This window comes from Mercenaria mercenaria, chromosome 15, assembly GCF_021730395.1.
Source record: "Mercenaria mercenaria strain notata chromosome 15, MADL_Memer_1, whole genome shotgun sequence".
Classification (NCBI taxonomy): Eukaryota; Metazoa; Mollusca; class Bivalvia; order Venerida; family Veneridae; genus Mercenaria; species Mercenaria mercenaria.
In genome coordinates, this window is record NC_069375.1 from 28,987,362 (window position 1) to 29,275,719 (window position 288,358).

The 288,358-nt window shown below is 34.7% G+C and overlaps 6 protein-coding genes and 2 long non-coding RNA genes across 10 annotated transcripts; 1 reads left to right on the plus strand and 7 right to left on the minus strand.

Annotated features, from left to right (window-relative positions):
- Window positions 1–1,070: 1,070 nt before the first annotated feature.
- LOC128548997 (uncharacterized) lies at window positions 1,071–3,455 on the minus strand. The gene is made up of 4 exons (XR_008367407.1): window positions 3,007–3,455; window positions 2,298–2,377; window positions 1,659–1,719; window positions 1,071–1,156 (listed from the first exon to the last, which is right to left on the minus strand). It is a non-coding gene; the product is annotated as an uncharacterized LOC128548997 (long non-coding RNA).
- Window positions 3,456–88,976: 85,521 nt separating this feature from the next.
- On the minus strand, window positions 88,977–130,867 carry LOC128548999 (uncharacterized). 2 transcript variants are annotated; one of them, XM_053524893.1, is made up of 6 exons: window positions 130,750–130,867; window positions 105,419–105,556; window positions 105,140–105,237; window positions 96,557–96,637; window positions 95,455–95,596; window positions 88,977–94,256 (listed from the first exon to the last, which is right to left on the minus strand). In XM_053524893.1, the coding sequence occupies exons 1-6, from the start codon at window positions 130,825–130,827 to the stop codon at window positions 94,104–94,106; spliced, it is 690 nt and encodes a 229-aa protein (XP_053380868.1). In that variant the 5' UTR covers window positions 130,828–130,867; the 3' UTR covers window positions 88,977–94,103. The 2 variants fall into 2 exon arrangements, with proteins under 2 accessions (XP_053380868.1, XP_053380867.1); XM_053524892.1 differs by lacking the exon at window positions 130,750–130,867 and adding an exon at window positions 114,404–114,691.
- LOC128546067 (uncharacterized) lies at window positions 100,856–103,469 on the minus strand. Its single transcript, XM_053524894.1, has 4 exons — window positions 102,963–103,469; window positions 102,017–102,093; window positions 101,601–101,696; window positions 100,856–101,116 (listed from the first exon to the last, which is right to left on the minus strand). The coding sequence occupies exons 1-3, from the start codon at window positions 103,381–103,383 to the stop codon at window positions 101,682–101,684; spliced, it is 513 nt and encodes a 170-aa protein (XP_053380869.1). The 5' UTR covers window positions 103,384–103,469; the 3' UTR covers window positions 100,856–101,116; window positions 101,601–101,681.
- On the minus strand, window positions 107,790–109,537 carry LOC123538744 (uncharacterized). Of its 2 annotated transcripts, XR_008367408.1 has the most exons (3): window positions 109,423–109,537; window positions 108,581–108,697; window positions 107,790–108,174 (listed from the first exon to the last, which is right to left on the minus strand). It is a non-coding gene; the product is annotated as an uncharacterized LOC123538744 (long non-coding RNA). The 2 variants fall into 2 exon arrangements; XR_006683817.2 differs by lacking the exon at window positions 109,423–109,537 and having other exon boundaries at window positions 108,581–109,137.
- Window positions 130,868–130,995: 128 nt separating the features above from the next.
- On the minus strand, window positions 130,996–133,833 carry LOC128548998 (sodium-coupled monocarboxylate transporter 2-like). Its single transcript, XM_053524890.1, has one exon. The coding sequence runs from the start codon at window positions 133,659–133,661 to the stop codon at window positions 131,811–131,813; it is 1,851 nt and encodes a 616-aa protein (XP_053380865.1). The 5' UTR covers window positions 133,662–133,833; the 3' UTR covers window positions 130,996–131,810.
- Window positions 133,834–142,232: 8,399 nt separating this feature from the next.
- Window positions 142,233–161,239, minus strand: LOC123560723 (surfeit locus protein 1-like). Its single transcript, XM_053524895.1, has 9 exons — window positions 161,150–161,239; window positions 157,765–157,872; window positions 154,487–154,608; window positions 152,015–152,197; window positions 150,748–150,823; window positions 149,953–150,000; window positions 146,372–146,513; window positions 143,471–143,552; window positions 142,233–142,415 (listed from the first exon to the last, which is right to left on the minus strand). The coding sequence occupies exons 1-9, from the start codon at window positions 161,180–161,182 to the stop codon at window positions 142,295–142,297; spliced, it is 915 nt and encodes a 304-aa protein (XP_053380870.1). The 5' UTR covers window positions 161,183–161,239; the 3' UTR covers window positions 142,233–142,294.
- A 25-nt stretch (window positions 161,240–161,264) lies between these two features.
- Window positions 161,265–207,161, plus strand: LOC123549836 (prefoldin subunit 6-like). The gene is made up of 4 exons (XM_045338277.2): window positions 161,265–161,382; window positions 171,471–171,541; window positions 189,284–189,408; window positions 205,607–207,161. Exons 1-4 carry the CDS (start codon window positions 161,307–161,309, stop codon window positions 205,725–205,727), a joined length of 393 nt encoding a protein of 130 aa, XP_045194212.1. The 5' UTR covers window positions 161,265–161,306; the 3' UTR covers window positions 205,728–207,161.
- A 68,248-nt stretch (window positions 207,162–275,409) lies between these two features.
- On the minus strand, window positions 275,410–276,024 carry LOC123551505 (uncharacterized). The gene has a single exon (XM_045340532.2). It carries the CDS (start codon window positions 276,022–276,024, stop codon window positions 275,410–275,412), a length of 615 nt encoding a protein of 204 aa, XP_045196467.2.
- Between the last annotated feature and the right edge of the window lie 12,334 nt (window positions 276,025–288,358).

A 288,358-nucleotide genomic window follows, 5' to 3' on the forward strand; every position in this document is an offset into this window, starting at 1 on the left:
CTAGGAACTCAGATGTTCTCTTTAATCATTGACCAATTAGTATATATGGGCTTAAGTTATTACCTAACACAATATAGGTAACTTTACAAATGTATGAATTTTCATTAAAATCTGCATTGCAACATTCTTAAAAAATAAATTTCATCAGAAAATATGATTTTATGATACAGGCTTAAGAGGGAAAAAGAATTGTAATATTTCAACAGTCTCACAAAATCAAGTATACTAATTCAACCATTGTTTTGCTATATTTCTCAGTATTTTTTAAAGATTTAAAAAATCTATATGAAATAAAATTATCTATGGTAGAAAATATACAATTAGATCTGCATATGTTTGAGTAATAAGCCTTCATGTATAATTATGCTGTAAATTGGTAACCAAATCTGATGAGAACTGCAAAACATGTGCTTTTTTACAGATATTCAAAGACTGTCATGTGTTTATTCCATTTAGATATGTTCAAGTGCATCTTTTTCAAAATACATTAAATTTTATCAAATTTAAATATAACAAATTTAATGTTATACATGCAAAAGTAATCAAACAGTATCAGATTTTTTTAATTTTAATATAAAGTCAAGAATAAAGATATTTTTCAGTTACAGGGCCTTTGGTTAAACAACTATCAACATTTTTAAGAAATGACATTCTAATTTTTAATTTTTTTCCATAAATCCGAAAAAGAAACATTAGTGCAAACAACATAATTCCATCTTCAGAGTGTCCAGTGTGAGTTCTTCTATTTATGTCAAAGGCACCAATCATTATTTTTGGTCTGTGGCAATCCAAAAAAGGGACAGATCTTCACTATTCAGATGTCCGTAACTTATTCCAAAAACACTAATTGATGATTCCCCACTTTCAGTCTCTCTATTTGGAAAACACACACAATATTTTCATAAACATTTTGCCTTCACAATGACATATACATTTCAAACTTGTGTCCTCTACTATAGAGATGAAGTGTCATCTTGTCAACACTAAACTACCTGGATCAGACAGTTATGTCACAGACTGCACATTTGCAAGTTATAATAAGTCTTTTTAGCAGTCCTTGTTATTTTTATTTGATACAGATCTTGGGAATGCTGGCTCTTCAGGTGATATCAGAGGTCTTTGACTGCATTTACTTTTACCATGACTGTAGCTGTCACTGAAAAATAGAGATGTGAGAGAATAACAATCTGAATGTCTTTCATTTGACTATGGGTGGTGGTGGGATGGGGATGGGCTCTCCAGTTAAAATATTTGTGACATCATGTTACTGGATAGAACTACTGATCTTCTACAATCCAGCTGGAGGGCTTCCTTTCACAAATTTGTAAATGAATAAAAATTACATACACTATTTCAATCATTTAATAAATTTTATATAAGTAAATGTATAATATATACATCTTTCCTTTATTCTTTTAATGAAAATAATTTATCACATAGATCTCCCCATCCTTGAAATGATTTTGAAAGGAACAATTGTATGAAATACATTAAATACTTTTGACTTTGCTACACTTTGATTAAATTTAAGATACATGAAATTCTAAACAAAGTTCATAAATATTCTGTAAAAAAATAACATTCAATCAAGCATTTATAAAGATCTGAAATCAGACCTGATCAGACACTAAGACAAACTATAAATAAAATGTAGATACCTTCCTTCCTTTTATTCCAATGTAAGGATGATGATGATCATTCATTCATTGAAGAATTAGTCTGGAATAAACAAAAATCAAACTAAAATGGTTGTTACTGTTGTTACATTTTGACAGATACAGGATTTCATCCTTTTCAACATAATATATGGACCACTTTAAAAGTAAAATCTGTTTCTCATACATGTGCAGAGGGTCCTTTTCTGAAAAAGGGTATATTTTAAAATTTCAAAAACTTACCAATATTTATAGTCACAATACAAATGTATGCCAATTTAAGTTATATGAAGTCCTACTAGCTATTCTTGTATCATAGATTGAGAGGTCAAGATTTCATACTTGTATGAATATGGACATGTGGGGGACTTTATTCTTTATTTAAATACATGTAGGCCTCTGATGTGTAAATATATATAAAAAAGACATATTAACTTTGACACAAACCATTTACATTCAATATGTACTTGTAAAACAGGCATGTGCAGATTAAAATATGCTGACTTATGTGTAGCAATGGATGCAATTAAATGTTTTCATTTTTCAGCATTCAGTGAGTTTTTACTTCAGTAAGTCTATATTTCTACAGGTACTTTGGCAAACACATACACACACTGTTGCAAATGACTAAATTATCATTACCTCTCTAGAGCATCCACTCACTTCATAGTTGTTTGAAACTTTATCATCAAGCAGTCATTTTCAAAAGAAACAACTCACAGCTGAAAAACAAAACAAATAAATTTACAAAAATATATACATTTTGAAGTGAAAATATGTCTTTATCTGCTTTTTACAAATAACATAAAAAGCATACTAATGGTCATTTACAACTAAAATCAGGGCTTTTTCCATTATAAATCTACCTCCAATAAAAGGAGGTAATCCAAAAGAAAACAGTATGTTTCTTCCCAAGTCTGAATATGAAATTCCCAAATGTGTTACCTTATATGGGTGTTTGATGTTTAAAAATGGTTTTGAAAATTTGTATATATCTATATTTAGGTTATTACAACAACATTTATAGTGTTGCTCAATTACTGAAATGTAATCTATTAATATTTTACACAAAAAATATCTTTACATAGATTTTGGTAATTTGGAAATTTCCACATTAGACAATTTCTGAGAGCATTTTCTCAATTCCACTGGTTTTGGTGCATGGTATTCCTAAAATGATGGAAAAATGCCTGAAAGTTTATCTTGGTAAAATAATAAAAAATGTCTGTCCAATATTTAAGAAAATAACCTCTGTATGGTCTTTGAATCTGTTGAAGGAAGTGAGCACATATCTTCCATAGCTTGAAATTTTTACATGTCATATTAAAACATAAAATATTATGAGACTCACCTGTTTTCATTGTAGTGTTATCCTTTAACACTGATCCTTCAGTCAGTTGATACAAACTTCACTTATGGAAATAAACAGACAGATGTCAGACTCTGAGTGATGACTGATGTCTATCCACAGTTTAGACTCTTTTCTGCCAGAGTATTTTTCCCAAACAATGTCGCTATTCAGCAAATTTTAAACGTGGACTTGGTTTGAAGGGACACATCCAAGCATCACATGCCCATTTAGCATAAAATCTCTGACTGTCATTGTATCTATATACTAAAAATTTGCAAAATCCGAGTAGAAATCTGAATTCAGCATAATCCAGGAAGTAAACTTAGATAAGCTCTTTGTGATTTCCTAAATGAAGAGCATCAAGGGGAGGTAATAAAAATAGGAAAAATGCCCCAAATCATAAACTTTTGCCCAAATCTACAATAATGTGTCTGAATGACCCACTACGATTTATGTTTCTTTTTGAAATATCATCTTCCCTTTATACAAACAAATACACTTTTCTGCTGAGACTTGGCACTTTTCAAGATGTAGGGCACAATATAAACATATGTTTTGCTCCATAAATATATTTTTTCTTGCAGATAAAAGTCTAGATCATACAAGAATCAAATAAATATTTGGGAATATTAGTTTGGTATGAAACCTTGTTCATTTGCCTTTAAAATTTGCAAGTACGAAAATAAAGGACACTTTCTAGTAGTTTCCAGATAACAAAATAGGCATGCACTCCTACTTTTTTGAAAATTCAGCAAGTTGGGGATTTGCATCCTCGTTTCCATGGTAACCGGGACATATATTGAAAAAATGAAAAACAGGATTTTCTTAATTTTGCACCCTCTTCAAGAAAAAATCGGTTTAAAGGAAATCTGTGACTATGAGTTTCCAACTTTTTTTGGTTCTTACAGAGAATTGGTCTTAAACATATTTTATTTCAAACATATGTGCATATTACATTTTACAATTTACAATATCGATATTATACATGTTGAAAAGGGATAAGATCCGAAAGCGAAGCTTATAAAGGTCATCTCCTATATGGGGTAACTTACAGTAAATTTGGCGGTATTACATAATTTGTTTGAAATGTATTATCGAACAAACAGGGTTTTACTTCGTTTGAGGTATTAATATAATACTATATTACGTGAGTGATTATATAAGAATTGTGTTTTTTTTCATGTCCCAAACATTCGGATATAAGTGTACTGCACACAACAATGATTGTACGTTTTTTACCAGTACATACGTATTCTGCATCAAAATTCTTATCTAACTCCCAATTTATCACAAAAATCCTTTGTTTTATTTATTTTGGGTTGGAAATAACTTCCGTCGTTTCGCAGTCATTTTGAAACCTTTGTCATTTACAAATAATGATGTATTTGGTGGTCTCAAAATTGTCCAACAAGGTAACATTTTATATATTAAGTCTTCGACGAATGCGAAATATTCGTTGAGAAATAGTCGGTGAGTTGATTAATCAGCACCTCACATTAAAAGTAAGGGCGAACTCTTCTGTCGGAATTTAAATCAATCGGTTCACTTACTATATGATATAATAGTATTATTTTAAACACTAGAAACCAATAAAATACTTTAGTAGCATAGTAACATTTTGCAGCTTATACGATAAGATTTCTGCAAGATACAATGTATGTAACTTGCTAGTTTGTAATGAATTGCAAATATCCCTTTGATACTGGGGAAATAGCGTATCTCTTTAATTTGCATCACTTCTACCAGAAAGCCTTTCCTTCTACAATTCGCCTTTTATAATTTCCTGATATAAAGCTAAATAGTGACATTCTGTGTCCAAGGAAAATCATCCTTGATACAAATTTCAATGGTACAGGCTCAGTATAATCTAGTTATGGAGCGAGGAATTCACAGAATACTGATTTCTTTTTTTGAAAAGAAATTTGGTAATAAAATCATGGAAAAGATTCTTCAGCAGCATAGAAAGCAGTCAAGCAAAAAGTACAAACTCGGCTTGATTTAATCTGTTCATATGAGGTAATGAAATGTGCAAAACATCTCACGTCCCTTTGAATTCTGTTTTGAATACACTGAATGAACTACATGTTCCGAACTATTTTTGCTAACCGCCTGAATGTCGTTTTAATGATGTTTTTGTTTTATTTATGTTCGTCCCTGGCTTTAACAATTACTTTTAATTCGTTTACCACAAAAACATTCTGAAATTCGCCATTTACATTAAATGTCCATTAATGTTGGATACTTCAAGGGTATTAATATCAGCATGCACCGACACAGAATCAAATTGTTCGCAATCATTTTGATGACTGACTCACCTGAAATAGCTCTGTCCCTAAACATTTCAGACACTAAGCATATTGAAGTCAATGCCTTTACCACTCGGTCTCCTAATTCAGAGTTGTATTATGCTATATTGTTATATCGCAATTATTGTAAAATAAGCAATGAGAAATGTATAGCAATGTATGCCTGCATAACATCTCTTTCAAAGTCAGTACCTAAAATATGCAAATTTACATTTTTTATTGCAACAGAGGTTATGATACATGTATCCGCATTGTTTAGAAACGAGATAACAGAACCGGTGTGCCTTAAGTCATACTAAGGGCGTTATTTACCCTCCGTCTAGTTTGCCAGTATAGACTTAAGTACGACACGCCTCGTTTTGTAACATTTTCATCGCACAGGTTCGAATTGTTGAAAACATGAAAGAAATATGTTGTTCAGCGTCATTGACTATTCTAAATGACGATAGCGTAATTTCCGTCCAGACATTCAACTTTGATAAAATACGGATCGTAGCTGGGAAATATTGCTATGAAATATTATATTTTAGGATGTTTATCAAAACAAAACATATCTGATTACTTTGTGTAGATACTAATATACATTGTATCGCTTTTACCGCTGGCCATAATGAAATAAGTACACTTCCTTTTAAAAGATAACTTCTATCGCCTTTTCTTATAATGGTTATAGAATCTGTTATTTAAGATATAAATTTTCAAGTCGTTCTTGATTTTTTGTGATAGCGTTGTCAAATCCATTCAATTAGACTTCAGCTTATCTCATTAATTTCTATCTGATGACTTCTGACAAATGGTAAAGAGATGCAGTTCGTTTTTTTGTAATTTTCTTTGCCCCAAGATTCAATTAATTTTCCAAAAAAGCACGTTATCCTTAAGTATTCAATTAAAAAGTAATGAACAGAAACATTTGTATCAAAAATGTATTTAACGAAGCAAAACGAAATCTAACCCACGCAAAGCAGCATACAAATCTCGATAACATTACATTTTGTATCGAAAGCTGTGACATATTTTCAAGCCTTAAATTTCTCTCGACTTAGCTGGGTCGTAACAAAAGACGACTTTTTTGCGCGTTCTGAAAATATTGACAACAAGAAACACATATATTCCTTTTCTTTTTTCTTCCTTTACAAGGTGCATTTAGTTCAGCACATTATTCCTTACTTTAAAGTGCATCAAGTCTGCACATTCGAAACATTTTTCTTTTCTATAATTTAGAACTTTAATAATTTTTTATTTTAAAATGTCTTCATATACTACTCAGACAACTCCTGAAATAATATCATGACTTTATCCTAAAGTACAAGGATTCAAACATTGCTTACCGTTCCGGTGAGTATGATAAAATGTGTGTTAATATGGCTACACAATCATAATATACACGTTCAAATATCAATAGTGAAATTTTGTTTACGACAAAATCAAAAATGATGTGTGTGTGTTGCGGGGGGAGGGGGGGGGGGGGGGGCGTTTTCTCATCACCTCCCTCGAATGTTCTGTTATGTCAAAGTAGAAAATTATATTTTTCTTTCTTGTGTTCTTTTGTAAAGCTCGTAAACTATTTAACAGCAGCGGGAAATTAATGACAATGAAATTTGGTATAATTTTATTTCATTTTCTAAATTAATACATCTAGTTGTCATTCAAAAGGTTAGTAATATACATTTGTACATAATTATAAATAGTTAAGAATTTTTGTACCCTTTACAAATTGGTTGACACATTTAATTTACTCATTTGCAAAAGATGGTTTACAATGAAATTTTCCTTAATCTCCATGTTTACAAAATTTAATCATCATGGTTAAATCAAATATAAACATTTATAAGAAGTTCCTTTAAAGCATGAAACGCAACCAGGTAAAGCAATAGACTAAGTTACTTTTTGTCCTTTTTTGAAAGGAGATGAAATGTACAAAACCCCACTGGCTAGAATAGATCAAAAGCATATTATAACTGCCAAACCACAAACACTTTTTTTACCGAACGATCCAAATGAGTGATTTAATAATTTGAATTACATTATAATATGATTGATAATAATTGATAAATGATCTATATACAAAGGTCCGCCAAAGAAAACTAGAATATTTTTTCAAGAAAGTGTGGCAGCACGAGTTGATAATACAAGTAGTAGATTATTTTACATGTGGATGTTGTTTGACAACTGTCACACGTCTTCAATTTTTACATATAAACTACGCTATAGTCTTATTCCTTAAATTAATTAAATACGTTGAATACTACGTTATTCACTATGAATTATTCATCATTATCTACTGGAGTGACATTTGTCTTTGATATATATACAAACGTCCACCAAAAGAAACTAAAATATTGTTTCAAGAAAGTATGACAGCACGAGTTGATGATACAAGTAGTAGATTACTTTAGATGTGGATGTTGAGTGACAACTGTCACACGTCTTCAATTTTTACATATAAACCAACGCCATACACCCACCAAGACTAAGACTTAGATTAATTAAATACGTTGAATACTGCATTATTTACTATGAATTATTCATCATTATACACTGGAGTGACATTCGTCTTACCAAAACTTGCATTGCAATGCGCACATTAGCGATAACCGATTTAAAAATACGTCCCTTGCTGATTTAAATTAGTGAAGGGGAATGTTATTTATTCAGTTATACCAGAATTTGTTGAGTAGTTTGCAGTAAACTTACTGTATCTGTAAATCTGCAACTAAGAATATTAAAGCGATTGCTTTTTCATCCAAATAAAAAAAAACAGTTGGATTTCGTGAAATAGTAGGAAATGTGTGACTAGTACCGGGTATCATATAAAAAATAAGAACGTGTTTTAAAAATGTTAATTTGTGCTCTCAAAAACATTAAGATCCGTATTAAATGCGTCTTTCATTTTGATCAGTGCCTTCAGTTTCGTTTGTATTCCGTTCGAATTTGTTTCCCGCCGGTTATAGAGATTTAAAGTTTTAAGTTGTAATATCGTGGATATGGGCACATCTGTTCCTTTATGACTGGTCGGTGTAACGAGTCGTTCAAAATATTCTACAATTTAGAAGAAACAACACAAGACACTTATGCAGCAAGGGGTATCTGAAATTTGTATATAATGGTCTATAGTTAGTAAATTCTGTTTTAAACATTAATCTCATCTGATTCTCGTAACTCAAACCATAAAAGAAGCATGGAATGTCAGCTTGAGCACACTGTTATGATTTCGGGTTTTAACGCAAATCTGGTTCAAAACTGAATCCTTGCATACTTCAGAAACTGGCAACATATTCTTTGAATTCTGGTAATAGATCACGACATTTTATTTTAAAGCCGTAACGAGAATTTCAGACTGTATCTTATCTCGAGCGCTCGACATCTCATCTTGAGCGCATGACATCTTATCTCGTGCACATGACATATTATCTCGAGCGCACGACATCTTATCTATATATATTAAGGCTCTTTGTGTGCATTCAGGTCATCAGTAAAAACATACGACTGTCACCGCTTTTGCTTTTGTTTCGTTTTTCGTTTCACGGGTTTGCAAGGTAGTAATTTATATACACAAACTGATAGAAAAAAGGCTGCAAAAATTCAGTGATGACGCATAGGAATATATTTAAGTCCTTGACAAAAAAAAAAAAGATTTAGTATGTATGATTCGCCAATATATCAAAGAATTTCCCCGTTTCCCCTTAATTCATGCATGCAATTTTATATCTTTTCTGACGATGTGTGAATTGATACTAGCAGTCGAACTGCGATTTGTTGCTTTTCTAACATGCAGTAAGCATCATTAATTATGTTCGTTTAATTTTGAAGATAGAATGACCAAGGCTGTGAACTGCTCTCCCAATTGATGTGATAAACTTGAACTTGTGGGAAGTTTAAATTACCTCTGTATAGGTGGGACCGTAATTATCAACTATGACGTAAATACACACAAAGAGCCCTAATATATATATATATAAGATGTCGTGCGCCCGAGAGAAGGTATCGTGCACACCAGATAAGACGTGTTGTGCTCGAGAGGTGTCGTGCACACGAGATAAGATGTCGAGCGCTCGAGATAAGATGTCGTGCGCTCTATATAAGATGTCGTGCGCGCGAGATAAGATGTCGTGCGCTCTATATAATATGTTGAGCGCTCGGGATAAGATGTCGTGCGCACGAAAGAAGGTATCTTGCACACCAAATAAGACGTCTCGCGCTCGAGAAGTGTCGTTCGAACGAGATAAGGTGTCGTGCGCTCTATATAAGATGTCGTGCGCGCGAGATAAGATTTCGTGCGCTCTATATAAGATGTCGAGCGCTCGAGATAAGATGTCGTGCGCACGAGATAAGATGCCAAGCGCACAACATAAAAGGTATCTAGAGGCTTGAGATACGATGTCGTGTGCTCGAGATGAGATGTCGTGCGCACGAGATAAGGTGTCGAGCGCTTGAGATAAGATGTCGTGCGCTCGAGATAGAATGTCGAGCGCACGAGATGATTTAATCTTAAAAGAATAAATGCATGTCCTAAACATATCTCCGTTTGTCAACAAAGTAAAACAGTTATTGGAAAACGGATGTTTATCAACAATTCCAGTTTTAATTACAATTTAGATTACATTTTTGTTTAGTTAAACAGATGCTAATATCAAATAAGGAAAACTGCGTTCGTTATATTATCACCGACTCTTGAATTTATCGAAAAAAATGGACAAATGGAGTTTCCACATTGGAAAAAAATCAGCATAGCAAAACTGAAATAAGAAGTCGATAACAAATTATAAGCCTACTACAACGTTATGAAGATTCAATCAAGGACAATATAAGCGTTAATTTAACTAGGTCACAAATATATATTTTTATCGCTTAGCTACAAACAGACAAGAGCAGGAATTCGATATTATGTCGGCGATGTAACAACGTCATTAATTTTCATCAAATAAGTAATATTTTAATAATACCGGTACCGTGTGTATTATTATTTATAATAATATATTCTTATATTTAGTAACACGTTAGATATAAGGTTTGCAACAAAGTCTTTAAGATTCAAAACTTCAGTAGCTTCAAAAAAGAGCTCGACAAACGAACTACTTTATAAAACTACTCGCCACTTCAAGTAAAAATTGCAATTTGCTTCTAAATTCAATCCCTTAAACACTTAATCATGACGTCAACCTTGAGACAGTCAGTGATCAAACCCTTTAATGTCACTGAATGTGTCAAACGGTCTGTCACCTCATTCAGAAGCATTAGATTCATGCGTAGGCATCATTGTTTATAACAGTGCTGGTGACAGCCTGCTAAAAAATGTTCATATACTCCTCTAGAAAAAGACTTGTTATGAAAATTTAAGTTGGTTTCCTTAATACACTTTGAATATTTCAGTTAACGAGAATACAAGAAAGAAATTTCCAGCAATGGCTAACCATGTTCTGAATCACACGTGTTTTATATAGATCTGTAGAACCTTTCTATCTATTTTTTTTGAAAAGCACAAACTGACGTTTCTCATATATTTTAGGGAATTACATGATCAAAATAATAACGAAACCAAAGTAAATTTACGAATAATATGGGATGATATTGAAGCAAGTTCCGCTGTAAATCTAAAATATATCCTATCTTATGGCAACATAGATGTTTTCTAAAATTACGTAGATTACCATCTGATTATTTGGAACACTTCAAGGAAATGAGACCTCTTATTTTCATAAGCCTTTGTAATTTCCAGAAACCTATCATTGTTATAAACCACATAATTATTCAATAACTTCCGTTAGCCATATGGTAGGCTATGTTTAAATTCCAAATCTTGTCATGGTATTATTATCTTATTATGGTATTCATGTTCATTAATATATCAATTTGGTTAAGAGATTATTTTGATCATGTCATTCCCCCGCACTCGTGACTGTTTGCTGGTTGCTTTGTTTCTCATAATATATAATTATTATGGCTTCATGTCGATTTCGTCTGGCACTTTGCATCAAAGCTATAAGGCTTTGAAAGGTAATTTTTAAGAGAATCATGGTGCATTAAATCGCTTTCTATTTGGTTGATTTCGTAATACAGACAACTTTTAACTAAAAAATGATAGTTGTAACATCACTGCTGAAGAAAAATGTCACAGAACAATTTCCAAATAACCAGTCCTAATTTATTTTTTTTGCGTGTCATATTTTATATATTTACCGAGTCCGATATCTGAATTCATTAATGATTTGTAACTTGAATTGCATTAGGTGGAGGTAGGGAAGGTTGCGGTAAATGTTGTCTACAGTTTTCTTTACTCTAAATTACACTATCGTCTGCAGCAGTCCCTATATGTCTCCTGCAGCATGCCACTATTAACAGTGGAATATGTGTTAAATACAAGTGAACCTACAATCTGACTAATTCTTGTATCTTCTGTTATTGAGATTGTCTTTGGATTGAATGATTTATCCATATTTTTACAAATAGAAAGCCGATTTTCGATCGCTTAAGTACGAAATTATGAGTAAATGCATACCGGCAGATATATGCACCATGTTGAAAAGACAATAACAGAATTGGTACTTCTACTTTGAAACAAAATTCGAAGGCTAGGTGATTCTTTCTCAAAATCACCTTTTTACATGTTTACATACATAAGGGTGTAGTACACAGTCTCAGAAAAATAGGAAAGTATCTTTTTAAAAAAAAATTATACCCGCAAGAAATATAATATGTTATTATTAGGTTTGTCGCAGGATGTTAGTTATCATTGCTATAAAGCTCTAACTTGAGTTGCACCTATATTGTGCTGAAAAAAGTTTTTTTGGTGACAAGTCCTTTTTGAGTTAGATTTGTATTGCACTGAAGGGTGTGTACTATTCCATTAACATGCTTTAGCTGAACATATCAAAATCTGAACATAGACATTCTGTGAAAATAAAAACATCTTGCAACGATATAGCAAGAAAAGAATTATCTTAAGAAGAATGTGGGGTTGTATCCTTGTGCATCGGTAAATCAAGAGCAAGGAATATTAATATTAAATCATCTTGTGCAAGAATTGAAACCAACAATTTTAAAACTTGTTCCAGGCAGTTTGTTTGACTTGAAAATCTGCATATTCATATATTTGACATTGTTTTGTATAATTGTACAGTAACTTGGTCTAAAAGTTCAGAACTATATATTCCCCTACCCTCGAACGTGACATGTACACAAAAGTGTCGGAACAAAACTAGTAAAATATCTGCAAATACAATTTGACACCATTACAGCTTTTATGCTTATGTTATTCAAAATTAAAACAATTTACCGGTTTGGTGATACTGCAAGTATTTTTTTAAAGTAATGTCTCCGGCGAATGACGTACTAAGAACGAATTCGTGACCTGGACTGACCTATGCCACGTGACTTAAGTTTGCAAATCAGACTACTTGATAATGCATTATAGGTAATTTATCAAAGTGAAAGATTTATGCAACACTCTGCCTGATTGGAAGAGAGTGATAAATATAATTAAAACCTGTACAAATACTAACATATATCAATTTACAGAAAGAGCTGAATACGGTCTGTGTATCACATGAATAAGGGTGTGATTAACCGATCGATTAAAGTATTCTAGGTAGAAGGGCATTCCAGACCACTGCTGTAATTATTCGTCGTAGAATAAACGAAACAAAATTGCACACCTACGAAGCCGTTGTGAAAAATTTAAAAGAAAACCATTTAAATTGTTAAAGAGTGGTGTTTAGTTTAACTACTTGTAAAATGTTAGATAGATGATAGAATAACATACATGATATGAAAACGTCTCACTACAATTCGCAGACCATCTTTTTTAAAGATATTTCTAGTTTCCTTATATCATCAAAATGGTTTTATCTAAGAAATGGAAAGTATAGACTAAGTACTGTATAAAAACACCTGCAAGGTACGTTGGATGCAATTTGGATTCATTACAGTTGTGCAGGGTGTTCTTTTTCGGGTTGGGAATATCATAAATGGGTCTCAAACAAAGTCGGATATATTTTTGAATGGTTTGTTATATGCTATGCTTTCAAAGGATCTCATAATATATTCGATTTGATTCAGCTAGGCTGTGATGCATAAACAAGCTGAACAAATATATACTTGCTTGTAAACAGTTAAAATTATATATGCAAGATTTAGGGATTAACTGCCATCGAAAACTTGGAAAAGACGCTATATGGCATAAATCGTGATGGTGTGACTATTAACACACCAAAACAACAAACAAATTCCGGACAGGCAAACAAAATATTTTTATGTTATTTTTCCTCTTAGAAATTTGTTTGTGTAGTGTAAAATTATTTAAACATAGTTATGTTCAATTTCAATGTAATAGGTTTAAGGTAGTTCTGTACATTCGGAACAAAAATTTCTCTACAATGCAGAACTTGATTAAACCCTATTTTTTTTCTAAACTTCAGAACATAATAAGAAAATTCGGCGGATTGTACCCTTGATTTTTTGCTAGACTGATTTGAAAAGATTTAGTTACTGATTGGATGAGCAACCGACCTCAAAGTCAATAGGGGCCGTCTGACGGTCACAACTAACCTGCCTACAAAATTTGAAGTATGAGGGAACCGTTTCTATGTCAAAACATTCTAAAGTTATCAATTTGAATCCAAGGGGACGGACGGAGAGACGAACAGTTCAGACCTGCAGGGTTTGGGGCATAAAATGTTTCACGTGTAGATATATATGATACAACTTTAGGCAAATATCACATTGTATGTACATATCACATAGCGGTAAGAATCTTCGCTGTATGTATCAAGTAGTTTATGAGTGTGTGACGAAGGTTAAAGTAATACTTTGCAAATTTACGCGCTGAGTTTAAGTAAAAATCCTTTAAAATGCAAGGTTTAGCGATGAGCTTACTATTACTGATTAAAACCTTCGTAAGTGCCAGAGTTAAAAAACTGGCCACATGCCATTGATTTTTTCAACTTTGCACACAAAATCAATTGCAATGTTAATGTTAGTTTTAAAATACAGAAATGAATGTTAATTTTTGAGTTGGATATTAATCTTTTCTCTTATTTCGGCCAGCATCGGTGGGACAATATAACGATAAAATTTTTAATGAAAATCTACGATAAAGTCCGAAAATCTCGGTTGTGGATAAAAGAAACTTGATTAAAAGGTTCCCGCCAAGGAATAAATTATTTGCATCAGACCAGCAGTTGTGGTTTATTGTAATATGAAGACACTCTCTTCAGAATAAATTCTCTGCGCCGGACCCGCTGCAACGCTTTATCGTCATCTGAAGATCTATCTTTCAGGAATAGTCCCTTCGCTGGACCAGCTACTCTGCCTCATTGTGAAATCTATGTCTCTGTCTGTCAGTCTGTCTGTCTCTCCGGTGGGGCTGAAATTTCGGAGCTCTCGATCCAGAGGCGAACGCTCTACCATTGAGCTATCATGGCACATTATTCCACTTTCAGTGAAGTAATCTAGTGTAATGGTAGAACGTCCACCTGCGGTGCGGAAGGTCGCGGACCAAGGATGCGAAAAATGGTACCAATATCTCCCTTAATATGCTCAACATTATGCGGATAGAACAGGTTCTTCTCTCAAACTCGTTACCTCGCATGAATGAGATGCGGAGACTGATGTCTAAATTGGTAGTATTTGTTTGAAGATTCACCTTAAATAAATTAGTGTAAAAATTGTAATTGTGTATCAAATATAGGATCCGATATACTGTTTTCGTATGCTGATTAAACATGTAAAAGGGAGCAACCGTCTAACATGTTGTAATCGATGAGCGTCGATAAATATTTCTGGTAAAATCAAGCAAATCCTCATATCATAAAATAACATCTGAACGAACTTTCTAAAAGTTTAAAACATGTTAAAGTTAAAATTTTCACGAAATTAAATCGACAACGGGCCGCATACTAGCTTTTTTACAACGTTTAGCTTGTTGATATTTCAATTAGAAAAAAATAATCGCCGTGGCTTACTAATTCTAAGGTCCGACGTCAATTACTTCCTCTATAATGGTGACTATGGTAGGACGACACATTTCTATACAAGAAATTTTATTGAAATATACAAAACTTATAATCCGTTTTTTTTTTTTACATAAGATTGAAGTTCAGTCAGTAAATATAAACACGTTGAAAAGAGCTCCATACACAGTTTAAACATTCCTAGTCGGCATGTATTGCGCATGTAATAACTTCATCATTTTCAGTTCAGTTAATTAGTACTTTCTTTGGTGCATTTTATTTACTTTTTATTCAGTTACAACCATCAGTTACAAGAATTCAGTGCAAAGGTTATACGACACCATATGGACGTAACTTACTAACAGACAGTAGATGGTTTTTCGTGTGACACATAAGATACATTGTACACTTACACGTAGTCTGTCGCAGAGGTGAGGGTCTATTTCTACCTTTTAAATAATTATCTGTACGTGCATGTCAAAGAAAGTGTATCTTTCATGCATTTTACTTGGCATGTAACAGACACAAGTACAAACAGGATAGTTTTATTCTGATATTATTTTTTATATTTACTGCTAAATTGTTAAATCTTTTGTCGATAAGCTGTCGTTTATATAATCATGATAGTGAATGTCATATTATCACTTTTATGTTTTGATAAAGTTTGGAGTCATTGTAGCTAGAAAAAGAATATGAGATGCACTCTAGGAAGTCAGCTGCAAACAGTCACCATCATATAACCTAATTTGAGCGATAAAGTAGGGAAAATTTGTGGAACCAGAGCGATATTTTCTCTGTAGGCAAATATGTCAAAATGATATTGCAATTTGTGGAGATATATTTTGTTATATGTTATAATTTCTCTAGGGAATGCGTATCAAAATGTTAGATTTGAAAGCACAGTGGGTACTTGTCAAGACAATTTTAGGTAATGAATAGTAGTTGAGAATTTGTGTCATTAGGACATTTTACATGTTCAACATTTGCTGCTGTATATTCACGTTTTACTCCATCAGAGTTACGTTAATTAATCCCTAATCTGAAAACTGTAATTATAAAATATTTTGTCACAGTATATCTGGATCTGATTGATTTTATTTTTTCTTCGGAGGCATAAGTACAGTCAAGCGATTGACCGTATGACGTAACCCTAGTGTTCAGCTGGTTTCCTTTGTTTTAAAGAACGTTTTATATACAAATAACAACTTTGCTTACTTGAGAGGAATAAATAAAATGACATGATGTATGATAATTGCTAAGTGTCAGGATACGAGTTATATGACCCAGGGAAGTGCCTACACCTTTAGTATGTATCTTGAACAATGAATTGGGTCCAATCGCTAAAGTGAAGAATGTTCCTCTGGCTACCTTGCCTAAATAATTTGTGTACCAATGATTCGTAAATGATTTCAATTATGAGCTAGATAATTTCAGGGATCAGGCAAAAATCACTAAATGTTTCAAACTAACAATCATCAATAACTCAAACTCCTATAGGCTGGAGACTATACTTGACTGGTCTTTTTGTTGAAATACCCGTCAGACAATGTCTTTGAATCAACAACATACGATTCTATCGCATAGATGCTTGGTCTTTGTCCTCAGAATTGAAGTTGCAACTCTATATGATTGCCCTGACTCCTGGATGCTCAGCGCCTATATGCTATCACATGTAGCATTCAACTACCATATAGGTATATCCCCGATGCCTGAACCGTCTATAAGCTGGAACTCTCCTACTATCTTAGTAGACTTCCAAACTCTGGGTCTCTGACTGAGCTTTCCGATGCTCAGCGTATATTTGCTATCGTCTATAGCATTCAATTACACTTAAGGTAAAACTCCTATGCGCTGGCCCTATAACTGAGCCTTGAAGTGGCCTCCTTGAAGATACTTCTGCACGAGCTCTTTCTTTAGTCTATGAACTTCAAAGTTCTTTTTAATAATTTTTCCGCCCTGACAGTTGTAGTTGCAATAACTTCCTTATCACAGTACTGGCATAAATTATTATTGAATCCTCGATGTGTCTGGGTACTTCATTCGATTCAGCTGGATACAGAATGATCTCTCTGTCATCCATCTACCTATTTATACCTTAGCAGACGTGAGCTTTGATTGGTGCTATTTATAGAACTTGTATTTGATTGGTCCAAATTTGTACATAGTATTTCACAATGGGTACTTGGTTTAACAATATCGAATTCTTATCACAAAGGAAGTCTTGACTCTTCGTCCCAAAAAGTGGAAAAATAGTGAATATAGCTTGCTTTGAGGCAATGTGAAATATAATATAGTTATTTGCTTGTGAAATTCAGCTTCCCGTTTTAAAATATCGAAATAAAACAAATGAGAATTCATTTGTTACTCTGAATATATTTTGTTGAATGCAAACAAGTTTCCAGTTAAGCATATATATAAGTGCGATTTTTAATTGACTATGCCATCTTCGAGTATTGGAATAATATAGGTGTAAGAAATAACATATTACCGTTATAAGAGCATTAACATTGTGTACTTTGAGAATATCATATCTTAGTTTGGGTTTTAAACATCATTTACTGAAAGGTAATATTTACTGTGAAAACAAAGGAAAGAGAAGCATGTGAAAGGAATACAGCTATGGCTATTTCGTTAACCATGTCAATATTTATAGATCGGATGTTTCCAAAAATATTGTCTTCTTCAAGATATACAGATTCTTATACCTAAACAAATACATGTATTTCAAACCGAGGACTGGTTGGTATAATCTAGGGAAACTTATTTACATGCACATATGCGAAATCATTCTTTTTTTTTCTTCAATTTTGTCCTTGCAAGACCAAAATAATGAAGCAAAACGATGTCCAAGATTTTACGATATCAGTGATAGATAGGTGCTCAGAATCTAGACCCAAGAATGTACCAAAGGCCATTATTTGAATTCCTATATTCAAAACTGTGCAAGGAAAGGCCCCGTTACTCCATGGCAATAGGGGATACCCCTTCCGTATAAACCTCTTCTCGGCGCTATGCTCCTCGACGATCACGCCTTTGCAGTCAGCTTGTATCCTTAATAAATAAAATTCCCCTGTACTTGTGCGCATTGATGTGAAACACACTTGGCGCACGCTCCTGGCACCAGCTAAAGCAGAATTCGGATACAACGACACTGCGTCCCAGTACAGGAACACATGTTACAGCTGCCATCACGAAAACCTGGAATATTTTTGTGGTAAGATTAAATTTTGCTTTATGCGTTTCATGCTTACAGTTAATAATTTAAATGCAATTGATGATTTGGCGCGCCCATTTATTTGACGGTAATTTCACAATATATGAACAAAGATTATCTTATTACGCTGAGGAATCACGTCATGGATTATGCCAATGACAATCCTAAGTAATTTAAACTAGAATAATGCTCTATACGGGTCAAAGAGTGCAACTTTGATTACAGATTAAATCCTTTATGACTAATTTAAATATACTTCCAGGATCTCGTTCACGTTGAAGACATCCATTGATTAAAACGACCTTCCCATACCGCTATAATTACTATATCAATGTTATCAATGAGGTACGACACTATTCTTTAGCTGGAAACGAATATGGTTAAAAATTCATCAGTAATGACGTGTCGTGTCAGTATAAACTGGGTCAAGGAATAATTGGTGACGGGCTTTCAGGAAGTAAGGAAAGTAACTGTAACTGGAGTAGGTATAACAAGTTCATTCAAGAAGACCATTTTGAAACAAAGTAGAATCAAAGATAAAATAAGATAATAACAAATTCGGTTTGACTGAGTCTGTTCATTACAGATAAGTTAAGGTGCAACACCTGGCATGTCCTTTGGAATTAATTTAACGGCAAATCTATACTAAAAGATTAGCTATTTATTTATCTAATTTTATTTAGTTTATATAAATATATAGTTACGTACACTTAATACACGTTAATTTCATTTAAATTCAATGAAATAAACCTCCTTTATCTATTACGAGAAACGTCAGCATTTTTGTTTTACATTTTAAAGTGAAAGGCATTCTCGTTGCATTTTTGTTGGGTGTCCAATCACTGCGAATCAATTACGTCATATGGCGACTTTCTAGTTTTAGATGGAGATGGACAAATGAAGGAATGCTACACCTGTTGAATTTTAACATGCACATTATTAAGAATGTATGTACATTCCTATCCTATCAATTGATGAATATTTCCTATCAGAACTCGACAACGATAAAAATGTTTATGATCAATTCTTGAACCATTTTTGTCATTATTCATTGAGGCTGTGATTCATCAGTTAATCACTATTATCAATATCTATAAATCAGAGAAGATTCGTCTTTGATGGCTTTAATGAAAATAAAGCATATTGTACATTAGAGATGAAAACCTATCTGTAAAATTACATCGGTACATGAAATATTAAGCCTACGAAACCGACATGTGCTCGTATAACATCCACAGTGGTCTTTATTTCACTCCATATATCTATTATATTTTGTTAACTATCTTTCCGGTATGGGCTTTGGCGCACATAAAGAGTAAACGGATGAGATCGCTGTTTAATCAGTCAAGACTTTGAAAACTTCCATTTCAGACAACTAACTGAGTCATGTGCTTATGTTTCCTGTATAATAATTGTACAAAAGCTGGTGTATTTCTTGCTTTAATACATGGACATCACTTTAGAATGCTTTAATATGAAATATATCAAATGGTGTATCCTTTATTGAACATTTAGAGGATATTTCCTAGACTATTAGTGTTATTTCAAAGGAATTAATATAACCGTTTTAATTAGCATTTAGACATGAAGCTATTGGTGAATCAGATGTAAAAAAATATAAGTCATAGCATTAATTACTTATCGAAATAATTCTCAACACGTATATTTAGAGCTTACCTAAATGAAATATTAGTATTTATATCACTTATTGTTTGAGGAGCATGATTTCACAAACAATGTGTTGCACATTGCATTACCTCTAGCGGACAGACTTTGCTATTATATTGTTTGGTGTCGTTATATGCTTCCAAGGGATCTTTTTTCAAAATTAAAAATAGAAACTCTTGGCTCACCAAATTACACAAATCTATCTTTTCTGATCTGTTGATAATAACACTATATCTGACTTTAAATTTTAACATTTTAAAAATGATATTAGAAGTACGTTTTTTTCGCTAAAATATATGTTTTAGTAGGGTTTTAAAACCTGCAGAAAAAATACAAACTGACTGTAAAAATACAAACTCAAAATATAGGTTCAAATACACATGTCTTAGTTTTCCATTGTTTGTATGATATCTTTTTACAAACTTTTCGTGATTACTTAGCAGTGCACTTTCCTTTAAACAAATAATATAGTTTAACGGGCTGGATTTTCTGTTGGCAAACAATTCATATACTCTGCCATTTCCGATGTCGGAAGAATATATCTGACCTTAAAATAGAATATCTGAAAAACAACTTATAACTAATTCGACTGTATATGATAGTTCATGACGTGTTCTACTTCACTTTATAATTTAAGACAATAAAACTCGCATGCCAACATGAAAGGTAACAACCGTTTCGAATGTACATCAATATTACTGCTTGCTAGTCGGATCGTAAAAAGTCAAACGAAGGCAACTTATTGCTAGCGTTAACACTAGCATTGTGGTTATTCAATTTTGTTTTTTGCATGCGAAAAGTTAAAATTTCGTGGTGCTCAACCTTAAGAAAGTACGCGATATAGAGTTCATGCTTCATTAACGGTAGCCAAGTACAGCAACCATGGGTAGAGTAATGATTAGTTCATATGGAACTGTCTCATTTTGTGAACAGAACGCCATAAGTGTTCTCAGATTTAAAATATATCGACAAATTACGAGCCAGTTGTCTAATCCCGGAGTCAAAATCCATATAACATTGTCAAACGTGGTAATATTACAAAAATAAAGACGCCAATATGAGGTCACAGGTTGGTATCATAAAATTAAATCTGGTTCTAAGTTTCACATCTTGCGATTCATTATATATTTTAAAATATGTAATTTATTACCTACCCCAATGTCTATCTGCCCCTTGCCGGCGGGGGGATATAAAATGCCGGCTGTATCTCCATGCAGAGATGTATACCCTTTTCGGTCGAGACGTTTTTGGCGGACGTATTGGCTCGATACGATCAATCGGCTAGTCATGCCAATAAAATCTGGAAAGTAGATCCCTCGGAAGCACCGAGAACAAGGCAAATAGCGAAAATTGCAGACTCGGTTTGATTGAGTCTGTTCATGGGCAGTAATGGAAAAGCAACACTGCCCACGCCCCCCAGCACCGGCTCAAGCAGTATTCAATCTTCAAATCTAAATGAGTTGAAATCAATGATCCCGAAGGACCAGAAAATATAACAACACTGAGATGAAGTCGGGGCGACTTTTTACGGCCGCCACACAGCACTTAACACCCGCTGTTGTGAAGTAAATAAAATCTGGAAAGTAGATCCCAAGCCCTAGGGAATTTCACTTTAATTATCCTTACATCTTCTTATTCGTCATATTAAATTGCATCTATGTTTTCATTTTTACACTGCACAATTATCTATCTGTTTTGGCATATTAACGTCACACAAAATCAAATGTACTTTCTTTCTATCGTCATATTTTACTGCGTTCAGCAAACTTTATAGTGCGTTCACACATAATTATTGAACACGTCATTGCAATATGTATTTCAATTTCTATTTCCTAGAAGGCGGTGGCTTAGGGTCAATTGATTGGGTAAAGTAGCAATCCTTTGAATCCGCTTATTGCATTTTTGCAATACAGCTGGTGGTATAAACAAGATTGTAAAATACCCGGCCGAATATATCACTACAATATTCCTAACATGTTTGAGCTGAATATCCGCTCTGCTTTCATGTTCCCTTGTTGGACTCCGCGGTGGGTGGGGGCTGCGAGTGATGAATCTTAATAATTTAAAAATGGAAAATCAAAATAAAAACAAACGACCGCATACCGGAACAGACGACACGGAAGGTGAGAATCCTTCTCACCGACCATGCACATCCAACATGGCAATTCCGAGATTTCTATTGATTCAATCTAGAGATGAAAGTTTTAAAATGACAAGTCTATCTCCATTTGTAATTGAAAAAACACTTAAAAGTATAGCTTGGATACCGAAGTCCGTAAAGAAATTACGCACAGGGTATCTGCTTGTTGAAGTTGAAAAAGCATCACATGCTTACAATTTACTGAGTGTAATATCCTTTTTCAATCGGCCATGTAAGTGCTTTGCACACACCTGAATTTTTCAAGGGGGGACGCCCGGTCATTGGTTGTCCTGATCTTGCTGGAGTTTCGGAGACGGAAATTGTGCAAGGCCGTACTGAACGACATGTCACAGCTGCTAGACGCATCAAAATTAAAAGATTAGGAAAAGAAATTAACACAAACACTATCATTCTTACTTTCGGCATACCTTTCCTTCCTTCAGTCATAAAAGTTGGATATCTCATCACAAAAGTTACAACATATATTCCTAATCCTCTTCAATGCTACTATTGCTTTAAGTTCGGGCACAACAAAAAAGAAGCAAAGGTGATTACACTTGCGCAAAGTGTGGCCAGGACGGCCATTCTCATGAACATGACACCTGCAGTCGTCCATTGCGCTGTGTGAATTGCAGCGAGCCACATTCAGCCAAGTCTCGTGATTGCAAGACATGGAACATCGAAAAGGAGGTTCTTCATGTCAAATTCACTCAGGGCATTGGATTTCCAGAAGCAAGACAAATTGCCAATGCCAAATGTACATCTCCAACACACGCACAAACTTATTTATCAAAAACTAAATCTGTATCTAACAAAACAACACAGTGCATTGTTGCTTTCACTCAAACAGATTCAGTGACTGTTCAACAAAATCCAACCCCAACTCCGGTACCGAGTAATCAACCATCAAATGTACAGAAACATCTTTAAGTTCAAGCTCCAGCTGCAAAACAAAACATCCCTAATTACAAGCCACAACCACAACGTTATAACAATGGTACAAGCAATTCATGTAACAATTCAACAAGTAATTCATCATCGGTAAAGGTGAATAAAACATCTAAACAAAAAATTGAACTGAATACCGGTGGAGTGGGGAAGGGATCTAATGATCACATTAACCGCTACAACCAGTTTGAACATCTAGCAATAGATGTAGACATGGAGGAGGAGGAGAATGGACGTTCATCTAAACCTCCAGCCATACCCCCTAAACCTTCGACGGAGAAAAGGATTACTAAGATCCCTTCTTTGAGAAGGATGATTAAAGTAACAACCATATTTCCAGATTAAACATTTTTATGGCGAATAAAATAATTCAAAGGAACTGTCGTGGACTTAAAGCTAATTATAATGAAATTCTCCTTCTTCTGTCAAAATATAACCCCCCTTTGATATGTCTTAGTGAAACCTTTTTGAAAGAAAGTGACAACACATCTTTTAAAAGTTATTCAATGTATAACTTTATAAATAAAAGTTCAGAAAGGGCTTCTGGCGGAGCATCAATTTTAATAAATAATACATGTCCACATAGACAAATTGTTTTGGATACTACTATTCAGTCAGTTGCATTACATGTTACTATGCATCGATCTATTACATATTGTTCAATATATATATACTTCCAAAATTAAACTTAATCTTGGAGAACTTGATCACATTATCAGTCAACTACCACAGCCTTTTATTCTGTTGGGAGATTTCAATGGTCATCATGAATTTTGGGGTTGTTCTGACAGCAATACTAGAGGTCAATTTATTGAACCTTTTATTGAGAAAAATTCTCTCTGCTTACTAAATGATAAATCCAAAACATACCTTCATCCTGCGACAGGACACTACTCTTCTCTCGATTTATCAATTTGCCAACCAAGCCTTTTTCTTGACATTGAATGGAGGGTGCTCGATGACTTACATGGAAGTGACCATTTTCCGATTATCTTATCAAGTATCTTTCATCAAACTTCAGATTATCCCTCTTATTTTAAATTTCATAAAGCTGATTGGCAAGAATGTCTTTATGTAAGAATGATTTGAGTTTGGAGAATTTCATAAATTTTAATGATCCTGTTGATCGGTTTTCTGTTATTTTATCATATATTGCAGACAAGTCCATTCCAAAAACTTCAAGAAATGGTAAAACTAAAAATAAGCCATGGTATGATGATGATTGTAAGACCGCTGTTCGAAAACGTAGAGCGGCCATTAAAAAGTTCAATATACGTCCGATAAAAGACAATTTACGACCAGTTATGGTTCTGAAAGCAAAAGCTCGCAGAACTATAAAACAAGCAAAGAAAAAGTCCTGGCATTAATACGTTTCTAAACTTAATTCTAGGTCGTCGGTTAAAAAAGTCTGGGAAATGATTCGTAAAATATGTGGAAGATGGAAAACTTCCAATGTTTGTCATTTAATAAAATCAGACTAGTCTATTGCATTTTCCAAAGAGGACATTGCCAATACTCTTGGTGAATTTTTTTTCAAAAAACTCTTCATCAAACAATTATGATCAACGTTTCCAAACATTAAATCAGTTAAAGAAAGGAAATTTTTAACGTTTGATGAAGATTATTTAATAAACCTTTTTCGCTCACAGAATTACTTGACTCCCTAGACAAATGTCATGATACTGCAGCTGGTCCAGACCAAATTCATTATCAAGTATTAAAACACTTACCACAAGAATCATTAGACCTCCTCCTGGAAATTTACAATATTACATGGAAAACTGGTATTTGTCCAGACTCCTGGAGAGAAGCTATAGTTATTCCCATACCAAAACCCGGGAAAGATAACACGAACCCAAGTACTTATAGACCGGTTGCACTCACTAGTTGTTTATGTAAAACTCTAGAACGTATGATTAATTCTAGACTAGTTTGGTATCTTGAATCTCAAGGCCTAATTACGAACTTTCAAAGTGGTTTTCGCAAGCAGACTGATTTATTCGTGATGCATTTGTTAAAAAAGAGCATCTTGTGTCTGTCTTTTTCGACTTGGAAAAAGCTTAATATGACACTACATGGAAATATGGTATTATGAATGACCTTGACGACTTAGGTTTAGAAGGTCGTCTTCCAAATTTATATCACGAATTTTATCTGATCGTAATTTTAAAGTACTTGTCGGTTCAACCCTTTCTGACTCTTTTGGCAAGAACAGGGCGTTCCGCAAGGTTCTATTTTAAAATTGTCTGTTACACTTTTAGCATCAAAATTAATAATATTGTAAAATGCTTTGTTACCAGGTACAGATTGTTCACTATATGTCGATGATTTTTTGATATGTTATCGTTCGAAAAATATGCGTACAATTGAACGCAAATTACAGCAGTGTTTGAATAAAGTTCAAACTTCGGCCATGAAAAATGGTTTTAAATTTTCCAAATCGAAAACTCAGTGTGTCCACTTTTGTCAATTACGAAAACAGCACTGTGACCCTGAGCTTTTTCTAAGTGCTACAAAAATACCCGTTGTTGACGAAGCAAATTTCTTGGTGTTATCTTTGATAAAAAGCTTTCTTTTATACCACATATGAAATACTTGAAAGCCAAATGTCTGAAGTCATTGCATCTTTTAAAGGTAATTTCAAATACTGATTGGGGAGCCGATCACAAGGTTTTATTAAGACTTTATAGAGCTTTAATTAGATCTAACTAGATTACGGTTGTGTTGTTTATGGTTCAGCAAGAAAATCTTATTTACAAATGTTAGATACCATCCATAATCAAGGTCTTCGTATTGCTCTCGGTGCATTCCGAACATCGCCAGTTGAAAGCTTGAAACGAACCCTCTCTTAACACACGCCGAGATAACTTTCATTGCAATATGCTTTGAGAGTGGCTGCAAACAAATCTAATCCTGCTCATAAAATCATTTTTAAACCCAAATACTTCGATTCATATTAGAAAAAAAAAACAAAAAAAAAACAAACCGTTTGGATTCCGCATAAAATCTTCCATAAATGAAACTGACTTTGAATTCGATGGTATTAAAGAAAATTCAATTCCAGATATACCACCATGGACCCTTTATTCCCCTACAGTTCTTTTTAATATGAAAACTGCCTTCAGAAAGTCTGAAACAAACCCAGAAATATTCCAGTCCAAATATCATGAAATCAAGTCAACTTAAAGGACTATTTTGCAATTTACACAGACGGTTCAAAAGATGAATCAAAGGGTGGATGTGCTGCTGTCAGCCACCTTCACCAATCGAAATTACGTTTGCCAAATAATGCAACAATATTTTCAGCCGAGGCAAAAAGCTATTGATTTAGCCCTAAATTTTATATCAAAATATAGTGAAGAAAAATTTATAATTTTTTCCGACTCGCTTTCTGTTTTACAGTCAATTGATAACCGAAATATGGAAAATCCTTTCATCCAAAATATTCTTCTCAGGGTTCATAAACTATCTTTTAAAAAATCGATCATATTTTGTCGCATTCCCAGTCATGTTGGAATTCATGGAAACGAGGATGCTGATACTGTAACAAAGAAATCCTTTCATTATCTAATTTGAATTTTTTTAAATTTTGAAATTACCACATACCGACTTTAGGCCCAATATAAACAAATACATTTTATCTAAAGGCAATCGTCATGGAACAATGCTTCATTCAATAAACTTCATGATATTAAACCTACTCTAGAGGAGTGGCGCCAAGGAAACAGATCTGTTCCACAACGCAGAAACAAAACATTTCAGTCGGAAATATTTTATCGTTTTTAAAGCAGATAGAAATTTATCAAAAAATCTGAACATTACATGTTTTTGTTCGCATCTTTTGCAATATTATTATGTTTGCAGCTGATATTTTAACACATACGTATATACATTTTTACATAAATGATTTTAGATATGCTTTACATTTTTACATAAATGATTTTAGATATGCTTTACAATTTTACATATTGTGCTTTACAATTTTACATGGGCGATTTTAGATATGCTTTACATATTTACATAAATGATTTAGGATGTGCTTTACAGTTGGCGTTTTCAATAGAACTTCTTCTCGGCGATATATGACCATTTTGTGTCGATTCGCCGTAAAACCCAACTCGGTCACTCTCCCGATGTCTTCGCTTTTGCGGTCAACCTCCGATTACCTTATCCAGCCGCTGCCGTATTTCTTGCGTACACGGGGTGATGTATGGGAAAATTACAATTTTTAGAATAGTTTTGAAAATATAATCTTTCTACAAAGTAGATTTGAATGAAACATTTCACAGTCGTAAATAAACATATGGCCTATAATATGGTGAAATAAAATGTATAGGTCGGTGTGATTGTTTTTGAGATATTTGCCCATGATTAAAGATGTCCATAATATATTACACGCTGATTTTTATGACATTATTTGAATGTTTTAATGTGTCCAACGTTTTAAAATCATATTTAATCTTTAGAAAAGTATTAACGATGCCATTGCAATAAAATTGCTCACCGGTTGGAATTAGAAGTCATGGTTTTCATTTCCGTATGCCGAATCCAGGCTCTGTTCTACGTTTTCAAGATAAATGACGTTACGCCATTACCTCCGGTTTATCAGATACGCTGGAAAATTGATAAAACACCTATTTTCGTTTTTGAAAGCAAAGATTCGCAAATTGTCTGTAAGAAAACACCATAATGTCTTTATGTTCAACCGGGATGTAATTTAGACCCGTGTACCATTAGGTGTCACGAACAGTTAGTACTGAATGTTGATTCCGACCGATTTAAATTTGTTATTAATTCAGTATTTCCTTTAATCGTTAATGAAACGAGACTTGCATTGAACTGCAGACAAGTATATAGGCTGCCATACTCGAGTTCAAATATGCTTCTCGATCAATTGTGCATGGCATGAAAATCGTAAATAGTATGATAATGTAAGTATGCAATGGATGCAGTCACCTGTAATGCGAACAAAACAAAGCTTTATCAGATAGGAAGGTTTTACAGTGGCGTGTGTGTGCTATGGTAATGAAAACATACATGTACATACAATAAATAAAGGGACACCCGGCCCTGTAAGAATATAAGTCACCTATGGACATTGTAAGAAATGAAACTTGTACATACATGTAAAAGTACAATACACTCTTAACCGAAACATAATATTGCACGAGAAAGAAATGTTATACCATGATTCTTATTTTGTTACAGAAGAGAAAAGACGGATAAGTAAAAGCTAAATGACTTATTATACACATGAATGCATAGCAATTGCATATTAATGCATTGTTCCATTTAATGTGAATATTAAAAGTATAAAAATGACTAAAGTAAATTTTCTTTATTTTAAAAAATTAAATTGCAATGTCAATAACAATGACAATGTCTCTGTCAATCACCCAATGAAGCATTTAAACTTTCAAACTGATAGTTGTAATTTCATCACGTTCTGATTTCGCATCAACAGCCATGGTAATGTAGTAAACTCGTTGCAAATTCTTGTTTAGCACAATCCCAGCAGCCACTAACTTAATAACTGATTTTTATTTTATTCCATAATGTTGAATTATGACAACAGAAAAGCACCATTGTCTGGGAGTCACGTTAGCAACTACAGATGATAGCGTTCCAATAGATTGTCTAGCAATTTTAGTCTTTAATACAAATGTAACCACATTTGTTTTCTCATTAAAATGTCTGGAATTACATATAGGTTGCCGCCATAGAAGGCTCCGACTTATTTTTATTATTTTAGCAATGTGTGGAGGAACGTTTCGAAACTTTAACTGAAATCTGAAGATAAAGTTAGTTACAAATATCAAACTCATTATACAGAAGGTACAAAGAATTACAAATTTTAATATCTTTTAGTTCATAGCACTTTTCTTCGACAATTGTAGAGAAGCTAGCGTTAGTACGGAAACATTTTCTATAAACATGTTAGGCATAATTTCGTATATTATTTTATAATCAATATATTTATTTATCAGATTTAAGGAGTTCCAGATGATTCTGCTATAATAGATGTATTGGTACATGAATGCTTGTGAACAGATGCATTTTTCAATGTTTATAAACACTAGTACTGGGCAAACTGGTTAGATTTTCCAACCGATTAATTTACCAATGTAATCGGAAATCGCGAGTCTATAGATAAACCTTTTGTTTGGCTTGAAAACATGTAAACATGCATGCTTGTATCATTTTTTGTGTGTATGAAAAGTACTTGGAAAATTGACAAGAAAGTGATTTAAAGGCCAAACAGAGTAAAAATTAAAACCTTAAAATTCAATAAAGTTGTTGATGAATTTTCCAAATGATGAAATTATACATGGAAATCAAGATTTAGAAAGAGTTTTAATAAGTGAACTACTCACCAGTGTATTTTATTAAAGTCGAATAAAAAGTAAAGTAAAAAGTGGCTAACTTGGCAATTTGCTTTTCACACATTAAAATCTTTTGACGATTTCTCCTGCTTCGTCTTCGAACATCCAAATTCTTTCCAACTTTTTGTCGGTCGCTGCTTTTGTACGTATGGTCACGCGATGCACATGAAATGTATTTAACATTGTTGCTCACAATGAATACCAAAACGTTTTCTTTTAATTATATAGCCGACTGTCGTAGAGAAGCTTGCTAGGAATGTTTATCGTATGGAGATTATGAATAAACACCTCAGACTTAAGGGCTTCTTCCATATTCAGTTTATAATGAATATTTGAAGAATCCAAAGGAGAGGCAAATGTAGGCATCAATATTTACAATCAATCACAAAATCGTTAGATATTTTTTCTGTCAGAATCAAATCCTACCCTAACAGTATGTATTTAGTAAACAAAAACACAATAACAAAGAAGAAAAACGTGTGTTTCAGAAAGAAATGTATGTGTGTGTTCGGTTTTAACGTTTTTTTCAACAATTTTTCAGTCATATAAACGACGGTGTCTACTTGTAGCAGTGAGCACAATGCCCAACTTTATAGTGCTGCCTCACTGGAATATCACGCCGTAGACACGTGACATGATACCCCACCCGGTCACATTATACTGACACCGGGCTGACCAGTCCTAGCACTACCCTATTAATGCTGAGCGCCAAGCGAGGAAGCTACTAGTACCATTTTTTACGTCTTTGGTATGACGCGGCCGGGGATCGAACCCACGACCTTCCGCAATGGAATTAGCTTTTGTGTCGAAATGCTTCAAAAGTTCTGACAGCATTTCATTCACATAGTACTGACTTTATTTGATAGCAAAATATAAGTTTATGATAACAATAATAAGGAGAAATAACCCTTAATATGATTACAGTATAGTTCCAGACTGACTGATACTTAGGTACACAACGAGATTAAACTCTCATAGATATACCTTTCTATACAGTTGTTTCACGTTTCATTAAAAAAGACTCAGTCTAACTTAATTTGCTATGTCGATCTCTACCAACCGGTCTCTTTTTACCCTTTATTTTTCGCTATTGTTTTCGCTTTCTTGCGTTCCATGTTTTCATTACATCTTAGTTGCTCTCTGTAGAAAGTTTTTGAAAATTAAAATAGGTGTTTTAAGCTCCGCATGAACTTATTTGGTACAGAAGTAAGCCAAATGCTATATATTGAGGACTTCAACCCAAGATAAATCAAGTGGACCATTCTAACGTTTCAGCTACCTTTTTTATTCTATTTCAGCAAAATAGCACAGCAAAAAGTATCAAAATTGTGTTTTCACCCATGCGCATTAAGTCTGAAATATTTGTTAGATTTGTTGAAGAATAAGACACCCTATTTTCCAGTAATTATGTATTAAGCGTTAGGGATTCTGTTTTTGTTTATATACATTGTTTATGTCTCGTTCTGACTTCACACATATAATAAAGATGTGCTTTTCTTGAATATGAACTTACTTCTCTTCTAGATTAAATTCAAGTTTAATCATGACGTTATCAAGATTTAATAATCACTAATCATTACCAAAAAATAAATGATAACAAAGTAAGTCAGAACCTTAGTGGTACTAATCTCGGCTGATCTACATTTTATATTATGACATTGTATATAGTAGCAAATACAGGCAAAATTCTGTAACCCAAGCTAATAAACGGAAGTGAGCAAAATAACCGCTGATTCGACAGCAGGGAATATGTGAAGTTATTTTGCTGTCATTTTACCCTGTGTCGTCGCGATAAAGAATAACTTTAGGTATATTTATGGTGGCTGATTTCTGCCAGTGTCGTTCTGGCGCCCCCGCCATAACGAAAGAACGACGTTTTCCTCTTTTGGCGTTGTTTCGTTCCCTCGTTCTGGCGCCCCTGCCAAAACGATATAACGAAGAATGCAACGCGACAGAACGAAAGAACGACACTTATAAACTGCGCCCTAAAAAAAGTCGTCTTGGCGTTCTGTCGTTCTGGCGCCCCCGCCACAACGACGGAACGAAACAACGCCAAATGTGAAAATATCGTTCTAGCGTTCTGGTGCGTTCCGGTTGAGCATGTGCAGCGTTGTCATATTTTTCGTATATTGCTTAAGCCCATTTCTACCGTTTCGTAAATAGATAGATACACTTTTTCACGGAATCCATAAAAGTTTGGAAACGGTACCTATCTTTCATATTTCACACTTCATTTCATTCATATCACCCGGTTTTGTTACAAGCTTAAGTTGAAAATAACAGCGACTTATGAAGTATATAATAAACATCTCGAAGGACTGAAAGGCTGGATTACAATCTGCTCATTCGCAACAAAGTAAAATTACAGTACAATCGGTTTAACTTGGACTGTTCTGAGAGGAAATGAAATATGCAACACTTTTAACGACATTTAGAATCGAATCTAGCTATGTCATGTTTACTCCTAATTTATAAAGAATATTATTTAATGGATCTATCTTTTTTGAAATTGACAATGTTCACGCAATTATTATGTTGTCTAAAGAACAGATGAGTCGGAAAATGAGTGGTAAATCAATAAACTCTGTTTAGTCAATCGTTCAGTTTTTAAAAGACATTTTGTTTTCCTTGCATAAAAATGATGTGCGATTGCAATGACACGTCGTTGTATTAACTAAGTATCACTGTATAATATTGTCTAGTATTTACCTTCTAATATACTACATGACGTACATTTATTCACTTCATATGGTAGTTCCTAAACTATATTGAAATGTTTAGTTTGTCTGCTGTATACAGAACTAATGCCAGCAATCATCCTGGCCCCATGTTCACAAAACATCATTTCGGTCTCAGTCGAGTTTGAGAGTGTTACAGTATTTTTTAGAACTTGTCAATATTCAAAAAAGATAGATCATACTTGATATAGCTAGATTCGATTCTAAATGGCGTTAACAGTGTTGCATATTTCATTACCTCTCAGAACAGACCTAGTTAAACCGATTCTACTGTAATTTTATACGAGATTTTCTTCTGATCTGTTCTAGAACATGGTCGATGAATACATTTTATCTTGGAATTACTTATCCCTTTCATACAGATAGGAATTCAATCTCTTTATCGGTTTCTCAGATAATGTCCTTATGTCTTTCTAGAAATGCATTTCCTGATTGTTTTCAACTTGACTTCGCCAGTACATTCTTCTGTGATTCTTCAACCAAATATTTATATGCGTATGAACTTGTGACGGACGTTACCTTTCATAAGATTCGCTCAGTAAGATGATTTATCCTGAAAGTATATAACAATCAATTTACCAGTACAGACAAAATTTAGATTTTAGATTTTTTTGGTTCAAAATTAAATGAATTTCACAGTGGACAATCATCGTGTTTTTTCTTCTTTTTGACGATTCATTAAGATATAATCAAAATATATGTAACATATCCCTGCTCAGAGAGCTTTTAAAATCATGTATGTTATACAGTGAAAATTTTATTGTCATATCTTTAAAGAGAAATCCAGGATAATCATATTAACAGAAAAGTTTGATCAATTGGTAAAAAGTTTAAATTACAGTTGAACAATTAGGTAACTACATGTAAGTAGCTATATTCGGGTTAAGTAATACTAATGTCTTTTCTAGAACCGGGCGATAACATGTCAGATAAATTTTAGAAGAATATCGACTTTGTCTGTTGTCCAATATTCACCTTTGAGTTAAACGTTACCACTTCCGGGAAAACAAATGTTCGAATGTAAACAAATTAAAGATTTTCTTCAAACATTAAAAAATCATCAACTTAAATATATTATTTACTAACATGACAATACTTGAGTCGCGTGTAAGAAACGAACAAATTCAGAAGAAATATGAAGGAAAAAGACTAGAGAAGTGTTTTGGTTAGACGTACATTGCCTTTACTAACCATACATTGTGTATCCTTTTGCGTGTTTTGTTTTTTAAATACAAATCTTACAAGACCTAACGATTACCATAAAAAGGCATTAAATATGTCATTCTTATAACTCGCCTACGATGCTGGTCTAATTCATTCCTCTTCCGTCAATGCATACTAAATAAAAGGTTTCTACTTACTGCTAAAGCAAACAGTTATTTTATTTCGAGAATCAACTTGTAATTATTTGACCGAACAGATTTAGAGAAATGCCATTTACACATTAGGTGTAACAAAACTGACAAAAAGCAAATAATGTACGATTTGTAAAATACGAATTTTGAGAATGAATCACCCACTGACACTGATATTGCATAACTAGAAACGGATCATTCAAATAATTTAAACACACTTTCAAATAGCAGCTACCTATTATATGGCACAGACAATACTGTAATGGAACTGGGTGGAAGAGGCCAAATTGATTTAACTGAATTAATGTGAAACACTGTGTGGGAATTCTGCGATAATATAAAACGGAAATGTCAAAGATCTATGTCTGAAGCAAGTGAATTTATAAAACATGAGCCTATATAATGGGTAAGTTTATTTCAATTTCAGCTGCAGACATGCTGAACTTGGTAAATATAAAGCTAAAATTTTACACAAATGACAGTATACTAATATCACACACATATGCTTCCATTATTTTTGTACTTATGCAGATTATTCTTTTAAGTGTTTGTTACACTTGAATACTTTAATACATAATGATTAACATTATCTTATAATGAATATTATCTTACCTCAATTCATTGAAATGACAAAATGCTTATTAATAAATACAAAGTACATGTATTAAAAGAAGAAACTAGGAACATGTAACAATTGATCCAGTTTCGTACAAATTACTACTTATACCGTTATCACAAATATATGAACACACATATGAACACTTGCCGTTTCGAATTCATGTACTACAGATGACGCTGGACTTGATATGTGATAATATTGAAGCAATTTTTGCTGTAAATCTAAAATCATATGGCAACATAGATGTATCCCAAAACTTCATAGATTTCATTAATGATCACCTTCTGATTATCCGGAACACTTCAAGAAACTGAGACTTCTTATTTTCCTTAGTGTTTGTAATTACAGGATATCTATAATTATTGTTAACTACACAATAATTTAACAATTTTCATTAGCCATATGTTAGGCTATATTTAAATTTCATATCTTATCATGGTAGGAAATTTATTCGTGTTCTTCAAAATATAACCTTGGTTTAGAGATTATTTGGATCATGTAATTCCCCACAGTGATATCACATTGTAAATAGATTTGGTGGATCTAAGCATTTGTCTGTAAAATCAGGTCATTCTGCGCGAATTGACGGCTATACTATCCTCTGGGCAGTATATTGTATGTTATCAAGGATACAATGTACTTGTTACAAAGTAGCCGAAGTAAACTCGTCTGAAGAACTATGCAATATATTTTTCGGCAATGGATTTTATCCAAAAAAAGAAGTGAACAAATTATGTTATGCATTAGTAAGAAAATACCGGCGAAATTCCACAACTATACAAAATAACACACTTCGACCGGTTACTGCTTGCATCAACACGAGAGATGGCCAAACACGTAATTCAAGTCAACAGTCTTTAAAAGTCGAAAACAATCTCATTCATTTACCTACTTTAAAGTAATTATTGATTTACAACCTCTTATTAGCTCAGCAAAATTATTACATTAACATGATCAATTTGCATAACAAGTGCATCCATTCATATGATTATTTAATGCAGACTGAACGTATATATCAAACATCTTTATAATGCAAACTAAATCTAGTCTGCCTTATATTCACACCATCGTAATTTTACTTGTACTCGGAGTATCCTGTTTCCGGGTCTGACTTATGTAGTGTAACTTCTGCTTCGTAAAATGTTTAAAAGTTGTTCTTCATTTCTTTTTATTGTTTTTAATTATTCCGATAATCTTAAAAAATATCTATTTTTTTAATATTTTGACTGAGTATTTTGGCCAGAAAATTTTCAAATATCTATTTTACTCTTACATAAATATGTAACTGCATTTTCATAACTTCTATGAAATATCACAGTACAAAATGTAACCATTTACGTTTTCTAGAAAATTTCATTAATAGAAATGATATTTGAGTACCCTTTCTACAGAAAGAATACACTTTCAAATTACGTACATGTTTCGGCAATGTTCGTAAACTTCCAGACAGAAAAACCAATATGGCGGCACTGTCATATGGGAAGAAATGCGTAATATTATTTTGTTTCATCTTTTAAGAGCGATTACTGAGGGTTTGCTTTTCAGTTTTTTGTTGTACGTGAGACAAAAAACTATGTTGTATCAGAAACCTTACTGGGTAGTGCTCTAATCACTGCTATTCGTAGAACTCGGATTCATAATTGGACTTTTGGAGTCATGATCATGTTCTTTTCGACGGTTTTTTTTTCCAAACTAGAAGATTTCCGCCTAAACCGAACTTTGATAAAATATATCCAAAGTACCCGGTAGACTGAACTCTTTCCAGTCTACGGGTAGTACTTTGTATGTAGTTTGCGAAAGGTCAAGTTTGGGGAAAATGAGGAAAATAATGCTATATTCTTCGTGTTTGCTCGCACCGAAAAAGGCACGATCCAGACAGCGAGATCCTATGTTGCTGAGGCAATAATTAAAAAAAAATCTTTGCCCTTTACCAACATGAGATTTTAGATTTGGGTAGGTAGCTAATAAAGATATTTTATTCGATAATTTCCAATTTACACGGAAGTAGCTATGGTCAGATAACTGGACCTATAGACTCTCTGGAGAGCCTAGAGGTCCTGTAATATAACTATAATCGGTGTACTTTCTAGAGACACCCTTTGTGGGTATTGACGTCAGGTGTAAGTCTGTGCAAGACAAACACGAGACTGATTGATAGTATTACAGTGTTAGCCATTAGATGAAACCATTTAATACATAAAAACAGAACTGCTACTTGTTCCAAGACCTTTAGTGAACAGCTTAAGCATATGTGTATTTGTATATATAGCTAAATATTCAGCTTCAGAAATGTACTATTTACTTTTTTGGAAAGCTCTGGCTAATTATCCTCTCACGTATTGCTTAAACAGTAAAATATTTGTGGAAGTCTGTGACGATAACCTATATCTGTAATACCAGACATTAATATGGTGCAAACTTAATTACTGAAACTGTAATTCCTAGACAGTCTATTGAAATCCTTCTTACAGTATCTGTCGGCGGGAATCCCAGACGACATAACCTGTTGTGTTGCGCTTAATGTGATATTGTGGTATGAATATATATCCTATTTAACAAATACATAAACAGAATACGGCAAGTTTATTACATTATTATTGACTGGCGAAAACGTGATGAAGTTTCCACTGTCGGTATATAAAGTTATAATATACATTATTGTTGAGGATTGACGTAAACATTGTGTCTGACAATAGTTTAATATACTGCTAATACTAGAGTATTTAATTCAATGCTATTTTATTATTAGACTTTATTGAATGTGTAGTTGCTATATGTTCACTTTTATTTGATTTGGCAACCGTCATATCTATTTTGTTACACAATTAAGAAAATTCTGTCGTCATTTGTTAGAAATATTATGTCTTGCACTCTGTGTGCATAGACTAATTAGAATTTGATAGAAGATTATCAGATCGTAAATTTAAATAGCTGTGTGCTCCCTCATTACATGAGTGTAAGTATAATATAATATTGTTCTGACATGTATAATTTTGCATGCCTTGCATAAACAGACAAAGTAAATGTATGTTTCCTTTTACTTTTGATTAACAGAAATACTGGATAACGAATCTGGGTAGGTCGGAATCAATCAGTTTATATTCTTTTCCAAAACTAATATCTTACATTTCCCACACTGTTCTTTATACATGACTGTTCACCGCTTGTTTTTACGGCGTCCATTAAGTTTATGCTAAAAATCTGTATCAGTATTGTGTGTTTTTGCATAACTGTATTTTCAAGAATGTTTTGGAAAATATAATTTTCTTAAAAACCATCGAGTAATTCAACAACGATATTTCATTGAACTATCCTCAACACATAATCAGTTTAATTAGTTTTACTATATGATTTACCTGGATTAGATATGTTGAAATCGAATTGATTTGTTTCATTGCCATCAACAATGAGCAACCGGATGGAAATTTCAGAAATAGATGGTTTAGTTTAATCATATTTTATTGTAATCATCACACAAGACATTATGGTAATGTACATCAAGGCAATATTTTACAGATACATATGTAAATATATATACAACAGCAAACTATCATTATACAAGACATATATATTACTACTGTACATTAGGAAGTATTCAGTAACTTTGCGAATGTGTGATAATACAAAAGGGTTGGACCACAAGTTTTGCCAACATTAGAAATCGGTCCGTCCCTGGCTGTCAAATTAATGTTAGATTAAACTAAATGGCGGATTTTTGTTTGGTCTAGAATGGAAAAAATATATATGCTTAACAAAATATAATTTTAAGATATAAACTTACTTATATAGAAGAAGAGTTAAGGCAGTAAATTAAAAATAGAAGAAAAGCAGGGAGGGAAAAAACAATCGAAAAGGAAAAAAAACAAAAACAATAAAACTAACACAATACTGATAAATAGATGGTAACACACGGTGTATCTAAATTTAATGATGTGTGGAAAGAAGAAACACGGCTTATGCAGATTTCTGATAGTAGGAAATACATACCACTTCACGAATGGCCGACGACTTTAAATCAAATTTTCCGGTACGTATGAAAACTACGAAAAAATCTTGTTCATTTTCATTTCACTATTTATTTGAAAACGAAAAGACACAAATATTCTTCATTCGTCCGTGTAGTAATGAATTGTACGTCATGCAATCATAATATGCTCGCAACGGTGAACCGTTGGTTACCAAAGAATATACAACGATTTACTTTCTTCTGTGTTGAACTGACAAAAAAGAGCCATTTCAGAATGAATATTATATATTGAATTCATATCTTTCACAGCCACATACATGATCTGATTGCAAAATGTTGTTATATTTTCCCAAACTCGGTTGTGTTCTTCCAATATGCCTGATCACGGTTAAATTACTATTCAAAGGTTGTACTTTCCAGTTATAGATTTTTCATTAGTTAAATGAGAGTAAATTCTTTCGTTCGCTCCTGTTTTACTCATTATTTTACTGAAAAAAGAAATAAAACATCATTTTACAAAAACAGAAAGAATAGAAATAAAGCCTGGAGAAGGATTTCTATGCCAGAGAACAACCAACAATAGATTAACAAATGTGATTTTTTGAATTTCAAAGTTTTGTTTTTGTCAATAATTGAAGATATGATATATTTTTATACCTGTGTAGTCCCACAGATAAAAATAAAAATATACCGTATTTGTCCCCAGTCCAAAGCATTACAGAATAGTGATCATTAAATAATTATATTTAAGTAAATGATGTACTAAGATTTTGCTTTATTAATCAAAGTTTATACCTGCATGCACCTGTATTATTAGCTAGAGATAGTGACTCCTTTTCCGGAACAAAACTATCCAGTTAAAAGTCTTTGAAACACTTGCAAATGTCTGTCTATATATTTCTCCGAACAAAATATAACATTTTAAACTGAGATGTATAGTTATGAATAATTGATATGTTGATGATAAAGAAAACATATGATTTAATGAAATGCAACTCTGCTTGGACCTCTATAGCAGAAATATTTAAGGGACATAGTTTACTATATTAGAGTTTGCCTTTTTGGATTTGTTTCATTTCATTCGGCACTTAACAGCGTTTCGGGCTGCTAAAATGGTCCAATATAGCATTTACAGTCCTGTGTTCTGACCTCTAATGAGCACACACACGTGAATTGGAAGCATTTTGTACCAGGAAAATGCTCCAAGTACTCCGGGTCCTCTGTATATGGACTTAGTTTTGCAATTTGCTGGTAAACAAAAATATAATCTAGTTTTCCATCATGTTTCATCAGGCAATGCGCCTAATTGTCTCTCACATGTTTTAGAGTATGCACGTAATTACATGGTACTATCAGTGATATAAAAACTAACAATTTTTTTAATTTGCAGCAGTGAAATGGCGAATACCTCTATCTTTTGGCTTTTCTGCTGTAACGACAATGATTTTAGAGTTTTAAAGAAAAAAAAAGTTTCAACTGGATCATTGAGGTTCCATTGGAATATTGAGTTTCGATAGCAGTTTGATCGTTAGAATGTTGTATATTTATACAAATTATACATCTCAGCCATTTATCCAAAAAAATGCATTAGCTGTCGGTCATTACTTCAACTCCCTCTCTTCACCCTGTCTTTATCTACCTTCCATTCTACCTTCCCCCATCTACCTACCTCCCTAATTTCATCTAGGCAGGTATACGTACATACCTTCCTACCAACGTACATGCATACGTTTATACATAGCTATATACATACATACATATCTACGTACATACCTATATACTTACGTAACCATATAGTTACATAGATACATACATACCGACCTTAATACATCTATGTATGCATGCAGGCGGGCGAACGGTCGGACCGACAGGCATAAGACGTACACAAGCACACACGCAAGCACAAATCCGCACTCGCGCATACATACATACAAACTAAATACATACATACATAAATACGTATATACATACATACGTACATACATACATACACTAGACCTGCGCTATTGGAACAATGCCGTTCCTGCTGGATCCATATCATTGATTTTTACATTTACCTTTTTTATTCCCTTTACCTATATATAATCATGCATAAAGTCATATATGAAACTTTGAGATCAATTGGAAATACAAGCTTTGGTCTCTGTTTTTACAAATGAAAATCTAAACAATAATTTGAAACTAATGAAGCATTAATTCCGACTTGACTACCTAAATAGTTTGTTGAATGTTATCCTATGAAAATACTAACTGAGACTAATCAATTATATCTTTATTAATTTCTTTGTTCTTACTTTTACAGCTCGTCTGTGACATGTCAGTATCATAAATGGAAGAAACAGTCTCGTTATGATATGATAAGAAAAGCTTATTCAGCTGTATTTTCGCATCGATTTCCAGTAAGAAATCATTAGACACTGTGTACTTTATCTTTAATTTACTCTAGCGTCGAATTATATTCATCTTTTTAAATTTTGTTCCGTTAATTACTGTGTTTCAATTGCTTAGACTTCAATAAAGTAGAATATATATATATCATGTAGTATAAGTGTTAAAACATGAAATACACAAGTTTGTCCCTAATGCGTTTATAAACAATTCATATTATTAAATATTTTCAAAGGTTGTGTTCATATATATACCACATTCGCATCACGCCATCAAAGTTTAGACAGGCAAGATTAACATTTTCACTACATGTGTAAGAAATTGGAACCCACTTTGCAGTTTTAAACTCTGAACAAGGAAGTCATTGCAGCTTAAATACTGCTGGCAAAGTGTCTTAAAAATCTGCATACAATTTGTTATCTATGTAAATGTCAACAAAAATTTAACTTATATTCATATATTTTACGACAATGTCTGTTGATCCTCATGGAAAGGATACAATATCATATGACAAGACTGAATAATGCTGACAATTTGATAAAAAGAAACTACAACACAATGAGCACGTGTGTTTCGTGACATGCCACAGTAAAATTTCGCCAAGCTTTCAGTTTTATGAATGTGTTCTACAGTGTGACAGATAATTGAACAAAATAACGGCTACCTGATTTATGGTTTCTGTATGCAGTTGGATTTTAAAAGCTGTTTTATACTTGCTATATAATAACACAGACAAATGGAATTCATTGCATTCGAAGGATTTTGAGAACATCAACAGAATATTATCACTAGACGCCCATATCGTTTCAATATTTCGTCAGGAAATAGAAATACTGTTTAACCAAACTTTGTGGCCGTTAATTTAGTGTTACTGAATAAACCCAGCTTATTGCTTGAACAATTGAGCTTCAGGAAAGTGGTTATTTCGAAGTGTTCTAACCTTTCCCGGATACTGAATGATTTTCGTCTGTATTACCATACCAGATACAAGGTAGCAGCACTTTGTGCTTTGGTCTGTAATGTGGCAGTAATATGTGCTTCAAAATGACATTATTACTTTAGACCTTTGAGATCACCTCTAGAATTAATAGGCATTTAAACCTAACCCCACCCCTCTTAAAATCAAGGAAGTTGCTTTGGACATTGTTTCCTTGTTTCCAACACATGTCATACATTCGTTGTTTTTTTTTTTTTTTTTTTTTTTTGTTGTTTTTTTTTAATATAATCTGACCTTGTTTTCATATAGATCAACCCATAGAATGCAAAGCCTACCTGAGCAAAGAGTCTGTCATTAATAGAGTTTTAGGAGAAAAACAGGTCAAAGGCACTTACTGTCGTTTTGCTACAGAAAACACACTGTTTTGTTTAAGTCTGCTTCCAAAATAATAACTAGCAAAATGTATGGATCTAGGTGTATCCAAATATTCACAGCTGCTATTTTAGCTACATGCATGTACGCATTAATTTCTTTGAGAATTGACTGAGTAATAAAGTCATTAATATTAATACATTCTGAACAAAGTCTTGTCTTTTCTGTCAAACCTGATGTTTTGTTCCATTGTATTCTAAGATATTCAGTTAGATGTGGAAATGTGGTTTGCGTCAAGTTTCATTAATCAGTTGTTTATGTAACAGCTAAATCGCCAACGTGCTAATAGAAGTACACAGGATGACATTTTATAGTTAAAGACACGACAAGTAAGCCAAATTGCTTTATGCTAGTTATTATTACCATTGCGTAGTTTCCTATAAGCACTGTAGGCACTTGCCTATCCTTTATTCGTCAAAAACTGAAATACAGATTGATGGCTAAGGGGGTAGAGTACGTCAGCAAACGATTCAAATGACTGGAGATAGCTGTATCTATTGCTTCTTATCAAAGAATCTTCTCTGTTATATGCTTCAACTGCATACCCGATGTTGATAAGAACCTCGTCAATATACTAAAAAAAGTCATCCAGCTTGATGCCACTGTGAGGAGCTCAGCGGATTATCTTGAAAGTCAGGCCACTTCATTTCAATGTCAACACTCTAACATACGAGCAAGACCAACTAGAATGCTTGGAGAAATCGAAACAATACGATTAATGCTTAAAAAGGTATTTGTCGAGAAATTAATCAATATTCTCTGCTGCAAATGCATAATTGAATGGACGTAGAAATGAGTGCTTCGCTTCTAGGGAGTGCAGAAGACTATTTAATTCTGATGTGGAGGTTAAATGCTCAAACAATCACATCTAAAGGAAAGAGTTATATTGTGTATCAAATTTTGTACAAGAAAATATATTAGGAAAATATGTTCACTTTAGTTCGCACTTAGGCAAAGTTCATTATTTTTATCTCTACTCGATATCATAAAACCATTTTAAAGAAAGCTAATCAGTAAAATCAGTAAAGCATGCCTTTTACACAATATGTAATAGTTATTCTACAAAAGTACATATAAATTATTAGCATTACGTGAATGTAGACGATTATTATAAAACGTTTTATACTTTCTCAACAGCTTTTTCGCTGTTTTAGTATTGCAATTATATTCGACAAATATAAGATTTAATTTTGTGCAATTCGCCTATTTCTGGTTGATAGTTTTCGTGAACCTTTTATAAGAAAATGTCACAAAAATCTGTACATGGTTTATTTTACAGATTTTATTATGTTACATTTGTTTGAACCTTTCCCACAACTTGATTGATAAGAACATTTGCAACAGCAACAAAATGTCAATTAAAAACTAAGAAAAATTTCATCCTTGAGATCACACAATCGGCCAAATAATAAATGTTGGGTTAAATAGTCTGTTTACTGCTCGAACCTGTAGAAACTCTTTTCTTGGCGTCCTTAATACTGTAATTCATATGTTCTATATAATGTACATGTATTGTTATTTTAGAGCTTTTCATTAATTGTGTTTCATGAGCCGGTGTGTAAAAAAGTCCTTTGCAAAAAAGCATTTTCCTGGAACCCCACACCCACAGAACATTAGTGCCTACACATTGAATTTTTCTAAGCTACATCCATTGTAGCCATAGATATAAGCTTTGTGTTTTCCAGACAAAGTTAACTTATCTGTTTTCCTAATTCAATATTCTTGTCAGACAGGAATTTTATTACACGAACAAAACAATGGTGATACACTGAGCAATCATAAATAATTTTACAATACAGTGATTGTTTTTTACGGATATAGTATAACAAAAACGTAGTTAAGTGCGAACACATACTTCCTAATCACGTGTATTTCTCTAATTGAAATCACCATTGGTCTCACAATAATTTCCATTTCAACACAGTAATAACTAAATTATTCCGTTTTTTCTAAAACTTCTTAGGTCAGCTATCAGCGTTTCTTTTTAATTCCATCGATATTAACTCGATACAAGATCTATATTTCATAGCTGGAAATGACTATCGCCTTATACACATCCATTCATTTCCTGTGGTAGGAATCTGAGTTTTGTCGTAATTTTGTTCGTTTCATTGAGTAAGAAGGATTACAGATTTGTGGAAATGTTTTCGTTTATTTGAATGGCAACGAATATTGTTTGATTTCAAAAACCATTGAATGGACAAACTTGTTCTGGTATCAGATGAGTAAAAAGTGCCTGAAGAGACTTACATATATAAGAAATATGAAAGAACAAACACAGGGACGGGAGTCAGCCTATGCTTCATGTAGAATAATGCATTATTCTCTAGTTACTCCCACCATAGAATGCTACCTTCCTTATTTTTTGGAGATCTTTACAAGAAATTTTGCAATTAAATAGTTGCCGTTAATTAAAGAAATCTGAAATTTTATAGGCTTAATTGCAAATTTACTAAGACAAATAACTTTACCAAACTGGCACGCGTAGTAGCATGTCGGATGGATTATTATTCAGTTCACTGAAGTATTACTTTAACTGTAGTGGTAGACTAGATATGGAAACACTATTATTGCGGTCAATTGGGCCTTTAAAACCAATGAAAATGTTACAATCGCGTGGGATGTAAAACAAATAATATTGTGATCATCTATATATAGCAATCAAGTCAAGATCATTCAAGATAATACACTGTTATGTGATTGTCATTTTCTACCTTTTATTACCAAGAGTCTAACTAATATTTCATGTTCTTGAGTTCCCTGAGACCCGTTCCTTTCGTTTTTCCTCTTTTTAATTAGAAAATAATGAACACAACTGATATCGAGCTTTTAAAAGAGCAACTGGAAACTGTTGAACACTACAATAAATAAAGTGTTTGTGCATTGTCTTTAAATTATTCAAATGCTTAAGTTCTTGGCACTAAACTCAATCTAATGTTATAAATTCATATTGTTCGAAAATTATTATTTTAGTCGGGAATTAGAATGTCATTGCACTACTAAGAAGAAATTCAACTTTCTTCATTTTGAAATTTCTCACATTTAAGACATTATTGGTGTAAATGTAAAATACATAGCAATTTAGAAAATTACATAAGCTATTGGAAAAGGTGTCTGCACTTTAATATATTTTAAGTGCACAAATAACATTTTTCATTTATTTCTGCACTGTTTACGATATTAATAGATCAAGTGTAAGATTTAAAACTATGAGCATTTACTATGTATAGTTTATGTAAACGTAAAATTTATTAACAGTAGTATGTATTAAGTTCTTCGTACATACTGTATACAGGCATAGCTACATTTTTGTAAATAAAGTATAAAATTTAATGTATACTATCATTAAAAACCTGATGTTTATATCAGTCGACTGTTACTTCATACCATTTAATCATATTAAATGGATGTAGCTCTATATACACACTTATTTGTTTTATATAATTCATTAAGTAACGATGAATGTATCCGAGGTGGATTTTCTACGTTTGAAGTTCAGTGAACGATAAGCATGGGGTATCTTTAACATTATGAATATATCAATATCATAACATCGTTCTATCGGACTGTCCAGATAATTTGACATTGTTCTTAAAGTTATTTGAAAATTACAGAACAATTAAAGTGTGTAATGCAGAACATGCAAAACTGAAGGAGAAACAACAGCTAAAATGTTAGAAAGCGTTTGGTGCACGTGTAAACAACATAATATGAAAAACAGCTTAAATTGAAGAGGATGTGTATGTAAAACAAAACAATGTAAACAAGTGAATGTGAGTCCCCTACTGGAAGACACCTAATTTTCTCTACTGCGTATAACATAATGAACTGATATCAGTCAATGATGTACAATATGTTATAACAAAACACTTGGATTAAAATTTGTATATATAAAAACCTACAGTTGTTTTATGATGGCATTTTTTGGCCGATTATCAAAAAGGTATCATATAAGTTATTTATAGTAACAACAAAGGGAAATTAATCCTAAGAAAAAAAGAATAATTCTATATAATATAAGAAATTCTTTACTAGGTAGAGATAGGTCGAAATACACCTTAAAATTAGATGTAACATGCATGTTGTACCAAAGAAAACTGGTCTCGATTTTTCCCTACGGCCAGTAATAAATAAGTTCAAATATAATCTATTTATAGCAAAAACAAAGAGACATAATTCTAAAACAAAGGTGCCTAATGGTGGTGAACATTTGTGCCAAGTTAAATCAAAATTCCTCTATGCATGAAGAACAAATGCTCCAGACAAAGGCATTCTTGAGTTTGAAATTTGACCTCTAAGTTTGACCTTGACCTTAGACTTAGGGACCTGATTCTTGTGCATAACAATCCGTCTCATGGTAGTAAACATTTATGACAAGTTACATCAAAATCCCTCCATGCATGAAGAAGAAATTTTCCGGACAAAGTCATTCTTGTATCTGACCTTTGGCCTGTATGTGTGACCTTGACCTTGGACCTAAGGACAGGTTCTTGTGCATGACACTCCATCTCATGGTAGTGCCAAGTAATATTAAAGTCCCTTTAAGGATTGTTGAATTACAGACAGGACGGGAAAAAAGCTCTTTTGGCCTTTGACTTCCAAGTGTGACCTTGACCTAGCAGCTAAGGGCCCGGGTTTTGCGAATGACACATTGTCTCATCCAGGGCAATATTTGTACCAAGTAATATTTAAATCCTGTTTTGCATGACAAAGTTATAAACAGGACAGGAAAAAAGTCTCATTGACCTTGAGGCTAGGGTTCTGGGTATTACGCATGACACGTCGTCTCATCATGGGGAACATTTATGTCAAGCAATATCAAAATCCCTTGATGGATGACAGAGTTCTGGACCGGACAGGGAAAAAAACCTATTGACCTTTGACCTCCAATTGTGACCTTGACCTTTGAGCTAGGGGTCCAGGTTTTGCGCATGACACATCATCTCATCATGGGAAACATTTGTGCCATGTAATATTAAAATCTCTTCATTGATGGCAGAGTTATGGACCAGACAGGAAAAAAAAACCAATTGACCTTTGACCTTCTATTGTCACCTTAACCTTTGAACTAGGGGTCCGGCATTTGCACATGACATGTCGCCTTATCATGGGAAACATTTGTGCCAAGTGATATTAAAATCCCTCAATGAATGACAGAGTTATGGACCGGACACGAAACAGACCCTGTTCATGCCATGTTAACATTTGACTGCCAAGTGTGGCCTTGACTTTTGAGCTAGGGGTCTGAAAATTGTGCATGACACATCGTCTTATTATGAGATACATTTTGCCAAGTAATATTAAAATCCCTTCATGGATGGCAGAGTTATGAACCGGACAGGAAAAAAAACTGTTGACCTTTGACCTCCAATTGTGATTTTGACCTTTAAGCTAGAGGCCGTGTATTGTGCATGACACGTCGTCTCATCATTGGGGAACATTTGTGCCAAGTAATATTAAAATCCCTTCATGGAGGACAGAGTTATGAACCGGACACGAAATTGCGAACGGACGGAGGACGGAAGGACGGACGGAAAAGCGCATTCCTATAGTCCCCGAAACTGGTTTTCAACCAGTAGGGGACTAATAAACTATACAGTTTTCTGTATTCAGGCGTTGCTACTGTTACCTGTCAGGTATTAGGTATATAGCCAATAAGCACATATATAACCGGACATATTATCTGATACATGGTGACAAATACCATATTACTTTATCAGAGAAAATAGAGTTCTTACGTCTAATTATGTGAACAAAAGAAAACAAATGTTGAGTATGGACTGATGTCCAAACCAGTTTTTATCAACATTATCTTTATAAGTACGTCAGAGTATGTCATCTTTAATATAAGAAAGCCTCTATTTATTTTGTATCAGTTGTTTTTGTCCCCCAGAAAACAGATTTAATTTTATTGAATAGTTGTCAGCGTGGACAATTACTCGTTTCATTACACTATCATCATCATTCACACTACATTGCCTTGTTAAGACTATACATTGTCTTGCCATACCGTATGATTGTTCTAAGTAACAATGTATATTTTAATTCGCATGTCCTTGGCAGTTAAAGCGGCTTGTTGGATTTGCAACGTAACTAGGATGCGGTCAAAATATATTTCAATTTTGTTATGAGGGTTTCATCGGATGAGTAACACATACTGCTCATTTCGGCGAATACAAGAAGATAGCTGTTAAATTTGATGTTTGTGTTGTGAAGTAAAGATTTGATTTATTTGAGATACCATCACACAACTGATGAAATACTGATATTATATGTTTGTCTTTTGAATTGATGTCCAGACAGTAAATGTCATGATACCGTAGAAAGAGTCAATACAAGCAAGCATTCAAGAATTCGCATTTGATGGAAAATATAACGTTTTCTATTTACTTTATTCAATGTTACTGTACTTTCACGGGGGACAATACTCACACTAAGACAATCTCTTGGATATAAAAATCATCAAGGACAAAACAGGAAATATTAACACAACAGTCTATACAAAACCCATCAACTCTCATCCACACCTATATTATACATTCTTTCATCCAGTCATCAGAAAAACGGAAAACCATACAACGAAGTCATATACTACGCCGCATCTGTAATGATGTTTAATTTATAAAACTTTACGGAAAAATATAGCACCATTTCTAATTCTTTTTATAAACATAGTATGATTCTTGCGATTAATGTACTTAACGAATAATAATGTTCATCAATTCTTAATCAATAGGGCATTACAACATTGCACAGCAATAAACAGAAACAACGGCTTGATGATTTGTTTCCTTATTCGTATAAAATTACCTGCATCACTCTCCCCCATTTCCCCTCCCACCTTCTATACATACACGCATGCGCGCTCGCACGCACGCAAGCACACCCGCAAACAAACACACACACATACACATAATCATCAAAGTAAATCTCATTTTTTTCTCATCTTGGATATGATAGGTCATATTGACGCTATTTTAAACGAATGCTCGTTTCTCGCTTTTGCTAGACGTGTAAAATATCTAACAATTAAAATGCAAAATGTAGAAACATTTGTTCCGTGGTTTTTAAAATCATTTTGAAAGAAAAGTAATGTACTTGATTTGGATAATTAAAATGGAAACATATATATATTTGTAGGTATTGAAGTCACTCTGACACAGTTCCGAGTATATGGCGACTTTCCAGCTAGGATGACTACGTATTACTCCTGCTCGGACAGGCACCTGAAAGTACAGATACACATAATTGCCAGTTATACATATCCCTTTGTTTTCGATGTGTTTTTAAAGTATTTTCCTTTTACAAATGCCTAACTGTGATAACAAGATGTAAAACAGAATTCTGAAAAATGGAAATGTATTTTCTGAGCTTTATGGTCCATTGCCATTCCTGTTCAAGTCATAGAAATGTAAAATACATTTTCATACTTACAGTAATTCTAACAGCTCGTTAGATATTGAGCAGCAAACATATTCTGAACATCAAAATGTAGTAAAGCACTGTCATCTCTGTTTGTAAGATATTGGTGAATAATTCAGCGTGTGATTGGGTAAAACAAATAAATAATATTATCTAAAACTGATAACATGTCAGTTTTATGCATTATCATAAAACAATATCCCATATATTCAGTATCATTACTCGAAATAAAAATCGAAAGTAATATTATCTCAAAAACAAATGCAGACATTTCGTAAATCTGAAAGAATCCTAATCTAATTATATGGCGTTGTGTTACACTAATACCATTTCTTAATATCTAGGGACCTACAAATTGAGATTTGAACCATATAATCATATCAACCCGACAGGCTCATCAATTAGTTCTGGCACTGATATATTATGAAAATGTGCATGTCTGGAGATAATGACATATATCATCATACAAAAGTATAATTTTTCTTCTTTTTTTTCGAGGGAGAATATTTGTAATTGTCACAAAGTCTGAAGCAAGTTTAGGTCTTTCAGCAACCCGTTAATTATGATAGTACTCACTGTAATTGAGACCGAAAGATCTGTAAATTACAATAATACTGGGATGTCACCGACAAGTTATGTAAAAAGTAAACAACTATTTTTGTTTATTTTTTTTACAGACACACACTGTACAGGGACGTAGATACTATCGTCCGCGTCAAGCCATAGACCGTAACGCTGCACATATCCGTTTTACAAACAAACAGCTACTGTCACATGATCGGATCAGAGCGCGCAAATTTGCACTAACCTGTGCTTCCCTTTTTTATGTTCTGCTACAAATATTTCTGACTTCCCTATTATCCTAACGAAATTGTAAATTAATCGGTCATTATGTGCAATAAAGTTTGATTTGATTTGGAAGAGATGTGAGGCCATTTGGCTTGTTATATCTACATCTACTAGATCTACGTATAAATATTTCTCGTGGCGAGGTACTGCCTGAATTTTTTTCTTGAAAAAGATATATGCAGTTTATTCTGACAGTGTAATGTTTCCTTGTTTTCGTTAATTAAACAAAGTGCTGTTTGCTCTTCAACAAATGATGCCTATGTCAACTCGAAAATGTGCGGAAAATATACATATGATTTTATTTCTGTTTATGTATAAATTACTATAAGAACCGTTTTAATTCCATATGGCAGCCTACTTGTGGGTACACTTGTATGGTTAAATGTCACTTGTATATCCGGACATGTATAGACATACATATATGTATACATTATTGCAGCAGAATCAATCTGATTTTATGTAGAGCTGTGACGTGTTTAAATTTTGGCTAGCTGCAAAACATCCGGTTGGGAGCGCTTTTTGTTGGTATCACTACATGAATGTCTAGTGAAGTCACAAACTTTAATTGAGGAAGAATCTCTTTGGATTTATATACTACAATAGCTGTTTCTCAGCTAACAAATGCGTTTGCGTTTACTCGCATAAAAGGCTATGTAAAATAAACCACCATCGAATTCGAAAGGTTCAGTTTTATTCTGTAATGAAGGACAGTACATTTCAAAAGTATGAAAATTCAAGTAACTGTGACGCATTAAAACACTAAAGACAGTTAGTTTGGTACTCGTTTTATAGTTAAACGCACGCAAATGATGACATTTTCATGCAAATTACAGGATCAGTTTTGAAAAAGCCATTACTTATTGGCAGTGTGTACTTGTGGAAATCAGTCAGGCATAACAATAAAATGCACGTTGTAAGAGAAACGTAAATTAATGTTAATATATAATCATAGGTCTGTAAATACAACAACAGATTATTTCCAGAAAAAAATTGCGTGCTTTCGTTTTACATATACTTCAAAATGTCAATAAATGGGTTTTACTGTCTTTAAATGGTAGGTTAAAATACTTGTACCAGCAACTGTAAGTATGAACCACAATTGATTGTTATCTTGCAATCAACCTGTTTATCCTGCCAAAACACATTTATACGTATAGAAAACATTTATATCATTATACCTCGTGTCCCCATACAGTCTGGCAGAAAGACAAGGACGCCATTATAAAATGGTATTGTGAAATTTAGAACTGTTCTCCACAAATGTGTTTCATTTATTACGTAAAATGTAAACATCAGTTTCTTTAAATATAAGTCGTTCTTTTAACAGTGACACTGTACATCATTCCTGAACATATTGTCAAATTATCTCATGATACATGGAAATAAAAATAACCGAATGATGATATTATTTATCCAAAGATGCCTTGCACCTTATGATTCAGGAATGAAGACACCAGCCTTACATTTCAAAGAAAACCATTTGATACTTTGACAATATCTCCGTTGGCACAGACAAGTTCTGAACCCTAATTATACTCCGGTCCGTACTTATTAGAATAAACAAATGGCGAGACAAAGCTGTAATTTCACGTAAATATATATTATCTGTGCATTATTATTGATGCCTGCAGAATACCAAAACAAACTTTAACGGAAAATAACCCAATATATTAGACTCAAGTTCAAGTTCGATCCTGGCTCAGCAATTCACATCAAAATCTCCATCAAGACCATGTGACTTTTTACATCCAAAATTAAACATTTCATTTCAGCTATAGATCAATTGTAAACTACTATGTGACTGGCCACGGCTCCGTTCTCGTCGGGATACCGAGCCAAGACAAATAGCTGTATAATGGCGTTCCATTTAAGCAAAGCAAAAGTTCAATTGTTCTAATGACGCTGGTAGTCAGTCATCATTATGAGTTTGGTATTGGAGACTCGAATTCCGCCACATGTTCGATGAGGTACGCAGGAACTGCAAAACCGAAATCGAACACCGCCAAAAATACAAACACAAATTTTGGCTAAAATTCGAGTTTCCAGTATGAACGGAGCCTTTACACCAGTTTGTTTTCAACTAATAAAAGCTATTTAATAGCAAACAAAGCACGAAACACAACTCCTTATGCAGAATCATTTTATTTTTAACTTTCTTTGTTATAAACGACGACATATATCTACCAAAATTTACATATTAACTTTCTTATTACTTAACATATACTTGCGTTTACAAATTTGGGTAGTTCACAACAAGAAATGACATCAATATTAACACAACTAAAATTGATCTTCCACACTAGCCTGAATGTTACAAATCATATTTTTAAGATTTTTTACAAATAGACAATTTCCAATGTCTGACAGGTGAACACCATCCTTTTGAAGTAAAACATTTCTGTACATGCAAATATCGTGATAGGATAACCCTTGATGAACAATATATCTCCCACCACTGGCAATAGCAATTCTTGCCCCATGTGTATTCACGCGCCTCCTGGCTTTATCCATAGCTCTGTTATTTCCTGAATACCGCCAAGAGACGCGAGGTAAAAGTTGGGACCATACTTTTTTCGTTTTAGGAAAATTGTCTGAAATGGATTTTGAAACTTCTTCAACCAATCTTAATACGTCAAACAATTTGCAAGCACCTAGGTCATTAGCCCCGCAATGCAAGATTATGACGTTTGGGTAAGGTCCCGACCATACCTTCTGTAACACTCTCAATTTCATAATTACACCGCTAAGGCATAGCCCCACGTATCCTTGCCACCGTATAATTTCGCTGTCATCCAGGCCTAGCCTCGCTCCGCCGGGTAGTTTCCGTGCGAACACAAAGGCATTTCTCACAATAGACGACCCCACTATCCACACAACTGTCTTTCCTAATAAATGTAATAAAAACCCGAATGATTGTTTTCACGATTTATCATTAAGGGGAAACATATATAGCTTGATTACCATTATGCTTTAAACTTGTTGACATAATTGACCAGAATTTATCATAATTGGTCCGCGCAAATACGATTCGATCGCATCCGACTTCCAGCGACCAATCATCTTTATTGTGTCTACCGGAATTCCATTGCAAGCTGCTGAGCTTGCCGCCCCTATCCTGAATGAATGGGCTTTGAATGGTGCCTGATTTGGACCCATTAAAGCCAAAGACTTTTTTAATACTGCTGAAAATTGATATCTAGTCAGAACTTTTCCATCAAAGTGACAAAAAAGTGGCCCCGAAATTCTAGGCCGAACCTCTAAATATTCTAACAGCGATTTAACTGGACATATATTCGAGCCAGTACTGCTTATTTTCAATGTTACACCTTTTTGCAATTGATCAGTCTTTGATTTCCGTATGCGAAGTATTAAAAAAACTCTGAGATTCACAAATTTGAACATCTTCAAACGCCAAAATATCGCCTATCGAGTTACCACTGGATTTTGCCAGTTCACCCACGCGCAAAAAAGCAAAGAAAGCTTACTATAAGCACTGGCGAACAGTTTACTCTCAAATTTGTTTGAACACACCACCTCTAAGCGTAATAATATTGTTTTAAGCACGTCCGGAGTAATAGGTAATCGTACGTCAGCTTTAGCGTTTTTGCGCTTTAACCCATCAAGCAATTTCCCGATTACAAAATTATTTGAAACGTCCGGGATATTTTTAATCTAACACATGTAACTTATTCCCGTTACATAAAGTTTGACTGATGCATAAGCCAATTGTTGGAAAGATAAATAAGCAACAAAATGAACTACTTCGTGTAACAATGGTGGCCATGTGTTACTCAGACCATACTGCTGACGGAACTCTTCAAAACGCTTCAGACCCGTGGAATAGGCCGAATGAGTATTGTCAGCTAAAGCGTCATTTAATAACCTAGCAGCTTCAGACTCAATATCGTTGACAGAAATCGGTCGACTATGGCAGTTTTGTATTGTTCATTTTGTGACACGACAATTAAATGATTAGACATTTTGCAATCGCAGTGACATATGCATCATTAATTGCATGCGTATACGTGATTTCTCGTAATAAATCACACTGTTTTTGTGAGGTAAGGAATGAAAATAGACGTTGTTGAAATCAAACAATGAAAATGTTGAAAATCTGTTGTTTTATTGCTTTTAGAATTTACAAAGTACTGATTTAAACATATAGTATCTTTCAGGTCTACACGTCATACTTCAAGTGATCAAACATATGAGATCTAATAACGGACGAGGTAATATGCATGAGATCTCGACATTAAGGAATAAATGAAATATGATTATGAGATCCTATAACGTATTAAATCAAAAACTCTTAAAAAACATCCAACACGCCTTTTGCTCTTTTGCCAATATCATAAAGGTTACTGAATTTACTTCTTTGAAATAATAATTATGTTTAGATCAAGATAAACTATCATTACGCTCAAAATTTCAAAGATGTTGATTAGCGCAAAGGCAAACTTTATTCATTTTGCTATCATGTCCAAGCTTTTAAAAACCACAAAAATACAAACACAATACGTGCTTTTTAAATAGTTAATTGATGAATACATTGTTTTAGAAGACAATGGTTAGATTTTAATTATCTACTAGATTATGGTAGTGTGGCTACCATCTAGATAATCCTTTTTTGATTTCTTAATCATTTGACTTGGCTCTGGTTATCAAAAGAAGGGACATAATTATACAAAATTTTAATAGCCTCAGGAGTTATCTCCTGTGAACAAAACAGGGCCTGAACACTGACTGGGATTGTGGTAAAATATACTACAAATATCAAATGATCTTTTTCGGTAGAATACTTCAACGACGTTTTATTGGTTTTGTTGTCATTTTCTGCTTAAAAAACATTAATCGCTGGTTTGTAAATTCTTGACATTTTTTTGCATTTCGCGATTTTTTAAAAATGGGTTGAATGTTGTAAAATGATAAAATTAGTAAAATGCCTTTGTTTGATTTTGTTGAAAGCTGCAATGCTTATCAGAAAATATTGTTCTAAGAGCACGCTAAATTTCAAGAAAGTAGTTCTGGTATTTTTTTTATATATTTCTAAAATATAAATTCTTAAATGTTGTTTCTTATAGTTTAAAACCGCAATAAGGGAGAGACAGTTCAGAAATACACTAATTGTTTAATAACTGCAACTAGCTATGGGAATGGATTATCGGATGAACAACATGCATACATTGCTACCTGATTTGTTACTGGTAGCCAGTAGATAAATCAATCTGTACTAACATGAGATACTAAACGACCATTACCAATTGGAAATAAAATATATAAAGCGATCCTTCACAAGCATAAAACATACCAAGTAGAGTAAACACTATAAAACGAAACTTAAAATGATCACCACGATCCTAAAGGTCGGAATTATGTAATAACACTGAAAAAAAAAGTAAGGGGAGACTGACTTTAAATGCCGTCACATGCCCAGGGCTGTTGTGATGATAGTAAGTAAACTCTAAAATACAATTCTATGGAAGCATAGAATACATCCAAGCTACATTTAGCAGATTCGGTTTGATTGAATACACGAGAGGTAATGAATTGTGCAACACAACACACGTTCCTTAGCACTGATCTAAGGTGAATTATATGATTTTATAGTACAACTGAATCAACGCCGTGATTTAAAAGGACCAGAAAATTGAACAACATTGAACATAACCTGTAATGATACAATATAAGAGGAACATAACTGAAACAATTGTTGTCAGACATGCGGTCAACATTTTTAACAAATATGTTTAACAAAACAAAAACCATCCCCGATATGTTATAGAGAAATACACAATTTCAGTTATTCTAGATATATTTATGTCGTTCTTCTATTGCTCTACTCCTTAATCTGGTTATACTGAGCTTTTACTGTCGAGGTTATTCAATGGCATTTTTCTTTTAACAAAGAATATCAAATTTAAGCTTGTGTCACGATAGAATAAAATATGCGCTACTGTAGAAATGTAAACTTTATACATGTATGTTATCTATTGTTGATTTAGGTGATTGCATTTTGTGAAAAAGGAGTGTGTAAAAATGGTATGCTGTACGTTTTGTAAAAGTCTTACAAACGTGAATAAACAAACTTTTGGAGATTAAAAAAACCCGCATATCTGGTTGTAATAGACGTGTCATTAATGATGGTGGAAACGTTCTCTTGATTTAAATAAAAGTCTATAAATGCATACAGAAACAACAATAATGTTAATAAAATTCATTCAAATGTGATTCTTATAATCTTGCCGTTCAGCGGTATCTGAATTATGTTACTATATTGTTACTATGCATATTACAGTGTTTGCAAAATAGAGTTTGCAAAACCTTTTCTGACACAATCAATTATTCAGAAAAAAATATATATCATCAAGATCCAGTCTCTCTTGTTTATAAAATCAATTGCAATATTTCACTGAAATGTTCCCATCCCACAACCGTTTTAATTACTTTTACAAAGCGATTTCCCAGGAATCAATTTAAATAAGTTGAGTTCTTTTTATCAATCCCATCACCAATGAACACATGACCGGATGAACATTTCAGAAGAAGAGCATTCTATTGATGTGTTAAAACGCTGTAATTGCATTCAGGAAATAGGTGACAGAAAGCGGTGTTCCTCTTGCGAGATAAAAACTAATTTGAAAAGCAAGTTAATTCATGTCATTTGAAAACTGAATATAATGTTATAAAAACGAGTGGGAGCAATCAGATATTTGAATAAATGAAGATATCTGGATGCTTTGAAACCAATAAAGAACAACTCTAAATAAAACTATTCTGGTTCTAAATAATTTTACCTGTCCGACAGCATGCAGAATATTGAGTGAACAGTGAGCATAGTGCTTAAAACAGACCGCTTGCTAATAGTAAGACCGTTTAACCATTTTCAACAAGTAGAAACACTTTGTTGAATAGAATTTCAATGGTTCGCATAGCAATGTCCACAAGAAATGTTACATTCAATAAAACTGTGGATACTTACTAAATGGTCCTTATGCATGTTTCAAGTTAAGTGTTACTACGTGAAAAACGTCCCATCAGGTTACAATAGAAGTATATTAGTGATTTTATTCGTAGCATTACTCATATCAAAACTCCATTTTCTGAATAACCGTAGCATACTTTACAAATGGTATAATCTATTTCGAGTGTGCAATGGCGGATCCACGTATACATTAGATGGTATAAATGAATCCAATAGGTTACAATTTATTTTCATAGAACCAGAAAATGATTTGAGCCGCACTATGAGAAAACCAAGATAGTGCATTTGCGACCAGCATGGATCCAGACCAGCCTGCGCATCCGCGCAGTCTGGTCAGGATCAGTGCTGTTCCCAACGGTTTCTTTAATTGCAATAGACTTTGAAAGCGAGCAGTATGGATCCTGGCCAGACTGCCCGGATGCGCAGGCAGGTTTGGATCCATGCTGGTCGCAAATGTACTATGTTAGTTTTCTCATGGTGCGGCTCATTTGTATGTGAAGAATAATAATCCTTATTCATGTTATTCAATAGGAAAATATTGTTACCTTTCTGTAAAAAATCGCCCGTTTAGCTCAGTAGTGTGGGTTCATACCTTCGGATCGAGAGGCCTTGAGTTCGACCAAAATACTATGTGTGACTGTATTATATTAGCAGGCCTATTAACATAACAAGCTATAATTATACGAAGCTTTCCTTAGATATTAAAGATTCCGAACGGCATAAAAGTTTCGATCGTACTTAAAAATATCAGTTCGGAAGATTCAAACAACAAGACAATTTCCTAAATGTCATCATGTAGAGATAAGCTGCATATTGCTCGCACCTGCCCGCACGATGATAGTAGTAAAGGGGTGGGTTGTTCTGTGATGTGGGAGTGTGCAATAGCGGATCCACGTATACATTAGATGGTATAAATGAATCCAATAGGACCAGAAAATGATATCCTTAGGTAAGTTTTGGGTGATGTGCAGAACGTTTAAACCATATTCTGCTTCGTGATCCAGGTATTTTAATTCCTTTATTCAATAGCAAGTCCATGTACTCCAACTTCTAAACTTTTTTCTTCGGTTTGCAGTAACCTCCCTTCTGGTGTTGCAAATGTACCTAAGTGGTTTCAAAATCAAGGTTTTGACTATTTATAACCGGGCTTTATTCTGTATACTAATCATTAAAACCTTTCATTTTATATTGCCTCTTTTTTGACAGATATAATGATAGAAAAGATAGTAAACTAAATAAATCAAAGTGTTTGATAAGCATCTGATGCTGTTATCCGCATTTCATAGCAGAATATCTTTTTATATAATCTACCATTTCTGCATGTCCAAATAAGAAATTACAACATAAAAGACATTTTCATGTGATCAAAGGTAGATCAATATTCATGATAAGCTACATCGTCTTCAAGTAAATTGCAAATAAATATTCATTTAGAGAGATCAGACAGCAAACACGATTTTCGAAGGCATACAAATTGATAATTCAAAAGTAAAAGTGTTCTGCCTACACTGAACTGAAGTACGTGTTACAGGTTTGATGACACAAAATACAAAATGACAAAAGTAAATTGTACTGTCTGTACAAAAAAAGTTATAATTAGAAATTCTTGTGTATTTTAGGTGTAAAACAGAAGTCTACTTTAGTTCAAATATTTTTTTTTAAACTCATTTTAACTCATACTTTTGTTGCGGAGATATTGCTCTTTGCAGTGTGTATAATAATTATTATAATGGTTGATAATGCTGTCTGATGTTCATGAATGTTTGAAATCACGTGTTGCTTAGCTCGTGGACTTTTACTTTAATGTTTAAAGTTCATATAGAAATGATAAACGTGAAAGGTGAAAGGTTTACAAGGTAATAATTCTACAGTATAATTTGTGTGATGCATTAGAACACAATCTTAGTAATTAGTTTAACAAAGATGTTATCTGCTCACGTCCTCGTTCTCATCAATTTTGCAATTTCTGTTTTCAATTTTAGATAAAAAGTATGCGGAGAAACATATTTATTTGTTCTTTTTGTCAGAATTATAAATCTTTTTTTTTTCATAAATTAAAACAATTTCAGGTTCTTTGTTGTTTAGGTCAACATTTCTACAAAGGTGTAAACTTATACAGTTCAAAATTTGTACGCGTGTTACCTATGACTGATAAACAAGCTAAACAGTGAAAGAACAATAGTCGTTCCTTTCGTTTGGTAAGAATTATGTTACCTTTAATATGTCTGATATAGCTGATAGGGATTGCATTTTTTTAGATAATATATAAACATCAAAATATATGCCTTTACTGACATATGTGTACGTTGTCATTGTCGGAGTATATTTGATAGCTTTTTGTCAGTGCAATGTATGTCGTAAATGACGATTTTGTCCCTTCGAATTGCAAAATGTTAAATTTTCATTTTTAATGTCTGGCTTGGCCCATAATAATGGCATCAACTTTAAAAACACAAACAAGAAAAGTAAATTTCATAAGACAGGAAAGAAATCAAACAGCAGAAAAGAAAGCAATTTTTATATGTAAGTAAATACTAAAAGCTCTTTCTTGTATTTGTTTTGAATGATGGTCATGTTTTACTTTACAAAACTGTTTTTTTTATGTTTGCTGTTAGTTTCTTTATTGAAACAAAACTTTAAGACCTATAGCCTTGAATCTGAGGTCAAGAAGCATAACTTACACCTTGTTATTCAGATTAATGGACATGTGACATTAGGAATTTGATTGTAGCGTAACTTACGCCAGAATCATGTATGTATTTCGTGTCTATGTTTTTATCATTCCACTCATATTTGTTACATTTGTAATGTGTAAATGTGCTCAGCTGCAGTGTACGTTTATACATACCCATATTTTCAAATGGGGTGCTGTTTTGGCGGCTGCGTTCTTTGAATGTTGCAATTCCAGCTGGACTTTAGTATTTGCTTTTTGAAATTGGAAACATATGTTTAACGTCATGAGAAGAACTTGTACAAAATGAGCCACACTGTCAATATCAGTACTTTGTTTCACCCTATGTTTGTGTACAAGCAAAACGATAACGTCCCATACAGCGGACGACATTTTCGATATGACGATGGGAAAAAATAGTCCATTCTTTCCTAAGCACCTGAAGTAACTGCTTGTTGTTGGTGTTTATGAACATAATACCCAGTTTGTCTATATTTTATGTTAGGGGTTAAATCAAGTAAATTGTCTAAACAAGTAGGTTACACATCATTTTGAAACTGGCCATGTTATGATTTTGGTACTATTTTTAATTTGACCGTTTTACTAAAGATTTCAATAATATAAAAGTAATAATATGGTACTTCCATCGAAGATACAGTAGTTTGGATAGACCAGATAGACACTTGAACAATTTAGTCTGCCTCTAAGTGTCGTATTTACTGAACATCCCTATTATTCTGATACTTATTAGATATTGTCGAATTAGGTGAACTATGACTGCGGACATTGGATGACTGACTAAGCCGGCTGTTTTCCATGGGAGATCTCAAGCTACTTTATATGTGCATTTTTCGCATGGGCACCACAGCGGTGAGAGTAAAGCAAGGGTGCATAATAGAAGAACAAAGTAACACCTTTATCATAACCGAGGTCAATGCAGAGCATTGTTGGCCACTTACTACAATATTAGGTTTGACTTTTTTTCTGTGGCAAACTAGTCCGGCACAAATAAAAACAACTAACGGCAATAAATGCCGTTGGTGGCGCAAAATTGCACAGCGTGTGGAAGTTTAGGCCAACGGCCTGACATGTCTCTCCAATCCTATTTTAGAGGGCCAATGTATTGACGTTCTTAACTTTCTGTGAGCTAAAGGAGTCATGGTACCCAGATGTTGTGCATATGCAAAATATAGTTGATAGCATATGGTGTGTTGGGTAACACACGGGTACTAAACAGTGCCTGCGGTACCGCCTGTGCCGACGAGGATTGAAGGCACATCGCTTCCTGTGCCGCAGGTAATTCGTCAATGTTTACAAAACGAGCGAGATCGGTGAGTGATTTTTGTCATTTTGTTACTGCATGAAGCATTTTTTTCAAAAATCGGGGAATGTAGCGGGGTGTAGATGTATCTTATGTACATATCCATGCTAAAATTTGTGCCAAATGATCAATTTCCTAGAAACGTATGGACAAGTAAGTTGGGAATGAAACGTGATTTTTTCACATCAGTGACTGTTTAGACTCATTTCTTTTCGCTGGCCCAAACAATGTCGTCTCTATCGTCGTAAATTATATATGTAAATGACATGTGATCTACTAAAACATAAAATGTGTCTAGAAAATTCCGAATTTGAACGTTATGCCAATTTTGGAAAAGTGCCGCAGGCATTTCCACGATGCCGCAGTACCTTCGAGGTGCCGCAGGCACTTTCAAAAAGTATCGGGATATAAATTTGGTATAAAGTCAGAAAATATATTGATATTTCGAAATTTTCTGTAGTTATTTTAATAGCCTAACGTTTCCTGGAAATATAAAGCATATCTACAAAAAAAATATTGTGAAAATGTTTTCAGAAAAATGGAGAACTTAACAAGTATTGCTATTACTCATAAACGATCAAACGGGAGAATCTTAATAGTTTTTACATGTACGTAAAAACCTATTTTCTTCCTGCAAACAAAACTTTGATAAAAACAACATATCGAACAGCATAGGACGGACAGAGAAGGCAATTTTCAAAAAGCATAATGTTTGGGAAAAACAGCTTGCTTCAACTGACCGGAACAATCACATACTAAAGTTTAAGATTACCCGCGAAGATAAACCGATTGCTAAACTATTTGATATTAGTGAATATAAAATATAATAGCGGGAATGCGAGTTATTGGAGATTTGGTTAGTTATGGGCCAAATTTATGAAACTTTTCGAAGTGCCTGCGGCACCTCGAAGGGGCTGCGGCATCGTCGAAATGCCTGCGGCACTTTTCCAAAATTGGCATAACGTTCAAATTCGGAATTTTCTAGACACATTTTATGTTTTAGCAACTCACATGTCATTTATATATATAATTTACGACGGCAGAGACGACATCGTTAGGGTCAGCGAAAAGAAATGAGTCTAAACAGTCACTGATTTAAAAAAAATCACATTTCATTCCCAACTTATTTGTCCTTGCGTTTCTAGAAAGTTGGTCATTTGCCACAAATTTTAGCATGAATATGTACATAAGATACATCTACACCCCGCTACATTCCCCGATTTTTGAAAAAAATGCTTCATGCAGTAACAAAATGACAAAAATGACAAAAATCACTCACCGATCTCGCTAGTTTTGTAAACATTGACGAATTACCTGCGGCACAGGAAGCTAAGTGCCTTCAATCCTCGTCGGCACAGGCGGTACCGCAGGCACTGTTTAGTACCCGTGTAACAACGAAGCCAAAACATGAATAATAAAAGTATGTTCTAGAGATAGTACCTAAGTTTTTCAAATCATAGGTTTGAAGTTTAAAAGCTTTGAAATGAAGACAAATGTCCATATATTTCTCAAAAACAGAAATATAGACAATATTTTAACCAGAAGTGCGGAGTTATGAGCATTTAATATTTTCATGATAACGAAAATTTTGTGATCAAGGACATGTAACTCTTCTTGAACATGGAGAGCATAAACATCAAAGGGACATAATATAGTCAATATTTTCTAATTGGGTGCATTTGATTAAACATTCAACTTTGATCTGGATTGCTAAATACTGATCCATGATACTGTGTGCTAAAAATTTAGAACATCTGGAACAGTCTATTAACAGAAAAACTATGCTTTAGCAGAATCTAAATAGTTAAGCTCCAACTGGGACTCGAACCCAGGACCTCTCACACCTAAGGCAGACACTCTACCACTTCCCTATAACAGCAGTAGCTAATAGCTATGCAGTTTAATTGCTGGATTACATCGCCTGAACTGGAACAATAATCGGTGAACTCCGGATTATCGGCGTATTCGCTTTGTTTCCTAATGGCATTTTTTGTGTAAAGAAAAAATATAATCTAATGCTGCCAACGTCATAATTGGTCAAATCTGCCCAAATTTCTCTGACGTGTTGTTCAGAGTATGAACTTACTAACTGGCAGTACCAGTGAAATATTACTTACACTGAATATTTTATATTTGCCCTTTTTGCAAGACGATAAGATTTGTCCAAATATAAGTAATTATTTTACCAGTTTTGAGAGAATTTCAATTAATGGGAAATTACAGTTACAAACTAAATACCTTTCTGCAACACATGGAGTCATTAGCACTCACTGTCAATCAGTATTATGACTAAGATCGACTGTCATCCATTCATTTCAAAGTTTCATAGACAGAGTCCGTTGTTTACATTTTTATCGTAACCGGTGCACTTGTAAAAATCACTTTAGTTTGAAAAATCAAAGTATGCGAAGAGCTATGGTACGGTCTCTATATGTTCCATACAGACAGGACATGCTCTCGAGTTGTGTCAAACTCACTGACGCCTCATAACTGTATCAAAGTATCGGGTGTTTCACCAGTCACCTCAAAAATGTGGTAACGATTAGTTGGAAAAAGTTGAAAAACATCACAGCCTCCATAATGATTGACATCGTTTGCAAACAGTCGAAACCTTATGTCTGGTAAGGGATCTGGTGGCAGACGCGTCATTATCAAAAGTGCATTGATCGCGTGGTACAAGTAATCATTCAGATCCTTAGGTGGTTGCGTTAAGGCAGGCAGTAGATCTTGAATCATGTGTCTGGCAGCATCCAATCTACCTGTAAGAATAATCATATACATATACAGTCACACCTGTCTTAAAGACCACATGCGAACAAAAGACAACTATTGTAAAATCTGCCTCAAAACCACCAATGTTATCTCCGATCAGACCATTTACAATGGCATTAAACCTGTTAAGAGACCACCTGTAAGCAAATACCACGTTTTCCGTTTCCATGGGTGGTCTTTATATACAGGTTTAACTGTACTATCTAAAACATAGATCGTAAAATGATAGTTCTACCTGAAGAGTGGATTTTGTATGAATATATGGCAGGTTTTGGTTTAAAATGCAAATCTACATCTTAGTTTCTAATGGGCGTTGAATTTCCGTCTGTAACATTTAGTACCCCTGTTCCGCCTATATAATCGTTAGCAATCGAGGTAAATTTTCGCCCGGCCACTTTCGTGTAACACGGGATTCACGTGCCATGTGTTTACACATCTGCAGTTTTCCAAAATGGAACGAGATTAAACTACAATTAAGTGACACTTTATTCAATTAACAAAATGATAATTTGGTGATTATTTGGAAAATTATATACACTTTATTACATCCATGAAGCACGTAACTTTCGATGTAGCTTTGGGTCTTTTTATCACAGGTGTTCCTCTAAAAGTGAACGCGTGCTTACAATGAGCGACGGATATGTTTTCCTATGAGGCCGAGTGACAGGAAATGTTTGTTTCTCAGCACAAATATGTCGTCTGTTGCCTTTTGATTACAAATGGGAATCACTCGCGTTTGCGCGTGCGTTTGTGTGCGCGTGCGTGTTTCTTATTTGTGTGTGAATGTGTGTATGTGCGCGCGCGTGTCTGTGGGTATTTTTGTAAAAACACAAGTCAATTAAGCCATTTTTGTTTATTTCAGACACGATTATACAAACTAAAGAAAGAAAACCGTAAAACCCAATAAGGAGGGAATCTAGGTCAACCTGGGACAGCGAAGGAGCTGCAAGCAGATCTTAAATAGATTGTCCCACTAGTTTGGAAAACTTGCGCGTGGAAAATACATAGAAGATGATGACATCAGACATGTTCATCTTAAAGTAAAAGTATAACCATTACCTTTAAGTTAAAGAAAAAGTGGTAGACAACACTCAAAACGTTTCTTGTGTGATATATTATGTAGGGTGTGGTGTCATTTATTTTGGTAACCACTAAAAAAAATAGGCAAGGGTAGATTTAATCGAGCAGTATAGATTATTGTTACTACTCCGAGTAATTAAGATCGGGCGCCTGAGATATGAGTTATCACTCTGTACCTACATTGTATACAGTCAATATTATCTATTTGTTTGAAGTTTAACGCCGTTTTCAACAGTATTTCAGTTATATCACGGCGGCCAGTTTACCTAACCGTGCGTTTCCTGGCTTTCTCGCACCAGTACTTCCCAAGCATTCCATCTATTTCCACCGGTCAAGGCTTGGAACACGACAATTATGTTTCAGCAGTCCATCCCGCATGTGAAGAATTCTGCGATTTACGTAAAGAAATTTAATTTACATTACACTGAACTTGTTTCTACACTTCTCGGCGTTTTTATTTACTCAAATAATCATTGATCATCTTTAATTGTAATTTGAGACTTTAGTTCAAGTGCTGGTCGCTGTAGTTTAATTACTGGCGTTTCGCACCTATCGTAAACAAAACGATTCGTAACCGATTTGTAGTAATTTGTGACAATTACAGTTTTCTAAAGACAAGCAAGTAGTGGTATTAACTAATGGGTACACTGCCATCACCCTAGCGACGCATAATCTCCGCATGCAAATATACACAGTGGCACGTCTGACAACTCCCGAAACCATTTTCGCCGGCTTTTCTTAACGAGATAGGAATTGACAAAATTAATTAACAACCATTTTTGTTCTTTTGTTTAACTTTTATTTATTTTACATAATTTCATATATTTTTTTCAAATATTCAAATAGTATAATTGTATTCGAATACTCGTGTAATGAACTCAGATCCAAAACATCAGATTCTCCCTTTAAATTTCAGTTTGTTTACTTCTGCCAGATATTTTCCCGTTAAAGAGTAGTCCACTGTCTAAACAGGTGATCATACGCCTATTTTCAGGGAATTGCACTCGATGTTTCAATAAAAGTTCCATGTCTATCGTTGTATGAAAACATCCGCAAATGTCTCAATAATATTTTGGTTCTTCTAACATGTGTAATTTTGTTTAATTCTGCTCAAGGCAAGACTACTGGGCGTGCCTTGTACCTTGTATCACCACTAATGGCCATTTAAGGCTCAATTAAACCAAATCTGCAGCATTTGTATATATGTTTCGTTGTTTATCTATGGTTTTTCGCAGTGTATCTGATGTTTCACAACTGTTTATGTAATGGGCAATGTATAACTGTCGATACATCATAGCACATGCGGAACACATTTTTTCGGATGTCCACTCATTTCCTCATAACGTCAAAAAGTTATCCATTGATTACCAGTCAAAACCGCCCCTTAAGTATGAAGATTTAGCTTTTTTTTTTCAAATCAAGCTAATTGCCCTTTATTTTAATGGTAGTTTACATGTTACTTCTTTTCCTGCGTTTCATTTCTGTATTCTTATAATATCTTATTCTTGCTTTCTAAAAATATACTGTTTTATCTTTTCATTTAGTAAATTCTCTGTTGTTTTCATACTTGTTTTTTTTTCTCTCATTTATTTGTTATAAACATTGCACAACTCAGAACTGATTTTTTACTTTATTCTCAACGGAAGACCGTCAATAATGCTGGTGGTCCGGCATGAATCAAATATCATGTCTTACTTCTAGATTTATTTTGTTTAGTTTGTGTAATTGATTTACTTTTTATGTCGCATCTCTCAAAAGCAATAAAATGTATTTGAATCAAGAAAATCTGGGCAATGCAAAACGACTTGTATCATTGAAGATTTGGCTATAATTGGGATCCTGACCGGCATTTGCAAATAGTCTTGAAGGGGTGCACCTGTTATGGATAGACTTTAAAGACACAATTTGATCATTTAGATAATCTATGGCCAAACCAATTTTATGAACATGACATAATGTTAAGTGACGTACGCTCATTTCTACTGGCAACCAATTCAGAGTTTTGGAATGTTCAGAACTAATATCAGTTCTACTGTCTAAACTAAGAATAAAACGAATGAGCATATTTTGGGTAGATTGAAGTCCTTTAGACGAATATTTTTGAATAAAAGGGTACCAAAAAGCACATACATAATAAAAATGACACTGAATCATAGACATGAAAGCAATTTTATAGTGTGCAATGTTAAAAATTTTCTTTGGCGATAGAGAAACTTTAGTTGGGTATTTTCTTTAATAAGAACTGATCTTGCAATATCCTCACAGGATAAAAATAGATCCAGAAATGCACCAAGATATTTAACAGAACTGAGAGCCTTAATACTTGACCCATTACTATTTATATCAAGAGATGACCGATTCCTTAATTTGGACCTAGATGCAAAAAGAATTGATTCAGTTTTACCGAAATGTAAAGAAAGTTTATTGTCAACAAGCCATTTACTTACAAGTTCTAACTAACTTATTAGCCAAAGTGGTTTGAATCTGAGTCTTTCTCTGATACAAGAATACCAGAATCATTTGCATATTACGTAAGTTTATTTTTAACAACACCTGGCATGTCATTGACATACACTAACAAGAGGGCCATAATAGACCTATATCGCTCACCTGAGTTAAGTTGCTTGAATGAACAAATGTTTTTGCTAAAGTTTCAAAAGCAGAAAATCTAGGTGAGTAGGTCATGGTACAGATCATTCAAGGTAACTGCTGAAATCTGTTACAAAATTATACAGGTGGTTCAAATATCTTTGCTGTAGGTTCAAAAACAAGAGAGTAGGCCAGTAAGTCAGGGTTAGGAATGTTAAAGACGAGTATTGAAATCTTCATCAAAAATTATACATGTGGTCCAAATTTCTATGCTATATCTTCAAAAACAAGAAAGTAGGTCAGTAGGTCATGATTGAGATTATTAAAGATAAGTATTGAAATCTGTATAAAAACATATAGTTTACCAATTATTTTCATATATGTGGCTGGAAAACACCCACGTAGGCATTTCGTGAAGATGAAAGTTTTATGTGTTATATGTGAAGTATATAAGTAGTTCATTGATGCCGGTAGTCACAATTCTAAGGTCAAATTAAGGTCAAGAAATTAGGTCAAAGGTCATTAAGTGCAGTTTTTACTAATTTCACTTATATGGCATCATATCTTCGTCATTTTGATGAAATAAGTGAGCAAAAATGGTATTTGATTGAAGCCAATGTATTTAACTATGAAATAAAATCACTATATGCAAATTAGCTCATTTGCATATTAACTAATATTAATTAAAGCGACAAAATCGTATAAAATTACGATAAAAATTGGCATGTATGTACAGCTGTACAATATTTATTGTTTTATATATAATTTTCATGATTTGAAAAACAGAAAGGTAACAAATGATATGTGGGATACTCATTTCTTGATAAACGCAACTGCTTATATCACCATCATATGTGTAGATACTGCTAGAAGTGGGTGGGTTGAGTTGACTTCTGACCATTAGTTATCTTTAGAATAATTGTGTAGTTGTTTTCACAAAAGCAAGGCAATTATTTTGTATTAGGTACATATCTGCCAGCTATTTCAAACTGTGAACCTATGTCACACAGCCAATATGGCTGCCATTTTTTCAAAATGGCGACCAAAACAACCATCTAAGGTAAGTATGTTCAAAAGTATGCATATATATGAGCATTTACATAAGTTTTAATGTAATTTATTGCAATATTAAGATTGATAAATACAATTTATAATAAGACCATACGCCATGTAGGCAACCTCAGATAACCAAAATGGCGCTCATTTTTCAAAATGGCTGCCAAATGTCAATATGTTAAGGTTTCTTTGCATACATTATAGAGTTTACATAGTTGTTTCATGTAGTTAAGCACAGTATTGTGATTGAAAAACATTACTATTTTAAATCAGGTTGACACCATCTCAGACAACCAATAAGACAGCCACTTTTCACAATGGCCGTCAAGAAGTCAGTATGTTCAGTTTTTCCAATATACTGGAGAATGTACAGAAGGTTTTATGTAAGGTTTTGCAGCATTTTGATGGATAATTAAACAATATACTATTTAAAACATACATTGGGTGTACAGACAGGATAGCCTAAATTGGTATCAAAAGTATACTTGGTATAACGACTGGGCACTAAATGTAACTAGTCGTATAGAGAAGGCAAATATGTATATCTTTGGCATATCGGCAGGCAAACTTGGCTTTTCATACATGCCACTATGGATATTCTTAGGATACAGACAGGCAAACTGTGTATAAGTGATATATAGTCAGGACATTTTTGGTATCTTTTGTTTACAGACACGCCATCCGAGCCTAATATTGATGCCACTATCGGTATCCAGGGTATACAGACATGCCACTCTTGGTATCCTGTGTATACAGACTGGCCGTACTTGCTAAGCATACAGACATCTAGGGAAAACCTGGCTATACATATAGACAACAATAGGTAGCCTTGATACAGAGACAGATAAAATGGGTGTCCTAATTATACAGGAAAGTTGTACCCTAGGTATAAAGGCAGTTCTATCTGGGTATCCTTGGTATACTGTCAGGTCTTCTTGGCTACAAATACAGGCCACTATTGGATCCTGGGTACTGCTATTTGTAAACTTGCTATACATAAAGACCACTCTGGGTATACTGGGTATATAGGTCTTCCTGGTTATATATATAAAAACTATGGGTATCCTAGGTGTACAAACAGGCCTCTCGTGGCATCCATTGTATACATACAGGCTGTCTGGGCTATATATATGTATGCCAATATGGATATCCTTGATATACATAAAGATCGGCAATGTATCCAAGATAGACAGGTTTCTCTGGATAATATGGATATACATACAGTTCAGGTTAGCGATACATACAGACACACTTTGAGTGGCCGTGGCATAAAAAGAGGCAACTATCGGTACCTTAGGTATAGATGCAGGACATTTTGGGTATCTGGGTTATCCTGACACACTTCCTATGCACGGTGCACAATCACGTGGTTTCTGACGTCACGCCGTAGGTATCGTGCCAAGCATTTAATATAAACAAAGCTCGATTCAAGAAGAAAAACTCGTCGTAAGTATTTTATTACGGATTTTTATGAAATGTCTTTTGTATGTTGAAGGTCCCTATATCAATGCGTACCTCCGGTCACACAGCATCTGCCCGTGTCTGCTTTAGTTTGGCTGGAATACGGGACAAACTGACCAAAATCTCAAAATCTCTCCTGATATAGCTCTAAGTTGATTCCAAAACCGCATAAAAATCCACTTTCTCCTGCTGAAGTATTCAGATGGCTATTATAGTTTGGTACTTTTTGTCTCAAAACAGCCGTTGATTAATTATTTTTCACGTTAAAGGCGTTATTTTCAGGGGAAAAAAGGGATAAAAATGGTATGCTATTGCGGCAAGTTCTAAAAGATAAATGCTATAGTAACAAGCTGAAATAACCTCTTGTTTAATATCTAAAAGTACCTTTGGTTAATTTGAAATGAGATCGATTGGCATGCTTGCGAAGATGATTACGTTTGTGGACACGAAATTTTAATTTTGGAGGGAAAGAAGCACGTGCGTTTGATGACGGATATTGTGTTTGTGGAAATCTGTTTGGACGATATAAATCAAAACAGTAATTACAGATGGAACTAATATTTACTGTACATTTTGAATAAAAATATTATAAGGGTAATCTGTCTAATTCATTCAATACATCTCTCTCGATTAAACTCGTAGGTGCTGCCACAGTAAACGTTACGGAAACGCTATTGTTATTCTATGTTTCCTCGCAAAATTTATCAGTTTGTTTAATATTAATACGAAAATAACTCAGGATCTCCTGTTTCCGACTTGAAATCGGACGGTAACAAAATCCAGGCCTCTGAGCACCAAAATGAATTTATTGCTGAGACAATGTGCTTATATTTTTGGCGGGAAAACAATACACGTGCGTTTCATGTCGTAAGTTTTCTGTTGTTAAATGTTTGCTTATTTTCATCGTTACTTATGCAAACAGGTTTCAATATTTAGAGGACTGCGTAAATTACTTTATTATATAATAAGTAAAGTTTCCGAAATGCAGATTTTCTTAGCACACAGTATTTAGTGAAGGAAATTTTTCGATCGACGCCTGGAGACTAGTGTGACTTTTTTAGGTGAATACTTTTAAACCACATTGCCATGAATTTGTAACTTCGTCAAATAACACTCTCTCCCCAAACAATAAGTTCCTCTGTTAATGAACAAAAATAAATTACACACCCCACTAGAAAATAGACCCTTAGGAAATAAGATACGTTTAACACCATCACTGTAAAATCCTATTCAGACTGAGGTCCATCTCTCCCATTTGAAATGATAACAACAATTTAGAATTTTAGTCATTGTTGTACAAGAGTAAAAATAAGCTTAATAGTTGCTTAATTGTGTCATTTAAATTTGAGAAATTTTGCAAATATTCGCAGAAGTAATAACAAATCAGATATAAAATGACATATTATGTCTTTTCATATTTTATTTATTTACCTTCATGAGAATATAAAATAAGTAGTTATAATAGCACTGGAATAAAAATATAATAATTTGCCTTCCTACCGAGTAGGATCAGGAGACAGCAAAAACAAAGACTTTTTTAAATGTGGCCTAATTTTCTTGTCATAATAAATCAAATCGCTATTTTTTGTTTTAATTTCAGATACAAACAAAGAATGACCGATGCAGAGAGCACAAACGTGTGCAGCCAGTGTGGCAAGACTTTTCGCCAGAGGCGGAATTTACGTAGGCACGAGAAGAGCCATGCAGGAACCTTTCCCTTTACTTGCTGTGACAGGGGTTTCAGGTCTCGGCGAGATCTTGATAGGCATAGGTAACTTTTTATATAAGTTTACATTTGTTTTAGTAGCAGAACTGCTCAAAACTGTCTATTAACTTACATGCTAAACTCTTCTCTCTCCAGAGTTGTACCAAAGTAACAATTCTGAAGTAAATGGCAACATTTTTTTTGTATTGATTTAAGACATGATTCCCAAATGTGCATATAATAACGACAAAAGTGCATTATATTTATCAAATGACTGAATGACAAATGGACAGCATTATTAAATTATTTCCATTAATTTTCAGGTGCAGAGAGCATGATTTAAACAAGAATTACGTCTGTTTGACATGCAATAAGACATTTGCCACAAGTTCAGACTTAAAGGCTCACGAGAGGAGGAGAACAATCAACGGGTTTCAGTTGTGACATTTGCGAGCATCGTGCAGCAACGCGTTTTGAACTAACAGAGCACATGCGTAGTCATGCAGATAGTCGGAGTCTGGCCTGCACACAGTGTGGTGCAATGTACAAGCACAGGTCATCCCTGAATAGGCATATTAAGCAACGTCACGGGAAAGAGTGAAAATCATCATAATTCTTATTGAAGCTTGTTTTCCATGATTCGTCATTTTGTTCAACCAAAGTTTTACTAGCTTTTAGTTCGACTATTTACAGAATAGTAGAGATATTGGACTCGCCAATGCGTCTGCATCCGCGTCCGCGTCCGCGTCCTGGTTTGGTTAAGGTTTTGTATGTAAGCTGGTTACCCAGTAACCACTGGTGAGAATGGATTGAAACTTCAAGCATTTATTAACTGTGATTAACTGACTTACACTGCAAAGGATTCGTAATTCTGTTTTCCTTTTTACGAACTTATGCGCCTTTTTAGACTTACAAATTTTTGGTTAAGGTATGGTATGTAAGCTGGTAGCTCAGTGCTCTTTAATGGGAATGAATTGAAACTTCACAGTTGTTTACTGTCATTATCTGACATACACTTAGTAGGTCCAATATCTCTACTTTGATTTTTTTCTCAAAATTATGTCCCTTTTTCGATTTAGTAGTTTTTGGTTAAGCTTTTATATTTTAGTTGGTATTTCAGTATCCACTCACTGTCATGATGTGACATGAAGTGTAAAGGTTCAATAACTTTACTTTGAATTTCTGAAAATTATGCCATATTTTCAACTTTTTTTTGGTTAAATTCTTATATATAAGCTGGTATCTCAGTACCCACTAATGGGAATGGATTGAAACTTCACACACTTGTCCACTGTCATGATCTGATAAGGACTTTGTAGGTTCCATAACCCTGTTTTGCATTTTTACAAAATTATTCCCCTTTTTCGACTTATGTTTTCATTCAATTGACAGGGCTGTTGAATAGTCGATCGTTGCTGTCCTACGACAGTTCTTGTTGTTATTGAGATATTGAAATATCAGATATTTGCGTGTTACAAATTTTCTAGAGATCAATATCCATTGTAATCATGACAGAGCAATAACTCAATATTTGAACTTAATACTCGGGTACCAAATAAGCACTTATCGAGTTATTGCGCTGACATGTATTGTACATGTAAGTAATCTTTTCAGATAATAAAATGAGCCATGCCATGGGAAAACCAACATAGTGGCTTCGTGAACAGCATAGATCCAGACTAGCCTGTGTGGATGCCCAGACTGGTCTGGATCCATGCTTGTCGCAAAGCCACTATGTTTGTTTTCCCAAGGCACGGCTCATATTTAGATATGTTGATTTCAACAGACTTCATAGTTTCAGTGTTTTGTTTTGTATTGTAATCCGCTCTGATGCTGTCGGTGAATACTTAGAAAAATCTATACAGACATGTTCTCGCTTTCTGATATATTTTTTTTTGAAATGTGGGGGTAAAAAGTTACAATGATTTCAGCGTACAATTCAAGGTGTGTCTTGCTCAAACAATTTTAAAATTTATTGAGTTGATCTCAATAGAAACAAATCCCATAAATCTGATTTGAATTTGACAGACTTGTGACCTTCTTTAACATTTTTGGTTAATAAAGTGTTTCCCGGGAAAGCTCTAATTCAGAGACAAGTACTGACGACCAAGCTGACAGCTCTTTTTAATGCAGAATTTTGAAATTTCCGATCACGCCGCTTATATCTAAATCTAGAGTTGTATTTATCATGTTACAAGAAAAAGGCCAGTAGTCATAAAAGACAAGTAAAACATAATCAGTTCTAATGTTTTTAATTTTAATAAACATTTCTATTTTGTCTGTGATTTGCATTATCTGTGATTTACTCCGATTAAATTAATGCCAGTATTGTATAGTATTGTGAAGTTCAGAGTATTGACTCTACATAAGTATCGTAGCTCTTGTAAAACGATGTATGCATACATCAAAACATGACATGTATATCAAATTAACAATTTTGCTTTACATATCTGTAATAATATTATGAGCTTATCATTTTAGTCTGCAACTAATTTCCTGAATTTCCGCGGGAATGATATTTTTGTTACAAAGTTGCCATAAGAAGGCATAAGTGTAAGCTATATATAATGGAATTAATTTGAAATATACATTATTCTGTCTTCTTTAAGTCACAAACAAATTTATTTCATACTTGTTTTAACGCAAAATCAGAAATTACGTAATTGATAAATACTGCTGAAATCTCTCGATTTTTGGAAAAGAACACGTACTGCAGGTTTATTAAGACACATGAACGTTATTTAAAGTATAATATTGGGTCCTTAAGAAATAAGAAAAATACGATAAAGCAATCAATGGATAAAATACAATGCTGGCATTGATTTTGCAATGTAATATTAAATGAGTGTCAAGAAAATTCGTTCCGGTTTTTCAATAGGTCTAAAAATATAGTAGCTATATATATACAACCTATATGTATATATTGATTGAATTATAATACAAAAGGACGCAGCAATATATACAACTGGAACAGTTACTGAAAGAAATGATTTTGGAGTTTCGAAATTTAAAGTTATAAAATCGTCTGTTTCATTCACAGTCATCTGCAAAACTGATGTACGCGCTCAATTTATTCCGAAATCCATCATTTTTGAAAAAACTGTATATAATTAAAACACTTGCGCATCTTATAAGTTTAAAAATGTAAAAGTTTTTTAGCACATAATGAACTATTGTTTTAGAAAAACATAATTTCTTACTTACAATATAGAGAGATGGTATGTGCGAACCAACTATTCATGGAACGAATTTTCGCGACATCTTTTATAATTTTTTTTACAATCAGTATGACTTTATTTTGTTTACGTATGATTTTACATGAAGTTACATGTATTTAGAAATAATAAAATTAAGCTGAAAGCTTTGAAATGTGTTCGTTGTAAAATGCTAGTATCGTGAAATAACCTGCCCCCAAAAATGTCAAATCTACATCACATGACATACCACAGAGTTTACTGGTGCATAATAACTAAAATTTTCAAGATGTCTTCAAACTGGGCAATATATGAAATAGAATGTTGGAAGAAAATTCCTGTCGACAGCCTTGATGTTAAGTTATCTCCCTTGAGAAAAGCAGCAATGTTAACACGCACACATTCTGTGTCTCATCAGTTGTCAAGTCCCATTCTTACGGTCGGAAGGATTTTACTTTCATTCCGCCGTGCACTACTTTCCCAACGAACACCAAGTGATCCCCTTTTAACTGCGTTCCTGTCTGTGCTCATTGTAGCCACTTTTTCCTGCACGCGACCCGATTTCGGTCTGGGCGATCAAAGTGGTGGTTCCTGTAACAAGCAAAAAGGCCAAAACTGTTCAAGTTTTCAGAGATACAAGTATGACTTACTATGTACTGCCAGGGACTCCATAGTTTTACCTTACTGATAACTGCTTATGAATAGATTCAATCAGATATATAGTCCGAACTTATCAATATTTGTTTGGCTATGTCCCTTCAGAGTTTATTAAGAGTAAGGTCCATGTTTCGGAGAAAAAAGTTTGAACATCATCAAATCATAGAAAGAAAGCATTGTTGTACATGAAAATTTAACAGCATGTAAACATGTATATTATTCTGTGAAACCATTGCGAATTTACTTATATATGTATTGAATTCCGGAACGAGACAGTATGAAGGGGCCACACTTCTGGCCTGTTCTGTGCCTTTAAAAACACCAATTTTTAAAAGCTGTTTCATGTCTTCATTTAGATGCAATTTCAACAATATACCAGTGTTTAATCATAACATAACCAGGTAAAACGTCGTTTTGGACAATAATTTACATTTATTTCTTTACAAATAGCATTCTTATTTAAAGAGGGACAAATACTTTAGAATGTTTTAGTATCCAACTCTATTGGCCAGAACAGGAACATGCATCGGACAGACAAGTTATTTGTCAAGATGTTGTTCTTTTACTAATAATTTCTGTTGTGTTGTGACTTACTGCTAAACCTTAATTTTATATATCTGTTGAACGGGACAGTACGGCAGAACATGAAATGGCCCATAAAATATTGGTAAAGATGTTGTTCATTTATCAAATATTCTGTGTTTTGATGATATACTCCTTAACCTTAAATTATTGTGTAACATGAAGGCGTTTCCCTTGAAGTTTTTTTGCTTGTGTGAATATTATTTCAGTTAGTTTACAGAATAGAATTTCCCCTATTATCACAATTATTATTATTACAATTAGTACTAACAGTTATTTTTCAAATGAATGTAGGTAATTACTTGACATCCAATGTACAACGTTTATCACTTGGCACGTCATCTGCGTCATCAGTCATCTGCCCGCCGTTCTGTAAAAACATGTCAGACTTGTCCACCAGCTTGTAAACCGTCTTCCGGCTTGTTCGATAGTAAAATGATCTGTTAAACAAAAATAGCTCGTATAATTCAATTTCCTACATTTTCTAAAATGAAAACAAATATAAATCGTAAGTATCTGCGCAAAGGATCAAGATACAAACTTAAAATCCGAATTGACTTTAATACAGTTGTTACTTTACAACCCGTAATATTTTGTGTTGCTTTTAGATATAAAGTTTAGACTAACCTCTCGGGATCAAGTCGCATGTTCAGGGCTTGCCATGTGCTGCATATGAATCGGCCGAATTCTGCAGCAGTTACTGTCCCACGACCACGTCTGTCGAACATTGTAAGCTCAGAGAAATAGGTTTCCCCCATTATAGAACTAAAGGCTCTAACGTTGTACGTGTGACTGTGTGTTAACCCAAAGGTGTGTCTTTGCATCTATGTTGGCAATAAGTGCCTCCCATAGTTGGCAAGGCCATCCATTTATGTACATCGTAGGAGGCGGGAAATGCGCGAAGTTAACGTAGCTAAGTAGTCGTTTTCTTAATGACATTCTTTGCTGTATTCGGAGTTTTGAGTTTATACCAGGATCATCCTCGGCATGCCACCACTGACGTATATCTCTACAAAGATCAGCCGCGCGAATATCACCATGTATGCGCATGTCATTTTCAACTTCTTCGGCATAGGTTCAAGTACTCCATCGACAACAGCCAAAGTTAATAATGTGTTTCCACGTTTTGTAACATTTCTCCAAGGTTCGTTGGACAATCCTTCGATTCCACCCCTGCAGCATTTCCTTCTAGTGCGTGTCAGTAAATGTGTGGAGTCAATGCAACTTACTTCGAGTTGACCTCTACTTCCGCTTACGTTTGGATAATAAAACCAAAACTTGGGGATGACGGAATTGTCCAAATCCTGATATAATGTTGCTTGTAGGTTTGCTCCGTCTGATTCGTTGCTTTCGACAACTGATTCCGCTGACGTTCGACTATCAAAACTGGCATGAGTTATAGCTGGGCGCTCATTTAGCCATTGTTGTAATTCCGCATGCCAGATATACTCAGCATATACTATATTTAATTCTGACTTCTTCATCTTGGATACTTGGTTAAAGGCCAATTCTGAGAGTTTTTTAACAGTGTGTTTCTTACTTTTGGGCAAACTGGTTGCAATGCTAGGCTGAAGTCCGAAAACTTTGTAAAGATGTGCAAGTTTGTTTTGTTTAGTTCCGCTTTCCTTTATTTTCTCTTTGAGGTAAGTACTGTTCAAGTAACGCACTACTATCTTGACGTCAGCATCAGTCTTTTTTTTCAAGTTATCAGCAGATTCAAAGCATTTTAATACACTGATTGAAGACTCGTTGTTCCATTTGCCTTTTTTACTACTTTTGTCATCTAATTTAAGCATCGATAAAATTTTTTCAGCGTCTTGCTCAGAGATTTTAACCTCACTGTCATACTGGTTTGTATCATCGTCCATTTCATTAACTTCCGGGTGTCTGTCTTCTTCAGCTTCGCCTCCATTCAATACAGCTTCTATGAAATCTGAAGCGAAGTCATTCTCATTTTGGACAGTATTCCTTTCTTTCTGTTTGGCGAGGTCAACTTTTCTCTGTTGAAGAATTCGTGGGGAGAATGATGGCAATCTACCTATTGTAACATCAGTAATAATGACCTTTTTCATCATTTCAGTTTTGTGATCCGCTCCATCATCATGCAACTCTTCGCTTATCCGCCATCTTGGTGCTCTGTTTAGTTGTTTAATTTCTCTCAAAATATCTGATTTTTTTGTCTTCTCAACCTTCCGCCATACATCTTTTTGTAACTGAAATATCGTCAGTGGATCATCGTCATCGCCACGGACACAGATATTGTGCCATTGACCATCAAATGACAGGGCTGGAACATGAATTTCATTTTTCTTACACACATCCAACACAGTCTCGAGAATTTTCCTCATTGTATTTCCATCTAATGAGTACCCTTTCGGAAACCAACATATAGGAGCAGTGCGCACTGATGCTTCACTCCATTCACTATCTAGATCGCACAACAGGAACACGACAGCCTCTGATGCTGGCTGTCTATTAATTTCATAGAACTGTTCAAAACTGCTATCTGTAGTCTCCATCATTAAGACTACACGTGCGGTATTAAAACTGTCTGCATTCAAATCTGAGACTCCTGACTTACTGTGTTTTATTGAAGGTACGATCATCTTAAATTCAACTATCTCAATACATTCACATGCCGCTTCAATCTCTATCTGTAGTTGTCGTACCGCATCACTTACTTTTGTTAACCTCTTTGGACGTTCAACTCCATACAAAGATTTTGCAATGTCATACGCTTTGCTAAATAGTTCGGTATTCTTCTTGACAATATATACAGCGCTAATATCCGGTCTCCAGGAGAGATACACTAGCTGATCAACGTCTAGACTTTCGATTTCCGCCAAGCATTGGAGTAAATATCGCTGTGGGACTTTGACATGTACATTTAGGACTGGACATTTTACTTCAATACCAGATATTGTTTCACCATCAGTAGTTTTTAAACTACCGTCTGGTGATATAATTGTTTTCATATTTGTACTATTACCATACTGAATGTAGCCTTCTTCGCAAACAATCGTGTTTGGAAATAGTACTGGTCCAACCTTTCCAACAATTGTAGCGATTGCGATCGGTTCATTGTAAGTTCCATAGGCCATATTTTCCCTTACTTTATCACTTTTATGCGGTTCTGGCAAACCACATACAACCTGATCGTAGTGTTGTCTCTGTGCTTTTAAACCATCTAAACCAATCGCTGCATAAATTGTACTTCCTGTGATTTGCGCGTCTTTCCGTGCAGCGAACCATCTATCCGACCTCTGTTTCACTCTACGTGTATCATTGCTTTCACCTTCTAAACCAATCTGATGGTATGCTGAACACCTGTCCAGATCTAGTGTATCACCATTTACAACACGTGCTCCCTGTATGTAACTTATGAACCTAATTAATTCGTCTACAAGTGATAATGTCTTTTCCGTGTACATGTCGATGTCATGTATGTAGGCAATAATTGCGCTGAAAGCATAGGCAAATTTACCATTTTTCCATTTGGTTGGCTCTTCACTTCGTTCAATTAGCTTTTCCTTTGCATATACCTTTTTCTTTCTAATTTCTCTTACTTTCAAAATATGTTTTGACACATCATTCAGTGCACCAGCACACACTTTCTTGATCCCATTTCTCTGTTCATCAGGTAATGTCGCTGTATCTAAATTCTCAATTTCTCTTAAGTTTTCGACTAGATCTAAAATTGGCGCGATAAGTTTACTGTGTTCCTCTTGCTTTTCTCTCAGTGAAATACCACTTTCAAAGCCTAATAAGTTGACATCACCTGATGTTTTTGTTAAGCCCTGTTTAAGTTTTTTTCCGTCAAATGTGACGCAGCACGATTTTCCTCTAAATGCTTTCGCCATTGTCTTCATTACATCCTCAAATATACCTGGTTCAGAAAGATCATTATCGTTGTTTGTTTCATAAGGATCGAAAGTTTGGAGAAGGGTTGCGCTCGGAACTGCGAAATTTATTGCTGATTCTTCTGTAGGATATGATCCAAGTTTGCAATCACGTTCTTTAACCTGGCCGGCATTTTTGTAGCCTGACATGAAATGGACAAATTTACCACCGAAGTTCAGATAGCCCAATTTCCAGAACTTTTTAGTCTCCTCCGAATATCGCATTTCAGTGGTGCAATTTAAACTGAACCATTTTACAACTTCTAGCCACAATTGCAGAGCAATGTTCTTTAATGGAAATTTGTTTTGTTCTACTTGTCTAAAGAATTCCAAGAACACGCCACTAATTCCTTCTTTCTCAAGATTTGTCAGAACTGACGGCACAAGTTTAATCATTTCTTCAACAGCCGATGACGTGTCTTCAGCTTACCGTCTGTTTTGCTTTCAGCTTCTATATGTAACCTATCACTGGCGCAGTAGCTATTTTCAATGAGTTTGTTGTTTGTTGTGCGAACTGTTTCAAAATTTGCGGTATTGTTGATATGTAAGTCGCAGTTCAGTATATTTCCTATATCTTCATTTCCACTAGTTGATTCGGCAGAATTTTCTAGCGTTTCATTACCGACTTGCAGATTCTCAGAATCACTTTGTCCACCCAATATATCAATAAATTTCTCAATATTACTAATTTGTATGGTATTTTCATAGCTTAATAACGTCAGTTCATCAATGTCATTCAGCTGACTGAAATTTGTATCATTCGATTTGCACTCAGTAAGACTTGCACTCAATGAACGTTTCGTTCGCTTAAGACTTGGAGATTTTGACGGTGTCTTTGGTACAGGAGGCAAATATGGTGATTTCACTTGCTTCCGCTTTAATATTTTCTTCTTTTTTAACGGCGAATTTAGTTTGCAAGGTGTTAATGTTGGACTTGATCTGAAACTTTTAACTCTTGGATATCTAGGAGAATACACCTTTTGATGAGCATTAACAAACATCTTAAACGGTGAGACTGACGGAAAACGTGATACCACAGTACATGGGTCAGGTTGAAGAAAGCCTGGTAACTTGTTTGAAATTCCTTTCTCAATTTGACGACTGTACTTCCATGTTCTTTTCCCGAGCGTAAGTGAATGCGATTTTCTCCGGCGTGCCATCCTAAAAATAGATTTTAAAACATTTACATTTGTTGTTACATTATTATTTAGTTTGGTAACTTACGCCACCTTGAGTCTTAGTTCAGTCATACGTTTAATTGAAACACCAATCCTGGACCGGCCAAGTATCGAATGCGGAACTATGCAACAGATAAATGGTTCTGGCTGATCATACGCGTTGCAACAATGCAGGATCCAAATACCAGTGTTAAAATCAATTATAAAGGCCAATTCAGACGCCTCTAATTCACCAGAAATGTTAAATAAATCTCTAAAATAGATGCATACATTCATATATCATATTTTAACAGATATACGCGTTTCACTTAATCACATGCATGTCTGTCCCAAAGAGCTATATAATATGTATTTTTAGTTCTTTGTCTGTTACTAGAAAATCCAAAAACAACTAAAAACCTTAGAAATTATACCTTTGAAAATTGAAATTATCATTCTGTCTTTGTATCGTAGCAACGTTTATTAAGTGTTTTGGCAAGTATGTCTGTACTTTTGCCTAAAATGTATTTTATGTTATTTGATTCTTCAGTTGGTGGATATATGAATCACTAGGATAATCTGAAGCATTTAATATGTCAGTGTTACTTTAATAAGCTGCAATGATATCGGCAAATTCCAATCAGAATTAAAATATATACATTTCTTTAGTGTTTAACTCAACAATTTATACTTTTGAATAAAAGTATCAAGCATTTAATGTAGCATTTGCATTAACTTTTGGCACTTTTCAACGGACCCATACATGTATACCTAAAATACTTACCTTTCTACGACGTATTGATAAATTATTGACAAGTCATAAAAATCAGTCACAATTTGTACACTATTTCCTATGCAATATTTGTTTGATTTATATAACAGAATGGGCTTAAACTCACCCGATATGTTTAAGCTTGTTGCGATATCATTTATCTTTTTTAACTAGCCGCAATAGCATACAATTTTGCTCCGTGTTTTTGCCTACAATAATGCATTTTGCGTAAAATAAAATCGTCTGGCAGATTGTGTCTTTATGAAAGAGTAATATGCGTTAATTTATTTTCGACAACTGATGGGCAAAGTGACATAAAATCCGATTATTATTTCAGCTTGTTACTATAGCATTTATCTTTTAGAACTTGCCGCAATAGCATACCATTTTTATCCGTTTTTTCCCCTGAAAATAACGCCTTTAACGTGAAAAATAATTAATCAACGGCTGTTTTGAGACAAAAAGTACCAAACTATAATAGCCATCTGAATACTTCAGCAGGAGAAAGTGGATTTTTATGCGGTTCTGGAATCAACTTGGAGCTATATCAGGAGAGATTTTGAGATTTTGGTCAGTTTGTCCCGTATTCCAGCCAAACTAAAGCAGACACGGGCAGATGCTGTGTGACCGGAGGTACGCATTGATATAAGGACTTGCAACATACAAAAGACATTTTATAAAAATCCGTAATAAAATACTTACGACCAGTTTTTCTTCTTGAATCGAGCTTTGTTTATATTAAATGCTTGGCGCAATACCTACGGCGTGACGTCAGAAACCACGTGATTGTACACCGTGTATGACAACATGTGTATCCTGTGTATACAGACAGACCATCATAGCTATACCTATATGCCAGTTATACATATACTAATTACGCTTCACAACTTTTTATCGATTGCGTAAAATAATGGATCTAAGTTTGCATGCATACAAAGGATACCACGGGTGACATGTATGACTGTATTCCTATAATACCCAAAGTAACTTATCATATACTAATGTGGATTGCAAGACGAAATGTGGCAGTTCAATGTGCAAATGCTACCGATCCAACCAGGTTTGCATGTTTGAAAGTGCATGCGAGGCTATTTATACACCAACTTTAGAAATGTACAAGGCAACAAGTACAAAAAAGTTGTGACATTTTTATAACAATGTCTTATGGCATTGTTTATAGAGAAAAGACTATGAGCAAGATTGAACTGTGTTAACTACGTTGTGCAGTATTCGTACAAGTGTTAAATACTAATTATATATATTCTTGATGCATGGAATATTTACAAGCTTTACTTGGACATTTATAAAACTAATAAGATTCTTATCAATGGTTCAGAACAGATATATGTGTACTAAATGAATGTTTTAAATGCATATTTGATACATTTCACTTAATATTCATGAGTATGCAAATGAGCTGAAAAACTCTTAATTAATATTTATGAAGAATATTATTCCAAAATCAAACTATCTTACTATCTCAAAATATGTTTTATTTTTGAGAAATGTAAATATTGTCAGTTTTTAATATTTGTTTTTTTTAATGATTAATTTACCCCACTCACTTTTAACAGTATTTACCCTTGCAAACAATAAATAATGCTACAAACAGATATATATTTATATAAAGTAATGTTTCAAATGTGATATTGCTTAATTTTGTCCATTTATAAACACAAATAATGAAGATTTGATCTTTGTATTATTTGAAAATAACAGTTTCAATGAATTATCTGCCCATTTTTTTAAGTTTTCGTGAATATTCATAAGTATGTAAATGAGAAAATTTTTGAATAAGTATTTGTAAATAAATGTACAAAGCCCTAGCTTCATTTTGATACCACTGTTGTTATTCTACACCAATAAATGACCAACATACAAGGTATTTTATGTGACACACATGAAAATATGCACCGAATGACCTTTGACGTCGTTTATTTAATTATAAAGGGCCTCTCAAGCGTGACTACCGGGCAAGTCTTTCTTGCGACACCTAGTAGATAACGTTTAACATGGTAGTCGTTCATCTTCAGAGAATGCCTACGCAAGTCACAATTTTGAAAATTCTAGGTATACTAATACATCTGTGGTCCAAATTTCTATGCTGTAACTTAAAAACATAAAAGTAGGTCAGATGGTCACGATTATTGAAATCTGTATCAAACATTATACTAGTGATCGAAATTTCTTAGCCATTAATTCAAAAACAAATAAGTCTATGTAAAATAAACTTTTACTTTGATTTGAGTGGTAACCTAGTTTTTGACTCTATATGACCCAGTTTCGAACTTGGCCTAGGAATCATCAAGATAAACAGTATTACCATGTTTCATGAAATTAGTATCATAATTATGGCCTCTAGAGTGTTAAGAAGCCTTTTATTTGATTTGAGCAGGTGATTTTGTTTTTGACTCCACATGACCAAGTTTCATACCTGGCCTAGAAATCATCAAGTGAAATAATCTGACCAAGTTCATGAAGATAGGGTCATAAATGTGTACTCAAGAATGTTAACAAGCTTTTCATTTGATTTGACTGTGTGACCTAGTTTTTGAAAGATATCTTGTAAGTTTGTATCAAATCAAACCATAAATAAAGTCTCTATATGACTGCAAAAGCCAAAACAGCAAATTTTGGCCCTTTAAGAGGCCATAACTCTAAAACCTACAATGGGATCTGGCCAGTTGTCGAACGAAACTAACATATTATGCCAATACAAGGGATCTGGCCATCTATCGAAAGGAACCGAGATAATATGCCAATACAATTTGTGTGCAAGTTTGAGTAAAATCGGTTGTAAAATGTGTTCTCTATCGTGATCACAAGAAATCGTGGACGGACGAAGGAGGCTGACGGACGACGGACGAAGATCGAAGGCAATCACAAAAGCCTGGGATCTGGCCATCTGTCGAAAGGAACCGAGATATTATGCCAATACAATTTGTGTGCAAGTTTGATTAAAATCGGTTGCAAAATGTGATCCCTATCGTGATCACAAGAAATTGTGGACGGACGAAGGAGGCTGACGGACGAAGGACGAAGATCGAAGGCAATCACAAAAGCACACCTTGTCACTATGTGACAGGTGAGCTAAAATAAGAGGGGGTCTAGAATTGACCCTTGTGGCACCCAACATGTGACAGCAGCTTGACTTGTAGAGTAAGATCCACATACATCAAATAATTGTTGTCTATCAGAAAGGTAAGACAGAAACCAGCTTTGAGCAATTGAATTTAGGCCAAGTGCCTTAAGTTTCATAAGGATAATACTATGGTTGACTGTGTCAATGGCCTTGTGAAAATTAAAACAAGAGGGTCATGATGACCCTGGATCGCTCACCTGAGTAATATGAGCTACATGTTTCAAATGTCAAACTGATGATGTTTAGAATTTTTTTTGAAGATTTTCCGATGTACAATCAAGTAACCCCTGGGGCGGGGCCAATTTTACCCCAGGGGTCATGATTTGAACAAAGTTTGTAGGAGTCTACTAGGCAATGTTACATATCAAATATCTAAGATCTAGGCCATCTGGTTTATTTTTAACAAATTTATGAAGATTTCCCTATGTACAATCAAGTAACCCCTGGCGCAGGGTCAATTGGACCCCGGGGATCATGATTTGAACAAATTTTGTAGAAATCTACTAAGCAATGCTATAGGACATATATCTAAGCTCTAGGCCTTCTGGTTTATTTTTAGAAATTTTTTGAAGATTTTCCTATGTAAAATCAAGTGACCCTTGGGCCAGGGTCAGTTATGACCCCAGGGGTCATGATTTGGACAAATGTTGTAGAGGTCCACTAGGCCATGCTACATGTCAAATATCTAAGCTCTAGGTCTTCTGCTTTATTTTTAGAAAATTTTGAAGATTTTTCTATGTACAATCAAGTAACCATACGGGGCGGAGTCAATTTGACTCCGGGGGTCATGATTTAAATAAATTTTGTAGAGGTCTACTAGGCAATGCTACATGTCAAATATCTAAGCTCTAGGCCTTCTGGTTTATTTTTAGAAAATGTTTGAAGATGTTCCTATGTAAAATCAAGTGACCCCTGGGGCGGGGTCAATTTTGAACCCGGGGGTCATGATTTGAACAAATTTTGTAGAGGTCTACTAGGCCATGCTACATGTCAAATATCTACGCTCTAGGCCTTCTGCTTTAATTTTAGAAAATTTTGAAGTTGTTTCTATGTACAATCAAGTAACCCCATGGGGCGGGGTCAATTTTGACCCCGGGGGTCATGATTTGAATAAATTTTGTAGAGGTCTACTAGGCCATGCTACATGTCAAATATCTACGCTCTAGGCCTTCTGCTTTAATTTTAGAAAATTTTGAAGTTGTTTCTATGTACAATCAAGTAACCCCATGGGGCGGGATCAATTTGACCCCGGGGGTCATGATTTGAACACATTTTGTAGATGTCTACTAGGCAATGCTACATTTCAAATATCTAAGCCCTAAGCCTTCTGGTTTATTTTTTTTAAAAATTGAAGATTTTCCTATAGAAATCTATGTAAAATCAAGTGACCCCTGGGGCGGGGTTAATTTTGACCCCGGGGTCATGATTTGAACAACTTTAGTAGAGGGTCATTAGGCAATGCTACATATCAAATATCTAAGCTCTAGAGCTTCTGGTTTTTGAGAAGAAGATTTTTTAAGAGTTTCCTATGTACAATCAAGTAACCCCTGGGGCGGGGTCAATTTTGACCCCGGGGGTCATGATTTGAATAAATTTTGTAGAGGTCTACTAGGCCATGCTACATGTCAAATATCTACGCTCTAGGCCTTCTGCTTTAATTTTAGAAAATTTTGAAGTTGTTTCTATGTACAATCAAGTAACCCCATGGGGCGGGATCAATTTGACCCCGGGGGTCATGATTTGAACACATTTTGTAGATGTCTACTAGGCAATGCTACATTTCAAATATCTAAGCCCTAAGCCTTCTGGTTTATTTTTTTTAAAAATTGAAGATTTTCCTATAGAAATCTATGTAAAATCAAGTGACCCCTGGGGCGGGGTTAATTTTGACCCCGGGGTCATGATTTGAACAACTTTAGTAGAGGGTCATTAGGCAATGCTACATATCAAATATCTAAGCTCTAGGGCTTCTGGTTTTTGAGAAGAAGATTTTTTAAGAGTTTCCTATGTAAAATCATGTGACCCCTGGGGCGGGGTCAATTTTGACCCCGGGGTCATGATTTGAACAAACTCGGTAGAGGTCAACTAGGCAATGCATCACACCAAATATCTAAGCTCTAGGACTTCTAGCTTTTGAGAAGAAGATTTTTAAAGTTTTTCCTTTCGGTTGCCATGGCAACCAGAGTTCTGCATGGAATTCAATTCTTTGAACAATTTTTGTAGAGCTTCACCCAAGAAACATTCTTTTTTAGTTTGGGTGAAATTGGCCTAGCGGTTTATGCGGAGATGTCGTTTAAAGTAAAAGTTTACGGACAACGGACGCCGGACAGTGAGTGATCAGAATAGCTCACGGGGCAAGCTATAATAGATGCACTGTCTTTAATAAACTATCGGGAATGTCATCCAAGCCGGTAGCCGTATTAGCACTTAATTTTTTAGATGTTTTAGAATATTTTCTGAAATAACAGTGAATGAAAAAGAATCTTGAAAAATACTCTTAGCACTATAAAAGACTTAACAAATTGTTTTTAGCATCTTTAGTGATTATATTTAACATACCAATTGATTAGCGTACAATGTTTATAGCTCCATATGAGATAAATGTAGAGTGGAAATTGTTCAAGGAAATATAGACGAGTTAATAATGCATTTCGTGGTATAGTAGTCGGTACAAACAAACACTACAAAAACAAACTGATCCGTTTTGTTTCCCATTGTCGTGAATGTAAGTATTTTATTCTATTTGTAGAGATATACATTCACTCTATAGATCATGACTTCAATGGGTTTTTTCGCTACAAAGCGTAGGTAATTTGGACTCAAAGAAATTTGAAAGTTTCTCACATTCCACAAAGACATTTGAAATATAAACATAAACGTTAACGCTGTCTTTATTTTGTTTCTGATAAGATAACTGGAAAGTTTTTATTGTGACTTAGCAAAATAACAACTAAAATGGTTTGATCGAATCTGTTTTTGATATTTAATGATATGTGCTACATTCCTCACTTGAAGAGCAAGGACTTTATTTAACAGTAGTATTTGATAGGAAAATTTAACTACACTGAGTGCATAAACATGTTTGTTGTACAGATTCAGAGCTCATGTTTTTTCTTGCATTTCAAGCAACATAATCTCATGAAAGCACGCTAGTGTATTTTCTTAGTCAGTAGGATATTCAATGCAAGCCTTTCACAGATTTTATATTTATGCTTGTACATCTTTTATCTGTTTATCAACATAATTTGTTGTGTGTAAAGTCACATATTACACAACAGAGCATATTTGTTAGTCTAAGCCGTTGTCCCAAACAGACATGATTTCAAGTATGGATGGGAACCCGCGTAAAGCATCAACATTTTGTCAATTTGTGGGATAGATGATTAATCATCAAAAATAAACAGCGTTGTGTGGCAAGTCAGTTTTAAGTGTACATTTTATCAATACTTTGTCTACATGACCCACATTCCACATTCCCCTTTACACACACACAACACACATCCCGTGCGTTGTACATCTATAAAGACATTTATGGACCAAATCACCGTGCGAACGGTTAGATCAGCCAACGGGACGCGACATGGGAGAATTTGATACAAAAATCAAAAGTCAATAAAGAACATCACAATAATTTTTATTTACAGAGTGGATAATAAGAAATAGTCTCAAACAGATTCATAGGTCATACAAAATTATATAAACTCTTTGTTTCTCAATCTGTAAAAATATATTGATCCCTTCTTTTTGTGTTTCAACTTCTTCCAAGTAATTGTACATGTATTGTATACCTTTCATTTTCTCAAGTGTCTGAGAATTTTAAAACGTAGTTCAAAAGCAACAATATTAAATTTCACTTAAGCCGGATATTGACAAAACTCTTGAGTCCTACAAACGTTTACGAAATAGGAAATTGTTTGGTATTGATCGTTTTCCATGTTTCATTTGGAATATCCCTTATTTCATAGAGTTTGTCTTTCAAAATTGAATTAAACGATAGATCATAAATTTCCTCAAGTTTACATTAAAATTATTGTAATGCAGTATTTACAGCAAGATTTTGGTTGAATTCTTTCTGTTTACTTTTTTCGAAGTCAGATGTTATGATTGTGAAGAAATTTATCCTTTTCATTAAACAAAATATCTGAATATTTTATTTGCTATACAAATTTGGTTTATATATGCCTTGTTAAGAAAAATCTTATAGCATATAATATAACACTTTGATGTTAATTTTCCACATTAACTACCAAATATGAATGATAGAATTCATTAATTACAGAAAGTTCTGACAGAAAAACATGTTCTTGAGTTCATTCGAGTTTTGTTTGATTAAATGAGTAAGATGGTAAAAAATAAAATAAGAAAACAAACTATTGTTACCTATGTCATTGAAAAATGATTATAATTCACTTCAAATTCAAAGTTAATCAATAAAGTATGCAATAGTAAACAAGAAATTGGAATACAATGTAAACAAGGTAGTCTCAACTAAAAAGTATTTGTTAATGGCCTATGTTATTTTCAACATTCGATGCTTTTGTTGAAACGTGAAAAACTATGGCCTAAAACGTAAACTGACGGACAGTTAAATACTTACTAATGCTTAGATATACATGTTATTAATATGCATTTCATTGGCAAGCAAAATGAAGAGAAGAGCTTTATTTGTTCCTAGAATACCAAGCTGCACTTGCACTTGTTATGGTTTCTGCTTACCTGAACATATGCCATGTAGGAAAATAAGATGATTTGATAGTTGAAAGAAAAATTGTTTAACTTTCCTCATTTGTAAATTACTTTTGTAGTGGACGATTCACAAGTTTTCATTTTTTAACATTTGTTACATTAAGATATCTACCTCATATTTGAGTTTCCTTTGATTTCTGAATAAAATACCACACGTAGAAATGAACTAGATTTTTACAAATGAGCTTATAGAAAGAAAGGACGTGTCTCTCTTCAAATTCAAAATCAAGTATTAGAAAAACAAACAACAATTACAGAAAACAACAAGTGGAATAAACATGTAAACAATGTAATGGGTGGTTAAAAATAGTAAAAAACATGAAACATAAACAAGAAAGAAGATGAACCAGTTATAGAATATTAATGAACTATAGTCTCTTTTTACAAATTTCATTGCAAATTTTAACAAGTACTTTACCGATTTGTTGCTAAATGAAATTCATATACAATGTTATTAGTAACTTGTAGATGACGAAGTAAAAAATGGTGATGTATAGAGGCATAAATAGTTTAATTATAAAACATTTTTAAACGTTTTTGAAATAGCAAAATTAAGAGCTACAAAATGTTTGCTCTTGTTTAAATGGCATGCGTTTGGAATGTTCATCTTTCGTATTAATTTAATCTATCTGTGTCATGTAAGGAAAGAACTAAAAGTTTTATAGCATAAAATCTATTACTTTTATGTTTAATTTTCACCATGTTCAAAAGTATTCAGAGTTTTCTTGGTAACATTTTACCAAGGAGTGTTTTGATTTCACATTTGTTCATTTACAATATTTATTGCAGAAAACATGAAGCAATTTGAAGATGACTAAAGTTAAGTAAAGAGGATGAACAACAATTGCATAAGTATTCTTATCATACAGCACTTTTTCTGACACTACTTTGCCATGCAATATAAGATATAAACATTGATATGTGTTAATCAGATTAACATATGAGCTGCGCCATGAGAAAACCAACATAGTGGCTTTGCGACCAGCATGGATCCAGCCCAGCCTGCGCATCCGCACAGTCTGGTCAGGATCCATGCTGTTCGCTTTCAAAGTCTAATACAAATATAAAAGCTGTTAGCGAACAGCATGGATCCTGACCAGACTGCGCGAATGCGCAGGCTGGTCGGGATACATGCTGGTCGCAAAGCCACTATGTTGGTTTTCTCATGGCACGGCTCATATCATGTTAATCGGATCTTCCTATGTCATCACGTCAGGTTCAGGAATAACATCTATTAAAAGATCTACTTTTTGCTTAATTTTCCTCACTAATTGCTGAATATGAAACTTAGTCTTGAGGTGCAATTGAAATTTGACGGGTATTACAAATTTCTCAGATAAAGATTTCTCCTTTTACTTTATTTAGAATTACTAAACTGAGGAATATGATTTTTCCTGATTCAGTGTTTGATGCTTTAGCACATACATTCTCAGATTGTCATTTATCAATAATGGCCATTGCCTTCTTTCTGTCATCTCTATGCAACTGAGATTACACAAACCAAACTCAAATGGATATAATTCGGAGCTATTGATATTTTGTCAAACACAAACTCAGTTAAGTATACAATACAAATAATAAACAACAAAAAGTATGAAAACATTAACACAGTAATCACTATTCGTTATGGAAATGGAATTTTGTTCAGAAACCTTTAGTTTGTCGCTACGTGATTATAAGAAAATTATTAAAAAGACTTAAGAAAAAGATGCTATTTTGGTCTTATATTAACTGAAATATTTTTAGGGGTAATTATTAACCTTTTCCTGTTGATAAACAAACACTTATTGCCTTCAGTCAATAAAATGCAATTCTTCTTGTAAATTGATTTCTGTCTATTTACTTGATTCCAAAATCTGGATGTACTGAAGTTCGTTTAATGATAACGACTGTAATATTTAAATAATAAATGAAACATATTTGCTCTCATTCCTAATATATTTAAAATCACTTTTCTGCTCTCTTGAAAGTTCTGAGGTCTATCCACAATTTAATGCAGATTTGAATTTTTATTTGAATTAAAACACACAACTGTCATTGAATGATAGCACAAAGTGTAACCCCTATTTCTTCTCTTTCATCATAATTATCAACATTTCTTTTTGAAAATTCGCCACTTATCTACAACTTTTAAATTATTGACTAATATCAAGACTAATACCATATTCAAAGAGATAAATGCTGGTTAATGAACTGACTCAGTTAAACCGAATCTGCAATGATTATGTTGCTTTCTTTCCGTTCGTTGCTCCAAATTGATCTTTTGACATACTAACTGTTATAATAGTAAACACTCCTGAAGTGACGTGTACCGGCTGATAAATATCTCGCCGAACTTGCACTTAAAGGCCTAGATTTTGGCAGTGGGCCAAGGGATTTCTATCTTCACCAGCACAGTTGGGGGCTAATGCCCATCACAGTATGGTTCCAATAAACAAGGGTCATTGTTTATTGGAGAGTCAGTCTACCTTACAAGTGTATCAGTTAGTGAGAAGGGGAAACAATGTAATTTATTTTAAATTAATAAATAATTGATAACTTTTTAAGTTATAAGTTATACTATTTTTGGATTTCTGTGTAAAGAAAAATATTTGTTGATCAAACACAATTATAATAAAATAATCAGAAACTTATTTTCCTAATAATGAAATAATGAGAAACTTACTTAAAGAAAGATGCAAGTTTTTATTTTTTCAAATTGTGTCTGGAGAATTGTGATATTTCAGAAAAATGTGACTTTCACTCATCTAAAGCTTGCAGAATACTGTAAATAACATTTGTCTAACTTGAAAACAGACTGTGCATTTCATAGTTACAAAGCAAAGCATGAAAAAGGTCACTTCTGGCAACATACTGAAAATGAAATTTGAGTACAGATGGAACACAATAATTGTATATTCAAATAATGTTGATTACATGAATACAAGAAAATCAATGCCCAGTTCGAAAAATATTGTTTGTCAGCACTGTGAAAGAACTCATGAAGTTTACACTATATACTTGTGTTTTATTATCATTATTATTTTCAATATTATTACTGTATCTTTTATCATCCTATGTGTAATATAATAATAATAATAATAATAATAGTAGTAATAATTATGATTATATAATAATAATAATAATAATAATAGTAATAATTATGATTATATAATAATAATAGTAATAATTATGATTATTTTTATTATTATTATTATCATCATTATTATAACACTAAAGTAATAGTTATTATCATCTATATAATATCAAAATAATAATTATTATTATTATCATTCCACATTTACTGAAGAAAAAATAATTTCTTTCAACTCCACTGCACACATCCTCATGGTCTAGTTGGGGTCCCTGCTGTGCTAATTGCCCTCTAATCAGTTACTGTTACATAATCGCTGATAAGCAGCAAAAAAGATAGGAGTTGTATATTGGATTTGGTGGGGAACCCTTATATAGAAGTGAATCTAGGCCTTTAAGTGCTTTATTGTTCCTTGGGATCATGTAATTATTCAATTCTATTATAATGAAATTCCATTTCGGACGTAACGGGTGTCACACATTGCATTATCTCTCTTTTCCAGACTCAGTCAAACCGAGTTTGCTATTTTTTTACTTCTTTATGTTTTATTCTTTCAAATGATCTCTTTTTAAAATGTTGAATATTTCACAGAAAGCCTTTAAATATATTATCACTTTCTTCGGTAATACGACATATCAAATGTATTAAGTTCTTAGTAAGGCTTTACTAATTTCTATTGTGTGTTCTGGTTAAACAAACTTATTAGATCAATAAGTAAGCCATTTGCTCAGATGAAAAATTACTACCCAATGTTTTGTGTTTTTTTATTGTTGTTGATGTTGTTTTTCTTTCTTTTTTTTTTGTTGTTGTTTTTTGTTTTTTTTAGATAAATTGATAATTGATTTATAACCTCAAAATACGACATGAAAGCACTGAAACCTTCAATTATCTTTTTCAAAAATCATTGTTGAAGTTCGTATCAAAATTACGCTTCAGTAAACTCAAAACGACGCAGTGATAAAAGATTTTTCTTGATTGTATTGCCAGTTGTATATTTTCTAATAATGACTTGTCTGACATAGTCGAGACGGACGACTTCCAAACTCCTTTCATTTACAACCTCGTCATCAACTAGAATCTGAAATGGGTGCAGAGAAAAAAATTAATGACAATTATTCTAGGTTTTGTTTAAGAGTTTCTATTCAGATTTTAATTAAAGGTACTGTTTGAATTAAGGTATTAGATCACTAAATAACCTCCTTTTTGAAGAGTATTCAATTCCTACTATAAACCTACTTTTACTGCAATTATTAGGGGTCGTAGGTTCAAGCCCTACTGGGACCAATTTTTTTTCCCTTATTTTCCTTTTTTCTTGTAAGTTTTTGCTTCTTTCAAGACTTTTTATTGATTTCTTGTACAAAAATGGAAAAAGATGAATCTTATAAGCGATTCTTGGTGTTCAAAGTGAATTTACTACTTAAACAGAAGGGGTAGAGTTACACATCTTTAAAAATATTGAGTTACACGCGGTGAAAGTTCTCTATTTTGCTTTCACTCTTAGATTATATATTGTGGAAGAAATTTAGGTAGGTTTTAAGTCTGCTCTAACGTTATTTTTAAATGGAGTAAGCAAAATTCAAAACAGAAACACAGCATTCGACCTTATTTTTTCAATGTTGACGTATGAATTCTGTCTCATTAAATCCATTTACTTGAAGCACCATGGAAAAAATGATATTGACATTTTTATTTTGTGTTTTATAATTGTTTACCAATAGTTTGATGTTTCTTTTATTAAAATAAATGGTAAAATGAGTTCTCGGCAAACGTTTTGGATAGTGGCTATCACTTTGAAATTTGTCTCTACTTGAGCTTGAGGAGATACCATAAGTTATACAAAATTTATAAAAAACGGCACGGTAAAAGTTGTTTAAAAATTGCAAAATAGTGCAAAACATGGTTACCTTTCAGAATATACCAAGCAAAGGCCATTTTGTAAACATTGCTATTAGTGATCTAATACCTTAAAACAGTTTTATAGTTTGATAAATTGCATAACTTTTACTATATTTAAAACGTGTTTTAGTAAGGATTCTTTAAGAGTTTCAAAAACTATTGGAACGCAATAAATTTTACAAGAACTAAGTGGCCATTATTACTTTTTCAGTTATCGGAAATATATGTCTTATAGAATTTTTTTTAAACATGGGTCTAGTTGCAAAAGCGTAGAAGAGTAAGAGATAAATTAGATATTACTTAATGTCACTTAATTTTATAATACAGAAGCTGTATAATCAGACATTTGAAAGGATTTATTAGTTTTATAAAATTCTTACCTGCAAGAAGTTTTTCCGGGCTACAAACGTAATCTTACACTCGGCTGATGGAACTATTCCCGGCACATTACTAAACGTCAACCCAAGACTAGCGCCATTTTCTGTTTGTTCGATGTAGGAAAATCCTCCAGTGCCATCAACACTGTAAAACAAACTTATTTTAAAGCCTTATTTCTTTATTAGCTGTAATATACGCTACAAGTTCTACGTAAAACGAAAATTTTAATAATAATATTTTAACCATAACAAATCAAAGAGCATAGCACTTGATGACAAAATCCCAACTGCCTGCCAGGTCGCTTGGGCACTAGTCCAATGTTCTAATCAAACCGCCAAAGCACGCAGTTGTTAGGGATTGGCTTTAAACGTATAAGCTCTGAGTAAGCGACCGTGACGATACTTCTGCATAAAAACTACTTCATCAACTGGATCTATGCATGTATGCATGTATTCGTAGGAGAAAATCATGTATAAAAATGTAAATAAGAGATTCATTGGTAGTAACACAATGCAGCCAATAATACACAATACAGCTTTCATACTTTCGAGTCAATTTTGCACTCCTCTTTAGCAGTTTTTGATATTGAAACCGAGATTGAAATGCTGCTCTTTCTTATTACAAAAACAATAAATAAATAAATAAATAAATAAACAACAACATATATCTCTCTGAAATACAGGTAACGCTCAAAACCCAGTAGTCTGATTTCGACAAAATGACCTAGCTTGTTACCTAAGATAATCTACACTGAAAGTGTATCTACATTTCATAGAGAGAAAATTACATTCCAAGTTTCATATCAGTAGAAAATACAAACAGTAGAATTTTAAAAAAGTTTTAACATATCAATTTTATTATGTATCTGTAAAAAAGTGTTGTTTCAGCAGTACACACTCATTTTACTTCTAATTTGCAGATTTATTTTTAAAAGGAAGTGAGAGCAATTAACGGCTAAATGTTTACATTTAAATTGTGCCATACCTAGTTCTATTTTGTAAGCCATTTTAAGCAATTAAAGAAACTTAAAAATCCATATAATATGTGCGTGAAAATTCTATTCTCAGCAGTACGAGCCCAAACAAATAAGTAAACATAATTTACCTCACCAATAATTTCGCATAATCAGCGGTGTCCGAATACTCTTCTCTCAATGCTTCGATTAATTGGAATGAAATCGTGTCGCTACAAATGAGAAACATTAGAAAGATTACATTTTGGTTGGGGAGCACATGACGGAAGTGTGAGAGTCTAACTCCGAATCAACAATCAGTTTATAATTGAGCCGCATCATGTGAAAACAAACATAGAGCATTTGCAACCAGCCTGGATCCAGACCAGGCGGATCCTAGCATTCTGGTCAGGATGCATGCTGTTCGCTAACGGTTTCTCTAATTGCAATAAGCTTTGAAAGGGAACAGCAGTCTGGTTCAACGCTGGTCGCAAATGCAAGTAGTATGTTGATTTTCTCATGGTGCGGTTCATATATAGGTCTAAGCCGGCATTGCCTACCAAGCAACTCCCACTTTGGACAATATTTCATGCTTACTGTATTGTTTGTATGGACCAAGCTTGCAAAAGTAAAAATCAAATCTTGTGTTTTGACTGTAAAATATGGAAGATTATTTATGCAAAAATTCTATCATTGTATTTGATCAAACGCTTTATGATTAGTGACAACTATTATTGCATTTGGTAAAGTGCTTTATTGTTGATGACAAACATTATTGCATTTGGTCAAATGCTTTATGATTCATGACAAACATTCAATTGCATTTTGTCAAATGCTTTATGATTGTAGACAAATGTATGTTATGTAACGCAATTTTGATGAATTTCCTGCATAGCTCTATATCAAATGTTCGCATGCATATACTTCTATTAGTCTGATGCACAGAATAAATCAACTGTTTGCATGTATGACCATACTTTGATTTTGTAAAGTAGCTCTTCCATAATGCGTTTGCATTAATTACAGTTTTGAATAGGAAAAAAAGAAATTTCGACACTTGGCACAGCGACAATGCACTATCCACCATAAACTAAGTTCCTTGATTTCAACGAAGCCGGGAACCGGCAAATTTTGATAAATTTTAACGCTAGGGGCGCCACATGTCCTAAAATTATAAGGACTGATCCCCAGGCTTGTTCAATTGCTATAAAGGAACAAAAACGAACAAGTTCTTAAGTGCCAGTATGTTTTAAAAACAAAAAATGTTTCTTCACTGACTTGCTTACAATCTATCCAGATAACATATAGAGTACCTTCCATGTGAAAAAAAGAAACTTACAGAAAATGTCATAATCGTAAAGGAAAAAAAATGTGAAAATGAAAGTAAGATAGATCTCCGGTTCTAAATTTAGCGCGTTCAAACGTCACCCTACCACGTGACGGATCACATGGTACACCTAATCGAAATAAACATCGACTCCAATAGTACAACCTGGACTGCAACAGTAAGTTTTACTTCGATTTTTCTTTATTGTTTAGAAGATCTTGGTTTTAGGTACATCCTCGTTGTAACAAGGGACATGTGATATACTACTGGGTTGCTTCGAGATCATATCGAACAAATCAAGCGAGTAAAATGATGCAAATTTGATCTAACATCCTCCGGGGCTCCGAAGGGATGGACCGCTGTAATATCATTTTATATTGCAGCAAATCTTGAAAGACTCGCCTGTGCATGTATACAGTTTGTGCTGTTGACCAAATTATAGATTTTTGATGAATGTATAATTAGTACAGAAATTTGCAGACCTGAAAAAGTATCTAGATGACACTAGATCTAGATCTATTTGAGAAAAAAAATGATGACACAACCTAGAAAGAGAGATTAATACTGACACTATTGAACAGAATTATGTTGACCATTATAAATCAAATAAAAAAAAATTAGTGTCAAAGTCGGCAAGATATATCAAACAAATACAACATAAGCTCATGTGTTCATATGATTATGAATAGGCTAATTGTTATTTGTCACCATATGAGCCGTGCCATGATAAAACCAACATAGTGTGTTTTCGACGCGCATATCTCCAGATCAGCTTGTGCAGTGTGGTCAGTATCCATGCTGTTCGCTAACGGTTTCTGTAAGTGCAATAGGTTATGAATGCGAACAGCATGGGTTCTGACCAGACTGCATGGATGTTGGTTTTCTCATGGTGCCGCTCATATATGATTTTTTGTTGTTAGTTAAGTACATGCTATTGACTGGTCTATCATTCAAACAAAATTTGCTTAGTTAAAGTGAAACTGAAAAGTTGAAGAACTGGTAAAATTCATTTCAGGTATCATATAAAACTATTACGGAATGACTGCATGGTCATTATTCAAAATTGTTCTGACCCAGGGACCATGATTTGTGTTCTTTACGATATTTTGTTTCTTTGTAAAAAAATATTTATTTCTGGAAAATGTAAAAATATTAGTCAAATATAAACAGTCAAGCTTTTGACCTTTGGACCATGCTGCATAAAAACATGACAACAAAATAATTGTCACAAAGATGGGAAGTATTAGCTATCTCATTTAGTTTCATTATCTTTTTATTCCAGGGAAGTTATTTTGGTGATCTTGAAGATTGAAGGAGAGTTAGAAAGGTAAAATGTCTTAAAATATTTATTTCACTTGCAAGTATTACAATATAACATGGGATTCAGGATCAACCTGAGTCTAAACATAAAGTATATCTGACTGAAAATGATAAGCTCTGACTGGGATTTAACTGAATACCTTGACATTACCACATAGCTGCACCCTTTTATGATACTAAATGAGCCACGCCATGGGAAAACCAACATAGGTGCTTTGTGACCAGAATGGATCCAGATCAGCCTGTGCATCCGCGCAAGCTGGTCAGGATCAATGCTGTTCGCTAACAGTTTCTCTAATTGCAACAGGCTTTGAAAGCAAACAGCATGGATCCTGACTAGAATGCACGGATGGACAGGCTGATCTGGATCCATTCTGGCCACAAAGTCATTATGTTGGTTTTCTCATGGCACGGCTTAAATATATCTTTTCATTTTAGTTTTTTCTCCTTTCCCTTAAAAGTTGTGAAACTGATACCAGATATTTGTGAACATTATATTATCTTATTGCAATGAGCACAAATGATGCAAAAGCCCGTCCGCTTAGCTCAGTAGGTAAGAGCGTTGGTCTACGGATTGCAGGGTTGTGAGTTCGATCCTCGGGCTGGGCGTATGTTCTCCGTGACTATTTGATAAACGACATTGTGTCTGAAATCATTAGTCCACCACCTCTGATTCATGTGGGGAAGTTGGCAGTTACTTGCGGAGAACAGGTTTGTACTGGTACAGAATCCAGGAACACTGGTTAGGTTAACTGCCCACCGTTACATGACTGAAATACTGTTGAAAAACGGCGTTAAACTCAAAACAAACAAACAAACAAATGATGCAAGAGATGCAAAAGACATGAAATTTTTACTGTAAAGTAAAAATTACATGTTGAGCTGAAATAGTACCCCATACTTAGGCTTTCAGCCCAATAATTGATCAAGTACTACTGATGCTTTTAATATATATTCCAATTAATAAATTTTAATATGGCAAACTATGTCCATTTGTTGTTTCTGCAGTAATGTTAATGAATTTCATCATGTACTGTCTTCATTTTTTAATATAAGGAGTAGCAGTAGAAGAGGCAGGGGCAGAGCTAGAGTTAAGACAACCAGTGGAACAGACAGAGGTGGAAGGGGAAGAGGAGTTAGGGGCAGTAGGTCCAGAAGCATTGGTGGAAGCAGGGGTAGACGAGGGCAAGGCAGGGGTCGGGTGGTCGTGCAAAAAGTACCAGGTTGTCCAAGTCAGACAAAGAAAGAGTCGAAGAGAGATTTAAAGAAAGATCAGACAATGCTGAGGTATAAATTGTATTTCTACAATGTGATAAATATCTTGCTGTTATTGCCGACATAATTAATTTTCATAATACAGCATTAACAGCATTTGTTTCATAATATAAACCGTTCAATGAAAATAAAATTTTCCTATTTCCATCAGTCTGTGATAATACAGTTTCCGTCTTCTCATACATTAGTTATTAAAAATCAATATCTTCACCAGAATTAGCCAGTACTGGTACAGTCAAACATGTGAAGAGAGTCAGCCTACTGTATAAAACTATTTAAATACTTTATAGACAGGTGACAAAGAAAACAAACTGCATGTGGATTCAAGACTTTTGCTCTTTGGTTTGGTTATAGTGTAATTTACCCTCTCAAATGGTTTGAACAAATAAGAAATACCCTACATTTATTCAGTCCTCAATATTTTTTAGGTTTTGCAAATGTTTATTTCATACATGGTAGAATAATGGATATCTTTCTGTCCTTAAGTCCAGTTCTATGACAATTCATGCAAGACTATATTTGTGTAAGTTGCATTCACTTCTCATCAAATCTGGATTTCTTGGAAGCCATTAAAAACTTTGTCGGTGGTGGAGTAATACCAGATATGCTTCTCTTGATCTTTCGAGGGTCTGTAGGTGTAAGCGTCACTGGAGCTCTTAAGGGTTCAATTCTTGTAGCTACTGAATGCAGAATATCTTGGAGCAACTGTTCTACATATGTGTATGTCTTTGGCACTTTCTCTTTGTAGCAGCTGTATGTTCAACTTCGTTTAGAGAAGCATCTATGAAGTCTACAATTTAAAAATGTGAAATGCACTAGAGGACAATGCAATCATTTCAATTCATTACAATTTGGAGAAAATATCTTGCAAAGAATGTCAAAGATCAATACAATTTTTCTTTAAAAACTTTAAACATAAAGACAGAGTTACAGAACACCTACAAAAAATTACCTAAATTCATAACAGATTAGATAACTGCTGAGATGCTGTTTTACATGATATAACTTCTAAGTCCAGAAAAAAAAATCATAATTCAGGATTGCAGTAGGGAAAGAATCATACATGTGATCTATGGACAACTCTGACAGGTACAAGCCTGCACCATGAGAATACTGCCAAATAGTTTATACTTAGATACCAACATTTTTTTCATAAATGACAATAGCAGCTTCAGAACAGATAAAAGGAGAAATATTGCCCCTTTTCACCGGCATGGGATGAATTATGAATAACAATATCAATAAAAAAAAGGAAGAAATTTCACAATACCAACCTAAATTCGCCATTCTTATTCATCAGGAATGGTCTTTCCTTGTAAATCTGATAGTCCAGTCCTGCCAAGTAGTTTCTTGCTTTATAGAGTTGATACCTACAACACAATACTCAGTTTAGAGCTTTCATGCTTTCATGAAATGATAATAGTCCTATTATGTAGTTTAAATATTTTATTGTCTGCTGACAAATATCAAATACATAATCTCTCAAGGTATCTGAATCTAGAGTTATAGAGATTAATTTTGTAATATTAGCTGAGGAGGAACTACTTTGCTTGCAATTCATATAAACTTTTTCTATAAGCAAATTTTTGTTTCCGGATGCTTTGCTAAAGTTGAACTATATACCAGACATTTTCAGTATAAATAAGAAATAGAACAATAATGACAGGAGTTTGTGAAGAACAATACATACTGCTCCTATTTTTTTCCCAAAGTTCTTTGCTCCATGCCAAGTGTCGAAGGTATGTGTTATATCAGGATACTGATTTTCTGAAATAGCCAAAGATAGTCTAATTTGTTTTGAGAGGTAGTAACATGCTGGGATTCATGTAAACATTTAAGACATTAAGCTAGCCAAATTAAGACAACTGCCTATCTTAAGATTTAAGTCTCAAAAAATGGTCAATTCTTATTTGACACTCAATCACATCACTATAGATCTGATCCCAAAGACATATAAATACATCACTGCAAATACCTCTATCAAAAATGCAACCACCATCTATTCTTGCCTACCTAGCGGGGAAAGTATACATTTATCCGAGCACGTGCCGGGGATAGATATTCCTGTCTTTCCCTAGGGAAAAACCTTGTCTAAAATAGCGTGCACTAAGGTGACGTCACATAGTACTGGTACCATTGTGACGTCATAAAATTTATAAATAATGTCAGCAAATACCCAAACCTATTTGTCTCCACGATCTATTTTGAACATGATAGGCAAGAAAAATGATCTAACATGTCTGCCTGTGTAAGACAGCTGTTTTCCCTACCCTCGGGACAGCATGGATAAAAAACCTCGCTAACGCTCGGTTTTCCATTCCACACTGTCCCTCGGGTAGGGAAAACCCCGTCTTACACAGGCAGGCATGTAAGATCCTTATAGTAATAAAATCACAAACCACCAAACAAAATTATGACACGGTGGTTGTTCAAATAGTTTAAAAGTTTCAAAGCTATATCTCAAGCGGTTTTGTCAAAAAATGGAATGGTGCGACAAATGTAACTAAAGAATGACACTGTTAGATTACTTATTCTTCGAAAAGTCAAGCTAGGAATGTGCAGATGTGGATTCTGCTAGTATGTAAATATAATTTTCATATTATTTAGTTATTTTAGGGAGCTTATGGTAAACATACTCATCATAGCAGCGATAGTAGTGATAGCATCAGTCACTAATTCCTTTACAACCACTCTGTTCTCTCTCAATGTCCTCAGCCCTCGGATCAGTCCCTCTTTCTTCATATTTGTTGACTTGAGATCAGTCATTCTCTTGTCAATTATGATACTACACAGAAGGTCCTTGGTGTCATTTTCCATTAGAGTGTAGGTGCAGTATTGCGCAGAGTGGCCTGGTGAGTCCATTCTTCCATCACCTAAACATGTGATAATCATAGTATGCAGAACACAGTACATTACTCTTATAGATACTATACATCTATATAAAGCTATTAAAGAAAACACATTTGAGCCATGCCATGGGAAAACCAATATAGTAGCTTTGCGACCAGCACGGATCCAGACCAGCCTGTGCATTCGCACAGTCTGGTCAGGATCCATGCTGTTCGCTAACAGTTTCTCTAATTGCAGTAGGCTTTAAAAGCGAACAGCATGGATCCTGACCAGATTGCGCATAGGATCCAAACTGCGCGGATGCGCAGGCTGGTCTGGATTCCTGCTGGTCGCAAACCCACTATGCTGGTTTTCTCATGGCACGGCTCATTTTATATTACATTAGTTCAGAAACTATAGCTGCTTTTAAGAAAAGCACATCTTTCCCACAACTGCCTTATCAGACTTTCAGTGCTTTGATTATTAAAACAAGTTTCAAGGGCCATCATTCTGAAGTACCTTTGCCAATTTGGCAAGTTATGTATCATGGCCGAGGTGTTTATGGTCAAACACATTTTCTTCAAGTTTGGTGTAGATCAGATGAGCAATAATTGACTTAGAATACAGACAAGCTTTGTGACAGACAGTAGTTAATCAATATGCCTCCCACATCACTGTGTGTAGGGGACATAATAAAGAAGAAATAACCTTGTCCTACTGCCCCATTGACCCACCTCAACACCACTTACCAAAGAATAACTTCAAAGATACAGTTAAAACAGAATAAAGCCTAATTTTCAGATAGTAAATATATATAAGCCACTTACCAACAATAACAATTTCCTTCCCAACATCTATAATAACAACTTTTGTGTGAAACAAAATACAGGCACATAATTCATTCCAGACAAATATTTACACTTTTTTGTTTTCTGTAGCAATAATTTACTATGACACCGGCTACCTCTTTCTAGGAGAGTTTCTTGAAGGGATCAGCTATTTTAACTGTATTCTCAAATAAGTAAGCTGGAGTTATCGTTCTTCATTTAAACGAAAATGGACCCAGCTAACAAAATATGAAGACATGAAATTACGTATATGAATAAGCATAAAGCGCAATACAGAAATCTTTGCTCTCTTGACATTACACAAGTACTTAATGACATTACAGTGTATGCATGTAATAACTGTAATAAAAACAGTTGGTTAACAATGAGAAAACGTACTTGCTAACATTTAACTAGAATCTAGTCTCCAATAGCCCAAATCAAGTAAATGACTACCAGTTCTCTTTTGGCACTTGGCGTTAGAAAAAAATACCTTGAAAAATTATCATGAAGCTATACATAAGATATTAAGGATTTTGTCATTTAAAGCATTAATTGGTTTACTTATATCCATTTATAAGTGATCTAAATTGCAACATGTAGCATGCGTTTGTCATCAACAATAAAGCACTTTACCAAATGCAATAATAGTTGTCATTAATCATAAAGCGTTTGATCAAATACAATAATAGAATTTTTGCATAAATAATCTTCCATAGTAAAAGATTTCTCTCTTTCAGTGGCAACCCCTTCATTTTCTTTTTTTCTTTTTTTTGCAAATGGAAACGAAATATAGACTATCTTTTATAATTTTGACAGTTTTTGTGGTAAAAAGTTAAAGATGCTGTACATGTACAAAATTGGCACTTAAGCACTAATCTTTTATTAGATGCACTTTGATATTGTTAACTTATTTCACGCATTCAAAAGAACTTTCATCCTAGTTTTTTTATAATTAGCTGTGTTCAATAAACTCGTGACTATGTGAGCCGTATCATATTAAAATATAATGTATATGTAACATACGTTACACAAGTTACGTTGCATTTCAATAATATTGTTTAATAATGGGTACGTTTTATTTTCACAGAGTTGGCCCTGGCATACATACAATATATGGTCAGGTTTATGATAGGTACATTTTATGAAAAACTTACGACTTCCACTCGTTCTTTGGCCATCTGAAATGTATATCCAGTTTTGCCCCTATATTCAACACACCAGGAATTGTCAAGGCCATATTTTCTACTTCAATCTGAAATCAAATATATTCAAACGTAACGCTAAAACAAGACAATATGTCCGAAGTATTCTTCAAGCGAGTTTTAGTTCATTTGAAATAACTTGAACTCAACATTTATGATTTGATGTACATGATGTAAAAAGAGGAAATAAACGACTGTTGGATCATATTTTCGAACATTCCGAACATATACCTCTGGTTCAAAGTTTTTCCGTGTGTAAATATTTTTCACATATCCATATCCAGGTTCTATTGTTGGGTTCCTACCCCAAGAATGAGACAAGACTTCGCACACACCTGTCAGGTCAGATATACGTCCACCAACACCATTCTGCCAATATGATAAAGTATATATTAAATACTTTATGCTTTATGTTTCTGTAACCATGGATGTACTTTAATATAATAATAAGTTATTGAAATATTAAAAGAATGCATGGTTTTGACTTAGCTGAACAAAACACCAAAAACACGACAAAATAATCAACAACATAGGAGAGATATTTATTCAAAAGTGTTATTTTAAAGCTTAAGGTATTCAATCAATTATCCATCACATCATTACTACAACGACTGTATTTCATTTTCACCGTTTGTTATCTAAGATAGTACTTTCACGATATAAGGATTATAAAAAAAAATCATAGAAAGATATTTTTCTCTGCAAGAAATGCATTGCCATGATGAGGAGATAATATAAGCAATTATTTCAGTTAAAAAGAATTTCCATGATACGGAAATAATGAAAACTAGAATGTGTCTGTAGGACACAGGGTGTGCCCCCACTGGTACATTTGTCACAAATAAGGGGAAATAACTTAAATGTTTGCAGTCTTAATCAAGGGGCAGGACGTGAAGTGGTTGCACACTTGGTTCAAGCGAGCGAAATGGTCGCAAACTTACAAAATGGCGGATATTTTCTGAAATCATCGCGTGTTCGCTTGCTTTTTTATCAGGTAAGTGGGTTTCAACGGTATTTTGAACTCTATGAATATGTGCATGCATCAGTTCTATGTCTACGTCACACTCGGTTTTGCGTTTCAGGGTTGTAGATTTTAAATTCTCGAAGTTATTGAAGTTATAAAATGGTCATGTCCATGTTTTGAAATTTGAACTGTGTCGTTTCTTGCCGTTTTTAACACTGTAATGAATAAACTAGCCTGTTTTTGGACCCTCAAACGAGACAAAACAACTAATTGTGAAGAATTCTGTAAACGTTTGGCTCTGCATGTTTTCGGGATAGTGCTATACCCAAATAAATCTTGTTCAAGCTCTTTTTTGTTGCAAACTTGTACTTTAAGCAATTTCTTTTGCAAACTTTTTTCTAAAAAAAAATGTCCAACTCTCAGTGAATGTTTATTGTGCAACTGGTTGAAGAGGCAAATCATAAATTTCCTCAAAGTTGCAACAGATAGCGTGAAATTTCAGATTTCTATTTCTAATCAGGTATAACGACTTTTGGGCACAAAACAGAGACTTATTTATAGCTTTTGTGTGATTTTGGAAGATCAGTGAAATAATACGATGTAGCCGGTTTTGCTATGGTGTGCACTTGCCAAAGAAATTACTTAATGCAAACCGGATAATCTGACAAGTTCTCGTCTCAATTCTTAGTCCAAATTCTAAGTTCCCATCTCCATTGACCTGTATTTATAATTGACAGAAAATTTGTTAAAGATATTTTACATAAAAGAAATATTATAATCGAACTAATATATAGCAAATTTATTTTTAATTTCAGTCGATCTGAAATCTACAGTATTGTATTTACTTGTTCAATTTATTGTTCAGGTAAAAACGCAAGACTGCGACAGCGGTGGGAATTCTCCTCTGGAATGTGGTATTTGCGAAAAGAAACCCGTTCACGGTCTTTGATTCAACGCATTTTGTCGTCACATGAAACAACAAACTACCAGGATATATGATTTGTTCATAAAAACTGTTTTTCGTAAAATATTAGTACAGGTAGTTTTGATAGAAAAAAAAACACAACACATTTATATACAACAGTGATGTAATAACATAATGACATAAATGTCGTATCGCTTTATGTTACATTTCTAGATTAATTGTACAAAAATATATCCCAGTCTTAAGATATGATTATGATGCAAAATGTTTTGAGCTCATTACAAGTTATAATAGTTGTTTATCCACCTGCGCAATCTTGTGTCGATATAACATGATCATAATACGAAACAAGGCTTTTGAGTATTGGTGATAAGATACATGTAAAATACCCCTTACGGACATGCGGCATAGTTCATATTTTGTTTCTGAAACATAAATAGTCGTCTTTGAATATCTTATAAGTCATACTACTGTGTATCAAAACAATAAATAATTCGATACTAACACTAAAACACATGGACGATGTACAATGAGAGTAAAACTGAAATAAAATGTTTAACTCATCTATGTTACAGTGTAACATCTGCTGAAACATGAATGTAATTTTTATCATTTTGTCACGTGCTTAATTTTGTCGTTTAAAGTTTCTGGTTGGAAAATTGAATGGTTTTAAACAGAAAGACATACCACAAACAACTTCGGAAAAGGCAAAATCCAAGTTGCACGGTATCCAAAAAGATGTAATCTTGGACACAAGCAATTTTATTAAGGCAAAATTGAAAACAGTAGATTTGGCATTTAAATTTGTGGCGGCAATCAACAGAAAACATCATAATTATGTTTGTTTATTTTCAGAGAAGACGGATTTAATCGCAGCCAAACATTTTCTTGTTATAGTTTATCAATTTCAATCCACTGTATACAGCGTAACTGTTGCGCTGTATTTTAATTTGTGAGTTCGCTCAAAATATAGTCTTAGTGGACTCATCAACTCTGTAAAGTGACTTAACTGGCCGAACACCCCTTGGTATATCATTCAATTTTCTTAATGTTCCATACTTTGGTATGCTTCCTTTCCCTCGGTTAAACTCGTGATCTCTGCAATAAAAAGTAACACTGGTAATTTGTGTAATATATTGCAATGTAAATGCAAAATTAACAATATACAATATAAAGAACTGAAAATTCAACATTATACACTGTTTCACTTGACGCTTTTGTTTTGTTTCTAACAATTAAGATAAATTTTGCAAGTAAACGGCATTTATGTTGGTCCATGCCATTCATTTCTGTAGCAATACTTATATGTCTTCTGTATTATGGCACTGCAATTAATTTACTTTTCATTACTGGTTGGTAACCAACATTGCTTGTGTTTACTATAATATTACGCAAAAATGTATCTGACTTCAGGTTGCTAAAATTGTTGGTTCAGAAAAGGAATAGAAAATAAGAATAGGCTTACAAAATTTCATAAATTGTCTTTGATACCAGTAACACTTACCTAACGGTCATTTCTGATATACGTGTTAGCGTAGTTTGTTCAACTAATGAAGATTCATGTTCATGCTCTCGGGTCATAATAGCGTCTGATGATCATAGCATTTAGACCTGAAAAGATCTGAAAGAAAACAACTGCATGTTAAAGTCGTTATCTGTATAGTGTGTATAGATGGACAAGATCCAAAAGACAAAATGCTTCTATACACAATAGTCTCCGAAAGTTTGTTTTCTGCTTGCAATCTAAACAGCTGAATCTATAAACAGGGAAGATGTTAAAATTATGTATGAACACTAACCCTAATCCTACCAGGTTTCATGAAAACATGATAAGGTTTTTTTTTATCAACAGTTATATTAAAACATCAAAGGGCTATTTGATGCTTTAAAAATGTACGACCCTAAACAGAAAAGAAATGTACACGAGTTGCACAACAAACATTCTCTGATACAAATGTAGTTGGACACTACTTTTTCAGAAAAAGTTTGCAACAGAAATTGCTTAAAGTACAAGTTTGCAACAAAAAAGAGCTTGAACAAGATTTATTTGGGTATAGCACTATCCCGAAAACATGCAGAGCCAAACGTTTACAGAATTCTTCACAATTAGTTGTTTTGTCTCGTTTAAGGGTCCAAAAACAGGCTAGTTTAATCATTACAGTGTTAAAAACGGCAAGAAACGACACAATTCAAATTTCAAAACATGGACATGACCATTTTATAACTTCAATAACTTCGAGAATTTAAAATCTACAACCCTGAAACGCAAAACCGAGTGTGACGTAGACATAGAACTGATGCATGCACATATTCATAGAGTTCAAAGTACCGTAGAAACCCACTTACCTGATAAAAAAGCAAGCGAACACGCGATGATTTCAGAAAATATCCGCCATTTTGTAAGTTTGCGACCATTTCGCTCGCTTGAACCAAGTGTGCAACCACTTCACGTCCTGCCCCTTGTTAATGTGGTATAGCCTCAAAAAAATTATGAAAAGGATTCATTATTCTATACCTCATACTTTTTTAGCTATGAGCATCACAAACAAAAAAAATCCACTATTTTTGCTATTTCAAGGGCCATAACTCTGTAATAAATGCTAAGATTCTCAAGAAGAATGCCAAGTGTGCAAGGTCACATTATGATTAAGACTCAAACAAGGTTTCATGAATTTACATTAAATACTTTTAGAGTTAGGCACATAATTAGGTAAAAATGTGCATTTTTTACTATTTCAGCGGCCATAACATTAAACATAGGGTGAGGAGCCAGCAAATAAATAAGAGGTATGCAAGTTAATATCATGATAAAGACTCATGCAAATTTTCATCCATTTATATCATATACGTTTTTAGCTAGGTGTGTCACAAGGTGAAAATGTGCATTTGTGACTATTTCAGGGGCCATTACTCTAAAATATAGGGGTTGGAGCCAGATGAAAAATAGGAGGTGCGCAAGGTTATATCATGATAAATACTCATGCATGGTTTAATCAATTAATATCAAATACTTTTTGAGCTAGGCGCGTCCAGGGTGAAAATGTGCATTTTTGACTATTTCAGGGGCCAGAACTCTGGAAATAGGGGACGGAACCAGATGAAAAGTAGGAGGTGCGCAAGTTCATATCATGATAAAGACTCATGCAAGGTTAAATCAATTTATATCAAATGATTTTTGAGCTAGGCGCGTCACAAGGTGAAGTTTGCATTTTTGACTATTTCAGGGGTTTTAACTATAGAAATAGGGGGCGGGTCAGATGAAAAATAGGAGGTGCGCAATTTCATATCATGATTAAGACTCATACAAGGTTTCATGAATCTATATCAAATACTTTTTATGCTAGGCGTGTCACAAGCTGAAAATGTGCATTTTTGACTATTTCAGGGGCCATAACTCTAAATATATAGGGGACGGAGCCAGACGAAAGATAGGTGGTGCGCAAGTTCATATCATGATAAAGACTCCTGCAAGGTTTCATCAATTTATATAAAAAAACTTTTGAGCCAGGCGCGTCACGAACTTCGGCGGATGCACAGACGCACGGACGAACGCACGGACGCACGCACGGACAAGAGCAAATCTATATGCCCCCACCACTCATGAGGGGCTGGGGGGGGGGGGCAAAAAAATAAACGCTATGCACTGTTAGTTTGCTGAGAAAGTAATTTTGTGATATGAGGGCAACTAAACAATCATAGATTCACAATGTTTGTACAGTAAGAGAGTGTTTTTACACAAGGGGATAATTAAACAGTCAAAGATACAGAACGATATTGAACAGAAAGAACTTTCGCTAGTAAGATCAGTTCTCTTACTGCCATTACATCTATTATTCTCTCTATTATCCTGGTTTCTTACTGCCATTACATCTATTATTCTCTCTATTATCCTGGTTTCATTCAAGATCGAGGGATCTAGTAAATTTAGATTTGTTAGGTAAGTATTAAGTAACCAAATTCAAATTTCGATGGAATTTTAACATTATTTTTCTTGTCAAAACGACGTTATCTTGCGTTAGAAATTAATACATATATGTGACGCACCCTGACATTTGGGTCTAAATGCGGCGTTACGTCATTCGAGAAAAACTCGATTAAACTTACATCACAGAAATTTGTGGACTTCAACACGTGTTTGCATCAGATAACGATTTTTTTTTCATTAATACTCTTACTTGGCATGATAAATGAGTGAAGAGCCAAGCATATTTTTGTAACCTTTCCGTAATTTGCCATTTCGTTACTTTATGAAAAAATTAGTACTTTGTCGCCCTTTGAATCAACCCGCCATTTGTAACCATAGAAGGTCGTATAAGATTTAAATTTCGAAATTACAATAAATGGCTGTTTGCAAATTTGCAGATTAGTATATATTAACACGATAAGTATGATTTAAAAATATGACGTTAATTAATATTCGACTTTTTTGCGGGATCTTTTCATAAATAATCCTGAAATGACACAAATTAAAGATAGTTGCAATTCAGATTAGGGTCGGCATTGAGTGTACACACGCATTGAATGTACACTATTAAACCTATGTTAAACCTAACCTTTAAACAGTATATAGTACACTCAATATGTTCGTACATCCAATAGGGCGATTTAATGTTGACAAGTCACCATGTCGTAGACTATTTTAAACTAAGTCTATCAGGAGGCTATATGAGCCGTGCCATGGGAAAACCAACATAGTGGGTTTGCGACCAACATGGATCCAGACCAGCCTGCGCATCCGCGCAGTCTGGTCAGGATCCATGCTGTTCGCTTTTAAAGCCTACTGCAATTAGAGAAACCGTTAGCGAACAGCATGGATCCTGACCAGACTACGCGGATGCGCAGGCTGGTCTGGATCCATGCTGGTCGCACACCCACTATGTTGGTTTTCTCATGGCACGGCTCAATTATAATGTTTCTTATTAGTAGATCTGATCAAGCAGTATGCAGGACCAGTATGCAAAACCAGTAGATCTACGCAAGAAGACTTTGTAACTATAGCGCTAGAAATAAAACGTGTTTAGTCACATTACATAAAGTTGTATTTTTTGTTTTACACAATGATGAAAGCATGTCCAGAAAACTGAAACCTAAGGAACCAATATATTCACTGATCGTCCAGTTGAAATCATGTCTATGGAATAAAGTGCAACTGCCACAAATACTATTATGAGACTGCAGCTCAATCCTGCAAATAAGGTCGTGTTTCCTGCCCTCATGGTCTGAAAAAGTTCATCATTCTGATTCAAACCACAAATGTGTGTCAAGAAAGAAAAACTGACTTAACTGTGAGAATGGTCTGGTAAAATTATGCTTTGTTGCCATGAAGTGGCTTAATCTTAATTGCTCTAGAAATACGGAATCTAACTTTATGAATTTTTCAAAACTTAAAGCATGTATATATATAAAATACTAAGAGTTCTATATTGTTCGAATCCTCCTGTTTTCTGAAACTATAGTATGTGTAACCTTATTATTGTTTAATTATCAAAACCTGCCTTGTAAATGTGGGCAAAAATAGCCAGAAATAGTCAGGACAGAAAACTTTCAATATTACAGAGAATACTTGATATATGCCATTATTTTATTTAAAGAATTAATTATGTAAATCTATGTTTATAACTGTGTAAAGGACAATGTTACTTTTTACGAATTGCCATGGTAATGTATATTTGACTCCAAATTGTTCTCAAGCATCTCTCTTGTTCAACAACTATATCTTTAGTAATAGAAAGAGCATGAAACTCGAGAGTTTTAATGTTATTTCTGTTTTGTATCAGAGCCATCCATATATGGTGTTCAGTAGGCGTTCCACATTGCCATATACAGCAGTTCGGTGAGTACTTAAACCCTTTCTTTACAAATGTGTAAAGTGCAGGTAAAATCAACCAATGTAAGCGCAGAAAATCAATCAAATGCACTTCGCTGTCTGCTATTAGAGACACGCCCATACATGCTGGCATACTTTCCTATCCAACAGTGTGGTAACAAGCGTGCGGGTATTTAATACCTGCACACTTTTAGTTACCGCACCCTGCGCTCAGTGTATACGATTTACCTGCACCAAATTTGCTAAGAAATAACACCGAGCTGTGATACAATTTATAATTACTGCATATCCTGACAACTACATGTGATCAAAAAGGATCTTCAAAATATATTAGTTGCATCACCCATTAAACACGTTATAGACGCATATAAATTGTAACATTCTTGAAAACAACCAAAAAGCATCTCAATGTCGTATACGTTGCAGATCTTCAAAGAAAGGTGTAGTTAATGTCCGTATAAGCTTTCAAACACAATTAATAATTCTTGAAATGTAAATCGTAAATTTATACGACATCTCAATTACTGGGCTTGGAAAAGGTTTTATTAGGTTTCAGTGTAGTCCTACAAATGTTACGGAAACAAAGACGCTGTTGAAATGGAACACGTTTTTGATTGATGGTTCGTAAGATCACTCATCACCATTACGTTATGTTGACTTAACCCTTAGCCTGCTGCAGGCGAATTTAACAGCCTTTGCAAACAGCTTGGAACCAGATCAGACGCCGATTAAATCGGCGTCTGATCAGGTTCCAAGCTGTTTGCTACTCTGACAATATTTCTTCCAATTTTGGAGCAAATTGAATGAACTTTACAATTTAAGCAGACGACATTTCCAGCAGACGACAATTTATCTAGCATGCTAAAGGTTAATCCTAAATACTTGCCTATTTCAGGTCTTGAACGAATTATTAAGCTTTTATTGTAGTCCGCAACACGTTTCGGATATTAAACACATACGTGATTGAAATGTATCATATTAAGGTGCTGGTAACATGTCAAAAAAGGTGTCCCTGACATTTACAACATTGAGAGTTACGGCAACGTCTTCCACATTTATTAATTAGAAATGACACACCAGGTTCATACCTACCAGAATGCACATCAAATCCGATCAGTAATGTCTTATTATTACATTGGTAAACCATTTGGATATTTACAAACCAATTTTTTAATTTCAATATTACTGTGGCGTGTAGGACACGAGGCAACCAAAGCCGGGGTATTTAAACTCACACTGTTGTGCTAGAAGACCAATTACATTGACTGTTGTAAAAACAACGCATATCTTCGTTAAAAAGCTAAAGTAAGTAACATGTTGCTGAAAGAACATGTGCATTGTGTCAATAAAACACAAAATTATCAATGTACTAAAATATTGTTTCATGATACTTTTTACATTTTAAACAATGGCGTCATGCAACTTAGTACAATGATAAACAGTGTTACACGAGTAGGAATAAATACAAAAAAAAATTGTTTTGTCACAATATAATATTACCTGATGGAGCTCTTCTACCGCACACTGTTTCAAATTGTGGTGTTGTCTCAGTACTTTAAAATGTCCGTATATGTCAAATTCGGATTTTACCAAAACAACGTTTAAAAAACATGTGCAGGTAAATATCCAAACAAGTCTAAAATCCATGACTTAGCTAGATACATGAACAAGATGAACCACTTGCCACTGAGACTTGAACGAAACTGCGTAGAAAACAAGAATATAAGACAAATTATGTACATCTATAATTTATGTATTCAACATCTTAAAAGAAATAGAAAGCTCTCATTTCTTTTGATCGTCAAACAGTAGTTCGAAATGTGCACAGTTGTTAGTAATGCTTTGAGATCCATTTTTCCAAGAGACACGAATTATGATCTTGGCAAGAGAAATATCTCCAGTCTGTGGTTTGATTTTACAAGTGACTGTGAGAGACCTTCTAACTCTCTGTGTTTGTAACGCATTGTCCTTTAAATGCGCTGTCTTTGTAACTCACTTTTTTGTTACTCACCGGTATTATAATCCTCTGGCCTTCTAATTCACTCTACTGTAAGCTCTCTGTCCTTGTTGCTCCCTGTCCCTGTAACCCAATGCGCTTGGAACTCACCGTCCTTGCAACTCATTTTCCTAGTAGCAATATGTCATTGTAACTCACTGTCCCTGTAAATAACTGTCCTTGATAATCTCTGTTAGTATAAATCACTTTTATGGTAACAATATGTCCTGGTCACTCACTTTACTTGTAACTCACTGTCCATGTATTTCATTGGACTGGTAACAACTTGTCCTGCTAACTCATTGTCCTTGTGACGCGTTTTCTTTGTTACTCATTTTCCTTGCTACTTTCTCCCCTTGCACCTCACTGTCACCATTCCTTTAACCCACTGTCCTGGTACTTCAAAGTCATTGTTACCCACTGTCCTGGTAACGCCCTGTCTTAGTCAATCAATTTCCTCGCAACTCAGAGTCCTTGTAAAACTTTCTCCTGGTAAGGCTAGTCCTTTTAACTCAATGTCCTTGTAAATCAATCTACTTTTAACTCAATGTCCTGATAAAAACATGGCCTTGTTACTCAATGTCCTTGTAACCTTTTCCTTGTTACGCACCGTCGTTTTACATGAATGTCTTTGTAATCCATTGTCCTTGTTACTCCCCGTCCCTGTCAAGCTCTGTCCTATTGACTCAGTTTCCTGGTACTACCTATCTTTGTATCCTTTTGTCTTTGTAACGTTCTTTCCTTGTAAATCAAAGTCCTGTTATTTTTCTGTTCTTGTAAATCAATGTCCTGTTACCTCTCTGACCTTGTAACGCGCGGTCCTAATAACTCAATGTCATTATAGCTAAATATATTAACTCTTTGGCTTGTAACACACTTTCGTATTAATGTCCTGTCCTTGTAACTGACTGTCCTAGGAACTCACTGTCCTTGAAATTCACTGTCAATGTCCTAGTAGCTCAATGTCCGTATACCTCAATGGTTGTGTAATTTAATGGATTTGTAAGTCTTATAGAGTTCCGCGTATGCCGGTGCTAGAAGGCGTGAGAGGTGTTGCACATTTCATAACCTCTAATGAACATAATAAATCGAATCGAGTTTGCTATTTTCTTCTTGGTTGCATTCTACGCTTCATAAGGATATTTTTGCAGATTGTGTAGGTCCTTGTAACGCACTACCCGCGTAATTCTCTGTACATGTTACTCTTTGTTCTACTCTAAAACACTTCATGTTTACGTCAAAAGAAGAGCTTAATCAAAACAATTAATGAAGTTCCACGCTATTGGAATAACATATCTCAATTTCCAGTGGAATGATAACCTTTACAATCATTAATCAATCACTTATAATAAGTTTTACTCAGTATAGAGAAATCATTTAGTTGCAATCTGTCTTTCTATGTTTAAACCTCATTTCAAATACTTTTGACTGACTATCCTTGTTGCTGCTTTGCCCGTGTTTCCATTGTCATTTAACGTATTGTTCTCATTGTACTGAAACAGTCGTTAAATTCAGAAGCAATAGCAAATCTGGTCAGTATTAAAATTATAATAGCACTTCCGTTGAATGATTTGAACCCAGACAATCTGTTTCATTTTGGTTAAACAGTATTTCAAGTACATGTATTTAATGGCAGGTAGTTAACAGTGTCCCTTGATACTGTACAAGTATTAGCTTGTTTTCCGCAAATACATTTCAACTTCCCCATATAAATAATAAGAAGTGGAGGACAAATGATATTAGACACAATGCTTTCAATCAAATCGTTTTGTACAGCAACTTCCTGCCCGGGGATAGAACTTATGACCTCGCAATCTGTAGATCTGCTCTCTCCCTAGTGAGCTAAGCGGGCAGGCTCCGGACACAGACAAGAAAATATAAAAAAAAACTGAGTTTTATTGAGAGATTATGAAATCTTCTAAATCCCCCGCGTCTACCTCTAGATCTCAGGTAAACGGAATTAGATATTTTAAGTTTATTGCATGATTTTAAATGGTTGTTGATATAAGAATATCATCCGGAAGCAAAATAGCAGCAACCTTTATAATAAGCATAACGGACTGAAAAGGGCACGTTTTAAAAAAACAACTCCATGAATATATGTGCATATACAAAGCAAAACATATACAAAGCAACATGAATGAAACGAACACGTATATGAGCATTATATGCACCGCCTTGGAACAATCAGAAGGAAAAACACCATTGCTGAGTTCACAACGATTGATGCATTGTACATTGTCTTATTTTTTATCCACACCATGTGTCAGAGTAACAGGACAATGTAAATTGAAGTGGTACACGTCAGTTAATTTACTAATAAATGCGATCTAAAAGGAAAGAATGGAATGTAAAACACAAATATACTCTTGTAAGTTTACATAAAAGCAGGGCTAAAGTACCATAAAACCTTGTTCCTATATATCACCAAATGTATGGATGGTTTGCTGAGATCATCGGGTAATATCCTCTTAATAAAGCCATTTTATATCTTTATCAACTTCAGTTATAAAATTATGGTGGTATGTTTAGGACATACATTATTTTTTTAAGATTAAATTATCTCGTCGGGGAGTGGGGGGGGGGGGGGGGGGGCTCCGTGGCCGAGTGATTAAGGTCGCTGACTTCAAATCACTTGCCCCTCATCGATGTGGGTTAGAGCCTCACTCGGGGCGTTGAATTCTTCATGTGAGGAAGCCATCCAGCTGGCTTACGGAAGGTCGGTGGTTCTACCCAGGTGCCGCTCATGATGAAATAATGCACGGAGGGGCACCTGGGGTCTTCCTCCACCATCAAAGCTGGAAAGTCGCCATATGACCTAAAATGTGTCGGTGCGACGTTAAACCCAACCAAAAGAAAAAAATTATCTCGTGCGCACGACACCTTACTTCGAGTGCACGACATCTTATTTCGGGCGCACGACGTCTTATCGCGCGCGCACGACATATTATCTCGAGCACTTGACACCTTATCAGGTGCGCAAGACATCTTATATTGTGCGCTCGACATCTTATTTCTTGCGGACGACATCTTTTCTCGAGCGCTCGACATCTTATCTCGAACGCACGACATCTTTTCTCGTGCACACGACATCGTATTTCGAGCGCCTGATATCTTATCTCGTGCGAACGCTATCTTATCTAGATATATATTTAGGCTCATTGTTTGTATTTATATCATTTAGTAAAATCATACTAAGGCTATCGTGTTTGCTTTTGTTTCGTTTATAATTACAAAATGAAATTTAAAAATAAACATAATTATACAAAAGGCAGCAAAAAATCGTTGATGACGCAAAGCAATAAATTCAAGTCCTTGACAAAATAAAGATTTAGTATGCAGGCTCGATTCGCCTCAGAATACCAACAGGTCCATTCATCCTGCGTTTTACTGCTGCATTGTAAGTTTTAATTATGCTTCCCATTTCAGATAAAGCATCAGGCCCATTATGATATTTTTTCATGAGAATTAAGTTTCATAATGTCTTCAAATTCATTGAATATGTTTTAAATACTAAGTCAGTCACAGAGTTGTATCCAAGAGATCAGACACATGTTTGAAACTGTAATATATACAAATTATTATCTAATAAATTTTCATACGTTTTGCCTTTTGAACTACAGACGCATACGTTTTAAGGAAACATTATACATACTTCATATACTTTTTATTTCTTTTTATTCAGGAAAATACATCAAATATTTTTTTTTAAATCTGTTTAATATCTTAATTGATCGTCCTTTGAGGGTTTTCTGAAGAGAAGAAAGATTACCGTGTCAAATCAGATGCTGACTTCGATAAATATATTACAGAGGTTACTGCTATTCGTAAACTGAAGTAGTTCTTCTTCCAGTCTTAAATTATAATAAATTAGTGCATAGCGTTTTTCTTTCAAAAAGTATATTGAAAGTCTAAATCAAAGAAGACATTTACGTTTGAAACTTTTACTTCGAAATGAATTAGGCGTAGTGGATAATTTTTTCTTATATTACTTTTTTATGATTATTAAAAATATTAAATTCAGATTGGAACGGTACATAAAGCTAAAAGTTATTAACACGAAACACAGCGGAAATACAAATAGACTAAGAATAGCTCTTTTTTGTATTTCCTAATATCTGCTGAATTGTTTCTATTAACTTGTTGGCCTTCTTTCAGCATAAGCTTTTTAAACTTCGATTTGATTTAAATAAATCCGTAATGCCCCAAAACGTCCATTGTGCACAATGTAAAACATATTTGGTGGTTTAACATTCAATTTAACTTAGACAGTACTTTTACAATCTGTTTAATTGACTACAATATTTTTATTGTCAATAGTACAACAATTATTAAGTTCTCTTATTTCTGTTTGTGACTTTTCTATTAAAATTTAAGAAAATCCAAGCGAGCGTGTGAAGTCATTTTATAATTTTACGATATTTTGTTCCCGTTCCGGGTACTTTTTTGTTCGTTATATATATTATTTTCTACATTTTTGTTTACAAGTACACCTATTTACTACCTCGGTTTAATAAAATGGGATAATTAACCTAATCTAATTGGTATAAGATGGGACCTTTGCCTTTTGGCAATGACGCGTGGTTTCGTTTGTACTGCTAGGCGCTTTGCCGTAATTGGTCTGGTATATTGTGGTGGTGATTTAGTTTGTATAAATTCTCTCTATTATATATATATATATAACACAAAGGATGAGAATTGAAAGTTCACTAGCTTTTTATTGGATACAGGGTATCTGCGGCTGCTATTGGAAATTTGCAATGTTTAATGGAACGAATCGAGCAATGTCACATTGGAAATCTTAAGCAATACTTTAATCAGAATAAGAAATCTGTATTTGACATGTATACTTAATCCTTTCATGGTGACTATGGACTTCACAGTTTCATAGTTAAAATAACGTTACACTTGAAACTGCAACAGAAACAACAAACAACACAATGGTTATCATGAAAGAAATACTTACACTGAAGTTTTAAGGTAACACGTTAAGAGGCATTATCATTTCATTTACAATCGTGGTTTGTTTAAAGAAAGGCAACGAAAAAATGAATAGTAAATTTATACTTATAGAATGATTTTAGAGAGCGTAATATATTAAAGGATTTTTTTTATGTTTTTCATTGGTTTATAGAAAAATAAGATTGAGTAATGTTAACAACTTTGACTTACAAAAAGTAGAATTATCATTTAAAATCTTCAAAGTCACGAAACTTCACTTTAACGCATAAGAATATTAATTATATATATACGGGAAATCTTTCAAAAACAGACATGAATATAGATACAGAAGTATAAATAGTACAATATAATCCTAAACATCTCAAAGATTTATTTGACTTCTTGTAAATATTAACTTTGTGAAGTTATACATTTTCGCTTGATGTTGCCAAATGTGCCCAAATCGGGTAATTTGTTAAAAGCAATTGGAAAGACCAGAATTAGAAAAAAAAACGTTTTTGTTCATGTGAGATAGAATGTTTTTTCACTATATGACTTAACATTACTTTCTTGACTGCGCCACCCCTGAAAATATACAGATTACACTGAAACAAACAAAATGTCCTCTTTATATAGCAAAGACGCGGCTTGTCATTTAGCCGCCAAATGCTTCAACAATAAATGAAACGAGAGAAGAAAACGAAAAAGATGAAAAAGAGAAAACAGCTTAGGGCAGATTGAAACTGAAAATAGCACTAATAAAACTCCACAACATTCAGTATGTTATAGCCTCGTGGGAAGACTGTAAATGTTAAGTGACTACATCCATGATCGTTTCATGATTAGCCATGTATCAAAATTACAAGGTGTATTTATCGTTTCTATATAATGTTTAATTGACAAAAAGTAAATATTTTACGATTACGAGAAATATATATATTCGTGTACAAATGTGTATTCGTTATGAATCTGAACCTGTATTTAAGGATGCGATAGGTATTTGATGTTATGAAATCTGAACATCATAAAATCATAGAAAGGAAATGATGTTCCGCATAAAAAGTTGAACTGCGTATATTATTCTTAGAAAGAAGATTGTTAATTTTCTGATGTATGCTTGAAAATCGGAAACAGGATCAGATATAGAGATAGATAGATTTATTTTGGTAAGGAATGCACATGCACGGACAAACAACATGTATAGTAAATAAAACATTATTACAATCATGAACTTATAAATAGCCATGACAGGCATACCATCACCAAGGATTACACAAACACGAAAAAGGCAGAAAACTCTTTATTTCCATTGTGTTTCCTCGTGTACTGTCGCAAACGAGTTCACTTCCATGGGGGTAGGTGGTCTACGAATGTGCACATCGAAAACTATATATCAAAATGTTTGTAAGAGTCTTAAGTTTCCAAAACTAGTTGATGCCAGAAAGTAAGTGGTGGGCAAAGTGCTCAAATTCAAGATGGCCACCAATATGGCAGCCGAAAATTAAAAATCATGCTATACATATTAATTGGACATTATATTTAAAATTTAAAGGCATCGTCCTAGTCTTGTACTATTTTCTTTTGCAGAATAGAATAAAACATAGTATATTTCATCCTGAAGTAAATTGACATATATTCTTACAAAATATGATGGATTTTGCATGCAAAATGATCAGAAAAAATCGTTGTTTTACATACATTCTTTTAATAATTCTACCACTTTTAATTGCTTGATTATATTTTACAAATTTTATGCTTTATTATATTCAGATTTTCATAAACTATATCATAACTTCATAAGTATTTGACATGACATGACAATAATTAAATTATTATCTGTGAATCCAACAATCAAGGGCTAAGTAAACAGCTTAGTTGGTGGGGTAAATCTTTGTACACTTACATAAAATATGTGTGATACTTTAAAATTCATATTAAGTACAGGTGCTGGTTTTTTAATGTGCAAATTGTTTTTTTTTTCTTGACGGAACAAATACGTGAATAAGAACTATTACATGAATAACATGTGACATATATACCGACATAAATAAAACTAAGTTACATAATTGGTGTGGGTAATCAGTAAATGATGAAAATATATAGCATGTAATAGAATATTTCTTATTAACTGCTTGCTAGTCATTTTCTTGTAAAAAGAGAATGTAAAAATGATTAATATACAAGATACGTAATTATGTCTTCGACATTTTATGTTCAGTTGTAATCTTGTAAGCTTGTGATTTATGATAATATCGGTAAAATATGGAATACTACTCTGTAATGACATCTTTTTAAGATTTGAATAAATAACCTTTAGAATGTTATTAAATTCTAAAAAACAAAAACAAAACAACATACACTGAACACATATTGACTGATACAAACTGACACAATATGATTTAAGTAATCTACATGTAAGTCATGGTTTTGAGATAGCAACATCTTAATTCTATTTATTTGTTATCTAAGAAAGCATATGTTTTCTCATACTTTGTAGTATGAGGTAATTGTAGCAGAACAAAATGTAGAAAAGCCTTAAATTGAAGAAGGTCTTTCAGAACATATGCAAGAAGCTATCTAGGCACTTTTTAATGGGGTATCTTTGTATACGTCAAATACGCACAACTCAAACATAAACTGTATTTGCGATTTAAAGTTTACTTGTAAGACCTAAGTTGTTTCTGTAGAAATAAAATGCTTACTTATATCTCTAGAAATGAGTTCATCTTTGGGATCGCATCACGCGAATATTCAGAGAGGCCAAGGCCCCGCCTCCCTTATGTCTGATCCACAATGCATACATCTCCGAACATTATAGGTGGCACGAGGGATCATACCCCTTACCGGAATACAAATGAAATGAGTTCATCTTTGGTATCGCATCACGCGAATATTCAGAGGGGCCGTGCCCCCGCCTCCCGTATGTCTGATCCAGCAATGCATACATCTTCGAACCTTATGGGTGGCACGAGAGATCATTTCCCTTATCCAAATACAAATGAAAAGAGTTCATCTTTGGCATCGCATCAAGCGAATATTCAGAGGGGCCGTGCCCCCGCCTCCCGTATGTCTGAACCGACGGGTCAAGCAGCATCGAACCTCTATGCTGGCAAAGTGTGCCAGACTCCTGCTGCATATAAACCAGTTCTGACTATGGCATCAAGAGGTACTGGGGGACAAGTACCTCCGCTTGTACAAATGCGCCAACATCGGTTTCCGTGCCAGGTATTATTAGTAGTGGCACCGGAGGACAAGTATCTCCACATGGTACAAATATGCCCGCATCTGTGTCTTAGTAGTGGTACCGGGGGGCAAGTATCTCCGCCTGGTACGCATACGCCCTCATCAGTTTTTGTGTCAAATTATCTTTTCAGTGGTTCCGGGAACGTGCCCCGCAACAGGGTACAATTGTACCAGCATCCAAGTTTATGCCGCTATATCCTATGATAGGGGGAGTGGGGTACTTGACCCTCAACATGGTACAGCTGTACCAGTTTTGGGTACGGTACAACAATCTCAGGCTAAAATATGGAATATACTGTGTCAGCCCGACATAAAACAGTCCACTTTGGTACAACCACCCAATTCGAGGGGAGAATCAGGGCTGCAGGGCCCTACAACTGGTTCAAATGTACCAGGAACTGTGCCCGCACTACATCCTACAGGTGGCACTTGGGATCAATCCCGTCCACCTGACGGGGGCCAGAATGCTATTGCTTGACCACCGTACCATATGGGTAGCACAGGCTATCACCCCCTCCTATTGACACAAATGTACTCGCAACAGTTTCTGCACCAAAACCCACAAATAGCATTTGGAATAATATCCGTCCACCTGATCAAAACGCTCTGGTTCGACCACCCTACCCTATGGTTGACACAGGGGTTCAGGCCCCTAGAATTAGTACAAATGTACCGGCTATGGCACCTGTACCACATCTCACCGGTGGAACAAACGGTGGTTCTATCCTTTCTACATGGAGCTGGTGACCATGTTGTTGCACAAACACCCTTCTGTACGAGTGGCAAATTTAGTACAAATATACAAGCTCCCTCTCGCGTAGCGCAATGGTCATTTGTGTCAACCCCTGGCACCCGGAATGGGTATCGTTGGGGTTCAATCCATATCCAGTATAGCTGGGTCCGGTCTGGCCTCAATCCCAAATACTACAGTTGCTGCACTGCCATCTTAATATACGACTGTGTCCTTTGCGCAAATGCCCACTAATGTATCTTTAGTGGCCTCGACACCATACACTATGGCTGCTTCAATGTCACCTGATGCCGTGGCTACTCCCATGATCCGCACCCCAGCTTATGCAAATATGCATGCTAGCGCACCGTTTCAAGTGTCTGCCACAAGGGCACAGATCTTACCTAGGGTAAATGAGTCGATTGCGGCTCAGATCATGTACCCTTGGGGAGGTTCTGGTCTGTTATATTAGGATTCAAGAGATACAACCCCTTATGAACATTAAGTGGGTGCTGTGTTTTCGGCCAATTTACCAACCAATGGTTCCATCTTGATCCATGAAACCTGGGCCCCCAGGGGCTATTGGGGACACAACAGCAGGCGCCTTACGTGCTCCCCAGTAATTCTGGTTCGCAAGACTATAATAGCTCGTGTGTGCGGTTTATGAACCAAAATGGGGTTACCCTCGCACAACCTTCTGCAAGACCAAAAGAAAATTCCATAAGAGACTTTAAGCTGCGAAAACTGCCACCATATGATGGCACCTCAAGTTGGCGAACCTTCCGTCATAAGTTTGAAACATTCAGACGTAGGCCTAATATCTCTTATGCAGAACTAATTATAGAACTGGAACGGAATTTTTGGGATTTAACCACCCCCGCCCCCCTCCCCCACATTGAAAGATATCTAGTCCAACTTCAGTCTGCTACACAACGCCCGGATGAGAGTCTTGACGATTTGTCAGATAAGGTGTTAGAATTGGCCACTGAGGCATTTCCATCCGTTGATCAAGCATTGATAGAATCACAGGCTGTAACCCGTTTTTGTTATGGAATGCGGGACGTAAGTGCAGCTGAACATGTGATCCATCTCAAACTAAATTCGGTACGCTCGTGCTTAGAACGTGCTAAGGAATTTCAACAGTGCCAGAATGCATTACATGGCAATCTGTCTCCGCATAAATATGTCCAAATATAAAGGCTACTAGGGAGTCAATTCCCAGACGTTCAGAGAGGCTTACCTCCAGTACAGACAGATAGTTCAAGTCCGACTATTAGTTCTAAAGTCGCTCCAACTCCAACGCAACATGTCCTCTCAGAGTTACTAAACAGTACGATTGAAGTCCAGGAGACCACTAGCAAAAGCCAACTTAACAACTTAAATACCATACTAAGCAGCAGACAGATTTGTTGAAAGCTATGTCCGAGCTTACCTAAAAAGTTGATCAATCATTGTCTCCCTCTCCGTATAGTCCCGGAAGAAATAAGTCTCGGGAAAACAGTCCGGGCAGATATGGTAGTCCTTGTCGGAATGGGGGAGGCTGCTTTAATTGTTGGGGGAGGCATTGGCTGAAGAATCATACTTTACCTAGATCTCCAGGGAGATGCTTTAATTGTCAGGGAGATCACCTGAGAAGAGATTGCCCTGAACTGAAGGAGCAGAGTGATTCTCTGTCTGACCGGAGAGTCACTTTTCAAGAGTAAGCAAAATTCAAATAAGGTAGGATGTCCTCCGTGATGATCACGGTAGGAGTCTTAGTTTTTATATTTATAATTTGATGTACACAGGGGGAGTTCCCTTGTAAATTTTACATTATGTAGGTGAAATTTTACAACCGATCAATTCAGAATATATAAGACACTTGTAATTGTATAAATGTACATGAATTGCCTACTTTATGATTGGTCAGTTCATGGGCAGATAACAAAAGAATGACCCTGTAATTTATATATTAGTATTTAAAACCATGGTACATGTGAAGGGAAAATTCCAATTTTCTCCATTGCATATTAAACAGAGTTCAGTAATATGCTACTATTTGATATTAAACGAGTGGATAATTTATTTCCGTAGTGTTATCGGTCGAATTTCTCATAGTTTTATCTTGAACAGGGTGTTTACATTTTTGGCACACAACAACTTGTTGGCATTTGTCATGGGAGTTTTCGATTTGGACACCCCATTGATTGGCTGCATGGACAATTTGTCAGCACATTTTTGGGCAGTTGTCCTAAAATGTTTATTTGCAGCCATTCATGTGCCAAAATGAGAAATTAAACTCAAACTGAATTACTACAGCAAAAATATGCTGATTTCAAAAAAACAACTTATTTACAAGATGTAAGGAAATTTTCTTGATCTAGTAATTTAATTAAGTTCATTCTGTTTTTGTGTAGGTAACAGTTCATTTAACATTGTGTACACTGTTTGTACTCTTAACCATTTCATGAGGATGTTACCAAGTTTTGTTTTTTAAACGTTAAAAAAAAATATACAGGACATCTCTGCAATATAAAGAACTATGTGACGACATGTTAAGCAGGTCAACAGTATGAATTAAATTATCTGCCGGTTTAATATCAGTATACAACATTTACGGACCTTGGCGTTTGTTTTAGTATGAAATACGTCGTTAAATACATATTTCCGTCTTATGACCCTGTTTTGATAGAAACCTAGGGAGGTATACATAACTGAAGTTATAGCAATTATTTTTTTATTTTGACCTGTGGGAGTTAGGATATATTACAATGTGAATTACCCACCCAATTTTATATATTAAATATTATAAACATTGATGGTTACCTTTAAATATAGTGTATATTCAATCTATTTCACCTGATTTAACACATGGTATGCATGTGTCAAGGCCATATAGAGTAATACCAAGGTAACTGACGGTATATAATTCCAGAAATAGTTTGTTACATTGAAGTCGAATTGCTATAATTGTGTCAAGGATTTTATCGATTTGCGTCCACATTTGTTTTGGACATTTTTGTCTTCAAGTTTTCCGTTTGGGTATTTGCAATTTATGTTGGGTCATTTTTGTTTCCAGGGTCATTTAGCGGCCACTTGTTTGGGACTTTGCCAAGTGATTAGATATGGCATCAGCAGTTGGGAAAGACATGCCATATCGCGGCAACATTATTGGAGTGACAGGTTGATTGCACATTCAAGACCACAACTACTCGGAAGCCTTATTTGCCAATAGAAACGGAGTTGGCAATGACCTTAGTCCTGTTAACTTTGAGTGTAAAGGAAGTTTTCTTGATCTAGGTAATCTAATTAAATGCAGTAGTTCATTAATTTTATTTGTGTAAATAATTCATTTACTACATATTTGTTTTTAAAAACCTATATCTCGTATGTGCTATAACAATTTCTGGATTCGTAAATTTTACAAATTTTGAAAGAAAAAAAAATATTACGTTAACCTTTACATACGAATGCACATTATGGATCAAATGTCTCCACTGTATATAACCATAAAAATCAACAAGATAATTGTCTTCGGTTGTTGCTGCCAGTTAGAATTAAGTTTCTGCAATCATCGTCCAATACATGCGCGCAACATTTTTTAAAAAAATTTGTAAGTTTGTCTAAATCAATTTGAATGCTTTAACACATTGTTTGACAAGTTATAGTGAATATACAAATGCAGATTGATACATGTTTTAATTTTTTTTTACTGTACTATATATTCAATATTGAATTACCCACCCACTATGTAAAATATAAATAATTTGAATGTATCCTTTAACAAAATAATAATGTTATTACAATCTATTATCACTTGTTAAACACGGGATTGCATTGTGTAAGGAGCAACACTAAATAGAGGAATACAAACAAAGTATATTGACCGTATGTTCAAGAAAATAGTATTCATCACATTTAAGTCCATATGAAATTGGTATAAAATGTGTCAAAAAGTTGTATTTTAAATCGATAAATGCGTACAATTTTGCAAATTTATAACTTGAACATTTTTATATTAACTTCAAATTAATTTACAACAGTTAAATGCTTTTATTTTGCAATTTTATGCATTGGGTATCATTTTCTTGTATCAGCGGCCATGTTAGCGGCCATCTTGAATTTGAGGACTTTGCCAAGTGACTAGAAACTGGCATCAGGCAGTTCTGAAAACTACATGTACATATTCCGACGAACATTTTGGTATGCAGAAGTTGATGTGCACATTCATAGACCACCTACTACCAGTTTTAAGCTACTTATTTGGCCATATTTGCAGCGTGAGTGTTGGTGGCATGACATAGAGAGGACCTGGTATAACATAGTTTAAAGAATTATGTGACTAGATGGAAATCGCAAAATGTAAAATGCGAGCTTAGTTAAACACATTAAATTAATTATGTTAATCTGTCAGTAAATAATTCTTTACTAATGTTTGTTTTAAAAACAGGTAATTGCTCAGTCTGTGCTATACTAGCGGGCAACTTATTCCATACGAAAATACCGGAAAAGAAGGAGGACTTTAACCCAAACCTTTGCCCTTTGGAACAGCAAAAAAAAAACTTATGACTTAACCTTGTCCTATACGAATGCACAGTATCCTGTGGGATAAAATGTTCTCCCATGTAGTCCGGGAATAAGCCATTCTTTATTTTAAAAACATGACACAGAATAATCTGGTCTTCGCGTTTGTTGACTAGTAACCAGTTGAGAGATTTAAAGTGTTCTGGGCCAATGTGCATCAAGGTCCATAACATAGCGTCCAGCAACACCTTTTTACATAAAAACGTTTTAAAATTTTACTAAATGCAATTGGGAAATTGCTGTAACACAATATGTTACAAAGTTTATAGATGAAAACTTTATCAATGCCAGATTTAGACATACATTGTCGCTTAAGTGTCGTCTTTAAGTAACTATTACATTCTACAATTATCCGTTTGCAGTTTATGATAGTGGCCATATTGTGTTCATTTGTAACACAAAGAAGCTGCTAAATATCGTAAAATTAGAATGAGGAACTTTGTAGGCTTTACATTTCATGAGCAACCATGGAGGGGGATCAAGTACAATGCTATAATTACAACAACAAAAACAGGAAAAACAAACAGAAATAAAAACTGTCTGAGCTTTGTATATACCAAGCTAGCCTAGGATCGTATTTGGGGTTGCTGATATCACTGTCAGTGTCTCTGTAAAGGAAACAAAAAAGTTTAGTCCGCTTAAACACATGCTAAAATGCTGTGTTCATACATCAGTATCAGTATAAATCAGTAGCTGCATTTAGTCCGTCTAATTTTCATGTACATTATAGCTAAGAAATCGCTGGATTCGCTGGTGATGAAGTGTGTATTAAATGGTAACAAAATTACAACAGTTCTGGAGAAAACGGTAGATATGAAAATAACAGGCGGTGTCAAATGTTAAATGTATATACATCAGGAATTAATAAAAACATCTGTTTAACTTGAAACATAGAAAATACGTTTGTTGTTCGTTTAGTGAGCTCAACCCGGGGGTCGTGTGTTCGAGCCCCATTGTAGTCACGACTTTGCCTTCTCATATGAGAATTCAACGCCCCGAGTGAGGCTCGAACCCAGATCGGTGAGGGGCAAGTGATTCAAAGTCAGAGACTAATATTACTTTAGTTAAATTTGATTTTCACGTATATTTTACTCTTTTCATGATACGTATTTATTTTCAATCAATATCTTCGTTTTTAGACCGTCTTATAGGGAGGCGGGGGTTCGAAATTCTGTCAAAATTAGACATTTTCGAAGGGGTGGGGTAAGAAAGATACATGTTTTAAGTAAAGATTCAATACATTAAGTGAAAAAGTATGCATGTCTTTAGCATGGACCTTTTCTTCACACTCGTGTGTGATACGTCTGTGTACAATAACGAGGAAATGGCGACATTTTCTTCAGTTCTTAAATTATTTGTAGGAATATGTAAAAGACAAAATAATAACGCTATTGCACATCAATACATGGATCGTAAATTTTAACGTATACGTTCGAGAGTACGAATATAGCAGTGTTGTAATTTTCGTTTTATTATTTAAAGTTTTTTTTGATAAAACAAAAAATCAATGTCCTCTTTAGGACACCACCATTGCATTAAATTCGTGAACCAGTCGGTTTTGGGTAGTAAACTCAGGAATAGTCGATCACAGTGAAATTTGGTTGACTGATAATGACACATGCGAGTTCGTTCACCTTTATAAGATTAAAATTATGATATTAGATATTGTTGAAATTCCATGCACAAAACCAAATGAAAACAAAAAAAGAAAAACTTTCTGTTTCCTTTGCATTTAAGTACATCTTTATGATGCAGCGAAACTGGTATAACGCAGGTCTATGTGAACTCAGGTAGTATAGTGATACAATCTTATGCAGCATAAAACGGGTGGAAGTCAGTATATTCATGTCACGTTTCAAACGTAGGCAAAAAACACGAATTTATGAATAGATTTAGCAATTAGATTGATCATATCTCCCAGAGCTGAAAATCAAAATATGAAAACATTATTTTAAGAAACTACTCATGCATCAGTACGTTTGAAGGTTTTATAAATTTTGAAGTTATATCTGCGCATTTTATATGAGTCACTGACCAAGAATTGCCTAAAGTTTTTTCCACTAATTTCATAACTGTCAACTGTACGCTACAACATATACAGAGGATATTACATGAATGTCTTTTCATATTGAATTTAATAAACGAGTTGAATTAAATGATTAAATGCGAGGCTCGACGAGTTTGATAAATTCAATAAGGAAAGTCACAAACGTAATATCCTTTTCATCACATTTTAGCTTTTCATGCCGAAACATCGAAATTTCTACTTTCTTTAACTATTATAAACAAGTCAATTTGACCAACGTCTCCTATACTTAAAACGACGTCGACGTCAAACATTTAGTATATTACCAATTTTATGTAATGGCTTACCACTTTCACTCCCGCGTCGTCAAACATGTGATAAACTTCGTTTCTTACCAAACAAAGAACCATTGCTGCCAACCACATTTTAGTAACAAGTAAACAGGTCAAAATTTCTGTCGTCCTGAATAATCTGTTTGCAGAAAATAAATCTTGACGATTTCTGTATATCAGCAATTCAACATAGCGTTAGATATCAATGTGAAGTGATAAAATCTTACGTATAAAACATTAAGAAATTAATAGATGACGACAAATTTTGTTCAAAGCTCGGTAAAATTTAATGCTGTTAAAAGAAAAATATTAATATATTTCAAAGTCTATATAATTCCAAACTGACTACGTATAATCTAAAATATTGCCTGGTATTGAATGAATTCCATATTTTGATTGTAGTATATTATTAGATTAAGATAAACAAAGACCCATGACATCCGACAGTTTTCCAAATTTCAGATTTTAAGTTAGCGTAACCACTTCTAATTCTGCACACACATATCTTTTAATATTGCTTTCGATGTATGATACAACACGTGATTCTTGCACTATTACATTGTATGGTTGTGTTGTATTATTTAATGGTATAAAAAAATCATTCACTCTTTGGGATCGTTGACGTCACTTTTGTTCTCGGAACGTAGTGTAAGTGATGTAACTTTTAAAATGTACATAAATGATATTTTCAACTCTTTTTTGTGTAGTCAAGCCACGATCTTAATTGTCCGTAGGCAACAATCGTTCTATTATCAAATCCAACATCGTGAAGATTAATTCGATACAGAGAAATCAAATGCACTTGATATATATCTGCAGCAGATGACAATTCTTCCAGTACATTGTGCATGACATCATCATCACAGTTGGAGGTCAATGTGTGTTTCTGGCTCCTCCAAGGCTAAATAAGGCTTTTTATTATTATCCATGTACGTGTGTTTAGACCACATGATAGGACGATCTATATTAGTATAATGTTAATGACAATAAGGGAAATGACATTGTAGAATTGTGGTTATCTCCTTGTGAAATGCACAAAGGTCAGTTCTCCATCTATAAGCCTACAACTTCCTTATTCATTTTCTTTGCAGTTCGTCATCCTTTCGCAAGAAGTGTGTCAATTCTTGCTCATCATTTTTTGCCTTTGAGTTAGTTTGTTCTATTTTTGATAAGTCATTGCCACAAAATTCCTCAATTACGTGTGTTCTAAAGGAAAATAGACAACGTTCGTTGAATTGCTTTGGTGGATTTGTGAATAAACTGACAATGATCCCTATCAAAAGTGATGTCATCAAGCCAATTAACGAAAAGAGAATGTAAGAGATGCTGTAAATTCTCTGTAAAACTGTTAATTCACTGGCATCATTAGATACAGCGATAGTCGATGACATTGGCGTAGAGAAATCCGGAGTATTGGTTATATTTACCGCAAGGAAAGACGTTACATTGACGTTTTCGGAATTATTTGCATATGATAGGAATTGGTCTGAATACTTATGACACTGGTTTGTTGGACCGGCAGGAAGATGTGGAAAAGGTGGAACATTAGAAAACTTGCTGCCCATGTTCAACCAGAAGGATATGACCATTCCACAAAACGCACCTGTAACAAGCCCTTTTGTTGTAGCTCTACGATAAAATATTGACAGTAAAAATACTGAACATATCGGTCCGTCCATGCAAGCCATGAAGCTAAAGAAAATCGATGCGATTGAACCTGGGATATGTGAAATTGCAAATGCCAGCCCCATAGTAACTAAGCCATACACCAAAACAATGACTTTTGATATTCTGGTTGCCTGATATGTGTGTAGCTCTGGAAATTTCACCTTTATTATATCTTCATATGTAACAGCAGACAAACCATTGAGACATGAAGACAGTGTGCTAAGTGCTGCACTTGATAACGCAGCTGTGAACAATCCTGCTAAACCGGCTTGATGTTTGAATAAAATTCTTATAGCAATTGGTAAAATTGCGTTCACGTTTTTAACTAGTCCTGCCTCAAGTATGTCACAACCTTTTGCAACAAAGTAAGCAAAAATGGTTGCTCCCTGGCATGTCACCATTACTGTGACAATTGCAAAGATTGGGGAACAAATAAAATACATGGTCCTTGCTGTTTTCACTGTCGGTGTTAAAAAGACCCTCTGCATTGCTTGTTGTGTTAATGTAACATACAACAGTGAGCTAAACATTCCAAATGACACATTCCAAAACTGAAAACGAATTGTTGGATCAAAACTGAAATCTGTCTTAAAACGTTCACGTGAATACTCGAACACCCTAGCTGACCCGCCTGCATCGGTACTTGACTTAACTAGGATAGCAATTATTCCGCTTACAATGACAACAAATTGGAAAACGTCAGTCCAAATAACGGCTTTTATACCTCCAACTGAAGTATATATAGATGTTAAAATTGTGTAAATGAGCAATGTGCCCCAAAAGGGAATTCTAATTACAACTTCTATGGCGATACATGTCCCAACTGTGATTATTGCCATATAGAATAAATTGTAGATAATTCCAGCGATAAGTGTCATGTACCTTAGCACGTTATTTCCATACCGAAGTTTGAAATATCCATAAACGCTTGTTAACTTAAGCGGATGTATAACCGGGACAATGAAAATTGCAGTGAAAGAGTAAGCAGTTAGTATTCCGACTGCACAATATGCCATCCCTATCCCGTAGACGTATGCTTCAGCTGAAAACCCAAGCATACTTAAAGACGATTGAAATGTTACAACAAATGACAGAGCAACAGGTAAAGTTCTGTAATTCCTATTTGCAAGAAAATAGTTGATTGTTGTGTCTCTCTTCCTTTCCCAAATTGCAAAAAATACGCCAATTACAAGACACACGCCAACTGCTGCAAAGAAGACGGCGAAATCAGCAACACCGAAAAGATACTTCGATTTCATTCTTTTACAGTGAAATTAAACGTCCGAAAGATTATCTTATGCAAAACACTAATTATGGAATATCTCTGTTAAAACTTTAGAAAAAAGTTTTTAATATTCCACCTTCTTTGTTCAAGCCGCATGATTCATCTGTATAAATGTGGTAGTTGTCGTCATAGAGCGTGAAAAGCAGGTATCTATCAATTTAATGCAGTTGATGTGCATTTGGTTAGCATAAAGATAAAGCTATACGTATGAATAATGTTATGCATGACACATCTTTTTAAAGTCAATGTGTATAAATTTATATTTTCTGAGTATGGCGTAAAATGAAGCCAAACTCGTATTTTATGTCTGAGTTTACTTCCAAGGCGTGTCTTCATACTTTTACTGACTACATAGGTCGATTTGGTAAGCAAAACTGCCAAAACAAACTTACCTTTATTTCTTTTTTATTTAAATTGCAAAAAGTTATAATAACTGTATTTTTAAATATTTGAAAGCTCATGTTGAAGAGAACTTGATACAGTAAGAAAGGGCACTGAAAGTTTCGATTGTTTAAACAAGATGGTGCAGAATTTTCAGTCAGTAAGGAAAATGTGATAGTTTAGTCACTTCTACTAGTTTCCGAATGTGAGTTACCAAAGTGATGATTGAATGTTTCGTGACAAGCAGATATAAATATGATTTGCTGAAAAGAACCTCGTAACCACGTAATGACATTATTTATGCAAGAGACCATAAATGGGAAGGCGCAAACACCTACTACAAAAAAAAGCTCAAATATAGCTAACACAATGCAATAATTCTATAACTGTCGGATCCGATTTCTTTTTGTACCCACCTTTATATATAGTTGCAATAATTCCATGTTTGAGTTCAACAGGTAAATGCGCAAGGCGAGCCATGTTTTGAAAGAGTTTTGTAACGCAATTGAATATGAGTGAACCACCGTACATCGGATTTTCATAGTATTCGTTGTCAGCTACGTATGCTTTCCGTTTTTTACATGTGTAAGCTAAGCAACGACCTCTGTGATGAATCGGTGGATTATTGTATCATGATGTGATAATCACTCGTTTTCTAAATCACCAAGTTCTGTGTTTATGGTCGACAAAAGTTCTTCATTAACAGTTTCGAGTTGAATTGGATACAGTTTTGCAAATTAGTTTTTACAGCCCGTATTTATCTCTGGCGGAGTTCAGAAAATCGTGTCGTCAAATATCATCTCAATCACTTGTGTTCAGTTCGGCTTCGTTCTCCAGAGGTTAATAAGTCTCCAAAACTCATTATTAGCAATTTCTGCAGCTTCATCTATTTCATTTTCAATTTGTTTAAGAAAGTCTGAAACCCGATTTCGATACAAATGATACATTCCATTGTTTCTAAACAGTCAATAAATAATTCTGATGTATGATTTTTACACGGTAAATATACTTGTTATACATACATATAACAACCACGCTGTGTCATGATCCCAACATCTACGATATGTCGACTATTTAGGTTTAATGGAGAAACTATATGATTTAAATTCTTATTCCACATGGCTTATGGCATGGCTTACATAAGTGTCATTGATACAATATTAGAAAATGCAAATCGTGCAAATCATAATTATACAACCAATGCTCACTAATGTTGCAAATGTCTATATTATTATCGTTTATAAAATCACAAAGATTACTTACTGGAGACATACTGCCTGTTACATTCCAAGTTGCGATTGTTAAATGATTTTGAAATGAGTCATTCAGAAATATAGTTTAAGATAAGTCTCCGATATCGCTAGCTAAAACGAGAGTAAAAGTTATGTTCGCGGTTATAACTGTTACAGTCTATAAATCAGATTTGAACTGCTTCCTTGTAACTGTTCCCATACTCACTGTTGTTGCTTTTGTAGCATTATAGGAGAGCCACGGACGACAAACTATACCTCTCGGCCAAAAATAATCGTCATCAGTCATAGGATCAGCATTTCCATTATCCTCTACATTAACACGTATAGTCACATTTCGGTATCTACAGTTTTTATGTTTCTTAAAATTGACACTTTTGTAAAAGTAAGTCCGCGGTTTGAAACATACTTGGAAAATTTGTCTTCCGCTATAATCGGTTTAAACCCACCAACGTAAAACCTTTCAGTTCTACGTCGGACAAATTCTTCAAAGTTTTCCTCCAGGTCGTCAGCCGGATCTCCTGTTATTAAACTAATTTAGCTGACTCTCTCGATTACTATACCGCGCTTTTCTGGCTGCTATTTCATAGTTTATCATGCTGAAGTTTAGTGAACGCCCTCGAGCTGTATGTGTAATTTTAACTCTTTTTTTAGACTGCATTCCATTTGAAATAACGGTAGAGATTATCATATTACCAAAAGTAGTGGTGTCCTTATAAATATGTTCAATGCTAATTGTTTTTAAATGTTATAAAGCATACTGAATCAGGAAAGGATTACATATACGATTTGTTGGCTTGAATTAACCAAAAAAGAGGCCCAAAGAGGAACTACGTCTTATTTATTTCAATTAAATATATCTGGAACTATTTCCAAAAGGTCATTTCATGACCTTGATCAAATATAACCCTCGACACAAAATTTATTCTATTTCATGTTATAGATCTTCAAAATACATGGCTGAGCGGAAAAAAGACATGAGCTTATTAAAAATTCCATTCAAAGGCTAAATTAAGTTATTTTAACCGTTAAAATATTACTGAATTTAACACTAGCAAATAAACTGAATTCATGTATATCATGTCGATAAGATATCAACATGTAAAAGCTATCAACATTATGAGGTCCACGAGGTACCTTTAATAACATACTATAATGTACTAATATGCACTTAAATAGTCCGCTTCACATTTTTTTTCAGGAGTTTTTCCCTATCTTCCTATTTTCCTTTCTTTCTTTGAATTTTTTTTGCTGAAGTCACAAACAGATCTATCTTTGACATCAAAGAAGTATTTTCATAATGCAATGATAGTATGACAGAATTTATCATGGAAACTTAGGTCATACACCACTACTTCAATTTGGAGAATCATTTTTAGCTGATTTTGCAGTTTGTGTGTTTGGCTGAAAAACATTATCACCATTTTCTTTTTTATTTAAAAAAAAATATAAGTTACAGTGTATACTGGGCATTCCTTGGTTTAAGTTTTCGGTAAAAGAAATTTCGCATAGATACGTCCCACAAGAACTAAAATGCTCAAGTGACAAACTTAAGTAGAAACATTCGAACAATGAAAGTAAAGCAAGTGTATTAACACGATTAATGCCAGGTAAACCATAAAACGTTTAGAAAGTTTAGTATAAGATGATCAATTAATTCAAAAGTATACTTGCAATATTTGCCTCAAAAGAACTATGCAGCTTTTAACAGTGTTTAATGTTGAGAGGAAGACCGCGGGTGTCTCCTTCGGACATAACTTTAGCAATGAATTGGTACATGGAATAAGCCATGAATTTTGTTCACAAAGTCAGCTTGGCTTACTCTTATTAAAAAAAATAGACACCTCGTGCGGGGTTTCAAACATAAATAGATACGAGCGGATACAAGCTACAGACTATATCTCAAAGGCATACATACTAGATCCGAATTTTACATTTGAAATTATGAATAATTACCAGTCAAATCTATTGGGTATGCAAGTTGCGTGATACTGAAGGTTTTTAATGCGTGTTATCAATCTATATCCAGATCTGGATACCGAATACCATTTAACAATTTTCACAGTTTAAAAATGCATTTGCCAATATTAGATGTTGTTTACGTTAACTAGAAAAAAAAGTTAAAATATTTGCAATGTGTGAGTAAATGCATTTATCAAAAACCTGTCAAAATGCGGATACAGAAGTCATGCATTAAATTAAACATTGACGAAGATTTCAAAAACGATAACAACAAAAACTAGTATATCCTTAATGTGAGTTTTGCCTATGCAACGAAAGGATATTAGGATAATAAAAAAATAAATAAAATGAATGAATGAATGAATTAATCAATCAATCAATCAATCAATCAATCAATCAATCAATCAATCAATCAATCAGTAACAGCTTTGCACACGGTTCGAATATGCGATTTGTTCACATATGTAGCAGTTGGGATTAGGTAAAAGTTTAGATGCATTACCCTAAGAAACACATTGTTAGGTCCCTTTGACGATACACAATATGCCTACGCGGGTCTTGACTGTTGCACAATAAAATATATCATAGAATGACATAGTGTTTCAGTGACACAAATATTTTTCAAAAAAAGCTATATATACTGTTACAGTTGATTTGACTGTACTGTATAGAGCAATTCACAGAACTCTCATGTTTTAACATTCTAAGTCTTGGCATAATTCATTTTATTATTAAAGCCGAAATATAACGCAACTGCTTCATAAGACTGGACATTTCAGCGAAACCTAATTGAAGGTATCTTTGGATAAATATAGCATGATGTGAAGCTCAGTCAGTCTTGTTTTATAGCACTTTATGAAAAATTGGCCCCAGTAATTTAGTATGAAATGAGTTTTCTTCCCTATTTTCCGATATTTAGCGAAACGGTCTCAAACATATTCAATACCACATTGGAAACACAACAAAGGCTTAAAATATTAACATTTCATTAAATGCTGGGGATTTTTATGTAAATTGCTGCAAATGAACCGGCATATGTTCCGCCGGTTTATGTTTTACGGGTAAAGTTTTATATGGCCCCGACAGCAACATTCTCTATACTTTCACTACCGTCTGGTTTATGTCTTGTATTATGTACATTCTCCTGGGTTATTCCAGTAAAAGAATGCAGTGTGCGTGCATTAAAAGGCAATTTTCCAGAATTTAAGGGAAGACAACGGCTTTGTTAAAATGTCAGATAGGAAAGTTGCTGTTACGTCAGTGTCATCATTTTAACTACAAGTATAGGCAAAGCATCTTTACACGAATTCTTCCTTCTATTACATTGAAAACGGAACACATTTGTAAAACATAATTGCATTAACGTTTAAAGAAAGTTTAACACTGGTAACTTCTTCCATCTTCTGTCATATTTTTATTGTGTGATAAACACGTTAGAAATTTTTTATACATACGAGTGTTAAGCCCAAAAATATTTTAATGAGAAAATCTACTGAATAACACATATTCTAACCCCTTCAAGCAAAGGGGTCCGGCACATGAGTGGATTAAGTTTAATGACTTATTTTTGAGTCCTAGAGTCATAAATTTTATGAAAAAAAATCGTACTTATATAACTACTGCCTAGTCTAGGGAGTAGTTATATTAGTATGATTTCTTACATAATTATGGCTCTAGGACTCAAAAATAAGTCATTAAACTTAATCCACTCATGTGCCGGACTCCTTTGCCTTCAAGTATTTCTCCAACGCGACATCCGTTGTCGAAAAGCGTCAGAGTAGTCTGCCCTCGGTATCTGCTTCAAGCACTGATGGATCGTGCTTCCAAGGGAACTTTTACTGTCATATCGTCACCCAGACAACATTTTCTTGGTGCGAGGAAATAGAACAAAGTCCCTTAAATCTGGAGAATATGGTGGGTGTTCAGGTATTTTTTACCTTGTTGTTGTGCAGGAAGTTCATGATGACACTACGTACTGCAACGGGCTTGAGAATTGTCAAGGAGGAAAATGCCTTTCAAACCAGTACTAGGGCGCCTTTTCTTACAGTATTTATGTTCTTGTAGAAACTGCTACTAATAGGTTTTTCTGTCACAAGAGTTGAGGAAAATTGTATTCAGAACCTTTTGGGCTCTTTTCTGACGCTTTGCTATCACTGGGCATTTTTTTATTTCTTCTCCTTTGTTGTCAGATTGTGGTTCAAACTAGATGATGCTTTTGTAGGAAAGCGCATGTCTCCCCAATAGCATAGTAGTAATAGGCAAGAAATCAATAGGCGTCAGGAGCGAAAGTCAAAGAGACATCGATGGTTGGCTGCAATAGGGATCATCTACCGTACCCGGCATGTCCAGTCATCCCATTTTGTTTCAACGTTCTGGGTTTAGTGTCTCTCAGGGTACGGATTGGAAACGGTAATCCATGTTCTTGCCCCTATGATCTTGACCTTTGATCGAGTGATCCCAAAATCAGTAAGGCTCATCTACTCTGTAAGTCCTACAACCCTATTAAGTTTGAAGGTTCTCGGTCAAATAGTTCTAAAGATATTGATCAGAAATCGTTTTCCATGTTCTGGCTCCTGTGACCCTGACCTTTCATAAAGTGACCCAAAGAATCATTAAAGTCCATTTACTCTGCATGTACATTCATCCTATGAAGTTTCAACATACTGGGTCAAGCGATACTAAAGTTATTGATCGCAAACGATTTTCCATGTTCAGGGCCCTGTGATCTTTACCTTCGAGTAACTCCACAAACAATAGGGGTCATCTACTCCGTAAACCCTATCAACCTATGAAGTTTGAATGTTCTGAGTAAAGTGGTCCTCCAGTTATTGGTCGAAAATGAAGGGTGAAGGACAGATACCCCAGCGACCCTGATCTTTGCTCGAGTGATCCCAAAACCTACTGGGATCATCTACTCTGTAAGTACTATCATCCTATGAAGTTTGAAGGTTCCGGGTCAAATGGTTCTCAAGTTATTGATCGGAAATGGTTTTTCATGTTTTGACCCCCAATCAACAGGGGTCATCTACTCTGCATGTCCAAACATCCTATGAACTTTCAACATTCTGGGTCAAGTGGTTCTCAAGTTATTGATCGGAAATGGTTTTCCATGTTCAGGCCCCTGTGAACTTGACCTCTGAAAGAATTGCCCCCAAGATCAATAGGGGTCATCTGCTAGGCGAGTTCAATTATCCGGTAAAGTTTCAATGTACTAGGACCGTTGATGGAGTGACCACAAAAACAACAGGTGTCATCACCGTAAGCCCTATCACTCAATGAAGTTTGAAGGTTCTAGTTCAAATAGTTAAGTGACCGGAAATGAAGTCTGACGGATTCTGGCCCTTGTGACCTTGACCTTTGATCTAGTGACCCCAAAATCAATAGGGGTCATCTACTCTGCATGTCAAATCATCCTATGAAGTTTCAACATTCTTGTTAAAGTCGGACTCATGCTATCTACCTTGTAAGACCTATCACCTTATGAAATTTGAAGGTTTTAGGTCAAATGATTCTCTATTGATTGGAAACAGTTTTCCATGTTCTGACCCCTGTGACCTTGCCCTCTGATCGAGTGCCTCCAAAATCGATAGCGGTCATCTACTTTGCATTGTCTAATCATCTATGAAGTTTCAACATTCAGGGGCTACTGTTTCTCAAGTTATTAACTGGAAATGGTTTTCCATGTTCAGGCACCTGTAACCTTAACCTTTGATGGAGTGACCCCAAACACGATAGGGGTCACCTAGTCTGTAAGCCCTATCATTCAATGAAGTTTGAAGGTTCTAGGTCAAACTGTTCTCCACTTATTGATTGGAAATGAAGTGTGACGAATTCTGGCCCCTGTTACGTTGACCTTTAAATGAGTTGCCCCAAAATCAATAGGGGTCATCTCTGCATGACCCCTACTCTGCATGTCCAATCATCCTATGATGTTTCAACATTCTGGGTCAAGTGGTTCTCATCTTATTTTCCATGTTCATATCCCCGTGTCCTTGACCTTTGATGGAGTGGCCCCAAAGACAATAGGTAGTTTGTTTGTTTTGGGTTTAACGCCGTTTTTAAACAGTATTTCAGTCATGTAACAGCGGGCAGTTAACCTAACCAGTGTTCCTGGATTCTGTACCAGTACAAACCTGTTCTCCGCAAGTAACTGCCAACTTCCCCACATGAATTATCAGAGGTGGAGGACGAATGACACAATGTCTTTTATCAAATCGTCACAGAGAACATACACCCTGCCCGGGATCAAACTTGCGAACCCGCGATCCGTAGACAAACGCTCTCCCTACTGAGCTAAGCGGGCGGGCACCAAAAGTCTTATCACCCTATGAAGTTTAACGGATCTGGTGAAATGGTTCTCCAGTTATTGAAAATGAAGTGTAATGGATGGATAGGGCAGAAACAATTTGTCTCCTAGAGTGGGGGTAGAGGTGTAAACATAAAAAACACAGGGTAGTGTGCTTGTTTTTGTAGAATGATTTGAAAGGTAACATCTTCAGGAATAGAAACTTTACTAGAATAAAGATTTCATTGAAACTTCTTACAGTACATAAACAAACATATGCTCTTTAATATTGTGAAATAAAATGTATAGGTTCCTGTGCTTGTTTTTGCAATATCTGTCCAAGCATGAATAGATTTGGACATTACACACTGATTTCAATACATCATTTGGAAGTATTTAACATGTCTCATATTTTAATATCATATTTTGTCTATAGAAAGATGGTGATGTGGCCATTTCAATAAATTTTCTCTTGAGTCTCAGAGACTACCATTAATTCATCGATCAATTTTCACTTTCATATACCAAGTCAAGATTTTATTGTTCGTTATCTAGATAAATGTTAGGCCATTCCTACCTTAAGTAAGTGCACATGCACCAACCTCTAACTATAAGGTACACTGCATCACATTATTGCATGTAAACCATGATATTTATGTAAAACATATAAGAATTTGAAATCTTTTAATAATTTATCAAATTTAAAATCAAGAGTACAATTCATGTGTTTCATCTTTTAACATTTCTGTTTGCTTCTTGCCTGCTGATGAAAGCATTAACTGTTGATGGTTTCATTGGAGATCTGAACTTTGTAGCCCACAGGTAAGTGGTTATAACAGCTAAACTGGACCTGAAAGTAAACATGTCATTATAAGCATATGTATAGCATATGTATAGCATATGTATGCATGTTTGTCTTTTCTCAGTGCTTGACTTTGAATTAGAGCTTTGCCAGTAAAATCTTTAAAAAAAATTAACAAAAAAATTCTATGTTAAAAAGGGGCATAACTCTGTCAAAATTCTAATCAGATAAATGGGGATTGTTTCTCCTGGTGTAGACTTTGAGAGTAAATATTTATAGTTTCAAGTTAAAAGCTCTATGTTAAATAGAGGCATAACTCTGTCAAATTCAAATCAGAGTTATGGGGATTCTTCTTCCTGGTTTAGACTTTGATAGTAAATAACTATTTTAAGTTAAAAGTCAAAAGCTTTGATAGTAACAGAGATATTTGACTTCATCAAAACCTTTAATAAAAAAAATTCTAAGTTATAATGGGGCATAACTGTCAAAATTCAAACCAGAGTTATGGAAATTATTTCTCCTGGTGTAGACTTTGATAATAAATAACTATTTTAAGTTTCAAGTAAATAACTTTGGCAGTAACAGAGATATCGATATTAGACTTTATCAAAAGCTTTAACCAACGATGACAGCGACATCAAAGCTGATGCCAGGAAGAGTGCAGTAGCTCTACTTTTTCTGTGAGCTAAAAAAACAACATGCCAGAGTTGGGAATCAAACCCGGACAGCCACAGCAATAAAAATTTTCCTGCGTTCTAGACCAATATACCACAGAGAATAATGCAATTAGAAGTCATTAAATATAAAGCTTTATAATTAAGGCAGATTACCTCCGGTATCCTGTTACAAACACTTCTCTATTTTGAATGGAAAAATTAGTAAATCAACTAATTCTTATACGTTTCTGTCAGTAAGTGAGTAACTAAGTTTCAAGGCTTTGTGAAGAAGTTTAGCAATAATTTTCGGATACAATGTATCTAAAAACATCTTTTTTTTTGTTGTCATACGATCTGGAGGTCAGTGCTTTTAAATAAATCTCTAAACATATGACCTGTAAACTAATGAACGTCATTAAATGTTGACTAGCCACTATAAACACTTACCAAGTGACGATATAAGCAGCGTGCTGATTTCTTAATTCCACTCCAAGTTCTATAGGCTTAGGTTCATGTGGTGACTTTCTCACTAAAACAAAAAAGTCATTTAATAAGAAAGATATCATAATTGTATAACATATGCCTCCCTGAAAATGCTTGACACTGTCAAGTTGACAGAATACGGTACTAAACATGGCAGTCTGAAAGACGGCTATATCTTCCGCAACTGTTATGGATAGTGAAAGGGATAATGGTATTGGGTGGAACCATTTAACATTCGAGATGTGACCTTGACCTTAAGCTGGCAGGGGTGGATTTTGAATTTTTGATAAATGGAATATTACAGCCAAGTCATATTAAAATCCTTCAAGAGGTTAAGGAGATACAGAGCAGACATTACATGGAAGGCTCAAACCTTTGACCTCGAGTTGTGACCTTGACCTTGAGCCAACAAGGCTGATTCATGAGTTCTGCACTTGATGAGGTGTTTCATGAAAATCCTTCAAGGGGGTTTAAGAGATACAGAGCAGACACAAAATGGAATGCTCAAACATCTGACCCAGATTTGACCTTAAGCCGACATGGCTGACTAGTGAGTTCTGCACATCATCTTGATGAGGTGATCATTTGACTTAAGTTTCATGAAAATCCTTCAAGGGGTTTAGGAGATACAGAGTGGACACAAAATTTTGACCTTGACTTTTGACCTTAAGCCAACATGGCTGACTCATAAATTCTGCACATCATCTTGATAAGGGGATCATTTGACCCAAGTTTCATGATTATCCTTCAATAGGTTTAGGAGAAACAGAGTGGACACAAAATTGATGGCTCAATCCTTTGACCTCAAGTTGTGACCTTGACCTTGAGCCAACAAGGCTGACTCATAAGTTCATAAGTGATCATTTGACCCAAGTTTCATGATCATCCTCCAAGGGGTTAAGGAGATACAGAGCGGACATGAAATGAAAGGCTCAAACCTTTGACCTCGAGTTGTGACTTTGACCTTGAGCCGACATGGCTGAGTTCTGCAAATCGTCTCGATAAGGTGATCATTTGACCCAAGTTTTGTTATTACCCTCCAAGGGTTTTAGGAGACACAGAGCGGGCATAAAATGTTATGGACAGACCCAAGGATGGACCGAAGGATGAACGGAGACCATTCCTATAGCCCCCCCCCCCACCACTCGTGGCTGGGAATTAATAAAGTCCACACAAAATTCCTGAAAATATGTGTATGTCCATTTATGTCGATTAAGTATACCAAGTTTCATTTCTGTAAGATGGAAACTGAAGGAGGAGCAAAGTTGTAGTTGTAATGTTTCAAAGTCCGAAAAAATGGCCTTTAAAGGGGAATGGTACTTTGTCAAAATTTAAGGTTTGCTAATAGACTTATATACCAACATAAACTTGAGGATATTTCCAATTTATGTCATCATCTGGTAACTGATCTGGGAGCAAAGTGACATGGATTTTAGAATGCTTTCTGTCTTTTCTGTCACTGAAAACGAAGTAGGCAAGAATTTCATATATATATGGTCGTCCAGTTTAAGCACATGTCGCGCTGTTGTATTATCGCTGCCATTTTGAAAATTTTCAATCAGCATGTAAAAAACGATAAACTTAATGAAGGCAGACTTAAACCTTCTTCAACATGATCTTATGCATCAATCATGTTATTCTCGATTTTATTATAAACTACTTCGAAACTTATTTCAAATATGGCCGTTTTCAATAAATGAAGTGCCCGGGCGCTGTGGATGAAAACCGATTCTGCAGACGGCCTGAAATGTCGTACAAAATATTGTAAAAAGATCGCCAATATCTACAAGTTTGGTATTGTTTTCGAAAAAAAAAATATTTCTCAAATTTGTTACATAAAGCAGGCACCAATAAAAATGAACAAAAGATAAAAAGGCATCACATTTACGCCTGTTGCAAACTGTTAATCCGTAATGGTGACCCCTGCTAATTATGCATTGCAATTTTCTTGTTAATTGGACAATTTTTGACATTTATGCCTGTTGCAAACTGTTAATCCGTAACGATGGCCCCTGCCAATTATGCTATTTTCTTGTTAATAGGTAGGCGTCTTTTGATACGCGATAAACAAACACGACAGAACAAACGGTTTTATTCTGCAGAATTAGCATGCTTATATTGCCCAAAATCAACGATACTTATCTAAAAAAAAACCCAACTAAATAATAATTTTCGAATATTCGTTCCAATCCCTAATATATATTATATGATCTTAGGCCCAAGCGCTCTTGAGTTATTGTCCAGAAACCGTTTAACCTTTCTGGGTCACTGTGACCTTGACCTTTGACCTACCGATCTCAGAAACAATAGGAGTCATTTGTTGGTGATGACCAACCTATGAACTTTCATGATCCTAGGCCCAAACATTCTCGAGTTATCATCCGGGAACAGGTTGGTCTACATACCGACTGACCGACAGACATCTGCAAAACAATATACCACTCCTTCTTCGAAGGAGAAGGGGGCATAAAAATTGGAATAAAAGTGCTCTGTTATTTATATAACCACTTCAATGCTATTCACTTATTGAGTCAGGAAAAAAAAACTTATTGTCAAAAATACGAAAAGTAGTTAACAATGGTATCAATATCTGGAACTCTTATCTACTGTTGTTTTCAATGACAGTACACAGAAATCATTCTGAAACCAAATTGACACTTTGCTCACAAAAACCAAGGCTCATCCAAAACTATATCTTCGTGCGACCGACCTCCCTAAGCATGTCAATAGAATATTCATAAAGGTACAGAAGTAAACTGCTCTGCATTTTCGAAAAATAAGGTCCAAATTTTCTCTTAGTTTTTTTATGGAAAACTTGTTACAAAAACAGATGTAAACTTAAATTCAAGTATTATAATTGTTTACCCATTTTTGCATCCAAAAACACAGGGGCTGTTCCACATCGCTCTGCCATAACTCCAACTTTTCTTACATAATAGACATCACAGCCAGCTTTTTTCTCAGGACGTTCAAAGTCAAACAAAAATTTCCAAAACCTTGCGGATGTCTGAAAATTATATTTGAAATATTAGGCTAGTTGGTAGCTCTGTTAAACTGCACCATTTTGAGTAAGTGTGGAAAGTTGTTTGTTTTGGGTTTAACCCTGTTTTTCAACAGTATTTCAGTAATGTAACTGTGGGCAGTTAACCTAAGCAGTGTTCCTGGATTTTGTACCAGTACAAACCTGTTCTCCACAAGTAACTGCCAACTTCTCCACATGAATCAGCGGTGGAGGGTGAACGATTTGAGACACAATGTTTTTTATCAAATGATCATGGAGAACATAAGCCCCGCCCAGGGCTCGAACTCACAACACCACGATCCGTAGATCTGCGCTCTCCCTATTGAGCTAAGCGGGTGGGCTATGTGGAAATTTGTATCTAAGACTGCCCTTAATTGGAAGGTTATAAATGTCTATAAGGTGATATCTGCTTACAACACATTTTGTTATATTTCTTTATTTATTTATTTTGTTAGGTTTAACATCGCACTGACACAGTTATAGGTCATACTGCAACATTCCAGCTTTGATGGTGGAAGAAGACCCCAGGGGCCCCTGCATGCATTATTTACATCACAAGCTGGCACCTAGGTAGAACCACCAACCTTCCGTAAGCCAGCTGGATAGCTTCCTCACATGAAGAATTCAATGCCCCGAATGAAGCTCAAACCACATCGATGAGGGGCAAGTGATTTCAAGTCAGCAACCTTAACCACTCGGCCACGGAGGCCCCTCATTTTGTTATAGGAAAGGTTATAAGAGTTGTGACATGTGACAATCAGATTAGAACTTGTTTATATATTGGGCATGCATAAAGAACTTAAATTTGGCTTGGCTGCACTGTTTGCTTCAAACATTTCAAAAGGGCCTTTTGCTTAAACCAATGTTAGGAGACACCAAAGGTGTTGAAAATTTCATAATCTCTAATTAACAAACCCAATCAAACCATGTCTGCTCTGTTTTGGCCTGGGTTCTTACGCGATTCTATTTCATACACATTTGACGTTAAAACCGTCAACACCGTAACATTTTATCTAACTGTTTAGCATTCAAAATAAACATTTCTTCTTATACATGACCATTTTTACCTTGCTGTGTTGATAATTTTTAAGGACATATTTGTTACATGCTGTATAGCAGCTATAATCAGGTCTAATTGGTAGCATTTATTTCCATCAGTTTTTTGTTTTGTTTCATATTTCTACATTATTTCTAAAAACATAAATGCACTTTATGTATGATGCAAAAGTTGATAAAAGATGCTTTGGAATGTATTATATTTCGAATGTCTTGAGGCCTAGCTAATTTTAGAGCAACATAACTATTACATTTATCTAGCATAAAGCCACTGCAGCTCTATTAGATATTTTTTGGACAGCTTTTGTAAGGACTATAATGTCTGCAGCTAAAACTTTATTCTGTGGTTGTGTTCATAGAATTCAGTGATATTTAGTGTAAAAGTTTAGATTTGTTTGTTTGTTGGGTATAACGTCACACCGACACAGTTACAGTCATATGGCGACTTTCCAGCTTTAATGGCGGAGGAAGACCCCAGGTGCCCTCCAATGCATTAAATCATCATGGGCGTGCACCTGGGTAGAACCATCGATCTTCCACAAGCCAGCTGGGTGGTTTCCTCTGACAGAATCAAAGTTGATACAAAGCTAAGAAAATGGCTGCAAATAAAACTCTTATTGAAAACTTGACATCATTATGTTTGTGTTAAGTCCAAATTTCACATTCCGAAAACCTGCAACACTCACAGATGACATACAATCTTGTAAATATTTATTAGTGCCTAATTAAATAAACATGTGAGTTTACTTTTCAATCTGTTTGGCTGCGAATGCCTGAAATTTCAGGGTTCTAGCTTGAATAGCTTTTGAACATCATTTATAAATGCTTTTGTACTCTTTATCCAATAATTTTATATGATAAAAGTTTACTTACTTATTTTGGACTCTGTGCTAGTTTTTAACTGTATTTCAGTTATGTAAAGGTAGCAGCTCACCTAATGAGTGTTCCTGGATTCTGTACCAGTACTTGCCTGTTCTCTGCAAATATCTGCCAACTTCTCCACATAAAGAGGTGGAGGCCATATGATTTCAGACAAAATGCTTTTAATGAAATCTTCGCAGTGAACATACATATCTGCATTGAAATCAAACTCAATATGTCCAATGCAATCATCGCTTTCCCTAATGAGCTAATCAGGCAGACTCCAAGATTAAATTTTAAATGTGGTTATTGCGCATATTTACTACATAGGATATTTAATAAGCATTCTTAAGCAATTGATTTTCTTGAACAAGAGCTGTCAAAGGAGAATGTGCGCTCGACTATTTTGACTATTTCGCTGCTGGATAGTGAAACTGGGCATGTCTGAGGAAGCTGGAGCTGTCACTGGAGTGTTTAATGACTTCAATATGGATGAGGATATTGGACAGTAACTGAGAGAGAGCGAAAGTGCACCAAAACTTTAACCTGAAGTTCTAAGTAAAAAGGGGAAATAATTCATGAAATACTGGTGCTCGAGTTATGATCCTTATGTCATACATGTATGATGTGCGTGATGATGTTGAACAACTATTTTAAGTTTGAATCAAATCCTTTCTGTAATAACAGAGATATAGTGAAAATGCATCAAAATTAACCTTATATTCTAAGTAAAAGTGGGGGAGGGGGGGTAGGTTGGGGGAGGCATAATTCATAAAAAATTGGTGCCACAGTTCTAGACCTTGTGTCATATAATGTGGGTGATAAGGTGGAACAACTACTTTAAGTTTGAATCAAATCAATTTAGTAATAACTGAGATAAGAGTGAAACTGCACCAAAACTTTATACTGAAACTCTAAGTAAAAAGGGGGATAAATCCTGAAATATTGGTGCAAGAGTTATGCTCCTTGTGTCATATGATGAGACTGATGATGTCGAACAACTATTTTAAGTTTGAATCAAATCCTCTCTGTTTAATAATAGAGATATAGTAAAATGCTAAATTCTAAGTAACAGGGAGGCATAATTCATGAAAAACTGCTGACAGAGTTATGGACCTTGTGTTGTATGATGTGGGTGATGACGAGGAATAACTATTCTAAGTTTGACACAAATCCATCAAGTAATTACAGAGATAAAGAGAAAGTGAATAAAAATTTCAAAACCAAGGTGTGGACGCAGAAGGACGCAGACGCTGACACTGGGGTCGAGTAGGACAGCTCTCCATACTTCGTATAGTCAAGCTAAAAATGATTAAGATATGAACAACAATGTAAAAGTGGTTGTCTGTCTTGCAACTGCCAGAAAGAATCAATCAGAATTCATTATGTGAGTCGAAACCAGTATTGAACCCACTCGCAATCCATCTAAACTGTGCAGGCTGAGACACTTACATACATCTCACTAAATGAGTACACTGATGATTAATCAACAATCCTATGGACTTACATCTTGATCATCTCTGATGATTCCTACAATCTCTTGTTCTCCATGTACCTATAATGAAAAAAAATGTGCTAAGTATTAAAAACTTTTTTTAACTAGCTTGCTGGCAGCAAGTGATTCTGCCTTTGCGACCAGTGCAGAACAAAATCAACCAGACATTCATGCAGGCTGATCATGGTCTGCACTGTTCGCTATTCAGACAGTAAATTTTCAGTATACATCACTTTAAATGAAAAAATGGTACTACCGAAATTGAATGACATACCAGTCCATTTTGGAAATTTAGCAGGGTAAAGGTTAAACTAGCTTTATAATGAAAATGACCATTTTCGCAGTACTGTTCTCGTCTTTTCTGCTCAAAAATGTTTTGGATTGTGGGTATCATAATTTTCAGCTCTCAAAATCAAAATATTTCTTTGTAAATTGCATGAACCAACAAAATAAAGAGACATACAAAAATTCTACATTACAAACAAAAAAGAAGAAGGAAATTCCAGGCCATTAATTTTATATATGAGCCGTGCCATGGGAAAACCAACATATTGGCTTTGCGACCAGCATGGATCCAGACCAGCCTGCGCATCCGCGCAGTCTGGTCAGGATCCATGCTGTTCGCTTTCAAAGCCTATTGGAATTGGAGAAACTGTTAGCGAACAGCATGGATCCTGACCAGACTGCGCGGATGCGCAGGCTGGTCTGGATCCATGCTGGTCGCAAACCCACTATGTTGGTTTTCTCATGGCACGGCTCATATATTAAAGAAACTATCTCAAATGACTTTAAACTATTTTACACTACCTGTCCCTTCCTTCTGTTCTCTTCTGATGCAAAAATAATGTCTTGATACCATCCTCTGTTTACCAGAATTGTCATGCTAAAACAAGCAGACAGGTAAGTATATGAATTAGTATATGCAAAATTTAAAAAATATATCCTTTTAAACTTTAAGATTACAATATTACATTTAAAGCCAAATCCTGGGAATGAACCAGTTCTTGACTATTCAGTTTATTTTATAACAAGCTGTGATCTAAGTTATCTCTACATTTACCCACTGGTTAGCACAGGCCCCCATGAGCCTAAAAAAGAGTACAAAACCTGCTCCCATTATAAGTTAAGTCTTGGTATAATCAAACAGGAATTCTTATATATCTTTCAATAAGCAAGATACATTTTCTCTGCAGAAGAGTATGAATTTGTCAGTCTAGATAGAGGGCTGTAACTCCATCAATTAGCACACTGCCAACTTACAAGACACTTGAACATAGTAAACTCTTCACTGACACCAAATTTTATCTGCATAATTATCTTCCATTATTTCATCGATAACATCTCTATTCCTATTACAGTTTTCCATAAAATAGGAGGGCCATGCACTGCCTGCAGACCCTTATATCCTCTCCTGAATAGACCTTTTGAATGTTTTTATTACCATTATTGCTAAACGTCCATTCTAACTGACATGAAAAAAGCTCTTGCTATGATGCTACAGACCAAGTTTGGTGTTATCCTGACCATAAGGTTTAAAAGCCTTAACATGTTTAAGTAGAAGTGTTAACAATGGACAATGGGAACTATACCATCCACTTCATAGTACATTAATAGCTAACCATAAACTAAAAGAAGCCCAAACATGTTAAAGTAAAAATGTTAACAATGGACAATGGGAACTATACCATCCATTTCATAGTGGATTAATAGCTAATAAACTAAAAATATTGGTACATAAAAACAGGCATACTCAATTGGGCATTAGTTGAACATGTTAGATGTCTCAAATTAGCATTAAATTAAATGAGCCGCACCATAAGAAAACCAACATAGTGCATTTGCGACCAACATCAACCCAGACGAGCTTGCACATTCGCGCAATCTGATCAGGATTCATACTGTCCACTAACAATTTCTCTAATTGCAGTAGGGTTTGAAAGCAAACAGTATGGATCCTGACAAGACTGCATTGATGCGCAGGCTGGTCTGGATCCATGCTGGTCACAAATACCCTGTGATGGTTTTCTCATGGTGCGGCTCAAATATTACAAAACAAGAATCAGATACCACTTACTCTCTGTCTGCAAGCTTGAAAGGTGTGACAACATGTACTCCTGGAGAGCGATTCCCTGGTATATAATGGGTCTGTAAAACCTCTGGCGAATCCTGACGAGGTCCTATATATACCTCATTTGCATAATCAAAGTGTCCCCTAACTTTAACTGGATACAAATTAAGTTTCTTGATTTCTTCCAAGCTGAAATGTAAATACATGACTTCAAACGGCAAAATCTTCATGATCTCATTATAACATGCAAAGTTTCAATCTGGAGTACTGCCTACATGTGTAAGTTCTATATTAAGTATTCATTACCTTAGGAGGGACTTAAATGTGTAATCAAATATTTTTCATAAATTTACATTAATATGTGGTACCGTTTCTTCAAATGGAAGTTTTAATTATCTTTTTTAAATTAGTGGTTATGCTGATCCACAATAACCTTAAATCTTATCTAATATAAAATACGTGTAATCTATGTAAATATGTACTTTTACAGTATTTAGCCATCTTTGCCTGAACAAAGAAAACTAACTCACAAATGAACTGATTTTACAGAATTTCTAATTTATTCAAATGCACATGATCTTGATATATTTGAGAAAATTTAAGTAAACAATTAAAACATTCGGTTGAATCTTCATAAGTGGCCACCTGTAGTAAACAGCCATTAGCATTAAGCAGCCAGTCAGCTGACATCTCAAACAGACTTTTTGTTATCTTTTCAGTTTGTTTTAGGTAGCCACCTGTCTTATTTCTAAAAGTAGCCTGACAATACGACTGCTTCCTTGACTGCTTAATACAGGCTTGACTATAAACACTTATGACCTAGTTTTTGACCCCACCTGACCCAGATTTGAACTTGACCTAAAGATCATCAATATTAACATTCTGACCAAGTTTCATTAAAATATGGTCATAAATGTGGCCTACAGTAACAGAGTGCAAATTAGCTTTACCTTTGATTTCGCCTGGTGACCTAGTTTTCGACCCCACATGACCCAGGTTCGAATTTGACCTAAAGATCATCAATAATATTCTAACCATGTTTCATGAAGAAACAGTCTAAACTGTGGCCTCTACAGTGTTAACAAGTTTTTCCTTTGATTTGACCTGGTGACCTAGTTTTTGATGCCACCTGACCCAGATTTGAACTTCACCTAAAGATCATCAAGATTACAATTCTGACCAAGTTTTATGAAGATGAAATCATAAATATGGCCTCTAGAGTGTTAACTAGCTTTTCCTTTGATTTGACCTGGTAACCTAATTTTTGACCCCACATGACCCAGTTTCGAAACCGGCCTAAAGATCATCAAGATTAACATTCTGAGCATGTTTCATGAAGATACACTCATAAATGTGGCTTTTAGAGTGTTAACAAGCTTTTCCTTTGATCTGATATAGTGACCCAGTTTTGACCCCACCTGACCCAGATTTGAACTTGACCTAAAGATCATCGATATTAACATTCTGACCAAGTTTCATTAAGATATGGTCATAAATGTGGCCTACAGAGTGTAAACTAGCTTTACCTTTGATTTCACCTGGTGTCCTAGATTTTGACTCCACATGACCCAGATTCGAAATGGACCTAAAGATCATCAATATTAACATTCTGACTAAGTTTCACGAAGATACAGTCATAACTGTGGCCTCTACAAGTTTTTCCTTTGATCTGACCTGGTGACCTAGTTTTTGACCCCACCTGACCCAGATTTGAACTCCGCCTAAAGATCATTAAGATTAACATTCTGAACAAGTTTCAGAGAGATATTGTCAAAAATGTGGCCTCTACAGTGTTAACAAGCTTTTCCTTTGATATGACCTGTTGACCTAGTTTTTGACCCCATCTGACCCAAATTTGAACTTGACCTAAAGATCATCAAGATTAACATTCTGCCCAAGTTTTATGAAGATATTTAAGTCATAAATGTGGCCTCTAGAGATTCGACTTTGGCCTAAAGATCATCAATATTAACATTCTGTGCAAGTTTCATGAAGATACAGTCATAAATGTGGCCTCTAGAGTGTTAACAAGCTTTTCCTTTGATTTGACGTGGTGACCTAGTTTTTGACCCCTGATGACCCAATATCGAACTCGTCCAAGATTTTTTTGAGGGTAACATTCTGACCAAGTTTCATTTAGATTGGGCCAAAATTATGACCTCTAGAGTGTTAACAGTCAAATTGTTGATGACGGACCACTGATAACAGATGACGGACACAGGGCAATCACAAAAGCTCACCTAGAGCACTTCCTGTTCAGGTGAGCTAAAACAGAGAGACAAAGTTTTTTTTCCAACTTGTGAATTCCAGCATAAATACACTGTATTTTATTGGGATTAGTGTGAATTTTGACCACAAAGTCACCTGAAAAAAATTACTGGTAAATCGATCTATAAATATTGATCAGTCAAACAGCTTCTATTATAAATCTTTTAAGATATGAGTACCAGAAGTAAAAGTTACAGTTAAAATTCTCACTCATTAGGTAACTCCAATGGTTCCATTTCATATCGATCTTTGATGGTTGCTATCAAATCTTCTTTCCATTTCTTCCTCTTAATCTGCCAGTAGGCTAAGAATACACATGTGACTGGACATACCTAAAATGTATGGCTGAATTATACAAAAAGAATGACTCTACTCTAACATGTCTACTGGTTGACATGTTGAAATGTCAACAGGTTTTATATGTGATCAATTTTTTAACTAGTCACTGCAGTGTCAAGATGTTTTCTTGTTTTTGCTTGGTTCAGAGCCACTGTGACCGAAACAATTTCTATCACATGGCAACTTTTCTAGATACTGTAGATACTATCAATGGAAGAAGATCCCATGTGCCCCTATAGACCTGCTAAAATGCAAAACTTGTGTGACTTGATTGCCTTCACTGAAGAACGGGTGAAACAAAAGCTCTACTGTTTGAAAAATTTCAAATAGCCCAGCTAAAAGTCATTGCTTTACAAATCTTCAGCAGTCATGACACTTTACTGGCCAAAAAGACAACAAAACAAAACAAGAGGGTCAAGATGGCCCTAGGTCACTCACCTGAGTAACACACCATAACAGTGTAAACATTTTTGACCTAGTGATTTAATGGAGACAAATATTCTGATCAATTTTCATTAACATTGGACCAAAAATGTGACCTCTCGGGTGTAAACAAGGATTTTCTTTGATTTGGCATAGTGACCTAATTTTTGACTCCATGTGACCCAGATGTAAAATCATCCAAGACTGAAAACAAACATTCTGACCATTATAAGAATCAACAAGAGCTGTCTGAGGACAGCAACGCTCGACTATTCAACAGACTTGTCAATTGAATGAATACAAAAGTTGAAAAAGGGGCATAATTTTGTAAAATGCAAAGTAGAGGTATTGAACCTCTGTACTGCATGTCATATCATGACAGTGAACAAGTGTGTGAAGTTTCAATCCTTTCCAATTTGTGGATACTGAGATACCAGCTTACATACAAAAACTTAACAAAAAACTGCTAAGTCAAAGGGGCATAATTTTGTAAAAATGCCAAGTAGAGTTATGGGACCTTCACAGTGCATGTTAGATCATGACAGTGAACAAGTGTGTGAAGTTTCATTCCATTCCAATTAGTGGATACTGAGATATCAGATTACATACAAAAATTTAACCAAAAACTGCTAAGTCGAAAAAGGGGCATAATTTTGAAAAAAAAGAGAGTAGAGTTATGGGACTTGCTTAGTGCATGTCAGATCATGATAGTGAACAAGTATGTGAAGTTTCAATCCATTCCCATTAGTACTGAGATACCAGCTTACATACAAAACCTTAACCAAACATTTCTAAGTCGAAAAAGGGGCATAATTTTGTAAAAAAGCAAAATAGAGTTATGGAACCTGTGCAATGTAGATCAGTTCATCACAGTGAATAAGTGTGTGAAGTTTCAATCCATTCCCACAAGTGGTTACTGAGTTACCAGCTTACATACAAAACCTTAACCAAAAATTTCTAAGTCGAAAAAGGGGCATAATTTTGTAAAAAAGCAAAATAGAGTTATGGAACCTGTGCAATGTAAGTCAGTTTGTCACAGTGAATAAGTGTGTGAAGTTTCAATCCATTCCCACAAGTGGTTACTGAGATACCAGCTTACATACAAAACCTTAACCAAAATCGGGACGCGGACGCCGACGCATGGGCGAGTGCAATAGCTCACTATTCTATGAATAGTCGAGCTAAAAATGTGGCCCTTAGAGTGTAAAAAAGCTTATTCTTGTATTTGACCTGGTGACCTAGTTTTTGACCCCATGTGATCTAGATAAAAATTCTTCAGAAATTTCATGCAGACAGACATTCTGTTTGTTTGTTTGTGTTGGGTTTAACGCCGTTTTTCAACATATTTCAGTCATGTTAACAGCGGACAGTTAACCTAACCAGTGTTCCTGGATTCTGTACCAGTACAAACCTGTTCTCCGCAAGTAACTGCCAACTTCCCCACATGAATCAGAGGTGGAGGACGAATGATTTCAGACACAATGTCTTTTATCAAATCGTTACGGAGAACATACGCCCCGCCCGAGGATTGAACTCACGACGCCGTGATCCGTAGACCAACGCTCTACCTACTGAGCTAAGCGGACGGGTGACAGACATTCTGCATTTTTCATTTGATATGCATGGCAAATGGACAGACATTCTGACCATTTGCCATACATATCAAATGAAAAATGCAGCCCCTATTGCATACACAAGGTTTTTCTTTGATTTTTACAGGTGACCTAGTTTTTGACCCGAGACGACCAAAAATCGTCCTAGGGCTAAAGATCATCAAGATAAACATTTTGACCAAGTTTCATGAAGATAGGGTCATAAACGTGGCCTCTAGCATGTTATCAAGTTTTACCTTTGATTTGACCGGATAACCTAGTTTTTGACCCAACATGACTCAGATTCAATCTTTACCTAGAGGTCATCAAGAAAAACATTCTGACCAAGTTTCATAAAGATTGGGTCACAACTGTTGCCTCTAGAGTGTTTACAAGCTTTTCCTTTGATCTGACCTACTGACCTAATTTTTTACCCCACATGACCCAATTTCAAAATAGACCTATAGATCATCAAGACAAGTTTCATAAAGATTGGGTAACAACTATGGCCTCTAGTGTTAACAATGCAACTGTTGACAGACACCTCATGACGGATTCCTTGAGCACCTCATGCTCGGGTGAGCTAAAAAACCATAAAAACCATTCTCGTCTTCATCCGGAGTTTGAACTGAATAACTTAAACAAGAGGTGTCAGATGAGAAAGTATGCTCAACTTCTTTGATGCCTGAATAAAGATTAGGCATATATACCTGATGAAACTGAACATTCATTGGATTAATTAATGTGCCATGTGAACTGGGTAATGAATGTTTACTAGATCTGATGTGCCATGTGAACTGGGTAATGAATGTTTACTAGATCTGATGTGCCATGTGAACTGGGTAATGAATGTTTACTAGATCTGATGTGCCACGTGAACTGGGTAATGAATGTTTACTAGATCTGATGCATGACACTGGTGACTGATCTGAATGCCAACCACAGGTGTTTTTTTTTATACAATTTTGGTTTCATACTAAAGTCAATTTGTTCTCTAAATGAAACACTTCTTGGAATCTGTAATCAGAAAGCTTAGAAACTGCTCTAGATAATATATATACATATAGCTAAACATCTGAATCCTTTTGGGACTTCAAACTGATTTAATCATTAAAAGATTTTAAAACATATTACCAACAAAAGATTTCTGGCATCAAGAAATAGTGATCCTCTCCCAGGTTGTTTTCTAACCTGTTGTTGAGAGCTGAACCATCTACACCCACATCTTTCTATTCTTGTGTACTGCAAACAGATAAATTAAACACAATGTAGATGTTGCACATGGAGTACAATAAACCATGCAAATAAGACTGCCAAAACAATGTCATTTGTATATTGCAATAATTTTAATTCTTTCTTGTCAGATGCAAACAACTTAATACTTTAATAGAAATTTCATATAAGAGCTGTCACAGGAGAAAGATGAAGGTTAGTGCACATCTGAGGAAACTGGAGCTGTCACTATTTAATGAATTCAATGGTGGATGAAGATATTGCACAATATCTTGAGTCTGTGTCAAAAATATTAAATAACAAGAGGGCCAAGATGGCCCTAGGTCGCTCACCTGAGAACCAAACAATAACAGTGTAAACATGTTTGACCTAATGATTTCATGGAAACAAATATTCTGGCCAATCTTCATTTAGATTGGACCAAAAATGTGGTCTCTTGAGTTTAAACAAGTATTTCCTTAGATATGACCTAGTGGCCTAATTTTTGACCCCAGATGACCCATATTCAAACTTGACCTAGATTTTATCAAGCCAATCATTCTGACCAAATTTCATGAAGATCAATTGAAAAATACAGTCTCTATTGCATACATTGTACACAAGGTTTTTCTTTGATTTGACCTAGTGACCTACTTTTTGACCTCAGATGACCCATATTCAAACAGTTAACTTGACCTGGATTTCATCAAGGCACTCATTCTGACCAAATTTCATGAAGACCAATGGAAAAATACAGTCTCTATCGCATACACAAGGATTTTCTTTGATTTGACCTAGTGACGTAGTTTTTGATCATAGATGACCCATATTCTAATCTGACCTAAATTTCATCAAGGCAATCATTCTGAATAAATTTTATGAATATCGTCTGTAAAATGCTGCCCCAATTGTGTACACAAGGTTTTTCTTTAATTTGAACGGGTGAGCTAGTTTTTGACCCCAGATGACCCATTTTTTAAACTTGGCCTAGATTTCATCAAGGTTATCATTCTGACCAAATTTCATGAAGATCAGCTAAAAAATACAGCCTCTATCGCATACACAAGGTTTTTCTTTGATTTGACCTAGTTTTTGACCCCAGATGACCCAGTTTCGAACTCTGCCTAGATTTTATCAAGGTTATCATTCTGACCAAAATTCATGAAGATCAATTGAAAAATACAGCCTCTATCACATACACAAGGTTTTTCTTTGATTTGACCTAGTGACCTACTTTTTGATGCCAGATGACCCATATTCAAACTCGGCCTAGATTTCATCAAGGTTATCATTTTGACAAAATTTCATGAAGAGCAGTTGAAAAATACAGCCTCTATCGCATACACAAGGTTTTTCTTTGGTTTGACCTAGTGACCTAGTTTTTGATCGCAGAAGACCCATTTTCGAACTTTGCCTAGATTTCATTAAAGTTATCATTCTGACAAAATTTCATTAAGATCAGTTGAAAAATACAGCCTCTATCACATACACAAGCTAAATGTTGACAGACAAACAGACGACAGACAGACGACGGACATCGAACGATCACAAAAACTCAGGTGAGCTAATAAGAGAGGTAAAGTAAGTGTATCAAAACACTATATTAGTATAATTCTAAGCAAAAAGGGGGCATAATTCATAAAATAATGGTGCAAGAGTTATGCTCCTTGTGTCATATGATGTTCAACAACTACTCCAGTAACCGGACGCCTAGCCTGCGTTCTAGCCATCCGGCTAGCAAATCCTGAGGGGATTTTCTAGCCGTCCGCTTATTGATTTCTTAATGAATAAGTAATGATTTTGTATGGTTTATTATACTGTGAAATCATTATTATTCGTGGGGGATTAATTTTCGTGGATTTTGTGGTTCAGCTCAACCACGAAATTAAATCCCAATGAACAAATTGCGCCCATGATAATGTAAATATTACACAACAATGCGAAATGTCCCCCACCCCCCACTCCCACCCCTACAAAAAAACACCAGACACTATAGTTGCTATTGAATAAATACAATTTAAACAGTTAAAATTCAAGTATATTTCATTACAGTTCAAAATGCACCAGAAAGGATATGAAAAAGTTCAGACATTGACAATTTGAATTTGTTACAGCCTCAGTGCTTAAGTTTATTTAGTAAATTTATATTCTTGATTCCTATTAATTTATTTGTTTTTGCACTTTTTCTGTGCACAATTTCTGGTCAGGTTTTGCTTAGTAGTCATGGTTTTCAGCTAGTTTGCGGCATGTTCGCAGCAACTAGTTCGCGGGATGTTTGCAGCAACTAGTTTGCGAGATGTTCGCAGCAACTTGTTCACGGGAAGCTCACAGCTACTTGTTTGCGGGAAGTTTGCGGCAACTTGTTCGTGGCAAAACTTATTTGCATGTAACTGATAATGTTGTTCCCTTGCTCTGGATTTAATGTTGCTCTCTCAACCGAGAGGAGGGCCTGGAGCTCACACCCCCACCCCCCGTCTATGGACCTCTCCTCTGATCACGTGACCTTCCTATGTCACGTGACCTACCGTAACACCGGTCAGTCAGTGCTGAAGAAGGCAGTGAGACACTGCCGAAAATTATACTATAGGTAAAATATTTTGCTCTGAGCATGGAATTTCTTCATCATAATTTGCATGTGAAAAGTGAACACCAAACGAACATCCGGCGAACATTATATCAATTGTATCAAAAGTGTTCGTGGCATGTTTGCAAGATCGCAACAAGTGTTCGCAGCAAACTATAACTATAATATTTCCATGAGGGCAAACTTTTTTCATCACAGCGCTAGCCCTGCTTTTTCATTAGGAAATCTTAGTAAGTATTACAGGATGGCTAGATCGCAGGTAAAGCGTCTGGTTATTGGACGGCTGGACACTTCCTTCTTTGAAAAGAGTGTGGGAGGAGGAACTATTCATATTGGACAGTATGAATATCCATTTCCTTGAATTTCTGTCCTATACGTGTTTAAACATTTAAAGCATCAGCAGTGATGAAAATTTCATCGGATATTTCCTCCACTGTCTTAGTCTTTTGAGGGAGATATTGCTCATAAGAAAAATAACTCAGTATTTCCTAGGATCGCGTCTAATTAGTTTCGACCACCGAATGCCTATGGTCTTGTTCTTAGTGTCTGGGACATACTGTTAAAACTAATAAATGACGAGCAAGCACAAGCTCATTAGGTGCAAAGTAAGTTTTTTTAGTTATACTATGTTTGAAGGTATGTCAATGGTTAATACAAATCTAAACATTAAGATAATTAGATTAAAAAGGGTTTTAACAATTAAAATGATTAAAAGGTTTATACCTTTAGCAAGTATCTGTAAAATTTTGGGAACATGTTACAAAATGACTTTGCATGGGATAAATAAGCATTAACACCGGCTGTCCTGCTTGTTAATATAAGACGGCGTCTGATTGGTTCATTTTATAGAATTAAATCCAATGGAAATAGGTTTTACAAAATGGGTACTAAAATGGATCCCGAGTTACAAAAAAAGTTGACAACAGAATCAGAGAAATTTCAGGCTCTGCAAAAGGGTAAAATTTAATTTCATTTAAAAGAATATGTATAAATAACATTTCAACAATAATTTGTGATTGATTTAATTATAACTTCTTTACTTTCTCAGATATTCTACCATTAGAGAAGTCGCGTAAACGTGTGATATTTGAACATGTGAGGGCAAGCACATTCGCAGTTTGTGATTCTGGGCCAATTCGTTTCACTCAACCCGGGGCACGCGGGTCACGTGAGCGGCAAGAAAAAAATTCTCGCCGGTTTATTAATAACCTAACGTTTCGGCGTACGCTGGCCACCTGAGCTGCAAATACTAGAGAGGTCAGCGTATGACGTATTAATGTATTTACTATCTGACTTCATGTAAATGATAGGTGTTTTCAAATGCCGGTAAAAGCTCTTTACTAAGTTACTGTTGAAGAAATTGATGTTTAGATATACATATTGGATATCAAATTAACAGTTAGCACTAAAAGTTGATTTAAATCAATATATTTCAATAGAGGTAGTAACGTTTAAATATTGACTTATTTGTTGCAACACCGTTATTATGCGCCGCCATTTTGGAAGTTACTGTGACGGTGGGTTTCTTGGAAAAGCTGTCAAATTCTAAGTTTTGACTGGATTCTGAATCTGATCACGCGCACTTGTTGGAGAAGGAAGCGCCCTCTGTCAGATTTTTTTTAAAATAAAAATAAACAACAGAAAAACCACAGCATGCGGTCAAAATTGCCTTATTTTGGTCAGCTTGAAAAGCAAGGAAATAGTGAATAGAAAAGTCTGGAAAAGAAATAAGTAATGATTTAACGCCTTAAGTCGATAAAAATGCTTGTTTTGTCCGATTTAGGTGAGGCGCAAGCTGGCGCAAGAAGATTAAAGTTGGCATGTATGTTCCCGCGAAAACAGGAAGTGATTTTTTGTGACGTCGTAATCTGTTTTCGCGATGTAAACAAAACACTGAAAGTTGTTTAATTTGATAAATTTAGGCTTTCATTATAACTTACATAATATAAATAGTATCAGAGGGCTTAATGTTTCAAACCACAGTCCTTGACTGTAACTCTGACAGCTTACAACTCACACCATTGACTCACAAAATGTTATTCCATTTACAGTAAGATGAATTATAATTTTAATATTTGCATTATGAATTTTCATTAGTCCAACTAAATTGGCGCGATCCTAGAAAATATAAATAAAATATTTTTTTCTTCTTTTTTCTTTTCATATGGGCAAAATCGCCATTTGTATTCAGTCAAAAGACAAAAATAGTTGAAGCAATTTCCGGTGAAATTTTCATCGCTGCCGACGCTTGACATGCTACTGGTTTAAATTAAATGCCGATTATTTCACATATTGCCCATAAATTCAAACAAAACTTACATGTATCGAAACAAAATTTAATTCCTGATTAATTTAAGATAAGATAAGATAGATAAGATAAGATAAGATAATATTTATTTAACGTCGGTTATATATAAAAGTTACAACATAAGCTTGAAGCTTGTATCCGACATAAACATATTATCCTATAACATACAAACAAACAGACTGTAAGACATATTAAGATAAGTTCTTCAGATTAAAACCTGAGTATCAAACCTAAAAATTTAATTGAGAGACATATATTACATTAAAGTGAGGAATTTATGTAAAACATGTCAAATAATATCCAAAATTACAAATTTTCTAGTGATTAAGTTAAAAACATTTACCTTGTCTATACAAGCGATAAAACTGGTAACTTTACATGACTTAGAATTATGATTTATCTTCTATTAATTTAGTCATTCAAGGTTTTGACGTTTAGATTGCCTGTCACAAATATAAACAATCTTTCAAGAACGTTGAATTATTTTGACTCAAGATTGATATGTTTATTTCTTATTTAATTCAATACAGTAACTGTCCATTTTTCAAGTAGCTAAATAAAGCACATACTGAATTCCTGTGTAAAACATTGAAATAAAAAGGTAATTTTATTTTTTTAGCTCACCTAAGCAACGCTCAGGTGTTTGTTTCTGATCGCTCGATGTCTGGCGTCCGTCTGTCTTCTGTCAACATTTAGCTTGTGTATGCGATAGAGGCTGTATTTTTCAATTGATCTCCATGAAATTAGGTCAGAATGATGGCCTTGATAAAATCTGGGTTAAATACGAATATGGATCATATGGGGTCAAAAACTAGGTCACCAGGTCAAATCAAAGAAAGTACTTGTTTATACTCAAGATCTTTGCTCCAATTTTTTAATGACAATTGGTCAGAATATTTTTTCCATGAAATCACTAGGTCAAACATATTTACGCTGTTATGGTGAGTTTATATATGTTTTTTTCTCAGGTGACCGACCTAGGCTAGATCCATCTTGTCCCTCTTGTTTTATTATTATTTTAATAGTTGTTCATGTAAATGGTATGTTATTGTTAAGAATGCAATTAAGCTATATAAATTTATCTTTTTAGTGATACAAATGACACTTTTCATGTCAGCAGAAAGGGACAGAATTATAAAAAGTTGAAATGTTCATAAATTTTTTATCATTTGTCAGATTTTAATGAAATATGTACCATTGTGTTTCTTACTCCAATGCCTTTCCAACGAGGTATAATACTTGTGTATTTTACGACTTTAAAAAAATAGTCTGACCTCCCTACAAATACAAAAAAATAACTTTCCAATTTATTATCCCAACGTCATGTGTTCTCGACATACATGTATTCTCGAGCTATTATGGAAATGGCCAGTATATTTTTGCATGCAACATAATCCTCACAAGTAAATACACAGGAGTGTAAACATTTTGTCTGCTGTTTTAAAAATGAAAAAATAAACAGTCAAAGCAGAATACAGGCTGATTCGGACCATGGCTGATTCGGCCCAAAGTGTTCCAGACACTAATATCATGAGTACGGTACGGAGCTTGTACGGTGTATATTTTATAACATAAACGTCCCTACTTCAAGTTAAATCCCTATAATCAACATTATTTCCTGAACATTGCTGAATCATCCAAAATATATGGTCCTTATTGACTCGTAAATCAAAGTTTGTGGTCCAACTCAGCCGAAATATATGGTCATTTTCTACTTTTATTTAAAGTATTTGGTCCAAATCAGCCAACATATTTGGTCCGAATCAGCCTGGGCCGAATCAGCCATGGTCCGAATCAGCCTGTTTCAGTCAAAGCAAGACAGTTTCAGTCTGATTTCAAATTATGTAATTAAGTTAGAAAATCTTAATGTAACTTTTAACATGGTTTAAAAATTGGTATATATCCATAAATCTTCCATCAAGCATCATTACTGCTATCAAAAGTTCTACATCGGAAGTCAATCAAAATAAACCATGATGACATCAATCTGCCTGATTTCAACTGTAAAAGATATGGACTGCGTAAAGTAGCAAGAGGCGTTACGTGAAAGAACTGAAACACATATTTATTTTCTCAGATATAAATCAGGGCTATCTGTAAAGGAAATATTTTAGAGGAAGGTGTTAACTTTTAAAAGAAGTTCAGTCTATAGCCTTTTGATATTGATATGGGTAGGTTTTGAAAAATAGGTAGCAATTTTGGGTTTTCGAATTATTTCAATTGTCAGATAAGTTGCTGGGCAACCATATCATTTGTGCATACCCATTGTTTTAGTTTAGAAATATTTTAAGAAAATAATGAAAAATGCTATTTTTATAAAACAGGTGATATTTCAAAATTATATACTTTTTGCAGTGACACAGTTTCACAACAGTGATTTTAACAGAAATGGTAAAAATATCAGTTTCTTAATATAGCTCGGGAATATATGACAGGTGCTTCCTGGAACTAGAAAGTAGGTCACTGATAAAATGTGCTACTATGAACTCAACGAAAATAAAAATGTGTATTTTTTTAAAGCAGGATGATCAGGACGGGGTAAAATTTTGAGGAAATGGTAATTTGAAAGATGAATTTATCTTATTTATTTGTTAAATATGCCTGTTTTTGTTAGACTGTCGGGAACACATGATGCCAGGATATGATTTTCTCTTGTGGCCTGTTCCAAATATGTTAGCAAAAAGTTCTTGCAGTATGTTTCTACATTTACTTTTACTAACTGAAATTTCCAAATGTTTACCCAATTTTAAATCGCGAAAATGTATGATTTGCCGCTTTGTTAGACCTGGGCAGTGCTGAGAAGCCAAACGAACGCCTAGCCGGTTGCACGCCGCAAAAGTGAAACGAATTGGCCCTATATATCAGTGTGCCCAATCACGTGATCGCGCTACGTCATTTTGAGCTCGAAAGTGAAAGTGGAAACGAAGGTAAACAAAAATTATAAATCAGGGTGTAAGTTTTTTATTCAATATATTGTGTTAATATCATGCACATGATTCGACACGTATTTGAAAATGCTACCCCCGGTACTACGATATCCCCACCAAAACCGGTTCTCGTTTTAACGCTATTCCTGTTCAACCACTTTTGACATTGTGCGCTCATTGTGCAAGTCAAATGAACAGGAATAGCGTTAAAATGAGAAAGTTTTGTTGGGAAAAAACGTAGTAACGGGGCTAGCACTTTCAAATACTGAAAATTCCGTAACGCGATTACGTGATTGGGCACACTGTATATAATCCTTTTCCACACAGAACAGAAGCCAGATGAGTCAGGGAGGGAACCGCGGGTCTCTTTATTGATGACTTTGCTAATTAAAAACTCTAAACATGCTAAACAACATCAGTTTTATAAGTAAACATTGGACTTCAATATTTTACGATAATGACATTTCATTTTGACATTATTGTCCAACGTTTTATCGAGTTCTAACTTTCCTGGTAGAGCTTTCCGCAAAATATCTTACGGAAGGTTTTACAAGTTCACGATGTCGATTGAAGTGACTAAAAAGGCAATTTTAAGCTAAATACCAACAATTAATGGACAAAGAAACCTGACTAGTACACAAAGTCATGTATCTATTGGAGGTCTTACTGGAAGCACTGATGATCTGTCCAAGCTTTGAAATCGAAACTTACATGTATCCATTTACTTTCACATCAAAACACGGAACTGTCACATCTTCTTTATCATTTGTTTATTATAAAGAATGAATTCAGACGAAAAATATTCTCACGGTTGGATGTTATAAACAATGCGGCCCATTACGGTACATATTGTCTACGTAGTATGTATATATAGTCGATAGGTACGTGTTACCAGCCTTAATCTCATTCTGTGGTAATCTAATTAAAAGTTCTTTCATATAATTACAAATTTATATCAAAGCAGTTTCAAAGACTAGTTAATATGCATTTAGCGGAACCATTGCATCAAATAATGACCACATGTTTGCTTTACTAGTGCCATAGGTTAAATGTATTTGTTTTCGTCTAAGCATGTATGATTGATTCTGTATATTTTTTAAAATGCACTGTGCGTAATATTTCATTAAATTACGCTGGAAGAGACTTTGTAATGCCTCAAGGAAGTGATTGTTGATGCAGTTTTAATTTAAAATGGTAAAACAGTATATCACATGTCATGGGACTTTTCCAAAATTACATCTCAATAAAACAAGGTTGAAATTTTTGCTATGCAAACGGCTGTCATTGGATTAAACTTGAGACAGGGACATGTTGTGCAAGTTTAATGTTATTGAACTATAAACGACATCAAACATTTTGTAATTAAGAAATAATATATCTCATCCAGTGATTTGTCGTTGAATAAATCATTGTTTGTCGTTCAGATGCGAAGGAATTATATCACGAGGGCGCAGCCTGAGTGATATAATAATACGCATCTGAACGACAAACAATGATTTATTCAAGAGCAAATCACTAAATTCGATTCTAACACGTTACCAAGGATTTTTAAGTACATCCTTGACGATATTCATTAAAAATTTGCCCGTTTTCGATCGGTTTCTATCCCAGCGCGCAGCTATGCCGTTTGACGCCATGACGTAATAATTGTGACGTCAGAACAGTGATTTGTTGTATAATAATTCACTGTTTTCTGCCTTCTTTGTTTAATAGGAAAAGAATCGGATTGTGTTAGAATATTTATTTTATTTAACCTTTTGGAATTTATGACAAATTTGATGGGAAAATAGCAAGTTTTTTAACAACTATTAACAGGTCTAGGATTTTGTTGTTTAACTGATATTCTGTAAATACAAGGGATGATCCAAAAGTAATGTCACTGCGTCCATGGTGCGCTTATTTCTCAAAGTATAATAATAAAAATCATATCAAAATGTACAAATATCAATTCGGATAAAATGGCAAAATATTTATTTCTGGCATTTTTTTTTCGTTTAGAATGCATACGAATTAAAAAATTACTACTTACGCTATGTCACTGCACGCTGAAATAGTGTTGGTTTCATTAACAAAACTGTCAAAGGCACCACTGATCTTTATCAAAATAATGTGCTAAATCATATGAAATTTTTACAACGTGACGTCGTGTATCTCTGCCGTCTGCTGTTGGAATTTTATTGACATAATCGTTCTTTGAAAATATCTATGCAGTGTTAACGCATATTCATTCTGAGAGCAAATAATGTCGATTTCTGACAAAACACTGTGGCGAGCTGTCAAGGATTTTTGTTTTAAATTAGGAAAATCACCGTTAGAGGCCATGCAGATGATAAATAGCACATATAGACAAAAACAGTGAACAGGAGGAAAGATTAACTCTGAGTGGTCCATTTCCAGGACTTTGATCTTTTGAAACAGAATGTAAATGTATTTTCATCTCTTTCAAAGAACTGATATGTTGGTGCTTTCCGTAAATGGGTGAACAGATATGAGCGCTGTATTGAAATTCAAAATCAAAGACAATACGTTGAAAAGGAATGAGTATTGATAGCAGTCAGTAAGTAAAAAACGTCGTCTTGGACGTCAATAACGCAAGTGACATGCGGCGATCGCTGCAAGCATGCCTTCAGTATATGCCGATATCGTTAAAACTATGCAACATATCTTTACTTTTGGATCAACCCTGGTATATGGACAATCCATAAATTTCATGATTTTTCTGTCAATAAATTTACAGACTGGGTCTGTCAGACTGTGAAATTTGTTGAAATTACCATTTAAATCAAAACCACAGTTTTAAACTTAAAATGAGTGACATTATAATAGTGATTTGCTGACAGTATTGATGACTTTGAATTTTCCAAAAATATGGAAAAAAAAGTTCCTACCTGTCTGAAATTCTCCTATTAGTTTTTTCTATGCATATATTAAGTGAAACATTTCATTTTAACCTGTGGTTTTGATTTAAATGGTAATTTTAACAAATTAATAGAAATTAATATGTACAGTCAATTTGGAACAGTATCAAATTAGCAGGGGTTGAGATTTTATGCCCCCGAAGGGAGGCATATTAGTTTTCAACTGTCCGTTCGTTAGTTCGTTCGTTCGTTCGTTAGTTCATTCATCACAACGTTAATTTGCATGAAGGCACTTTACTCGCGAACCACTGCACCCAGGACCTTCAAACTTCACAATGTCATACTGATAGTACTTATTGAGTACGCGACCCCTACTGACTTTGGGATCACCACGTCAAAGGTCAAGGTCACAGGGGCCAATGATAACTTTTTGCATGAAGGCACTTTACTCGCGAACCACTGCACCCAGGACCTTCAAACTTCACATGCTGATAGTACTTATTGAGTAAACGACCCATACTGACTTTGGGTCACCAGGTCAAAGGTCAAGGTCACAGGGCCCAATGTTAACTTTTTGCATGGAGGCACTTTACTCGCGAACCACTGCACCCAGGACCTTCAAACTTCACATGCTGATAGTACTTATTGAGTACACGACCCCTACTGACTTCAGGGTCACCACGTCAAAGGTCAAGGATACAGGGGCCAATGTTAACTTTTTGCATGAAGGCACTTTACTCACGAACCACTGCACCCAGCACCTTCAAGCTTCACATGCTGATAGTACTTATTGAGTACACGACCCCTACTGACTTTGGGGTCAAAGGTCAAGGTCACAGGGGCCAATGTTAACTTTTTGCATGAATGCACTTTACTCGCGAACCACTGCACCCAGGACCTTCAAACTTCACTTGCTGATAGTAGTTATCGAGTACACGATCCCTACTGACTTTGGGGTCACCAGGTCAAATGTCAAGGTCACAGGGGCCAATGTTAACTTTTTGCATGAAGGCACTTTACTCGCGAACCACTGCACCCAGGACCTTCAAACTTCACATGCTGATAGTAATTATTGAGTACACGACCCCTACTGACTTTGGGGTCACCATGTCAAAGGTCAAGGTCACAGGAGCCAATGTCAGCTTCTTGCATGAAGGCACTTAACTCGCAAACTACTGCACCCAGGACCTTCAAACTTCACATGCTAATAGTCAGGGCTCCGGAAATTTTGATAACTCAATCGGTCCAAAACGAAAATCCTGACATCGGCGTTACCCCACCCACCGCATTCCCAATATTACATATTTTGTAAAACGTGATAGGGTAAAGAAATAAGCATGTCATGCATTAAAACTGAGTTACCAGTCACCTCGCGTTACCATACATTGAAGACAGTTATTCAGTGTTATGTGTGATCGTTACTTTGTTTAAATTTCGATGTTTTTCCGAGATAATACGAGGCATTGACACCGTGTGCGTAACTAGTCTAAAAGCCAACGCACGTGACTTCGATACCGTATACACGGCAGATACTTTGTGATGTTTCCTCATTCTTTGACGGAATTCTATAAAATACAATGCGTCAAAGTGAGTTACACGACACATATTCTCTGCTAAACAGCCTCAGTATTTAAAGAATACTCTGCCGCGGACCGAATGTGTACGTTATTTGAACGCTGTGATCGAATTTCCCGCATGTATAGTACCAAAACGTCACGCGGGTTGGCCAGGGATATTTCATTTCACTTACGTTGTACTTCAATAAGCAACTACATTTTATAAAGTTATATGTTCTCTTCTGATGTAAACAAAATTTCATTTTGAAACGTTTTTTAAAAGACCGATTTGATAAACAGTGCCACTCCGGTTTTCTTTATCATTCGTGGTTGCCCGTCCATTCTTTTCTTTTTTACAGTCGGGTTGCAAAGATGATTTTCTGCATTTGTTTCAACTGGAGCCCCAACAAATGAATCATGTAATTTTTTCAAATCAAGTAAATATAAAAATTATTTTTATCGGTTTTCTGTGTGATGTCTCATTAAATCAAAGACCTGTAATGTACAATTATAGCTCTTTGATTAAATGCAGCGACCATTTGTTTGTTACCGTGATCAAACATAGCCTTTTGAAATAAACCATCCGTCGGATTCTAAATAAAAGAAGTGGATCCCCGTCGAAATGATTTGGATCCAGTCAGAAACGTTAGGAAACCAGTCAAAACTGTTTAATACACCGCAGTCGGCTGTCTGCAAACATTAAAGGATGTGCCGCGCGAGCACTGATTGCGTCACGCGCTAATTACGGACCGATTATCAAAGTGACAATCGACCGATTGACACGTTTATTGATTATCTGAAGGTGCGACCAACAATTTCCTACTTGGCAGGTGATCGTGTATTGAGATATCAGACCGAAATTTATACTTTTCTCCATTTTTACGGGACCGATTTTTTTCGTTTTTTCACTTCACGAATCGGTCTGAAAAGTCAAAAATCGGTCCAAAACCGACAAACCGGCAAATTTCCGAAGCCCTGCTAATAGTACTTATTGAGTACACGACACCTATTGACTTTAGGGTCAAAGGTCAAGGTCACCAGGTCAAAGGTCAAGGCACTGCGGGGGCATTTGTCACCATTAGTGACAGCTCATATTTAATATAATTTTTTTATGACATAATTATCATGATATGTATGTGTATATCACCAAAAATATTAAAACCTGCAAACCATTCAATAGAATATCAGTTGATGCATACTGTGTAAAATTTAGTAAATGCGTACTTGCAGCAGGTTGAAACTGAAAGTCATAAAAATTGACTTGCGCAAAAGTCACTTGTAAGTGATTTTGAATTCAAACCCTAAAGCATGTAAAGTGCAGTTCCATACCAGTGGAAAATGAAATTGATATTTTCAGTACTGTTGAAACAGTAAAATAGATTCATTTTCTTGCAGATCACCAGAAGTTTGTGAAAGCTAGACAAGTGCTAGATGGACAGCTTAGTGAAAATACACTTGTTAAAGAGGTATGTAAGAAAGAGCACATAAATTTTATCTAGCTTATTTACAAATTACAACAATTGTAATGCAGGGCTATCTTAGTGAAGTTTTAGAGGAGATACATACATATAAAAATAAAACAACAAAGACAAAATTAGCTCCCCTTAGCAGGAAGTGATCACCCTTCATTGGAAATTACCTGTCCTTGCCCAGCCTTAATGTGTCAACAGTTTTTCCATTATCACATTGAATGCTTTATTTCTAGCTCACCTGAACCAAAGGCTCATGGTGAGCTTTTGTGACCGCTCAGTGTCCGTCGTCAGTGGTGCGTTGTTTGTCAGTCAACATTTTCTAAAAAAATCTTCTTCTTGAAAACCACTGTGCAGAATTACACCAAACTTCACAGGAATGATCCTTGGATGGCCCCCTTTCAAAATTGTTCAAAGAAATTAATTCCATGCAAGAAAATCTCCTGGTCCAAAACCCTAAGGCACAGAGCCTTGATATTTGGCATGTGACATCATCTAATGGTCCTCTATGAAGATTGTTCAAATTGTGCCCCTAGGATTAAAAGCAGCTGGGGGGTCACAAATTTTACAAAGCCTTATATCATGTTATATAGGAAAAATCTTTAAAAATCTTCTTGTCTAAAATCACATTCATGACTGAGGCCTTTGATATTTGGTATGTAGCATTGCCTTGTGGTCCTCTGCCAAAATCAGGGTTTAAGAAATCCCATGTCCGGAGCCTGGGGGCTACCAGAAAATTCTGTTGGGCTACTAAATATTTCAGAGCGTGCCTGCCGTGCTACCTTAAAACCCCATATCGAGTAGCTAGAAAATCAATAATCTAGTCTTCATGCATAACTTTGACGGTTTCACATAATCCCCTTGTTTATAAATCAAGTAATGCATGCTGGAGGCATTAATTATCTTACGGCCAATTGTCACATTCAGCAAACAATTAACCATTTTTAATCGTACCCGGTAGTGATGGGGCGACAATCGAATAATCGTCGGCGTTGCGTTCATGAGCGCGATCGCCGACTTCACTTTTCCCTGACCGATTAATTACTTGGCATTCTAAACGGATAATTTAGTTGTTTCTGACCTTTTTCTTTCTGGTATTTACGGTTCTTTGGGGCAATTACGCCAAGGAAAACTTTTCTACGTAAAAATGGCTTCCTCCAAAGTCTCAACAGAAACTGAGGTCTTTTGTGATCAAGATTTTGGAAGATATATGGCTTATACAAAATTAAGCCGGGAAAACCATCAACCTAAATTTTTGACATTAGTATGGCAGTATGCATAGCATGCCGTAAGACTTAGGCAAACATATTAGCAAAGTTATTTTCAATTTTTTATTTTGTAGGACTGAAATCATTCCAGTTGTTAACTAAGAATTAATAAACCGTTAATACATTTTTTTTGGCTCCAAATAATTTAATAACACAATATCACTGGATAAGTCCCTGGTGAAATTTAGACGAGTACCTGATTTGAAGTTTACTATCTTCACAAATATTTTACTTTTATGCTGTTAACTTACTTGTGTTTATGACAGGATACAATAGAAACAGGATATTTGATGTCTGTGAAGTTCATTTCTTAAGTAATGACATAAAACATACACTGTGAGGTGAACTTATAGATAAATGCAACTAGAGTAACCGATTATCCGATTATATCCGATTAATCGAATCGGTTGGCTTGTCTGATTATGCCGATTAATCGGTTGGCAAATCTAACCGATTTGCCCATCACTAGTACCCGGAGGCAAATGTTTATGTGTGCATACGAGATTTTAGACTGATCCAAAAGCTTCCAAGTTGCTGATCCGTAGTGTTCAAAACAATAATGCAAACCAGTCTTGGATATACGTAATTTTACCGCCACCTGCCAAAGTGTAGTTTCGTTTTTGCTGACCTCAATATATTTCAGTAGGAATCAGTGATATTTGATTATGAATGAGTTAAGTGTTTATATCGATTTTATGCTTTTTAGTTTAAATACTTGTACAGAATGCAAAAATCGACAATAATTTAGCAAAAATCGACGCGTTCATGTCAGAAACTATACCTGATTTCGAACAAACATAAATTCAGATATTAAGTAATTACACAGTGCCAAGAAAGAGAGAAACGTAAATTTACTCGGCTTAAGTCCTTTTATCAAACTGCTTTTTAAAAGATGTTAAGAAGCAGACAGAATAATTATTTGTCAACTTAAAATGATTTTATAAGATAAGTTGCATTGTCATATTACAATAATTAGAGGGAGAAGAATTCCCAATTTAAATAATTTTATCTTCTAAAATGAGAAAAAAATGAGAAAATATTTACAAGTGTCAAAATTGAAATGTTACTAGTAATTGCTATTTTAGAGAACAATATCTACAACAGCATAATTATGCATATAGCTGGAATTAAGAATGTCTTTACTATGTATTGTAGTGTTTACTTTTTAATTATCAGCGATTTTGCTCGAAAACTCGATGAAATTAGTTGTTGGTGTACTGACATGGAACACTAGCCCGACCTTTTCCACAGTCTTTAACAAATTTTTGCTTTGATATCATACATATCAAGCATGCTATTTGTATTCATTTTTCAATATTTTCCACAAAATACTGATAAATAGGCCGAAATTTAATTGAAATTATTCAAAACCCTTTACTTCGGTTTTGTCTGGGCACCAGCGGTCTCTCTGGACACCAGTTTTCGATGCACAGACAGGCTCTCTGCATTACGCACAGGCAGGCTCTATGCTAATGACTATTTGGACACATTATAGCTTAATTAATTTGGTGCGTAGATCTGACTTTGGCGTTGAGTGACAATTTTTCTATTTAGATGTAAGAATTTTTTAACTACCCAGTAATTGCGTGCTTTTCTGTTCTTTCATTTCATATACATGCATAAAAATTACCATACATGTGTATAATATTATGCATTATTTCAATGCATAATTTACACTTACACTCATCTTATCTGGAACCCTGAGAATATAGACTATTAAGACATACATGTATTTCAGTGCAAGTTGTAATTGTATTTTACCAGTTCTGTTTGTAAGTCAGTTTGAAATCTAAGTCAGGTTCAGAGCTTGGTTAGCTGAGGTCTTAAGCTAGGTCAGTAATTTGAATCAAAGAAAAACCTTGTTTACACTCTAGAGGTTACATTTTCTACTTGGTTCATGAAACTTTGTAAGAATTCTTGTCTCTATGAAATTGTGACAGGGTGATGTTTATGATGTAATTTTTTATATTATATATAATGTTTAAAATAAATATTCAAGATACATTTAACATTTAGACAATGAGATTTATGTAAAGGTAATTAGTTATAAAGCATTAGCTTCAGGCTGATAGTAATTGATAAGTCTTTGAATGTGGGTTCCATACAGGTGTTACAAATTGATGCATATAATCTATGTCTACAATACTGGACCAACTATTGAGGATAGTTATGCCTGATTAAGGTTCAAAGAAAGTAACAGCTACTTATCAAGTTCTTTGAGTCTGGGAGTTCTAGGTAGCAGAAACCATATTGGGATGAGAATAATTAATTATGATTGATATGGGAATCTACATATCTATTGGATAATATTTGTAAAAGGGTGTGTTAATACATGAAAATCTTAGGGGCTGAGGAATGAATGAAAGAAGGGAGTGGAAGTTAGGGAGAGAAAAGAGGTAGTGATAGAAGGAAGTAGTGTTAGAAGTTTGAAGGAAGAATATTAGTAAATAAATGCAAAGTTACAAGTGATGGACATGGATATTGGAATTAAATATTGAAAATAAATATAGTAGAACACAGAAAGCGAGTTGTATGTGTAATTCCCCAAATGAGTAAGAACATCATAATATTAAAGAAACAAATTTGAGCTGGTTATACATGGTGGAGTTAATCCAAAGTAGAGATCCTTGGTGATAGTGAAGAAATATGTAGGGATTTAAAATTGGGAATATGGTTGGATCTAAAATGGCAAAGGACAAAAGTGAAATAATTATATGATGTAAATTAAGTATAAGAAAATTTCTCCTAGTACAAGTTAAAATAGCAAAATGCCGAGAGCAAAGATGGCAGTCAATGCTCCACAATATCAAGATGGGGAAAATGTGAACTTTTTCTTGGAAAAATTTGAAAAGGTGGCACAAATAAATCAGTGGACTGAAGAAGAAAAATGTGTGCAATTCTGTTTGGTAATGCCTAAAAGTGCAGAACAGTGGTACTTGAATTTAACAGAAGGTGTAAAAAGGAACTTTGATGACCTTAAGGAGTCTTTTAAAAATCGTTTTGACAATGTCAGTAACCGTGCCAACTTGTACGCTAAATTCATGAACTTGAGTCAAGAAAACAACTCTGATCAGCAGTAAATCGAGAATGTGACCTCCTGTGGAAGACTTCTAAATAAAACTGAAGATGAAATAATGGACAAAATTATATATGGGATGAAGGCAGATATCAAGAAGCATGTTATCATGAAGGAGCCTAAAACTATGGGTGAATTAGTGAAATTTGCTAAAATTGCAGAAGACGTACAAGAGGTATACGATGCTAAAATACCTCTTAACCAAAAACCTAAATCAAATGGGCCAATGGGGCAGAACCCAACGGGCAGTCTATCTGGGCAACAAACCTACAGACTGCAACAACCATGGCGGCACAACCCCTACAGAAGACAAGGATTTACTCAGAAACAGAAGAACAAGTGTATTCATTGTGGTAGGTACAACCATTTGTCTTCTGATTGCTATTTTAGGAATGCCACTTGTCATATTAGCAAAAAGATAGGGCATACAGCAAGGGTACATCAGTTAGCTAGTAAATAGGGATACGAGCCTGTCCCACAAAATTTGGGGGATGGGCGTAGTAGGGAAAATTTAAATAATGGCACAAATATTGGGAAAGCCTATCAAAATCAAATTGGGAATGAGAAAAAATTAGTTGATGTAAGATTGGGAAAATTTTCAGTGGCTGCTATGTTAGATAGTGGCGCCTCAATTTCATGTATTACTTTATCAATGTACAAACATGCTGGCCTTAGTAAAGAGTTCCAAATTTCGGATTCTGAAATTAAACATGCTGAAACTGTTGATGGTACGTCAATGTCCGTTATTGGAAAAATTTGTGTCCCAACGACGATTTGCAGGCTTACATTAATGCAGACCTTCTATGTTTTCAAAAGGCTAAGTACAGAAACACTGACGGAGGGAACTGTAAAAGTGTCTGGGTTTACAGTGGTGACCTGCCAGAGGATGTGAGGAAAAACTTCCATACAAAGTACACATTCTCTGGTAAGGCCCATAAATTCCGGTGGCCTTAGTTGTGAAGCTGGTGAAGGGAATTTTATACAGCAAATTATGCTTACCTAATTGTATTAAATAGTTTGTCAAATGATATTAAATGATATCGAGCAAATCTTAACCACAGCATTAACTTTACATATGGTGTTGAATGGTCTAAATTTGGTTTGATGGAATTTTGATGTTTGTGAATGCAAATTCCAAATTAAAATCTTGATCAAGTACTTTGGTTTAACTTTCTGGGGGGTTGGGTCACAAGCATTTATTATTCTTACTTGAACCTGATTTGTTTATTTACGACTGTATAGTCAAGTTACATGCATAGTGATACCCATGTGATAATAAAAATTCTGTAGTTCAAAATGTATGTAGTAATAAACATACAGAGCAAAAAGTCTGTCCGGAAAGACTTAAAAATATAAAATGATGGAGTTTAACATAAAATGGTGTCCTAGTAACATCAACAGTTTACATTTTCTTGAAGAATATTAGCTCCAAAGGAAGGGAATTAGAGGGAAATGTCTAGTTAAAGACTATTAGTAGCCAGGTTCTCTTTCAAATTAGTAAACTATAGATATATCCTTGAGGAAAATAGAGATTTGTCATGGTGCAATTAATATATGCTCTTGCTGTGAAGTATTTATGAGTAAAATCCAAGATGTGTACTCTGAGAAGTTTAATATGTAAGTTCACAAGGCATTCTTATGGTAGAAATCAGAAACACTGGTTGCACTGAGATAAATAAAACAAAAAGAAAATGAAACAGTGAAAAAGTGCATTTGATGTGTTAAAATTTATGAGTAATGTGATTAGAGACAGTAACTTTAAATAGATACTCATGAAGAGGCCAAGTGGAACTTTTTGTACAGTGTGATGTGATCGTGAAATACAGACAAACGAACACTGAATACAGTGAATTCAGACAATCATTTATACAATGAATTCAGACAATCATTTTAAGTGTGCACTGAAATATTCTGTTGTAAATATTTGATCACTTTTATATTCTTTCTAACTTGATACGGAGTATATAAAAAAAAAAAATAAGAATAACATTTTATCTTCATGATGATGTTTATGATGAATAGCAGTATAAAGTAGACGGCTGGCAAGTTAGTCTTTGTATAAAGTATATGCCCAAAAAAAGGCATTTTGTAGTTTCTTTCTTAAAATGTTTTTGAAAAGAAAGGAATTTGGTAATTAGCATTTATAAGTAAAATAAGTAGTGCATTTCGCAATTTCTTTCTTAAAATATTTTCGAATGGAAAGGAGTTTTGTGACTTAATTGCACATATTAATCATAAATAGATATTAGATAATAAAATGATAATGATCAATTTTCTCGAATTAATATCATTGTAATATCATCATGGTTGTTTTATATGTTGATTTTGATGCATGCCACAATTTATGAAATGTTGTTTTACCATGTCCATCATACTTAAATGTCAAATGTAAGGAAATATTTGATGTCTTTAAGTGAGTATGTAATTTTTATATTGAGGTAATTCTTTTTATATGAAGTTTGCAAGTCTTTACAATATTTACTGTGTTCAAAATGAATTAATTTGCGGAGCAAATTTTTAGAGAGTATGAGGATGTGTGACAGGGTGATGTTTATGATGTAATTTTTTATATTATATATAATGTTTAAAATAAATATTCAAGATACATTTAACATTTAGACAATGAGATTTATGTAAAGGTAATTAGTTATAAAGCATTAGCTTCAGGCTGATAGTAATTGATAAGTCTTTGAATGTGGGTTCCATACAGGTGTTACAAATTGATGCATATAATCTATGTCTACAATACTGGACCAACTATTGAGGATAGTTATGCCTGATTAAGGTTCAAAGAAAGTAACAGCTACTTATCAAGTTCTTTGAGTCTGGGAGTTCTAGGTAGCAGAAACCATATTTGGATGAGAATAATTAATTATGATTGATATGGGAATCTACATATCTATTGGATAATATTTGTAAAAGGGTGTGTTAATACATGAAAATCTTAGGGGCTGAGGAATGAATGAAAGAAGGGAGTGGAAGTTAGGGAGAAAAAAGAGGTAGTGATAGAAGGAAGTAGTGTTAGAAGTTTGAAGGAAGAATATTAGTAAATAAATGCAAAGTTACAAGTGATGGACATGGATATTGGAATTAAATATTGAAAATAAATATAGTAGAACACAGAAAGCGAGTTGTATGTGTAATTCCCCAAATGAGTAAGAACATCATAATATTAAAGAAACAAATATGAGCCGGTTACAAAATCAAAGTCAAATTCAGTACTGACTTATCTAGTTAAAAAGCTAGGTCAGATCATAGAAAGACATTTTGAACACTCGAAAAGCCACAATCTGATCTTCATGAGACTTGGTAGGAATGTTTGTCTGTTGAAAGTCTAGGATAATTTTGTAACTGGGTCACATGGGAAGAACTAGGTTATTAGGTCAAGTCATAGAAAAATGATAACTTTAGGCCAGAGTTTTTTAATAACTTGGGATACGGGAGCGCCGGGTCCTAATTCTCCAAAATCCAAATAAAAATAAAATTCAAAATTGCGATTTTATTTTTATTTTCCCCGACGCTTGCATCTACTTTCCGTGGTGGAAAATAAAACAGTGTCTATTAACCTACAATAAATATCACAGCGCGTGCAAAGGACTTCCGATATTCTCAAAGGACGACAAAATCAATACACCGTGACGTAACTTTACTAGAATGACGTGACTAGCTCCGCCCCGTAACTAATAATAATTGCCGGCAGTGTTTGAAGTGTGTGACAGTGTGAAAGTATCGTGTCTGATAGAGAACGTCCGTAAATATAAACCGTTATCCAGATCAGCTGACATGTTTAGAAGGCCTTGCAGACAACAAAAGGCTTGGATTAAATTGGTGAAACAAGCTCCTAAGTCGGAAGACAAAGTAACTTAATTGTGGAAAATATATCGATAATTTCAGCACAAAAGCCTCAGCAAGTAACTATATTTTAGCAAATGACATTTCACATCCAGTTTAAATTAATACATTTTTTCCGACCGGTAAAAAATTTGCTACTTACTTTGGATTTTCATCAATGATAAATCCTTTACAGTATTTTTAGAAGAAAAAAAAACAAATATCAATTTGTCTCCTGACCTATTAAAAACTGATATCTTTGACACATTTCGACCAGCACATGGCAGCTGACATCAAAAGGAGTGTCGGCAAAATTTTCCTTTATTGATTTTCTTTGATGTGGGATAAAAGTTAACTGGTTGGGTATTGCAAGGTGAATGACCTAATTTGACATAATTCTACTCCGAGTAAAATGTACTTCAGATTTTTTTAAGTGGATTTTCGTTTTGTAGCTGAACAACAGTAAGTCTGGTGATTTTAATAAAATGCTGACTGTTGCTATAAATTTAAATAACAATAAACTATTTTTTGTTAAATAAGATGTTTTCTAATTAGTATGGTGATGATAGTAATGATTATGATGATGATGATGGTGATGATGGTATTGAAGGTAACTGTACAAAGTGAAAATATGTATTGTTTCCGTACACAACACTATGATTGTTTTTAGCCCACCATCATCCGATGGTGGGCTATTCAAATCACTCTGCGTCCGTGGTCCGTCCGTCCGTTAACAATTTCTCGTTATCGCATCTCCTCAGAAACTACTGGGGGGATTTTGACCAAACTTTGTCAGAATGATGTATTGGTACCCTAGTTGTGTCCCCCTGAAAATCAGACTGGTTAACAATTTATGAGTGAGTTATGGCCCTTTGTTTATTTTTATAATTTACATAGATTTATATAGGGAAAAACTTTGAAAACCTTCTTGTCCAAAACCATAGAGCCTAGGGCTTTGATATTTGGTATGAAGCATCATCTAGTGGTCCTCTACCAAGATGATTCAAATTATTTCCCTGGGGTCAAATATGGTGCCGCCCTGGGGGTCACATGGTTTATATAGACTTATATAGGGAAAAACTTTGAAAAACCTCTTGTCCAAAACCACAGGGCCTAGGGCTATGATATTTTGTATGTGACATCATCTAGTGGTCTACAACTAAGATTATTCAAATTATCCCCCTAGGGTTAAATATGGCCCCGCCCTGGGGTCATATGGTTTACATAGACTTATATAGGGAAAAACTTTGAAAATCTTCTTGTCTAAACCACAAAGCCTAGGGCTTTGATATTTGTAATGAAGCATCATCTAGTGGTTCTCTACCAAGTTTGTTCAAATTATCCCCCTAGGGTCAAATATGGCCCTGCCCAGGGTGTCACATGGTTCATATAGACTTATATAGGGGAAAGCTTTTAAAATTTTCTTGTCAATAACTACAACATTCAAATTTGGACCACACGTATACTTTTAAGTAGCAAGATGAACCTAGACATGAGTTGACCTTGATTTTGACCTAGTGACCTACTTTCACATTTCTGTAGCTACAGCCTTCAATTTTGGACCACATGCATAGTTTTGTGCACTGGAAAAAAACTTTGACTTTGATTTTGACCTAGTGACCTTCTTTCACATTTTTGAAGGTACAGGCATCAAATTTGGACCATATGCATAGTTTCGTATTTCGAAATGAAATTTGACATTGATTTTGACCTAGTGACCTACTTTCACATTTCTCAAGCTGCAGCCTTCAAATTTGGACCACATGCATAGTTTTGTGTACCGAAAAAAACTTTGACCTTGACATTGACCTAGTGACCTACTTTCATATTTTTGAAGGTACAGTCTTTGAATTTGGACCACATGCATAATTTTGTGTTTCGAAATGAAATTTGACCTAGATTTTGAGCTAGTGACCTACTTTCACATTTTCTCAAGCTATACAGCCTTCATATTTGGACCACATGCATAGTTTTGTGCACCAGAAAACACTTTGACCTTTACATTGACCTAGTGACCTACTTTGACTTTTTTTGAAGGTACAGGCTTCAAATTTGGCCCTTATGCATATTTCGTGTTCGAAAATGAAATTTGATCTTGATTTTGACCTAGTGACCTACTTCCACATTTCTCAAGCTACAGCCTTCAAGTTTTGACCACATGCATAGTTTTGTGTATCGAAAATACTTTGACCTTGACATTGACCTAGTAACCTACTTTCCCATTTTTGTAGGCACAGGCTTCAAATTTGGACCACATGCATAGTTTTGTGTTCCGAAATGAAATTTGACCTTGATTTTGACCCAGTGACCTACTTTCACATTTCTCAAGCTACAGCCTTCAGATTTGGACCACATGCATAGTTTTATGTACCGAAACAAACTTTGACCTTTACATTGGCCTAGTGACCTACTTTGACATTTTTGAAGGTACAAGCTTCAAATTTGGACCACATGCATAACTCTGTATTCCGAAATAAAATTTGACCTTGATTTTGACCTAGTGACCTACTTTCACATTTCTCAAGCTACAGCCTTCAAATTTGGACCACATGCATAATTTTGTGTACCGAAACAAACTTTGACATTTACATTGACCTACTTCCACATTTTTGAAGGTACAAGCTTCAAATTTTGACCACATGCATAGTTTTGTATTTCGAAATAAAATTTGACCTTAATTTTGGCCTAGTGACCTATTTTTACATTTCTCAAGCTACAGCCTTCAAATTTGGACCACTTGCATAGTTTTGTGTACTGAAATGAACTTTGATCTTAAGATTGACCTAGTGACCTACTTTCACATTTCTGTAGCTACAGGCTTCAAATTTTGACCACATGCATAAGATTGTGTACCAAAACAAACTTTGACCTTGACATTGACTTAGTGACCTACTTTCACATTTTTGAAGGTACAGGCTTCAAATTTGGACCACATGCCTAGATTTGTATTCTGAAGTGAATTTTGACCTTGATTTTGACCTAGTGACCTATTTCCACATTTTTCAAGCTACAGCCTTTAAATTTGGACCACTTGCATAGTTTTGTGTACCGAATTAAACTTTGACCTTAAGATTGACCTAGTGACCTACTTCCAGATTTCTCAAGCTACAGCCTTCAAACTTGATGCACATGCATAGTTTTGTGTACAAAGAACTTTGTCCTTGAAATTGATCTAGTGACCTACTTTCACATTTCTCAAGCTACAGCTTTCAAATTTGAACCACATGCACAGTGTTGTGTACGGAAATGAAATTTGACCTTGAGCTAGTCAGTAAGTCTTGAAATTTGGAACACTCAGAAATGGCACACTGGTGGGCGCCAAGATCACTCTGTGATCTCTTGTTAAAATTCGCAATTTAAATCTTAAAGTCTACCTCAAATTACTTTCAAAGTTGTAGCCAGATATGGAGTTCAGTAACTTTTAAGAGACCCCTCACACTTAACAGGCTTGGGACTGTCTTGCATGTATAGTGAAAAATGGCCCATGTCGGAGCATAAATGAAAAATGGAGAAATCATAAAAGAAAAAAGTGAAAAGTTATTTCTGTCTTCCTTAACCCTTACAGTGGTACAACCGATTAGTTTTGCCTTTGCGACCAGTGCAGACCTAGATCAGCCTGCACATCTGTGCAGACTGATCATGGTCTGCACTGTTCGCTATTCAGTCAGTACATTTTGAGTGAACACACCTTCGAATGATAAATGGTATTGCCCAAATTGAATGATGGACCTGTCCATTTTAGAAACTTAGCGTGCTAAGGGTTAAAAGGTCAGAAACACAATATGCATAGGATGTGACAACAATACTACACTACACTATATATAATCACACCAACACCAGAAACAGAATACAATGCCAGGCGTGTTTAGTCTCTATTTATTAGCAAGCTATATATATGTTTAAAGCAGGCAAGCAACATGCAAACAATTTCAAGTATTTAATAGTTTCTACAACATAATATTATAACATACAACATGGAGGCTTTAATAAAGAAAGTGGGAATAAAATGCTTCAGATTGGGAAAATAACTTGTCTGATTTATCTAGACTGTGTTGTGAATCTACATTTGCCTGAAACAACAATTTTTTTTTAACCCAGTGGCACTTTTTACAAAATAAAATTTTTTGTGTTTTTTTTTCATTTTATTTATTTATTTCTTTCCGATGCTAACATTTTCCTACTTTATTTTTATTTTTATTCCCTCCTCCTAATGCTCATTTTTGGAAAATCTCCCGTAACCCAAGTTATTAAAAAACTCTGGCCTTAGCGGCCACTTTTTCAACTTGGTCATCATAACTCCTTGTCAGAATGTTTTCTACATGACATTGTATGAAATCTAGGTCAAGTTCAAAAGGGGGGTACCTGAGTTCAAAACCTATGTCACTAGGTCAGATCATTGTAAAACTTGGTTAATGATCTACCTGATTTACATAAAACCTGGTCAAAATATTTGGCTTTATGAAATCTAGGCCAGTTAGATAAGAACTTGTTCAGGTGAGCAGTACAGGGCCTTCAGGGCCCTTTTGTTTATTGTTAGACCTCCTTGAGATGTGTTGTATATGTAAGAGTGTATTTGTCAAAATTTTGGTGGCCATCTTGAATAATGGCGATTTGTTACAAATGATGAATATTCACTATAGATACACCAGTCCTATAGAGTTATTAGATTGGGGTAGATGTCGGTCGGGCGGGCGGGCGGCGTCGGCGTCAAACTGGTGTTTCCGGTCAATAACTTTTGTTTCGGTAAAGATATTTGAATAAAACTTGGTATGTATGTAGCTTATATCAAGACAAAGGCTGGGATTGATTTTGGGGTTTCTGGGGTCAAGGTCAAGGTCACTGTTACTTAAAATAGAAAAAGGGTTTCCGGTCAATAACTTTTGTTTCGGTAAAGATATTTGAATAAAACTTGGTATGTATGTAGCTTATATCAAGACAAAGGCTGGGATTGATTTTGGGGTTTCTGGGGTCAAGGTCAAGGTCACTGTTACTTAAAATAGAAAAAGGGTTTCCGGTCAATAACTTTTGTTTCGGTAAAGATATTTGAATAAAACTTGGTATGTATGTAGCTTATATCAAGACAAAGGCTGGGATTGATTTTGGGGTTTCTGGGGTCAAGGTCACTGTTACTTAAAATAGAAAAAGGGTTTCCGGTCAATAACTTAACTTAGGAATGAGCTATCATGGTGAAACTTGGTGTATAGAAAACTTATATAAAGTTGAAGCTTGGGATTGATTTTGGGGTTTCTGGGATCAAGGTCAAGGTCATTGTTACTAAAAATAGGGTTAGGGTTAGGGTTAGCATATCTTCTACATGCATGGAGGGATTTTGATGAAAGTTGGCACAATTGTTCACCATCATGAGACGGAGTGTCATGCGCAAGAACCAGGTCCCTAGGTCTAAGGTCAAGGTCACACTTAGAGGTCAAAGGATACAAGAATGAAAACTTTGTCCGGAGCATATCTTCTTCATGCATAGAGGGATTTTGATGTAACTTGGCACAATTATACACCATCATGAGACGAAGTGTCTTGCGCAGTTCCCTTCTTTAGAATTACTTCCCTTTGTTGTTACTATAAATAGCTTATATTGTAACTTTTTCATTACTAGACGTAGGGAAAAGTCGAGACCACTTTTCTGTAGTACAACATGCATGTTACATCCAATTTTGAGGTGTATTTTGACCAATCTCTACCTGGTAAGGATTTCTGTGTGGACTTACAATTTTTTTTTTTGTATTTTTTTTTTTTTTTTTTTTTTTTTAAGATTAACTTCCCTTAGTTGTTACTATAAATAACTTATATTGTAACTTTTTTATAATTGACCGTAGGGAAAAACCAAGACCACTTTTCTGTGGTACAACATAGTTGTTACTTTCTAATTTTAGGTGTATTTTAAGGTATCTCTACCTGGTAAGGAGTTTTTTTGTGGACTTAGAAAAACAAAAGAATTACAATGATTACTAAACAACCACAAAATTAAAATTACATCTGCAAATACAGGTGCTAGAGTAAAGAAATTTGCTGTGACGGGCGTATATTGTGACATTCTGGCACTCTTGTTTATTCTTATGAAAAGTATTGAAAACCTGGTTTCGTGGCATTGCCGCGTTTCTTGTTATTAGTATGTAGTGTAGGTACACAAAAAACCCTCATTTTTTAGATATTTCCAGGTTGGGTCCTATACAAGATCTATTTTCTTTTTGCAAGGTCCCACATGCTGATGTTCAACATTATTAACTACCAATTGAAATTCAGGGAAGTGCAGTTTCCCTACCAGTTACTGTTTACAATCCAGTTAAAATTTGTTTTATTTAAAGGCACTGACCTCCAGATTTGGCTAAAAATAATCTTTCTTTCAAACTGAAGTTTGGTCATATTATGAACATTAGAATATGAGTTTTTGTTTCTAAAATATTTTTAAAAATTCCAAATCAAGAAAATAAGATGACCGCGTCGGGAATCGAACCCTGGACCGCCGCAGCAATAAAGACATTTTCCCGTCGTCGTAACCAATAGCGCTATAGCGGAATTAGTGAATTATGACTTCAAAATATAGATATTTATAATCGAGACAGTTTACCTGAAGTAAAGCCTTACAAACGCTTTTCGATTTTCATCGTAAAAAGTAGTAAAAACAGCAAATTCTCATGTGTTTCCGTAACATATAGTTTGTCAGTAATTAAGTTTTAAAGCCTTCTTAAGAAATATAGCATTTATTTCCAGATATCTAAAAAAAAAAAATATATTTAGCTCACCTGTCACGAAGTGACAAGGTGAGCTTTTGTGATCGCGCGACGTCCGTCGTCCGTCCGTGCGTCCGTCCGTCCGTAAACTTTTCCTTGTGACATCTCTAGAGGTCACAGTTTTCATGGGATCTTTATGAAAGTTGGTCAGAATGTTCACCTTGGTAAATTCTAGGTCAAGTTCGAAACTGGGTCACGTGCCTTCAAAAACTAGGTCAGTAGGTCTAAAAATAGAAAAACCTTGTGACCTCTCTAGAGGCCATATATTTCACAAGATCTTCATGAAAATTGGTCAGAATGTTCACCTTGATGATATCTAGGTCAAGTTCGAAACTGGGTCACGTGCCATCAAAAACTAGGTCTGTAGGTCTGAAAATAGAAAAACCTTGTGACCTCTCTAGAGGCCATATATTTCACAAGATCTTCATGAAAATTGGTCAGAAGGTTCACCTTGATGATATCTAGGTCAGGTTCGAAACTGGGTCACGTGCCATCAAAAACTAGGTCAGTAGGTCAAATAATAGAAAACCCTTGTGACCTCTCTAAAGGCCATATTTTCCATGGGATCTGTATGAAAGTTGGTCTGAATGTTCATCTTGATGATATCTAGGTCAAGTTCAAACTGGGTCACGTGCGGTCAAAAACTAGGTCAGAAGGTCTAAAAATAGAAAAACCTTGTGACCTCTCTAGAGGCCATATATTTCATGAGATCTTCATGAAAATTGGTCAGAATGTTCACCTTGATGATATCTAGGTCAAGTTTGAAAGTGGGTCACGTGCCATCAGAAACTAGGTCAGTAGGTCAAATAATAGAAAAACCTTGTGACCTCTCTAAAGGCCATATTTTTCATGGGATCTGTATGAAAGTTGGTCTGAATGTTCATCTTGATGATATCTAGGTAAAGTTCGAAACTGGGTCACGTGCAATCAAAAACTAGGTCAGTAGGTCTAAAAATAGAAAAACCTTGTGACCTCTCTAGAGGCCATATATTTCATGAAATCTTCATGAAAATTAGTCAGAATGTTCACCTTGATGATATCTAAGTCAAGTTCGAAAGTGGGTCACGTGCCATCAAAAACTAGGTCAGTAGGTCAAATAATAGAAAAACCTTGTGACCTCTCTAGAGGCCATATTTTCCATGGGATCTGTATGAAAGTTGGTCTGAATGTTCATCTTGATGATATCTAGGTCAAGTTCGAAAGTGGATCACGTGCCATCAAAAACTAGGTCAGTAGGTCTAAAAATAGAAAAACGTTGTGACCTCTCTAGAGGCCGTACTTTTCAATGGATCTTCATGAAAATTGATCTGAATGTTCACCTTGATGATATCTAGGTCAGTTTCGAAACTGGGTCAAAAACTAGGCCAGTAGGTATAAAAATAGAAAAACCTTGTGACCTCTCTAGAGGCCATATTTTTCATGAGATTTTCATGAAAATTAGTGAGAATGTTCACCCTGATGATATCTAGGTAAAGTTCAAAACAGGGTCACTTACCTTCGAAAACTAGGTCAATAGGTCAAATAATAGAAAAACCTTGTGACCTCTAGAGAACATATTTTTCAATGGATCTTCATGAAAATAGGTCAGAATTTTTATCTTGATAATACCTATGTCAAGTTCAAAACTGGGTCACATGAGCTCAAAAACTAGGTCACTATGTCAAATAATAGAAAAAACGATGTCATACTCAAAACTGGGTCATGTGGGAAGAGGTGAGCGATTCAGGACCATCATGGTCCTCTTGTTATTATTGTCGAACGATCTGGCGGCCAGTCCCTTTAATACTGCAAATGTTAGAATAGTACATCGGAATCACTGAAATTTCTGTCAAACTTTCTTTTTAGTCAAACAGTTGTACATGTAAGTTATGGCCCTTGATGTAGTTTTACCCCCTTTTTATACGCCCAAAGGGACGTATTATGTTATACCCCCGGTGTTCGCCGTCCGTCCGTTAGCAATTTCGTGTTCGCTCTGTAACTCTTGAACCCCTTGAAGGATTTCAAAGAAACTTGACACAAATGTTCACCACACCGAGACGACGTGCAGAGCGCATGTTTTGGATGTCTCACTTCAAGGTCAAGGTCACACTTAGGGGTCAATGTCATATCAGTTTGTTTCATGTCTGCTCTGTAACTCTTGAAATGCTTGAAGGATTTCAAAGAAACTTGGCACAAATGTTCACCACACCGAGACGACGTGCAGAGCGCATGTTTCGGATGACTCGCTTCAAAGTCAAGGTCACACTTAGGGGTCAAAGGTCATATATGACTTTGCTTTGTGTATTTTGCTCTGCATTGCAGTGCTGTTGTTTTTATTTGGCAGATCCCTTTTTTGTTCACTTACAATAAAAAATAATTGAATTACTTCCTTTTTATGTTACTATAAATAGCTTATTTTGAAACTTTTTTATTATTGGCCGTAGGGAAAAACCGAGACCACTTTCCTGTGGTACAACATGGATGGTACCTCCAATTTTTAGGTGTATTTTGACATACCTGTACCTGGTAAAGATTTTTTTGTGGACTTAGAATTTTTTTTTGTGGACTTATAATTTTTTTTTGAATTACTTCCCTTTGTTGTTCCTGTCCTTTGGGCTTCAACAGTCAAGTTCTTTAAATTTTGCTCCCATCCTCTGATGTAACCCTTCGGGCGTATATTGCCCCGCTTGGCGGAGCTCTTGTTTCAGAGATTGTACATATATTGAAACTTTAAGTAACTAAAATGTATAAGTATTGAGTTGAGTGATATATGGCAATCATAACACGCTTTTTATGTTTGTTTAAATGCTGAACATACTTTTCATTATAATTTTTGCAGGAGTTGGTAAAATTGGAGCCATCTTCAAATGTGTACAAAATGATTGGTCCAGTACTTGTGAAACAGGATATTGCTGAAGCGAAGGAAGTTGTGCAGAAAAGAATTGACTATATAAGTGGAGAAATGTAAGTGGGAATTCCTTTTCCAAGTTAAATATATGAGCCGCGCCATGAGAAAACCAACATAGTGGCTTTGCGACCAGCATGGATCCAGACCAGCCTGCGCATCCACGCAGTCTGGCCAGGATCCATGCTCTTCGCTTTCAAAGCCTATAGAAATAGAGAAACCGTTAGCGAACAGCATGGATCCTGACCAGACTGCGCGGATGCGCAGGCTGGTCTGGATCCATGCTGGTCGCAAAGCCACTATGTTGGTTTTCTCATGGCACGGCTCATATTTGTTTGCATGTAGTGTGCTTGAATTAGTGTTCTGCCCAGCTAAAGATGCTGTACTAGTATTGCTTTATAGATTGATTGAATGATGGCCAGTAGAGATGATAGTATTGCTTTTTAATGTTATTATACCCCCACCAAACATGTTTGGAGGGGGGTATATAGGAGTCAGTGTTGTCGCGTCGCGTCGCGTCCTGTCCCGTCCCGTCGCATCCCGAAATCTATTATCTCAGTTATTACTAAATGGATTTGATTCAAACTTAAAATAGATGTTCCACCTTATCACCCACATCATGTGACACAAGGTGCATAACTCTGACACCAAGTTTTCATGAATTATGTCCCCTTCTACTTAGAATTTAAGGTTAATTTTGTTGTATTTTCACTATATCTCAGTTATTACTAAATGGATTTGACTCAAACTTAAAATAGTTGTTCCACCTCATCACCCACATCATGTGACATAAGGTTCTTAACTCTGACATCAATTTTTATGAATTATGTCCCCTTTTTACTTTAAATTTAAGGTTGATTTTGATGTATTTTCATTATATCTCAGTTATTACAAAATGGATTTGATACAAACTTAAAATAGATGTTCCACCTCATCACCCACATCATGTGACACAAGGTGCATAACTCTGACACCAAGTTTTCATGAATTATGCCCCTTTTTACTTAGAATTTAAGGTTAATTTTGAGGTATATTCACTGTATCTCAGTTACTACTAAATGGATTTGATTTAAACTTAAAATAGGTGTTCCACCTCATCACCCACATCATGTGACACAAGGTGCATAACTCTGACACCAATTTTTCTTGAATTATGCCCCCTTTTACTTAGAATTTAAAGTTAATTTTGATGTATTTTCACTATATCTCATTCTGATTGGCTTAGTGCCAAAGGGAAGTAACCTTTTTTTTAACTTTTGTACTGAGTTTCTTCCTCTTAAATTCCAGGAATTAGTCTATTTTTAGAAATCCTATTTTTAAATTTTTAATATTTTTGGTATTTTTTAAAACTTTTTTATTATCAGTCCTATGTAAAAAGTAAATACATTTTTCTGTGGTAACATGGGTTGGTAAGACACTTTTTTGTATTCACTTTTAGTGTATCTCTAATATTAGAGATTTTTTATATTTATCTCATCCCTCATCCAGGGCACATAATTATCCCCAGATGAAAGTCGGAGGGATATAGTTTTGGCGTTGTCCGTCCGTCCGTCCGTCAGTCCGTCCGTCCGGAGCCATATCTAGGAAATGGTTGGGAATATTTATTTAAAACTTCATATACCTGTTCACCACTATGAGTTCTTGCGGCCCGTCAAGTTTCAGTCAGATTGCCCAAGTAACACCAGAGTTATGGCCCTTAGAAGTTTCTAGTGTTAACTATATAGGGTACCATAAATATGGCAATTTCTGCATCATAACTTTTGATATATTTTACCTTGAACTATGAAACTTTAACAGAATTTAGAGCACTATGATGTGGTTGTGCACACACAATTTCGTTTGGATTTCTTTTGTAACTGCAGAGTTATTGCCCTTTAATTGTTTAAAAATCCACATATTTGTACATAACAAACTTGCCATTTGGCAGAATTTCATTAAATTTCTTTCATTCTTTTCTGTGAACATTTATTATAAACATGTGAAGTTGCACACCAAGACCTGGTTGCCCACTTGCCTTGGTCACCCGGGGTGACCCCGGGGTCAAAATTGACCCTGCCCCAGGGGTCACTTGATTTTACATAGGAAAATCTTTAAAAATCTTCTTCTCAAAAACCAGAAGCCCTAGAGCTTAGATATTTGACTTGTAGCATTGCCTAGTGGACCTCTACTAAAGTTATTCAAATCATGACCCCGGGGTCAAAATTGACCCCGCCCCATGGGTCACTTGATTTTACATAGGAAAATCTTGAAAATTTTTGTAAAAATAAACCAGAAGGCCTAGAGCTTAGATATTTCACATGTAGCATAACCTAGTAGACCTCTACAAAATTTATTCAAATCATGACCCCAGGGTCAAAATTGACCCTGCCCCAGGGGTCACTTGATTTTACATAGGAAAATCTTCAAAAAATTTCTAAAAATAAACCAGAAGGCCTAGAGCTTAGATATTTCACATGTAGCATTGCCTAATGGACCTCTACAAAATTTGTCCAAATCATGACCCCCCGGGGTCAAAATTGACCCCGCCCCAGGGGTCACTTGATTTTACATAGGAAAATCTTCAAAAATTTTCTAAAAATAAACCAGAAGGCCTAGATCTTAGGTATTTGACATGTAGCATTGCCTAATAGACTTCAACAAAATTTTTTCAAATCATGACCCCCAGGGTCAAAATGACCCCGCCCCATGGGGTTACTTCATTGTACATAGAAAAATCTTCAAAATTTTCTAAAAATAAACCAGAAGGCCTAGAGCTTAGATATTTCACATGTAGCATTGCCTAATGGACCTCTACAAAATTTGTTCAAATCATGACCCCTGGGTCAAAATTGACCCCGCTCCAGGGTTCACTTGATTTTACATAGAAAAATCTTCAAAAAATTTCTAAAAATAAACTAGAAGGCCTAGATCTTAGATATGTAGCATTGCCTAGTAGACTTCTACAAAATTTGTTCAAATCATGACCCCCGGGGTCAAATTGACCCCGCCTCATGGGGTTACATGATTGTACATTGGAAAATCTTCAAAATTTTCTAAAAATAAACCAGAAGGCCTAGAGCTTAGATATTTGACATGTAGCATTGCCTAGTGGACCTCTACAAAATTGTTTCAAATCTTGACCCCCCAGGGTCAAATTGACCCAGCCCCAGGGGTTACTTGATTGTACATAGGGAAATCTTCATAAATTTGCTAAAAATAAACCAGAAGGCCTAGATCTTAGATATTTGATATGTAACATTTCCTAGTAGACTTCTACAAACTTTTTTCAAATCATGACCCCCGGGTTAAAATTGGCCCCGCCCCAGGGGTTACTTGATTGTACATCGGAAAATCTTCCAAAAAATTTCTAAAAATCAACAGTTTGACATTAGAAACATGTAGCTCATATTACTCTGGTGAGCGATCCAGGGTCATCATGACCCTCTTGTTTTTCATTTTTAATTTTCCATCAATATTTATAATCAATGTGAAATTTTGTTTCCTCTCCAGTTCCCCCGCACCCCCACACCCTTAAAAAATAAATATATATACATATATATATTTCCATTTCTTTTTTTTTTTTTTTTTTTTTTTTTTAATGTTCAAACCTTCAACATGTTAAGTTGTGACTGCACAAGCCTTGCCCTCAGTCATGTTCAAGATATCTTACCAGTGTTCTCATAAGGACATCTGGTTTTTTTTTAAGTTCAAATATACATGTTAAACAACAACACCTGGTGCCAAACCACTCAAAGACAATATTTCGTTCCAGTTAAACTTCAAGCTCATATTTCAATTAACTGCATTTAATTTTAAAAGCTAAGCTTATTACAGTAAGCATATCCCTTTCAAAATAAATTCTTTAGTCAGGATCAAAGTATCATACATTTATTATGTACTCTTTAATTAAACATTTGTTTTGTGTTAAATTGATTTTGACTAATGAAATTATTTGCTTCTTATTAACATCCTTAACTTTTTGCCGGATATATTTTTTTGCCATTCCTCACCACAAACCCTTTCGGCGGGGGATACCAATTCATCGAATTTGCTTGTTATACTAGTATTACTTATATGTGGAAGCCCAGGATGAAGTACTCCAAAGATGAGTAAACTTCTTTTTAAGTATTAAGCTTTTTTGACATTTTTAGCTCACCTGTCACATAGTGACAAGGTGAGCTTTTGTGATCACCCTTCGTCAGTCGTCCGTCGTCAGTCCGTCCGTGCGTGCGTGCGTCAACAATTTCTTGTCTGCACAATAGTGGTTTCATTTATGATTTTATTTTAACCAAACTTGCACACAACTTGTATCACCATAAGATCTCGGTTCCGTTCTTGAACTGGCCAGATCCCATGATGGGTTCCAGAGTTATGGCCCCTGAAAGGGCCAAAATTAGCTATTTTGACCTTGTCTGCACAGTAGCAGCTTTATTTATGATTTGATTTTTATCAAACTGGCGCACAACTTGTATCACCATAAGATCTTGGCTCCTTTCTTGAACTGGACAGATTCCATTATGGGTTATAGAGTTATGGCCCCTGAAAGGGCCAGAATTAGCTATTTTGACCTTGTCTGCACAATAGCAGCTTCATTTATGATTTGATTTTAACCAAACTGGCATACAACTTGTATCACCATAAGATCTTGGTTCCTGTCTTGAACTGGCAAGATTCCATTATGGGTTCCAGAGTTATGGCCCCTGAAAGGGCCAGAATTAGCTATGTTGACCTTGTCTGCACAATAGCAGCTTCATTTATGATTTGAATTTAATCAAACTTGCACAAAACTTGTGTCACCATAAGATCTTGATTCCTTAGTTGAACCAGCCAGATCCCTTAATGGGTTCCAAAGTTATGGCCCCTGAAAGGGCCAAAATTAGCTATTTTGACCTTGTCTGCACAATAGCAGCTTCATTTATGATTTGATTTTAATCAAACTTGCACACAACTTGTATCACCACAAGATCTTGGTTCCTTTCTTGAACTGGCCAGATTTCTTCATGAGTTCCAGAGTTATGGCCCCTTAAAGGTCCAAAATTGGCTATTTTGGCTTTTGCAGCCATATAGAGACTTCATTTATGGTTTTATTTGATACAAACTTCCAAAATAACTTCAACAATAATAATTCTTGGATTCCATGACAAATCAGATCCAAGCGTAGGTTCAGAGTTATTTTATATCTGATTACCTCCCCTGATTGTAATCAAAATGGATTTATATCAGTAAGTTAACTTATAGGACTTATTTGAAATTTCATTATTGTCATTAGTTGGACTGAGCCAATCAGGGTAGATAACTTTGGACTGATTTTATGTCAAATTACCTCCCTTTATTTCAAATTAAAATGGGTATATCTCCGTAACTAATGAAGATACTGATCTGAAATTTCATTTATGTCAACAGATTTATTTGGCAGATCCTTCTTTTGTTCACTTACAATAATATTTTTTTTAATTACTTCCCTTTTGCATTACTATAAATAGCTTATTTTTAGTAACTTTTTTATTATTGGCCGTAGGGAAAAACCGAGACCACTTTTCTGTGGTACAACATGGATGGTACCTCCAATTTTTAGGTGTATTTTGACATATCTGTACCTTGTAAGAATTTTTTCTTTCTTTTTGGTTAAATTTCTTCCCTTTGTTGTTACTGTCCTTTTGACTTAGATATTTTTTCTGAGGACCTTGTCCTCAAGTGCAATGATAACAGGTGAGCGATATAGGGCCATCATGGCCCTCTTGTTATATTATTCTAAGTATTTTTAAGATTACTTATGGTTGCCATTCTTCTGTGACAAGACCGTATGGTGGGGGTATGAGTCACTCCTGTGACAGTTCTAGTTGGGATGGTATGTGGCCAGTTGTAGATGATGTGATTGCTTATAATTTGATTGGGATGGTACAATGACCAGTTGAAGATCATGTGACTGAATTTATACCATGATTTTGTTAATAAGATTGCTTTTTAGCTCGACTATTCGAAGAATAAGTAGAGCTATCCTACTCACGTCGGCGTCACACCTTGGGTTAAGTTTTTCGTACCAGTCCACATTTTGACAAAGTCTTTTGAGATAAAGCTTTGAAACTTTCAACACTTGTTTACCATCATCATGGCCAGATATAGGCAAGAGCACATAACTCCATCAAGGATTTTGGCTGAATTATGGCCCCTTTTGACTTAGAAATCATGGTTAAGTTTTTCGTACCAGTTCATATTTTGACAAAGTCTTTTGAGATAAAGCTTTGAAACTTTCAACACTTGTTTACCATCACCATGTCCAGTTATAGCAAGAGCACATAACTCCATCAAGGATTTTGGCTGAATTATGGCCCTTTTTGACTTAGAAATCTGGGTTAATATTTCGTACCAGTTCATATTTTGACAAAGTCTTTTGAGATAAAGCTTTGAAACTTTCAACACATGTTAACCATCACCATGTCCAGTTATAGGCAAGAGTACATAACTCCATCAAGAATTTTGGCTGAATTATGGCCCCTTTTGACTTAGAAATCTTGGTTAAGTTTTTCGTACCAGTTCATATTTTTAGCTCACCTGAGCACAAAGTGCTCGGGGTGAGCTATTGTGATCGCTCACCGTCCTGCGTCCGTCCGTCCGTCCACACTTTCCTTTAAACAACATCTCCTCATAAACCACTAAGCCAATTTCATCCAAACTTCACAGGAATGTTCCTTGGGTGAAGCTCTACAAAAATTGTTCAAAGAATTGAATTCCATGCAGAACTCTGGTTGCCATGGCAACCGAAAGGAAAAACTTTAAAAATCTTCTTCTCAAAAACCAGAAGCCCTAGAGCTTAGATATTTGGTGTGAAGCATTGCCTGGTGGACCTCTACCAAATTTGTTCAAATCATGACCCCGGGGTCAAAATTGACCCCGCCCCAGGGGTCACTTGATTTTACATAGGAAAATCTTAAAAAATCTTCTTCTCAAAAACCAGAAGCCCTAGAGCTTAGATATTTCACATGTAGCATTGCCTAATGGACCTCTACTAAAGTTATTCAAATCATGACCCTGAGGTCAAAATTGACCCCGCCCAAGGGGTCACTTGATTTTACATAGGAAAATCTTCAAAAATTTTCTAAAAATAATCCAGAAGGCCTAGAGCTTAGATATTTCACATGTAGCATTGCCTAGTGGACCGCTACAAAATTGTTCAAATCATGACCCGGGGTAAAATTGACCCCGCCCAGGGGTCACTTGATTTTACATAGGAAAATCTTCAAAAATTTTCTAAAAAATAACCAGAAGGCCTAGAGCTTAGATATTTCACATGTAGCATTGCCTAATGGACCTCTACAAAATTTATTCAAATCATGACCCCGTGGTCAAAATTGACCCCGCCCCAGGGGTCACTTGATTTTACATAGGAAAATCTTCAAAAGTTTTCTGAAAATAAACCAGAAGGCCTATATCTTAGATATTTCACATGTAGCATTGCCTAGTAGACTTCTACAAAATTTGTTCAAATCATGACCCCTGGGTCAAATTGACCCCGCCCCATGGGGTTACTTGATTGTACATAGAAAAATATTCAAATTTTCTAAAAATAAACCAGAAGGCCTAGAGCTTAGATATTTCACATGTAGCATTGCCTAATGGACCTCTACAAAATTTGTTCGAATCATGACCCCGGGGTCAAATTGACCCCGCCCAGGGGTCACTTGATTTTAATAGGTAAAATCTTCAAAAATTTCTAAAAATAAACCAAGGCCTAGAGCTTAGATATTTCACATTAGCATTTACCTAGTGGAACTTTGTTCAAATCATGACCCCCGGGGTCAAAATTGACCCAGCCCCAGGGGTCACTTGATTTTACATAGGAAAATCTTCAAAAAGTTCTAAAAATAAACCAGAAGGCCTAGATCTTAGATATTTGACATGTAGCATTGCCTAGTAGACTTCTACAAAATTTGTTCAAATCATGACCCCCGGGGTAAAATTGGCCCCGCCCCAGGGGTTACTTGATTGTACATCAGAAAATCTTCCAAAAAAATTCTAAAAATCATCAGTTTGACATTTGAAACATGTAGCTCATATTACTCTGGTGAGCGATCCAGGGTCATCATGACCCTCTTGTTTGTAAAGTGTTTGACATATGGCTTTGAAACTTTTATCACTTGTTTAGTATAATAGTCTCTATCTGTAGGAAAGAGAACATAACTCTGTCATCTATTTTGGCTGAATTATGGCCCTTTTTGGACTTTGAAATTGGTTCTGTTTTCATACAAGTCCATGTTTTGTCAAAACTATTTGACATATGGCTTTTAAACTTTGAACACTTGTTTATCATTATGATTTCCATCTGTAGGCAAGAGTACATAACTATTTTGACTGAATTATGGCCCTTTTTTTACTTTGAAATTGGCTCATATATTGCCATTTAGTGCAAGACTTATCAAAATCAAAGTAATACAGGAACATTGTTTGTCTAATCTATTTATTTCTTTTGTCTGAATATCCGTGGAAATATTTTGACCCCATTCTTCAATCAATTCTTCGAATAGTCGAGCGCGCTGTCATCAGACAGCTCTTGTTAGCTGGCCCATTTGAAATTCTAGTTGTCAGCCTTTTTGCACCAGCATCAAGTAGTTTTTGCATTTAAAGTAGTTGTGCATGTTTGACAAACAGGAAGTAATGGCATTAACGTAATTTTTTTGGATAACGTAGAATAAAGCCTGGACATGGAATACGGAAATGAAATTCATTGCAACCTTTTTTAAATTTTTTAGAAATGACAACGTTAGAAGTGCTTGAAGGAATTTCATCAAACTTTATCTGTAGCATCATTATAAGGTCCACTCCCAGGTTTATTCAAATGGGGGCACTTGGCCCCTTTTAGAGGCTGCTAGAGCCAAAATTAGTAGTACTACAACTTTTTTTCATGAACCGCTTGAAGGATTTTCATCAAACTTGGTCTGTAGCATCATTATAATATTAGGTCCCCTCAAAAGTTTTTAGCTCACCTGAGCTCAGGGTGAGCTATTGTGATCGCTCACCGTCCGGCATCCGTCCGTCCGTCCACACTTTCCTTTAAACGACATCTCCTCCTAAACCATCAGGCCAATTTTGTGGAAACTTCACAGGAATGTTCCTTGGATGGTCTTCTTTAAAAATCTTTCAAAGAATTAAATTCCATATAGAACTCTGGTTGCCATGGCAGCCAAAAGGAAAAACTTAAAAAATCTTCTTGTCCAAAACCACAGGTCATTGGTCTTTTATATTTGGTATGTAGCATCATCTAGTGGTCCTCTACCAAGGTTTTGCAAATAATTCCCCTAGGGTGAAATATGGCCCCGCCCTGGGGGTCACATGGTTTACATAGACTTATATAGGGAAAACTTTGAAAATCTTCTTGTCCAAAACCACAAGGCATAGAGCCTCAATATTTGGCATGTGTCATCATCTAATGGTCCTCTATAAAGATTGTTCAAATTATGCCCCTGGGGTGAAAAGAGGCCCCGTCCCGGGGGTCCCAAGTTTTACATAGACTTATATAGGAAAAAACTTAAAAATCTTCTTGTCTGAAACCAAAAGACCTAGGCCTTTGATATTTGGTATGTAGCATTGCCTTTTGGTTCCCTACCAAATTTGTTCAAATTATGCCCCTGGGGTGAAAAGAGGCCCCGCCCCGGGGGACTCAAGTTTAACATAGAATTAAATAGGAAAAAAATTTAAAAATCTTCTTGTCTGAAACCACAAGACCTAGGCCTTTGATGTTTGGTATGTAGCTTTGCCTTGTGGTTCTCTACCAAGATTGTTCAAATTATGCCCCTGGGGTGAAAAGAGGCCCCGCCCCGGGGGTCCCAAGTTTTACATAGACTTATATAGGATAAAAATTAAAAAATCTTCTTGTCTGAAACTGCAAGGCCTATAGGCTTTTGATTTTTGGTATGTTGCATTGCCTAGTGGTCCTTTACCAAGATTGTTCAAATTATGCTTCTGGGGAAAAAAGAGGCCCTGCCATGGGGGTCCCAGGTTTTACATAGACTTACTTAGGAAATTTTTTTTAAAAATCTTCTTGACTGAAAGGTCAAGGCCTAGGCTTTTGATATTCAGTATGTAGCATTGCCTAGTGGCTCTCTAACAAGATTGTTCAAATTATGCCCCTGGGGTGAAAAGAGGCCCCGCCTCGAGGGTCACATAGTTTTTATATGAGTTATATAGGAAAAAATACTTCAAAAATTATCTGATCATATTTCGTATATCATATATCATATAGCGGCCATATTTTTCAATGGATCTTCATGAAAATTGATCTGAATGTTCACCTTGATGATATCTAGGTCAGTTTCGAAACTGGGTCACGTGCGGTCAAAAACTAGACCAGTAGGTATAAAAATAGAAAAACCTTGTGACCTCTCTAGAGGCCATATTTTTCATGAGATCTTCATGAAAATTAGTGAGAATGCTCACCTTGATGATATCTAGGTAAATTTCAAAACAGGGTCACGTACCTTTGAAAACTAGGTCAATAGGTCAAATAATAGAAAAACCTTGTGACCTCTCTAGAGACCATATTTTTCAATGGATCTTCATGGAAATTGGTCAGAATTTTTATCTTGATGATATCTAGGTCAAGTTCAAAACTGGGTCACATGAGCTCAAAAACTAGGTCACTATGTCAAATAATAGAAAAAACGACGTCATACTCAAAACTGGGTCATGTGGGAAGAGGTGAGCGATTCAGGACCATCATGGTCCTCTTGTTTAAGATACAGCCTTGAAATTTGGATGACATGTACAGTTTTGCACACCGATCTTAAAACTGATTTTCAGTGACCTTGAATGTGACCTACTGACCTATTTCTTGTTTTTTAAGATACAGCTTTGAAATTTGGATGACATGTATAGTTTTGCATGCCGATCTTTAAACAGACTTTCAATGACCATCAATGTGACCTACTGACCTACTTTCTTGTTTTCTAAGCTACAGCAAAAGGATTTGGACCACCTGTAATTTTTTTTTACAGATTTCAAAAGTAATCTTGCATAATCTTTACCTTGACCCACTCTCCTAATTTTCTTGTTTTTAAAGCTTTAGCTAAGACATTTGTTCAAGCAAACAACTCTACTCAGGTGAGCGATATAGGGCCATCATGGCCCTCTTGTTTCAAATGGGGGCACTTGGCCCCTTTTATGGGCTAGAGCCAAAATTAGAAATACCGGTACATTTAAACAACTTCTGCTAATGAACTGCTAGAAGGATCTTCATCAGTGTTGGTCTGTAGCAACATTATAAGGTCCTCTCCCAATTTTTGAGTCGGCTAAAGGCTGAAAGCCTTTTGACGAGTCCTTGCTATCCAACGATTCTCTAAATGGACCAAATAACACAGTGAAGGGATGTAGTTCCATTAGATTTCTCAAACTTCAAACAGTTCATTGCATGAATGAAGTTAAGTTGTTTCAATTCCCTTTGCTATGACCAATATACGATGTAATCTGTCATATTTATGACTTGTAATTGTGCAATTCTCGAATGTAACTCATTAAGCATAAATGTGCATTTTAAGAATTGCGCAGGCTTACAAAGCTTGGGTAACATCCAGCGAAAGACAAAAAAATAGTTCCACAGGGCTCCAGATAAGATGCGTATTAGCGTAAATTACGTATAGAAATAATGCAAATACGCATGTCTAATAATTTCTAAGCTATAAAAACGTATATAAAATTACAGAAACGCACACAATGCTTTTTTAAAAACAAAATCTGAATCGTCTGGATGCGTTAGGTAACATAGCCGTTCAGCCTTAATTCTCCCACATTGAACGTAAACACGCATCGTATGATTTCTATAAACTTTGCGTGGGTTGAATTTTGCAGTCAGTAAACGGATGAATTATCGGAAGAAGAAGCTCTTACTGGTTTGTTTAGTTACTACTGATATTAAAAATGATTTTATTTCTTATTTTTCGAGAAATAAACAAATCGGCGAAACATTAAATTGTATTTTCTTGTAGTTTTTGAAATCGAAAGTAGATCGTCTATGTTTGGCTGCTTTCACGAAACGAAACAACTTTTTTGTGAAAAGATTTAAATAAGAGGTAATTTAACCGTAAACTTCAATGTCAGATACTGCATATTGCTGCTAAATGTCTTCGTATCATCACAATTTGTAAAATATATTGTTCAAACTGGAGAAAAGTGTAATCGTATCCGGATATAATATTTTGGGTAAATATCGAGCTGTGTTATGAAATTTTAAGAAAAAAACTAAAAACAAACTGAAACTGGTAGACTATACTGTCAGTACATCAATCATTAGCCGACTCAGGCCATTCAGGCCTTTGATTTTGAAATTGGGGCACTAGGCCCCATTTAGGGGCCACAAGAACTAAAAATAGAAATGCCTTTAAAAGACTTCTTTTTATGAAACGCTTAGTGTCTTCATCAAACTTGGTCTGTAGCATCATTATAAGGTCCTCTCCCAAGTTTGTTCAAATGTGGGCACTTGGCCCTTTTTAGGGGCCACTAGAACTAAAAATAGAAATGCCTTCAAAAAAATTCCTTCTCATGAACCGCTTGATGGATCTTCATCAAACTTGATTTATAGCGTTATAATAAAGCCCTATCCCAAAATTTTTCAGTTGGGGACACTTGGCCCCTTTTAGGGGCTGCTAGAGCTAAAACTAGAAATACCTTTAAACAACTTTTTCTAATGAATGGCTAGATGGATTTTCATCAGACTTGGTATGTAGGATCATTATAAGGTCCTCTCTCAAATTTGTTCAGTTTGGGATGCTTGGCCCCTTTAAGGGTCAGATGGTTAATGTCCTCTTCAGGGTAGCGACTATACACCTTTTTAACAGAAAATTTGTGAAAGAATTGCATGTAGACACATTTCTCAGAAACTACTGTGGCTGAAAGCTTTAAAACTCAATTTACATATTATAGCAGATTTGTAGGGCACCCACAAGTCTTTGGCTTGGTCTTATAGACCAGTTTTCATAACTAAGGCTTACATTTTGTGATAGTTTTCAGCATCATGAAGTGACCATTCTGAACCAGGTTTCATAAAATTTCTGACTGTTTACAAAATCATGTCCCTTTTTCAACTTTTAAAGCTTCTGTGTGCTAAGTACTAATGTAGTGGATAAAAACCAAATATACAGTTCATTTACATGACTGTATTCCAATGTTTCAGTTACATGCCTAAATCTTCAGAGAATAATAATAATAAACAAGGAAATAAAGTTGTGGTATGTTAATTGTTATGTTAAATTGCGTGAAATAGGATGCAGCATTATAGCAATAACCCTATTACCCATTCCCATTGAAATTTTGTGTGCTTTTTATAAAGATGTTAATGAATTAACATGTTTGCTTTTTAAGCTGGACTATTCGAAGAATGGGTAGAGCTAATTGCACTAGCCCGTTGGTCCGTTTTGGTGTCCTGATTTGGTTAAGTTTTTGTACTCAGTAACTACTTATGGGAATGGATTGAACGGCCACACATTATTTACTGTGATGAACTGACTTGTATGCACATGTTCCATAAGTCTATTTTGCTTTTTACCAAATGTTGCCCCCTTTTCTACTTAGAATTTTTTGTTAATTTTTTAGCTCACCTGAGCCAAAGGCTCATGGTGAGCTATTAGGATCGATGAATGTCCGTCATCCTTCCGTCCACATTTAGTTTGTTTACAGTCTAGCATCCACAATTTTGAAGCAATCTTAATCAAACTTGGTCACAATGTTTTTGGTCACAAGACCTCGGATGAGTTCGATTATGGGCTAGATCGGATCAGTATGTCCAGAGTTATGTGCCATTGATTGACAAAATTTGCGATATTTCACCTTGTTTACACTCTAGCATCTTCATTTCTTTACCTATCCTAATCATATTTACATAGAATGTGTATGACCTCAAGATCTTGGATGAGATCGATTACGAGCCCTTGATTTACAAAAATAACTATATTTTACGTTGTTTACACTCTAGCACCTTCATTTCTTCACCAATCCAAAACATATTTACTTAGTATATGTATTGCCATAAGATCTTGGATGAGTTCAATTTTGAACAAAATCAGACAAGTAGGACCAGAGTTATGGGCCCTTGATTTTGCAAAAATCCCTATATTTTACCTTGTTTACACTATAACACCTTCATTCCTTCAGCAATCCAAATCATATTTATACAGAATGTGTATGAGCATAAGATCTCAGATGAGTTCGATTATGAGTGAAATCTGACCATTAGGACTAGAGTTACTCGCCCTTGATTTTACAGAAATTGCTATATTTTCCCTTGTTTACACTCAAGCAACTTCATTTCTTCACCAATCCAAATAATATTTACACAGAATGTGTATGATTAAAAGATCTTGGATGAGTTTCAAGAGCTAAATCAGTTTAGTAGGACCAGAGTTATGTGCCCTTGATTTACAAAAATTGCTATATTTCACATTGTTTTGCATTTTTCTTTCTTCACCAGTCCTAATCATGTGTATGTGATTGATTTGAAAGTTCAAGTATATGTCTTCAGGTGGTCTCAGATTATCAGGGTAGATAACTCTGGACTGATTTTATTTCAAATTACCTCCCTTCTTCTTTAATTAAAATGAACATATTTTGGTAACTACTTGCATGATTGGTTCCAAATTTCATTTATGTAATCAAATGGACCCAGACAATCAGGGTAGACAACTCCGGAGTGAATTTTTGACAAATAACCTCCCTTTATTTTAAATTGAATGGATCAAAGGAAAATCTTGATAACACTCTAGAGACCAAAATTTAACCTTTAGCCTGCTGGCGGCAAGTGATTCTGTCTTTGCGACCAGTGCAGAGCAAGATCAGCCTGCAGGTCTGTGCACGCTGATCATGGTCTGCACTGTTCGCTATTCAGTTAGTAACTTTTTAGTGAAAACCCCTTGGAATAATAAATGGTATTGCCCAAATTGAGAGATGGGCCAGTCCATTTTAGAAATTTAGCAGGCTAAAGGTTAAGTTTGAAAGTCATGGGAATTGGTCAGAATGTTTGTCTTGATGAAATCTAGGTCAAGGTTGAATATGGATCATCTCGGGTCAAAAACTAGGTCATCCGGTCAAACCAAAGAAAAACTGTGTATGTGCAATAGGGGCTGCATCTTTTACTTGATATTCGTGAAATTTGATCAGAATGATTTTCATGATGAAATGTAAGTCAAGTTTGAATCTGGGTCATCTGGGTCAAAAACTAGGTCACCTGGTTTAATCAAAGAAAAACCTTGTGTATGCAATAGGGGCTGCATTTTTCATTTGATGTGCATGAAACTTGGTCAGAATGTTTGTTATCATGAAGTCTTGGATGGTTTCCAACTTGGGTCACGTGTGGTCAAAAACTAGGTCACTAGGTCAAATCAAAGGAAAAGCTTGTTTACACTCGAGAGGCCACTTTTTTGCTCCAATCTTCCCGAAACTTTGTCAGAATGTTTGTTTTCATCAAATCTTGGACGAGTTCTAATCTGGGTCATGTGGGGTCAAAAACTAGGTCACTAGGTCAAATCAAAGAAAATGCTTGTTTACACTCAAGAGGCCACATTTTTGGTCCAATCTTAACGAAAATTGGTCAGAATATTTGTCTCCATGAAATCACTAGGTCAAACATGTTTACACTGTTATGGTGTGTTACTCAGGTGAGCGACCTAGGGCCATATTGGCCCTCTTGTTTCACAAAACTGGGTCACAATTTCTATTGGCATAATATCTTTGATAATGAGCCAGATTGTCTTCGAGGCTCTGGAGTTATGGCCTTTGAATTACTGAAAATTGCAAAAATTGACTGTCTGTTCTCAAAATTTTTCAGTTCTTATCCAATGTTTACCAAACATGGTCACAATGTTTATGGGCATAATATTTCAGCCAAGTTCAATAACCAGCTTTACTGTTCCAGAGGCTGTTGAATTACAGCCCTTGAATTACTAAAAATTGAGAACATTAATAGTGATGCTCTCAAACGTGAGTAGTTCTTATCCAGTTGTCACCATTCTTGGTCACAATGGTAATTGGTATAATATTTGCACACACAATTGATAATCAGCCGGATACTGCCAGCCGCTCTTGAGTTATGGCCCAGGAATTACTTGAAATTGCTAAACTTGACAGTGTTCACTTAAAAACCTATGCAGTTCTTATCACAAAACTTAAAGTTAGAATATTTATGGGCATATTATCTTGGCTAAGTTTCGATAGCCAGCTGGATAGTCTTTGTTTCTGTGTCTAGCATATATTGTGACAGTTTGCCACTCTTGTTATTTTTTTTTCTCTATTAAATTACAGAAAACGCCATGAGGATATGATCAAAGATTTGGACAAGAAACAAGAATCACAGAAGGAAGTTTTACAGAAGTTACAGTCTCAGTTTCAACAATATCAACAAAAAGCAGCCTTGAAAACATAGCACTGACTTACATTTGAATATTTAGTGACTTGCTTTTCAAACTGATATGCATTTCTTATTGCATACTTAAACTAATGACTTTTGAAATTCTCTGATCTGTCTACGTGTGTGCATGATATTGGAGCAGGAAGGTTTTTCATTTTGAAATACTTACTCAACAGACAGTTCCAGGAAATGTGTGTTCTAAAATAATTTTAATATATCAAGGAGTTGAGACCATCTTGTAATTTAACTGTATTGAATAGAGAGGTTTTCTTTGTACTATGGGAACATTTTTAAGTATAAACTTTAATAAGCAAGCTGGAGGGGGCAGCAGCTTGAGATCCTATATGGTTGTACTTACAAAATGTATTCATTTAAACGTTTACCCTGCTAAATTTCTAAAATGGACTGGTCCATCGTTCAATTTGGGTAGTACCACTTATTATTCAAAGGGGTGTTCATGTTCACTGAAAGTTTACTGACTGAATAGCGAACAGTGCAGACCACAATCAGCTGATCTTGATCTGCACTGGTCCCAAAGGCAAAATCGCTTGCCATCAGCAGGCTAAAGGTTAAGTTAGTTGTCTGGCCAAAACAATGACATTTCACAGGGCGCTAGGTAATTTTTTGAGTCAATGAGTGTCTTACTACAAAATGGTAAGTTTGCTGTTTAATCCTAAATTATCTCATTTTCATGAAAAGGGGAGAAAGGTTTATGACATACATACCTTTAAGCAAAATTGCTGCTTTTCTACTTATTATGCAACATATTTGTGACAAAGTTGAATAACGCAGTGTTGCTGTCTCCTAACATCTTATTTCTAAAATTAATTGAAAAGCAAGTGGAACCTTTAATGTACATATTTCTGAAGAAGGAAGTGTTAATGCTACATAAATTTTGTTCTTAAGCAAAATTCAGCAAATGATGAAAGAATCTGACAGGTTGTTCTCTTTATCTACAAAATGAAGCTCCTTTTTTCACGGTCATATTATTGTTAAAGTATGAATATTATTTCTTTGGAAGTGAGGAGTGCATTACCCAAAAGCTTAATGGATATGGAGCACTAGTGTAAAAGCTGGGCACCTCCAGGTTTACCTGAAATATTTTGAAATGTAGAAAATGATTTCATTAGTAAGTAATTGCAATATGAAGAGATTCTATATGTTTCAGAAAATTTTGATCTATAAGAACAATCTTCCTATCAATCTGATATTTAATATAATTATATAGAAAAGTCACACTTTTTGAAATTTGTTATACAAAAGAAGGAACATAGCTGTACTTTTATTTAAAAACAATACTAGTTTTCAATTTTTGATATCTAATAATCAGTTGCTATCAGATTTGAACAGAAAATGAAATGGGGATATGTCCCTTACCTTGTCACCAGAATAGATTCAGATCAATTGAACCATGATACTTCATGTCAATAAATGTTTTAGCTGCTACAATTTATGTTTGTTTGCCACTGACCCTTCAAGCAAAACTTATTTAGATTTGAAGTACATGACCCTCTGAAGGATTCTTAGGTGAGCTAATAGTATGATGGTCTGGCGTCCATCTTCCTGCATCAATATTTTTACTTGAACATCTTCTTCAAATCTACTTGTCAGAATATCCTGACATCGTCCTCTCGCAAGTTTGTTCAAATGGGTCCACTTGGGCCGTTTGAGCTAAAAATAGACACAAGAGGGCCATGACGGCCCTATATCGCTCACCTGAGTTTAGTTGCTTGCTTGAACAAATTTCTTTGCTAAAGCTTCAAAATTGAAAAACTAGGTGAGTAGGTCATGGTAAAAATTATTCAACATAATTACTGAAATCTGTTAAAAAATTATACAGGTGGTCCAAATCTCTTTGCTGTAGCTTCAAAAACAAGAAAGTCAGTAGGTCAGGGTTAAGAATATTAAAGGAGTACTGAAATCTGTATCAAAAGTTATACATGTGGTCCAAATTTCTATGCTGTACCTTTAAAACAAGAAAGTAGGTCAGTAGGTCACGATTAAGACTATTCAAGATGAGTATTGAAATCTGTATCGAACTTTATACAGGTGTTCCAAATCTCTTTGCTGTATCTTCAAAAACAAAGTAGGTCAGGGTTAAGAATATTAAAGAGTAGTATTGAAATCTGTATCAAAATTTATACATGTGGTCCAAATTTCTATGCTGTACCTTCAAAAACAAGAAAGTAGATCATTAAGTCATGATTAAGACTTTTCAAGGTGAGTATTGAAATCTGTATAAAAAATTATACATGTGGTCCAAATTTCTGTGCTGTAACTTCAAAAACGAAAAAGTGGGTCAGAAGGTCACGATTATGACTATTCAAGATGAGTATTGAAATCTGTATCAAACATTATACTTGTGGTCCAAATCTCTTTGTCATTGCTTCAAGAACAAGTCGATGTAAAACAAGGGACCACATGGGCGTGGCCTGTATTGACCCCAGGGTCATGATTTGAAAATCTTGGTAGAGAACCACTAGAGCATGCCACATACCAAATATCCAAGCTCTGAGCCTTATGGTTTCAGAAAAGAAATTTTTAAAGTTTTTTTTCCCTATATAAGCCAATGTAAAAACTGTTGACCCCGGGGCACAGTCAGTTTGATCACTAGACAATACTAAATACCAAAAATCTAAGGTCTGGGCCTTACGGTTCTTGACGAGAAGATTTTTCTTATAAGTCGATGTAAAACAAGGGACCCCCCGGGCGTGGCATATTATATGGGTCAGGATTTGAAGAACCTTGGTAGGGAACCTCTAGAGCATCCCACATACCTAAGCTCTGGGCCTTCTGGTTTAAGACCAGAATCTTTTTAAAGGTTTTTATTCCTGTACAAGTCTTTTAAACCATGTGCCCCCGGGGCGGGGTCATTTTTAACCCCAGGGAAAGGACTACTACAGGATGCTACATACCAAATATCAAAGCCCTAGGCCATGTGGTTTTGTACAAGAAGATTTTCAAAGTTTTCCCTATATAAGTCTATATAAATCATGTGACCCCCAGGGCGGGGCCATATTTGACCCTAGGGGCATAATTTGTAAAATCTTGGTAGAGGACCACTAGATGATGCTTCATGCAAAATATCAAAGCCCTAGGCCCTGTGGTTTTGGACAAGGAGAGTTTTAAAAGTTTCCACTATATACATGTAGTGAAACTGGCGACCATGTTTTTAACTAATTGTAATAATTTGAACAGTCCTGGCAGATGGTTACACAAGGACCATTTGAATGTGTGAAATTATTTCAAAATCGGGCCAGCAGTTTCATACAAGAAGATTTTTAAAGTTTCCACTATATACATTAGGGAAAAGTGACCACGCCCCCTGGCGGCCATGTTTTTTGACGAATCGGAAATAATTTGAACAAACTTTGTAGAGGATCACACAAGGACCATTTGTGTAAAATTATTTCAAAATCGGACCAGCGGTTTAAGAAGCTAAAATTAGAAAAAATCTTGAAATTACTTCTCATGAACCACTTGTTGGATCATCAAACCTGGCATGTAGCATTATTATAAGGCCTTCTCCCAAGTTCGTTCAAATTGGGACACCTGGTCCCTTTCAGGGGCCGCTAGAGCTTAAAATAGAAACACCTTTAAATGACCTCATGAACCGTTTGACGGATCTTCATCAAACTTGGTCTGTAGAATTATTATAAGGTCCTCTCCTAAATTTGTTTAAATAAGAGCGAATTGCCCTTTTAAATGACACTAGAGCTAATAATAGAATTACATCAAATTTGATCTGGCACATCCTGACATGGTCCTCTCAAGTTTGTTCAAATGGTTCCGCTTGGCCCCTTTTAGGGGTCGCTAGAGGCAAAAATTAAAACAAAAAAACTTTAAACGACATCTTCTCATGAGCAGCTTGACGGATCTTCATTAAACTTGGCTTGTGTCCTCTCCCAATTTGTTCAAATGGGGGCACTTGATCCATGTAAGGGGTGTTTGAGCTGAAAAAACAAACATTTAAACGCCTCTTCCTCGTGAACCGCTGGATCCCAGATAACAGACATGCGTTGGCCCAACGTTGGGCCAACGACAGACTCTTCGTTGGCCCAACGGAGATTTCCAACGTTGGCCCAACGCCATTTTGCTAATTGGCGCAACGTTGGCCCAACGGTTGGTACACCGTTGGCCCAACGACTGGTATCCTACATTCATCGTTGGCCCTCCATTGGGCCAACAACTTATATCCTACACTCATCGTTGGCCCTCCATTGGGCCAACAGCATTTTTCGTCTATCATTTACTATCATGGTTGGTCCAACGTTGGGCCAACTCTGTTTCTTTGTTGGCCAAAGATGGATGCCAACGCTATCCCAACGATTAAGAAATTGAAAAAAAGACTAAAACTGCATTATTTAATACGTTTTATTTTCAAATTAGTTGCGATTTTGTTAACAAAAAGAAATAATCATTTATTTAAAGTTAGTTTGCAATTATCTGAAAAATATAACAAATATTTATCATCAACATGTAATTGTCCGTCTTTTATAAATCAAATATTGTTCTATTCAGTCACTGATTAAATCCTACTAAAGTGATTACTGTCTGTATATTAACTCATTAATGTCCAAATTTTTGTTTGTTCTCTTTCTACAAGTTGCTGCTTTTATTTTTTCTGTGGCACCACTAGAGCTAGGCACTCCATTATTACTACTCTGAACAGCACCCTGTCAAAAACAAAATTTTAATGTTGATTAAACCATCTACGTCAAATTGATAACATTAACTAAAAAAATGACATAACCTCTGGGACATAACTTGCGTAAATGTATGAAATTAATTTTGTCTGTATTTAACGAGAAAAATATGTAACGATTAACGAGAACGAGTATGGTATTTATTACAGATTTAAACTCAACACAAGTCCATCCGCCAGCTTTGATTTAAGTATCTTAAACAATATTTAAAGTCATATGGATAAACATGCTACAGGATACTAAAAATAAAATTTCTGTAAGATTCCACATCTTTTCAAAAAATATTTTAAAAACTTCTACTACGTTAATAGCTGGTGACCGGGGTTTTGTTAAATCTGAGGACCATCCAATGTATATAGTTCCTTTAACTTCACTGTCATAAAGCTAGAATGTGGATAAGAGAGTAAAATTAACCACATTTTTCTGGGATTTTTACATTAACTCGGGATTTAACGAGAGTTCATGTTCGGGAATATTCAACAGATTTATTGTAAATTTTCGATTTATACAAATAGATATTTGTTATTATAGAGTTAGTTTTTTTCAATAAAACTTTGTTCACAAATTTTTCAAGTAGTACATTTGAAATATTTCAAAATCGAGTTTTAGCATATAGAAAATCTTTAAAGTTTATTAGCCAATTTATGATATCGAAACTGTGTGCATAAAAGTGTTTAATTATTAATTACTATTGCATTTCACCTACACAAACCTGTTATACCTGTGGTGGCTTGTGATTTAAAACAGTGACTTGTAAATTATATATAAGTTATTAAATTATTACTCTAATGGCCAACTTGGGCCACGTTTTATTGAATAAGTCTTACCATGAAAATCAATATCGGGCAATGCCGAGATATCTGTGATCTGAAATTTCAAGTTGGTTAACGTTGGCCAAAAGATTAATTTACAATACTTTATCTTTGTTGGGCCAACTAGTGCCCAACAAACGATTATCCTTTGGGTTTTCGTGTAGGCCAATGTCTTCATGTTGATAGGGATGGATCTTCATCCGACTTGGTCTATAACATCATTGTAAGGTCCTCTAAATTTAATTCAAATGGCGTTGCTTGGGCCCTTTCAGGGGCCACAGTAGCTAAAATAGAAATACATTTAAACAGCTCATGAACCTCTTAATGAATCTTCATCAAACTTCCTATGTATTGTCATTTTAAGGCCCTCCCCCCAAACGTATTAAACATACAGGCAAAGTATGAGGCATGAAATAATGTTTTATTGTAAGGAATCGTGTGTAACTGGATCAAGCAGACAAGGGGATTGAAGGGCGTAGGAATTAACAAGTGATTGAAATTCTGGATTATTTTTGTAGAGAAAATCATTTTGAAAGTAAATATATGTTATACACAGATTTTATTGACTGCAGGATAAATAGAATATTAGGTTACTGTCTTTCTTAACTTAAGTTTATCCACCTCGTCTCCGAAAGATTTATCCCCCTCGGCAAGCCTCGGGTGGATAAACCTTTCTCCAACTCGGTGGATAAACTTAAGTTAAGAAAGACAGTAACCTATTTTGTCCCACCAATCTGGTTAACATCATTTTTAAAGTTATGATATGCGTTATGATGCCCTAAAATATGTTTTTATATAGTGCAGGTCCATATCTCTAGGCACTTTTTTCATTTTTTCCAAACAAAATTTTTTGAAGTTGATATGTTCATTTTTGTATTTTTATCCATAGACCGTAATGCTAAATGACGTCGCGTGGCTTCTTGTATATAAACAATATGGCGGCGCCCTGTAATACTTTTTTAGGGGACAACTCAAAATTATCGACGTTTAAATGTATTAGGCTCACACTGTTCACACTGTATTGCTAAAAAGTATCATTGTTGTTTTATGAATTCAAATAAATGTTATTAATAAAAGATAATACGGGGAACAAATGGCATGTTCAACTTTCAGTGTTACAGAGTAATTTAAACATATTTTTGATGTTTGAGTATTAATCGTTAGTAGATCTATATGTTTCTAAGAACTTGCCTAAATTTAGGTTGATTTTAAGATTAATGTTACCCGTAAAGCAGAAAAAGGTAAAATCTCTTACCCTTTCTCTTGCCCAGCTTAATTTCCCCTCGTACGTATCTGGGTCGCCCGCATTTGCGTTATTAACAAAAAGACATATCTAAGATGATGCCGCTTTCTCATGAACAGAATACGGACAAGATTCCTGATTTCCGCGGATAAACCAATTGATATAGCGGAAAAAAACTCTGGTATTTATTCCCGAATAATAAATAGCGGATATCAGTTACCTGATATTTTTATCATGAACTTTGTCTTGATAATTTTGTCATTAATCTTTTTCTTTATAAAAATCCAAAATTAATACTGAATACACAAATAGCCGGCCGGCGTCAAAAATCTCGTTTCATAACTTTTAGGATATACGAAGAAACCCTTTTTTCATGACAACACGTGTTAAGTAAAAATAGCATTATCAGTTAGGCCTATACTTCAATTAGCGTGACATAATCGTAATAAGTTGAAATGTACGTGAAAAAAACTGATATCGTAACGTTTGTTTTGAGTTAAAATTTAAAAATTGTCCATTACGTGATTTTTGCAGAATTTTCAGTAGCTATTTTTAGTAACTACGATCAATTGGTTTATTTTCGGGATGTAATTTGGATGTAATCTATAGATCTTCAATGCCTGAAAAGCAGTGGCTAAGTAGCCGGCTCTAGATATATACATTTTGTATATGAATATGTAAGTCAAGGTAGCCGACTTTGATAAACTGTATTATAAAGGATCATTATATTAGTTAAATAAATTACATTTCTTGTGATTAATTATTTAGCCTAATGGTCTGTTTGTAATTTACCTGTTTATTTCGCCGTATTTACCCGCTCATATCATATCGGCCGATATTTTGTTTAGTTATCATCAAATGATTAGAGTGTCGTTATCGTCATCGGCATGTTTATAGCTTCCTAAAATAAAGTTTTAATAATTTAATATTCTCTATGTATATGGCACTGTCCAACCTTTGTTTAAATTGGGGCTGCTAGGGCAAAAAAAAATAGAAATACTTTTAAAAGACTTCTCAGGTTCCACTGGATGGAACTTCATCTGAGTTGGTCTGTAGCATAATTATAAGGTCCCCTCCCAAGTTTGTTCAAAATGTGTTTGGCCCTTTTAGAGGCCGCTAGAGTAAAATTGAAAAATTACTTCTTATAAACTGCCGGTTTGATCTTCATCAGACTTGGTCTGTGACTGTAGGAGCGTTTTAAGGTACTCTTACGATTTAAGAACGTAACAGAAATAAAAGAGGATAGAATTTTATGATGAAAAACCCGGCTCGCACGGGTGGAAGTCCAATGCTCTAACCACTGAGCCAGAGAGTCGACTCCCTGACGCATTTGTCAGAGATTGGTTCTAACTTACAAGCTATGCATAAGCGACCGTAACAGTATTTTTTCCAAGTTTGTTCAAATAGGTGCTTTTGACCCCTTTTAGGGGCTGCTACAGCTAAAGATAAAAAACCCTTAAACAACTTCTTCTCATGAACTGCTCGATGGATCTTCATCAAACATAGTCTTAAGCATCATTATGATGGTTCTGCTTGGTCCCCTTTTAGGGGACATCAGAACGCAAATTAGAAAGAAAAGTTAAACAACTTCGTATCATGAAGTTTGTTCCTGCATTAGGGGGCGTCACAACAAAATATAGAAACAAGAAAATATCGATAAAACCGATGGATGCTCCCCGAAATATGATTATTGCATATTGAAAGAACAAAAGTGGAATTCACTGACTGGACACATATACCCAGCGGGCATGCGACGTCCAAACGACGTCGGTTCTAAGTTGTTATTAGGTCGCGACGTCGACAACCAAAATACAACGTCTTCCCGACGTCGAAAGTGCGACATCGGTACGACGTCAGGTTTCGACGTTGTATCGACGTTGAATTTTGGTCGAAATTGTAATTGTTGCAAGTGGACCTGGTTAACGTTTTACAATAAAATTTAGTCATTTTCTTAATTAATAAATTAATCGGAAATGGATAAAAGATGCATCGCAATTTCTCCAGGAACTGCATTCACTAGTTAACCTCCCTTGATAGTATGAGTCACCGCTAGGAAACGATTTTTCTAAAGTAAACATTGTACTTTTTTTCATCTTTTTTAAATTAGATATTTTTTAAACTCATTTTTATCATGAATTAAACTTAAATGAATCACAGAAACTTTAAAAATATGAAAAAAAAACTTTTTTTACTTAACGCGCCAAAAACCCACGTGCTATATTCATTTCCGGTTGTAAACAACGAGAAACGAGTCAACAATTATACTCTCTAAATCCAACAAAGTTATCACTAGAGAAATTGGAATCAAAGGAAGTTTCACATAAAAGTCCTGATTTAGAAAACTTCGATATCGACGCTTAATTATAGCTTCTAGAAGAAAACCATTATGAACAAGAAATATCTTTAAAAATGATGGTCGGCGAATTGTAATAAGGAAAGAAGTTTATGAATTTTTCATCTAACATTCATCTTTCATCTAACATTTTTCAAATTGCAAAACTAAACACCGCACTTTAACAATTTAAATGGTTCTCTTTTAATGTTTCGCAAAGGTTTCGTAGGGTTGCAATTTTGTTTCGTTTATCCTTAGACGAATACTTACAGCAGTAGTTTGATGAAGATTCATGAAGCGGTTCATGAGAAGAGGTCATTAAACGTGTTTATATTTTTAGCTAAATTGGTCCCTATCCCCATTTGTAACAAAATAGCAGGAGACCTTACGATATTGTTACACATCGAGTTTGATAAAAAATCCATTACATTTTAGTTGTTAATGCGAAGAAAGGCATATCTACTTTTAGCTATAGTGGTCCCTAATAGGGCCCAAGTTCCTATATAAATAAATTTGGAAGAGGACCTTATAATGATGCTCCAGACTAAGTATGACAAAGATCCACCAAGCTGTTCATGAGACGCTGTATAAAGGCATTTCTAGTTTTAGCTCTAGCAGCCCCTAAAAGGGGTTAAATGTCCCAGCTGAACAAAGTTGGCTGCGGGCCTAATAAAGATGCTACAAATCAAGTTTGATTAGAATACATGAGAAAAAATCAATTAAAGGATTTTTTTATTGATGATTTTTATTTATTTCTAAAATAGGCCAACTGATCCCGCTTTAACAAATGCATATTCGCTATTCATGAATCTTTGGACAATGACGTCACACCTATAAAAAAGTGAAGGTCAAGCAAAACATACAATTGTAATTATTTCAATATTTCTGTTTCATAAGCAAAGTTTGACCGTAGTCATATCACATAGATAAACTGTATGCAGCGTACCTTCATTTCAGTGTAATGAGATTCAGTCATTATATAGCATATATATAATAAAACAGATTTCAACTGAGTTCAATATTTGCATACCATACTAAAGAAAAATATTCATATATAATAAATCAGTTAAATAATTTATAACAAATATATCAAAGCAAACAAGTACTCATTTTAATATGCAATCTGAATATGTCACAAAAGCAAGAAACCTTTTCATATACAGACGACAATTGTAACAAGGAAAATATTTTTAAAAGCACTTCTCTACATAAAAGACTCTTATCACACCCTTATTCATGTGATACGCAGACCGTATTCAGCTCTTTCTTTAATTTGATATATGTTGGTATTTGAACAGGTTTTTATCATATTTATTAAACTTACTTATCATTTTGAGATATATCAATATTCTTGCTAAATATACTGAGCCAAAGTTAGCTTTAAAACTGTGAACAGCGTCGTTTAGGATAAACGCTTTGTCTACATTTCACTCAGCGTAGCACTATCAACAGAGTGAAAGAAATTGACACTCTCGTCCAATCAGGCAGAGTGTTGCATAAATCTTCCATTTTGATAAATTATCTATAATGCGTTATCAAGAAGTTTGATTTGCAAACTGAAGTCACGTGGCATAGGTAACGAAAACGAATTTAGACGGCGTCGCCGAAAAATAGGTTGTTTACACGTTGGAAACCCGACGTTGAATCGACGTCGGGTGTCGACGTTGTTTCGACGTCGGGGTTTCGACGTCTTAAAAACTTACATTTTCAACCAAAACACAACGTCGAATCGACGTCCGTATCCGACGTCGTATCAACGTCGTTACGACGTCGAATGCCCACTGGGTATGATTTACTAATGTTTAATTATCAACGAGCAATATCTCATTGAGAATCATCCCGCCGGAACATGAAGAAAATGTGTGCACCTCCTCTTGAGAGTGAAGCATCCTTAGAATTTTCGCTGAAATCCAACTAATGGTTGCTACTAGGATGGTGCTATAGTTTACTTATGTTGAATTATCAAAGGGCAATAACTCATTGAAAATCATCCGACCGGAACATGAAGATAATACGTGCATCTCCACTTGGGAGTGAACGCTTCCTGATTAAATTTCGATGAATTCCAGCCAGTGGTTGCTGAGAATACTCCGGACAAGAAATGGTATTATAGGATACTTATGTTGAATACTGAAAGGGCAATAACAGGGCAGTGAAAATTCATCCGACCAGAACAGGAAGACAATATGCGCATCTGGCACAAGACCACAGTTATTTGCCCTTGGTTGACCACAATACGGAAGTGGTTACGCGGAAAATAGTTCCTCTGTTGATGGTGAATATTGGTGAATTTTGAGTGAAAGACCTGCAATAAATGGCATGATTTAATAGAGGAGATATGAAAATGTCAGAATATGCATAACATGGACTTTTTGATAGGGCCTGTTTTGCCTGTTTGCGGCCATCTAGAGAGTTTCTTCATACGCATGTGATTTGGTTTCAAAATGGTGGAAAAAGAGCCGGTCAACCCAATGTTTACTGTGGCTGGAATTTTTTCTCTTAGATAGTTCTGTTGAGTTCAGGTATTTTTTATAGGGGTTGGAATGCATGCAAAATTGCTATGTGTCCAGTGCCTAATCGACTATATAGATAAAAAATAACTGTGGTCTTAGGCCTGATATAGTGGAAAATGTCAGAAAGTAAATTGTCAATATTTTGTTATTTTTCAATCTACATGGCTGAAATTTTGACAGTGAATGGCTGGTAGGCATAGAACTGTACTAATTTTCAATAAAGTGAAAAATCATCCGACCGGAACACGAAGACAGTATGCGCATCTCCTTATGATTGTGAAGCTTCCTATGAAGTTTCGCTAAATTCCAACCAGTGGTTGCTGAGATATATTCCGGACAAGAATTGAGGGACGGACGGGCGAAGTGTCACTTCGGGGATAATATAAGCCTTCAAATAACTTTTCAGTTTAATGAACTGCTTAAAGAATTAGCACCAAACTTGGTTAGAAGCAAGGTCAGATGACGAGGTCTTCATCAGGTGGGCGACTTCTAAAGGCCCATTTGGGCCTTTTGTTATATTGAAAGAAGGAAAATACAGATATTTAACACGTTTCAGCTTTTTTTTCAGGTTACTTTTATATGCTGCAGTTGCGAAGTTGATGTTTTTAACTTTCTAATTTAAGCTCACATGTTTCCTGATTATGCAATTTGTCTGATTTTTAAGCAAATACAGATAATAATTAGTTTTTCGGAGGTTTCTGTGCCTTCTTGATTACGACCTAACTGGAATATAGTACTGCACCATATCAAACACAACTATAACAGGGTAACCTGTCATATCTAAATTGTAAGTAACCAAAGCAACAGAAATGTTTAAATATTTTATATCCTATCTGTCATAAACAGTGTCAATATAATATATCTTTCCTCCTTCATATAGCTTAAAACATTGTATTTCTAAAGAAAATATTTTTGTATTATTTACCTACGAAAGCTTAAAACACTTACAGCAGAACTCCTTATCTGACTTCTTTGGAAGAAGTAATGCGCGTGCAGTTATTATTCTCATGGACCATTCGAAATACAGTAAAAAGCTTAATATCCCAGTGTCAAAGCCTTTGAATTTTAAAGATATAATTAATTACGCTGCAAAATTTCAACAAATTTCTTTAAGCTACTAATATACTTACACATTTCTTTCAGAATATATTAGGGGCATCTTCTTTCAGAATATATTTAGGGGCCTCCGTGGCCGAGTGGTAAAGGTCGCTGACTTAGAATCACTTGCCCCTCATCGATGTGGGTTCGAGGTTCGAGCCTCTCTCGAGGCGTTGAATTCCTCATGTGAGGAAGCCATCCAGCTGGCTTGCGGAAGGTAAGTGGTCCTACCCCGGTTCCCGCCCGTGATGAAATAATGCTCGGTGGTGCACCTGGAGCCTTCCTCCACCATCAAAGCTGGAAAGTCGCCATATGGCCTATAATTGTGTCTGTGCGACGTTAAACCCAACAGAAACAAAACAAATTCAGAATATATTTAATGTAACCCCAAGCTACAATTGTTTATCACTTGATATTATGACAGTCTTTGTTCTTAAATAATTTAAAGTAAGGAAGTCCCAAGGCAGCTTAATGTAATGCAATAAATATTAATTGATATTGTAAAACAACATTTCTTTAAAAGGGCATATATTGACTTAAATCATACATTCTGTATTTGATGTTTAAATGCATTTTATATTTCAAACACTGTAGACTTAATAGTGTTACGTACATAGTTACTTTATATTTTTCACTGCTATGTTTATTTTCATTTCCATGACGATTCTACAATATGCAATACAGGATTTAACATGAATTATACAATTTCCATACCTTGTGACATGACAAATTGACAGTAATATTTCTGAACTGATACTGTCTAAGGCTTGAGACGACATTTATTACAAACAACGTTGTCAGGACAAATAAACTAATTTTGACTCTTAGCCATAACTCTAAAATTGCATGAGATAATAAAAAAAATCATTAAGGGAACGTCCAATGTACAAGAACCATAACTCTACATTGCTTGCTTTTGAATTATTACCCTTTTAAAGTTTCAAGGGATTGCGTTGGACTTTCATATAGTAACAGAGGACATTAAGAGGCCGTGCGTACTTCTGAAGTGCTAAATTATCAAAATGTATCAAGTATATTTTTTTAAGATTTTGTCGAAATATACACTTTTGGCCAGTTGAATTCGAATTCCTACTACCACGCCAGAGACCTTTAGAAACATATATAATTTAGATTCGAATCTTACAAATTGAAGAAGAAACAACATTATTACAGTAATCATTCGATTACAATTTAAAAATATGATGTAAAAGCAATTTGAACATTCAGCTTAAATTCTTAGGAGACATTTCATGTATGAAATAATATGACAAACTCGCAATAATACGTTTTCCTGAGTAATCGATGATCAATTAAATGATAAAGAACAGACTACAAAACTACGGATTCCCAAGACGAACACATACAATTAATTCAGGCCTTCCCAGGTTGACCAGTAATCATTATCGATCTTAAACATTCGTTTGTTTGTTTTGTTTGGTTAAACGTCATACAGTCTCGATTATGGTCATATTGCGACTTCCAAGCTTTTGACGGTGGAGGAAAATCCCAGATGCCCCTCTCGACATTAATGCAGACACGGGCGGGCACATGGGTGGAACCACCGACTTTTCATGACATACCACCCCTAAAAATGCGGTATGATTTATAGGTAACGGGATTTCTAAAATCTCTTTTGAGAAAAAGTATGGAAAAGCGTTGAATGTTTTTCGGGGGTTTTGTTTGTTAAAATTTATAAATATATATATATTTGCTACCTGAAACAAAATGAATCTTATAACAAATAGGTTTGGGAAAATATATCATAAAAATACATAAATTAAGTGTATGTCATAAAGACAAAAAATAGAATATATAAATTAAAAAAAGCATTTAACGCTTTCCCACACTTTTTCTCAAAAGAGATTTTAGAAATTTGTTGCACGAGTTACAAATAATTTATTTTAGCCACTTGCAAAACTGTTCAAACTATTTTTCATGCCACGAAATTAATTATTTTAAAGTGCATTTTAATATTGCAAAGAAGACACTTTTACATGTGTAAATAATTCATATTTGTTTTATATGATACAAAACTTTTTTTTTTTAATGTTTGGTTATTAACCTACCAATCTAGTCGTTTGTGATACGTGTGTATGAAGGAATCTTTTACGTTTTACGCTAACCAAAGCAGTGCCTTTATGTCACTGTTTAGTTAATTGAACTCTTAACATAGCAATGAGCATTAAGGTCAGATGGTGCTGTTGAAAGCCGGCTTTGGATTGGTTGAAAAAAATGTGTAGGAAACCCGTAACATTCAATGAGACATCAGCTGATTGGCCTTGAATCATGAAAATATCTTTAAAATCTTGAAATGTAATGTTTCCTGTGCAATTTGAAGTGTTTTATAGCTGCCTGGCTATATATTTAATTCTGAAATTAGCAATTTAGTGAAGTAAGTACTAGTTGGAAATTCACCACTAAATTCCATGCACAGTTGAGGGCGGTTGTCTTTGAATGGAAATAGAAAAAATATGGATCGGGCATGCCCATATAAAAATGGTATTTTTTTTTGTGTCTGGAAGGCTATTTCACAGGGGAAATGGCACATCGTGTGTCAACGAAAGTTTTGAAGGGGTCATACAGAGTCATTTCTTACAATGTACGCCTATGGAAAAATCAATAGGAGAGTCTGACATTAACTACACAGTTTTATAGTTGTAAGTAGTACTGTAAATAATCTAAACTTCGGACAACTGGCCTACCAACTTGGGTATCTCTTCAAATTCCGGTGAGCGTCTTACATCTGTATCCTAAAGCTGTTTGCTTAAATGAATAGGCGGCTCTGATCGGGATATTATGTTATGGCGGTGTATTTATGGGACGAATTCTCGAGGTTCTTTAAGCTAATATGATTGACTAATAAAAGATGTATATAGTTTATCTGCGATATAAATGTATAAAGGAATGTGATATTTTAATATTGTTCGTGATATAAGTATCTTGTAATTCTAATGTACATTATGTATCAAGTATTGTTAATAAAGTATTTCAGTTGTACAATATTGTTATGTCTTACTCATTGATTATTCTAATAGCCAGTTATAGCGCTGATGGGCTGAGTTTCATATATTACAGCTCATGCTTTCTTCCTATAAAACTGGATAGGAGTCTAGTACTGCAGCTGTGAGCCCTTTACCGATGAACTGTGTACACGATGTTCAAATTAAATAGATGTGTACACGGCGTTCAAATTAAATAGAAATGTGGGTGTTAACGGCATGCTTTATTCTTTGGATATTAGCAAATACAGGTATGAAGTAAAATTCAAATCAATTTATCCGTATACTTAGGCAGTGATTAAATTATTTCATGATAGTTTTGAGCTCTTTTTAATTCACTACAACATTTTAACTGAATTAAATGTGTAGAGGTTTCAAAATCCTAAAGCTGTTTGCTTAAATGAATAGGCGACTCTGATCGGGATATTATGTGATACCTAAAATGGATCGTATCTTTAATTTTGATTGACCAGCCCATGTTTTATAACGCACACATTCCGTCTTTTTGACTTCCATTTTCTATATAGAATGTCAAAATTTGTCATTTATCCGGTCATTAAAGTAAAACCGTTATAGAACCATTAAAAAGCAAAAGCTTTCATACTCTTAATAAATATGTTTTTTATGGATTCATATTTAATTAAAAAAAAAAAAAAAATTGATAAACCCAGTTGATGTTCATTTTCTCCTCTTTTTAAAGAATAATGAGCGAAGTTGTTGTTGCAGTCATATGAAGGCGATAGATAGGGCACGTGATAATGTGATATTTTGATCTGAAAATGAAAATGATTTGTTCGATTTTAGTGATTATGTATTTGAATGTCTTTTTCGACTTAATGCGCCCAAGCTTCGATTTGACTATTTCATTTATATATTAATTGTACAACCTTTACAACTTAAGATATTACTCAGTTTAATATTGCATTTATTGATGCATTTTATGTATAAAAAGGAAGTGTTCGCCATTTCTTGTTACGTTCTGACGTTTTCCTTTTATTGTTTTATAAACACGACTTAAAATGATCTAGGAGTTTAAACTAAGTTATAGGATTGATCGCTCCCTCAGCCGTTACTGCAATCTAAGAACGCGTAGGGATTTTTTTTATTTAATGCGCAATGATCTTTATGTCGGACTTAAGACCTCTTTTTCCAAAAAAAACTTTTGGACCGCAAACGTATACTTTACGTTTGTATATGAAGGGGTTTAAGGGGTAAACAAAAGATGCTGATAAAAGGACAAATACGACAAGAAATGTCTCAAAGTTTTATATAATATCTTTACTTGACACCGAAATTAGTTTAAAGAATTTTATCATTATTATGATTATTATACAAATTATGAAAAAAAGAAGTATGTTTAATGCATTTACGGCTCCGATAAAACTTTCACTTTTTAATCATCTTGTTTTTTTAACGAGTGTCATTCATAATATAACGAAATCTCATCCTTTGTAAATTCAGTAGATTTATCTATATTTTTTGTGACTTTGAATAAAGTGTATTGGCCGCAGAATGCATTAAGTAATATAACTGCATTATTCGATTTTGTTTTTGAAATTTCGGAAAAATTTATTTCCACATATTATAATTAAAGTTATCGCTATCAATTTTTTTAAGTGTATATTGTCACATACTATATCTCAAACATTTCCTACAACTTCCTGTTTCAATTTGTTAAATGGAGGTATTTTTCTGAAATAAGAAATACTCCCCCTTTTTTACTCGTAAATTAATTTGATGTGTATATTTAGAATACCGCTCAGATTTCACAGTTTTCTCACAAGACTTTGTCTTAGGTTTTGACGAAATAACGACACCATTTTCATCGAGTGTCTTCATAATAACGAAATTCCATCCTTTTTAAATTCATTTCATCCATTTGTATTATTGTGACGTTTAATATAGTATATTGGCCGCAGAATTCATTGAGTAATATGATTGAATTACTCGACTTTGTGGAAATTTCAGAGAAATTCAATTCCATAAAGTTTACTTAAAGATATTGTTATTAAAATAAAATGTAAATTTAGAGATTTGATAGATAGATAAATAACTTTATTACTTTCATGTAGGATGCAAAACCAATGATGACATACAGTTTACATAATACTTGATATGCAGCAAGCCAGTGGTAAACATTACATTTTGCTTTCACTAAACAATTAACTAATTTGTAACGTGTACTGAAAAATAATAGTGCAAGAATTAACACTAGCAGCATATATTTTGGCATGTTATATTTCAGTCATTTCATACACTTTCTGTATTGATCACATTGTTAAAAACAAATATTATTTCTGTAATAAGAAATGCTAAAATATTCAGTGTTGGAGACGGTAAGTACCGAAGAAGATTTTAGGGCAAAAACTGCACTAACCAAAAAATTGAAGCCCACATGAAAATAGTGATCATAAACGAAAGAAAAATAGGTCTTGTTCCCAAAATCCCACCAGGCAGACAAAACATGACCTACATTATTAATTATTGGGTTTGTTAGTGACCCTTCATAAAAATATGTGGGGTCTGTATGATATATGGGGGCGAAGCGTTAGCCTAGCTTCTTTATTTATCATACTGACCCCACATTTTCCCGCGGAGGGTCACTAACAAACCCTATAATTGATTTGTTTTATCGGCCACGTATGTTTAGCCTAGAATGGCAGAAACAGAAATATAGGCGGTCACCACGTGACCACCTTTATCCAATAAAAATTCTAGAAACTTGCGGAAGGTAAAACAATAAATTTTGTTTTAGATTATAACTCTTTGTCATAAGAGAGAGCATGTACACTTTTCTCATGGCTAACACTTAAAAATTATTTTATAAGTCGCCCCGAGGCTTTGCCAGAGAATTGCTGTCAGTGATATAAAATGTATATTCGTCAAGAAAAAGAGAAATAGCAGAAACAAGAAATATCTTTAAAAATGATGGTCGGCGAATTGTAATAAGGAAAGAAGTTTATGAATTTTTCATCTAACATTCATCTTTCATCTAACATTTTTCAAATTGCAAAACTAAACACCGCACTTTAACAATTTAAATGGTTCTCTTTTAATTTTTCGCAAAGGTTTCGTAGGGTTGCAATTTTGTTTCGTTTATCCTTAGACGAATAATTACAGCAGTAGTTTGATGAAGATTCATGAAGCAGTTCATGAGAAGAGGTCATTAAACGTGTTTATATTTTTAGCTAAATTGGTCCCTATCCCCATTTGTAACAAAATAGCAGGAGACCTTACGATATTGTTACACATCGAGTTTGATAAAAATCCATTACATTTTAGTGGTTAATGCGAAGAAAGGCATATCTACTTTTAGCTATAGTGGTCCCTAATAGGGCCCAAGTTCCTATATAAATAAATTTGGAAGAGGACCTTATAATGATGCTCCAGACTAAGTATGACAAAGATCCACCAAGCTGTTCATGAGACGCTGTATAAAGGCATTTCTAGTTTTAGCTCTAGCAGCCCCTAAAAGGGGTCAAATGTCCCAGCTGAACAAAGTTGGCTGCGGGCCTAATAAAGATGCTACAAATCAAGTTTGATTAGAATACATGAGAAAACATCAATTAAAGGATTTTTTTATTTATTATTTTTATTTATTTCTAAAATAGGCCAACTGATCCCGCTTTAACAAATGCATATTCACTATTCATGAATCTTTGGACAATGACGTCACACCTATAAAAAAGTGAAGGTCAAGCAAAACATACAATTGTAATTATTTCAATATTTCTGTTTCATAAGCAATGTTTGACCGTAGTCATATCACATAGATAAACTGTATGCAGCGTACCTTCATTTCAGTGTAATGAGATTCAGTCATTATATAGCATATATATAATAAAACAGATTTCAACTGAGTTCAATATTTGCATACCATACTAAAGAAAAATATTCATATATAATAAATCAGTTAAATAATTTATAACAAATATATCAAAGCAAACAAGTACTCATTTTAATATGCAATCTGAATATGTCACAAAAGCAAGAAACCTTTTCATATACAGACGACAATTGTAACAAGGAAAATATTTTTAAAAGCACTTCTCTACATAAAAGACTCTTATCACACCCTTATTCATGTGATACGCAGACCGTATTCAGCTCTTTCTTTAATTTGATATATGTTGGTATTTGAACAGGTTTTTATCATATTTATTAAACTTACTTATCATTTTGAGATATATCAATATTCTTGCTAAATATACTGAGCCAAAGTTAGCTTTAAAACTGTGAACAGCGTCGTTTAGGATAAACGCTTTGTCTACATTTCACTCAGCGTAGCACTATCAACAGAGTGAAAGAAATTGACACTCTCGTCCAATCAGGCAGAGTGTTGCATAAATCTTCCATTTTGATAAATTATCTATAATGCGTTATCAAGAAGTTTGATTTGCAAACTGAAGTCACGTGGCATAGGTAACGAAAACGAATTTAGACGGCGTAACCGATAAATAGGTTGTTTACACGTTGGAAACCCGACGTTGAATCGACGTCGGGTGTCGACGTTGTTTCGACGTCGGGGTTTCGACGTCTAAAAAACTTACATTTTCAACCAAAACACAACGTCGAATCGACGTCCGTATCCGACGTCGTATCAACGTCGTTACGACGTCGAATGCCCACTGGGTATGGTTTACTAATGTTTAATTATCAACGAGCAATATCTCATTGAGAATCATCCCGCCGGAACATGAAGAAAATGTGTGCACCTCCTCTTGAGAGTGAAGCATCCTTAGAATTTTCGCTGAAATCCAACTAATGGTTGCTACTAGGATGGTGCTATAGTTTACTTATGTTGAATTATCAAAGGGCAATAACTCATTGAAAATCATCCGACCGGAACATGAAGATAATACGTGCATCTCCACTTGGGAGTGACGCTTCCTGATTAAATTTCGATGAATTCCAGCCAGTGGTTGCTGAGAAATACTCCGGACAAGAAATGGTATTATAGGATACTTATGTTGAATACTGAAAGGGCAATAACAGGGCAGTGAAAATTCATCCGACCAGAACAGGAAGACAATATGCGCATCTGGCACAAGACCACAGTTATTTGCCCTTGGTTGACCACAATACGGAAGTGGTTACGCGGAAAATAGTTCCTCTGTTTGATGGTGAATATTGGTGAATTTTTGAGTGAAAGACCTGCAATAAATGGCATGATTTAATAGAGGAGATATGAAAATGTCAGAATATGCATAACATGACTTTTTGATAGGGCCTGTTTTGCCTGTTTGCGGCCATCTAGAGAGTATTCTTCATACGCATGTGATTTGGTTCAAAATGGTGGAAAAAAGAGCCGGTCAACCCAATGTTTATTGTGGCTGGAATTTTTTCTCTTGGATAGTTCTGTTGAGTTCAGGTATTTTTATAGGGGTTGGAATGCATGCAAAATTGCTATAGTGTCCAGTGCCTATATAGAACATATAGTAAAAATAACTGTGGTCTTAGGCCTGATATAGTGGAAAATGTCAGAAAGTAAATTGTCAATATTTTTGTTATTTTTCAATCTACATGGCTGAAATTTTGACAGTGAATGGCTGGTAGGCATAGAACTGTACTAATTTTCAATAATTTATGAAAGTGAAAAATCATCCGACCGGAACACGAAGACAGTATGCGCATCTCCTTATGATTGTGAAGCTTCCTATGAAGTTTCGCTAAATTCCAACCAGTGGTTGCTGAGAAATATTCCGGACAAGAATTGAGGGACGGACGGGCGAAGTGTCACTTCGGGGATAATATAAGCCTTCAAATAACTTTTCAGTTTAATGAACTGCTTAAAGAATTAGCACCAAACTTGGTTAGAAGCAAGGTCAGATGACGAGGTCTTCATCAGGTGGGCGACTTCTAAAGGCCCATTTGGGCCTTTTGTTATATTGAAAGAAGGAAAATACAGATATTTAACACGTTTCAGCTTTTTTTTCAGGTTACTTTTATATGCTGCAGTTGCGAAGTTGATGTTTTTAACTTTCTAATTTAAGCTCACATGTTTCCTGATTATGCAATTTGTCTGATTTTTAAGCAAATACAGATAATAATTAGTTTTTCGGAGGTTTCTGTGCCTTCTTGATTATGACCTAACTGGAATATAGTACTGCACCATATCAAACACAACTATAACAGGGTAACCTGTCATATCTAAATTGTAAGTAACCAAAGCAACAGAAATGTTTAAAATATTTTATATCCTATCTGTCATAAACAGTGTCAATATAATATATCTTTCCTCCTTCATATAGCTTAAAACATTGTATTTCTAAAGAAAATATTTTTGTATTATTTACCTACGAAAGCTTAAAACACTTACAGCAGAACTCCTTATCTGACTTCTGTGGAAGAAGTAATGCGCGTGCAGTTATTATTCTCATGGACCATTTCGAAATACAGTAAAAAGCTTAATATCCCAGTGTCAAAGCCTTTGAATTTTAAAGATATATTAATTACGCTGCAAAATTTCAACAAATTTCTTTAAGCTACTAATATACTTACACATTTCTTTCAGAATATATTAGGGGCATCTTCTTTCAGAATATATTTAGGGGCCTCCGTGGCCGAGTGGTAAAGGTCGCTGACTTAGAATCACTTGCCCCTCATCGATGTGGGTTCGAGGTTCGAGCCTCACTCGAGGCGTTGAATTCCTCATGTGAGGAAGCCATCCAGCTGGCTTGCGGAAGGTAAGTGGTCCTACCCCGGTTCCCGCCCGTGATGAAATAATGCTCGGTGGTGCACCTGGAGCCTTCCTCCACCATCAAAGCTGGAAGGTCGCCATATGGCCTATAATTGTGTCTGTGCGACGTTAAACCCAACAGAAACAAAAACAAATTCAGAATATATTTAATGTAACCCCAAGCTACAATTGTTTATCACTTGATATTATGACAGTCTTTGTTCTTAAATAATTTAAAGTAAGGAAGTCCCAAAGGCAGCTTAATGTAATGCAATAAATATTAATTGATATTGTAAAACAACATTTCTTTAAAAGGGCATATATTGACTTAAATCATACATTCTGTATTTGATGTTTAAATGCATTTTATATTTCAAACACTGTAGACTTAATAGTGTTACGTACATAGTTACTTTATATTTTTCACTGCTATGTTTATTTTCATTTCCATGACGATTCTACAATATGCAATACAGGATTTAACATGAATTATACAATTTCCATACCTTGTGACATGACAAATTGTCAGTAATATTTCTGAATTGATACTATCTAAGGCTTGAGACGACATTTATTACAAACAACGTTGTCAGGACAAATAAACTAATTTTGACTCTTAGCCATAACTCTAAAATTGCATGAGATAATAAAAAAAACATTAAGGGAACGTCCAATGTACAAGAACCATAACTCTACATTGCTTGCTTTTGAATTATTACCCTTTTAAAGTTTCAAGGGATTGCGTTGGACTTTCATATAGTAACAGAGGACATTAAGAGGCCGTGCGTACTTCTGAAGTGCTAAATTATCAAAATGTATCAAGTATATTTTTTTAAGATTTTGTCGAAATATACACTTTTGGCCAGTTGAATTCGAATTCCTACTACCACGCCAGAGACCTTTAGAAACATATATAATTTAGATTCGAATCTTACAAATTGAAGAAGAAACAACATTATTACAGTAATCATTCGATTACAATTTAAAAATATGATGTAAAAGCAATTTGAACATTCAGCTTAAATTCTTAGGAGACATTTCATGTATGAAATAATATGACAAACTCGCAATAATACGTTTTCCTGAGTAATCGATGATCAATTAAATGATAAAGAACAGACTACAAAACTACGGATTCCCAAGACGAACACATACAAATAATTCAGGCCTTCCCAGGTTGACCAGTAATAATTATCGATCTTAAACATTCGTTTGTTTGTTTTGTTTGGTTAAACGTCATACAGTCTCGATTATGGTCATATTGCGACTTCCAAGCTTTTGACGGTGGAGGAAAATCCCAGATGCCCTCTCGACATTAATGCAGACACGGGCGGGCACATGGGTGGAACCACGACTTTTCATGACATACCACCCCTAAAAATGCGGTATGATTTATAGGTAACGGGATTTCTAAAATCTCTTTTGAGAAAAAGTATGGAAAAGCGTTGAATGTTTTTCGGGGGTTTTGTTTGTTAAAATTTATAAATATATATATTTTTGCTACCTGAAACAAAATGAATCTTATAACAAATAGGTTTGGGAAAATATATCATAAAAATACATAAATTAAGTGTATGTCATAAAGACAAAAAATAGAATATATAAATTAAAAAAAGCATTTAACGCTTTCCCACACTTTTTCTCAAAAGAGATTTTAGAAATTTGTTGCACGAGTTACAAATAATTTATTTTAGCCACTTGCAAAACTGTTCAAACTATTTTTCATGCCACGAAATTAATTATTTTAAAGTACATTTTTAATTTTCTTTATTTTGCAATCCGTGATGCATGTACGTATACCTGACTGAATAGTAGAATCTTTATTGATTCCAACAGAATTCTCCTTTCATCACCTGCTGACTTGCAAACAGTGCAAGCTGTCTACCTATACAGATTTATTGACTTTAGAAAAGCGTATGACACTATAATAATTATGTTTAATCTTGTGTCCGAGTAAACTCGTATTTTTAACGTAGTTGAATATTGGTGTGACATTCTATGCATTTTACTTTATGCAGATGATATTGTGTTAAAAGCAGATAGTGAACAGAACCTTCTTTTCAAACGATCTTAAACAGCTTAAATGTTCGGTGTGACAGAAAATGTCAGTAAAAGTAATATTTTTCATTTCTGTACACAGTCTGTACCTTGATGTAGTACAGTGTTAACATGTGGTGATTGCATTTTAGAGTATGTTAGCAATCACAAATATCTTGGTTTATTAATTAAAGGGCCAGAGCTTCTGTACCTATTTTTATGAATTTATGTGATAGTGATGAAATGAAATTGATTTTTACTGATAGTAATATGTTAAGAAGTTTAGCCAAACATGCGTTTTAATATTGCAAAGAAGACACTTTTACATGTGTAAATAATTCATATTTGTTTTATATGATACAAAACATTTTTTTAAATGTTTGGGTATTAACCTTCCAATCTAGTCGTTTGTGATACGTGTGTATGAAGGAGTCTTTTACGTTTTACGCTAACCAAAGCAGTGCCTTTATGTCACTATTTAGTTAAGTGAACTCTTAACATAGCAATGAGCATTAACTACACAGTTTTATAGTTGTAAGTAGTACTGTAAATAATCTAAACTTCGGACAACTGGCCTACCAACTTGGGCATCTCTTCAAATTCCGGTGAGCGTCTTACATCTGTATCCAAAAGCTGTTTGCTTAAATGAATAGGCGGCTCTGATCGGGATATTATGTGATGGCGGTGTATTTATGGGACGAATTCTCGGGGTTCTTTAAGCCAATATGATTGACTAATAAAAGATGTATATAGTTTATCTGCGATATAAATGTATAAAGGAATGTGATATTTTAATATTGTTCGTGATATAAGTATCTTGTAATTCTAATGTACATTATGTATCAAGTATTGTTAATAAAGTATTTCAGTTGTACAATATTGTTATGTCTTACTCATTGATTATTCTAATAGCCAGTTATAGCGCTGATGGGCTGAGTTTCATATATTACAGCTCATGCTTTCTTCCTATAAAACTGGATAGGAGTCTAGTACTGCAGCTGTGAGCCCTTTACCGATGAACTGTGTACACGGTGTTCAAATTAAATAGATGTGTACACGGCGTTCAAATTAAATAGAAATGTGGGTGTTAACGGCATGCTTTATTCTTTGGATATTAGCAAATACAGGTATGAGTAAAATTCAAATCAATTTATCCGTATACTTAGGCAGTGATTAAATTATTTCATGATAGTTTTGAGCTCTTTTTAATTCACTACAACATTTTAACTGAATTAAATGTGTAGAGGTTTCAAAATCCTAAAGCTGTTTGCTTAAATGAATAGGCGACTCTGATCGGGATATTATGTGATACCTAAAATGGATCGTATCTTTAATTTTGATTGACCAGCCCATGTTTTATAACGCACACATTCCGTCTTTTTGACTTCCATTTTCTATATAGAATGTCAAAATTTGTCATTTATCCGGTCATTAAAGTAAAACCGTTATAGAACCATTAAAAAGCAAAAGCTTTCATACTCTTAATAAATATGTTTTTTATGGATTCATATTTAATTAAAAAAAAAAAAATTTGATAAACCCAGTTGATGTTCATTTTCTCCTCTTTTTAAAGAATAATGAGCGAAGTTGTTGTTGCAGTCATATGAAGGCGATAGATAGGGCACGTGATAATGTGATATTTTGATCTGAAAATGAAAATGATTTGTTCGATTTTAGTGATTATGTATTTGAATGTCTTTTTCGACTTAATGCGCCCAAGCTTCGATTTGACTATTTCATTTATATATTAATTGTACAACCTTTACAACTTAAGATATTACTCAGTTTAATATTGCATTTATTGATGCATTTTATGTATAAAAAGGAAGTGTTCGCCATTTCTTGTTACGTTCTGACGTTTCCTTTTATTGTTTTATAAACACGACTTAAAATGATCTAGGAGTTTAAACTAAATTATAGGATTGATCGCTCCCTCAGCCGTTACTGCAATCTAAGAACGCGTAGGGATTTTTTTTATTTAATGCGCAATGATCTTTATGTCGGACTTAAGACCTCTTTTTCCAAAAAAAACTTTTGGACCGCAAACGTATACTTTACGTTTGTATATGAAGGGGTTTAAGGGGTAAACAAAAGATGCTGATAAAAGGACAAATACGACAAGAAATGTCTCAAAGTTTTATATAATATCTTTACTTGACACCTAAATTAGTTTAAAGAATTTTATCATTATTATGATTATTATACAAATTATGAAAAAAAGAAGTATGTTTAATGCATTTACGGCTCCGATAAAACTTTCACTTTTTAATCATCTTGTTTTTTTAACGAGTTTCATTCATAATATAACGAAATCTCATCCTTTGTAAATTCAGTAGATTTATCTATATTTTTTGTGACTTTGAATAAAGTGTATTGGCCGCAGAATGCATTAAGTAATATAACTGCATTATTCGATTTTGTTTTTGAAATTTCGGAAAAATTTATTTCCACATATTATAATTAAAGTTATCGCTATCAATTTTTTTAAGTGTATATTGTCACATACTATATCTCAAACATTTCCTACAACTTCCTGTTTCAATTTGTTAAATGGAGGTATTTTTCTGAAATAAGAAATACTTCCCCTTTTTTACTCGTAAATTAATTTGATGTGTATATTTAGAATACCGCTCAGATTTCACAGTTTTCTCACAAGACTTTGTCTTAGGTTTTGACGAAATAACGACACCATTTTCATCGAGTGTCTTCATAATAACGAAATTCCATCCTTTTTAAATTCATTTCATCCATTTGTATTATTGTGACGTTTAATATAGTATATTGGCCGCAGAATTCATTGAGTAATATGATTGAATTACTCGACTTTGTGGAAATTTTGGAGAAATTCAATTCCATAAAGTTTACTTAAAGATATTGTTATTAAAATAAAATGTAAATTTAGAGATTTGTAGATAGATAAATAACTTATTACTTTATGTAGGATCAAAACAATGATGACATACGTTTACATATACTTGATAGCAGCAAGCCAGGTAACTGCATTTGCTTTCACTAAACAATTAACTAATTGTACGTGTACTGAAAAATAATAGTGCAAGAATTAACACTAGCAGCATATATTTTGGCATGTTATATTTCAGTCATTTCATACACTTTCTGTATCGATCACTTTGTTAAAAACAAATATTATTTCTGTAATAAGAAATGCTAAAATATTCAGTGTTGGAGACGGTAAGTACCGAAGAAGATTTTAGGGCAAAAACTGCACTAACCAAAAAATTGAAGCCCACATGAAAACAGTGATCATAAACGAAAGAAAAATAGGTCTTGTTCCCAAAATCCCACCAGGCAGACAAAACATGACCTACATTATTAATTGTTGGGTTTGTTAGTGACCCTTCATAAAAATATGTGGGGTCTGTATGATATATGGCGAAGCGTTAGCCTAGTTTCTTTATTTATCATACTGACCCCACATTTTCCCGCGGAGGGTCACTAACAAACCTTATAATTGATTTGTTTTATCGACCACGTATGTTTAGCCTAGAATGGCAGAAACAGAAATATAGGCGGTCACCACGTGACCACCTTTATCCAATAAAAATTCTAGAAACTTGCGGAAGGTAAAACAATAAATTTTGTTTTAGATTATAACTCTTTGTCATAAGAGAGAGCATGTACACTTTTCTCATGGCTAACACTTAAAAATTATTTTATAAGTCGCCCCGAGGCTTTGCCAGAGAATTGCTGTCAGTGATATAAAATGTATATTCGTCAAGAAAAAGAGAAATAGCAGAAACAAGAAATATCTTTAAAAATGATGGTCGGCGAATTGTAATAAGGAAAGAAGTTTATGAATTTTTCATCTAACATTCATCTTTCATCTAACATTTTTCAAATTGCAAAACTAAACACCGCACTTTAACAATTTAAATGGTTCTCTTTTAATTTTTCGCAAAGGTTTCGTAGGGTTGCAATTTTGTTTCGTTTATCCTTAGACGAATAATTACAGCAGTAGTTTGATGAAGATTCATGAAGCAGTTCATGAGAAGAGGTCATTAAACGTGTTTATATTTTTAGATAAATTGGTCCCTATCCCCATTTGTAACAAAATAGCAGGAGACCTTACGATATTGTTACACATCGAGTTTGATAAAAATCCATTACATTTTAGTGGTTAATGCGAAGAAAGGCATATCTACTTTTAGCTATAGTGGTCCCTAATAGGGCCCAAGTTCCTATATAAATAAATTTGGAAGAGGACCTTATAATGATGCTCCAGACCAAGTATGACAAAGATCCACCAAGCTGTTCATGAGACGCTGTATAAAGGCATTTCTAGTTTTAGCTCTAGCAACCCCTAAAAGAGGTCAAATGTCCCAGCTGAACAAAGTTGGCTGCGGGCCTAATAAAGATGCTACAAATCAAGTTTGATTAGAATACAAGAGAAAACATCAATTAAAGGATTTTTTTATTTATTATTTTTATTTATTTCTAAAATAGGCCAACTGATCCCGCTTTAACAAATGCATATTCGCTATTCATGAATCTTTGGACAATGACGTCACACCTATAAAAAAGTGAAGGTCAAGCAAAACATACAATTGTAATTATTTCAATATTTCTGTTTCATAAGCAAGTTTGACCGTAGTCATATCACATAGATAAACTGTATGCAGCGTACCTTATTTCAGTGTAATGAGATTCAGTCATTATATAGCATATATATAATAAAACAGATTTCAACTGAGTTCAATATTTGCATACCATACTAAAGAAAAATATTCATATATAATAAATCAGTTAAATAATTTATAACAAATATATCAAAGCAAACAAGTATTCATTTTAATATGCAATCTGAATAGGTCACAAAAGCAAGAAACCTTTTCATATACAGACGACAATTGTAACAAGGAAAATCTTTTAAAAAGCACTTCTCTACATAAAAGACTCTTATCACACCCTTATTCATGTGATACGCAGACCGTATTCAGCTCTTTCTTTAATTTGATATATGTTGGTATTTGAACAGGTTTTTATCATATTTATTAAATTTACTTATCATTTTGAGATATATCAATATTCTTGCTAAATATACTGAGCCAAAGTTAGCTTTAAAACTGTGAACAGCGTCGTTTAGGATAAACGCTTTGTCTACATTTCACCCAGCGTAGCACAATCAACAGAGTGAAAGAAATTGACACTCTCGTCCAATCAGGCAGAGTGTTGCATAAATCTTCCATTTTGATAAATTATCTATAATGCGTTATCAAGTAGTTTGATTTGCAAACTGAAGTCACGTGGCATAGGTAACGAAAACGAATTTAGACGGCGTTCGCCGAAAAATTTAAACTGATATCACATATTTGTAACAACCGATGTAGAATGGTGTTGTATTGGTCGTTTCATTTCATGGTTTTAAAAGTGTTTCTCTTCAGGGGTACTTCGCTACAAAAAGGGTAAACAAAGGGTCGCTGTCGTCAGATGCAATTTTAATAAGTTAAAGTAACCGTACGATTCAGTTATTGTTGTATATAATATACGCGAGTAACTTTACAAATCTATATAAGAACTGGATTGTAATTTTATTATAAAAGTATCATCTTTGTAGTAATGCGACTGACGTAAATACGTATTTAACAAGAGCACCGTCAGCGGGTGCCAACGCTTGTCTGCAAGTGCTAGACAATATGTTAAAAAAGAGTTATGGTTCTGGACCTTCTTTCTCATTTATTTGATGACAAAAAAGGTGTATGAGGTCTTGAAAGGTGAACTTAAATAAAAAACAATGAAGACATACTAGTTTTCTAAGTTAAAAACGCCCATAATTCTGACATATGCAAGAGAGAGTTATGGTTCTTGACCTACATACTAATCTAATGATATTAAACAAGTGTAAAAAGTTTCAAAGCAATAGCTCTTACAGAAATCAAGAAAAGTACTTGAAGGGCCATAATTCAGACAAAATGCATATCAGCGAGTACCTAGTAAGTACATTGTTGGAGGCAGTGCGTTCGGGGTTGGTTACTGATATAGCAAAATATACTTTGGATTAAATTGCATCCTTTATGCTACAAAAAGAGGTCATAATGGTAACAAGACGCTGATGCCAGATGTCAATCTGCGCAGAAATACGTCCCTGGCAAAGCATTTCAAAAATATAAATCATGTATTAACAGCACGTGAATTGTCTTCTTTTCACACGATTTTCTTCGTTCGTTTTGTTCTTGTTTTTATGTTTCACTTTGTACACATCCATTCAAACACGACTAGAACGTTACGGTATAAGGAAGGTCCGTTCTTGGAATGTGGTTTGCCCTATCTGTTCTCTAGCCGTGTTGTCCAAACGTGGACGAATATGTTCATGCCTTGAAATCCGAATATCTCTATTTACAAAATTAAAACAACCTGAAAGACGTTAATCATAATTTTAATAATCCTGTTTGCTTCCTCATACTATATAAATTCAAAGAAAAGCAATATTCTTATCTTATGTTCCCTGTTCATACGTGGGCAAATATGTTAAATTAGAAACGTAAACATTACAGGTTGTGTTTGAAACACAATCGGGCAAATATATGAGAGCATTATTATAGCAATATCCAACCAGAAGAACATGTGCTTAATGTGATAAAAGCTTTTATTATAAAAATGTTCAATTGTTAACGTTGTTATTCCTAACAAAGATGTATAATGTATACTATTTTACATTCAGTTAGAGATAAGCAAGGAATGACTCTGCAAATTAATGCTGTATCACGATCTAAAAATTAAAAGTTAATTTTCTTTCAAAATTATGCCTTCTCTTATACAGTTGAATTTATAGAGTTAGTAAATAAATACTGTAAATCCGGTATTATTTGCGGTGTTTTAATTTTCGCTATTTTTCAGACATATCCGAAAAAAAAATGTCCGAAATACGGTCAAGTTCAACAATGAATACTAGCCGCCTGTAAACTGAGCAGCATGTTTACTTTTCCGACCTGTCCCTTTTGTATTATAAACACATTGTAAGTAAAATATCCAATATTAAAGCTATTTCACACGTTGTTACAATCAACCATCTACTTAGTATGAATACGTTCCTTGCACATGATATTATTGGAAAAATACTGAGCCATGCATTGCACGTACAAAATCAATTACTTTGTGCGTGATCTAGCAGTTGATGGTATTATTACATGAAAACACATTTATCTCATATTGTTTATATTTCTATGCAAGAAAACACTTTAGATGGTAAATACCACAATGCTCCTTCGAACACAAGCGCAGCCATGTAGGTTGATGCAAGCTTGAATGTTTGTCATCTAACTGATCAAACTAGAGCTATCACTAAAGGTGATGAATGTACCCCCCGCATGCACTGACACAGTACATTGCAATTTGACGCACACAAGATTGCATAATTATGTGGACTGTATGTATATAGACTGTATGTATACAGTATAGTAACAAAAAACAAAGTCCCATAACTATGCAGAATATTTATCTAAAAGAATGTAACATGCACCATGCACAACTAGGGTTGGTACTGATCACTTGTGTGAAGTTTCATTAAATTGTGTGCAAGGGTTTGGTAGATTAGGCACGCACAAGATTGCATATGCAGACTGTATGTACATAGTATGTTAACAAGAAACAAAGTCCCATAACTCTGCAATTTTTGTCGCTGAAAGAACCTAACATGCCCCATGCACAACTACTGTTGTTACTGATCACTTGTGTGAAGTTTCATTAAATTGTGTCAAGGGGATGAGGAGAGATGGTGCGCACAACATTGTGTCTATGTATATAGTATAGTAACAAAAAAACAAAGTCCCATAACTCTGCAAATATTTTTTCTAAAAGAACCTAACATGCCCCATGCACAACTACTGTTGGTACTGATCACTTGTGTGAAGTTTCATTAAACTGTGTCAAGGGGATGAGGAGAGATGGTGCGCACAAGATTGTGTCTATGTATATAGTATCGTAACAAAAAAAAACAAAGTCCCATAACTCTGCAAATTTTTTTCCTAAAAGAACCTAACATGCCCCATGCACAACTACTGTTGGTACTGATCACTTGTGTGAAGTTTCATTAAATTGTGTCAAGGGGATGAGGAGAGATGGTGCGCACAAGATTGTGTCTATGTATATAGTATAGTAACAAAAAAACAAAGTCCCATAACTCTGCAAAAAAAAATTCTAAAAGAACCTAACATGCCCCATGCATTACTACTGTTGGTACTGATCACTTGTGTGAAGTTTCATTAAATTGTGTCAAGGGGATGAGGAGCGATGGTGCGCACAAGATTGTGTCTATGTATATAGTATAGTAACAAAAAAACAAAGTCCCATAACTCTGCAAATTTTTTTTCTAAAAGAACCTAACATGCCCCATGCACAACTACTGTTGGTACTGATCACTTGTGTGAAGTTTCATTAAATTCTGTCAAGGGGATAAGGAGAGATGATGCGCACAAGATTGCGTCTACGGACAGACAGACAGACAACCTGAAACCAGTATACCCCCCCCCCCCCCCCCCCCCCCCCCCCCCCCCCCCTTACAACTTTGTTGTCGGGGGTACAATTATACAATATTTTCACATCTTAACATAAGACATCCTTAAGTTTAACATACTTTTGTCATTTTCCTTGTAGAAACGTAATCTAAAACAATTCTGTTCGGCAGGAACATTTGGCAATATGACAAATAATGGAGGATAAATCACACTACACAAGTCATGTAAAGTTATTGGTTTTATCACTTGCGCATAATGCCGAGTAGACGCGGTAAATGTTGATCATGTAAAGTACATACATTGGTTTAAATCACCAGATCATTGGTAAATTTGGAAATTATTTGATACTTTTTACATAGATTCTAAATAATCAATGAGGAATTGAATTTCCTTTTGATACATGTAAGTTTTATTTGAATTATACCCATTTCGTGACATAATCGGCATGAAAAGCGTCGGCAGCGATGAAAATTTCATCTGAAGATCTACGTAGCCGGCTGTATATATATACATATCGTATATGGGTAGCCGGCTTTAATAAACTGTATTATAAAGGATCATTATATTAGTTAAATAAATTACATTTCTTGTGATTTATTTACTATTTGTGATTTATCTGTTTATTTCGCCTTATTTACGCACTCATATCATATCGGCCGGCATTTTTTGATGTTATCAACGAATGATAAGATTGTCGTTATTGAAACAGACATGACATTGTATCTTTAAACAAGAGCTGACTGACGACAGCGCGCTCGACTTTTCTCAGTGCTTGACTCTGAATTAGAGCTTTGCCAGGAAAAACTTTAAAAAACTTTAACCAAAAAATTCTAAGTTAAAAAGGGGCATAACTCTGTCAAAATTCAAATCAGAGTTATGGGGATTGTTTCTTCTGGTGTAGACTTTGATAGTAAATAACTATTTTAAGTTTCAAGTCAATAGCTTTGACAGTAACAGAGATATTTGACTTTATCAAAAACTTTAACCAACGGCGACGGCAACGGCGACGCCGACGCTGGGGCGAGTGCAATAGCTCTACATTTTCTTCGAAAAGTCGAGCTAAAAAGGGCCCTAAATGATTTTACTCTTGCGAGCGTGATCAATGCAGACGTGATTTATTGAAGGTTTCTTGTTTTGTGTTGATACTCGGACGGACGGACGAACGGACAGAAAGAAACAGACATGACATTGTATCTTATCCTAAATAAATGGCCCTAAATAATTAACTGTAAATTTTACGCTTGCGAGCGCGATCAATGCAGACGTGTTTTATCAAAGTTTGGCAGTTAAAGTTTTCTTGTTTTGTTTTATTCAGTGACACAAATGACACATGTGAACTGCTAACGTGAATTTTTAAACTTGAACCTCCTAAAAAGTACTCGATACATATTTGAGATACCGTGATTCATTCCAAAACAAAACAAGACAAAAGGGCAAAACAAAGAGCATCAAAGTACATTAAATGATGCGGCTCTACTGAACATACCGGCGTTTGATCCTTTCGTGTTCCATTTTTAAGTGATACTTTAAAGTGATCATCACTTTCGCACCTCTATGTGCGTCTTTAATTAATTAATTACTACATAATTGCTCCGCCAATCTGTTTATTAGTCAATAATTTTGATTGGTTCTAATTGTTTGTTTGAACATATGAGCTCTTTATTCTAAGGCAGCGTATACTAAATGTGAAAGATAATTACATATCAAAAGACCTAAATCTAAAGGATGACAGACAATTGATATCATTTATCAAAAATGTTTTTCAATATATTAAAACAACAAAATTTCATTAAAACCTTGATTTTAAGAATTTATAAACACGCCATTTAAACACGCCGATGACTATAACGACTCTCTGATCATTTGTTGACAACATAACAAAATGTCAGCCGATATGATACGAGTGCGTATATACGGCGAAATAAACAGGTAAATCACAAATAGTAAATAAATCACAAGAAATGTAATTTATTTAACTAATATAATGATCCTTTATAATACAGTTTATTAAAGAGTCGGCCACCTTAACTGACTTACATGTTCATATACGATATGTATATATAGAGCCGGCTACGTAGACCTTTAGTCTAGGTAGCCGAAACCGGCTACGTAGACTTTTGGTCTAGCTAGCCGGAACCGGCTACTTAGCCACTGCCTTATTTTATATATCGGGGGTATTTTTTTAAAAGATAAGACTTCTGGAGTCTTATTGATAGAATTTCAGACTCCTGTGCTCCAGATCCCCTTCCCCATAGACTCTAAGCTGGGAAGGTGGTATTTTATAGATAAATCCAAGTTAAAGCCACGCCAACAAAATATACGGGTCCACTTCCTCTCCTGTTTCCTTTATCTGTAAATTACCACCTTATCCCTAAAAAAACTGCTTCCTTGTAGGGGTGGATAATTTCTAGTAAAAGCCCAAATAATTTTGGGAGATGTGCCCAGTGTGGTCATCATTTTGGACTCATGTCATTTTGATACGCGTAAATAGTCAAGTGTAACTGTAAGGCTAAGTTCTCTTCAGCCTACAGTACTGTACGTAAAGAAACATGATAAAACTTTTACTTACCAAGCTGCCTCTACATTGGTCCAATTTTCTTCCATTTGTTAAATAATCTTTTTCGTGAAATCAAATCTGTATTCGTCTGCAGGTGTCTACACAAAACGTGTTTTGAATGGACGCTTTCATTATTTGTAATAGGGGTTTCGGTTGGTCAGTCAGTGTATCCCGCGGATATTTAAATTGTACTGCACTGGATGGGTTTATTCAACTTTTAACATTTGTATATAGCTTACGAAATGCTTGCGCATCATTTTAATTAGACATAGTCTGGTTCCCGACTTATTGTACCTGACATTTATGAAACGAAGCGTAAATACGGGTACCAGTCTAACTACACAGGTCGTGTATTTTACTTAGTCTACACATATGAGAGACGAAATTGATGGCGCTTTTCATTACGACATTAGTGGTAAGTTTTTTTTTTTATATATCATAATTAAACGGACACACTTTACAGTACAGAGGTTTTGCGAATTAAATCTACTGTTGATTCGTGGTTTGTCACAATTCCGTGGCATTTCTCAACTGAATTTGTGATTTCGGCAGTTTTGTGCTAGATTCATATTAGTCTAAATGTGTCAGTCCAGGGGTGGATTTGTATCCTTTTTTTTTTTTGAATTTTTAAGACATCTTTTCTGTGTTAATTCAGGCTCGTGACCGTTATATTTTTGTTTCATTGGAATGATTCTTTTGAGTTTGATGCTCAGTCAATAAAAATATATAGACTCTACACTGATATAGGTATGACGATTAGATATCTCGAGAATTTTGCACGACTGCTATGTTCAAGTGTTAAATATTGCACATTTTTGGAAATGCATGACACATTTACATACATTGTAATTCAAAATTTCAGGAGAATATGTTCTAAGTAACACATAATAATTCAAAGAAAAATCATCACCCTTAGGAAATCCGCACATGCCATGGGGTATATATTTCCTACAGGGAAGGGGAATTTCCTGTTGTACCAGTATATTATGATTTGGCTGTAAAAATCTATGCATAAACTTAAATACAAAATTTCCAAACTGATAGTCATCCCATTTTGACAATATTCCCATTTATGAATAATGTAATGATAACTAGACCGTCACTTTATTTATTGGTGCTGTGTGTGTCATATACATGATTTGTCGGTAACATGGCGGTTGGAAGAAAACCATATTTGTTTGTAGACAATAAAGCGTTAATGTAATAAAATCCCAGTACAAAAATAGAAAAAGTGGAAATTCCACAGTCCCCCAACACACTAAGTTACTTTTGCTGAATCTTTATTACTCAGATATATATATATATATATATATATATATATATATATATGTGTGTGTGTGTTAAGCTAGAGTCACACTGCCCCGGATGGGCTTGCGGATGAGTTCCGGATAGCATCCGTAGAACTCCTAACTCATTTGTATTAGTCATCCAGTGTATCCGTTTAGAAATCGGGGCATCCGAGGGCAATGGTTCGAAGTTTTGAACATGCTCCAAATTTTGCCAAAGATAATATATCTGTAAGGAATCCATAACAGTTCTGAAAAGATCGTAACAGATCTTAAAAGATAATAACAGTCCGGAAGACGATCACTGTGGTAAAAAATACAAGCTATTACGGTTTTATACCGGTTCTAATAAGGTTACTTAAGGTTATGTTACGATTGCATTAGAGATTTATAATGGTAAAAAATACGCAAAACCCATTTTTTTTACACATCTGGAGCAATCCGGGGATGGGAATCCGGAACTCATCCGCAAGCCCATCCGGGGCAATGTGATTCTAGCTTTAGCAAATATAATTATATCTCTTACGATAGCTTGTTCAACAGATGTGTTTATTAAAAATTTCTCCATGTATATCTTATGATGTTATACTGTAAATTTAGCAGGACCATGCTATGGTGCTGGTATAGCAGATAGGAAATAGAAACATTTCCAGCTCTACTTTGGAAATTGGAGTTCATTTGAAACATCACTTTTCAGATTACAGTGTTGTGGTATGATGATATACCGCAATACAAAATTTCTATCTGTGTTTGTTGTCCTCCGTTGCCAGCATTTTGACTGTTAAAATTCTTACAATTTTGGCACATTTGCAATGAATCTTGGTCAGAATGTTACCCTCTATAAAATTTGAAACAGAAGGGTCATTTGGGGTAAAAAATAAGTCACTAGGTCAAATAACAGTATTATTCTTAAAACATTCATGAGGTCGCATATTCTACCAGATCTCATCTTCGTAAAACATTGTCTGAATGTTTGTCTGACTCTATAAAATCTAGGTCAGTTTTTAAACTGGGTACATAACGTCAGAAACTAGGTCATGATGTCAAATAGTAGAAAAACATATTAAACACTTTAGAGGCTACATATTGTTCCTGAGCTTCCTAAATTTTTGCCAAAGTGTTTGCCTCCTTAAAATCTAGGTCAAGGTTGAAACTGGATTATATAAGGTCAAAAAGTAGGTCTTTACATCAAATCATAGAAAAACTAGTTTAAGGATCAAGAGGTCACATTTCATACCTGATCTTCATGAGACTTGGTCAGAATATTTGTCTGTGATAAATTTGTAACTAAATGGTCACTTATATAAAAAACTAGGTCACTAGGTCAAACTATTGAAAACTGTGTTAATGATCAACCTAATTTACATAAAACATGGTCAGAATGTATAACAATATCTAGGTAACCATAGATACTTATAGCTATGTCAGTTAAGTGATATCGGGCCTTAACTCAGGTCATCAGGGCCCTCTTTTAATAAAATTTGTCTGAACTACTTTGAATGTGTTACTATTGGCAGGCTTTTATTGAGAATTATACGTAATTATTGGAAGGGGGTGTAAACTTACCTTTTTTAGAGGGGAAAGGGGCCGTTTATTGTACCAAAAACGCCTTAGGCATTTTAAGAAAGGGCTGAATTTCTGTACCGGAATCGGCTAAATTGATAAAACACATGTCTCCTCAGTAAAGAAAAATACCAGGGAGACATACATGTATGTGTTTTTATTATAAATGTGTTTTTATTATAATATCTCGACACCCTTCTTTGTTTGTTTGTATTAATTACTAAGACATGGTAGATGTTTAAATATTAGAGCTACATCACTGATCAGGCAATGGAAACTTTATATATTTTCTTTTCTCTATATAATGCTGACACTTACACAATCTTACTGGTTTATGGTACAAAGGGACAAAGAAGTGAGGTACAGCACAGACAGATCTTGTGAAATATTTGTTTTTAATATTACCAGTAAATGACCACTGAAGTGCTTCATAGTTAAAAAAGTAATTAAATTTGTAAACACCCTTGGGTCAGGGGGGTCATGTATAAATCTTCTGATATGACACAAGTACAAGTTTTCCAAGAAATGGATTAGAGTTTGACTAAAATAAGCCCCAAGCTTTCATCACTATTCAGCTAATCGGTACAAACTAAACAAAACCTTTTGGAGTATAATTCTTGTAAAAAAATGTTTATACATCATGAAAATGCAGTGATATGGTCGGATATATACAAGTAACATATACCATACTTCTTAGTTGCAACAAGGACTTTGAAGTCCTTGTTTGCAACAATTGGTATATAAATATTATTAAAGCACATTCAACATTTTTCTATTCATTATTCTCATTTATTTACAGATTTGCTAAGCAAATTCAGAGGGAGTAAAACAGACCTCTTTTCATGGACTGCAGCAGCTTGGCATTGGATGCCCTATTTAGAAGATGAACTTGTCATGACTTTTTAATTCGATCCATGTTATCACACAGTTTAAGACAATATGTTTCGTTATAAACGTCTATAATAAGGTTTCATTGACCAAAGTAAGATGGTATATGAAAATATGCAAGACTGGGCCACTAGCACCAAGGTCAAGTTCAGATTACTAGTTCAGATATAGAAGTCAGCTGCATACAAGAATTACAAATCTACAAGCCCAATATATTGTGAGGCTAAAAGGATTTTTCAAATACTGCTAAAATTCCAACAACAGAAAAGGCTTTCCAATATCATCAAAAGAGATATTTTGAGATAACAGACTGCACAATATGAACTAGACTATGCACTGCTCAAAAGATCCTGAAAGCTGAGCATAGACTTACAAATACTTTCCAATATCTTTTTGTTAAATTTGTTCTACAAAGAGACTATAGTAAACTATGCAAATTATAATGAATTTTTTTTCTGCACCATGTTTTCAAGATGTACATTTGTACAGGAACAGATATTATGAGTTTGGCCAGGCACACATGCAGGAAGATTTTGACTATTCATCTGAAACCTTTGTTAGAAAAAAATTATGACCTATAAAAAGATTATTTTCTTTCACAATTTTATAAATGTTTAAAAAAATCATTAAACATGTGATTTATTATTTGGGACTCAAGGCTTTTTAGCTCGACTATACGAAGTATATGGAGAGCTATCCTACTCACCCTGGCGTCGGCGTCTTTCCGCGTCCCCACCTTGGTTAAAGATTTTTACACTTTCTCTTTTTACTCCTTATCTCTGTAATTACTTGATGGATTTGCTTTAAACTTAAAATAGTTATTCCTCATCATCACCCACATCATCTGACACAAGGGCCATAACTCTCACACAAATATTTCATGAATTATCCCCCCTTTTTACTTACAATTTCATGTTAAAGTTTTGATGCACTTTTACGCTATCTCAATTATTACTGAATGGATTTGATTCAAACTGAAAGTAGTTGTTCCACATCTTCTCCCACATCATATGACAAAAGGTCCATAACTCTGGTACCAATATTTAATGAATAATCCCCCACTTTTACTTAGAATTTCAGGTTAAAATTTTGATGCACTTTCACTCTATCTCAGTTATTATTAAATGGATTTGATGCAAAATTGAAATAGTTGTTCAACACATCATATGACACAAGAGCCATAACTCTTGCATCAATATTTCATGAATTATCTCCCCTTTTCACTTAGAATTTTATTTTAGTGTTTATGCACTTTCACTCTATCTCAGTTATTACTAAATGGATTTTATTTAAACTTAAATTAGTTGTTCCACCTTATCACCCACATCATATGACACAAGGTGCACAACTCTGGTACCAACGTTTCATGAATTATATCCCCATTTACTTAGAATTTAAGGTTCATTTTGATGCATTTTCACTATATCTTAGTTATTACCAAATAGATTTCATTCAAACTTGAAGTAGTTGTTCCGCATCATCACCCGCATCATATGACACAAGGTGCATAACTCTTGCACCAATATATTAAGAATTATGCCCCCTGTTTGCTTAGAGTTATACATATTTAGTGTTTTGATATACTTTATCTCTCTTATTACTTAATATTTTTGACACAGACTCAAGCTATTTTGCAATATCTTCATCCATCACGTCATTGAACACTCCAGTGATAGCTCCAGCTTCCTCAGATGTGCTCAGTTTCACTATCCAGCATCGAAATAGTCGAGCGCGCTGTCTCCTGTGACAGCTCTTGTTCATCAGATGGTCACTCCTTTTTCAACATTATTAAAAGGATAACACCAACTAAGGGTGTAATGATACACGTATTGAAATTCACTGTATCACGATACATTAGTCTGGCGATAAGCCTATCGTATCGTAGGCCTGTTTTACGTTGGATACAGAGACAATACAGTAAAAAAATAAACACTGAATGAAAACATTCATACAATAAATACAATGTTTAATTGTTTAAATGTGGGATTGTATTTTAATAACTGTTCAACAGTAAAGTGCTAAATACACTTTGTAAACTTTTTTCTTATTTAGATATGTTGTAAATTTACAAAGTCTAGCCTGTGAGGGTTTTCACATTTTATTTCATCAATTTGATCTAGTTCTTAAATTTACAAAGTCTAAAAATGGCTTTTTTATATGTTAAAGAAGTACTCGTAGATATAAAATTTACGAAGTCCAGCTTTTTCTCTATCTTATATTATATGGGCTCAATTTGTTGAGTCAGAAGTGACCGATTCGAATGAAACTTGGTATATATGTAGCTAGCATGGAGACAGAGTTTGGGATTGCATATGAGGTCACTGGTTTTAAAGTATCACTTGCTAAACAAAGAAAAAACAGTTTCCACTCAATAACTTTAGTTTTCATTGATATATTGAAATTAAACTTGGCCTATAGGTAGCTTATAGAAAAACCAAGGTTGGAATTTTATATGGGGTCATTGGGGTCAAGTTAAAGGTCAGCATAACTTAATTAATCTTTACACTTAGAAAATTCCACTGTGGCACAGTGGTCTAGAAGCTACTTTTTGGTCTGTGGAACGGAAAGGCGTAAGTTCAAATCCCACTGAGATCCCATCTTTTTTTCATTTTTTTTTTTTGGATAAAAAAGTCATGTTAATGCCATTGGGTCAGGGTAAAGGTCACAGTTACTAGAGATTGATTTTTTTTCTCAATGTGATCGTCAAAAAGGTGTTTTCTGTTTTATAATTTTAGTTTGGACTTACTTACTGTCACCTAACTTTGTGTACAGCTAGCATATCTGGATGCTATTTGGTGTCACTATTACTAAAAAAAAATGGATTCCACTCAATATCTTTAGTTTGGGTACACTTACTGCCAGTAGACTTGGTGTATAGATAGCTTTTATCAAACACAAAGGTTTGGAATGTATTTGGAGTCACTTGAGACAGGGTCAATGTAATGTAACTAGAGATAAAAAATGGGGTCATAGTTAAATTGATTGCGTGACCCAGTTTGTGACCGGTCATTGTCCGGTGTCCGCCGTCGTGCGTCATCCGTCAATATTTGCCTTGTTAACACTCTTAGAGGCCACAGTTTTGACCCAATCTTTATGAAACTTGGTCAGAATGTTTGTCTTGATGATCACTAGGTCATGTTCGAAACTGGGTCATATGGGGTCAAAATCTAGGTCAGTAGGCCAGATCAAAGGAAAATCTTGTTAACACTCTAGAGTCCACAGTCAAGTTTGAAACTCACGAGAATTAGTCAGAATGTTTGTCTTGATGACCTCTAGGTCAAGTTCGAATCTGGATCATGTGGGGTAAAAAACTAGGTCACCCGGTCAAATCAAAGGGAAATCTTGTTAACACTCCAGAGGCCACATTTATGAACCCATCTTCAAGAAAATTGGCCAGAATGTTTAACTTGATAATCATTAGGCCAAGTTCGAAACTGGGTCATGTGGGGTCAAAAACTAAGTCACCAGGCCAGATCATAGGAAAATCTTGTTAACACTATAGAGACCACATTTTAAGTTTGAAACTCATGAGAATTGGTAAAAATGTTTGTCTTGATAACCTCTAGGTCAAGTTAGAATCTGGGTCATGTGAGATTAAAAACTAGGCCACCCGATCAAAAATCAAAGAAAAAACATTGTGTATGCAATAGGGGCTGCATTTTACACTGGATCTTCATGAAATTCGATTAGAATATTTGTTTTAATGAAATCTAGGCCAAGTTTGAATATGGGTCAACTGGGGTCAAAAACTAGGTAACTCGGTCAAATCAAAGGAAAACTTTGTGTATGCAATAGGGGCTGCATTTTTCACTGAATCTTCATGAAATTTGATCAGAATATTTGTCTTGATAAAGTCTAGGTCAAATTCGAAAATGGGTCATCAGGGCTCAAAAGATAGGTCATCTGATCGAATCAAAGAAGAACGAACCTTTGAGTATGCTATAGGGGCTGCATTTTTCACTGAATCTTCATGAAATTTGATCAGAATGTTTGTCTTGATAAAGTCTAGGTCAAATTCCAATATGGGTCATCAGAGCTCAAAAGATAGGTCATCTGATCGAATCAAAGAAGAACGAACCTTTGACTATGCAATAGGGGTTGCATTTTTTCACTGAATATTTGTGAAATTTGAACAGAACTAGGTTAAGTTCGAATATGGGTCATCTGGGGACAAAAACTAGGTCACCCGGTCAAATTTAAGAAAAACTGTGTGTGCAATAGGGGCTGCATTTTTCGTCTGATGTGCATAAAACTTGGTCAGAATATTTGTCTCCATAAAATCTCGGATATGTTTTTATCTGGGTCACGTGGGGTCAAAATCTAGGTCACCAGGTCAAATAAAAACAAGCTTGTTTACACTCTAGGGGTCACATTTTTTATTCAATCTTCATAAAACTTGATCAGAATGTTTGTTATCACGAAGTCATAGTGGGAAGAAAACTAGGTCACTAGGTCAAATCAAAGGAAACACTTGTTTACACTCTAGAAGCCACTTTTTTTGCTCTAATCTTTACGAAACTTTGTCAAAATGTTTTTTCTCCATGAAATCTTGGGCGAGTTCTAATCTTGGTCATGTGGGTTTAAAACTAGGTCACAAGGTCAAATCAAAGAAAATCTTGTTTACACTCAAGAGGCCACAATTTTCGTCCAGTCTTAATGAAAATTGGTCAAAATATTTGTGTCAGTGAAATCTCAGACAAGGTAAAAATTAGGTCAGGTTGGTTCAAAACCTAGTTTATTAGGCCAAATCGAAGAAAAATCTTGTTTACAATCCAGAGGCCATATTTTTGCTCCAATCTTGATGAAATTTGTTACGGAATATTTATCTCCTTGAAACCTCAGAGGAATTCGAGACTGGATCTTGTGGTGTCACAAACTGGGTCACTAGGTCAAACATGTTTACACTGTTATGGTATGTTACTCAGGTGAGCAACCTAGGGTCAGCTTGGCCCTCTTGTTTTTTTTTTAATGTATAAAATTTTGTTCGTATACGAAGTCAGGGTTCCGAAGTTTTCCAAATTTGTACAATAATGGACAATCATTTATCAATTTGAGCAAGATGGTAAATTTACGAAGCCTTGAAATGTTTTGTAAACATATTTATTTATAGTTTTATTCGTAAATTTACGAAGTAGAGCCTTTGACGGTTTTCAGCTGTTTGAAATAATATACAGTCTCTATCAATCTGAGCTACTTTGTACATTTACGAAGTTGTAACTTGTTCCTAAATTTGCGAACTGTGTCAAATGTACATTTCTTCTCATTTGTTAATTTTTCACATTTTTCATTTTGTTCGTAAATTTACGAAGTAGAGTCTGTGGTGGTTTTCAACTGTTTGGAATAATGTACAGTTTTTATCAGTTTCAGCTACTTCGTAAATTTACGAAGTTGTTACTTGTTTGTAAATTTATGAATTGTGTCAGATTTATATTCCTTACAATTTGTTAATTTTTCCCTTTTTCAGCTTGTTCGTAAATTTACGAAGTCAGTCTTTTCATGTTTCTCTTTTTTTGCAGTAATAGCCAATTTTAATCAGTTTTAGCTACTTCGTAAATTTATGAAGTTGCGTAAATTTACGAACTGTGTCAAATTTACATTTCTTCTCGTTTGTTAATTTTTCACATTTTTCATCTTGTTCGTAAATTTACAAACTGTGTGTGATGGCTTTCAACTGTTTGAGATGATATACAGTCTCTATCAGTCTGAGCTACTAGTAAATTTACGAAGTTGTTACTTGTTCGTAAATTTACGAACTGTGTCAAATGTACATTTCTTCTCATTTGTTTATTTTTCACATTTATAATCTTGTTTGTAAATTTACGAAGTAGAGCCTATGGTGGTTTTTAACTGTTTGAAATAATATACAGTTCCTATCAGTTTCAGCTACTTCGTAAATTTACGAACAAGTAACAACTTCATAAATTTAGGAACTGTGTCAGATTTACATTTCTTACAATTTGTTAATTTTTCACTTTTACAGCTTGTTCGTAAATTTACGAAGTCAATCTTCTGCGGTTTCTAAGATTTTTGCAAAAATAGACAATTTTTATCAATTTGAGCTATCTCGTAAATTTGCAGAAGTTACTTAATCGTAAATTTACGAAGTGTGTCAAATTTACATGTCTTCTCATTTGTTAATTTTTCAGTTTTTTTAGTTTGATTGTAAATTTACGAACTTTATCAAAATACCTAATCATTTGTTAAGTTTTCAACTTGTTTGTAAATTTACAAACTTCAAATCTGTTTTTAAATGTCATACATTTTTTCTATTTTTTTATATATTCTCTGACAAGGTTGTAAAATATGAGAACTTCAAAACTGTTAAATATTTAATTTAAAAGATTTTGTTCGTAAATTTATAAAGTCACACATTTTGTCTACTTTATAAATTCTCTGACAGGTTCATAAATTAACGAACTTTTAATCTGTTTTTTTTATGTATAAAATTTTATTCGTAAATTAACGAACTCAAGCTTTTGAGTTTACTCAAAATTTTGCAATTATATTAGACGATTATTTGTCAATTTGAGCTAGATCGTAAAATTACGAAGTCTTGAAATGTTTTGTAAATATATTTATTTAAATTTATGTTCGTAAGTTCACGAAGTACAGCCTGTGATGTTTTTCAACTGTTTGAAATGATATACAGTTTCTATCAGTTTGAGGCACTTCGTAAATTTACGAAGTTGTTATTTGTTCTTAAATTTACAAACTGTGTCAGATTTACATTTCTTACAATTTGTTAATTTTTCCCTTTTTCAGCTTGTTCGTAAATTTACTAAGTCAATCTTTTCAGGTTTCTCAGTTTCTTTGCAATAAAAGACAATTTTAATCAGTTTTAGCTACTTCGTAAATTTACGAAGTTGTTGCTTGTTCGTAAATTTACGAACTGTGTCAAATTAACATTTCTTCTCATTTGATAATTATTCACATTTTTCATATTGTTCGTAAATTTACAAACTGTGTCAGATTTACATTTCTTACAATTGGTTAATTTTCACTTTTTCAGCTTGTTCGTAAATTTACGAAGTCAATATTTTCAGGTTTCTAAGTTTTTTTGCAATAACAGACAATTTTAATCCGTTTTAGCTACTTCGTAAATTTAAGAAGTTGTTACTGTTCGTAAATTTACGAACTGTGTCAGATTAACATTTCTTCTCATTTGATAATTTTTCATCTTGTTCGTAAATTTACGAACTGTGTCTGATTTATGTTTCATATTATCTGATAATTTTTCACTTTTTCAGCTTGTTCGAAAATTTACGAACTGTGTCAGATTTAAATTTCTTATCGTTTGTTATGTTAATCTTTCAACTTTTCAGCTTGTTTGTAAATTTACGAACATTGTATGAAATAAATGTTAATAAATGCGTAAATTTACGCACTAAATGTATGTCTTTTTATTTTCTATATTAAGTCTTTACGCAGTTTTTGAACAGAATTGTTGAGAAGAAAAGAAAGAGCGTAAAAATTGGGGGTTTCAAGTGAAATTAGGGAATCTGTATTTTAGGGAATCTGAATACAGATTCCCTTTTTATAAAACATTAAGTTTGTATAAAAGTGGACATTTTTCATTTGATAAGCGATTTCTTGCTGTACAAAGTGAATTTACCTCTGAAACAGAAGCGGGCAGAGTTATACATCTTTAAAGGGCCGACTTGGCTATAAATTAGCTTCCAGAGTCTTGTGGTTTTCCCTGACATTAATGCCCATTTTATCATAATGTTTATCGCATTTCAATGATCAGCCATTACCAGGTACACACTAAGGCAATAATGCTGGACATGGTTGCTCACTAACCATCTGGGTTCATCTCAGAGAATATGTTCATGCTCCAGTGTGGAATTGCACTTGTGATACAGAAAAAATATTCAGTCAAATGCAGGGGTCACGCTGTCGATCGCCACTTGAGCCATTTGCGACAAAAATTAAATGTGGCTCCGAAATTTTCTAATTGGCAAAAATAGCCCGAAGCTATGTCTGTATGCAAAACTACGAATATTGTCAGTTTTACGAACCAAATGGTGTGAAAAATCGATAATACTGAGTTACGTGCGGTAAAAGTTCTCTATTTCGCCTACATATTTTGGAAGAAATGTAGGTAGGTTTTACTTCTGCCCCAAGGTGTTTTTTGAATGAAGTGAGCCAAATTTTACAATGTTGGAGTTAGAATTCTGTCTCAATAAATCCTATTACTTGAGGCACCCTAGAAAAAAATGATATTGACAGTTTTATTTTGTTTTTTATAGTTGTTTACTAATAGTTTGACGTTTCTTTTATCAAAATTAATGGTAAAACTATACAGTTTGTACTTTTTGCCCAGATTACAGAGAATTTCTCTCTTTTCTCCTAATCGATGCATGTAATTTTATGACCATTTAATGGACATCAGTTGATGTAAAGGTGATTTCAGACAAGATGTTAACAGATATGATCAATAGCAATGCCCCATCTAACTGAGCCACTGCTACAGCTGTTGTAAAATCACTGCATGGCTATCCTATCTGCAGAAATACAAATAACCAGATAGATGGGTTTATAACTCATTTATTCACATGTAACTGGAATTTAAAGACTTGAAAGATTCAAACACAATGATTCATATTAAACTAAAAGTAGAAACAAAATAAAGTTCTAGTCTGCCTTGGGTACAAAATTAAATTATTTTGTATGCTATATTAAGGCATAGCAAATACATGAATTTAATTAGTTATTGAATTTATGAATAAATCACTTTATTTTGAAACAAAACAAACATAGATAATAGTAATTTTAATGCAACATTTACGTGGCAAATCGCTGTAATTTATAGCTGTACAAAATATGAAAAATATAATACTGTTCTTAATGTTTTGCTGCATATCGTAGGAATGAGCTAGATGAAATCATACACTTTCCATGTATTTCCCTTAAACCATCCTTGTGCAGTTTAATTTCCTTAAATATATTACTCCTTTGAATCAAAGGTTCGATTTCTTGGCGATGTTTTTTCAGGAATTCAATAAAACTTTCGTACAGAATATATATATCCATCACTTTCAGTTACGTTTAAGTTTTTCAAAGAAGGAAAGTTTTTTTATATCCGTCAGGTCCATTGATTCTGTATCTGAAATTAACCAAAAGATCTATGTTAAAAAGGGGCATAACTCTATCAAAATTCAATTAGAGTAATGGGAATTGTTTCCCTGGTGTATACTTTAATTTTAAATAACTAATATATTTAGTTTCATGTCAAAGGCTTTAATAGTAACAGAGATATTTAGATTTAACAACAAAAAAATCTTAATTGAAAAGGGGCATAACTCGTTACAGTTCAAATCAGAGTTCAGGGAATTGTTTCTCCTGGTGTAGGCTTTGATAGTAAATCACAACTTTTAGCTTCAAATCAAAAACTTTGATAGTAACTGAGATAGTTGACTTTATCAAAAACTCTGACCAAGAAAGGCTAAGTTAAAAAGAGGCATAAATCCATCAAAATGCAAATCAGAGTTATGGGAATTGTTTCAACTGGTGAAGACTTTGATAGTTAATAACTATTTTAAATTTCGTATCAAAAGCTTTGATGATATAGAGATATTCGACTGTATCAAAAACTTTAACCAATGGTGATGGCTCTGACAACGGGGATAGCGGCATGACACAAGGGTGTGCAATAGTTGTACTTTTTTTCTAAAAATTGAGTTAAAGAGGACACTACTAAAACTTTGCGATGAACACTCTTGTGATGTGTGGTGTAAATCTGTCCAGTGGTGTCGGAGGTGTTTAGTGCGCAAATTTTGTGACAGATGTGCAGGTACTTGGATTCAGTGTTGTTATATTTTCTGGTCCTTTGGGATCATGGAGTCCATTCAACATATGTGTAATAGCGTTCCGGTTAAGCTCGTGCTAGGGGGCGTGAGAGGTGTTGCACATTACATTACCTTTCATAAACAGACTCAATCAAACCGAGTCTGCTATTATTCTTCTTGGTTGCATTTTTTGCTTCCAAAGGATCTTTTTACAGATTTTATTAACTATCACAACAGCAATCTTTAAGTGCCGTTTTGGCGGCTGTAAAATGTCTCCCCGTATTTGGATTCCGTGTTGTTATATTTTCTGGTCCTTTGGGATCATGGAGTCCATTCAACCTATGTGTAATAGAGTTCCGCTTAAGCCGGTGCTAGGGGGCATGAGAGCTGCTATTATTCTTCTTTGTTGCATTTTTTGCTTCCAAAGGATCTTTTTGCAGATTTTACTACACACAGTACTAAATCAATATATCCTCCCCAACCCCTCTCCCTACACTTTATTTGGGGGAAATAATAAATAAGTCAATTTGCCATATAAGGCATCATTATTTCTGCCAGAACTTGATAATTGTGAAGTATGAACAGTATAGTGTGAAGTAAGCAATTTGAAACTATGAAGTATATTATACTGTAGTATACAGTATACATAGGCATAAATTCTTTATTGTCATAATATTTGTTAACGTCTTACTGTAGCAATAAGGTTTATGCTGTGTAAAAAGCAGTGAAAAGTTGGGATGTCTTTTCTGGAGCCAAGTCTGAAATACAACCGAATTTTACCAGTTACTTAACTTTATGGCTATGAATAATAATTGAACATAATTTAACTTTGTTCACTCAAACTCTGATTGATTGAATAACTCGCTTCGCTTTAATTAACATTTACTCCTGATTAAAGTCCTAACTTTGCAACATGTTTTACCTTGGATCACGGGAACGGGTACGCTAATGGCTCAATCTCTCGAACTGTATATCAACATTTCCCCACCACCACACCCCTCCACCCCAAAAGAATCAAGTTAATTTCAAATATTAACATTCAGTTTGCACATTAGTTAAGTAGTTCAATCATTTTGCATTTCATAATTTGGCATGAAAAAGTAATAACTTTCTGTGATTTCATTATTTTGCTCGATGTTTTTTTTCAACTTTTGAAATTAAAACACTGGCTGTATTAATATGATTATAAGAAATGATGACCAAACATATTTTCTTTTACAATTAATTTGATTGTTTACACTAAGCACTAAACAGCTTTTATAGTATTTTGCACATTCTTCAATTATTTTTTATTTGATATGATATGCTTTACATCATGTTTTTCTGGTAAGTTTGATATAATTATATTTTTACTCTCAGTGCACTTGGACAACCAATGGCTCATACACTGGCCGAGCGAGTTTGAGAGAACAAAGTTATATTTTTTGAGCAACTGTTCATTTACATATATCATATATTTTGGTATATGTCAATATACACATTGTGAAAACAGTAACATCAACAATAAGGGTACATTTTGTTCTTACAAATCATGTAAACTGCATTAGCGTTCTTCACAATTTTGGTCAAAATGCTTGTCTGTTAAAGTTGAACTTTTGTCTAATGATGAACATTTAAACATGAATTTTGATTTCTCAACTATTTTAAAACATGCTAAATCAAGGAAACAAAGTGTCCCTCCTTGCATTTAATTTTGACAAAGCAATTTAATTTTAAAATAGAGTATGGAAGTATGTAGGTACTGATGATATATTCAGATGATAAAAACATCAAACTCAGTGCTCAAATAGAGCATGCATAAAATATATAACAATCTTACCTGTAAAATTCATTTGCCACAGGAACCACTTCTTTTCAAAATTGATTTCCACAATTATAAACAAGCTTTTCTTTTCTTTTATTTTAAACAGTTAGCTGTATCATCATACATGTGCATGTCAAAATGATCCCGATATAATTACAGCTCAATATCACCATTATCATGACCTGTGCCCCTATAACTCTACAGGGATGAGGAATTTTACTGCTATAGTGATAAGGTTAATTGTTTCACACCTCTGCAGGAGACCTAGTAGTTTCTACTAGGAAAAGTGGGCAAAAACGACATACTGGTGCTCAAATAGAGCATGCATAAAATATATAACAATCTTACCTGTAAAATTCATTTGCCACAGGAACCACTTCTTTTCAAAATTGATTTCCACAATTATAAACAAGCTTTTCTTTTCTTTTATTTTAAACAGTTAGCTGTATCATCATACATGTGCATGTCAAAAAGATCCCGATATAATTACAGCTCAATATCACCATTATCATGACCTGTGCCCCTATAACTCTACAGGGATGAGGAATTTTACTGCTATAGTGATAAGGTTAATTGTTTCACACCTCTGCAGGAGACCTAGTAGTTTCTACTAGGAAAAGTGGGCAAAAACGACATACTGTATAATGAATTATCTGCAAACGTTTTGAACAGTGGCCATCACTTTGAAATTTGTCTCTACTTGAGCTTCAGGAAATATCATAAATTATACAAAGTTTATAAAAAAACGGCACGGTAAAAATTGTTTAAAAATTGCAACACAGTGCGAAACAAGATCCACTTTAAGAATATACCAAGCGAATGCCATTTTTTAAACATTAGTATTAGGGGTCTAATACCTTAAAATAGTTTTCTTTCAGCAATGCTTTTCCTTCAATCGTATACTATACATCCACCTTAATTCCAACAGCAAACAGGGTTTTCCTACATTAAATACCCTCTATAGATTAGTAGACAGACAGGAATGAAACAATAGTACAGTGGCATTTTCTTAAATATTGAAGAGCAAGTACATGTAGTTAAAGCATTACCACTGTCTTTCAATCAGCCGATTTATTTCATTTCAAAAACAACAGAACATCTTGAAATCACTGCGGGTGTGACTTTAGTCAGTACATTAGTTAGTTAGAAGAACACTTAATTATTACATTGATCAGTTTGCAAAAACAAATGTTTTATATAAAAAGCATGGCTGTCCCAAACTCGAAAATCTCCGACCACTTATATGGTACACATTGTTTAAACTTTAAATGTAGGCTGTGATAAGTGCACTCGGTAAAAATAGCATCGCCTTCGTCTACATACACTTTAATCTTGTTAAACTTATTCTTAACCCAAGTGAAATCTACAAAAAGCAAACCGGTTTTCATAACAACATCCAAAACTGTTTTAAAACACGACAACTGGTTATTTGTTGATATCCCTGCACAGGTTGCGACGGAGTAGCTAATGGTACTAAAGAAGACGATGAACACGAGATAAAGAAGTGCATTCAGACGGAAGACGGCGAAATAAATTTTGAAAATGTTAAGACAGGTGAGTACTTTAAAACGTATCAGTATCAGACAGTTAGCATAACCAAATTGCAACACCTTCTGAACTGATGGTTTAAAATGCATTACAATATGTTAAACGTGTTATAGTAATGTTGGGACCAATAAAATAAAAGCCAGCAGCAGAGTTTTTTTCCACAAGTGGCACTGCTGTATGTATAAGAGGGTAAACGATGCTACCAAAAGCTACTGTCTACTATTGAAATACTTAATAAACATTTGTTCAACAAATTAGAGTTTATTTTTATCTATTTTGATGTTTTTAATTTACGAATTTGGTTTATTGGTGCTGCATACATTTCTTATTAGGATAATTGTAAGTTGCGTGTATCAGTGCTATACACTGGGCACGTTAAAGAACCAGGCTGTCTATTCGAAACGAGCTAGGCTAAGTTAGCCGGACAAGCCTGTATCTGATTTCTGATCTCTCTGTCGTGGGGGCTTTGTCTCACTCTGTCCCTCTGGTCAGATCGCTCTGTGTCTGTACTAGTAGAGGATGAATTATGCGCCCTGTGTGGCTGCATTTGAACTATGTAAAGCGCCTTTGAACGTGAAATTGATCATGAAAAGGGCGCTATATAAATCTGGTATAATAATAATAATAATAAGTTCCTATAAAAAAGAAACGCTTATGGGTTATTAAGTGCTCTTATCAAAATAGTGCAACAGATTATTACTATTTATTTTATCTCTTTCAATTTACACCTTCATTGACACATCAGTACAGTGTATCTGAAATTTAGCTGTAAAACACATATTAAGCAGTTATTTATTATTTAAAAGTATTTTCAATTTAAAGTTTAATTTGGGAAATAGATTTTAGTTTTGCGTGCTTTGTTGGCAAATAAAACACGGTTTTCAGTTCAGATGCGTAGTAATATAATCACGAAGGCCGAAATCCTGAGTGATTAATTACGACGCATGTGAACGAAAGAACGTGTTTTATTTGCCAACAAAGCACGCAAAACTAAAACATATTTCCATTCTAACACGTTCAAATTACACCAGGAAGGGATACTAAATTTCGTCAGTACTAAATCAAAGGTGATGGATCTATTTATGTTTATGACTTATATCAGGAGATCTCCATCTCCATATATATAGATCTCAGGCTTGGCTCTAGGTCTGGTTTCTAAAATTGAGTTATCTAACTAATTATTGTTATTACATTTTCTTTCTTACTAAACATTCATAAATATTTTATTTCATTTCCATTTGTAACATATCACATAATAACATATTACACAACAAAAAATCTAAGACTTGTACATGCACATACAAATCAAGAATGAATATTGTTTTGCTTCACATATCAACAGCCTATACTTCCTTAAAACTTATTTGCATTAATTCACCTCTAAATAGGGCTTAATAAAAATAATACACTTTGAATGAGGATTACCTTTCATTGTGGAATGTATGGCGAGTGGGGCTGGTTTAGAAAGAAACAATGCTGAAAGACGCAATAAAGTAAAATTAAGAAAAAAAGAAATTATTTTCAAAGTGAAAAAAAAAAAAAAAAAGAAAATGGGGCTTATCTAAGGAAACTTAAGTACTTGAAACAAAAAAAACAACAAAAACTAAAAGACAAATAGCAAGAAACAACAGAAACTAAATGTAAAACAAATGTGGGTGTGGTTGGCGTAATATGGGAATATGAAAATAAAACTAAAATAAGAAGTTTTGCTTGTATGGAGGAATAGTGTGGGGGATAAGGGTTAGAATAATGTGGATGGGTGTGGCTGGTCTGTGTGGTGGCGTGATACTAGGAAACAATATCAAGAAACACAATAAACTATAAGTAAAACAAAAAACAGTATTTTTACTTTTGGGTGAGTGGGGATTTGAGAGGGGTGGGAGCACAGATAGATAAACAAACAAACATATGTATGAACACCATTTCTATATCCACCCCTACTTTGCCTTCACAGCAGGGAATAACAAAATAAATTTTAGAAAGACAAAAGAAACAGTAGCTTGAAATCTCATGTGTTTAAAATATCTTAGTATAAAAAGGGAGATTATTTTATCAAAACGACATCAAGAGTTATGTAACGTAGTTGATACCACTAGAATAATTATGGCAAGGGGAAGTGACATACAATGTTTAGTTACTGGGAAACTAACTCGATGACAACATATCGCAAAAAATAGAAAAAGTACAAAAAGGACCAAAGTGTCATCAAAATGAATCGATCGCAAAAGATAAGGAACCCATGCCATTCGATTGGTACCTCGGCAAAGAAATGTGTGACATTTTATTCTGTAGTAATGTGTATTTGCTGAGATACTATCTCGCGGACAATCGTGAACAAAATATTATCAAAAATGGCTAAGTACAAAAATGCGTATACCTTTTTTAGCCCACCTGAGCCAAAGGCTCATGGTGAGCTTTTGTGACCGCTTGATGTCCGTCGTGCGTCGTCCGTCCGTCAACAATTTATAAAAAAATCTTCATCTTGAAAACCGCTAGGCGGATTTACACCAAACTTCACAGGAATGATTTTTGTGTAGTCCCCTTTCAAAATTATTCACAGAATTAAAATTAAAAAAATCTTCTTGTCCAAAACAGCAAGGCGTAGAGCTCGATGTTTGGTATGTGACATCATCTAATGGTCCTCTATGAAGATTTTACAAATTATGCCCCTTGGGTGAAAAGAGGCCCCGCACCGGGGGTCTCAAGTTTTTCATAGACTTATATAGGAAAAAACTTTAAAAATCTTCTGGTCTGAAACCACATGACCTAGACCTTTGATATTTGGTATGTTGCATTGCCTAGTGGTCGTCTACCAAGATTATTCAAATTATACCCCTGGGGTGAAAAGAGGCCCCACCCAAGTTTTACATAGACTTATATAGGAAAAAACTTTAAAAATCTTCTTGCCTAAAACTGCAAGGCCTAGGCTTTTATTATTTGGTATGTTGTATTGCCTAGTAGTCCTCTACCGAAATTATTCAAATTATGCCCCTGGGGTGAAAAGAGGCATTGCCCTGGGGGCCCCAAGTTTCACATAGACTTATATAGGAAAATTTTTTAAAAATCTTCTTGTCTGAATGTTCAAGGCCTAGGCCTTTGATATTTGGTATGTAACATTGCCTAGTGGTTCTCTAACAAGACTGTTCAAATTATGCCCCTGGGGTGAAAAGAGGCCCCGCCCCGGGGGTCACTTTTTGTATGAGTTATACAGGAAAAAATACTTCAAAAATTATCTGATCATATTTCCTAGACTGTTTAATTATAATTACCTAATGACCCCAAGTAATTAGGGGTCACTTGACTGTGGCCTTGACCTACTGACATACTTTCTTGGATTTTTTTTACGATACAGCCTTGAAATTTGGATGACATACACAGTTTTTCACACCGATCTTAAAACTGACTTTTAGTGACCGTGAATGTGACCTACTGACCTACTTTCTTAATATTTTAGCATCAGTTTGACATTTGAATTAGTTCACTCAACTGGGAAAAGATTTCAATGCTTACTTATATTTGACTTTCTTACCTGATCTCTTACACTTTTCTATGTACCTCGTATTATTCAGGTGAGCAATCCAGGGTCATCATGACCCTCTTGTATCAAATTGAAATTAAGATTTCTGGAACCGATGTCGTCTAGTTGGTATTATCATTGGAAAGGCATGTATGACATTTCAATTCAATTGTGATGCGTATGATCTTGCTGAGTATCGTTAATAAGGTGTATATTCATGATGCCGACGTCTAGGGGTCATATTGCTAACACGATACACAGGCACTGCATGCATGTGATTAAATAAATTTGTATGCAGTAACAGTGTGTCATGTTAGCAGTATGACAGAAACATGCAAATATTAATTTATACACACTTGCCACCTCAACAACTGGCAGCATTCGAAATATTTGTATTACTGAAAATTGATTTTATTCACTAATATACGTTTTACCCGATGACCGGCAACGAATGTGTAATATGGGCGACATGTTTATGTTTTAGAGATGGAGATAAAAAAAGTCTTTATCACCTATAATTAAAACATGTTTTTTCTCAGCAAACTGCATATAGCCGGGAAGAAAAGGTGTCGAGAATTATTTCTTGGAAGTATTCAATAACCTTTAAAAAAGCTTATAAAACATGTCCACTTATTTTCTGAATTGCTACTTGTTAGCTCACGTGAGTACAAAGTGCTCAGGGTGAACTATTGTGATCGCTCACCGTCCGTCCGTCGTCCGTCCGTCCGTCCGTCTATCCATCCGTCGCACTTCATTTCCAATCAATAACTGGAAAACCATTTGACCTAGAACCTTTAAACTTCATAAGATGGAAGGGCTAGACGACCCCTATTGTTTTTGGGGTCACTCCATCAAAGGTCAAGATCACATGGGCCTGAACATGGAAAACAATTTCCGATCAATAACTTGAGAACTTGAAACTTGACACTGTTTTATTTGATTAAACGCCTATTTGTACGCAAAACATATTCAATGGCGTTTTACAAACACACAAAAAATTTACGTCTAAAAATTAAAACATTTTAATAGATGTAAGAAATAAATAAGCATAAATATCATTGTGAATAAACTATTACGTAAGTATTAAACAAAAGATCAGGCATCTTAAAACTTAAGAAGGTAAGATTAATAAAATATTAGAATATTAAGATACAGTATGATAGCTGTTTTGTTAGTAAGTAAGTAAGTAAAAAGTTAATTATAGTGACATGTCCATAAGTTATTACAAACAACTGTACTTTTGTATTAAACCGTGATAAAATTGCACATATTCGAATTATTAACACAGTAAAAATTATCCAGTTCATGTTACCACAAAAGTTAACAGGCTCTAAAAGAGTGTAAAGTAATCTCTAAAATAATGAGATTTCAACTTCTTTTTGAAAACATCTAATGTTTCTGAGTTCCTCATTTCGAGAGGCAATTCGTTCCAGAGTTTAGGTCGAACAGTACTAAAACTTTTGTCACTGAACGTTTTGCGCTTGTTGAAAGGAACAACGAAGCACCCAGTAACGGAATTTGAAGAACGCAAGTTTCTTGTCTGAGTTTGTTTTATGAGAAGTTCTGAAAAGATATTCCGGAGAATTTCCGACTGAACAATTATACACGTAGGTGAGCATCTTGAATGTGATTCTGGCTTTGATGGGTAGCCAGTGAAAATCATAGAGCGCTTGTTTGGAACTGTCATATTTTCTTCGATTTAGGACAAGTTTTGCACACATGTTTTGAATTCGTTGCATTTTGTTTACCTCGCTTTGAGCAATACCATACAAAATGACATTACAATAATCTAAATGGGATATCACCAATGACAGCACAAGAGTTTCAGCAGCTTCTTTGGTTAGATATTTCCGAATACATTTTATTCTGAAGTAGTTGAGCATCGCTGTTCTACACTTTCGTTTTACATGCTCTTTTAGATTCAAATTTTCGTCCAGGTATGCACCTAGATATCAAATAAAGCTCACTGATTTCACTTCATTACCTACAATGCATATTTTGTCAGTTGCACACTTAGGAGCTGTTGCCTACTACCAAACATGATGAACTCGGTTTTGGAAGTGTTCATTTTGAGCTTATTTTCATTCATCCAGTTGTTGATTGTTATAGCACATTGTTCTAGTTCTTATATTGCCTGGGATTCCATTGTTGAAGATGATGGTTTAAAGCGTTTATTAGCAGTGTGGTCATCCGCAAAGCCGTAAACTTAAATCGATGGTGGAATAACATCAAACAGTGTCTCAGCATATGTCAAATAGAGCCACGGTCCTAAACAACTCCCTTGTGGAACGCTACAATGTAACTGGCGTGGAAAGGACATGGCTGTATTGACACTTACACGGCAACTTCTGGGTCGCAGATAGGAATCAACCCAGCTCAGTGCTGATCCACAAACGCCATACTGCTTGTTCAACACATCAACGAGAATGTCATGGTCTACAGTATCAAAGGCGGCACTGAGATCGATGGCAATTAGCGCCGTAACTTCTTGCTTTTACATAGCATCCAGTAAATCATTTACTAGACGTAACAATGCTGATTCACAAGAATGTTTTTTCCTGTAAGCAGATTGGTTTTTGGGTAGAAGATTGTGTTCATTTACATGATCGTTGAGTCTGAACAGAGCTGCTTTTTCAATTAGTTTTGACAAAAACGAGAGGTTACTAACAGGCCTGTAGTTTGCAAATTCAAGTTCGAGTCCCACTTTCTTCAACAAAGGTCTTACAATAGTCTGTTTCCATTTCGTTGGAAAAACGCCGTCACGCAACGACAAATTTACTAATTTGGTGATAACAGGTAACAATTCACCTAAGTACGATTTTAGCACTTTTGTTGGTAGAATATCAAGTTCACATGATTTCGTCTGTAGTTGGTTTATAAGTTTTCTAACTTCTTCCTCTCTCAGATCTGTAAGACTATCAAAACAAGGAATATCTTTTTCACATGGTTGAAAATTATCGAAATGTTTCAACGATTCCCGAATTTTTTCGATTTTGTTCATGAAATGATCTGCAAATTTCTCTGCAAGTGTTCTGTCATGTCCTGTTGACAGGTTCTCAGACTTCGTGCCAGTTGTCTCAGATACAAATTTATAAAGCTTTTTCGAGTCACCTTTGGCCTTTAGAACTTTTTCACTGAGAGATGATCTTTTCTCACGTTTGAGTTCTTTTTCGTAAGTTTTACGTGCTGTTTTGAAGGCTTCATACAGATGTGATTGTCTATGTTTCTTCCACAAACGTTCAGATTTGCGTGCCGCTCTTTTAAGATGAAGGAGCTTTTCTGTGAACCAGGGTTTTGGAGCGCGACGGATGATTGTTTTCTCTATAATTGGTGCGTGTGAGTTCATAATCTGTTCTACTGCTGTCTCAAATTCATCAACAAAAGAGTCGACATTATCACTTTCGATGGCCATTTCTCTCAGTTTATTTGAAAATATGTTCGTATCCATGTCTTTGAAATTTCTGAAAAACACCACCTCACTGGTTATATTTTCCTTTTTAATATTTGTCACAATTTTGACTGCACAGTGATCGGAAATAAATAGACCTTGTTCACAAGAATTCACTTCAACACCATTCACCACTTCCGTCAGAACTAGATCAAGAATGTTACCACCAGTGTGTGTACTGAAATGTACATGCTGTTGCAAACCCATGGCATACAAGGAATTGTTGAATTCTGTTATTGCATTTGTGTCATCGTGGATGTGAAGATTAAAGTCACCCATGACCATTACATTTGAATGCTGTGGTAGTACTCCCTCCATATATTGAAAGAGGTCTGTGACAAATTGGGAACTAGTGGACAAAGATGGAGGTCTGTATATCCCAACTACATGCATAGTAATGTTCTTGAAAATTAACTGCCAAACACCATATTCAAAACTTTGAGCATTTCCAGCTGACAGTTTGCGCATGTTTACAGCAGATCTACATGTCAGTGCAACACCACCACCCACTCTATTTTGCCTGTTCGTAACACTCAGTTTATAGCCATTTTGATTGAGATCAGACGTTTCATATTGATGTTGTTTGTCGTCGGAATACCAAGTCTCTGTAAGAAGCGCAAAATCTATCTTTTCCTCACGTAATAATTGACCAATAAGAACATCTTTGTTTACTGCAGAGCGACAATTCAGCGTCAGACATGTTAGCTGTTCATTTTGTCTATTCAATTTATTGCCATTTCTCTTAGGATATACAAGATTGCTAAAATTTACTCCTCGAAAAACCACTGGTTTACACTTGACCTAGAATGTTGAAACTTCATAGAATGATTGGACACGCAAAGTAGGTGACCCCTATTGATCTTGGGGTCATTCTGTTAAAGGTCAAGGTCACAGGGGCCTGAACCTGGAAAATCATTGCCGATCAATAACAGAACCACATGACCTAGAATGTTGAAACTTCACAGGATGATAGGCCTTACAGAGTAGATGACCCCTAGGGGTCACTTCATCAAACGTCAAAGTCACAGGGGCCATCCGTCCGTCACACTTTATTTTCAATCAATAACTGGAGAACCATTTTAACTAGAACCTTCAAACTTCATTGGATGATAGGGCTGACAGAGTAGATGACCCCGAAAATTGTTGGGTTTACTAGATCAAAGTTCAAGGTCACAGGGGCCTGAACATGGAAAACTGTTTCTGATCAGTAACTTGAGAACCACTTGACCCAGAACCTTCAAACTTCATAGGATGATAGGATTTACAGAGTAGATTACCATAATCGTTTTGAGGGTCACTTGAGCAAAGGTCAAGGTCACAGGAACCTGAACATGGAAACACTTTCCCATCAATAACTTGAGAACCACTTGACCCAGAATGTTGAAACTTCACAGGATGATTTTACATGCAGAGTAGATGACCCCTTATTATTTTGTAGTCATTCAATCAAAGGTCAAGGTCACAGGGGCCCGAACATGGAAACCCGTTTCCAATCCATTACTTGAGAACCAATAGGCCCAGAATGTTGAAACTTCATTGGAAGATTGGACATGCCGAGTAGATGATCCTTATTGCAGCCAACCATCAGTGTCTCTTTGACACTCGCTCCTGTCCCCGATTGACTTCCTGCCTATTACTACTATGCATTGGGTGAGACATGCGCTTTTCTACAAAAGCATCTTCTAGTTGGTATGTAGCATCGTGTAGTAGTCCTTTACCAAGATTGTTCAAATTATCCCCCTGGGGTTAAAACTTGCTCCACCCGGGAGGTCGGTGGGCTCATGGTTTAAGCAAGCAACTAAACTCAGGTGAGCGATATACAGGGCCATCATGGCCCTCTTGTTTTATGGTATATCAATGATTGTGAAAACTGAAAGTCGCCATACTTCCGGGCTTCATAATTTTCATGGATAACGATAAGTCGATGTACTGTGTACAGAAACAACAGATTAACTTCATTTCCCAGACTTTTATTAAATTTCATGACAAATTAGATTTATAAACAAATATTCTTAAATTTTTACCTATGTACATATAATATTACATATTTGATAGAAATAATTATATCAATTCTAAAATTCACATGAAATACATTTTTCGTGTAATATGAAAATGTAACAAATACCGCACAACTTTATTTTCTGTGTTACTGTATAAGTGTCACCATGAGCAACAGAATGGAAACGTAAAAATAATGGGCAACCAAACCTTTTTCTGAGATATTTACTAATAGGTGAAATAGTTTGTGTTGCACTGATATTTAAAAAGTACTAATTTCTAGATAATTTATGTTAACAAATATTTTTTCTTTCGCTTGTTTCTGATAGCCTATATTGTAAAATATGATTTCTTCCCCATATGATTACAACATGGATATAATCTATGACTAAAATGCAAACATTATGCAAGAAATAAACAGTAGCAACCATAAATTGCATTTTCATTAATTATCCGTCTTCTTACTTATAAACAGGCATGTCTGGTTTCCATTGCATTTGTCGTTCCACTAGATATAACCCGGTATTTTACGTTTTTACCTGCTGAAACATTTTCATTCCAACAACTCGAATTGCACAAAAGCGTCCGCAATTATTCAGCTTCATAGCTAACCCGCAAAGTAGAATTAGTAAGTAACAGGTCGGCAACTGCCCTGAATGGTCAAAAATGAACGGCAATACAAACGAAGTCCCGACAAAATTTGTGGCACGTCGCACATGGAAAAAAATGTCTTTACAAAGACTCTCAAAAATTAAATGAAGGGAGATAACAAGACTACAAAAATTGGAATTACTATTGGTAAACCGTATTTAGAAATTATCAATATAAGTAGAAAGAAAACCATCTGCCCTTTCAAATATTTTTTTCTCATTTCTAATTATAAAACAAACAAATGTCCTCCACATGCTATTTTTAGATGCAATAGATTTGACGAGCCAGTGGCCACCAGGTCCTTACGCAATACCAATGCCACGGTATGGTTGTCCAGAATCATTGATACATGGATGGCAAGAAAGTTATCTCTTACTTACATGGCAAGATCCACAAGAAGGATATGTACACATCAGTCCTCAATCAGATGCAATGCCTTTTGAAACGTTAGTCGGTACTACAAATGAACCATTTCACCATTTGTCTGACAGACATATATTTAGGCCAGCAAAATCGGATACATACAAATTTAGATTTTGTATGAAACACAGAAGCAATGAATCACTAGATATTGGAGTATGGCCTGACGGGAACTATAGCATTTATGCTACCAAGAGCGGATGTCCACAAGGTAAATAACTAATTTGGTTTTATTGGTAATGAAAAGAACAACTTTTATCTTTGAATTTCAGTGGTGCAGGAATTATACCGAAGATGCTGGAGTTAAATGGGTATTGAACAGTTTTCATAAATATGTCATTACATGTACCTACATCGCCTATTCAAAGCATCTCCTTTATAACAAGGAAAATGGAAGGTAAAACGACATGTAATAGATGTAATGAATTTTTACAATGTCAGAAGTGAACTAAGAAGCTGATGGAGCAAATAAAAAAGATTTCAGAATGATAACAAGGGAGAGAGTCCAGCTAATGTGACAAGATCAACAAACTAAGCCTCTAAAATGAGTATCTGGAATCTTCCTTTAGCGTTTGACAGCATATCTGAAGTGTCCCTACACCTAGCTCTTATCGCAATATTCTTATATAATCTTATATGAAAAAAAAAACTTTTGTAAATTTATAATTAAAAAAGCAAATAATTTAAGGTAATGTCACAAAAAACCAAAATGACTAGATATTTATGCATTTATATTAATTTAGTGCCACAGGCCATTATTTCCTATCGGGCTGAAACCCGAGTAGAACCACCGACCGTCCGTAAACAAACTGGATAATGTCCTCACATAAATCATTCTACAACTCAAGCGAGGCTCCAGCCCAAATCGGCAAGGGGCAAGGGATTTGATGTCAGCGACTTTTACAACTCGGCCAAGTAGGCCTCCTCGAAGCGAAACAACCCCTCTTGAGAACCCCTTTTGCTTGTTCAGAACAGTTTGGTAAACTGTTTTGAAAAACAATGGCATGTGAGTTGTATAGTTAATAAGATGTTTTCATATGGATTGTTCTATTTATATTCATCTTCAGGATTCAAAATATACACGTCAAATATTTCACTTCCAAACATTTCTCGATGGGCATCTGATGGATACACACCTGCCATCAATATCGTAAATGAAGATACTGAAGGTAATGCTACATTAACTATAGAGAATAGCGATGATTTTACCCATTTCAAACAAAGTCCATAGTTTTTTTATGCAGAGTCCTTAAATTATAGCGCTGATAGTCCTAGTCACAATGGAACCTATGCTTTCATATATATTGTAGATTTAAAGTAAATCAGTATCAAACTCGAGGACATTATTTCACCATGTATAGCTTAGATTTTGAGTTAATCCCAGTCAAACAGGAACCCATAGTTTCTTCAGAGGCCTCATGAATCTTTTGGGTCCGACTTACAAAAGTTACTCTTACAAAACACTTTTTCTCTACATTTTAAGTTAAATACGATTCCATTGCAATTTTAACATACGATTAAATAAATGAAAACAGTACATATCGGCTGATATAGAGTTCAAATGAGTAAAGCTTTTACAACATTAGCCCTCCCAAAAATGTCATCAATTGAATACATATTTTTACGATACTTGTAATTATTTTCATCTTTTGCAAAGACATTTTAAAGGGTGATAAAATACGACAATATTATAAACATAAAGCACACACAGGAGAAATCGAAATTTGAATAAAAATGTCCACAAGCCAAATGCCGAGCCCAGGAATAAATGTTCCTTGACGTCGAGGAAACGTATATAGAGATAGGATTAGGCATTTTGCATCAGACCTTACATAACGTAATGACAGTCAGTAATGTCCGTGTTATTACGCATTCTCTTTAGGCAATATTCGGCATTTTCGGACGTCCGAAACAAACTGAAAACTGTCGAAAAGGCACAGGAAGAATTCGTGATTTGCCGATTGTCTGTAGGGGCAAATGAATGAGTGCCATTAACTTAAACGTTTTTGCCAGTTTGGATAACTACGTTTATTTGCAACTGACAGTTCGCAGTTAACTGACTCACAATTTCAAATGACACTAAATTTATTCTGCAATTCACAGTTTGATTTTAAAAAATAAAACGTATATTAAATGCGTACGTGATTTAGAATAGTCAGCTTACTGAGGTTGCAGAAAGAGTTAAAACGTCAAAGCATGCATAAAATACTTTGTATTTAATTTACAGTTGTTATGCAAATGCAGCTGTGCTCAAGGATTGCAGCAAATAATTTGACAGTTAGTGAAGACTGGAACAGGAAAAGCTCTTCCGTTATTTTGAATAACTCTTGGACCTTCTTTGTTTTGATAAAGGTTAGATGAGTGTTAATGTATTACGTAATAGATCAATATATTAAGACCAAAATAATCAAGTAATGTTCCATTACAGTGTCCTGTTGAGAGACTTTTTTATCATTGTGACTGCCATGATAATCAAAATTTATGTGATATACTAAAGAACTGTTGTTTCGAAAATATCATTATTTAGTTATTTTGTTCTGTAAGATTTACATAGTGTTTCGAAACATAGCTTCATATATAAATACATATTTGTACGGTTTATACTGTATCGTTTATCTTTTATTTCTTACACGACTTTTTGAAGCAAACTTGACTTTGCTTCAGTTAGAAAATACATTTTTAAACAGTTTTTAATTAGTTCTTAATGTACTTAATTTGAATATAGTTAAACTATTTTCCTTAAATTTCAGAGTTTTAGCACTTGTAACGTGAAGTTTGATCGAAAATAAGTTTTATTACAATATTTAAAATCAAATGTTCACCATAGCAGAGAGGAAAATAAGAATGAGACTTGGCTTATATCACAAAAACAATTGCGTCATTGTTTTTTTTTCTTTAGGATAGAATATATTATTAAATATTCTGATGATGATTATTACAGTATTTCATTTAATTCTTACTGTGACCATGTAATTTGCTAGTTCTGTTTTCGATTTTAGACTGAAAACCTTTCCTGTCCGGTGTTTCAACATGCTTTGATACAAGAGGAAATAATGTATGTGAAGATGTCAGGGTTGAATGGGACAGATTCATTAAAAATGATAGCGGCATTATGTTTTTATCAAAGAACATTATCATTCGAAGGTCAGTCAATCTACACCTCTTTAAATATTAAATACAGTAAATGGAAAAGCCATTTTTTGCATTATACCTTTAGAATTGCAAACCAAGACGATGATAGAGGAGACGATATTCTCCTCTTGGAGACAAAGTTTGTTTAGAATGCATGTGCGAGCGTTTCCTGACATATATCAAGAACAAAAAAAAAGTTTTGTAAACATCTTTTTTTGAAAATATACGTGCATATTCGCTCCTAGATTGTCTATGAGGACTTACGACAGTGCTAAATTATGCATTGTTCAAATAAATAACACATATAGGTTATAGATCATTTGTTGATATCTTAACAAAATTTAGTTTGCAAGAAAGGAGCAAGATGGTTGAATGCATATGTTAGAACCCAATTATGGTTGTTTCCAAAATACCCTTTTATAGACATTATAATATGTAAAACGTCAATTCGACACTGTTTTTAGAAGAAGTCGGCTCTCAGTTTATTATGAGTCAACTGTCATACGTATACTACTAAAAACAGATGTTTTCTAGACTAATGTTTTAAAAAACCAATAAGTATAATTATTCATTTATTCATAATTTTACTTTGTTTGAACTGTTCTATGTGAATGTTGCACTGCAGAATTATAGTAAATGGTAAATGATAAAATATTTCTGCGTGTATGACAAATAAAACCAATTGCTGGCACCGGGTATTAATAATGCTGAGGGAAGTCATGTTGTAGAAAAGAATAAGTAAGGCACTGTTGGAGAGGAGAGTTTTTTGGAGGGGTTTGCTTGTATCATAAAATCAGCGGGCCTGGTACTTGGTACTTACAAACACTTTGAGAAAAAAAAAAATGATATTGGAAGAGAAATAGCTAAGGGATTACAGGTCGGATATGGATTAAAGCCACAAAATAGAAAAGCTTGAGATTTGGAACGTTTCCACAATGTCACAGCTAACAATATTGTTACTTTAGTACATTTGAAAATACTACTAAAATATTTACCTAAAATTTAGTAATTTTACAAACTCGTTAAAAAACCCAAGCAGTAGTACCATGGTTATGGGAAATTATGTTACTACTTTGAATTTATTTAAGAAAATGACCCCATAAATTTCATAAAATGCGTTTTCCATAAGGTGTTAACAATGCTAAGCCAACACTAGCACATTTTCATCCTCAAATGGAAGTAAATCTGCAGTAAAGGAGTGGCAAATTGCAAAACAGGAAATGCCATATACCTTACCACAAGCACGAAATGCAGCAAAATGTATGGTGGGTAAACCAAAAAGAATCTGGCATAGCGTATGAATCTCCACAGGTCTGACTGGAAAACACGCAAATTCAATCGGTCGCCTGTAGTTGAATATTTCAACATGGATCGTCGCACCTTTGCGGATATCCTGCTTTGTTGTATTGAATTTACGAAATAAGGCAAAGAGAAACCTACTGGATCCGTCGTCTCAACATCTTACAAGCTACAGGCATTGATAAGGGTGATTAAATTATCATTGTTTGTCACCTTATGTATACACATACATGTTACAGCCTGCTTTCGCATATTCTTCTCACAGAGATAGCTTAAAATGATAAAAAAACATCCTTTCAAATTTCCCATCTTTTTACACACACATTCCTGAAACAGCTAACACTATCTAGATCATCAATTCAATTTTAACGTTTACAAGTTAATAATCAACATATATTTCAGATTTAACATCACTCAAGATAACAAAACCCATTTCTGTCATTTTAAAGAACTTACTACAAACACACAAATGTAAACCCCATTTTTAGATTAATGCAGTCATATCGAAGAATAATTTCATAACATAATAGAACATGAAGTTTTCGGTTATACGTAAAAGACGCATGTGTTTAGTTTTGGCGTAATTGTCAAATTGAAGGATTCCTGAGATTTGCTAAAGGAAGTGAAAAAATCTATGAACTCATCAGCCCAAATTTTTTCCTTTATTTTAAGATTAACTGATGCATGTAGTGGAATGGATGGGGAGGACTGTAACGAAGCTGAATTAAGACAACCAGAATTACCAGTAACATGATTGTGTGCCTGGACATCTGGTGATTCCACATGTTGTTGTTGTTGCGGCTGTGACTGTACTGTTTCTGGCGCTTGTATTTGCTGCGGATGTATTTGACCACTTTGACCCAGGACTTGTTGAATTTTGTTCTCCACTGTGGACTCCAGTTTGTTCGTTAAAGTGTCAACAATATGTTGAGTTTGTAAGGAAACACTTTCCACAGCAGGAACCGGTGTCGGTACAGCTGGTGTTACTCTTCTAGAGTTCCTATATCTGGTATTCTCACTAAGCGCAATAATGGCCTCATCATTCGTGGATGATGTTGTAGTGGCTGTATGCGAAGCCGCCCTTTTTTTCTTGGCCCCTGGATTGCTGCTTGCGCTACTCCTTTTTCTCGAAGGCATTTTGCTGAAACAATGATATATAAGGCATTAGTAAAATTTTAAAAGACATTAGCATATCGGAAACTGATTTTAATTAAAGCAATGTCTCTATGTGCTCAATATACTTATCAATATAGTAATCGAAGATAAAATAAAATGTACATGTCATGTTATGTCCCTAACATATATTTTAAACAACAGAGACATAGTTTTGCAATTCCATAGCTAAAGCTGTTTGTGTTACGTCTGTTATGTAATGTTTACAATACTTGAAACAAAGTGGAGGCCGTAGCGAGTTTCTGGGTAATTTATCGATAATTCAATTATACAAACATTTGTAATAACTGTTCAATCCTAATTTTTACAAGAAAAAACATTGGTCGTTTTTTAACGTTTGCTGACAATGCATTCAAATTCACAAATAATGACTCTGGTAAATTAGTCCATAGCAAAAATTGGTATATTATGAATCATACAAGCTATCCCTGCTTATACGGGATTGCGGAAAATATATTATGACGGATTCTTGGAAAGTATTATAATATATGTATAAATATTTATCTTGATAGTGATTGTGAAATTATATCACCAAGTAAGGTAAAGTCAAAGACTCGGAGAGACTCTCAGAAAGAGATATATATATATGATTATTTGTAAAAAACGTAGAAGCATTGTTAAAATTATGTTACAAATTCACCGAGTGTGCCTGTGGTAAAGTCAACATCTCAAATGACTCACAGAAAGTTATAAAATGCATATGTACATAATCACACTTCACGTGTAAGTGATTGTAAGAAATATGTCACCAATACGTAAGTTGTGCCTGTGGTAAAGTCAAAAGACTCACAGAAAGTGATATATGCATAGATCATCACAAATTACATGACAGTGACCAAGGTAAACATATCACAAAAATTCACCAACGCATGCCTGTGATAAAGTCATAAGACTCACAGAAAGTGCTATAATATAGGTATAGTCACAACAAATGACGATGAACGTGGTACACCTTACACAGAAAATGTGCCTGTGGTAAAGTCATAAGACTCACAGAAAGTGATATTTGCACAGATTAGTCACAAATCACACCTTTAAGGCTTACACAGAAAATGTGCCTGTGGTAAAGTCATAAGACTCACAGAAAGTGATATTTGCACAGATTAGTCACAAATCACATGTCGGTGAACGTGGTAACCTACCACAAAGAATTCACAAAATGTGCCCATGGTAATCATACGCTCAACACACTAACACTACATGTGAAAAAATTACATATTCATAGAATGTGTCCGTGTTAAGCCACCGAGTTACCAGAAGCAACCTATATTGACAAACTTACATTAATAAAAATGCCGATTAGTGATTTTTGAAGTAATGCTTTTATAAATTTGTGGTATAATCTATTATCATAAGGACATCAATCATTAGTACATGACATGTGGTATTGCTATAAAATTTAAATCACAAATGAAAACAGCATTTACATAGATTGATTAAAAAGGGAGCCGCATGCTGTGGCAGTGTACATATCCTTTTTTCTTTTTTTTTTTTTTTTTTTTTTAATTATTATTATTTTATTATAGAGGAGTTGTTATCTAAGTGTACAGCTTGCTATAGCCATGTCAGTATTAATCAGACATACAATATTGAGTTCATTTATCAGGTCATTTATCTGTAAACTATACAAATAATTAGTTAAAATGCTTGTTTTTGGGACTTATTATTCCCTGTAATGCTTTATAATATAATTCATGGGGTCATATATGTAAATAAATACTCCCCTGAAAAATTTTCATAAAGCCTGTCTGACCGCCGTCATAATAGCATGCCGCAACAACCTGTAGAAGCGTTTCTGACCAAATGGGCCCAGATGGATCCCGTCCTTGGCAAAAATCTGTGTTTGGGCTCGGAATATTCGTCTGTGATTCCAGTAACGGATGTGATTGTGGTCTCCCAGCAGTGTTTTAAGTATATGATTTGCTTGCACCCGTTTTGACTCGTATTGTTCTTCTGTTGTGTTTTTCGGCTTGGAGCGTGTGAATAATTCACACACAACAACATGTACAACGTTATAGTCTTTCTGCAGCATTAAACCTATTTCCTCTAATGTACTGGCTACTTCAAGTGGCTGTATTCCTGAGTCAATGTCATTTTCCCCTAGCTGTAGCACAACAACACGAGGCTTGTGTGTACGAAGAAAGCTGTCGAACCTGCGTTTGAAATGGTTCGTACAGGTTCGAAGACCATTATAGTTTTCACAAGCCAAGAGTCCACCAAGTCCCTTGTGGAACACAGAACATTCCTTCATGTCGTAGTTGGCAGGCAGCATCTGACGGCGAAAGTTATCATCAAGCCTACGAATAAAACTATGTCCTAAAATTGCGACTGTAACTCTTGAGTTTTCCATTTTGAACGTTCTTTGTTTAGAATCCAAACTTCTTTGTTTCCATCGTGTAAAATAGTAATTAAGTCCAAACCTGGTTAACTAAGTAAATCTCCCAGTCTTTTTAATATTTTCCTTTGTAATGTAAATGATATTTGTGTAATATTCTAAAGCAAACTGATCAAAATTGTATAAAAAGTCGATTAAAATCAAAATTGTCTTTGTGTTTTTGCAACCCACGCACGCTGAAGAGAACTGGATCAAACCGGTTCCCGCAAGGTATCAATTCCGTGAAGCCGTTCCTCCCACTGCCCGTCATAAATTACGCTGATGCTACCTACGTAAGCATAGCTTGTATTTATCAATTAATTATTTTTTTTTTTGCATTTTATTCGAGTTTCATATATGAGGTTTTTCTGACAAAAAGGAAACTTTTATACACATTCCTCAGCAACCCATTTATTTTCACTTTAGTTAGAAATCATTACATCACTACCCCGCCTCCCCCCTTTTCCGTTTGTTTTTCAACTTTCCCGACACATCTTAATTAATTATTCAACATTACATCGAACTTCTAGCTACAATGATAAGATCTACTGTAAATGTAATGTAACAAAGTTATATTATATTGAATAAACGTCTGAATATGCATTTCTCTTGTTAAAAGAATACAAAACTGACGGCGCCAAATGACCAGTCGCTAAATCCGATCGCCCCGCCTCTTAGATCACGTGGTCTGGAAACGCGAAACCTTCGACAAACAAGATCCAAAATGACGGATACGAAAATGCGGAATAATTTCCCTTAACATGTTGGCGGATATTTCTTTCTTTTCAAAACGTCATTGTGACTAATAAGTTTGTTAATGAGTCGTATATCAACACTATGAAATGGCTTCGGGATGGAAATAACATTATTGAGGTTAAAGAGGCTGCAGTTATTAGACATGTAAGAAGGTGGTTTGAAAGTCAAAATGTTCCGCTAAGGTTCCACGTGGAGTTGAGAATTGTAGTTTTCTTCACTCTCGTATGTTTCTCAAATTCTATACTGTATTTTCGTATGTTTCTCAAATTATGTTTCTCAAATTCTATACTGTATTTTCGTATGTTTCTCAAATTCTATACTGTGTTTCAACTATATTTTAAAATCTATTGTTGTTTAAAAGAACATTTTCAAATGTAGCCCGCTCGAAGAAAATACTTTAAAATCGTTGCATATTTAACATGATAGAGGCATACATTTTACCTTTAGTATTGCAAACCAAGACGATGATAGACGAGACGAGAATCTCCCCTTGGAGACAAAGCTTGTTTAGAATGCATGTGCGAGCGTTTTATGACATATATTTAGAACCAAATATAAGTTTTGAAAATATCGTTTTGGAAGTTTACGCGCATATTCGCGCCTAGATTGTCTACGAGGACTTACGACAGTGCTAAATTATGCATAGTTCAAATAAGTAACACAATAATATTGGTTATAGATCATTTGTTGATATTTTAACAAAATTTAGTTTGCAACAAAAGAGCAAGATGATTGAATGCATATTATGTTTTAGAACCGACTTATGGTTGTTTCGAAAAGACCCTCTTATAGACAACGTCAATTCGACACTGTTTTTAGAAGAAGTCGGCTCTCATTTTATTATGATTCAACTGTCATACGTATACTACTGAAAACAGATGTTTTCTAGACTAATGTTTAAAAAAATACAAGAAGCATAATTATTCATTTATTCATAATTTTACTATGTTTGAACTGTTCTATGTGAAGTTGCACTGCATAATTATAGTAAATGGTAAATGACAAAATGTTTATGCATGTATGACAAATCAAACCTGAAATCTGTTGAGGGAAGTCATGTTGTAGAAAATAATAAGTAGAAGCACTACTGGAGAGGTGAGATTTTGGAGGGGTTTGCTTGTATCATAAAATCAGTGGGGCTGGTATTTGGTACTTACAAACACTTTGAGAAATAAATGATATTGTAAGATAAAAAGGCAAGGGTTTACAGGTCGGATATGGAAAAAATGCGCCAGATTTTCTTAAAAGCCACAAAATAGAACAAACTAGAGATTTGAAAAGTTTCCCCAAGATCACAGGTAACAATATTGTTACTTTAGCACATTTATAGATGGCTACCAAAATATTTACCTGAAATATAGTAATTTTACAAACTCGTAAAAACCCTAGCAGTAGAACCATGGTTGTGAGAAATTATGTTACTACTTTGAACTTATTTAAAAATGGCCGCCATAAAATCCATAAGGTGCATTATCCATTAGGTGTTAACAATGCTAAGCCAAGCACAAGCACATTTTCATCCTCAAATGGAAGTAAATCTTCAGTAAAGGAGTGGCAAATTGCAAAACAGTAAATGCCATATACCTTATCACAAGCAAGAAATGCAACAAACAGTATGTTGGGGAAACCAAAACGAATCTGGCCAAGCGAATGAATCTCCACAGATCTGACTGGAAAACACGCAAATTCAATCGGTCGCCTGTAGTTGAACATTCAACATGGAGCGTCACACCTTTGCGGATATCCTGCTGTGTTGTATTGAATTTAGCAAAGAAGGCAAAGTGAAACCAATTGGATCCGTCATCTCAACATCTTAAAAGCTATAGGCATTACTAAGGGTGATCAATTTACAATTGTTTGTCACCTTATGTATACACAGAGATGTTACAGCCTGCTTTCGCATATTCTTCACACAGAGATAGCTTAAAATGATGAAAAAACATCCTTTCAACTTTCTCATCTTTTTACACACAAATTCCTGAACAGCTAACTCTATCTAGATCATCAGTTCAATTTCAACGTTTACAAGTTAACAATCAACATATATTTAAGATTTTACATCACTGAAGATAAAAAAAAACTCCATTTCTGTCATTGAACTTACTACAAACACAATATTAATTATGTAGGAATGTAAATCCCATTTTTAGATTATTGCAGTCCTATCGAAGAATAATTTCATAACATAACAGATCATGAAGTTTTCGGTTATACGTATAAGACGCATGCGTTTAGTTTTAATTATTAACTAATTAATTAATGTATTGCATTTTATTCGAGTCTCATATATGAGGTATTCTGACAAAAAATGTGAAGCATTCCTCAGCAATCCAGTTATTTTCACTTTAGTTAGAAATCATTATATCACTACCCCACCTCCCCATTTTTCCATTTATTTCTCAACTTTCCCGACACATTTTGATTAATTCCCTCTTTTAGCAACAAGAATAAAATCTACTGTAGATGTAATGTAACAAAGTTTTATTATATTGAATAAGCGTATGAATACGCATTTTTCTTGTTAATTACAGACCTCTAGAAAATCTGAACGTAAATAAGTCAGCTATATATACGCTAATATGCATGTTATTGTCATTTACTCAATACATCAATCCACAAATACATCAATCCACAATATCAACTTTAAATAAAAGAAATCGCTTACTCATTTATGCCTAGGTGAATAAACGTAGGGAAATACATATTTCTAATAAAAAATCGCAAATGGCGGCTAACAATGTATTACACGCCGTAATTCATTATAATTTAATAACGTAACACAATTTTTCATTCACCTATCTATCTCTTTTTAAACTGCCGTATAATTAATAAAACTACTTTCAAAGCCCTAACACAAGCCGTAATAGTAGTAGTAACAAAACGGACGAAAATTGTAATTAATGTTTGTTATCTGCCGTGCGTTATTTTTCAATGTTTTTCTGTGATATCGGCATTTTCTTAATTTATACATTCCCCAATAAATCCGAGAGTTTTCTTTATCAATCAGGGTATCAGAATCCTTTCAACAAATGCATGTTTAAAGTTAGCACAGGCGGTGTGATAAACTAATGAACAAATAATATTTTTGAAATTATACATACTCCAACAGTTCAAATATATGTCATTTTTAAAGGCACATCTGACAGTTTCCTATATGTATATAGGTAAAAATTTTCCTACGGACAGAATTTCTTTAAACTTTGTGTACTGACTGAGAATCAAGTTTAAAACGGAAATATATATTAAAAATCATAGGTACCGGTGCATGATCTTGAATTATCTGCCCTTGAAAATACTAAAAAGTCCAATTTTCAAAGGCAGATAATTCAAGATTAAGGCAAGGAAACTGTGCATTTTAATTTATATTTCTATTTTAGTCACCATTTGCATTCAGTGTACAAAGTTTAAAGAAACTCGGTCTATGGGAAAGACCAGGACTTTGAGGTATCATTTTGTCATGTTCATAGTCAATGACAATTGACACAGTGTCTATATTGACATGGCGCAAAATTTTCTTACGGATAGAAATTCTTCTTTAAACTGTGTTTACTGACGGAGCATCAAATCAAAAACAGAAATATAAAATAAAGCAAATCGTAGGTACCCAGCCTTGGTCATGAATTGTCTGCCCTTGAATGTAGGAAAATACTGAAAAATCTATTTTCAAGGGCAGATAATTCAAGATCAAGCATGGGTACCTATGATTTTTAATATATATTTCCGTTTTAAACTTGATTCTCAGTCAGTACACAAAGTTTAAAGAAATTCTGTCCGTAGGAAAAGTTTTGCCTATATACATATAGGAAACTGTCAGATGTGTCTTTAAATAAATATATAAATCTCAATTCACCATTTTAGGCAATCGTACGTAGTTTTTATTTTGACAACTCTTAATATCATGTCATACATTTTCTTTTCCCGCTGCTTCCACAGGATACGATACAGGGTAACAAATCAAACGCACTCTATTTTTATACAACCACCATTTTCTACTTTCAAAACATAACACATGCTGCTCTTCTGGTAGAATAGGCGATAACAAATCAGGAGAATGCTATTTCTAGATTACTGCTACCAATGACCGGAACAGATGCCTGGCATCTGTTATCAATATAACCATATCTTATGGAATTTTATTGATCGATATGTTAAGTTAACATTTATATATCGAACTATATATGCCGAAAATACGCCATTACGTTTTGATTTATGCTACCCTTGAAAAAGGCGAAAGCTCTCGGTGTATAATTAAGTTTTTGTGCTCTTGTATCCTTCTGAAATCAAGTGTGTTTGAAAGGCATTTCGGTGATGTTTTTTATTTATTTTCTCACACATACATATATATATATACATACCCTCTGATAGCGCTAAGTACACCGGAACGACACAAGTGGCTGAAATCTTCTTGCCAAAAGAATTGTCTACTATATATATATATATATATATAATATAACAACTATATGCACAACAGCATAAGCAAGAAGCGTAAAAACACGAAAATCTTATCTGGCCATTCATCTTAGGGAAAAAGTAGAACGCATCATGTGTCTCACCACTACGGAACATGATAGTACCATTCTCAGCGATGCTCAGACGAATGCAGACATTCTTAACTGTCAATCCAAGGCAGTTTTCATTACAAGAGATCTGCATACCTTATCTAAAATCGGTCTCAATCCAAACGACCACATGCAAGATATCATAATTATATCACTTTCTGTGAGTGGACGCACGGACGGACGCACGGACAGACGGACAGTGAGATATGCCCACCTTCGGGAGCATAAAAAACAAACCCCTACAACATTTTAATATCAATATTTTCTGCTCATGAATGCACTTTGGTGATAACTGTTGATATAATTGTAAATGAGAGGCCCCAACAAAAATCTTTTTTTAAGGTGATGAATTTTAACAAATTTTAACCAAGAAACTAAAATTTTCTAAGTACAAAAAGGGCCATAATTATGACAAAATGCACAACGGAGTAATAGTCTTGGCCTATATAGTCGCCTAATGATGATAAACAAGGGTGCAAAGTTTCAAGCTGAAGCTCTTATAGTTTCTGAGAAAAGGTGACCTAAACAAAAATTTTAACTAATGCCAACGCTGATGATCAAGTGACGACAATACCTCACATTTTGTTCAAATATCTATGCGAGCTAAAAATTGTGAGAACAAATTTTCTCAAAACAAAACAAAAGCTGTCCGTAAGACAGCACGCTTGACTTTTCTCATTGCTTGACTCTGAATAAGAGCTTTGCCAGTAAAAAGTTTAAAAGGGGCATTTAACCAAAAAAGTTTAAAAGGGGCATAACTATGTCAAAATTCAAATCAGTTATGGGGATTGTTTCTCCTGGTGTAAATAACTATTTTAAGTTTCAAGTCAAAAGCTTTGATAGTAACAGAGATATTTGACTTTATCAAAAACTTTAACAAACGGCGACGCCAACACCGGGGCGTGTGCAATAACTCTACTTTTTCTTCGAAAAGGCGAGCTAAAAACTGTCAAATACATGATTATTGTAGGACATCGGAAAATGTTTTAAGTCAATAAAATAAATTCAGATCCACTTTCTAAGCTGAAATTTAATGACTTATCACTAAGTTTTCAACCATACAGTTACTTCTTTCTTCCAACTTACGCGGTAGGATTATTATTTGTGTCACTGATTGATCTCTAGTACTATGCAGGACTCCAGATAAGATGCGTATTAGCGTAAATTACGTTTTGAAATAATGCATATACGCATGTCTGATAATCTTTAAGCACACAAAAACGTATATGAAACAGTTACTACAGAAACACACGAAATGACTTTTTACTAGCGTAAACAAAATCTAAACCGTCCGGATGCTTTACGTAACAGAGCATGGTCGGCATTAATTCTCCCACATTGAACATTGAATGGTACTATATAAACCCAGGTTAAACTATATTATACACTCAGCGTGCGTAAATCAAACGGTTGGGAATTAATATTGATGGTATGGTAGTGTATTTTAAAGCGGTGTCGATTTAAAATATCAACTTCCGGTGCGGAGTAAACAAAAATGTCTCTTTCTAAGAATGTAAAAAGTGCTCTAAGCATTCTTTAAACCAACAAAAATGATCCCCAAAACATAGTTAAAGGTATATTGAATATTCTATTGGAGTCGGTAGAGAGTGTGAAGCCAAAGCAATTCAAGGGGGAAAAAGAAGCAAAATCTTGAATGCTGAATTGAAACTGAACTGCAAACAAATTCATTGGTGTAACACCCAATAAATATGTTATAAACTGATTTGTTTGTTTTTTACATTTACAAATTTTCAGGAGAAGATTTTCAGATTTTATGATTTTACTCATCCAAAAAACTTTTGATGAGTAAATACTCATAGGCCAAAAAAATTATCTGGAGCCCTGCTATGTCTACACTACATTACCAAGTTGCAGACCCAAATGTACCACATGTTAAAAATGTTCAGTATCTCAACACAGCATCTTTGATCCAATAAATTAAATAGCTCACAGTGCAAATAAATAATGAGGCAATGGTATGAGAAAGACTGCCATTTATGAAACATGCACTTACTCAAAATATTACCAAACTATCAGAACATAATGAGTCAAAAGTGTAAAAGATAAAATCATTACTGAGCATCTTAAGAGACCAATGAACTTACAATGAGTAAAATCAGCAAACCTGTATTATAATCCAACAATTTTCAAATAATTTTAAAAAACAAATGCACAAATTATACATGTTTGCAGTAACATGTCTCTCCAGGCAAAGATCAGATAATCTTCATATGCCTAAACCAATGAAATTAAAGCAAATGAGAGGGAAATATCTGACCTTGGGTCATTACACCTGAATGCACACAATATACAACACAAAGTACATAAAGGATTTAAAAACGGTCCAAACTCTTAAAGGTCACACTAGCCTAACTCGTCTTCCCTATATATTCTACATAAAATTGGCTGCCAAACATATGGCCTAGAAGAAAAAAAAAAGTGTGACATTTTGTCAAAAAATTAAGTTGATCTGTTCAAACTGAACTTTTGTTCATTTTGTGCAGTTTACTTTGTAGATTCAAAAAAATGTAAGGGTTTTGATAGATATGTCCGTTACTTTTGGAAAGAACTTATGATGAAGTGTTAGAAAATCAATGAAAATATCACAGATATCAGATTTACTTACATTCTAAGGAGAAACATATGTAACATATAGCCCTGACTTAAGTTGTAACTATTTTCTTGATTATATGTAGAGATAGTACCTAACATTTTAAATTACGAAAAGCAATTAAAAAATTAACTTTGGTTGTTTAAATATAACATTTAAGACGGAATATTTTACAGAAGTCTTGATTTGATCATTTTGAAGCATGTTTAAGATTTTCTTACACTTTTTATTTTATTTCCATGTATCCCCTGTATTTGCAAATGGAGCATCATTTCAAAATGATTTGGAAATAAATTACCGTATGAATCATAAGATTCAAATTTGGCAATTTTCAATAATTCAAGAGCCATAAATTACCTATCAAACTTAAAATACATCTAAAAATTGGAAGTAACATGCATGTTGTACCACAGAAAAGTGGCCTCACTTTTTCCCTATGGCCAATTATAAAAATGTTACAGTATAAGTATCTTATAGTAACAACAAAGGGAAGTAATTCTAAAAAAAACATAGGTCTACAAAAAAAAATCCTTACCAGGTAGAGATAGGTAAAATCAAAACACACACAAAAAATTGAAGTAACATGCATGTTATACCACAGAAAAGTGTTCTTGATTTTTCCCTTAGTTTTAAAGAACTTTCAATCAAATAAGGCCTCTGGTCCACATATCATCACGACACGGCTCGTGAAGGAATGATCAAGAGAAGCGATCTACCTATAACTTACGTTTATTAACCAGACCTCCTTGAACTAAAGTTGAAGTCCCAAGAGATTGATATGTGGCAAACGTTGTTCCAAAATTCAAGTCGAGCGACAGAAAACCAGCAACCAGCTTTAGGCCTGTCTCCCTACTTTTATTTTCCCTAATGTGACGGAACATATCCTTCACTCTAATATCACGGGACACCCTCAACATGGTCCCTGTTTTAGACGACCATGAAACACAGCTAATAACAGTGCATACCTTGGCAAGAGAACTGTCTGAAGGCAACCATGCAGATGTAATTTTAAGACTATGCCAATCTTTTCTGAACCATGATCCTATCTTTTTGCTGGATAGAGTGCTTCCAAGGCGATAGTAAACAACAAGTACATGTACTGATGGAGGGGTCCACATCAGCTTAGGCCGATATCACTTCAGTGATACCGAAATGAACAGTCATGGGCTCACTTCTCTTATAAGCGTTCACTAATGATCTTAAACACTGTTAACCACCACTAAAGCTCTTTGTCGACGTCTCTAACATTTGCAAAACCACCAACACAACAGTTTGACATTTGAAAGTGGCAAATGACCTTTTATGAACTTTCATGCTGAAATATCCTTAAGAATCAAAATTATGAAAAACAAATAAGTTCAACTTCCTAGAAAGATCCAGTGCAAAGCAGCCATATTCGCTATAGATGACTTTATACCAGAGACCCAGATAGTGACACATACATGATACGAAGGTTGAAGCTGAAACTTCTACCTTACTTCTGCCTTACAGGGGGCATAAACAGAGTGTTAATGTTCCTTAAAATAAACATCACCTTGTTGAAATGCCAGTGCACCATTCACCGATTCTGATAGGAAATGAGGCTACCTAGGGCCCTTCGTGACCAAGTGGTTAAGGTCGCTAACTTCAAATCAGATGTCCGTCCATGCTGTGGGCTCGGAAGCCCGCTTGTAGAATTCATTCGGGTGAGGAAGTTATCCAGTTGGCTTGCTGAATGTCGTCAACTAGTGCCTGAACAAGTGCTCGGAAGGGCACCTGGGGGTCTTCCTTAAAAGCCAAAAGCTGAAATGTCGCTATATGGTCTTCAGCTGTGTCGGTGTGACGATAAACTCAAAAAGGGACTCCATAACCAGCAACATCAAACAAAGCACGATCAGGGTGGATTTGGACAAATTTTGATGCCGACATCCATCGTGTCGTGTCTTGACCTCTTTACAGAATCTACACACTAAAGTTTTCACCAATTCATTGTAAAAAGAACATTCTGGACAGTTCCTCCATCACTGGCTAGAGTTTTGCACTCGGATTTAAATCAAAGTCATCCGGAAAGATGAAGATATATGAGCGGATACATGTAGAGCACATATGTATTTTATTTGAGAAGTTTACGAAAAACTGTTTCATTATATGAACCGATGCAAAACTGAACTTGATGTATAATTTCAAAGATTTCAAAAAAAAAAGAGAGAAAAATGTGACATTTATACGTCCTTTTGAAGGAGACCTCTTGTATATCAATATTTCATGGCGACAATTTTGAAATAGCTGTAAACGGACCTTTTAGTCCAATGACTCTTTTTAACCTCAGCTACAACGGTGGTAAGTTTGGTGCTTTTTGTGCAGATTATCTAAAATAGTTTTATTGTTCTATCTGAACAGTGTACGTAAAACGAACATACATAGCAACAGCAATGTATTGATGTTCAGTTGAAAGACTCTTAGTAAAAAGAATATCAGTAGTAGTACTTCAAATAAACACAAAAGAGCAATGAAACATACTTCAAATAAACACGAAAGAGCAATGAAACCTATGACGTTATGGTTATTATAGCTTTACATTTATCTGCAATGCTGCGTTCGGCAGGAATCGATTTTGCAAGGTGTGGTCGTTTAAGGACCCTTTTATATGCCTTATATGCCTTTTTGTTTCCATTACGTGTGTTAGAGATTCACCTGGAGGGGATTACTTTTATTTACACTGTCCCGTGTCTTTGGAACATGGTGGGGGTAAGAGTGAGGTTGGGTGCGCACCATAAACCGGTTTAAGCTCCCCAGTGGTGTTTTTGCCACTGACCGTTCCAAGGCGGTGCCCCACTGTGTTCCTTTGTTTGTTCGTTTTGTCCTCTTGTGTAGGCTTTGTGTGTGTGTGTGCGCGTGTGTGTGTGTGTTCCTTTGTTTGTTCGTTTTGTCCTCGTGTGTTGGCTTTGTGTGTGTGCACGTGTATGTGTGTGTGTGTTTGTGGTGTGCACGTCTGCGTGCTGTAGGTTTCGTTTTGGGGAGGCTGCGATTTTGGTACGTGGCATTCCCAGTTTGATATTTGTCTTTGTTTTTTTCTACCTATTTCTTGATTTATATCAGCCAAAATTGACTATAATATAAGACAGATAATACTAAAATATGTAACGTTGAATATTTAGGCATGTATTGTCAAGCCCCATCATTTATGACGGTATATCTGACGTCACGACTGAAGGAAGTCCCACCATTAAATAATTTTCCGCATCCCATGGGGGTTTTATATTCGTATGGCATGAAGTAGTCGAAAGCAATTGTTTTCGTTGTTGTTTTACTGAAAAAAGGCACTTGCAAAGGTACTGCTAGTGCATTTAAAATTGTATGAAAACTGCAGGCGTCCTGTCCGCACTGGGGGGCTTTGGATGTTGCACCAGCCCTACATGAAATTATCTGAACCCACTTTGTGAGGTTCAAAAGGTAATCGTAGACACTTAACACTCGACTACAAAAGCCCCTTCGAAGTTACGCACATTTCCTGATATAGAATGTTAAGTAAATTAATGTTATAATAGACAGTAAGTGTTTTGTAACTATTTCTGTAGTTATTTTCATATTCACTTTTCCCGCATAAACAAAATATAATATTTACTTCTTCGTGTCTGAATGGTCAACAAATTATGTTACAATCAGTCTTTTCTTATAGCTATTCTTCGCTTTGCGTATGTCTGCAGTAAAATAATTGTTGACAAATATTTAAGCTTTAATGTAGTACAGTAAATGTAAAATTTTATTTTATCTCGTTATTTCAACAATGACATACATGTTTTGAAAATATTTTTTTTCAGATGAAGACCACTTAACAAATAAAAGACTGACAAACGGTAAGGTCAAATTGTAATATTTGAAAAGTATTGTTTCTGGAAATAGATAAGACAGTGTCAATCCATATAATGAAAATTATGACAAGAAAATATTTTGGCTTTACATGTTGTTTTGATTATTGAATATTTTCAACTCAAAATATTAACGTAAAAATATGAGGTCCTTTCAGATTGATTGGTTGTTTGAGTGAATGATTGACTCATTATATAAATATTTCGGAAATTAATTAAATGAATATATTAATAGATAATTAATTGATTGATTGATTGATTGATTGATTGAATTGAAATTGTTCAACTGCGGAATGAATGAAATCTATAAATGATACGAAATGAAAAGTTATACGATTGACCTAAATATTCTAAGAACAAATCAATAAATTATCTGAATGAGTGTATGATGAATAGATTGATTGATAGACTGACTAATTGACTGATTGATCGACTGAATAATAAGTCATTCTTTAAACGAATAATTGTATACTAAATTTTATTTAGGAAAAAGACACTTGAGAGAACGAATGAATGAATACTAAAATCAACGGTTG

Bases quoted from the DNA above. Each gene is read 5' to 3' on its own strand.
- LOC128546067 (XM_053524894.1), bottom strand. From the start codon at position 103,383: ATGGATCCTGACCAGACTGTGCGAATGCACAGGCTGGTCTGGATCCGT. The intron at 102,094-102,962 runs GTATGTTTACCA...TGGCTATTTCAG, and splicing joins TACTATCGCTGCTATGATGA to AAAATCAGTATCCTGATATA.
- LOC128548999 (XM_053524892.1), bottom strand. From the start codon at position 114,550: ATGGATTTTAGACTTGTTTGGATATTTACCTGCACATGTTTTTTAAAC. The intron at 105,557-114,403 runs GTAATATTATAT...TCATATTGGCAG, and splicing joins CGGTAGAAGAGCTCCATCAG to AATGGTGTTGGTGGACGTAT. The intron at 94,257-95,454 runs GTAAGAATTTTA...CACCCATTTCAG, and splicing joins CCCGGAAAAACTTCTTGCAG to ATTCTAGTTGATGACGAGGT.
- LOC128548998 (XM_053524890.1), bottom strand. From the start codon at position 133,661: ATGAAATCGAAGTATCTTTTCGGTGTTGCTGATTTCGCCGTCTTCTTT.
- LOC123560723 (XM_053524895.1), bottom strand. From the start codon at position 161,182: ATGTTCCCAAAATTTTACAGATACTTGCTAAAG. The intron at 157,873-161,149 runs GTATAAACCTTT...ATCTGTTTGCAG, and splicing joins TTTACAGATACTTGCTAAAG to TACACAAGAATAGAAAGATG. The intron at 152,198-154,486 runs GTGAGAATTTTA...TTTACATTTCAG, and splicing joins CCATTGGAGTTACCTAATGA to CTTGGAAGAAATCAAGAAAC.
- LOC123549836 (XM_045338277.2), top strand. From the start codon at position 161,307: ATGGGTACTAAAATGGATCCCGAGTTACAAAAAAAGTTGACAACAGAA. The intron at 171,542-189,283 runs GTATGTAAGAAA...TAATTTTTGCAG, and splicing joins AAAATACACTTGTTAAAGAG to GAGTTGGTAAAATTGGAGCC. The intron at 189,409-205,606 runs GTAAGTGGGAAT...ATTAAATTACAG, and splicing joins GACTATATAAGTGGAGAAAT to AAAACGCCATGAGGATATGA.
- LOC123551505 (XM_045340532.2), bottom strand. From the start codon at position 276,024: ATGGAAAACTCAAGAGTTACAGTCGCAATTTTAGGACATAGTTTTATT.